The sequence below is a fragment of the Apodemus sylvaticus genome, chromosome 21 (assembly GCF_947179515.1).
Source record: "Apodemus sylvaticus chromosome 21, mApoSyl1.1, whole genome shotgun sequence".
NCBI classification, from domain to species: domain Eukaryota; kingdom Metazoa; phylum Chordata; class Mammalia; order Rodentia; family Muridae; genus Apodemus; species Apodemus sylvaticus.
The window spans coordinates 24,191,554-24,444,146 of NC_067492.1; the positions used below are offsets into that span (position 1 = coordinate 24,191,554).

At 47.8% G+C, this 252,593-nt stretch overlaps 16 protein-coding genes and 1 pseudogene across 27 annotated transcripts; 7 read left to right on the forward strand and 10 right to left on the reverse strand.

The window, feature by feature from the left end:
* Positions 1–3,454: 3,454 nt before the first annotated feature.
* Positions 3,455–23,720, reverse strand: Slc9a5 (solute carrier family 9 member A5). 2 transcript variants are annotated; one of them, XM_052166395.1, is made up of 16 exons: positions 22,622–23,720; positions 18,940–19,242; positions 17,376–17,539; positions 17,113–17,191; positions 16,639–16,816; positions 15,930–16,150; positions 15,535–15,737; positions 15,222–15,311; positions 15,056–15,126; positions 14,217–14,346; positions 13,567–13,655; positions 13,291–13,417; positions 9,275–9,445; positions 8,715–8,781; positions 8,007–8,141; positions 3,455–4,779 (listed from the first exon to the last, which is right to left on the reverse strand). In XM_052166395.1, exons 1-16 carry the CDS (start codon positions 22,815–22,817, stop codon positions 4,307–4,309), a joined length of 2,697 nt encoding a protein of 898 aa, XP_052022355.1. In that variant the 5' UTR covers positions 22,818–23,720; the 3' UTR covers positions 3,455–4,306. The 2 variants fall into 2 exon arrangements, with proteins under 2 accessions (XP_052022355.1, XP_052022354.1); XM_052166394.1 differs by having other exon boundaries at positions 8,715–8,784; positions 22,622–23,719.
* A 500-nt stretch (positions 23,721–24,220) lies between these two features.
* Positions 24,221–42,959, forward strand: Fhod1 (formin homology 2 domain containing 1). 2 transcript variants are annotated; one of them, XM_052166393.1, is made up of 23 exons: positions 24,221–24,532; positions 33,698–33,804; positions 34,413–34,477; positions 34,741–34,808; positions 34,883–34,988; positions 35,073–35,167; positions 35,424–35,535; positions 35,638–35,732; positions 35,830–35,973; positions 36,074–36,231; positions 36,312–36,476; positions 37,872–37,987; positions 38,753–39,160; positions 39,206–39,444; positions 40,002–40,157; positions 40,367–40,549; positions 40,636–40,755; positions 40,837–40,998; positions 41,552–41,742; positions 41,836–42,028; positions 42,113–42,275; positions 42,353–42,553; positions 42,643–42,959. In XM_052166393.1, exons 1-23 carry the CDS (start codon positions 24,332–24,334, stop codon positions 42,723–42,725), a joined length of 3,531 nt encoding a protein of 1,176 aa, XP_052022353.1. In that variant the 5' UTR covers positions 24,221–24,331; the 3' UTR covers positions 42,726–42,959. The 2 variants fall into 2 exon arrangements, with proteins under 2 accessions (XP_052022353.1, XP_052022352.1); XM_052166392.1 differs by having other exon boundaries at positions 38,753–39,444.
* Positions 42,960–43,020: 61 nt separating this feature from the next.
* Positions 43,021–45,748, reverse strand: Tmem208 (transmembrane protein 208). 2 transcript variants are annotated; one of them, XM_052166404.1, is made up of 6 exons: positions 45,629–45,747; positions 44,938–45,033; positions 43,879–43,938; positions 43,662–43,798; positions 43,422–43,506; positions 43,021–43,335 (listed from the first exon to the last, which is right to left on the reverse strand). In XM_052166404.1, exons 1-6 carry the CDS (start codon positions 45,632–45,634, stop codon positions 43,198–43,200), a joined length of 522 nt encoding a protein of 173 aa, XP_052022364.1. In that variant the 5' UTR covers positions 45,635–45,747; the 3' UTR covers positions 43,021–43,197. The 2 variants fall into 2 exon arrangements, with proteins under 2 accessions (XP_052022364.1, XP_052022365.1); XM_052166405.1 differs by lacking the exon at positions 43,021–43,335 and having other exon boundaries at positions 43,423–43,506; positions 43,636–43,798; positions 45,629–45,748.
* A 17-nt stretch (positions 45,749–45,765) lies between these two features.
* Positions 45,766–58,662, forward strand: LOC127671561 (leucine-rich repeat-containing protein 29-like). 3 transcript variants are annotated; one of them, XM_052166401.1, is made up of 8 exons: positions 45,766–45,875; positions 48,705–48,806; positions 55,281–56,227; positions 57,106–57,321; positions 57,452–57,595; positions 57,745–57,962; positions 58,064–58,238; positions 58,343–58,662. In XM_052166401.1, exons 3-7 carry the CDS (start codon positions 56,114–56,116, stop codon positions 58,230–58,232), a joined length of 861 nt encoding a protein of 286 aa, XP_052022361.1. In that variant the 5' UTR covers positions 45,766–45,875; positions 48,705–48,806; positions 55,281–56,113; the 3' UTR covers positions 58,233–58,238; positions 58,343–58,662. The 3 variants fall into 3 exon arrangements, with proteins under 3 accessions (XP_052022361.1, XP_052022360.1, XP_052022362.1); XM_052166400.1 differs by having other exon boundaries at positions 45,786–45,875; positions 55,235–56,227; XM_052166402.1 differs by having other exon boundaries at positions 45,786–45,875; positions 55,766–56,227.
* Positions 58,663–61,008: 2,346 nt separating this feature from the next.
* On the reverse strand, positions 61,009–65,466 carry Elmo3 (engulfment and cell motility 3). Of its 2 annotated transcripts, XM_052166397.1 has the most exons (20): positions 65,101–65,466; positions 64,932–64,972; positions 64,773–64,845; positions 64,536–64,586; positions 64,178–64,347; positions 63,990–64,089; positions 63,763–63,914; positions 63,600–63,678; positions 63,461–63,511; positions 63,258–63,380; positions 63,041–63,172; positions 62,841–62,942; positions 62,642–62,750; positions 62,398–62,534; positions 62,152–62,315; positions 61,941–62,053; positions 61,754–61,858; positions 61,587–61,669; positions 61,416–61,502; positions 61,009–61,332 (listed from the first exon to the last, which is right to left on the reverse strand). In XM_052166397.1, exons 1-20 carry the CDS (start codon positions 65,176–65,178, stop codon positions 61,120–61,122), a joined length of 2,163 nt encoding a protein of 720 aa, XP_052022357.1. In that variant the 5' UTR covers positions 65,179–65,466; the 3' UTR covers positions 61,009–61,119. The 2 variants fall into 2 exon arrangements, with proteins under 2 accessions (XP_052022357.1, XP_052022356.1); XM_052166396.1 differs by having other exon boundaries at positions 61,587–61,858.
* An 83-nt stretch (positions 65,467–65,549) lies between these two features.
* E2f4 (E2F transcription factor 4) lies at positions 65,550–73,180 on the reverse strand. The gene is made up of 10 exons (XM_052166403.1): positions 72,925–73,180; positions 72,419–72,528; positions 72,126–72,287; positions 71,793–71,836; positions 70,722–70,783; positions 70,228–70,525; positions 69,406–69,612; positions 66,628–66,675; positions 66,382–66,426; positions 65,550–66,288 (listed from the first exon to the last, which is right to left on the reverse strand). The coding sequence occupies exons 1-10, from the start codon at positions 73,057–73,059 to the stop codon at positions 66,173–66,175; spliced, it is 1,227 nt and encodes a 408-aa protein (XP_052022363.1). The 5' UTR covers positions 73,060–73,180; the 3' UTR covers positions 65,550–66,172.
* A 1,295-nt stretch (positions 73,181–74,475) lies between these two features.
* Exoc3l1 (exocyst complex component 3 like 1) lies at positions 74,476–80,552 on the forward strand. Its single transcript, XM_052166399.1, has 14 exons — positions 74,476–75,070; positions 75,208–75,370; positions 75,557–75,732; positions 75,805–76,024; positions 77,205–77,814; positions 77,888–78,005; positions 78,090–78,215; positions 78,300–78,400; positions 78,608–78,718; positions 79,421–79,550; positions 79,671–79,793; positions 79,871–80,026; positions 80,119–80,243; positions 80,325–80,552. The coding sequence occupies exons 2-14, from the start codon at positions 75,325–75,327 to the stop codon at positions 80,512–80,514; spliced, it is 2,232 nt and encodes a 743-aa protein (XP_052022359.1). The 5' UTR covers positions 74,476–75,070; positions 75,208–75,324; the 3' UTR covers positions 80,515–80,552.
* A 316-nt stretch (positions 80,553–80,868) lies between these two features.
* On the forward strand, positions 80,869–89,668 carry Matcap1 (microtubule associated tyrosine carboxypeptidase 1). Its single transcript, XM_052167128.1, has 7 exons — positions 80,869–81,069; positions 85,224–85,837; positions 85,920–86,063; positions 86,307–86,439; positions 87,278–87,583; positions 87,675–87,772; positions 88,869–89,668. Exons 2-7 carry the CDS (start codon positions 85,280–85,282, stop codon positions 89,031–89,033), a joined length of 1,404 nt encoding a protein of 467 aa, XP_052023088.1. The 5' UTR covers positions 80,869–81,069; positions 85,224–85,279; the 3' UTR covers positions 89,034–89,668.
* Positions 89,669–90,643: 975 nt separating this feature from the next.
* Nol3 (nucleolar protein 3) lies at positions 90,644–94,578 on the reverse strand. The gene is made up of 4 exons (XM_052166583.1): positions 94,403–94,578; positions 91,403–91,702; positions 90,888–91,253; positions 90,644–90,784 (listed from the first exon to the last, which is right to left on the reverse strand). Exons 2-4 carry the CDS (start codon positions 91,695–91,697, stop codon positions 90,777–90,779), a joined length of 669 nt encoding a protein of 222 aa, XP_052022543.1. The 5' UTR covers positions 91,698–91,702; positions 94,403–94,578; the 3' UTR covers positions 90,644–90,776.
* A 622-nt stretch (positions 94,579–95,200) lies between these two features.
* Positions 95,201–101,931, reverse strand: Hsf4 (heat shock transcription factor 4). 4 transcript variants are annotated; one of them, XM_052167088.1, is made up of 13 exons: positions 101,716–101,931; positions 101,059–101,167; positions 100,819–100,946; positions 100,567–100,691; positions 100,239–100,314; positions 100,055–100,119; positions 99,494–99,596; positions 99,131–99,269; positions 98,784–98,907; positions 96,583–96,688; positions 96,422–96,487; positions 96,226–96,295; positions 95,201–95,518 (listed from the first exon to the last, which is right to left on the reverse strand). In XM_052167088.1, exons 1-13 carry the CDS (start codon positions 101,836–101,838, stop codon positions 95,364–95,366), a joined length of 1,389 nt encoding a protein of 462 aa, XP_052023048.1. In that variant the 5' UTR covers positions 101,839–101,931; the 3' UTR covers positions 95,201–95,363. The 4 variants fall into 4 exon arrangements, with proteins under 4 accessions (XP_052023048.1, XP_052023045.1, XP_052023044.1 ...); XM_052167085.1 differs by having other exon boundaries at positions 98,784–99,011; positions 99,131–99,255; positions 100,239–100,310; positions 100,626–100,691; positions 101,716–101,929; XM_052167084.1 differs by having other exon boundaries at positions 98,784–99,011; positions 99,131–99,255; positions 101,716–101,927.
* A 474-nt stretch (positions 101,932–102,405) lies between these two features.
* Fbxl8 (F-box and leucine rich repeat protein 8) lies at positions 102,406–107,172 on the reverse strand. Its single transcript, XM_052166716.1, has 3 exons — positions 107,080–107,172; positions 104,663–104,852; positions 102,406–103,705 (listed from the first exon to the last, which is right to left on the reverse strand). The coding sequence occupies exons 2-3, from the start codon at positions 104,812–104,814 to the stop codon at positions 102,733–102,735; spliced, it is 1,125 nt and encodes a 374-aa protein (XP_052022676.1). The 5' UTR covers positions 104,815–104,852; positions 107,080–107,172; the 3' UTR covers positions 102,406–102,732.
* A 36-nt stretch (positions 107,173–107,208) lies between these two features.
* On the forward strand, positions 107,209–112,689 carry Tradd (TNFRSF1A associated via death domain). Its single transcript, XM_052166717.1, has 5 exons — positions 107,209–107,280; positions 110,631–110,789; positions 111,281–111,558; positions 111,639–111,834; positions 111,976–112,689. The coding sequence occupies exons 2-5, from the start codon at positions 110,639–110,641 to the stop codon at positions 112,284–112,286; spliced, it is 936 nt and encodes a 311-aa protein (XP_052022677.1). The 5' UTR covers positions 107,209–107,280; positions 110,631–110,638; the 3' UTR covers positions 112,287–112,689.
* Positions 112,690–116,583: 3,894 nt separating this feature from the next.
* On the forward strand, positions 116,584–118,783 carry B3gnt9 (UDP-GlcNAc:betaGal beta-1,3-N-acetylglucosaminyltransferase 9). 2 transcript variants are annotated; one of them, XM_052166360.1, is made up of 2 exons: positions 116,584–116,793; positions 116,938–118,783. In XM_052166360.1, exon 2 carries the CDS (start codon positions 117,025–117,027, stop codon positions 118,219–118,221), a length of 1,197 nt encoding a protein of 398 aa, XP_052022320.1. In that variant the 5' UTR covers positions 116,584–116,793; positions 116,938–117,024; the 3' UTR covers positions 118,222–118,783. The 2 variants fall into 2 exon arrangements, with proteins under 2 accessions (XP_052022320.1, XP_052022319.1); XM_052166359.1 differs by having other exon boundaries at positions 116,584–116,766.
* A 64-nt stretch (positions 118,784–118,847) lies between these two features.
* On the reverse strand, positions 118,848–148,621 carry Phaf1 (phagosome assembly factor 1). Its single transcript, XM_052166358.1, has 16 exons — positions 148,307–148,621; positions 141,354–141,436; positions 137,088–137,171; positions 133,254–133,297; positions 131,831–131,910; positions 131,489–131,583; positions 130,799–130,896; positions 130,599–130,711; positions 125,487–125,620; positions 125,125–125,208; positions 123,592–123,674; positions 122,906–122,949; positions 122,410–122,453; positions 122,241–122,299; positions 121,095–121,167; positions 118,848–120,309 (listed from the first exon to the last, which is right to left on the reverse strand). Exons 1-16 carry the CDS (start codon positions 148,368–148,370, stop codon positions 120,223–120,225), a joined length of 1,269 nt encoding a protein of 422 aa, XP_052022318.1. The 5' UTR covers positions 148,371–148,621; the 3' UTR covers positions 118,848–120,222.
* Positions 148,622–156,562: 7,941 nt separating this feature from the next.
* Positions 156,563–197,764, reverse strand: Cbfb (core-binding factor subunit beta). Of its 2 annotated transcripts, none has more exons than XM_052166284.1 (6): positions 197,408–197,764; positions 197,058–197,144; positions 189,265–189,381; positions 175,558–175,674; positions 169,550–169,645; positions 156,563–158,044 (listed from the first exon to the last, which is right to left on the reverse strand). In XM_052166284.1, the coding sequence occupies exons 1-6, from the start codon at positions 197,483–197,485 to the stop codon at positions 157,976–157,978; spliced, it is 564 nt and encodes a 187-aa protein (XP_052022244.1). In that variant the 5' UTR covers positions 197,486–197,764; the 3' UTR covers positions 156,563–157,975. The 2 variants fall into 2 exon arrangements, with proteins under 2 accessions (XP_052022244.1, XP_052022245.1); XM_052166285.1 differs by having other exon boundaries at positions 169,519–169,645; positions 197,408–197,763.
* A 9,579-nt stretch (positions 197,765–207,343) lies between these two features.
* On the forward strand, positions 207,344–207,482 carry LOC127672254 (uncharacterized; annotated as a pseudogene).
* A 13,643-nt stretch (positions 207,483–221,125) lies between these two features.
* Ces4a (carboxylesterase 4A) lies at positions 221,126–241,644 on the reverse strand. The gene is made up of 14 exons (XM_052166697.1): positions 241,569–241,644; positions 234,355–234,556; positions 228,784–228,925; positions 228,467–228,600; positions 228,060–228,213; positions 225,869–225,973; positions 225,684–225,788; positions 225,509–225,547; positions 224,897–225,037; positions 224,404–224,484; positions 223,869–224,025; positions 222,763–222,894; positions 222,516–222,588; positions 221,126–221,692 (listed from the first exon to the last, which is right to left on the reverse strand). The coding sequence occupies exons 1-14, from the start codon at positions 241,642–241,644 to the stop codon at positions 221,542–221,544; spliced, it is 1,692 nt and encodes a 563-aa protein (XP_052022657.1). The 3' UTR covers positions 221,126–221,541.
* Positions 241,645–252,593: the final 10,949 nt, after the last annotated feature.

The window sequence follows — 252,593 nt, forward strand, 5'->3', positions numbered from 1 at the left end:
GCTGAGCTTGCAAGTCTGAACAGTGACTCACGAAGGCCATCTCTGGTTCTGCTGGTTGCTGAATCTAGAGAAGTCTTTTCCACTGAGATCGTAGAATGTGGACAGGCCCCTCCCCAGCCGCGTCCCTCTTTTCCTCTCCTACCTCTCTTTTCTTGACAACATCCATCAAAAAGAAAAAAGGAAAGAAAGAAAAGAAAAGAAAAAGTGACTCCTGAGCTTTGTAGGAGTGGGGATACAGGACCAATAACCACAATTCCCTGAAGTCTGTGTGCTGCTTGAGTCCCTCAAGTCAGGACTGCTGTAAACAGCAGAGACAACTGAGTTCTCGAACCTTCCAGACCTCTCTCATCTTTAACCCAAATAAACCCAGCCTCCTTGGAGTGGCATTCAAGGCCACCAGAGACATGCCTTTTCTCCCAGGTCCCAGACTGCACTTGGAAACACAGCTGACTAAAACCCTTTTGTCTCAGACCACCTTCTCTGACTTAGTAAGACCCTCATTATGATCAAAACCCTTCCTTTTAGCCTGGTGTTGTAGTGCATGCCTCTAATCTAGTGCTTGAGATGAAAAGGTTGGAAGATACACAAGTATCGCTGGGTGGTGGTAGCGCACTCCTTTAATCCCAGCACTTGGGAGGCAGAGGCAGGCAGATTTCTGAGTTCGAGGCCAGCCTGGTCTACAAAGTGAGTTCCAGGACAGCCAGGGCTACACAGAGAAAGCCTGTGGGGGGGGGGGGGGCGCAGGGAAGATAACACAAGTATCTTCCAACTTCTGGCCAGGTCTACATAGAGTAAAACAAACAAACAAACAAACAAAATGTTCCAGACAAGACAGAGCTTCATAACAATATCCTGTCTTTTTTTTTTTTTTTAAGATGGAGGAAAGCTAGGGAGATAGCTCTGTGGATAGATAATGTGCTTGTCTGGGGAGGCAGGGGCAGGGGCAGAGGCAGAGGCAGGCAGACCCTGGGGCTCACTAGTCAGCCTAGCCTACTAAGCAAGTTCTAGGCCAGTGAGGCCTGGATTCCCCTGTCTCCATTCGTCCCAGGTACGATAACCACCCTGTCATTTTGTCCAGCCAAATGGCCAAACTCTTGACCTGCTTGCTCCTACAGAGCAAACATCTGACAGCTTTACCCACTCCCTAAGCTGTGTGCTCATTAGTTTTTTTGGGCCTCCCAAGACCTGCTAAATCAAAACTCTTGGAGTGGGTGGATGTGGCCACACATAGCTTTAATCCGAGCATGGGGGTGGGGAGTGGGGTAGGGGGAGCAGGCACAGGCAGGCTCAGGCGGGCAGAGCTCTGCTCTGTGAGTTGGAGGCCGGTATGGTCTGCACATTGAGTTCCAAGCTAGCCAGGACTGCACGGTGAGACCCTGACTCTAAAAAACAGACCCCTTGGAGCAGGCTCAGAGATCTGTTTTGATAAGGTCCGCAGTTATCCTGACTGAACTGCGGTGGAAAGATGGCCTACTGTGTGGTCTTTTTCACCTGCTCTGAGCAGCTGAAGCAGCTCCCCCATGCCCTTCCATGCCCAGCTTTCCTTTCTTGGAATCGACTATTCGAGCTTTCAGATAATCTACTACCTCTTCCTGCCCCCTTTCTTCCCAGGACGCTGAGACCCACAGCCTTCTCCCAAGCATCTTTGCCTTGCACCGTGAACAAGATAGTGCAAACAACTTGTGATCCGTTACCACGGAGCCAGGGCTGGGACAATTCCTCCCCATTTTAATCTTAGCAATAATCTTATGAAGTGTTAAGTATGACTGTTAACTCTTTTGTTCTTGTCGGTTTGCTCTGTTCTCTGGCTAGCCTGGAACTTGCTATATAGACCAGGCTGGCCAGCTTCAGGCTCACAGGGATCCCTCTACTTCTGTCTCTCGGTGCTGGGATTAAACATGTTTTGCCAGTACGCCATGCTCCAGCTGTTCCATTTTAGAGATAAGAAAATTAAGGCTCAAAGAGCTTAGGCCCCAGGCCCCAGATGATATAGATAACAAATAACAGCTAGGACTGACTCCAGACTGTTAAATTAACTCTCAGGTCTTATCACTGTTAGCAACTTGAAGGCAAAGCTAAGACACTCTTCCTTCTCACCCCCATGCATAGCATAGGGGGAAAACTTAACCAAGTCTGTGGGTTTCAGATGTGTTCCATGGTTCTCAGACCCACAGACGTGGAAGCAGTCTAGTGATTGCCTACAGCTGTGTGGTGGATGGGACAAGGAGTAACTTCTCTCAGTTCAGGGCTTCACTGGGGGGATGATGAAATGTTCATGAGAAGGTGTGTACAACTGTGTGAACATACTAAAAACTGGGGCTAGACAGGAAGCTCAGTGGTTAAAGTACTTGCTTGTCTTCTCGAGGACCAGAGTTTGCTTCCCTGCACCCATGTCAGAAGGTTCACAAACACATGTAGCCTCAGCTCCAGGTGGTCCAGTGCCTCTGGGTTCTGTGAGCACCCGCAGTCATGTACACATCTACATGCAGACTCACAGACCTACACACACAATTACAAATAAAAATAAATCTTGTCTTGAGGGCTGGAGAGATGGCTCAGCGGTTAAGAGCACCAACTGTTCTTCCAGAGGTCCTGAGTTCAATTCCCACATGGTGGCTCACAACTATCTGTAATGGGATCTGATGCCCTCTTCTGGTGTGTTTGAAAGTATAGCTACAGGGTACTCATATACATAAAATAAGTAAATTTAAAAAAAAAAATCTTGTCTTGAGACAGTGTTTCTCTATGTAGCTGTGGTTGTCTTTGAACTTGCCACATAGACCAGGGTGGCCCTGAACCCATGGAGACTTGAACCCACAGAGACTGGCCTGAGTGCTGGGATTAAAGACATGCATCACCACACCCAGCAAAAACAAATCTAAAAAAAAAAAAAAAAAATCAAAACAAAAAACTTAACTGTACGTTTTAAACAAGTGAATTTGATGCCATTTTTATTCTCAAAGATGCTTTTAAAAAATTCTTCAGACCATAGAAACTGGACTTGGGGATTGCTGTTATCTAAGGACTTCAGGGCCCACATTCCTTCCTCTCAGGGCACCCAGCTCCCCGGAGCTTGACTTCCTGTCACATGCAGAGTGACACATGTTCATTTGGCTCGAGGCTGCCCTTACATTTTCCTAGAAACATCTCCGTGGTACCACACACAGAGGCTTCGTCCTCAGATAGCTTAGACTCTGACCTCCCTGCTGGCCTTTCCCTGTGGATTCCCAGTTCTGAGATGCCTTCTTCCCTGGTCCATACAGTGGTTCCCTTTCTGCCAATCCACGCCTCCTGCCCATGGGACAACACTGGAAAGGTACGGGGCCAGAGGGACTCACAGTTCTGCCTGAGCCCTTCCAGTCTCTACTCCTGAAAAATCCTGAAGTACGCAGAACCCTTCTTGTCCTCACCCCTGCAAGCTTGAGACAAATGGACAGAGGACACTCATCCATCTGAGACATGTTTAATGTATCTTGGGTTTAAGGTACAAAACACAGGTCGGGGGCTAACCCCAGGAAAGCCACCTGTTACCCAGCTGCCCCCAGACACTGCAGCCAGCACCCCAGCTCTGCCGGGGTGCAGTGACCCTGGGATACTGGGCTCCTTCTCCCTTTGGGAAAATTCTGAGGTGGTGATGGGCCCAGAGACTCTAAAAATCTCAGATCCAAGCCTCAGAAAGTTCCAGATTTAGACTTAGTGCAGTAGACTGGCTATGAAGCAGCTCTGGCCCAGCGCCTAGGTTCTAGAAAAAGAGTCACCATTACCTCAATAACTGGAAGCAAGGGGAAAGGGCTAAAGCAAGATGTGGTACTTGGGTGGCTGACCCAACAAGTCAGCGGAACTGACTGAGCCTGCCCTCCGTCCTAGCCCGGTCACTCTGAGGACCAGCCCCTCATAAAGCCTCACTGCCAATGAGCTGATCCTGACCTGGTGCTGGAGAGGGTCAGGGAGGACCAGTGTCCACTGAGGGGTGATGCTCTGTGGGGAGGAACAGCTGCCAACAGTAAGTCCAGGAAGACGCCCCAGGGAAGGGAGGGCAGCTTGCGGGCCTGTCCCTAGAACTCTGGACTGGATCCTGAGTCATTTTTCGAAATGGAAAGTGGGAGGGGCTAAGAGCGGGGAGAGCGGTAAGAAGGGTCCCCGTGAGGACCAGCCCAGGAAACCCTTCTGACCAGTCCCCAGGAGGCCGCTACCGCTTCAGTCCAGGCCTTCCTAGCCCCATACCAGGCTGGGTAGGCTCCCCTGCCCGTGCTGAGGGGCACTCCCTGCAGGGGCTCCACATCCTGCTCCTCCCTGCGGCCCTGGGCTACAGCCTGCCTCCTCTGTTGAGCTGGATGCACCAGTGGGAGTTGGCAGTGCCCGGGCTAAGGTGAGTGTGGTCCTTGTGGCCCATGAGGGGCTGCAGCTCCTGCTGCTGAGGGATGTCGGCGCTGCTCTCGCTGCGAGAACGGCCGGCCTTGGCCAGGCTTGGGGGGAAGGCAAAGCTAGAGCGGGGGTCAGAGGGCGGGTCAGGAGGAACCTGGGGCTCTTCGGTGAGCAGAGGGTGGGGAGGTAAGCGGGTTAGCGTCGGGGGCTGGGTACAGGGAGGGGATGCCAGGCTCTCCAGGGACGAGATGCTCTGGTTCCAGCCCGTCTGCATGTCCACAGGCACGATCTTGGTTGTTTCGGAAGACACATACACAGCCAGGTCTCCCTGCCCACTCTTCCAAGGTAACTCCTTCTCCGCACAGGTTGGGGATGGGGGGATGATGCGTGGGCTCGGACACACCTCAAGGCTTCCTAGGAACACAGGGAGAGTACACGTGAGTTTATTGTCCATGCAGGGGATCCTCAAATGCACCCGAGGTCACCGTATTACACTCATCTGTGCTGTACTCAATCAATGTCTCCCTGGAAGGGGGCATCGGACTGCTTTGCTTGTCTTGTGTCCTAGCACAGCAGAGTGGTCCACGGGTACATACTGAAAAAACAGTCATTAACTACAGCGTAGGAAAACCAAACAAGAAGGATGCCTCGCCTCTCATCACCCCAGCAGCCACAGCAGCATCAGCTCGGAGACCACATCTTGCCAGGCCTCATTCTGACCAACCAGTGAGACATCCTACTCAGTTGTGACAACAACTGTGACAACTCCAGCCAGGACTGGAGGGGTGGCTCAGAGGTTAAGAGCACTTGCTGTTCTTGCAGAAGACTCAGTTCCATTCCCAGAGCCTCGTCAGGCAGCTCCAGCTCCAGGGCATTATTCCCTGCTCTCTTCTGGCGCCTGACAGCATCCACAAATACACGGAGTAGACAGACGCATCCACAAATACACGGAGTAGACAGACACACCTGACAGCATCCACAAATACACGGAGTAGACAGACGCACCTGACAGCATCCACAAAGACACGGAGTAGACAGACGCACCTGACAGCATCCACAAAGACACGGAGTAGACAGACGCACCTGACAGCATCCACAAAGACACGGAGTAGACAGACGCACCTGACAGCATCCACAAAGACACGGAGTAGACAGACGCACCTGACAGCATCCACAAAGACACGGAGTAGACAGACGCACCTGACAGCATCCACAAAGACACGGAGTAGACAGACGCACCTGACAGCATCCACAAAGACACGGAGTAGACAGACGCACCTGACAGCATCCACAAAGACACGGAGTAGACAGACGCACCTGACAGCATCCACAAAGACACGGAGTAGACAGACGCACCTGACAGCATCCACAAAGACACGGAGTAGACAGACGCACCTGACAGCATCCACAAAGACACGGAGTAGACAGACGCACCTGACAGCATCCACAAATACACGGAGTAGACAGACACACCCACTACACTTACTAAAACACATCTTTAAAACATCTCCAGATGGGGACTGGAGAGAGAGATGGCTCAGAGGTTAAGAGCACTGGCTGCTTATCCAGAGGTCCTGCGTTCGATTCCCAGCAACTACATAGTGGTTCACAACCCTCTTCTGGCCTGCAGGCATATATGCAGGTAGAATGCTGTATATATAATAAATTAATTAATTAAAAAAGAAAAGACTCTGGACTTCACCGAAGTCCCCTTTGGAGCAGACTTTCTATACTTGTTCTGTTTTGTTTTCAGATAGGGTTTCCCTGTGTAGCCCTGGCTGTCCAGGAACTCGCTCTGTAGACCAGGCTGACCTTTGTCACTGTCTCTCAAGTGCTGAAATTAAAGGTGTGTACCATCGCCGCCTGGCACCACCATCTTCTTAACCGTTTTATAATAGGTTAGAAGGGACTTATTAACTAAATGTAATGTGTGGTCTAAGCTGGATCTTTACTGCGCAAACCTGCTGCAAAGGGGCTGGATGAGGTAGCAGACACCTGTTCTTGGAGGCCTGGTCAGGAGGATCCTGAGAGTGAGGCCAGCTGGGCTGCCTAAGGAATGCAAGGCAAGCCTGGGCTACATAATGAGACCTTGTCTCAAAATGAACAAATGAGAATAAGAGCCAAGGAATCCTGACTCCCAACTAGGTCTCTGCTAAGAAAGACTTTAGATATGGTTATGATGCTGTGGTTAGATATGGTTATGATGCTGTGGTTAGATATGGTTATGATGCTGTGGTTAGATATGGTTATGATGCTGTGGTTAGATATAGTTATGATGCTGTGGTTAGATATGGTTATGATGCTGTGGTTAGATATGGTTATGATGCTGTGGTTAGATATGGTTATGATGCTGTGGTTAGATATGGTTATGATACTGTGGTTAGATATGGTTATGATACTGTGGTTAGATATGGTTATGATACTGTGGTTAGATATGGTTATGATGCTGTGGTTAGATATGGTTATGATGCTGTGGTTAGATATGGTTATGATGCTGTGGTTAGATATGGTTATGATGCTGTGGTTAGATATGGTTATGATGCTGTGGTTAGGTTAGATATGGTTATGATGCTATGGTTAGATATGGTTATGATGCTGTGGTTAGATATGGTTATGATGCTGTGGTTAGATATGGTTATGATGCTATGGTTAGATATGGTTATGATGCTGTGGTTGTGTCTTTTTGGTTTTTGTTTGTTTGTTTGTTTGGTTGGTTTGGTTTTTCGAGACAGGGTTTCTCTGTATGGCTCTGGCTGTCCTGGAACTCACTCTGTAGACCAGGCTGGCCTCGAACTCAGAAATCCACCTGCCTTTGCCTCCCAAGTGCTGGGATTACAGGCGTGTGCCACCACTGCCCGGCTGGTTGTGTCTTTAAGAAGAACACTTATGTTGTATGTTCAAGTGCTGGTTGATAAAATGAGACGATAGTTGAGATTTTTCTTCCTAAGAACCCTGGGGCGCAGGTGTCAGAGGTCACAGTGATGGAGGACGGGCTATGAGCAGGTGATGACTGAAGCTGGACACGGGCAGACGGGAGTTCATGTCACTATTGTGTCATTTGAAATTTTTGAATTTTTTTTTGTGTCGTTTGAAATTTTCTGCAATAAACTTCTCTGATGTCTCCTGAGCGTTTGTGCTGACTGCCACCGAAACCTAACATTAGGGGGGAGGTCCCCCCATGCAGAAACATGAATACTGCTTTTTATGCACAAGGATTCCATTTCAATAGACTTAGGCTTCTCCAGAGGTCGGGTGCCACCCTCCTCACTCAGAGCTCTCCGTGCAGGCAGGTGGGCTGAGCCTGCGTCACAAGAGACCCGGGTCACTCGCTTCTAGGTCTGCTTATCATTTTGTGTTCCTTGGGCTGTGCTCTTTGCACCACGTGACTAGGTGGGTCAAGTTCAGAGCCCCTTTGGATCATTTGATTCTGGACAAGACTCTGCTAAGGCCTTGTGAGCTCAGTTTCCCCATCTTGGATACTGTAACGGTTTGAGGCACTGTACAAGATTTCTGGTAGAGTCAAAATGCTTAGTAAATGCCGGTGGTGAGTAAACTAGCAGCCTGGCCTCCTGAGGCAGGCCAGAACAGGCAGAGGAAACAGCCAGCTGCACAGGAGAGCAAGACTACAAGGAAGTCATTACCTGAGACCTTGCCTTCTTGGAGAACCTCACTGGTGGCCCGAGCCACGAAGATGATTCCTTCATCGTCCTCTTTCTCTGTCTCTGAACTGTCGCTTTCTTCCTCCTCCTCAGACTCCACAGTTAGTATCACAGCAGCTGGACAAGGGAGAAAACTGAGTCAGGGTGGCCAACCCAGCAGCTGCTTCTTGATATCCGACAGCTTCGAGTCCACTCCCGCCCTCCCCACCCTCTCTAAAGCCCGAGTTAGCAGAAGCACCTGCTAACGTTGGACGTGAGGGGTGGGGAAGGAGATTACAGAGCCCAAGGAGGCAATCCAAAGGTGTTAAATCCTCGTGGGGGCCACACCTCCCAGCCCCAGATCAGCTGCTGATATCAGCACCCACAGGTTGGAAGGTCCATTCACAAAGGCAGCTCATGAGGAACTAGGTTTTGATGACGAGACACTATGCCTTTGGTTCCACCTACCCTTGGAGGCCCAGGCCACTCTACCAGTCCGTCTCTGTGACCTTTCCCAAGTCCTTAATAGTCCATAGTCAGAATCATCAGTTCTGCCATGCATGCTCAAGTGTGCCCATCTAGTCCCTGAGGAGGGGGACCCAGCTCCTGGTGGGTCCTCAGCGTTCCCAGAGGAGAGCCTCCAGGATTGGGATGACAAGCCTGCTCCTTCCCTTCCCCGCCTCCCTTCCATCCCTGCAGCTCCCTGCTTGCCTGTATCCTGAAAGCCCAGGTCTCGAGGAGGCTTCCCATTGGTAGCTTCGGGATTAGCCACACCATCCTTCTGAGGACCAGAAAGCAAACCTAAGACTATGACTGTGGTCTTACCACCCGATTCCCAAACCCTGTGAAAGGCAAAGTGAGCAGAACAATCCCTCCTAACCTAGAAGTGGGGGGAAGGGCCGTTTATCACAATGGTCAACCACTCCACTATTCTTTGGTCAGCCTGGCAGTAACTGTGGAGCCTAGAGTGACCCACTTCTTATCAGGGCCTCTGAATACCTGGGCCTGGATTGGCTGAAGGACTCCTAGAATTACTTTGCCAAGAACTCTGCCCTTTTCCTGTCTGTTTCACCCCTGGCAGTAAATGGTCCCGCAGCCAAGAGGTGGCCCCTCCCTCTGAAGCCCAGATAGGCCTGAGAAGAAATCCAAACTGCCATCGTCACCAAACCCTGATTAAACATCTCCTCGAGCTGAGGTCAGGAGGTGAGGACTCAGAATTATTTGTTACCAGCCTAGAGCCGTAAAGGAGGTGTCCCAGAGAAAAGGCATACCTTCTTATGGCCCGTCTTACGGGGTCGAGGTTTGCTCTTGGTGAAACAGATGTTATGCTTGGTGGACTTAAAGGACTCGAGCCGTCGCTTCATGTTCTGCTGGAAGACCTCCTTGTCCTGTCGCTCCTGGGCGTCCTCTGAGATGAAGTGGCGGCCGCAGCTAGCTTTGTACTGGCAATGACAGCCCGACCTTGCCATGAGGCTGGGTGTCTTAGCCTCCCACAGGAACCCCAGGCCACAACCCCAACACGTTCATCACAGGTCCTGCCACAGCCCAGCTTTCCCAGAGTTCACCATGGAGTAAAAAAATAAAATTAAAATATATAAAAGGATTATAGCCAGAGACTCTGTATTCGGTTCACTAAGGAAAGATTTCCCTTTTCCTGGTAAGTCCCTTGCCGCATGCGAACCCTCAGTTCTCTCCAATTTGAAGTGATAAGAGCCAAGAAGTCCTGTACTTTGTCCCCTGGGGCCTCTATAAAACCACAGAGCCATAGCCTTTGCATTTATTGCCATGTCCTGATCCCCACGTAGCTACAGAGGATCCTCCTGCCAGCTAATTTTCTTCTAACCATTTCTACATCTACCACAACACCAGGCCTATGCTCCGGACTTTCCTGAGTATCTGCCCTCAACCCTAGATCTAGATCCTCTTGGTCCCAGCAGCTACTTGTTTAATATAGAGCCAACCCTTGACCTGCTTCTTTTAACTCTTTCTCAGAAAGACCAAGACATCCACACACTCACCCAGCCTACCTCTTTCTGCCATTGGCAGCTTAGCAATCTCTTCCTCTCCAGAGGGAGGAAATCAGCAAAGTACTATCTAGAGCATTCCTGGTCACTGTGTTGTCTCGCATTCTATTTGGTTCTTTCCTTACTCCTCGTACTTCCTGTTCCTCTGACCCACTTCTGAGAGCTCCTTCAAGTCTCCATCTTTCTTCCTTCCCTATGTACCTGGAAATGCCACCCCACCTCTGGGGCAAAGGGGCCCTGACTCAGCTTTGCCCAGTTCCTTCCTGAATCCCTCGGGGCTCAGTTCCCACTCTCCCCCACCCCCATTCCTCCTACATCTTTACTTTCCTTACTAAGGAATCCCAGTGTCCACTTCCCTCTGCTTTTAGACAAGCTCCTGCCCTTGTTTCTAAAGTCCTTTCGTTGATACAGCCATCTCCCTTCTTTTGAGGCCAAGATCTTATAAACTGATTCCGACACTTCCCTGTCTAGTACTTCCTTAAATACCACAAGTGCTACTCAGGTTCTCAGTCCGAACTTCCTCCCTGGTCCCCGGTCCTGAAGGCTCTGAAGCTCTGAAGACTGGCCTTGGAATGAGCTAGCCCTTCTACCCGAGGCTTTTCCTTCTCCAAGGGTCCCCTTCTCTCTGCTGGCTCCCTGTCCCCTTCTTCCGTGTATATTTTTCTGTATTGTTCTTGGCTCTGTTTCTCTAAACACTCTCCCCAGAGATCTTACTAGTTCTCTCCACTTCAACTAAGCCGGTGACATGATGTGAGGTTTCAAAACACCAGGCACCAGCCCAGCTGCACTGGAATCATCAGGGGGCTTATTAAAGAGAGATTCTTAGTCCTGCTCCATATTACAGCATCTACATCCCCAGGAGGCAAAGTCAAAAGCATTCCATCAGCTTCTCAAGTGAGGAGACCTCTTCCAGCCCTCTCTCTCTCTCTCTCTCTCTCTCTCTCTCTCTCTCTCTCTCTCTCTCAAGCTATATCTTAATTAACTATATACTATCCCAATGCTGCTTCTGGAATGAACACAAGGAATTAGGGACTGTGCCATGGTGTAACTAAATGCATTCAGAGCTAGTTGAGTAACCATACCCCAAAAAACGCTCCATCCATGTCAGTCTGGAGGAAAGTCTTTAGTAGCATTTCACAGGGCTCTGTCCTCAGTTCTAGTCTGTTCAATATTTATGATGATTTTAGATGAATGTAAAGTTAACAGGCTTAGCAAATGTTCAGATGATATGAATCTGAGAAAGAGACATTCGGTGGTAGACATGGGATCCGAATGATGGAATGACGTCGAAATCAAATAAGATGACATTTGACAATAAGCGCAAACTTACTGTAGCTCTCTTTAAGCTATGCGAAAATGGAATTCAACCCATCGGTCTCTCTCTCTCTCTCTCTCTCTCTCTCTCTCACACACACACACACACACACACACACACACACACATACCACCACCACCACCACCATGTATTCTCTCTGATGTAACACAATAAGAAGAATACAGCATACCCGAAAGTCCCTGGACCTGATCAATTTCAGATTTAATAATCAGAAAATACAAGAAGAAAAGGAGAAATATGCTAAATAACACTCGGCTGGTCAGCAAGATCTAGAAAAATGGTAAATCCTCCAATATAAAGAATTTAGTTTCTTCAATAAATAGTAAAGGGAAAAAGGAAAACTATTATAGGTTTTTCTTAATGGAGGACATATTTCCCAGACATTAATTATGAACTTCATTTGGACTCTGAGCTATGTAAACCAGCTAGGAAGAAACAGTGACTGTTTATCAAACAGTGACTGAGCAATTGACATAAAGAATTATTATGTTATAATAGTAACACTACAATTTTATTTGACTTGATTTTTGCAGTGCTGGGAAATCAAACTCAGGGCCTAAGCAAATGTTCTACTCCTGTCCGATCTCCTCAGCCTGACCTTATTTTTCTAAAGATCTTGCCAGCTCAGGAGGTGGTTTCACACTTGTAAGTGCAGCATTTGGGGGCGCTGAGGCAAGAGGAGTCCCCAATTTGAAGCCAGTCCTAGGGCTGCTAGCAAGACTGTCTTAAAGAAGCCAACATTTTAAAATAAAAGAAACAAAGAGTTCTTGCCATATACTGAGATATTTATAGGTAATATCATATGATGTCTGGAGTCTGCTGTAAGATAGTGTGGACAGGGTGGGGTGGGCGATGGAGCGAAAACATTTAATCACGCACAGATAATTATTAGAGTTGGGTAAGGGATACATGAGTTATTTCATTCTCACTAGTAAAATTTTGCACAAGCGAAACATTAAAAGGCAAAGAAAACGTGGAATGAGGTGGGTTTGATAGCCATTATGTGAGGAACCCGTGAGGGTCTGCTGGAATTGAGGGCCGTATCAGGCTCTCATTGGTGGGTCAAACCAGGGGTCCTGGACAGCGCAAACAGCAAGTCCAGAACAGGGAAGGCAGGGAGCCCCATCACTTGCTCTGGACAATCAGTCACCTAGGAGCTCCTCCACGCGGTGAGGGAGGGGCCTCTCATGGGCAAGCACACACCACAGACAGAAGAGGCTGCGAACCTGGGGTTACCTGTGAGTAAAGCCACCTGGAAACCTTTGAATCCTACTCCACAGGACTGGACACTAAAGGGGGGTGGCTCTCGAATCAAGCCAATTCTATCTCAATATTCTATCTCCACGTTGTGCTGCCAAGAGTAACAATCAGATTCATCCTTCAAAAGGCCCAGGATAATGACCTGCTGCCCCCTTGTGGGGTTAAAGCAAATCCTCTCCTGGATAGAATGGGCCTTTGCAGACTCAAAGCTCCAAAGCTACCTGATTTTGCACAGGACTGATCCACCCCTCTCTTGTTAAACTGATTCCGGAAGGTCTTCTCGGGTCTCTGCTTGCACCTCTGACCTGCATCCTCGAGGCTCCTGTCTTCTACCCCTTCCTCTCCCCTCGGGGACAATATCCATGTGTGCTCCTCTCCTTCCTAAGGCCCAGCTTCCAATCCAAAGCCTTCCCTTCTTGAGTCCCAACCTGCTCAGCTCTCTTCTCATGCCTTGTAGTCTGATAGACACCCTGCAGCGCTCCCCCTAATCAACAACAACAACAATAATAACAACCCAGCAAAGGATGAAACCCACAGCCTTCATCTGGACCTTCACAGCAAGCTGATACCAAACTCCCGCTGAGTCTCTGATCACGGCTGGCCTCTAAGGACCACTCCCCACCACTCCCCACCACCCTTCGGGCTCCCACCGCCTGCGAGCTCTCACCCTGCGCCGTGGCTTGTAGAGGCCTCCGCAGAGCAGATGATGCATCACAGCGTCTTCCCGGTCTCGGCCGCTGCGCACCGTGTCAATCACCTGCAGATCCAGACACGCTCCGCTGCCGCTCTCCCTCCTGCAGGAGGCAGGGATGTGTGTGCTGGGGAGTGGGCGGGACAGGTGGGGGGAAGGGCGGAGGCAAAGTGTTGACCGCATCCTCCCCAGAGGGATCTGGGGAGATAGCCGCTTGATTGAGGAAGAGGAAGGGGGCCTCCGTGGACTCACAACAGGTTGGTGACAGAGGTCTCTGCCACAGAGTTTCTGCTAGGCATAGAGGGCAGAGTGAGCCCCGTGGAGGACAAGACGTGGCCTCCCTGTAGGAGTCAAGATGGAGGTCAGACAAGGGTCAGATGAGGAGAGACTGGCCAGAGGGTAATGAAAAGAGTAACAAGCGTTAACAATTATTTTGAACTATTTTGTTTTGAGTCGGGTTCTCGAAAATGCTTTGCAAGTGATGAACCTTGGAGCTACGCCCCAGGCCATTATTTTATTTTTTGTTACAGCAGTTACTGAAACACTTAACACACTTAATACCCAAAACCTGACCTAGGCAGTCCTAGCCTTATGGTTATGTTCCTCTCATCTTGGAAACTGAAGCTCAGAAAATGTCAGTAACTTAGCCAAGCATCGACCTACCCACGATAAAAGCTAAACCGTGTCTGTTGACTTCAGAGTCCAGCTGTTTCCCACCTTCTGGTACTGCCTGCCAGACTGGGTCAATACCAGGCCTTCTCCTGCAGCTGCGGCCTCACAGCTGGGACCTCCAGCTCCCTGCTCCCCGCTAACAGGCCCGCCAGCCTGTCGTTCCTCCCTCCCCGACTCTGCTGGCCATCTGTCTAGCGGCCACTGGCTCCCGTGGTTAACTGCTGGCCCACCTGGTCCACAAAGCTGATGGCGTCCCGGATGTTGAGTCTGTAGTACACATCCCAGATCTGGTCTCGGATACGATAGGCTGACCGCCGCATCAAGAGCTGACTCAGGTACTTCTTGTCAAACTGTTCCCACCTATGGAGGATGCCAGGCCCAGCCCTGAGTATTATCCTCAAGGTGTAGCTGGCTGCCCCTTCCCCTAGACAGGGCAGGGACAGTGCCAGCACTGGCCTGGCTTTCTCGGTATGACTCTCAGCCAAGGAGAATCTCAAAGCTAGGCCCTGTTCTTACAACCTTTAGAGTTTCAAGAGAGAGTCTGTCATTAGTTAAAATTATTTAAAATAACTGTAAAAATTATAACCATGACAAAAAAAAAAACTACCAAGGATAATTATAATGGGGATTCGTCCTTGTCAGAGAGGCCAGAGGTCTCTAAGGAATCAACGCCTGTGGTTAGATCTGCAGGATGACTCAAAGCTAAGCTAAGAGGGAGGTGAGGCAGGGTTCTGGTAGACAGGACACATCCAGTGGTCTCAGTGGCCGGGCTTGGACGGCATGGTGGGTCTAAATAGGGTCTGTGTAATTATCAGACAGACCACCAAACACAGAACAGAGCATAACAGGGTGGGAGTCTGGCAAGTGCCGGACCATGCAGCGTCTAGCAGGCCACCCTGGGGAGCTCTGTCTTATCCTGAGGACACTGGGGTGCCACTGAAGGGCTTCAGGCAGAGCTCACACAGCCTGAACCTGGCTGTGTCCCTTCTCAGAAGGGTGGCATATCTCCCATGCTGCCCTGGCTGGTGGAACTACTGCTGCTGAAGGAGCCTCGGGGCAGCTCCCTCACCTGTCCCTCCAGTAGTGGTAGCCATGGTGCCCCACAACGTCCTCCACTGCAGCCAGAATGTGGTCAAAAGTCTAGAACGGGGGTGGGTAGGGGGACTGGATCAGGACTCTGCCAGCGTAGGAGAAGGGAGAGAGGGGCAGGTGGGGGATGGGGCTCTGGTACCCACGTGCTCGTGGAGCTCCTGGTTCAAGGTGGGTTTGTGGTAATCACTCCTCTTCACCCTCAGCCACTTGACTAGTGGCTTGATGGTCAAACCCTATGGACAGGCAAGAGGTGAGCCCTGTCCTATTCGGTTCCCTGATGCCTTTCTCCCACCCACCCCACCCCCCAAAATGGGCCCCGGTTCTGCCTCAACCCATTCAAGGCCTGGGAAGTCAGGTCCCTGCCTCCCCCAGTGGAAAACCAAAGGCCCTAAATGTTCCAGGACTCTCCCAGGGCCTGCTGGACCTCTCCCCACCTAGCCTCCTGGGCACTCCCACCTGCACGATGACTGTGAAGAAGACCACCACAATAGTGGTGGCCACAAAGTAGTCCTTGGCAGGGACCTTGGTCCTGTCCAGTAGGATGACGAGAGCAAAGGCCACAGCCCCCCGAAGGCCCCCATAGGACATCACCACCTGGTCAATCTTGTCCAGAGGGACCAGCCGGAACTGATTCAGCACCCACGTCTGCAAGACTACGCCTACAGCAGGAGGGAGGCCAGCAGGAGCAAGGGGTTGGGAGCGGAGGACACCGGGAGCCAGGCGCCAAGCACCTGGCAGGGGTTAGGATGGGTGGGCACTGAGGGGAGGCGTGGGAATTAACATGGACTGAGGGGGTAAGGGGCGAGGGGGGGAAAGAAAGGGCACAGGGCAGCCGAGGGCGCCAGCAATACCGAGGGCTCGGAAGAACAGGATGAAGAAGAGGGTGCCCAGCACCAGCCCGGAGTCCCAGGCCCACTTGGAAGAGTCCACGGCTGAGATGCCAAGCAGCATGAAGATGACCGTCTCGGCACAGCTGGCAAGCGTTTTCATCGTGTACTTGACAGCGGTGCGTGACTTATGGGAGATGTTGGCCTCCACGTATTTCTTACACCCCAGGCCACACATGGTCACCCTGGGGGAGGGACAAAGTGCAAGTGGGGGAGGGTCCCGGAAGCTCGGTCCTTCTCAGATTCAGAATGCAGCCGGCGGGGATGCTGCCCATCCCGGGGTATCAGGTGCCCCAAGCCAAACCTCAGGGATGCATGAAGATTACTAGTTACGGTAGTTCTGGAATAAATACTGATCCCTGGGCTTCCCAGTAGTGCCTCATGCTCTGACTAACACACCCCCTGGGGGTGCTATACCCATACCAAGCAGTGGCTTTGGGCTTTGAAGTACACTGGCAGCTTAACCCACACTTCAGGTAGAGGAAGTGTGAGCCTTCAGACGCTCAGGTTCTAGGTGGGAGAGGCTCGCCCTCCTCTGAAGAGAGCTTGTGAGGTATCCACAACCACAAGGGCTCCGTGAGGCCTACGGGTCCCTTAAGACCCTGCATTTTGGCCATGTAAAGTGTGACTTTCCCCTTCCCAGCTGCCTGCCCGGGAGAGCCCCCGGACTCACGCAAGAATGGCGGACAAGGAGGCCATTTCAGCAGTGAGGTAGGCTGCGTAGGCGAGGAGGAAGACCAGCAGCGGCTCGATGATGCGGACCCGCTTGGTGAAGCGTGTGGTCAGGGCCAGGAGGAAGGCAAAGACTAAGCCCACGGCTGCCCCGCCCAGACTGACCACAAACAGGGAGGCTGGGGGAGGAGTGGGTTGTCAGCATGACCCCTGGCCCAGACCCTCCCCAAGCTGGGCTGACAAGCCTGTTGCCTAGTAAGAGATAGAGGAAGGCACCCACCACACTCCCTGGGGCTCGGGATCCCAGACTAGAATCCCAAGGCATGCTCCTCCCAGACCCCATTTCTCCTTAGAGGAGAGGAAGGAACGAGACATCAGAATGTCCCAACATCCTGTCCCAACACTGGATGGGTGGGTCGCCACCATCCAGAGAAGGCAGACACTGGCTGTTGGCCGCGTTGGGGGAAATACTGACCGACTCCCTTCAGGTAGTCAGTGGCCTGCACGTTGGCAGAGCCCATCTCCACAAAGGAGTTGCAGACCTTGTACAGCACCTGAAGGACAAGAGGAGAGGCAGGAAGTAAGAGGAGGCCACAGAGGTGAGGCGGAGTGGGCAGGAACGGAAGAATGTTCAGATGCTATTTCTTCCCCAGGGGACTAGGAGAAAGGTCTAAGCCTGGTCAGGTATCCCACAGGCAGCCTAGGGTCAGGGGTCGGCAGTCCGTCTTACGTTCTTACCACAGTTACTGCATCATTGAGCAGAGACTCGCCGAAGACGATGATAAAGAGTGTCTCGTTGACGTGCACCTCCTCAAAGACAGCCAACACGGCCACAGGGTCCACCGCTGAGATGAGGCTTCCAAACAGCAAGAAATCCAGCAGGCCAGCCTGTACCTTAGGAGCTACCGGCAAGGGACAGAAGATAGGGCTGGTTGGTGAAAATGACTCTGCCCCTGACAGGACTTCCTGTGACAAGCTTGCAAGCTCTCCTACTGGGAAGAAATAAACCCAAAGGGAATTTGGAAAGGTGGGGAGACTGGCCTGTGTCCTACAGGCTTGAGCTGTGTGTGCCTAAGACCTGGCTTTGCCACCACCAGCTGTTGTGCTATGGGCTCTTGTCACTGTAACAGGACTCTTTATTTCCCTAATTCACAAGATGGCTGCAGAACCATTCAGGTGGTGCTGGTAGTAAAACTGCAGCGTCAGGAAAAGTGAAAGCAGTAGAAGTGACAGCAGGTAGAACTGGCTGCTGGCTGAATTACCCAGGATAACAGGAAATGGATTCTCCAGCACCTGGTTCAGCCAACCGACGGATGTGGTGTGTGTGTGTGTGTGTGTGTGTGTGTGTTCACAGTTCTCAGCCGGAAAGGAAGGCCGGATCGCAGTAGGAAACATACCATAGGTGGGATTTGAGTATGTCCCATAACCTGTGAGCCTCAGTTTCCCCATATGGAAGATGGAAATGATGTCAATCTCAAAAAAATCCTTAATTTAGTTAGCGCCTAATACATGGCGAGGCACCAGTACCATTATTATTTAGAATGACTACTATGCTTAGAATCTGAGGCCCTGCTTTCCCTTCTTGCCCCAAATAGCTCTCTTTTTATTAAGAACACAAGACTGGAGTTTCCAGCTGGGAATTGCAAGCTTCTCTTTTTTACCTTAGAAGAAGTCTGAATTTTCAATATCAGGACTGAATGGATTTCTTCTGTCAGGAAATAAAGAAGAGGTTGGGAGAAGGCCTAAATGCAGAGCCTCAATAAAATGGAGGCTATGCACACGCCCTGATTCCAAGTGAACACAAAGGGCTCTATTTTTTCTTCCATTAAATGAGGTAATTGCTACCTTACCAGAGGATGTATTAAGAAGACACAATAAGAATGCCCAGTATAGAGGTCACCATTTTGTAGATGTAAAATAAGCACTTATTAGAAATAAAAACTGGGAAGCCCCTGGCATAGCTTGAGCAGACTAGAACTGTAAAGTCTTGCAGGGCTGGCAAATGGCAGTATTGTGACAGAGGGCAGGAGTGCTAGGGCAGGCTCCTGATCTTCAGCAGCCCACACACAGCTGGGAGCCAGGCCCCTGCTCAGCTGTCACACTGCAGCAGCACAGATCCAACCGGCAAAAACCAAAATGAGGACCGAAGCCCATGTGGGGGACCGCCATGCACTCCAGGTGCGTCGGACCTGCACCTGAGCTCCCTCCTGGGGAATGGGACTCAGAGCTGGGGAAGGGAGCTAGCAAGACGTTTTTTGTTTGTTTGTTTTGTTTAAACAGCCTAGGCCCTGGAGTTACTCACCCACAAGTCCAGCCTGCTGCAGGCCCCAGAGGGCAACGCCTGTCGTGAAGGCATTCCAGAGCGTGCCCACCACGGCGTAGGTGAGGATGGCGCCCAGGTTGTCAAAAAACAGCCGGCTGGGCATGAAATAGCCTGAGTCTAGCACGATGGGAGGGAGCAGGAAAAGGAAGAAGGTCCCAGGCTCCAGCTGGTACTCAGCCTTCTTGGCCACAGCTAAGACAATGCCCCCTAGCACCAGGCCCAGCAAGATCAGCAGGCAGCTCTCAGGGACCAGAGAGGTGACCTTCCGAGACAGGTGGAACACTGGAATGCAAGAAAGCAACAGGTGAGAAGCCATGGGATAGCCTCCCCGAGCCTGGACTGTATCCATTTACCCAAAGTTAGAATCCCTCGCCCTAGGAGCGATGGAGGAACTTCAGAATCTACAATTCTCCATGGCTGCAAGGCTCTTCTTGTCTCCTCTCCCCACTCCTTTCCGAAACTGCCCCCTCCTCAGCACTGCCATTCTCAGGGACTGACCTCACCTTTATCTACACCAATCATCTGACGTTAAGCAAGTGCTGAACAGTCTCTCTCGATATCATGTATAAGATTGCTAGGGGAAAGAAATCAGGGCCTCTAAAATCAAGCGGACTGGGTTTGAAGACTATTTACTCATTCTTTGACTCTCAATGTTCTCATCTGCAAAATGGGAATAACGATCAAATTGGATGGTTGTGACGATTAAATAAGACAACCTGTTTGTCAGCACTTAGAGCTGGGCCTGGTAGGACAGACCTATGGTCGATTTAGCAAGCCTCTCTCAAAATAAAGTCAGGATATGGCTGAGTTGTAGGACTTCGATGGCAAAGCATATCCTACCATTCACGAGGGTCTAGATTCAATCCCCAGGAACTGGGGGTGTGTCAAAAAAATCTAGTACAGTGGCACACACTAGTTGTCCTAGGACTTGGAAGGCAGAGGTAAAGGATTGCTGTGAGTTCAAGGTAAACATTTTATAGGATTTTTTTAAAGGTTCATTCATTTTTATTTTATGTGTATGAATATTTGCTTGCAAGTATGTAAGTGTGTCATGTATATGCCTGGTGTCTGAGGAGGACAGAAGAGAGTGTCAGATACCCTAGGACAGGTGTCACAGGCAATGTGTGTGTGTTGGGAACTAATCTGGAGTCCTCTGCAAGAACAGTCAATGCTTTATTTTTTTATTTTTATTTTTATTTTTTAGCACTGAGCCTCCTTGGTTTATATAGAGAGTTCAAAGCTAGCCTGGGTTATGTAGTAAGATTATTTTCTCATCTCCTCCACCCACCCATCCCCAAAAGAAAGCACATAGCACATTGATTTATAGTAAACACTCAATGTTTAGTATTATATATAATATAGTAAATAATTATAGTAAATATAGTAAATAACAATATAGTAAATACTCAATAGAACACAATCTATGCTAATATACATACACATAGCTCCTTTTAGAAGCACCGTGGGCCTCTCAACCTAATGTACATATTTCATTAAATAGCTCAGTTTTAAAAGCTTTGTGTAGGGGCTGGAGAGATGGCTCAGTGGTTTAGAGTGCTGACTACTCTTCCGAAGGTCCTGAGTTCAACTCCCAGCAACCACATGGTGGCTCACCACCATCCGTAATGGGATCTGATGCCCTCTTCTGGTGTGTCTGGAGACAGCTACAGTGTACTTACATACATAAAATAAATACATCTTAAAAAAACAAAACCAAACACACAAACAAAAAGAGGTGCTCTTAACCACTGACCTAAGTCTCAGACCATCAGGTAAATTCTTTGAGCTACCTAAACTTCAGTTTCTCTTTAGTGTAAGAAAAACATCCAGCACAAAGGGCAAAGAGAAAGTCTATGAAATGTGCTAATGTGCCTAGTGTAGTGTCAGACGCACAGTAGGCTCGCAACAAATATTAATTAAATTTGACTCTGGAGAAAAGAAACATATCTGTCTCTCGGAAAAGGGCAGGGTATAAGAAAAGGATTTCTTACATTATTGCGTCACCCACCTTTGTCCCTAATATATTTCTCCCTCGGGCTCTTGCATGTTGGACACAGCTTATACAGTCCAGCCCCTCAGACAGATAGAGGAGGGTCCTTAGGAACCCGAGCCTATACCAAAGCAAGGCCCTTTGGAAATTGTACCCAAAGGCTCTATATCCGTCTAGCACATAGTAGACTCTGCATCTATATGTACTGAATGAAAGAAAATGTGTGGCATGAAAGGGCATTCTAGTTATGAAACTGGAAGGTGTTCCAGAACACTCTGCTGATGCTCCCTCCCGAGAACCATTTTTAGCTGGAGAGGAGATCTCTTCCACCTCTATAGGAGGTATTACCCAAGCTAGAAAAGGCACTATTTATCTAGGATGTTAGTGCTATAAACCTTAAGTAAGAGAAGATTCTTCTACAATCCATGGACTTGTCTGTCAGCAGACGCAGCCTTTGCTCCAAGCTGAAGCTGCTTTCCACACCTTGCTGCCACCGCTGCTGGGTCTCTAAGGTGAGCTCAGACACAGGTCCTCCTCCTCCCTCCAGCCCCACTCTGGGTTTCTTTCCCCTCCTGCCCTGCAAACCCACGACCCACGAAAAACGTCAGTTCTCTGGCAGAATCGGGTCCCCTGAAGATACTTAGAGTTCCATTTTCCGTTATTAATTGTGGGCTGCCAAGTCGAGTTCGATCGTGTCTCCATTCCCCACCCTATCCCTCAGCAATATCCCAGGAGGACCAGGAGGCAAACGCTAGGCTGTGGGATTCCGACATGAAGGTTTCACTGGGGAGACTGGAGTACATGCTGTGCCAGCATAGATGGAGAGTGAGTACCAACACTCGCTAGCTCGGCTATAATTAGTCACCCCCACAGCTGAGCTTGAACAACAGAGAGAAAGGAGGAGGGTCTCCGTTGGGGAGGAGGGACCACTGGCTGTCAGACATCTGGGAGAGGCAAGGAAAAGCATCTCTGATGGGGGAAATGTGTGAACCTGAACCACAGCCTTCAATGTGAGGCCGGAAAGAGGGAGAACATAAGAAAGCATCAGGGTGGCCAGCGCACAGTCAAGACCCAATAAACGCAAGTTTCTTAAAGGAATGTGATTTGGAGGGTAAGGGTGCAAATGGTCGGTGGAAGGTGGTGACAGCGTTAAGTGGAGTAGAGAGATATGCAGCAGGAAAAGTGGCAGTTTAGTTATCTCAGGAGATATTAAATCTCAGACTTTTGGCCGTCTCTCTAGGGCAGGAGATTTTCTCAGAACCAGAATGCCTAGGGTTTCCAGGAGAATATCATCCCTTCAGTGTCCCCTTGCGTCCTCATTGCTGACAGGTTTCTGAGAAGCTGGACGTCTGGAGGAGAGGCCTTACTGACGTTTATTGAGGAGAGCTAACTGCAAGGGGAAGGGAAACTGGGGGAAAGAGTCTAAAGATGGAACCGAAGAGAGAGGCGACAGGCAGCCCTTCAGGAAGGCAAATCCTCTGAACTACCAATCGAGAAGGGAGACCCACAAGAGAGCAAAAAATGGGAGAGAACCCAGATTTGTGGAATTGGAGCCTAAGTCCCCGTACAATACAAGACGCAGAACTGGATCTGGAGACCTAGGGGTTTGGGGGCGGGTCCTCTGCGGGCCGCTGGCCTGGCGTGCCGGCGCGCGAACACACACACACTCACCGATTTTGGCCAAGCTGGCCACCAGGATCCACAGGGCCACCAGGTAGGGAGCCTCCACCTCGTGCCACTGCCAGCGGAAGAGCGCCAAGCCCGGAGGAGGCTCACCCAACCGCCCCGACTCCTGGGTGGGTTCTTCTGTGGCCCCCGCCCCCGCCAGGGGCAACCCGGGCAGAAGAAGGAGTGCGGCGCGCAGCATCTCTCTGTCCTCCGGGCACTGCACGGCCGCCGGCCTCGCGTCGCTGCCGCCGCCGCCGCCGCCGCTACCGCCGCCTACCCGGCGCCCCCGCGTCACAGGCACGTGGGGCTCACTCCCCCCAATCCGGGCTCCGATACCCCCAGGCCAGGTCCGGACCCCCAGACCCTGCCCAGGATTCTAGCAGTTGGGATCCCCTCCTCCATCTCCTTTAGGTTAACCTCATCTCCGGAAATTCCCCAGCATAGCCCTCCTTCCCCCTCGAGTCCTGAAACCCACTCTTTCGAGTGTGCTCTCCTAAACCGCCTCTCCTCCGGATTCAGAAAGGTGACCAGACACCGGGTCCCGGAGCAGCGAGAAAGACGGGGGTCTCGGGAAGCAGAGACAAGCGCGGCTACAGCAGAACACCGCCCAGCAGCAGGCCACCCGCCCCAGGTGCTCGGGCTGCGGGTCCCGCCACGCTGAGAAAACCGCAGGGGGGCGGTGCGCCGCTGCCTTCTAACACGATCTCCAAAACCTGGGACCCCCCTACCGGCCCACTCCCAGACCACGGCTGCGCACGCGCACTGGGCACACCCAGAAACGCTTTAATGGACAACGGTGCCCTCAACGTACCCAGAAACCTCAAGGCCGGGACCGGCCCAGCTCTTCCAGGCTGAAAAGGAGGCTATTCCTCTTCTCCCCAGAGCCCAGTGGCACCGCCTTCCCTTCCCTTCAAACTATGGGGAACTGTTCGCCTATTCCACGGATCTAGGAGGATCTTATGGAATTCCCTTTAAACTAGGAACAACTTGGGGCATTTGACTCATCTCGCCCCAAACCGAAGAATGACTCCACTTTTCATTCATCACCCAAGCCGGAGGAACATGTGCTACCTGCCTCCTCACACTGACTCATTCCATTCTTTTTCGAGAAAGAGCACCCGTCCTCTTTTTTTGCCCCCACAGCTAAAGGGGACTGAATCCACCTCTTCTTTCAAATGTAAAATCTATTTCCACTTCTTATTCCAAATTGTAAGCGATCCTTCTGCTTTCCCCCAAATGAGAGAAATGCTTTTTCACTTGTCGTTTAAGCTAGCAATTAGTCCCGTCTCGTCCCTTAACGGAGAGTGGCCCAGCTACCCAGATTATCCGAAGAGATTTACCCCCCAACCTGCCCTAAAAATCCCTATACAGATCGGCTGCAGCCTCGCCCATACCAAATCTAAAGAAAGTCTCCCCGCCCTCTGCTCTGAGGCGGAGCGGGAGCTCGGGCTTTCCCGCCCTCCCAGCGTTGGAACTAACGGGATCACCAGCTCTCTGAGTGGCTGGCCCAAGCGCCGCCTCTGGCGGTGGTTAACCCCGAGCGCGCGCTCACAGCTCAGTCTTGGCCCCACCCCCTTCCTTGGCCCTACCTCCGTCTGGCTCCGCCCCTCGAGCAGCGAGCGTCCGGCCCGGCCCTAACAGCAAAGTTAGTCGAGTTGAAGTTGCAGCATTGCAGGGACACAGAGGCGTCCAGGGGCAGCCGGTGGCAGAGCCATGGCGGGCGAGGAAGAGCGCGGGGATGGGGACCCAGTATCAGTGGTAACTGTGAGAGTGCAGTACCTGGAGGACACCGACCCTTTCGCCTGTGCCAACTTCCCGGAACCACGCCGGGCCCCCACCTGCAGCCTGGACGGGGCTCTGCCCCTGAGTGCGCAGATCCCTGCTCTGCACCGACTCCTGGGGGCGCCTCTTAAGGTGAGGGGCGCTGCGGAGGTTGAGGTGGGCGGGAGGCAGTGCTTCTAGGAGAGAGATCATAGCGGGCGGGTGCTCGCCTCCGGAAAAGTCTCCGGCCAGGGTCCTAAGGTCTACGCTACTCTGCCTACAGGGGGAGACTCAAGTTGAGAAGACGGTATAGAAGGAAAATGAGAGTTTGTGATTTGCTCCACCCAGGCTCCCCTTGAAACTTAGGCCGTCCTGAAGAGGTGCTTAGCGTCCCCTCGCTGCCTCTTTGCCAGGGTTGCTGCAGTGGACGGAGGGTCGATAGCCGTTCGAGTTGTAGCGGCTTGGGGAAGTGGGGTTGGGAAGGGACGGACTTCCACCTGCTTCAGGTGGATGGGGGCGGGTCCACAAAGAGGGGCGGGCTTAGGGACCACTTGTGGAGTGGGGGGGTATCAAGGCTACAGGCTAGGTTGGGTCCTTGGTATACAGTCTCTCCAGGACTGGTGAAGACTGTAGTCCCAGCCAGGAGGAGAGGAGTCCCTTGGAAGCGGCCGTGCACTCACGGGAGGCTGCACGGGTGGAAAAGCCCTTTGAGTCACCGCCCCCATGGTCCCTTAGGCCCGCCGCTGGTGGCCTACGCCTGGAAGGGAGGGGGTGGACCAGTCTAATTTTAAACCCCTGGCCTGCTCTAGTTTGCCGACGTTCCTAGGCCGACTTGGCTCGGTTAGAGAGGCTTTTTTTCCTTATGGCCAACGGGACCACCCCTCCCCTCCTGCTGGCCTCGCCACCACCCCCGCCCCGCCATCACCCCCACCCCCCGCAGGCATCCCTTTCCGGCTTGCTTTTTCCGGGCCAGGACTCCCAGAGGCATGCACACTACCACCCCCCAGGGTTCCTGACCTGCGGGTTAGCTGGGAGCTGTGAGGGAGAAGGGAGGGAGTTGATGGGGTGCCTCCATTGGGCGCGGGGTTGCGCAAACGTGGCCCTTAGGCCCGGGGTCTCCCCTGGAATGTGCCCTAGGCTCCAGGCCCCTAGACTGCATTCCTCGCGTTGCAGGCAGCCCTGCCTCCCAAGTGCAGGCAGGAGGGGGTCGGGAAACTTGGCCTGGGGAGTGGCCAGTGGCCAGGCAGAGCCCCAGCTCTGAGACCACGGCTGGAAGAATGCAGCATACTGCCCACCTCCAGGCTCTTGGTGTCGTCCGTTCTTCTACTTCTCTGTTCAGAGGGGTCTGGAGGAAGCGTGCCCAGTCTGAGGTCACCTGGCATTTCGTATTCAGACTACAGAGAGAAGGGTGCTGAACTGCAACTGTTTAGACAGACTAGGGAGAAAGGAGTGTTGAACTGAGACTATTTATCCTTTGTACTAATGAAAATCCTAAATATATATGTAAGGCTAGAGAGAAGACAGTAATTCTCTCATTCTAGCACAGCCCTCTTCACGCTTGGGATCAGGCCTGGGATGTTCAAACACCGAGATGCAGAGCCTCTTCTTCATTTAGAAAGTTGATTGCATGTTTTTGGCCTGTACAACAAGGCCCCTTGGGTCCAGTGTGTGTGAAATATGAATGGATATGAAACTATCTTTGCCAACCAGGTGCTATGCCCTCTGCTCCTCAGCTGAGGACGCTGCCGAGCTCTGCACTTCCTGGTCTGACCACCTTTGGGATCTCCTACCTGCTGCAGGGAGGACTGCCCCACCCCCACCCCACCCCCAGGCTTTGGGGAGAGCATAAAGTTACCATGCTGTTTAGAGCCAGAACTCTCTGGAGTCGATAGCTTTGCCAGGAATGGTCAGATGCACTGTGATGTGCTTGTCCCAAATATAAACTGTGACCACAGACTCAAAATAGAAGGCTGGAGGAAGTGGGACCGAGACCAGGACAGGGGCAGGGACATCAGAAGGAGGAGATCAGGACTCCTCACAGGAAACTTGGACAGCTGGCTCTTCTCCAGGTCCTCTAAGTGGGTGCCCCAGAGGCACAGGCACGGGGTAAATCCACCTTGCTTGCCTTCCAGAAGGGAGAGATGGACTGGAAACCCAGGCATCACACGTATAGGCTACTGGGCAAAAAATAGGATGATAGGTTTTCTCTCTCCTCGGCTTCCCTCTGTGTGTAGTTGTCTGGCAGAAGGTAGATCACAATCAAGAGACCTCTGCCCTCCCATTCTGGAGTCTGTCATCCCTGCAGACCCTGCAGCCTCCCTGGGGCTCTACCCCACCACCCAGTTGGACTCTGGTTTCCCCCGGGGGCTCCTTTTTAAGTCATTCAGAGTTTTGCCAGTCTGAGAAACTTCGCTCATTTCCTCTGCGTCTAGGAGGAAGCTCCTGGCCACAGCCTCTGACTCATCTTCTGTCCTGGTTGGGGGAGGGGAAGACTGGCAATACCATAGGCTAGGCCTAGTGTCCCTAGGGGAACTCCAGAGTCTTCTCTGGCGGACGGAGTCCTGCCACTGGGAGAATTGACCTTTTGATGTCTTAAACCCTAATTCTAATATACCAGTCCTATCTTTCCTTCTGGGAAGAACCTTAGAGGTTTTTCCTGAGAGCCAAGGCCCTACTGTATCTAAAATACCACTGGCAGTTTCCTGGGCTCTGGACAGAGGGACCAGAATTGCTTCTTTGGCTTTGCCGTAAAGGCTCCAGAGTTCTGATGGTAACGATTGCCCTTAGGTGTCCTGGTGGTTACTATCCAGGATGTCCTGACCCCCCCACCCCCACTACTCCTGCTTTAGTTTACCCCTCAGAGCTCCTCAAGTGTCAGCCTGATCTATAGGGATAGACAGTAATCGGAGGAGTCCCCAAAGATGTGTTTGGTTTGGTATTTGCAGGGTTGAGGATAAAAACCCAAGGCCTCCTGCAGGCTGGAGAGGCACCAGGCAGCCAAGCTAAAGCCCCACCCACCCCGTTCCTCCACCTAGAATGGTTTTTTCCAAGCAAGATTCATAAACTGTCCTCAAATTCTTGTTCTTCCTACCTCGGGCTCAGGGATGTTAGTTTTATAGGCATACACCACCATGTCTATCCCCTGTAGGGTTAAGAGGCCTGTGGGGTTTATATGTTGGTAAACTGAGCTCTTTAGTTCTATGCTACAGGAGTCTCTGGAAGACTAGAGAATTGGAGCAAGGCAAGGAGTGGCTGTTTTCCCAGCCTGCCCGTGGTCTGCATGTTCCATCAGACGGTCCTTCTAAGCTAAAGATGCTAAAGACGTTGGGCTACAGCCTGGTGAGAGAGTCTACAGCTTAGGTCCTGGAAGTGCTAGACGTGCAGAGGTAGATGTGTGTGTGTGTGTGTATGGTAAGTGCACTTCATGTTCTCTCAATAGAACTGGGAAGACCAGTTTGGGGTATTTGCAGAGTCCAAGAAGTATAGTAATGATATTGCAGGACCTGGCCCTCTGTCCACTTCTCTGTCAAGGTTTTCTGGAACACTTCCAAGACCGATGCACCTAAAATATGGTTCGGTTAACCCTGGTTTCATTTAGGGCTGTGTTTGCCCATGGCAGTCTACTAACTTTTGTTTGGTTTTTATTTTTGAGACAGGATCTTACTGTGGAGGCCTACGTGTCCAGGAACTCACAGGAATCCACCTGCCCCGTTCCCTGGCCCCCAGTGCTATTTTGTTCTTTTGAGATTGGGTCTCAATATCTATCCCTGGCTGGCATAGAACACAACATACGTTGTGGATGTCATAACATCAAGCTGGCCTAAACTTGTGCCGCTCCTCCCAGGGTGCTGCAGTTATAGGTGTGTACCGCTGTACCAGACTGAGATACACTGTATTTCTGAGCTTTGGTTTTCTCACTTGTTAAAAGGGGAAAGCATGTGAAACAGGCTGCCTGAAGCGAGGCGTGGTGGCTTGTACCTACAACCCCAGCCTTCGGACGGCTAAGTCAGGAAGCTTGCCCTGAGTTTAAAGCTAGGATGGATTACAATAAGAGACCCTATCCAGAAAGGAGGAGAGGAAAGGGAGCAGGAGAGGTGAGAGTAGAAAAAGAAGAGAAAACCAGACATTATAAGCCAGGCATGGCTGGGCGGTGGTGGCGCACGCCTGTAATCCCAGCACTTGGGAGGCAGAGGCAGGCGGATTTCTGAGTTCGAGGCCAGCCTGGTCTACAGAGTGAGTTCCAGGACAGCCAGGGCTACACAGAGAAACCCTGTCTCAAAAAAGCCAAAAAATAAAAAAGAATAAAATAAAATTTAAAAAAAGCCAGGCATGGTAGTATATATTATATACTATGTGTGTTATAGACTGTTTGTGTGTGTGTTATATATGTATATGTGTATGTATAAGCTATATGTCTCTACATATGTATATATATATGTTGTATGTTTGTAGTATAGGCTGTGTATGTGTGTGTGTGTGTGTGTGTGTATATATATATATATATATATGCTGTGTGTGTGTATATGTATATGTATATATATGCTGTATGTCTATGTATATGTTTAGGCTGTGTGTGTATGTGTATATATATATATGCTGTATGTCTATATATATGTTTAGGCTATGTGTGTATGTGTGTATATATATGCTGTATGTCTGTGTATATGTTTAGGCTGTGTGTGTATGTGTGTATATATATGCTGTATGTCTGTGTATATGTTTAGGCTGTGTGTGTATGTGTGTATATATATGCTGTATGTCTGTGTATATGTTTAGGCTGTGTGTGTATGTGTGTATATATATGTGTGTATGTATATATACAGAGATATACAGAATATATATATACACATATGTATGTATGTGTGTATATATATGTATATATGTATATTGTGTGTATGTATACACACACACACACACACACATACACATATATATATATGGTCTATAACACCAAACCACAAACCAACACTTGGGAGATGGAGGCAGGAAGTTCAGGACTCAGCTCATCTATATAGCAAGCTCTAGACCAACATCGACTATAGGTACCTTACCTTTTTATCATTTTTTTTCCTTTAAAAGACAGCCTGTTATCTAGAGCCAAAGAGGTGAATAGCAAAGGCAGGTCTTTTTGCCTAAGGTACATTCTTGTCAGCTCATCCAGGAGGTCACTGGGTAGCTAGAGACTCAGATAACAGAGAAACTGGCTATTCAGAGCAAAGGGTCCTGTATCACGTGGCCCAATTTCAAGAGTCCTTCAGCAGGAATTCTCCCCTCCCCTCCCCTCTGTCCTCTTTGTTCCCTGCCCTGTGGATTCTTTCTTTTGTGATTACAAAAACTGTTGGGGGCTCGTGATGTGGCTCTGGGTGAGGCTGAGGGTGCCGCACCCTTACTGACTGGTAAAGGAGAGCTCTGGTCCTCTGCCCTCCTGAGCATCTCGGCCTGCACACAACCTCACTCATACACGCAGGAGTAAGGCAATACATTTTTGTGTTTGTTTTTTAGAGATTTGTTGTTTTAGAGGCAGGGTTTCTCTGTGTAATAGCTCTGGCTGTCCTGGAACTCACTCTGTAGACCAGGCTGGCTTCAAACTCAAAGATTGGCCTGTTGCCTTTGCTTCCTGAGTGAATAAATAATTAAATAACAAATAAATAAATAATTTTTTTTTCTTAAAAGTAAGGAGTAGGCTGGTGGTGGTGGTGCACATCTGTAATCCCAGCACTTGGGAGGCAGAGGCAGGCAGATTTCTGAGTTCGAGGCCAGCCTGGTCTACAGAGTGAGTTCCAGGACAGCCAGGGCTACACAGAGAAACCCTGTCTCGGAAAAACCAAAAAAACAACAACAACAACAAAAAAAACCCCAGAGGAGCCAGGTTAGTAGTGCTGCATGCCTTTAATCCCAGCACAGAGACAGGAGGATCTCTGAATTTGAAGCTAGCCGAGCCTATGACATGAGTTTCAGGACAGTGAGTGCAGCATAGCGTGACCCTGTCTCAAAACACCAAACCAAACAAACAACAAAAAACAGGCTTGAAAGATTGCTCTGCAGTTAAGAGCCTCCACTACTCCTGCAAAGGACCCGGGTACACATGGGTTAGGACTGCCAGAAAGATCTAAGCTGGGGTACTAAGGAGATTCATGGCTGGGGGCCGAAGTGAGGGGAAGCCTGGGGAAAATGAGGGAGGGAGCACCCGAAGATGGAGGCCAGATGTGAGGAAGACAAGAGCCAGGGTAGAGACCGAGGCCCATAGAGTGTGCTGGCCTAGAGCAGCCTCATCAGCAGCCTCATCGGAAACTAGGTCTTGCTCAAGCCTGGCCCGCCCCCAGGGTGTGAGAAAAGAGTCCCAGAGGTTTGCCTCTCAGAACAGCGATCCCAGGAAGGGGCCAGAGGGTGTGAAGGATAAACCCCATCTTGATGGCAGGAAGTCTGTCCTTCTTGCTGTCCCTGAGCCTGGCGCCCCGCCTTCTATTTCCACTCGGACAAATAGCAGAGAGCAGAAACTGACTCAAAGGTACCAGGCTCATGCTCTCTCTGGATCTTCCCTTATAATGGACCCTTGGCAGAAGTGGATGGGTGAAATGGTTGGAGAGGCCACATCTGCATCCACCTCAAAAGCTTAATCCTGTTTAGCTGAGGATGCTGGAATGGTGGCCGCTCAGCCTTCAGGGTTGGGCCTGCAATCTCATCCTGGAGGGAGAGGACCATTCTCAGCGTACTTAGGGTGATGCGTGTTACACGGAGGAAGGATGAACCCAATGGTGGGCCTAGCATCTCCAGATGTGCTACTTTGGCCTGCGCTGAGCCAGCCATTCCTAGCCACACGTCTGGGTATTGAAGTTGTCAGGTATTTTAGAGCAGTTTGATGCCTCCTCTTAGAACTCGTGGACGTTGTGAATCCACATTTATTAGTGAGTCTTTTCTGAGTCAAGGCTGACTTGTCTCCCTGGCTGGGCTGCAAGGAAAGGTCAGCAGAGATGTTTCCTGCTGTGTCCTGCAGACCTGAAACCAGTTTCTGGTTCGTGGATGTTCTGTTGAATGAGCTAGTCTGTGTGTGATTTGGAAGCAGTCCTTGGGAGAGGTATGTTTAAAGTCTCTAGATCTGTAGTTTAACCAGTACTGGGGCCATGTAGCCGGGCTTGAATGGGGTGGGTTTGGGCCCAGGCTGATGAGTCTGTAGGAAGAGAGATTGAGAGGAGATGTTGGCTGCTGTCCGTGGAGCTGGCACTGACAAGATATCCTAGCCTGGGAACCTTGCTGCCTCCTCTCAGACCTGTTCCCCAGTAGACCCAGGAGATGACTCTGCTCCCTGGAAGGAAAGAGAGGCCAGGCCTGCCCTAGGCGCCCAAGGAAGGGCAGGCAGCCAGGCAGGAAGTGGGACAGAGAACAGGCTGGAGTGTTTGTCTTGTGTCCCATGTCCCAGGCAAGGGGGTGGGTGGGGTGGGGTAGAGGTGGGTGAGGTAGGGGTGGGTGGGTGGGGTAGGGGTGGGTGGGTGGGTCACCTAAGGGCCCACAGGCTAAACTGTCAGGAAGGAGAAAGATCAGGCTCTGAGGCAAGAGCGAGGGTGCTGATCAGAGGCAGAAGGGATAGGAGCTGGACTCCCCCCCCCCCCACACACACACACAGTCCCCTCCACCCAGGGACCTAGAAGAGCTGAAAGCCCTTGTGGGAGGTTCAAAGCAGGGGCAGAGCTGATCAAATCACAGGGAAAATGTTAGAAGTGACTTGCCGGGTGAGACAGCTATCAGAAGATTCCCCTTTCTTCCCAGAGGCATTCTTACCCTAGGACATAGCACCTCAAGGTTGTGGGCCTTCACACAGATTTCGATTAGCTCTGCTTATCAGCACTGTACTGGGAGGGGGCAGGGCGGTGTCAGGGAAAGGCACAAGGTTGCCCCTGGAGTATCTGGCAGTTACCTCATTCAGCCTTCTCTATAAACATTCTCTTTTCTTTTCTTTCTTTCTTTTTTTTTAAAGATTTATTTATTATTATATGTAAGTACACTGTAGCTGTTTTCAGACACACCAGAAGAGGGCATCAAATCTCATTACAGATGGTTGTGAGCTACTATGTGGTTGCTGGGATTCGAACTCAGGACCTTTGGAAGAGCAGTCAGTGCTCTTAGCCGCTGAGCCATCTCTCCAGCCCCTCTCTTTTCTTTTCTTTTTCAAGATTTTTTTTTTTTTTTTGGATTTGTTTTTTTTTTTTTTTCGAGACAGGGTTTCTCTGTGTAGCCCTGGCTATCCTGGAACTCACTCTGTAGACCAGGCTGGCCTCGAACTCAGAAATCCGCCTGCCTCTGCCTCCCAGAGTGCTGGGATTACAGGCGTGTGCCACCACTGCCCGGCTGTTTTTTTGGGTTTTTTTTGCTAGGCAGTAGTAGCACACACCTTTGATCCCAGCACTTGGGAAGGCAGAGGCGGGCAGATCTCTGTGAGTTTGAGGTCAGCCTGGTCTACAGAGTGAGTTTTGTGACAACCAAGGATACACAGAGAAATCTTCCCTTGATAGACAAGCAAACAAACAAACAAACAAAAAAAGATTTTATTTTTATTTTGAATGAGTAGGAGTCTTGGCCTTGATTATGACTGCATACCACCTGTGGCCTAGTGCCTGCGGAGGCCGGAAGAAGGTTGTCAGATCCCCTGGAGCTGGAGTTGCGGACTATTATAAACTGTCATGGGGGTGCTGGGAACTGAACCCAGGTCCTCTGGTAGAGCAGCTCTTAATCACTGAGCCATCTCTTTAGTTCTTAAAGTCATTTTTTTTTAAAGGCCCAATAGTGAGCCAGGATTTATAGGAGTAAAACACGAGAAATGAATCTGATGGAGCCAGTGACTTCCCATGTAGGGTCTGATGTCATCAGATTCAAAAATCTGGAGTTCACCTAGAACTGTAGCTCACTTGGAGAAAGGACAAAAAGGGCGGCGACACCTGGAGGGAGGAGGGAGTCTGGCAGGAACTTGCAGCTGGGTTTGCACCTCCGCAAACCTTTAACACTTTCTCTCTGAGCTTGAATGCTTTTGTGGCTGAAGCTTATCACCCAAGAGGCTGTGAACTTCCTTGAAGGCAGCAACTTCCTGCTCTCCTTCTTGTCCCTTCCTTATTTGTGTTTGTTAGTGCAAAATAAAAAGCAAAAACCAACCAACCAATCAACCAAAAACAAAACAACAGCAACAACAAAAAACCTTCCCGGGCTGTAGCTAAATGGTTTAAACACGTGGGAAGTTCTGGGCTTGACTCCTAATAGCACAAAACAAAGCAAGCAGCAAAACTCTAAGCTGCGGCACCAGCCCTGATAGCCACACCTCTCTGTTTCCAGCTGGAGGACTGTGCATTGCAAGTGTCTCCATCAGGATACTACCTGGACCCGGAGCTGTCCCTGGAAGAGCAGCGGGAGATGCTGGAAGGTTTCTATGAAGAGATCAGGTCAGAGTTAAAAGGGTGCAGGAGGGCTGGAGAGATGGCTTAGCAGTTAAGAGCACTGACTGCTCTTCCGAAGGTCCTGAGTTCAAATCCCAGCAACTACATGGTGGCTCACAACCATCTGTAATGAGATCAGACGCCCTCTTCTGGTGTGTCTGAAGACAGCTACAGTGTACTTACATATAATAAATAAATAAATCTTTAAAAAATAAATAAATAAAAGGGTGCGGGAGGCCGGGGAGCCCTTCCCATGTGAGGAGGCTTGACCCCGAGCCTCCAGCCTTGTCCCCACCAGGGCCCCTCAGGTATCAGCAGCTGGGACACTCCGTCTGTAGCCTGGGCTGTAGGCCAGTGCAGAGAACAATGCTGGGGGAGGGGTGCTGGTACCCACTGATATCTGGAAATGGGGATACTCTCATACCTCAGTATCTGTGTTTATAAGAACTCTCCTGTTCCACTAACACTTGGGCCCCAGATCAGTAGTCGGGGAGGAAAGGAGTGGGCCAGGGTTCACTATCTAAAAGATAGGTAGATGTCTTTAGATGTCTCTGCTTTAGGGTGGGACTCGGAGGGATCGGCTGGGAGTCACTAACATGGCTGCTTGCTTTTAGCAAAGGGCGGAAGCCCACACTGATCCTGCGGACCCAGCTCTCTGTGAGGGTCAATGCTATCTTGGGTAAGTGTGTGGTGTCTCCTGCTGTCTTGTCCTTTGGGCCTGTGCTGGGCTATGGATCTGGTGTGTCTTCCTCTCTCCCTTTCCTGTCCTTTCCTTCTGGGTCAGGACCGATGCCACAGCTGGACTGCAGTCATGGTGACCGAGGAGGGTTCCCAGAGTCAGAATGGAAGGCAGGCTTGAAAACTAGAATCTTGGGCTATGCTGGTGGAAGAAGACACTGTCTGTGTCCCCTTGAGTTGTTTATGACCCCTTGCCCCTTACAGAAAAACTGTACGGCTCCAGTGGCCCCGAGCTCCGCCGATCTCTCTTCTCGTTAAAGCAAATATTCCAGGTAAGATCCAGAGGTGGGCTTTGGGGGTCGGTGTCCAGCCCAATCCTCCTTAAATTTCCCCATGGTGCCTCCAGGAAGACAAGGACCTGGTGCCCGAATTCGTGCACTCAGAGGGGCTGAGTTGCCTCATTCGTGTGGGTGCTGCTGCTGACCACAACTACCAGAGCTACATCCTTCGAGGTCAGCGCCATACTGTCCCCTGGGTCTTTGTCCGCCCCGCCCCCCTGACCCCCAACTGACCTCTTCCCGTTTCCGTGCCTCTAGCCCTGGGCCAGCTGATGCTTTTTGTGGATGGGATGCTGGGGGTGGTGGCCCACAGCGAGACTGTGCAGTGGCTGTATACACTGTGTGCTAGCCTGGTAAGTGGCTTTACCCCACACATACGTACCCGTTCCCCTTTGGTTCCTTCTGAGCCTCAGTTTCCCCTTCTGCAAAGTGGTTGGAGCAAGACTGAGGTCCCTAGAAAACTAAGCTGCGCACCTCCGAGCCCAGGCCCAGAACCGGGGTCTTTCTATGTCCACCCTCGTCTTGGGGTCCAGCCCCTGGAGCCCTTCCCCCTCCTCCAGGAACTAGCAGTCCGGTCTGAGCCCCACTCATGTGGTTCTTCTCCCCCAGTCCCGCCTGGTGGTGAAGACGGCCCTGAAGCTGCTGCTAGTGTTTGTGGAGTATTCTGAAAACAACGCGCCGCTGTTCATCCAGGCAGTCAACGCTGTAGCCAGCACCACCGGTCAGAGCCCCTCTCTCTCCCTTTCTCCTCTTCCCTCTTTGCTACTGCTCCCTCTCTGCTACTGCTCCCGCCCTGGTGATTACTCCCCTTTCTGCGCCGCAGGTACTCTTCCCTGGGCCAACTTAGTGTCCATCCTGGAGGAGAAGAATGGAGTTGACCCAGAGCTGTTGGTGTACACCGTCACTCTCATCAACAAGGTGCGGAACTGACACTAGGTGCCAACTGTGGACCCTTGGCCTGCGATCCCCCACACATCAGCCTCAGCCCTGGCTTCTCCCTGCACCTACCTTCCAGACGCTGGCGGCACTCCCGGACCAGGACTCCTTCTACGATGTGACAGATGCTCTGGAGCAACAGGGCATGGAGGCCCTGGTCCAGCGTTTCCTGGGCACTGCTGGCACTGACGTCGACCTGCGGACACAGCTAACGCTCTACGAGGTATGCGGCAGGGAGGGGGTGCAGCTCCCAAAAACCTATCCCATTTATTGGGCCACAGCTGCTTGCTCACATTCTGACCCCCTGACCCCCACCCCGTTAGAGCGCCCTTCGGTTAGAGGATGGAGATATGGAAGAGGCTGCAGCTGCTGCAGCTGCAGGGGGCCGGCGAGAGCGGCGGAAGCCGTCCTCAGAGGAGGGCAAAAGGAGCCGAAGATCCCTAGAAGGTGGAGGCTGCCCCGTGCGTGCTCCAGAACCCGGGTAAGTGCATGCCACCTGGGTCCGTGTGAAGGGGCGATCTGCCAGGCGCGCCGCTATCTGGTAACAGGCCCTGCCTCTAGCTCTACAGGCTCTGCCTCACCAGTAGGCTCCACGTCCTTCAGTGGCTCTGCCCCGCCTACAAGTCCGACCTTCAGCCCTACTGGCCTTCGTACCTCAGTGAACCTCTTTCCTACCATTTCTGTGGGGCCCTCAGTGGACAGCTCCTCTGAGAGAAGCGTTTATAAGTAAGTAGGAAGGCCAAGTCGCACCCCAAGTCCTGTCCCCCACTGTCCCTCCACTCTGCGCCTCCACGGGCTCTCAGCCTCCTCTGCCCAAACGCCTGTGCTTTCTCTTTCTTTTCAGACTTCACCAAACTGCTCCCGTTTGGTAAGTGACGGCTGGAGGGTGAGGATTGGCCCTGAGGATTGGCGCCGCCTCCTCCTTCTCCTCCTCCTGTGGCTTCTCTTCATTTCTTTCCAGTGTTCCACCTCACCTGCCTTGGCCTCTTGTCATGTCTCCCTCTTCACTTTCTGTGCTTCCGTCGTGTCCCTCCCTCCCTTTGTGCGCCATCTTTGTTATCCCTGCACCCTGTCCAGCTTCCGGTCTGTTTCCCCCATGTCCCGCCACCCCCAGCCCTCTCCTTACCACTGTGGATGGGAAGGCACCATGACACTCCTATCCAGCTCTGTACGGGTGTAACACGTGGGCCTTGGAATGGAGCAGGCACCATCGTTACCATGTCTTCCTCTCACCCCCCTGCCCAGCACCCCTGAGAGTCCACCCGTCCCCCGGTCCCTTCCTGGGCAGGCCAGGCTAGAGTAAGTGCAGAGGCCTGTCAGCCAGGCCTGCCGTGTGCTCAGGGCTTCAGCAGCGCTTGCCCAGCAGCAGTTGACGTAGCCACCCGAGAAGGATTCTTCTAGACTTACGCTGCCTCAATAACCCAAAGACTTAACCCCTGGGCACAGCTTACTGGGATCATCGTGGTCCCTAAGCTTTAGTAGTGACCCCTGAGTAGGTAGCTTAGACCAGAGATGTGGATGTGGACAGGGAGCTTGTGGATGAATTTGGAGAGATCTTTAAAGTGGGAGGGGGGCTGGGGGGATTGGCACACATCTTGTAACTCCAGCACTTGGGGGTGGAGACAAGGAGCGTCTGGAGTTCAAGGTCATCTTCAGCTACATAGTGAGTTTGGGTTAGCCTGGCCTACATGAGACTTTTGTCTCCAAAAAAGAGGAGATTGAGGAGAAGAGAGGAAAGGAAGGGAAGACAGCAGTAGATCACATTCATATTGCAACACAAACTGAGTGAACACCGTTAGCAGGACCTTTCTCCACCGTAACTCTCAAGGAAGCTATCTCCTTCCCTTACTCTACTAAGGACCTTATCTAGATCCATAGACTCCAGCAAAGTTTCAAGTTAGATGTCAAGTAGAAAGAACTTCTGTACTTTGACCAGGAGAACCTGGAGTTGGTTATAACTCCCAGGATGTGGGTTGGTGGCATAGACCTAGTTCATGGACTGTACCCCATGCCTGTGTGTGCTTGCACCTGAGGGCATTGCCCGATGGCTCAGCAAGGCATGTGTACTACCCTGGGCTGGACTTGGGTCAGACTCCATCGCTGACATGCACCTCTCTTCAGAGCCCGCTTCCTGGAGAATGTGGCGGCGGCAGAGACAGAGAAGCAGGCTGCTCTGGCCCAAGGCCGAGCAGAGACACTGGCGGGAGCCTCGGTGGATGAGTCTGATGGATCATCAGGTGGGTGGCACTCGGGCAGAATTCAACCGCTAAACCAACCAACCAACCCTGGAGACCAGAGAGAGGACTCAGTCAGCAGCTGAGAGCTCTCAGAGGACCTGCATTAGATTCCCAGCACTCGCATGAAGTTCACAACCATCTAATAACTCGAGGAATTTGGGGAAATCCTATCCTATGCTGCCTCTTTTTTTTTTTTTTTTTGCACCCTTCACTTTCTCCCATGGGTGGTTGTAAGCCACCATGTGGTTGCTGGGATTTGAACTCATGACCTTCGGAAGAGCAGTTGGCGCTCTTAACCGCTGAGCCATCTCACCAACCCCCTGTGCTGCCTTCTTAATAATTATTTTTGTTTTTCAAGGTTGGGTTTCTCTTGTGTTGCCGTAGGTGTCCTGGTACTCACTGTGTAGACCAGGCTGACCTCAAACTCAGAGATCTGCCTGCCTCTGCCCCCCCAAAAGACTAAAGATGTGTGCCACCTCCACCTGGCACATAAAAGTGTTTTTTGTTTTTTGGTTTTTTTTTTAAGAGATACTAAAAACAAAACACCAAACCTCCTTTCATTTGTGTGTCCATGGAGACCAGAGTTCCCGTGCTTGGTTATAGCCACCCAGGATTAGTGCTGGGAGCTGAACTCAGGGTCTTAACCACCGAGCCATCCATCTCTCCAGCATTCCCCCAGCCTCACCTACCTCACCAAGCTCACCGTCATGTTGCCTTATTGCCCCACAGAGGGCATGTGGCTGACAGTTACTTACCTTTCCCTAGGCACCAGGGCACTGTGGGAGTCCCCAGAGCCAGCCTCTGCACCCAGGACACCCCAGAGTCCTGCTCCCCGAATCCTGCTGCGCACGCAGCGGAGTCTTGAGCCAGAGCCCAAGGAGCCAGCGTCACTACCAAGCCCTAAGGCCGAGCCTATCCAGGAGCTTCCGACTCGTGTCCCCAAGCTCTGCATTGGGGACCTGGACTTCTCAGATCTGGGGGAGGATGAAGACTTGGACACACTGAATGTGGAATCTGTGGAGGCTGGAAAAGCATCTCCATTCCTGTCATCTCCATCGTCCTCACTCTCTGGGGGTCCCCCTCCTCCACCCCCACCTCCCCCACTGGGCCCAGGCTCCTGCCCTCCACCTCCACCCCCACCCCCCCCACCGGGCCCAGGCTCCTGCCCACCACCTCCACCCCCACCACCCCCACCGGGCCCAGGCTCCTGCCCACCACCTCCGCCCCTGGCTGTGCCTTTTTCTCACTCAGCACTTGACGGCCCAAGGCACCCCGCCAAAAGGAAGACAGTAAAACTTTTCTGGCGGGAGCTAAAGCTCACCGGGGGCCCTGGGTGCTCTAGAAGCCGCTTTGGGCCTTGTCCTACCCTGTGGGCCTCTCTGGAACCTGTCTCGGTGGACACAGCCCGGCTGGAACACCTATTTGAGTCCAGAGCCAAGGATGTACTACCCACCAAGGTAAAAGGGCTTGATGGGCAGGAATTGGGAATTCAGGGGGCTAAGTTATTAGAGCTAATGCCTCATACCCCACATGGGGAAAGGACAAGGAAAGGAAACTCATTTAAGACCCAACCCTCATTAGAAATATAGTCCATCCCGAGGCCTTACATTTCTTTTCTCCAGTTATATAGGTTCATTAGGCCATTCAGAGAAGTTTAGAGTGACCCCGTCTCCCCCTAGACAAGGTTTCTTTGTGTGGCCTTGGTTGTCTGGAACTTGCTCTTTAGACCATGCTGGCCTTAGACTCACAGATATCGTCCTGACTGCTGGGGTTAAAGGTGTGTGCCACCTTGCAGGCTGAAAGTTCCCCCCACCCTTTTTAAACATTTAGTTATTAATTTTATGGGTCAGATCCACCAGAGGGCACTGGGTCCCATCCCAGATGGTTGTATCTACCATGTGGTTGCTGGGATTTGAACTCAGGACCTCTGGAAGAGCAGTTAGTGCTCTTAACTGCTGAGCCATCTGTCCAGCCCCTCTTCCCCTTCTTAAATGCCGTCCTCTCAACCTTGCAGAAAGCTGGTGAGGGCCGTCGGACAATGACCATAGTGCTGGACCCCAAGCGCAGCAATGCTATCAACATTGGCCTAACCACCCTGCCCCCTGTGCACGTCATCAAGGCTGCCCTGCTCAACTTCGATGAATTTGCTGTCAGCAAAGATGGCATTGAGGTGGGACTACCCTAAGGATAAGAAGAGGGAGATGTTGGCTCTGTCCTTTGGTCAGTCCTTTCCGATATGGTGGGCATAAGCTTGCATTTCTGTAGAGCATTCTCCCAAGCCTGGTGCTCCTCTAGAAGGCCTAGGGAGGGGTAAGAGACAATGTCTTAGGCCTCAGGTCAGTACTGAAGCCTTCTGTGGGGTGGTGGCTGCATCTTCAGAAACTGCTGACCATGATGCCCACGGAGGAAGAGCGGCAGAAGATCGAGGAAGCCCAGCTGGCCAACCCCGATGTTCCCCTCGGCCCAGCTGAGAACTTCCTGATGACTCTTGCCTCTATTGGAGGCCTGGCTGCACGCCTACAACTCTGGGCTTTCAAGCTGGACTACGAAAGCATGGAGCGGGTACCCGGGTCATGGAGTGGCAGAGGGTGGTAGGAACAGGTGAGTTATGACCATGTGGCCTGAAGGCTCCTTGTCCCTCACACCAGGAAATTGCAGAGCCACTGTTTGATCTGAAAGTGGGTATGGAACAGCTGGTGCACAATGCCACCTTCCGATGCATTCTGGCTACCCTTTTGGCTGTGGGCAACTTCCTCAATGGTTCCCAGGTAAGTGAGAGAGAGCACTTGGAGACTGGCGGTCCAGGCTCTGGATCTAGCTAGGACCTGACTGAGACAGGGTCCTTCCAGAGCGGTGGCTTTGAGCTGAGCTACTTGGAGAAGGTGTCAGAAGTAAAGGACACGGTGCGCCGGCAGTCACTGCTGTATCACCTCTGCTCCCTGGTGCTCCAGACCCGGCCTGATTCCTCTGACCTCTACTCAGAAATCCCTGCCCTCACCCGCTGTGCCAAGGTTAGTACCAGGGGACACTGCTTCTTGGGGTGACTCCTCCTCCTAATTGGGCTGCTGTGCCAGGGCTTACAGGGGCTGTGGGTATGTGAACTATATCCTCTGCCAGTGGGTTTTAATGGCTTAACCACAGCCATTCAATTCTTTGGGCCTATTTAGTTGCCACTTCCTCCAAGTTGTCTTTTCTGGTTTGCTTGGAGTAATTAGACTGGTATGTCTCTTGTATTGAACTATAACTTTTTTGGTTTGTTTGTTTCTTTGGTGAGGAAGGGGCCTCAATCCACCAGGGTCTTATGCAATAAACGCAAACATTCTATACCACTGAGCTATATCCCTTGCCCACTTTTTACTTTCTGAGACAGGATCTAAGTTGCCCAAACACTGTCGCCCAAACAGTCCAGTCTGGACCTAGGGGCACAGCCAGGCCTCTAATCTTCACAGGCCAGGCATGGCAGTGCTAATGTGTGGCATTAAGGCCTCAAGCAGTCCTTCTCTCTCTCTCTCTCTCTCACACACACACACACACACGATGTGTATGTACTCTCTTGCTTTTTAGGTGGACTTTGAGCAGCTGACTGAGAACCTGGGGCAGCTGGAGTGCCGGAGCGGGGCTGCTGAGGACAGCCTCCGGAGCCTGGCAAAGCATGAGCTAGCCCCAGCCCTGCGTGCCCGCCTCACCCACTTCCTGGCCCAGTGTACCCGCCGGGTAGCCATGCTGAGAGTAGTGCACCGTCGAGTGTGCAACAGGTGGGGCTAGGAGCCAGAGTGAGGAAGGACTGCCACCAGCATCCCTTAAACACCGGGGGACTCTCCAACCCCCGCTCCTTCCAACCTGCCTAGGTTCCACGCCTTCCTGCTCTACCTGGGCTACACCCCACAGGCAGCGCGGGACGTCCGCATCATGCAGTTCTGTCACACGCTGAGGGAGTTTGCCCTTGAGTATCGGACTTGCCGGGAACGAGTACTGCAGCAGCAGCAGAAGCGGGCCACATACCGTGAGCGCAACAAGACCCGTGGCCGCATGATCACTGAGGTAAGTACCCACCCCCTCCCAGGTCTTGCCTGCCACCTCATGGTTCCTTTCCTTGCTCCTAACCACCCTTCTTTCCCTGTTTAGACAGAGAAGTTCTCAGGTGTGGCTGGGGAGGCCCCCAGTAACCTGTCTGTCCCAGTGGCTGTGGGCAGCGGGCCAGGTCGGGGTGACGCTGACAGTCACGCCAGCATGAAGAGCCTGCTCACCAGCAGGCCGGAAGACGCCACACACAGCCGGCGCAGCAGAGGTAGGGCTCATGGCTGCTGCGAGGGGAATGTGTTTGAAAGTCACCTTCGCCTGATTGCCTTCTGCTGTCTCCCTTAGGTATGGCCCAGAGCAGTTCCCCTGTCTCACACGCACCATCGGGGCCCTCCACTGCATCCCCTGAGGAGACTGCAGCTTCCGGCTTACCCAGTGACACGTCAGATGAGATAATGGACCTGCTGGTGCAGTCAGTTACCAAGAGCAGTCCTAGAGCCTTAGCTGCTCGGGAGAGGAAGCGCTCTCGTGGCAACCGAAAGTCCTGTGAGTATCCCGTTACAAACCCGCCGATTGATCCCCTTATCTCCCCCTGGGTCCTGCTCCCTGTAACCCTGCTTGCTCTGTCCCTGCAGTGAGACGGACGCTGAAGAGTGGACTTGGAGATGACCTGGTGCAGGCACTGGGACTATGCAAAGCCCCTGGCTTAGAGGTGTGAGGTCGCTGCCACACCTGGGTCCAGTGGAACAGAGACTGAGCACAGAGACGCTGCGGCAGAAACCTGGTTTCAGAAGTTTGCACCCAGAAACCAGTATTGTGAACAGTATTAGGTGTGTGTGTGTGTGTGTGTGTGTGTGTGTGAGTGTGTATGTGTGTATACATACATGTACATGTATTTTGCATGTGTGAGTTCCTTATTCGGAACAAAATAAAGTTTACCCAGCTAATCCAAGAGCCTTTTTCTTCTTTAAAGATCTCTGCCTAGCTAAGCCAAGAAAGGAGGATCATGGGACTAAAATTCTTCCTCCTTTATTCATCATCACCCACACAGCCATCAGCCACATTCGTAACTATTTAATAAACCTATAACCCAGGCTGCTTTTGGCCCTTAAACTAGGCCCTCACTGCTCCAGGCATGAGGCCGTGCAGCGTGACAGAGCCGCCCGGCAGCCACGGCTACAGTAAGGCTGCTACAACCTTTTCATCTGCCGCCGCTCCTGTCGGCGCTGTCGTTTTTCATTGAGTTCTGGTGCCGGGGCCCCGCTGTCTGCTGTGAACCAGGGGCCCAGCACGTTCACCCACAAGAGGTAAAGGGCCCGGCCTGGAGCCTAGGAGAGAGAAGACAACTTGAAGCTACTTGCAAAGACTGGCAATAAACGGAGAGGGTGAAGTTCTCTCTCTCAGGCCCACGTACCAGAAGCCAGAAGGACCAGATGTACAGGGAGAAGCAGCTGAGCACCTGAACAATGGCTGTCAGTAGGATCACGTCCTTAAGGTGCCTGTGGATAAAGGGAAGGCTGCCAAGGATGGTGGGATGGTGGTGGGCCTCAGGGCTGCCCCTTCCATACCATTTAGTTGTGAGTCTTGGGCTGTGTGGGCCCCGGCGCCCCAGCCCTGGGGCCGCTCACCTGAGCTGGCGATGGGGGACACTCACTCTGCCATGCCCTGCTCCATGTTCAGGTCCATGCCACCGTCCATCAAGGACCCGTCCTCGGAGAAGGACGCCCGAGCCATCGAGCTCATAGAGTGGTAGCTGGCCCCATACACCGCCGAGCTAAAGCCCAAGGCCATCTGTAGAGCGAGAGTGAGAATATCACAGGCTAGCCATCCACCCTCCGCGCACACTCCTTTCCCAGGATGAGGATACTTACCCAGGCCCAGAAGGAGGCAGATGAATAGAACAACACCAAGGTCACGAGGCAGTAGATGGCCTGCGAGCAAACATGGGATCAGGCTGGAGCTAAAAGCCACCCCTCCCCATTCCCCAAATTATGGGCTTTCCTCAGCTCTGGCCAAGATTTGAGCCAGACTAAAGAAACCAGGTGGTGGAAGACCTCTATTTCTGAGTCAGACAACTCTTAAACTCTTAAACGCCCATCAGTCCAGGAAGAGAAGCCTCAGTATAACACTCAGTTACTTAAACTCAGCTGGGGCTCTCACTTATTTATTGTTGTTTTGCTTTTGTTTCCCTTTTCATTTCTTTATGTTTTCCTTCTACTTGTAGTTCATATTTTCTTCTGTGCTTGGCTACTTTTTAAGAAACGGTTTAAAATACATGTTACGAGCTGTGCCTGGTACCACAGAGGTGACAAGAGGGCAATGGATCCACTCAATCCCAAGGTTGCGAGCTACCATGGGGGTGCTGGGAATGGAACGGAGGTCCTCTGTAAGAGCAGCAAGTGCTCTTAACCACTCAGCCCCTGGATGCCACCGGTGGGGTGGGGTGGGGGTGGGGGCGGGGGTGGGGGCGGGGGTGGGGCAGTGTTTGCTGGTGATGCTGGTACAGCCTAGCCAAGGGCTCTGCTACTGAGCTATATGTGCTCTCATTCTCTTGAATAAGACTTCAGTCTTGTTGTGATGCTCTGGTTACCCCTGAACACTCTGACCTCAGTCTTCCAAACAGCTAGAAATACAGTTATATACTGTAACTCTGGCTGGCTGCACTTATTAACCCCATCTCCCCTTTTCTTTTTATCTTTTCTTTTCTTTTTTTTTTTTTTTTTGCGATAGGATTTCTTTGTAGCCCAAAGCTAACTTCAAACCGCCCATCTTCCTGCCCGAGCTTCCCTAGTGCAGGAATTACAGGCTTGTGACTGCCTGCCTTCATTTCTTCCCAACGTTCTCTTTTTGGAGCCTTGGCTGCCCATTTCCCAGCACTCCTAACCAGACAGGAATGAGAGGGCAGAGAAAACACGAGGCAGGCAACTTACATTGGCTCCCAGGATGATCCGAAGGTAAAACTTGAGAGTTTCTTTGTTTTCTTCAAATATCTGCTTCTTCCCTCTTGTACCCACTTTACCTTTGGGCTGCAGAGGGATGATGAGATGCTGTCAGAGCTGTTTTGCCTCGGTCCTCCTCACTCCCTGTACCAGCCTGGTTACCTGCAGAGCTTTATCTGCACCGCAGCGAAGTGCTTATCGTGCTTTGTCAAACCTAGCAATCCCTGAGATGCCTACCACTCCTCTAGCCCATCTTCCTACTATAGTTAGGACATCATCTTTACTGTATCCCCAGTTATGATCGCCTAATGCTCACCCCAAAACAATTCAAGTTATGTTAGTATGTTTTTTTGGCTCTCCTGTTGAGGTTCAGCTTTGGGTTGAGGACCTCTCCAGAACTCCAGCGGAACTTAATGGCGTCCCTCTCCAGTCTCTAGGGTAGTAGTTTAGATCTGGAACTGGCAACTACCCCCGCCCCCGCTCGCCCTAGCCTCCGACACTAGTTCTGGTATAGTCCTGCACTGCCACTCTTCCCCGCTCTCCCCGCATCCCGTGGGTTCTAGCACGGTCCATTGGATGGCGCCCCTCTCCGGCCCAGTGCCTTATGCCTTCGTGCCCTTCTGTTTTTACTTTCCCAACACCGGGAAATCTTCGCCGGTGCGGACCCCGCCTTGTCCCTTACCGCCATGGTGCGAAGCAAATACCCAGCCACGGAAACAAGGGCGAGTAACTGGATCTGCAGTCAGTCCACACCACATCGGCAGCCCATGCACTTCCGGTACAGAACGAAATCGTCGGATTCTGGGCGGAAGTGGATTCCATTTCCTTCCCAGACCTCGCCCCTGAGACGGTGGGACTACACTTCCCAGAAAACCTTGCGTGGGGGCGGAGACGGCAGAGATGCGATGGCGGACTCGCTGCCTCTGGAGGTGAGAGGAAGCGAGCGGTCCTTCAGGCTTGGGTCGGGGACAGGTCCCCGCCTTCGGGGTCCCGAGCTTTGGGGAAAGGCTATCTGACAGCTCGCCCGGCACCTCCCGCCAGGCGGAAGCGAGCCGCCCGGCGGATCCCAGGACCTGAAAACTCTGGGTAACGGCCCTCTTTGGGGCCACTTCGACCCCTTCGATTGGGATACCATCCCCTCTTTGCCCACTGGCCCCAGAAGATGGCTGCTCTGTCACCTCAATGAGGACAGACTCTGCCCATCCCCTTCCCTTGACATGGCCGTTCCCTCCCCCTCAGTTCTAGAAGATGTCCGCTCCACCGTCCCTGAAGGGTAATCAATTTTATCCCCATTGGCCCCTTGGAATGGTCGTTCCATTTCGTCCGCCCCTCCCCCACCGTCCTCGCGGTTGGAAATAGACTGCCCCCGCCCTATCAGTTCTGGGGAGCATACCCGATGTCCTTAATCTAAGACAAGCCTGCTCCTCATTCTAGACCCCTAATGATGGCTGCCCCATGGGATGTTTGTTCCTTTAGCCGGGGGCAAGACTACTCTGCCCTCGTGGGCAAGGAGATAGAGATACAGGCTTTGTGTCTTGTACCTTTTTTGAAATGGCTTCTCTATCCGGTTTGCCCTGAGTGTTGGCAACCCCCTCTCATTGCCCTAGGAAGGCAGGCCCTTCCTGTGAGTCGTGGAACACTTCCTTTCCTTACATAGAGCCATCAATGACATCCTATTCCCTTTTGGCCCCAGAAGGTATCTGTTCATCCCTGTAAACCCCTTGGGTGACCAGTAGTAATAGTCCTTTGGGGTGTTTTTATGGGATGACCACCCCATCCCTAGCTCTACCTCCTTTATTAATGCTAGAAAGGCATTTCTCAGGTTAATGAATTATGTATGATCCTTTCCATTAAGACATGTCTCCCTTTAACATTGCTCCGCGAGTCGATCGTTCAGAAGCTAGGTCAGCCACTGTCTTAGTCCAGTCTTCCCTCTTAGCCCCCTAGGGATGGGGGCTTAGTTAGCCCAGTCCCATCCATACTCTTCCTCTTGCCTTTCCTCTCTGGTCCTAGTCATTTTCCTCTGAATAATAATCTCCTCTATCTCCTACCCCTTACCCGAGCATACCTTTGGTGAAAGTAGAGGCAAAGGACTCTGTGTAATCCAGTAAATATTGGGTGAGTCCTGCCTATGTGCTTAGCATCTAAGAAAGGAGAAAACACAATGAGGCTAGTAAAGTCACTACTGAAGGATTTCCCAGAAAGAGCCCCACATATGGGAAGAGAGATCAGTATGCTGGCTTGGTAGGGAGGTGGGCTGGGGATGTTCTGGGAGCAGCGGCCCAGCCAGGCATGGAGGTCCAGCAGTGTGGACCCTGGAGCAGAGAGTTGTGAGAAAGGGTTTCATTAGGGGCACTGAAACTGGACGATATATGGATGAACAAGGCTGAACATAGAAGGAAGCTGTGAAAGGAAGCTAGCTCTAGGGGATAAAATTTGGAGCTGTTAATATGGTGAAGCTGCAAAGGTATAAATCCTAGTAACAGCCATCTAGTCCCTGTAAAACTGATCTAGATTGTTTAAAAATACCTTCACTTCTTCATATACTTCAGATACTGAAGCTGAGAGAAGTCACACGCTTTGGAGTTAGTCTCCTGGGAAGTAGTAGAGATGGTATTTGGGGAGTTTGGGCTAGCCTTGTCTAAACGTGAGTTTTGTGCGTAGAGAAAGGAAGAACACAAGTCCAAGTGTCACTGGGACCTCAGGTTGGGAGTGCAGTCGGCACTGAAGGGTAAAGTTGGACTGAGGACAGACACCACTTTTGGTTGAGATTAAGGTTGAGAGCTATTTGAGTATAGGACCCGGAAAAAATTGGTGGTGCTAGACTAATGCTTGGTTAATATGACAACATAAAGCTATTGAATTTTTGAGTATTCCTATACCAGTAAACTGAAAATAAAAAGATTTAACATTGGGAATCATGGAAAATCCAGAAATAGGATGTTAGCATGATAAAAGCCTAGAAAACATTGTCTTAGGATGAGGAACAATTCTAGAAGAAAAGGGCAGTTAATAGGAAGTCGTTCCTGGCCTTCAAAGTGACCCCTTTCCCTCTTCCAGATAGAGCTACCAACCCCACCACCTTTAGACTCACAGAGCATAGTTAGAGGGAAGAGTTGAGTCTCCCTCTAATTTGTTGTGTCGTCCTCCCTTAAACTGGCTGAGAAAACAAGCTGGTAATGGAGAAGATGGGGAAAGGTAGGGGTCCCAAAGCTGGTCATCGTGACTCACACTCACAGTTCCATCAATGAGATATAATTCTAGTTGAGGCAGGAGGATGGCTGTGCCAGAGGAAGCCAGTCTGAGAGCATAGCGTTCCAGGACAGCCTAGGTTGCACAGTGAAACCCTGTCTAAGGGAAAAAGTGACTTATGCTCTAGATAAGCAATGCTGTCTTGTAATTTCCCACAAGAACCTATTTAAATCTCACAACAGTTGCCATTTTACAGACCAGAAAAACAGGGCTCAAGGAAGTCAACTTCCAGGGGGACTTGGACCAGGCTTGTGTAGGCAGGGCTCGGGCTGTTTCTACTACACTGGGTAGGAGTGGTCATTATCACCTGTCCTCAGAAGTGGCTCATGATAGGTTCGTTCTCACGAGGTATGCTTTGAGGCTGGAGAAGGAATGCCAATCCTTGATGATGCTTTGGATCCAAGGTGGACTAGAAGCCAGTGCTCTGATGTCCTCAGACCCAGAGGGGTAGGTTCTAAAGCCCTTCTGGTCCTAACAGCTTCAAACGCCTTGTCTTTCTCCTTCAGATGCTCACTTACATCTTGAGCTTCCTACCTCTGTCAGATCAGAAAGAGGCCTCCCTCGTGAGTCGGGCCTGGTACTGTGCGGCCCAGAATGCCCTTCGGGAGGTAAGGTGTCCACCTCACTTGGCCCATTCTTACTTCTCCCTGTCTTCTCCTTCTCGTGGCCCTGCTTATCCGTCATCTTTCCAGCCATCTGTACTTAGACATTCGTACATAGTAGGGGTACAGGGCTTGGGGTGCACAGGTGAATAAAACCACATCCCCCTAAGAAGCACACTCTCCAGTGAAGGAAAGTAACCGCGTGATACCGCGTGCTTAGTGCCACATCACTCAATGAAAGCGTGAAACCCAGAGAAGGGCACCAAGATGAGACTGTCTGTGCAGTGGCATCAGGATGGGCCTGAGAGAAAGGATGGGGACATGTGTCACTCTTTCTAGAACTGGCATCAAGGTGTGGAAATTCTAACTGGATTAAGTTTTGTGTGGGGGATGTGGTAGGAGAAGAGACAAGAATGTGGTCAAGACTGCAAGGTGGCAGATGTACCAGGCAGCAGGGCTTGGACTTTCTTCTAGTTACTACTGTGGGGTCTTTAAGACAAGGCTGGAGAGATGACTCAGCAGTTAAGAGCACTGACTACACTTCCAGAGGTCCTGAGTTCAATTCCCAGCAACCACATGATGGCTCACAACCATCTGTAATTAGGATCCAGTGTCCTCTTCTGCTGTGTCTAAAGAGAGGACAGTGTATTCACATAAAACAAATCTTTAAAGAAGAAAGAAAGAAAAGGTAAGACAGGCAAGGACAGTGTGAGCCACGTCTCAGAGCTCTACAGTGCAGAATGGACTGACTAGAGGGCGACATGGAGGCGGGATGCAGCCCAGCCTGGAGGGCAACACAGACATCGGTCGTGTCTGAAAGGCAAGCAGTTTGATTTAATTAATTTTGCTTTAGTTATCAGTGAACTTCATTTTTTTTTTTGGTCTCATTAGCTGTTTGTGCTCTTTATCCCTTAGCTGGCAGGGTCTTAGTAACTTGCTTGCCCTTTTGTATGAACTTTTTATATATTAAAAATAAATTCTTTAGCTGGGCAGTGGTGGCGCACGCCTGTAATCCCAGCACGTGGGAGGCAGAGGCAGGTGGATCTCTGAGTTCAAGGCCAGACTGGTCTACAGAGCAAGTTCTAGGACAGCTAGGGCTATACAGAGAAAAAGCCCTGTCTCAAACAAACAGAAAAACAAAACAAAAGATTAATTCTTTATATATTTGTTAAAATATATTTCTTTTTGCTCTTTCATTTTATTGGTAGATAGCTGTTTTTATATATGAGATACAATATTAAGCTTCCATGTTGCCAGTTCCTTTCTTTTTCTTTCTTTATTGGTTATTTAAAGATTCCTTGCCCTCCAGAGATTTCATCAATGCATGCTCATATTTTTATTCTTTTAAAGAATATATCTGATTTTTAGAGTAGTGATTGGTTCAATAAAAATAAAATTTATGTTTTATGGTTTTAATGTTTTGTTTTCTTTTTTTTTTTTAATTTAATTTGGGAGTGGGGGAAGTGTCTTACAATGTAGCCCAGGTTAGCCATGAACTCAGCAATCTACGAGCCTCAGCCTTCTAAGTGCTTAGATTGCATACATGAGCCACCACGCCCAGATTGGCTTTAACTTTTATTGGTGAGAATTATGTTTCATTCATGAAACTTTTTAAAATTTATATGATAAAAGGGTGAAGCTGATCTGTTTGGTTTTCAAGTAACTCCTACATAATTTGTATGTAACCGTTCGTGTTAGGTTGGAAACCACCTCTGTTACATATGAAGTGTGTACATGTGAGGAGAGCCTGTGGTTGAACTGTCTATCTGGTGTCATGGGTCTTAATGGCTGACGGAATTTTATTGGACTTGTTGAGGAATTTACAGTGTGAGATATCCAGATGACAAGATTGAGTTGATAATTGAATATCTATATAAGACATTCAAGGGAAAGATGTGGGTAACAAATCCAGACTAGGTGTCATTGAAGAAGGGGAGTGTGAAGACTGTAGCCCAGTGGTGGAGGCCTGACTGGAATGAATAATGCCCTGTGTTTTAGTGGTACTCAGCTGGAGCAACTGGAAACTGGAAAAAATAGATGGAAGAAAAGCCCCAAATCTGAGTAGCTCCACCCCAGGGAAAACTACATGTAAGGAGCAGAGGAACAGCAGCCCGAGCCTGGGGAGCATTTACACCGCTGAGAGGGTCATTAATGATGTCACGTTCCATAGAGAGACTGGCCACCTAAAGCTCACGGGCATGAGCTGTCCTGTTGAGTATGGTGGCACACGCCTGTAATCCCAGTCCTTCAGAGGAGAGGTGGGAAGGCCAGGAGTTCAAGGGGTGTCACCATGCCCAGGGGGATACAGGCAGTGGGTGCTAAGATGGGGGCAACTTGGATGAAGGGAGTTCAGAGTGTAGGAGAAGCGTATTCAGGGATAGATGGTGGATTCAGAATTGGATATTTTTTGTCAGGGTTTCTATAGAGTTCCACAAAGCAGGGTGTTTTTTTTTTTTTTTTTTTTTTTTTTTTTTTTTTTTTTTGGTTTTTCAGGACAGGGTTTCTCTGTGTGGTCCTGGCTGTCCTGGAACTCACTCTGTAGACCAGGCTGGCCTCAAACTCAGAAATCCGCCTGCCTCTGCCTCCCAAGTGCTGGGATTACAGGTGTGTGCCACCACCACCCAGCTCGTGGCTGAGATCTTAATGGCTACTGTTGTAGAGCTGGCATTGCTACCTGTGAACTCCAGATCATGTTGACAAAGACCCTGCTAGGTCAAGCACAGTGAAAGGCCAAGCTATAGGTATACAAGCATTTTAGGCACTGTATGCCACCAGTACTATATCCCAGAGAGTAGTCTTCAGAGCCCGCCCTCTAAGACCCAGATGTAGGCAGGAGGAGCAGGAGGCACCTCCATAAGCCACTGGTACCATGGAAGATAGCCAAGTACAGCAAAGCTGGGACGAAATCATGCCAAGCCAGGGTAGGATACATAGACTATATGACGTCTGATTCCCCCAATCCTCCCTGTCCTGTGTATTTAATCCTAATGCACCCCAAATAGTAAAGCAGGAAGGGGCAGTGCCCCTTCATGCCTACTGCCCTGGACGTCCTTGGATTGGTCACAGTGGAGCATAGTCTCCCCACTGCTGTCCTGATCATAGTATTTAACTCCTCCAGAGACTAGGACTTCTGAGCACCAGGCTGTATTTCACTGCAGTTTTCTGGATTGAAAGCAGGTCGTTTGGACTCCTGGGCCAAGCCGATGGGAGCATTCTTCTATTAGAGGGCCCTCAAAACCTGTACAGAAGCCTCTCTCTCACTGTGAGATTTCACTAGGTACTAAGTCTTGCTCTCTGACAATCATGGGCTACTTGTCATTCTTGTTGTTGTTGTTGTTTTGTTTTTTTGGATTTGGCTTTTTTGAGACAGGGTTTCTCTGTGTAGCCCTGGCTGTCCTGGAGCTCACTCTGTAGTCCAGGCTGGCCTCGAACTCAGAAATCTACCTGCCTCTGCCTCCCAGAGTGCTGGGATTACAGGCGTGCGCCCGGCGCTACTTGTCATTCTTAAAAGTGGGCATGTCCAAAGTGACCACAATTGCTCATAAAACGCTAACACGGGGAGAGGAGGCCCAGGCTTACTTGTCAGCTGTGGTGGAGTGGCTGCGGCTCGAGCAGGTATCCTTCTAATGCTCCTCGAGCCTCCGAAAGCAGTTTCTTAGGGCCTGGAAAAGAAGTCCGGAATCTTTTCCAGGGGCCTGGAAAAGCAGAAGCGGAATCTGCTTGCACCTGCCTTTCAAAGAAGCAGATGTTAAAATACTCGCCCCACCTATTCTCTCCAGCTGATGTCCTGGAGCAGGCTGTGCTCTAGGCTGCCTGGCATGATGACAGGGGTAGGGGTCACTTGGGGCGTGGCTCAGTTGGTTGAGTACTTGCCTAGTAAAAAGTCCCAGGGCTGGGTTCCCAGTGTTACATAAAGCCTTAAGAGTAGTAATGCACGCCTATAACCCCAGCACTTGGGAAGTAGAAGCTAAGCTAAGTTCAAGATCATCTCCTGCTACATAGCAAGTTCAAGGACAGCCTGAGCTATGTGAGACCTCATCTCAAAACAATTTGAAACAAAGCAAAACAGAAAAACCAGCAGGGACCAGGTATGGTCTCAAGTATCCTCTCTCCCCAAGAAGCTGGAAATCCTCTGTTCCAGACCCTGCCTGTTTGTCTTGTGTCTGCCAACTGTGGACTGCATCCTGGGGTTATTGCCAGTGCCCTCTCTTAGCTGTTTGTCCATCTTGTTCACAGAGAGCTAGTTTAAAATGGCAGAACATTCCTGGCTGCTTAAGCTCTCAGGAAGGGAAGGCAGCTGAGCTCCTCTGTGCTTGTAGCTATTAGCACAGAGTGGCTCTTAGGCTCCTAAGCCACGTGACTGGTGGGGTGTGCGCTGCCTGGGCAACTGAGCTGCTCCCAGCTCCTCCAGCTCTGGTTCACTCAACATTACACCGATTCCCATGCTGTGCAGGGCTTCTTGGTGGCTGGAGTCAGTTGGCTTCCCTTTTCTTTCTGCAGCCTTTCTTCTCTGAATTTTTCATCTCCTTCTCCAGTTTGTCACACTGGGAACTTCTCCCTAGTTCTCCTTAAATTTGAAAGAAGGACCTGTGACCTGTGGTGAGTGCTCATCTTCAAGGAGCAGGGGAAACCACAGTCTAGAAGTGGGATCCCGGAAGGGGATCCTGGCCAACTTCTGATTCCTCTGAGAAAGACCAGGAAGATGGACCCTGGTTTTTTTTTGTTTGTTTGTTTGTTTGTTTTCCTTTTTTGAGACAGGGTTTCATGTGGCCCAGCCATGTCTTGACCTGCTATGTAGCCAAAAATGACCAAGAACTTCTGATTCTCCTGCCTCTACCCCTAATACTGGGATTATAGGAATCTGTCACTCTGCCTGGTGTCTGTAATGCAGGGTATCGAACATAGGGCTTTGTGCTTGACCACCATCTGCTCTACCAGTTGAGTTACAGTCTCAGCTTCCAGTTCCTGGCTCTTCCTCATGCTGGCTGTTTCTGCTAAGGAAGAAGCCAGCTGCTCCCCCTTACTAGGGATGGGTTGTGAGGGCTGGGAGGACACTGCTCAGGTCTGCAGGACGGCCTGCTGCTTGTCATTGCTGCCTTGTCCATGTCCTGGTGGCCGTTGTTCTGAGGGATATGGAGAACAGGGGCGTTTTTTTGTTGTTACCGACAAAGGTAAGTGTTTTCCAGAGCTCAGCCTTCCTGCATCAGAACCATGCTGATAGAATTAATGCCTTCTTAAAGAACCACTTTCCTGCTACCTAGGCGACAGGTAGGGAGATTAAACTAGGTGATTTTTTTTTTCCCCCTGAAGATCCAACTCAGCCTCACACATGCTAGATAATACTCTCCTCCTGAGCTGCATCCCTGAGCCCGTGGGTAGGATTTGGAAGTCCAGCTGTTCCTCCCCCACTGCAGATCAATTCCATGCAGATTGTACTGACTTCCCCTTAACTCCTTTTGGTATGAGATCAGGGAAGGTGCTATAAAAACATTTCCCTTAGTTGAGTGCTCCCAAACTCCTGCCTAAGCCATTATATTGCCACATCTTAAATCTGAACTGAACTCCTGTGTTGTACCCCAACTCCAAACATGAACTTCTCATTCTCTTCCAAGCACGTCCATTTTAATGTTCTTGGCTTCTCTGGGGTTTATCCTATGTTCTGCTCCTTGCAGAGATGTGATATAGGTGTTCCAGGCAGCTACACATGTTAGAATACACACATGCACATGCATGTGCAGGCACACTCCTACTTACACTACCTGCAAATATTCATGGCACTCAGACCACCAGGGGAGTAAGCTCAGTGCTGATTCCACTGGATTCCAAAGTGATCCAGTGCCCTGGTACCTGGGTCCCAAGAAGCTGAGTGACATCTGCTGCTCTTCTGCCTTCCAGGCCGCTCAGTGCTGTTTCTGTCTCTCTAGAAAGCCCGGGAAGCTGGCTGCTAATGTCAGGATCCTGGCTGGGTTCATGGATCTCAAGATCTGAAGCTCCACAGGACTGGGATCCAGCATCCTTAGTCCTGCCCCCATGCAGGAAGGCATCACCGGGTGTCCTATAGTCACAGCTTTTCCAGCATCCTTAGTCCTGCCCCCATGCAGGAGGGCATCACCGGGTGTCCTATAGTCACAGCTTTCCTGTGCTCAGTTAGCTCACTTTCCACACTATCCTTGTCCCTCCTGGGCATCCAGCATAGTCCTTCGCTCAGCTTACTGCCAGCCCCAGAGTCATTTTCTTTCAAATGCAGCATAATTTGTCTTCCTACTTGCTGCCTTGTTTCTCTTCCCAGTTCCCACTTCCTGCCTACACCCTCCTCAGGTACACATGACACACACACACACACACACACCAGGGGGTGCTCATTGTAGAAGGGCCTTTCTTGACTGTCTTCAATCTCTGAGAAATCTAACCTCAGGCTTGCTGCTACCCTGTAGACAAATGTGCGCTACAACATTCCTGTGTCCCCTGCCTCACTCTCAGCCATCAAGAGTTTGGGCCTCAGGGGCATCTCATGTGTCAGCTTAACCAATCTGGATGGCTCGCCAGCTTCGCACCAGGTCCTGCAGTCTGTTGCTTACCACTTAGGCCCACACCTGGAAAGCTTGTGCCTGGGTGGGGGCAGCCCCACAGAGGCGTCCTTCTTGGCCCTGATCCTGGGATGCCCAGTCCTTCGCACGCTTGATCTCAGTGGCTGCAACAGTCTCTTCACATCAGGCACTCTGCTGGCTCAGCCTGAGACAGCACAGTGTGTCCGAAAGGCATTGAGTGGCCTCCGTGATCTTAACCTAGCTGGCCTGCGTGACCTGACTGACCTCAGCTTCAACCATCTCAGTGGTTGTTTCCCCAGCCTGGAGCGCCTCTCCTTGGCCTACTGCCATCTTACCTTTGAGTTAGGCCCAACCTGGGGCTCCCTCAGCCCCCAGGTTTCCTCTCCCTCCCAGCTGTCCTTCCACAACTTGCTACAGTTCATCAAGGAACGAGCTGGAAAACTACGTGCTCTAGACCTCAGTGGTACTGGTTTGCCACCTGAGGCCCTGCGAGCCCTCGGCCAAGTGACCGGATTGAAGCTGGAGGAGCTGAATTTGCATAGCTGTAGAGACCTCTCGTCCGAGGCCGTGGCCACCCTGTGCCGCCAGCAGCCTGGTCTTACTTCCCTGGACCTTAGTGGCTGCTCAGACCTGACTGATGGGGCGCTCTTGGCTGTGAGCCGAGGCCTACGCCACCTGCGGCACTTGAGTCTGAAGAAACTGCAGAGACTGACAGATGCAGGGTGTACAGCCCTGGGGGCCCTGCATGAACTGCAGAGCCTGGACATGGCTGAATGCTGTCTGGTGAGCGGTCGGGAACTGGCCCAGGTCCTAGGCTCGGTTCGCAGAGCACCTCCTGCACTGACTACCCTCAGGCTGGCGTACTGCTCTTCCCTGAAGGTGAGCTACTTTCCCTCCCTTACGTTTAGGGCACCTGAGGGAGCTGGGCCTGTACCCCCAGGGAGAGGCTGCCCAGTGTTTGCATCGCAGACATAGTAGTTAGGAATGAATTTGAGACATGGTTTGGAAAAGAACAGGAGCTTAGACAGATGACAAATGCCTTTACAGTCTTCACTGGCCAGGCTCCTGAGGTGATCCTGCACAGGATGTGAGTTCTGGATGGAGGAAGCCTAGAAAGGATGTGCTGGCACACACCACTAGCCCTAGCACAGAGGGCAGAAGCAGGCCAATCTCTGAGTTCAAGGCCAACCTGGTCTACAAAGACTTTCTAAGTCAGCCAGTCAGAGAACTCCCCACCCAAAACAGAGGCGTTCTATAGTATTGTACCAACAAAGATAGTCAGCAGGCAGTGGGTGGGGTGGGTCATATCGCTTGAGAGCTGCAGGGTCACTCACCTCTTGGCTGAAGTCAGATCCCTCACAGGGCTCAGCATTGCCCTAAGGGTAGCACTCCAGTCCCTCTTGTGTGAGCTATCCCTTTATCCTACTACTATGACAAGAACATTCCAAACTTAACTCCTATATCAGCTTCATTTCATTCCAAGCACTCTTCTCCCTAACTACTCCTTGGCCACTATTAGAGCTCTGAATCTACACCTGCGTTCAGCTCCTGCTGCCCTCTACCACCCACCTAGTCTTTGTCTTTCGGCAACCCCCTCGAGGCCTCCCCCCCTTCACAGCCCACCCTGTGCACTCCAGACTTTCACAACCAGCAAGGAACCCTCTGGCCGAGGAACCTTATCAGACCCTTGCTGGTGACCCCTGCCAAGCTTGGAGGCAGTGCAAGCTGCTGTTTCTAACCTTTTGTCCTCCTCCCAGGATGCCTCGGTGCTCTCCATGATCCCAGCGTTGGGCCCAAGTCTCAAGGTGCTAGACTTGTCGTCCTGCATGGCCCTCACTAACCAGACCATGCAGGCCATCTGCACCTACCTTACTCACCTGTCGGTGCTGCGCCTAGCCTGGTGCAAAGAGCTCCAGGACTGGGGGCTTTTGGGGTTGCAGGAGCCAAGTGATGAGCCTGTGCTAAGTCCCCAGGTATGAGACATTTAAAGTTAGGGGAGGGTGAGGCGACCTTGGTGACCTTGGCCCAAGCTGCCCTTCTGTGTGTCCTGAATATTTGACAAAACTTAAGAAGAACCTGAGAAGCAGGGGTTTCTTTCCACAGCTACACCAAGAGGTGGAAAATCAGGCTCCGGACCCTCAGGAGCCCAGTTCTGCGCCACAGGGCTCCTCCCTGCTCATGCTTCAGGCTCTGCAGGAGTTGGACCTCACAGCCTGCAGTAAGCTGACTGATGCCAGTCTGGCCAAGGTGTGACTAAACTGAGGACACTAGGGCTGGTGCTAGGGGATTGGGCCACCCACTTTGTGCTTGGAGTCCCTTTCTCTGGTACAAGCAAGGAACCTGGACGGGGCCCAAGCTTTGGGGCCCAGTGCCATTCTCCGTCTGTATTCTTGCAGGTGCTCCAGTTCCCTCAGCTGAGGCAGTTATCATTGAGCCTATTGCCAGCTTTCACAGACATGGGTTTGGTGGCTGTGGCTAGGGGTTGTCCTAGCCTGGAGCGCTTGGCATTGAGTCACTGTAGCCACCTCAGTGATGAGGGGTGGGCCCAGGCAGCCAGGCTGTGGCCCAGGCTACAACATCTCAACCTGTCCAGCTGTAGTCATCTCACAGAGCAGTAAGTGTCTGGCCGCACTGCACTGAGCAGACGGTGCCACGATGCAGGGGCTGGGCTCTGGGCTCACACTGCTCAGGCACTCATCCTGTGCCTCCTTGCAGAACTCTGGATACCATTGGGCAGGCATGCAAGCAGCTTCGAGTGTTGGACGTGGCCATGTGTCCTGGTATCAACATGGCAGCCGTCAAACACTTTCAAACACAGCTGCCTCAGGTGACCTGCATCCAGTCTCGCTTCGTAGGAGGGGCTGACTTGACCCTAACACTTTGAGGCCAGGTCAGTAACTAGCCCTGAAGCTCATCTTCCCTCCCCAATATAGACCTAGCACAGGTCTGTGGACCTGAGTTTGCCCCAGTGCCTCCTGCCTTCCTCTGTTCTAGAATCTTTTCTAAGACTGGATGGAACCAATCCAGGGTTCTTGCAGCACCAGTGTACCCCACTGATGGCGGCAACCTCTTTCCAGCTACACTTGTTGCCATGGGCCCTCTAAAGTTCAGACCCTCAGGTGAGCTGGGCCTGGTGCTGGGGATGGCCAGACTCTGTGCCAGCCTCCTACTCAGACTTAAAGCCTTTGCTGTCTGCCCTACCCCGGGGGATGCAGGGGGTGCATCTCTTCCAACCCACCTGAGCCTTAGCAGCCAACCAACTTCATTGTAAACCTAAACAAGATTAAAAGTCCAGCTTTTATGTCTTCCTCTGATGTCCTCAGAATAAAGGGGTCCTGGCTTCTTCCACACGGGAGATTTTGGAGGCCTTTCCCAACACCCCCTCCTTCTTCCTCTACTCCTTGGGCATGCCCTGCTGCAAAGACACTCATCCTAACCAGACCTGGGAGTAATTGTTCACCAGATTCGTGTGCTGTCTTGGGTGGGTATGAGATAGTTCAGCATGTCTGAGCAGGAGGATGCTATATGGCCATAGAGTCCAAACACTGAACAATGCCACTGACTCCCAGTGGCAGCTCCAAGGCAGTCTTTTCTAGTTGGACCTCCGGTGTCCCCATACTGTGTCTGTCTATCAGTTCTAGAAGTAGCTAGCCCGTGCTTCATGTTGGCATTTGGAAGTGCCATTGTTCTCCCAGTCACCAAACCCAACAGGGACACAAATAAGCCAGCAGGCAGGGTCAGTCTGGTATGCAGGAGATGCATGAACAGAGAAACAGCGCTGAGGGCAAGGAACCTACAGCAGCAATGAACTTAGAGGGTCAAGGAAGGCAACAAGGCAGTGAATGTGGCAGAAGGGGCACAGAGGTCAGATGCAGACTGGAGTTGGCTTAGGTATGGAAGGTATGTGTAGGCTCTGATGGAATATAGGGAAGATGCTAGCTTGGCTACAAGAACCCTGAGGACCAAATGGAAGGACTAACCAGTTCAGTTCATGGTAACACGAATAACATGGTAACATGACAACAGAACAGTAGTGAGGTATTGAACAATATAGGACATGTCTTAGTTACTGTTCTATTGCTGTGATAAAATATCATGACCAAGACACTTATAAAGGAAGGTATTCAATTCGGGGCATGCTTACAGTTTCAGAGGGTGAGTCCACAGCAACCATGGTGGGGAATATGCTGACAGACCGGCATGATGCTGGAGCAGGAGTAAGGAGCTGACATCCTGAGCCGCAGGCAGCAGGCAAAGAGAGCTAGACTGGGCCTGGTGTATGCCTGGGACACACCTCCTCCCACAAAGCCACACCTCCTAATCCTTCCCAAACTGTTCCACTAACTGGGGACCAAGCATTCAAATATATGAGCCCATAGGGGTCATTTTCATTCAACCATCACAGGGAGTATGTCTGACTATACAACCACATCCACTTTGCAGTGCTAGAGTGGCAACTATTGAGATGCTGAGAGCAGCACGACTAGAAACTAGAAGTCGGGGGTTATTTCCAAAATGGTGGTGGCATGGACAAGAAACTAAGGTACTGAGAAAAGTTGACTATTGGATCACTAACTACAACTGGGACCCCTACTCTCTGTTGCCAGTCTGAACTCAAAAGTACTCTTAAGTTCAGTAGCATTCTGTGCCCAGTCATGGACACTCTGAATATTGTGAATACAGGGTTTTTTGTTTTATTTTTTATGGGATCAAATGTTAATCAGATTTTAATGCACAGTATTAATGACTAGCATGTTAAACACAATATTTGAGGAGTAAGGAATGGTAGAAAGCAGTTACTCAGGATAGTGTAGTAGAGCTTTCAGCCTACCCTGTGGGGGTACTGGGTTGGGATTATTTGTCTTAGGGGCCTGGAGTCTTTGTTTTGTTTTGTTGCTTTTTGGGTTTTTGTTTTGTTTTTTGTTTTTTGAAGACAGGGTTTCTCTGTGTAGCCCTGGCTGTCCTGGAACTCACTCTATAGACCAGGCTGGCTTCGAACTCAGAAATCTACCTGCCTCTGCCTCCTAAGTGCTGGGATTAAAGGCGTGCACCACCACTGCCCAGCTGGGCCTGCAGTTTGTGGCTGTTGCCTGGACCCATCATGTCTCAGCACTCCTGCCCCACACTCTTGCTTGTCAGATCACCACCTCACTACGATCAGGAGTCAGATCTTAATTCTCTTATGTTGATCTGCCCCTTTCTCTCCCTCACGCTTCTCACCAAAGGTTTCTGCACCCCACAGAAGACAAGGACAAGGGCCAAACAGAATTGAGAAATGGGGGCAGACTATCAGGAGCCTTCTGAAAGCGTGGCTTCCCAACAGACCCTGTTGCTGGAACCTAGGAAGGCATCCATTTAGGGCAGTGCATCCTGCCTTGCTGCTTCTCCTGTCAGCTGGTCAACATTCTGGTCGCTTCTTTGACTGCTCAGATGACAGGTCATCCTTTTCTTCATGTCCAGAACTAAGGGAGGCTAAGAACTGTCTTCAAGAAAGGCAATAGTCCCTACCTGTTCCCACCAACACCAGCCTTCCACAGGTAGTTAGTTAGCTGTTCAAGTTTCTGGTCTCACCTGGTGCCCTTATGTCATTTACTGTGATGACATGTGCATGTTTATCAACAGGTTTAGCCGACAGGTTCAGAGTTGATTTGACACACACCTATAAGCCAAGCTAACTTTATTTCTGCTAGAGGCTGTGCTGGTCAGGTTGTCTGTGATTCTCAACCCTTTTTGTGGCTGCTACAGCAGTATCATCTGTGGCCTAACTTCAGTCAAGGCTCAGTGATACTGTAGTCATAGCAGAAGTTAAAGTTGGTAGGGGGCGGGGGAACTGGGGGCGGCTGCTCGGGAATGGGCACATTTTCCAGTTCCAACAACCGCAGCTTGGTCTCCACAGTGAGCAGCTGCTCCAGGTCCAGCCGAGTCTGCTCACTGCCCATGGTGCCGCCCAGCAGGGCACTCAGCCCATCTGTCCACAGGCAGAACTAAGGATGGACGGGGCCGACTCTGTGAGGCTGGCCATCTGCTCCCCTGCGCATGCGCCCCGCAGCCCAGCCCACGCACTTACATCCCGTTTGGAGGGGGCGATGAAGTTGAGGTACGCTTCTTCCTCCCCACGGTCATAGCTGATGGAGAAGGCCAACTCATAGAGGTCCTAGGGAAGTGGGAGTAAGGACACCGAGCAGGAAACAAGCAGAAAGGGGCAGGTGGGCGGAGTCTCTGACCCTGCTGCAGTCACCTTGTTCTGCTTCCCAGAGCCCTTCTCCCGGACATGGGGGCAGTCCTTGCCCATTAGGAGTGTCCTGATGTCTGCCACAGGGACTGTAGAAAAGATTGGCTGACTATCATGGCCCAAGGCCTGCAGGGAGAGGAACAGGTGCAGGAGCCCTAGCCCGCCCTCCTTACGCTGTTCAGGTAGGCTTTCTAGGGTAGGTGGGCCGGCACCCTCCTCCACGTCCCCATACTGCAGTACTTTGTGGTTTGGGGATAAACAGCAAAACCATAGCTTGTCTGCAGAAGAGAGAGGAGTGACGAGAGGGCTCTGACCCCAGATGACCCCCCCCCCACACACACCGTTGGCCCATTCAGAGACCCTGGCGTCTCCGGCTGCTGATCTTGCGGAAGAGCATTCCCTCACAGAGTCGGAGCAAACGCTGCTGGCGGATTAAGCCCATGAGCTCTGGCTTCAGTTTTTCTCGCAACTCCCTGGATGATTGAGAGCCATTAACGAGGGCTGACCTGGAGCATGGCCCACAGCGCGCTGGGAAGGTGGGGGCTGAGGCCGCGGGTCCATACCAACTTACAGTATAGGAGGGGCCAGCGTGCCCTCCTGGTGCAGACGCTCTGTCTGCCGCAGCTTCAGCACTTCCCCATAGGTGAGGGCATTCACTTTGGTTCGAAAGAGCTCCAGGGAGGTGGGCTTCAGAGCCAGGGTGCGGGCTAGCTGCTCCCGAACCACTTGCATTACCTAGGACCACCCAAGCTTAGAGGAGGGCCCGTGTTCAGGACGGCTTCCCAGGGGACCCCTGCCTGTGTTTCCACCCACCCACCTTGTCAAAGTCCTCCTGGGTTGCCCGCATTTCCTTCCAAGTCTTATTCAGCAGCTGGATAGCCACACAAAAGAGCTCATGGAAACTGTGGTCTTGGCCGAAGAACATGGGGGAGAAGTCCTGGGCTGTCTCGGAGCCTGGGGCAGGGGGGCAGGAGGGGCTCAGGGAGAATGTATCTACAGCCCCTGGCCCTCTCTGCCCTTCCGTCCCTGTCCCCAAATACACCGGACCCCGCCCGACTCACAGGGCTCCCCAACGTGGAGCAGCTCACACAGCAGCACCGTCAGCTGGATGCTGCTCCGGGCAAAGGGGCACTCGTGCTTGTCCTCCCGGCTACTGTTCTCCAACACGAACTACGGCAGGGGGAAAGAGAATGGGAACCAGCTCTCCATGGAGACGCTGGTGGAGCGGCCGCCGTGCCCCTGCTCCAGCCTGTTACTAACCCGACTGTATGCACTGGGTGCATGCCTAGAGAAATAGAGCATGTTGTCCAGGGCCAGCAGGCCAGGGGGCACGCGCTCCAGGTCCTGGGCTGGGTTGCTGTTCTACGGACGAGAGTGCAGGAGCTCAGGAAGGCCGTGGTCCTAGAACAACTGTAGCCTGGATAGAGGTTTGGGTGGGAACTGAGGCAGGGGTAACTCACAGAGAAGCCCAGCTTGCGGAACTCTCGGACACACAGAGACCGGCGGCGGTCAGCACTCAGCCCTGTGCCCGAGGACTCCCCCTCTGGCTCAAAGGCTGCCTGGCGCAGGGCCTGCAGCTGGTCCCGCTGCTCCTGAAGTTAATGGGAAGGGGCATGTCAAGATCATAGAGACAAAGCAGAATGCTAGGTAACCCTCCAGCCTTTGCACGCCTCGCACCTGGCTGTAGGGATCAAGTGGGGTCCGCATGCGAGGCTCCAGCAGCTCTAGGGTAAGAGCCTGCAGCACATACAAGTGATGAGCCATCTCGTCGCCCATGGGCGCCGCACTGTGGATGATGTTCTGGAAGACAGCCAGGCTTGAGTGAGACCCCCGGGGAAAGGAAGGCTGGGGAGAGGGTCTCCCTGGCCTGGTCATCCTACCTTGTAGATGAACTGGCGAAGATTCTTCTTCCGTAGGTGGTCAAGCATTTCCTGCAGTGGGTGAGAAGGGTTTAGATGATGTTTTGCTCTCAGCTGCACATACTAGCTGCTGTTCTTCATTTAGTCCCCGTGGAGTCACCTTACGTTCAGCGGGGCTGGCGCCCTGCAGCAGGGCTGTCAGCAGGGCCATAGCCTTGGTTTGCAGCTGGTGGTTCATTCTGTGGCAAGAGGAAGAACAGGCTCAGCTCTCCATCTGGGGTCAGCACTGCCTCCCCTGTTCACTTTGTACCCTAGGGGCTTACACCTGCAGGTGTGCCAGCAGCCTGTCTAGTGGCACCTCACTCTTCACCAGCTGGCCCAGGGCGGGGCTGCTCAAGGTCACGCTCTCCAGCAGCCTGAGAGCCAAGGGCTGCACCGAGGCATCCATCAGGTTCATGTTTACATACGAGACCACCTGGAAGGGACGAGGGTGTCGTGGTGAGGGCTAGATGCTGGCACTGCTCCACTGCCCCTGGAAAAGGACACATACCTTCCTGACAAAGGGGGTACTGAGTGTCTCCCAGGACACCACACCGTGTTCCATGAGCTCCAAGAAGGCCCTTAGACCAAGGGCCAGCATCTCCCCGAGGCTACAGAGAACATCTGGGGATGAGCAGGATTAGAGCAAGATTTCCAGGCCCTCCCATGTCCCCCAGTCCGCCTGGGCCCTGTGCTCACTCATCCCCATTTTCAATGATGGTGCTCAGTTTCTGAAGCCCATCACGACTGATGACCTCCTGGGCAAAGGTCATGTCCGAGGCCAGTAGGACCAGGTTTCTCAGGGCTTCACAGCACCCTTCACGACTTGTATTCTGCAGCCTACCCAGTAGCTGCTGGGCCTTCAGGTCCTGCCAGGAGCAGTAGAGGAGAAACGACGTGGTTAGAAAATGTTAGCCCAATCACTGGAGCTGTGATGGTCTGGGCGTCCACTAGGTGGGGCACTAAGGAGCTGGGACCAGCTGCAGAGGGTACTAGGCGGTAAAGTTACCCAGCAGAAGGGTAGGAAAGGAGAGGAGAGGGCTGAAGGGAGCATTACTGGGGCAGTGCTGAGACACAGGATACTTCCATTCTTGATCTCCAAGCGGTTCTGGAAGGAACAGCAGAAAGGAGCGCAGTTAAGGAGGGCTCTGTGAAATAATCACCTGAATTGTGGGGTGGGGGTGGGCGTTGTCAGTAAAAGAGCTCACATTCAGAGCAGGGAGAATGAATATATGGAATCAAAACCAGGTGGGTTAAAGGGATCCTGAGGAATGTGGGGCTAGGAGAGGCTCACATTCTCTGTGATGTATTTCCTGTGCCCATCGGCAAACTGCAGGGCATAGTGCTCCGGGTGAGTCAGGCTCCACCTGTGGGGCAGGAAGCTGCCAGGGACGTCCAGGAGCTCCTCTCCCACCCGCCCCTCCCCCACTTTGCCCAGGCTCGCGGCACTTACGCGTCACACACCTCCTTCAGTACAGTGGCCAGGGGCTTTGCCTGCAAGTGGAGTTGTCACTCAAGGTGCGAGGGTAGGGAGTTGGGGTAAGGGACTTCTGGGAGGGGTGGGCCAGAGGGGAAAGCAACAACCCAGAAACGCGAGGCGGAGTTTGGACAGTCCCATCGACCTGGTCTAGCTGGATAAGCTGTGGGATGGCGTCAGACATCTGAACAGCAATCTTCACCACGTTCCGCGGCGGCGCCATAGTCCAGCCGCCGGCACTTGGCACTAATGTGCCGCCTCCCGCCGAGGGGGCACCTGGTCTGGGGTCTAGGAAGACTGTCTTAAAGCCTGGCTTCGGTGGCCTGCACTCAACAGTTCAGGCTCCCACTCCTGATCCGGCTCCGAGGCCTTCCCAAAGGAGCCTGTTCCGGGTTAATCTCAGAGGTAGGAGGGTAGGACCCCGCCTGCCCTGACCTGCTCCGCCCCGCTGAGGCCCGGCCCCGCCCCGCCTCACGCCAAGGTGCAGCAGGTAGAGGCTTCGCAGCAGCCACACCTCCCATTCCAGTAAGGTGACCCAGTCCCAGCAACAATCCAGCAATCCCAGGGAGGGGCCCCAAAGAACCAGATCAGAGATAGCCTTAGGCATGTCTTTATTCACTTGAATGCTGTACAAATATTACAATTTCCTTTTGTTGAAAAAAGTATAAAAATAATCTTTATATAGGAATTCATTCGTTACTGTAAATCTTTCTAAATCTCCACAATGGCTCTAAATGAAGGTAAGTGAATAAGTGGAAGTGAAGGGAGCCTGGGGGAGGGGGACAGGAGGTGGAGCCTCCGAGACTCCTAGTTAGACACACAACTCCTCACTAGCCCCTCCACCAAGGCTACCCAGAGTTCCCAGGACTCGGCATGGCCAGAAGGGGACACGTGAGAGACCCAGACGCTGCAGGCCACCCAGCAACACCTCCTTTCTGAACCTTCCTAGTGACTGGTAGGAGCAGAGCAGAAGTGCCACTGAGCGGCAGCTGAGCCTGGCTGGGGAAGGCTCCAAGAGGGCTGAGCTCTCTGCCCAGCTATGCTAGCACAGTTACAAGTGCCAGGACAAGACAGGAGAGCACAGCCAGAACTGAGCGACCAGAAACGGCTGAGTAAGCCAAGAGCTGGGGTCAAGTCGGGGTGGGGGTGGGGGTGGGGGCAGTCCCTAGTTGGCTCCCAGCCCAGTCTGGGTGGCAGCTGCACAGGACATGTCCCTGTCAGAGTTTGAGAACAGGAACATCAAAGAGATCACAGACACCTTCACTCTCGTCCAGGTTGTAGATGTAATCGTGGTCTCCGGGAGGTGGAGAAAGCCGGAGGAGGGGGGCAAACACTGCAGAAAGCATTAGGCTGAGGTCTTAGGCCAAGAACCCCAGCCGTCACCCAGCCCCTCGCTCAGAGCTACCCTATCTTCCCAACTACCCACCTTCTGAAGACATCAATTCTTCCAGCAGCTCGGAGCTCATGCACTCTGGAATGAACATGATTCATTCAGATTCTGGCTCTCACCTCTTCCCCCCACCAAAGCCCAAGAATGAGACCCCCACACACGCCTATTAGGAGCCTCACCCTTTTTCTGGGATACCTAGCACACATCCTTAGAAGGGAACCCCGAACTCAAAACTATGATCCTTATGCCCTACATCCATCCAAAAGGAGGAACACAGCCTACCTCTCGTGGGGTCGAAGATTTCTGACAGCTCCTTGGGGAGATCCAGAACTGCAAGAGAGGAAAGCCAAGCTCGAAGGAAGCCCAGCTGGGTTCTACTACTGTCCAGTTTTCTTCAGGTCACATTCCACTAAGCTCCAGGGCTCTGTGCACCGCCTCTGCTGACTACATTCTTCGGTTGCCGAGCCAAGGCTACCAAAGGTCCAGTGCAGGTGACGAGTACAGCCATTCTAACTCAGAGGCACTGAAGAACCCCACCCCTTCCTGAGCCAGCAGTGCACACCTTCTCTGACAGAAGATGCCCCTTCTCACAACCACATATAATTCCAGTGCCAGGGGGATCCAATGCCGCCTCCTAAGGCGCACTCTCACACACACCCCTCTCTTGGGGTGCACTCACAATAGTATTTACACACACACACACAAACACCCCTCTTGGGGTGCACTCACACATAGCATTTACACACACACACACACACACACACACACACACACACACACACACGCGGCAAGTTTTCAAAGTTTCTGTGGGTCAGGAGGAAACAGTACAGTGGGTACAAGTGTTTGCTGGGAGCACTGACATCCTAAAGCCAATTGCTGGAACCCATATTAGGGTGGAAGAACGCATATGCATACCTTCCCCACCCCCCAGGACTTTTTGTTGTTGCTGTGACATGTCCTATACATTGTCAGCAAGCACTTTACTGCTGAGCTGTATCCCCAGCTATATTTACACACTGAGAAATTCCAATCAGGATTGCTTTGCTGAAAGATCATTCCATTTGTGAGAATAAAGAAAAGGATGGTTTGGACCCAAGGAGCTGAAGAGGTTTGCAGCCCTACAGAACAATAATATGTACCAAGCCCCTAGAGCTCCCAGGGGCTACACCACCAACAAAGAGTACATGGAGGGACCAGGGCTATAGCAACATATGCAGCAGATGATGACCATTTCAGACATCAATGAGAGGAGAGACCATGGGTGTTGCGAAGGCTTGATTCCCCAGAAGAGGGGAATGCAAGTCAGGAACTTGGCGGGGAGGGGGTTAGGGGATTTTCAGAAGGATAACTCAGAAAGGGGGATACTGTCTGAAATGTAAATAAAGCAAATATCTAATAAAAAAAAAAAAAAGAAAAAAGGATGGTTTAATGGGTTTAATAGGCAATAGGCCCTGCATGGTATAATTCCAACCTACCTACCAGGCAAGATGCGCCTCCTGGTGTAGTAGTGGCGTAACTTAGGGTAACCGACCCCTTTCTTTACTTGGCTTTGAGGCCAGCTCCACAGGAAGTAACTCATGCCTGCTACTGTAAATCTGGTCAAAAACCCATGGCCACAGATCACTGACCCTAGGGGGGAGTTACCGCTATTGCTTTGCTAATGTGTATATTATCAAACTGCCAACTAAACTTTTATGCCTATATGTTGCTTAGAAAAAATGGCAGGAGTTAATGCAGAAATTCATACATAGCTGATAGACTGCTGAGGTTAGCTAAAGGGTAAGAAAGATTGCACAAGCCGGAGGATGGGGAAGAGTGCTGTCAAACAGTCTTCTGGATATAACACGGCCACTGTACTCATGAGCGCACGGGCATCCATGGTTACCCACACCCGACCAAGCCGTGCCACAGCTGGGGAGGAGGGAGTCATTTTCTCTGGGTCTGTGCATTCATGTAGCACTAATGAGAATGAGGAGAACGTGAGAGTGGAAGAGGAAGTAGTAGGAGGGCAAAGGGAGTTATCTTGTCAATGGTCAAAACATAGAGAGCTGGCTGTGGCACACATCTTTAATCCCAGAATTCAGGAGGCAGAGGCCAGCCTGGTCTACACAGCCAGTTTCAGGACAGCCACAGCTACATAGAGATCCTGTCTCAAAAAGACAATTAAAAAAAATCATTGTATAGATATATGAAATTACCGATAGATTAGATATAATGTTCAAAGGAAGACTATAAATCTAAAATTAAAATGACGTATAGTTTCCTGGTGCGCTTAGGATGTAAGAGGGGTGAGGAGAGCTTCGCAGACTTCCTCTAACCCGTGTAAAGTGGGTAGCACAGGGGTGGAGGACAGAGTTGTCTCAGGCCTGGTGGTGACTAGAGCCAGCTGAGAGTCTCCAGGTGGGAGCAGGATGGCTAAGTAGTTGAGGTGTTCACCAGAAATGCAGAGGACAGATGCAAGACATAGAGACTGGGTACAAGAGCTAGACTATGTAGAGGCTGAAACCCACTATCAGCTCCCTAGAGGTGAGGCCCGCCCCAGATATAAAATGGTAAGCACCAATGTTTTGTTTTTTTTTTTTTTTTAGCACCAATGTTTAAGGAAGTGGCAGGTGCCAGTGAGGGAGAAAAGCCAAGAGCTGACAGTAAAGACAGAGGAGGAAAGAGCATCAGCAGAGACCAAGAAAGCAGCAGACAGAGACCCTCAGAAACCTACTGGGCCAGGCTCCACTCCAACAGCAGAGCTACAGCCCTGCGGCGGGTGATCAGCTGACAGACACGAGTAGAACTCGGATTACTTTTAAAGGCATCCATACATAGGAAGGAAAACAGAAAGGTGAGGTGAGCACAAAGAGTAGCAGATTTCAATGTGTGACGCTCCAGGCGGCAGCAGAGGGGAATGAAGTCCCAGGAGGGGCTGACCCTGAGATTTGGCATCCTTGTCTGGCTGGCAGAGAGCAGAAGTTAGCAGAACAGGACCTCCCAGCTCCAAGTATGGGTTTGATACAACACTGGGCTAGGGCTAGACTCTCCCTGCTGGCCCCCTCAATAAGTACTCACCGCCTGTGGGGTCCGCCTTGATGGGCTCAAAGGAGGTAGAAGGGTTAGGTCCAGATGAACTGCTGCTGCTGCTACTGCTGCTGCTGCTGCTGCTGCTATCCAGTAGTGCAGAGGACTGCAGAGGTCGAGTGTCCAGTGCTGTCAGGCCCAGTGGGAGTGAGATGAGTTCGCCACTGTCCTTGTTCTCAGTTCCGGGGCCACCACTCACTGCAACCACATCCCCAAACCCAATCACATAGAGTCAGAAATGGAGTCTACAACAGCCATAGGCTAGGTCCTATGGCCAGGATGACCACAGTGCTGGTAACCAAACCCAAGGGGACTTAGACTAATTACCAAGAACCAACTAGAAAAGATCATTAAAGATAGAACACAAGTCCTGGAGGAGGGGTTGCCAGGATCCATCAGACACTGTCCAATTTGGGATAAACTGCCCTACTAGTGCTGCCCTAGTCAAAGCTTCCTTGTTAGAAAGGGCATATTCAGGGCAAGTGGGATCCTAGTGAATAAAGACACTCGTGGACAAATCTGATGACCCGAGTTCAAATCCCAGAACGATGAAAGGAGAGAACCAATTCTTTCAAGTTGTCACCTGACCTCCTCTGACACCTCTATTTGTATCCTGTGGCATGCTTCCCCCCACACAAATAAATGAAGAAAGGGGCACATTCACTATAGCACTAAGGAAAGCTCAGAGGGGACCCCAGGAACTTCTTCTATTTCCTAGTACAGCACTCTATCACACAGGTAGCTTTCTATGGGCTCAGCAAAACAAAACAAAACAAAACAAAACAAAACAAAAGCCTTACCACAGTGTCTCACCTGCAATCTCAGCTGTCTGGCCTGCCACCTCTGAGACTTCAGTGCTGCCAAGGACAGGAGTGGGGGTAGTTAGCTGGGGGCTGCTTGGACGAGAGGTTTCTTGGGGTTGAGCTAAGGCAGGCTTGGGCAGAGGTGGAGGTGTGGACACAGCAGGTGGACTCTGGAGCAGGTCGTCAGGGGGCGGCACGGGCACAGCCACAGGCGGCGAGCTCCAGGCCTCCTTGTTTACAAGCAGCACCTCGATAGGCCCGCTCACGCTCTTCAAGTGGATCTGGTACTTCTTCTGACCATTGAGACCCTGGGAACAGAGAGAACTGAAGCAGGCATGGCTCCTGCCCGGCTGGCTCAGAGCCACACTGTCCTCCTCATCTGCCAATCCACCTAGATAACCCCCGAACGCCAGGCCTCCCCTACCTGCCCCACCCAGAACTTATCAAGTTTCACAGCCAGTCTCCACCCTCAGTTGGCACCACCTTCCAGGGATGAGCACCTACCTCTGGGATGGGCACCTCTAGGCTGGTGCCCGACGGGGCCCGGATGGCAAGGAGGGTGTCTCCTAGGATGACAAGGACAATGGGTCAGGGCCCACGAGCTCAATCTGAGTTAGAAAGGACATGTCTGGAGCAAGACAAGTGATCAGAGTCTCTAAGAGACTAGGTATTAAGCTTCTACCATCCTAGAGTACTGGGTAGAGCAAACATTCTTCTCTCCGCAAATCCTCATGCTCAGAAAATCTAGGTGCAAACACACCTCTTTCTTCTTTTTGAGGCAGGGTATTTTTATGTAGCCATGGCTGTCCTGGAACTTGCAATGCAGACCAGATTAACCTCAAACTCAAAGGTCTGCCCTCCTCTGCCTCCCAAGTGCTGGGATCAAATGTTCTATTATATTCTGGAGTGAGGCCACCAGCCCCAGGCACCTCCACCTCACTCTTCAAATAATCCTGATCCCCAGAAATGATGTTCTGACCAAGTTTTTCCAAGATATAAGAAGGAATATAAGATGAACGATTCTGAGATATATATTGCACATATATATTATATATAATGGAACTAAGTACAAATTAGAAACGGACACCACGGACTCCTGCATACAAGTATATTATACATGTACAAATTCTTGCCGGGCAGTGGTAGCACACACCTGTAATCCCAGCACTTTGGGAGTCAGAGGCAGGCGGATTTCTGAGTTTGAGGCCAGCCTGGTCTACAGAGTTAGTTCCAGGACAGCCAGGGCTACACAGGGAAACCCTGTCTTGAAAAAAACCAAATCCAAAAAAAAAACCAAAACAACAACAACAACAACAAAAAAAAAAACAAATTCTTTTCCCCTCTGTGCCACCACCATGCCTGAGAACCGTGCTGAGGAGGGCAAACCCAGAGACACACTAGGGCCTCTTGTACCCTGCGAGTCCCAATGACTTCCAAACTGCCTGGAGTCTCTTTAAGCAGGCATCACGAACCTTCAAGAGCTGGAACTTCTTTTGGGGCAGTGGACCTAAAGCTCGGGGCTCCGTGACTTAGCTCAGTCCCACCCCCTTCTCCCTCGGCCCAGGCTCTGCTCACCAGCAAAGCATCTGCAGATGTCTTCATGAGTCACGTAGGCCAAGGTGTGGAGGTTAAGGAGAACAGCTGATGCCTTTCTTGTGCAGACCACAGAAGAGACCCCATGTTTTAGCCTATGCCTGCCACACAGCCCTCAGAGGAAGTTCTGAAACCTGGGGTCCAAGTGGGTAAAGATCATAGACTAAGACTGGAAGAGACCACAGCCTCACGTCTCAATCTGACCAGGGGTTGCAGGATCATTCTTTCAAGCAGTACGGGGCCCAGAGCTCCACAGAGCAAACCCAGCTGAGAGCCCCTTGCCCACACCCCAGGGCAGGGACTGCCAGAGGATATCAGCTGTTCTGGACGTCCTCTGTGACATTCCGGATGCTCTGCTGCACCCACACCTTATGCTGGTCAAGTTCTTGCTCCCGTTGCTGCAGCTCCTCGATCTCCGCCTTGAGCTCGATCAGTTTGTCGGCAATCTCCCGGGTATTGCAACCCGGCCCGACGCCCCTGAACCACAGGAATGAGGGATTGAGCGGGATCCCTAAGAACTCTGGGTCCCAGACCTCTGCTCTCTCCTATTGCCATCATCCCACAGCCCTGACGCTTCTGCCCTCCCAAACAAAACATCCCTTACTCACTTCCACTGGATGCTGTTCTTGGATTTTTTCTCGATCAGACCAATACCTTCCAACACGTTGGTGATGTCGTAAATCCGCCGTTTCTGGCGCACAGCAAGAGTGTCGGCTGCCTGGCAGGTAGAAGAGAATGGAGAACGCTAGCCCCACTCTTAAGTGTGCACCCTGATACATTTAGTCTGCAATGGGGGTAAGTCTTGTGTCCCAACCCTGGAGTTCCTTCCAATCACTCCCGGAGTGTGTTGGGAAGAGTCCTGGTTTAGTTGTGTTCTGATGCTCGTTTCCCTGTACTAGTCACGAAGGACCACGAGGGCCAGCACCTGCAGCCCGGACCCAGACAGAGCTGAGGCTCAATGGCTTCAGTGAATGAGAACAACCTCCCGCCTCTCTCGTGCGAGAAAGCACACCGATGGCGGCCGGAGGACTCAGTGGGGCCGCCCCGCTGCTTCCCGCTACTGGTCCAGGCCTGGTCCACCATCTCCCCAGTCGCCCCTCGGCCCGGACCGCACCAGCTTGAGGTCAAGCACGCCGTCCTTGGCTTCCTGCAGAAGCGACACGAACTTGGTGGTGAGTAGTCCCAGACTCTTCTCGTGCCGGCTTGGAGTACCCGGGGGCGGCGGCGCCTGTGGCCCGGCCTCCGCCATCGCGCCCGCCCGCCCGCCGCCTCCCCTGAGCCAGGCCAGGCCAGGCCGGCGGCGGCGCCACTTCCGCTTCCGTTCCTAGTCGCCGGGCCACCGGAGCGATCACGGCTGCTTCCGCTTCCGTCTCGCGCCTTCCCAGGGTATCTGGTGCAATTCCCGTCTGCAGATCCGGACGCAAAACTCAGGGACCATCGGCAAATGTATCATTAGCAAAGGAAACGAAAATAACTTCTTAGGACAGCAAGCAAACCCGAAAAATTGTATAGCAGGAAATGGAAATTAGTGATCAGTACTGGCAGCTGAGAAGAGAGAACTACCCGAATCTTCCTTGCTAACTTGCTTCCAGACTAACTGCCTGAACACTCTATCTTGGAAGGGAAGCCCTAAGCCACAAACTTAGCCTATTTGCTTAAAACTGATCCCAAAGGCTTCCTGCTGTTCTGAGATAATTCCTGCTGTTCCTGTTCCTTCCTGCCAAAACAGCAAGCACTAACAATAAACAGCTTGCGCACGTCCACCTCTACTCTTATTTCGTTCCAGCATCATTTTTTTCTCTGGCCTCTATGCTACATACAGTTCACAGTAGCCTTGCGTCTTATTTCCAACCAATGCTTAGTCCATACAAAGGTATGAACCTGTGTGTGAATAGAAGCAAAGCCTTTAAGGCAGTTTCTGACATATAGGAAGAACTGTGTGTTTGCAAGTCTCTTATTTTTCAATTTTTAAAGGCAGTTATTGGGCTGGGGAGATAGCTCAGAGGTTAAGAGCACTGACTGCTCTTCCAGAGATCCTGAGTTCAATTCCCAGCAACCACATGGTGGCTCACAACCATCCGTAATGGGATCTGATGCCCTCTCCTGGTGTGTCTGAAGACAGCTTACAGTAACAAATAAATATTTTTAAGGTGGTTATTATTATCATTTTATTATATTGTATGTGTTCGTCCACCTGTGCGCAGGTGCTCACAGAGGTTTAGAAGAGGGTGTCAGATCTCTGGGAGCTGGAGTTAACAGGCGATTATTACCTGCCAACTCTGCGACGAGAGGAACAAGCGCCCTTAACCTCTGAGCCATCTTGCCAGTTGGCAAGTCTTACTTCTTTTTAACTTAGTTATCACTTATGGTTATGTCTTTATGGTGGTCAGCTCCTCTAGGATGCACATTGCCTTCTGCAAGTCTACTGAGGATTCGCACTTGTAAAACAGGCAGAATTTGGAAGATCTAGTTATTATAATGGAGCCCGAAATTGATGTTGTCTTCCTGAGGTATTCATGGTCAGCAAGGATACTTACTTGGGCCTTTGTATCAATACTGACCCAGAACCTTAGCTGTCAACCCTCAGCAGCCTACACTCTGCAGCTAGGAAATGATGGGGCTATTCTGATGGGTGGCGCTCAATTATCTAGTGTCCTCTGTGGCTCCCCTGCGTCACAAGAACAATGTAGCCTTTAAGATCCCTGACTGCCATCTTCCATTATACCTTTGCCTCGCCACAGGTGATCTTCCCTTTACCAAGGCAGATAACCATCAGTGGTTCTCTCACGTTGTTTGCCGAGGCTCCAACACAAGGGGGTCATCCTTCAACCAGCTTGAGGCTAAATCATCTTTAAATGTGCAAATGTGTTTCCTGAGCCCTTAGAAATCCTAGGTGGGCTGATCATGACTTGGTGATCACGGGGAGTCCACGGCCGCCCCAGCCCAACAGGAAATGGCTCCCAGCTCTCCCCACCTCAATGCAGATGCTTTTCCTGTGGGGAATAAAGTGCCAGAGACTCAGCTTCCTTCCTTTCTGCTTTGAAGAGGGAGGGGCCTTGGGGAGAAGAAGGGGCTTCTGGGCAGTGAAGTGGGAGAGAGGCTTCCTCGGGGAGAGGAATTTGGCTGCTGGTGCCAAAGGAGCTGGAGTCCCTTGGTCCCGTGAGCAGTGAGGGTGTGCCCAGTTCTGCGGGAGAGAGAAGGCCACTCTCAAGGCCAAGGCCACTGGCGGAGGAGGGAGAACTGGACACCGGGCAGATCTGGTAAGTTCTGTACCAAACTGTCCTGGGCATTACAGAGCAGGAAAGGAGACTTACAGTTAGGCCTATTTGAATAGTACAACCCAGAATCCCAAAGGGCCAAGGCCTCCCAGGTAGACCCTTTTCTCTTACTTCCTCAGGGGCTAGGCAAGAACCCTGCTCCTCTTTCTCAGCGGAGCCAGGAGCATCCACTCTGGCTGACCTAGTCCAGGCTCTGCCCCGACTCCTACCGCATCTGCAGCTCCTCGAGGCAGACCATGGACTCAACAGCCAAGGACAAGATACAGCCCACACTTCTTCCTGGTATGAGCCTTGCTGGCTGGGCTTGGGGAAGGATGATGTCAAGAGAAATAGAAATAGTGGGGTTGGGTTTTTCTGTCAGGTCTAGCTAGAGCTCTAGAGGATCGCAAAGAATGGGCTGTCCTGAGGAAACAGAAGGGCAGCAGGTTTGTTAGCCACGGGCCCTCCCTGACTGATACAACCACCCAGGCTCTTCCTGCCCAAGGCCTGAGTGGCCAGAGCAGGAGAGGGCCGAACAGCTGGCTCGGGGCGCAGCACTCAAGTGGGCTTCAGGCATCTTCTACCGGCCAGAGCAGCTGACCAGGCTGGGCCAGTACCGAAGCCGAGAAATACAGCGTAACTATTCCCTGGAAGCAAGAATTAAGGTGGGTAAGGAGCAGTGGTGTTCAAGTAGACTGTAGGGCTGGCCAGGCCTTACTAGTGACCTCTCTCCACAGTCGGTGGTGCAGTCATACCTGGAAGGTGTGCAGACTGGTGTGTGGCAGCTGACCAGAGCCCTCGAGGCTGTGCAGGGAACGCGGGAAGCCCTGAGTCAGGCCCATCACTTACTCCAGGGTTTGTCTCGGACCTCACAAACCCTGGAACCCCTGAGGGAATGTGTCGTCCAGCACAAACAGCTCCAGGTCCTGACTCAGTTGTTGCCGAGGCTACAAGCAGGTGAGTCGGGGTGGGGGCCATTGGGGAGGGTGGAGATGGAGACCCCTGGACTTTAGCTTCTAATACTCCACAAACACTCATACTGATCAGCAGCTGGAACACCAGGAAAGGGATTACATGGAGAGATTCACCGAGACGTCCCAGAGAATAACCTCAGCTCCAAAGAGCGCAAGAAATAGGCGGTTCTTAAGCTTGGCATGTTAAAGTCAGCACGGAAATTCCACTAAGTCGCTGTGGCCACAGTAGTTTACAAACTGAAAGAGCATCAGCTATAGCTCTGATAGAGCATGTGTTTAGTATGTGCAAGGCCCTAAATTCAATCCCAGGCATCATCCCAAATAACATACAACATACAATACATACCTACATCCATACGGTGAATAGAAATCAGCATGGTCTCCAATTTTTCTGCCTGTAACTTTTTTTTTGAGACAGGGTTTCTCTGTGTAGTCCTGGCTGTCCTGAAACTCACTCTGTAGACCAGTCTGGCCTCGAACTCAGAAATCCACCTGCCTCTGCCTCCCAAGTGCTGGGATTACAGGCGTGTGCCACCACTGCCCGGCTCTGTAACTTTTTTTTTAAAGATTGATTTATTTATATGAGCACACTGTGGCTATCTTTAGACACACCAGAAGAGGGCATCAGATCCCATTACAGATGGTTGTGAGCCACCATGTGGCTGCTGGGAATTGAACTCAGGATCTCTAGCAGAGCAGTCAGTGCTCTTAACTGCTGAGCCATCTCTCCAACCCTGAAGCATTGTTTTTAAAGGTTCTTTTAAGCCATTATTTGAGTGCCTGAATGTATACCGCATTGAGTGCCTGGTACATGCAGGGGTCAGAAGAGGACTTCCATACCCTGGAACTAGAGTTAGTAGTTGTGAGTTGCCACATGGGTGCTGGGAATCACAGCCAGTGCTCATAACCACTGAGCCACCCATCTTTCCAGTCTGCCACCCACCTTCTCGGCATGCTTGATTTCATGTTCTGTTGGATCAGGGGTTGACATATAATCCAGCTCTAGGCCTTAGCCTGGATGTTCAGATGAACCGATGCTTTTTCTTGATTATTAAATGGTTAATACATTCCACCCGTCGTCCTCTCCAGACCTGTGTCTCTTGCTGTACTCATAGCACAGGTGGGAAGGCTGAGACCTCAAAGCCACCTCCTTTCTTCATTAGTGCCAGCTGCAGTGGCCCACACGCAGACCCTGATAGATACTCAGCGATTCTTGGAGGCATATGTGAGCCTGCGGGAACTCGAGCAGCTGCAAGAGGAGACATGGACACCCCTAGGAGGGCTGGAGTTGCCAATCTTCCAGGGGCTAGGCCTTCTGGCTGAGGCTCTGGGCCAAGCTGTGGAGGCGGCCGCAGGAGCTGCGGGGCGGCTGGCACGCGAGGATCCAGCCCTGCTGGTAGCCGCTATCCGTGTGGCAGAGGTGGAGACCGAGCGTACAGTCCTGGGGCAGGCACCCCGAGACTGGCGGCAGCGATGTCTTCGGGCGCTACGGGAGGGCCTGGAGCGGGTCCACTTTGCATCGCCTGTGCTTCCTGAGCCTGGGGCCCTGTCGGGGTGGCTTGAGGCTCTGCAGGTAGCCTTGCCTGCTGAGTTGGCAACAGCTGAGGCCCTGGTGGCGCCCTGCTGCCCACCGAGCTACCGTGTGGTTCAGTTATGGGCCCACACCCTGCACAGCGGCCTGCGGCGGAGCGTGCAGCAGCTCCTGGCGGGACCTGAGCTGGGAGCGGCTGACACCTTTGCCTTGCTGCACTGGGCACTGCATGTGTACCTGGGGTGAGTGCCCTTGGAGCAGTGGGAAGTGGGAAGAGGAGAGGCTCAGTATGATACCCCCGCTATCTATCTCTAGGAAGGAAATGATGGGGAACTTGGAACTGGGGCCTGAGGCCGATGTGTCCCAGCTGGAGCCCCTCTTGACCCCAGAGAACATCGAGCAGCTGGAAGCAGCGTTTGTGACTCAGGTCCAGGTGACTAGGGGCTGCCTAGTTGTCTAGTTGAATGTCTTGTCAATACCCTGACATATCTTGCCGCTCCTCACTCTTTCATGACAGGGAAGTGTGGCTCAGTGGCTGAGGAAGGCGCTCGACGGGGAGGTGGCTGAGTGGAGCAGGGAACAGGAGCCCAGCACAGATCCCTCCGGTTTCTACCACTCACCAATGCCAGCCATTGTACTGCAGGTAGGTGGGAGGAGCCCAGGGGCGTGGAAAGGGGAGATGGGCGGGTCTAGGACGTGTCTGAAGGCTGCTCCTCCCTGCTTGTAGATCCTGGCTGAAAACATTCAAGTGACCAGCCTGATTAGTGACTCGTTACGTCGGCGGGTACATGACATGGCAGTATCGGAACTGGGCGCATTCTTGAGAAGGTTTGCCAAGCAGGGGGTACGGGGGTACACACCTCTGTGTGACAGGATGGGGGTTGGCGGGTGAGTGGGTATTCTGGGATGGGGGTTAGGGGGTGAGTGAAGAGTCCTTTAAACAAATACTTGAAAGTGGGACAGGAGTTCTGGGGGTGCAGCTGTGGGGGGTGCCCGATTAGCCGCAAACCCAAGAGGCTCCTCTGCCCACTGCAGCTTCAGCGATGCTCTCATCCGATTCTCCCGGGGCCATCTCAGGGGAGAAGCCGTGGCCCCTCACTATGTGTCCTACCTGCTGGCTGCCTTCAACCACCAATCAGCGCTGAGGTACTGCACCTTCACTAACTCCTGAGTCCCTGGCAAAGCCTGGATGCCGCCCACCCCAGATCCACTTTGGGTTCACAAAGACGGGGTTCTATCTAATCTTGGCTCTGCTGATTCTCAGTTGTATCACGAGGTGCCCGTCACTTTTCTCACTAGTATTACTTGGGTAACAATAAAATCGTCAGAGAATCATATTAGATAAAGATGTTAAATCTACAACATTCTTTCAGCAAATATTTATCAAAGCTCTACTCTGTATCAGATGATTACAGCTAGGAAGGAGAAATTTTCCCTCCCACTCTTCCTCCTGCTTTGAGACAAGAGTTTCAGCCTTGTCCCGGCTAGCCTCAAACTGGTAGCAATGTTCTTTCTTCAGCCTCCACCAGCCCGGCTATCTTGAGTGTTATGCTCTTGGGCTCAGAGTGGACAAACTGAGAATTTTTTACTCTTATCTTGACTAAGATTAGCTTCCCTAAAAAAAAAACAAAATAAAAGGAAGACTAACTTAACTTGAGGTTACATTAGAGGCAAGCCCCGCCGGGCATACTCTTCCTAGCCTTACAGAATCCCTTAATACATTCAGAGCCGCCCTTCCCGCCCCCGCTCCCACCAGACACTGCACCACAAGGTGGCGCCAGACTGGATGACTCCTAGAAGGCCATGCGAGCCTTGGCCTTGGTCCTGAAGTCGCACTTTTTGGTCCAGATCTTCCGTCTCAGTCCTGCTGCCCGACGGGGAAGCCTCCGGGGTCTTAGCTCCAGTCGAAGCTGCTCTGGATGACGTACAGAGGAGGATATGCCGCCTGGTTTTGGAAGTACTGCAGGTTGAGCTCCAGGTGAGGTTGCCATCCTAGTCTGGATTGGTAACGTGAGGGCAGGGGAGACACGGTATATGTATGGTGGTCTCCGCGCGATCCGGATCATTTCTCTATCCGTCTGTGCTATGCTTTCCCTAGCCCCTGTTCTCCGCTCTGCCCTCGCGTCGGTGGCTACTGAGTTCTGAGTTGCTAGACAGTGTGTGCGAGCAGACGTCGCACTTCTGCCAGAACTTCTGGCGCGTACGGAAGCCTGCTGTTCAGGTGGGGCGGGGAGAGGAAAGCTGGGGAAGGAGCAGTGCCGGTGGGACCCTGCATTCAAGCTGGTTACTGTCCTGCAGCTGCTGCTGGCCGAGGCGGAACGAACCGTGGTGTTGCAATACCTAAGGGCGCTGATGCAGGGCCGTCTAGTGTGCCGTGGTGCGGACGAGCGGAGCCAAGCGGCTGAGCGCCTTCGGCACGATGCTGCCCAGCTTAAAGAGCTTTTCCTTGGTTTGGTGAGAGCTCGTTGGGAGGGCAGACAGTCGGGAATCTCTATAGTCGGCTGGGAGCCGAGGGCCGGCTGGAAACCCTGTTCCCACGCGTTCAGGGCCTGGAGGAAAGCGCTCACTGCGCTCCCGTCCTGCTCGCGCTGAGCGAACTACTCAACCTCCACGACCCCACACTGCTTGGCCTCGAGGTGGCAGGCCTGAGGCAACAATTTCCCGACGTGAGGTGCGAGGAAGGGTGGGGACAGGGGAGGAGCAGCCCAGGAGGACGAGGGCTGGGCTGATGCACGTGGTGGTATTCCTGCAGCGAGGATCACATCTCTGCCCTCTTGGATCTGCGCGGAGACGTATCCCGAGAGCATCGTCAGGCAGCACTCAGCTCGCTGCTGGCTGGTCCACCGCCCTCACCTTCCACTGGCCGCCGGGCACTCTTCAGCCTGGTACCGACGCCTACGCCCTCTCTGTCCTCCTGCCTCCCCTCGGGTCCCTGCTCCTGACACCCATCTGTTTGCGTAATAAAGCCACGTCTACCGCACGTCTGAATCTATGTGTTGAGGGCGCGCCGGTGAAAGCAGCGGTGAAATTAGGGGAGCGTGCACGGTGGTACACCCAATCCTGGCTGAGGATCTAATATTCTGGCAGCATCTCGCCTATGCAGACATCTGCTCTCTTTGTGGACTGCGTCCCCCCGAACCCTGGGCTCCTTCCGAATACTCAGTTCCTACGTATCTGCTACCGGCAGGCAGTAAAGGGTTTCACCGCCCTCGCCAGTCGCTTTACAAGCCCGGATATTTGTGGAGGGGGGAAGTCTAGGAGGAGACCGGGTCTAGGGGCGTAGCCCGGCAGTGAATCCCGCCCTCTTCGCACGCCTGGCTCCGCCCACAGTGAGCTTAAGCCCGCTCTACGGCAGAGACGGACGTGGCTCCTGCGTCTTCTTGTGAGCGTGCGCGCGCCCGAGTGCGTGTGTCTTTGGCGCGGGCTCCCATGGTCTCGGCGGCCAGCGATCGGCTTTGAAGAGCAGGAACTGCGGACAGCTAAAGAGGCGTGATCAGGTGGGGGCGCGGCACGCGGACCGAACCCCTACCCCACTCCAAAAACCGAGACTAAATACGACTAAGACTTGACCCTTCTTGATTTACTAGAGAATTCGTCCAAGTCCATTGTCTTCTAGCCCCGCCCTCCATTGGGCACGCCCTTCACCCTATCCCACGCCCTTTATTTGTCTTCAGGGCACGCCCTCCCAGAACCCTCGGTTCCTATTGGTTGTTTTCCCACGTTATCTCTTTCCAGGGGTTCTTATTGGTGTGGGCCACACCCTCTCATTTGTCACCAGACCCCGCCTTCAGCAGTCAGGGACTCCAGCCTCACCCTGAATTCATTCATTCTGCGACTAGTGAGTGTGCTGGGACCAGAGGGTGAATCAGACCCTCCCTGACCTCGGGGAGTTCAGGGCACGGTGGGGAAATATGGATCTAGTCTCCAGCCATGTCAGCCTAGGGCTGTCAAAGAAGCCATCAAGACCCTGGGACCCTTTACACATCGGGAAGGCTTCCCAGAGAAAGTGAGGCCTAAACCGAGCCCTGAAAAATGGTTAAGAGGTTGCTCGAGGGACACATTGGCAAAAGAATTCTTGGCAGAAGAACCTGAGAGGAGAAAGAAACAGGTGAATTCTGGTAATTACGTGGAGGTAGGTGGAATGAACGAAGGGGAAATGGAAGAACTGGCCCGTATAGTAGGCAGTGGACATCTAGAAAAGTATACAGTCTGAGGGTGAATCAGACCTGAGACTAGAAGGCGTTTTTTAAGCAGCTGATCGCTAGGCAAGGTAGAGGAAGACTCCGAGGAGGAGGAGGATGCGGGGCGTCTAGACAGGACATCTAAGTTTGGGGAAGGAATCATTCTAGTTTTTTTCCTTTAAAGGTTCATTTTTATTTTTATTTATGGCTATGGGTCTGTGCATGTGCCTTTGGAGGCCAGAAGAGGGCATTGGGTCTCCTGCAGCTGGAGTTGTGAGTTGTCCTGCGTGGACACTAGGAACTGGATTTGATTCCTCAGGAAGAGAGCAGCAAGTGCTCTTAACTGTTGAGCCAGCTCTCCAGCTAGGTGATTCCAGTTCTTAACAAGGACTTGGGTTCATTCATGTATTGATTACAGTTCTGGATTAGGAACTGTTCCGGGTTCTGGAAGCACAGCTGCAAATTATAGAAAGGAAAAAAACAGATAAAACCACCAGATATGCCGTACAGAGAGTTATCCGCAGCTGACTCCAGAGGCAGCAACAGCTCCAGAAAAGGCTTAGTTCCAGGAGAGAGAGGAGGCTTGCTCTTTGGTAGAAATTGGCTAGCGCTGACTTTCATTCTTCTTTCCTTTTTTTTTTTCTTTTCTTCTCTGTTTAAAGCTTTTAAAGACAGGTATTGCTATGTAGCCCAGGTTGGCCTGGAATTCACAATTCTCTTGTTTTGGCCTCTAGTGCTGGGATTATAGACATGCACTACTACATCTGACAGAGGGCAGCTTTTCTTCTGTTTTTAATTCTTTATTAAAGTATTTTCATGTATTCTGATCATGTTTTTATCCTTTATCCTCCCCCAAACTCCTCCCAGACCCTCTCCATCCCCCCTATTCAGTCAACTCCCAATTTCTTGATTCTTGTTCTCTCTCTCTCTCTCTCTCTCTCTCTCTCTCTCTCTCTCTCTCTCTGTGTGTGTGTGTGTGTGTGTGTGTGAGTGTGTGTGTGTGTATGTTTGGGCATCTTTTTTTAAAAAAAAATTATTTATTTTATACATACAAGTACACCACACCACCATTGCTCTCTTCAGACACACAAGAAGAGGGCACCAGATCCCATTACAGATAGTTGTGGGCCACCACATGGTTGCTGGGAATTGAACTCAGGACCTTTGGAAGATCAGTCAGTGCTCTTAACCACTGAGCCATCTCTCCAGCCCTGGGGCATCTTTTCTTTTCTTTTTTTTTTTCTTTCGGTTTTTTGGATTTGGTTTTTTGGAGACAGGGTTTCTCTGTATAGCCCTGGCTGTCCTGGAACTCACTCTGTAGACCAGGCTGGCCTTGAACTCAGAAATCCGCCTGCCTCTGCCTCCCAGAGTGCTGGGATTACATTACAGGCATGCGCCACCACTGCCCGGCTCTGGGGCATCTTTTTTAATAGTATGATATTTATGAAGATTTTTAAGAAAGTGACAAGTGACCTATGCTATTCTACGGAGGGGGTGCATTTTTATACAATGGGCACGTTCCGTTCAAAGAACCTGTTAAATAGTCCAGATATCTTGAAGATCAGGTATATTGGCTCAGTCCTGACCAGAGAGGTTGCAGCAGGAAGACTGTGAGTTCAAGGCCACATAGGCCACATGGGGATGCTCTGTGTGAAGCAAAGCTAGACGGGTGTGAAAAGTATTGACACTGGTCTAGAGGGAGGAGTCTAAGCTGATTTATTTAAAACCGTGATAGCAAAGTCTGGGTGCGTAGGCCAGTAGGAGAGGGTACACTTGACGTGTACAAGGCCCTGGGTCTGATCCTTTGCATTAAAACAAAACGAGAAGGACTGGAGAGATGGCTCAGCGGTTAAGAGCACTGACTGCTCTTCCAGAGGTCCTGAGTTCAATTCCCATCAACCACATGGTGGCTCACAACCATCTGTCATGGGCTCCAATGCTCTCTTCTGTTGTGCCTGAAGACAGCTACAGCTTTTATACAATAAATAAATAATTCTTTAAAAGCCAACAGTAACAACAACAATAACAATAAATCAAGAAACCACAAAATTGGATGGAATCATAGGCCGCTAGGGGGTGTAAGTATAAATGGAAAAGAGAAGTTGCCATAAACAGGTCTTAGGATATTACAGAGTTTGCTGCCGGGCGTGGTGGCGCACACCTTTAATCCCAGCACTTGGGAGGCAGAGGCAGGCAGATTTCTGAGTTCGAGGCCAGCCTGGTCTACAGAGTGAGTTCCAGGACAGTCAGGGCTACACAGAGAAACCCTGGCTTGAAATCCTCCCTCCCCTACCTCCCCCCCACAAAAAAAAGTTGCTATCACAAAGAAGACCAAGAGACAGCCAGTGACGTGGGTGGACAAGTATGTTCTAGCGTGTTCGGAAAGGGAGATGGACACTGTGTCCCTGGGCTAAGAAGATAAGCTGCAGCAGGTGCTGCAGTGACCATTAGTGACCTTGGGCAGCTTGCTTTGATGGACAGCAGGCTACGTGCATGCTCAACCTCAGTTTGGGAAGCAGAACTTCGGAGCGAAACAGGAAAGAAGAGGAAGGCGGCGAATGTGACTCCTGGTATTGGGACGCCACAGAGAGAGCTGCAGGGAGTTAGCCGTGGGTCCGCAGAAAGGTTTTGTTTTGTCTTTAAGATAGAGGAACAACAGCATGTATTTCTTCAGTTGTCAGAAAGACTGCTGCTGTAGGATCAAGGAGAAAGGCTACAACTGAGTTCCTGAGCAGGCAGGGGAGAGTTCAGAGGCCGACGTCTTCAGTGTGTCTCTGCGGAGAGAGTAGATTGCACTGAGCCCTGGCACAGAGTCAGGGGTGAGTTCTCTGACAGTGACCTTGGAATGCCCACTGGGAAAGATACCTCAGATAGGTGACAGGCCAGGGCCTGGTTTGAAGGGGCTGGTGTTCCTCTGCTTCCCAAAAGTGGAATGATTAATGGGAGAAAGAGAGACAGACAGAGAGAGAGAGAAAGAGAATTTCATGTGGGGACCGGCCTGATCAAGTGCACTTATTCGAACTGATGACCAATGGGCAGGAGGATGTGAATGATCTAGGTTAACTGGGGAGGTGGGACGGAGAAGATGCCATCTCTACAAGGCAGATTGCGGACTTCTGTCACCTGTGGTCCGTTTAGGGCTCTGAGGCTGTATTCTGCCAACTCCCAGACTGGGTAAGTGCTAAATGCTGAAATTAGGACCATATTGAAGGCCTTCGTTTTAAACTCTAGATCTAGCAGTCAGAGAGAATTCTAATAAATAGGAAAATGTATACAATTCGTGCTTTGCCCCACCTCAGACTGTTTGGGCGAGCCTGGTGGGAGGAATGGTCGCTGGGGACAGTAGAGAGAGATTCTTGGGTTCCTGGCAGCAGACTCTGTACTCAACACGGATAGACATGGGAGAGGGGGCTTTCTCCTCTGACCACATCCGCTCACGCTGGTCTCTGCATGCCGTTCTATGTCCCTAGAGGTCAACAGTCTGGGAAGTTGGCACGACAGAGCTGGATGTGACCCTCAGGAGAGAATGGTGCTGGACTCGGGGACCCAGGTGTATGAGCAGGCACCCCCCAGCCCACCTGCCGGTTCCCCATCTCAGCACCATAAGCTGAAGCCCTCAAACCGAGATGGGCCACCCCTCTACCCCTGGCCTCAGTCCCTGGGTATGCCATTGGCTCTGGCTGTTCCCTCAGAGCTGCGGCAGCAGACTATGTGGCAGACCTTCTCAAAGCTGCACTTGGAACAGCGTAGCCACATGCGGCGCAGCGAGAGTACGTGCAGTGTAAATGGCGCTGGCCGGCGGGGGCGTGGCAAAGCCCCACCTGGACGGGGATGTGATCCCGGAGGGACCCTACGGCCCGCAGCCTCCTTACCTCACATTGCTAAGATTCGAAAGGACGTAGGCAGTAGTAACAGCAAGAGCCCCTGTATGTTGGTGGCCCTGCGGCCGACTAACATGGACCAGGAACGGGAAAAGTTCTTCCAGTCTCATTATACCTACAATCCACAGTTCGAGTATCAGGAACCGTTGCCAATGAGTGTGCTGGAGAAGTACCAGGAGGCCTCTGCGCAGTTCATGAGTCAGGTCAGTTCCCCCTGCCCCTTTCACCCTGGCCCTGACTACCCAAGAGGCCTCGCCTGACCAGTGACTGTGGCCCTGTGTGCAGGCAGTCGCCATCATTGAGGCTGTCCTGGAGAAGTTTGGCACTTATGAAAACTTTGAGGCTGCCACAGGGGGCCAGCTGCTGACCAAGTGCCAAATTTGGTCCATTGTGCGCAAATACATGCAGAAGGAAGGCTGTGTTGGGGAGGTAAGTTTGCCCTATCTACAAGGCTTGGTTTCTGGGTACCCCAAATCAGGCCCCCTCACTCATCGGCCCAGCTCTAATTCCCCAGACATATCCCTTGCCCCAGTCCCAGGGAAGTCAGAGCCGGCTTTGCAGGGTGGGTATCCGAGCCAGCATCCAGCCTGGCTGCCTGGGAGCGTCAGGTGCCTGTGTGCACACTGGCTGTCCGGGCTTGCGAACCGTGGCTCAGAGCCCTGTTACCTGCAGGTCGTGGTGCAGCTGAGTGAAGACCTGCTTTCCCAGGCAGTGATGATGGTGGAGAACAGTCGACCCACACTGGCCATCAACCTGACTGGAGCCCGCCAATTCTGGCTGGAGGGCATGCTGCGTCACGAGATAGGTCAGGCTGTGGGTGGCATTTGGGTGGGTGGGTGAGATAGGTCAGGCTGTGGGTGGCATTTGGGTGGGTGGGTAGGATTGGAAGGTATGGAGAGATGGGGGTAGTAGGGTAGTGTGGGGGTCTCAGTAGTCCCTTTCCCTCCCTCTGGGAGAAGACAGGTTTGTCCATCCCCAAGCAGATACTTCTTCCTTTGTTGCATTTGTAAATGTAGGCCGGGCAAACATGCCTGCCCGCTCTGTAGGCTGACCCTCATCCTTCCTCTCATGTCTGTCTCCAATTCCTTTCTGATTTCCTTTGACAGTGAAGGGGTTCTCAGAGGTGGAAAAGAATCCTGTGGGCTTCTACTAGACCAGCCCACCAGACCCACTAGAGTGGGTGGCAGGCTAGATCCTAGGGATTGCTTGCAGGTGCAGAGAAAAGGTTAGAAGACAGACCAGGCTAGGCAGGCGAGCACAAGATACTACTCTGTCCTCACCAGACAGGAATCTTGTTGCTTTGGGCAAGGAAGTGGTTTTGATCGGAGCACTTGCGTGACTGTCAAGATGATTGGCTCCGGCCAGCATTAGGATATTGGGAAGGTGGAGTGTGCTTGGTCTCTATGAGGGCTGTGGGGTACACAGTATGAAGTGGGGTGAAGGAGATGAGAAAATGGGTAGAGGAGAGCTTGTCCTGGACCAAGAAGTCTTCACAGTTGTCTGGAGTTGGCTGAGAATAAATTTAGGTACGGGCCTGGGATGACTTGTGTTAAGTGAATTTGGGGGCGGGGCATGAAGATTTAAGCGTCTCTATTAGAGGTCCTTGGAGTGAGTTCTCCGCCACTTCCTCATCCTCCCTGCAGGCACCCACTACCTGCGTGGTGTGAATAATTCGCGGCAACCATGGCACAGCACTGAAGGCAGACTGCAGTACGGCCTTCAGCCAGCCAACCCCACGGAGGAGGGCCTGGCGAGCCTGCATAGTGTGCTGTTTCGAAAGCAACCATTCCTGTGGCGCGCCGCCCTGCTGTACTACACCATCCACCAGGCGGCGCACATGTCCTTCCGCCAGCTCTTCCAGGATCTGGCGCAATACGTGCAGGACGAAGGTGTGCGCTGGGAGTACTGTGTCCGTGCCAAGCGAGGACAGACGGATACCTCCCAGCCAGGTGGGAACTGTGGAGTCTGGGGGAATGCTCCAGCTGGGGCAAGGTGAAGGGTGGCTTTTGGGTAAGGCTCGATTGGTTATCGTTCTCACAGGATGCTTCAGCAAGGACCAGGTGTACCTGGATGGCATTTTGCGCATCCTGCGGCACCGACACACCATCGATTTCCAGCTGCTGACCTCGCTGGGCAAGGTAAAGGGCCGAAAGGCCCAGCCAGCTCTTCCTTCTTTGTCCTTCAGAGTTGTGGTCGGTGAAGGCCTGGACACTTGGGAAGGCAGACAAAAAGAAACAAAGTTTTGGTAGCCCAGATCAGGTGTGTGACCTAGCCTGCAGATGTGTGCAGATGCGCTAAGGGAGGTGAGCACTCCAAGACAGGGAGCACTCAGGACGTTCTGGGGAAGAAGGTGGGAGAAATGGCCAGGGACCAAAGCCTGGTCTTGTACCAGGTTGAGGAAAGCAAACCTCAACAGAAGCAAAGGCAGGGCTGGAGAGCTATAGTGAAGGTGTGGGCATGGATTTCCATTAGGAGGCTCCAACTGGAAGACCTGTGGGAAGTGCAGGAAACGAAAGACCCTAGATAGGCAAAAGGAGGAGGTCTTCCATCTCTCATACAGACTTGATAATGGTCTGACTTAACCAGGCAGTGGCCATGGTTGCAAAGCAATAAACTACAGATTAAAAAATAAATAAATAAAAAGCCGAGTGGTGGTGATGCACACCTGTAATCCCAGCACTCTGGGAGGCAGAGGCAGGCAGATTTCTGAGTTCGAGGCCAGCCTGATCTACAGAGTGAGTTCCAGGACAGCCAGGGCTATACAGAGAAACCCTGTCTCGGGAAAAAAAAAAATTAAAAAACCCCAAAAAACAAAACAAAACAAAACCCCTCCTTACCTGTTGGACTCCCTGGATGGGAGATGAGAACCTAGTTGTCCTTTCTTGGACCTGATTGTGGTGGCTATGAAGAAGGGGGACAGATAGCTGGCAGTAAGCAGTCTCCTGTTGGATGAGGGAGATAACCTGAGGGATACCCGGGTATCAGTTGGATACTATTTAGAGGTTCAAGGTGATAAGCAGGGCTGGAGAGGATTGGGTTGTGCAATGTAGATAAAAGATGGAGAGAGAAAGAGAAAAGACCCAGGGTTCGAGCCTGCAGGTTTCTATTGTAGGACTTGATGAATAGTCTAGGCATCGTCTCAGGAGCAAATAAATAGCCTTAAGCCATCAGGAGATCTTGGACTTGAGAGCCAGGCATTTTGGTTAGCCCTGAGGCTCTGTTTTCTTCCTATAGGTCTCCTATGAAGATGTGGAACAACTGCGGCCCCATGGGGTCCTAGATAACACCAGAGTACCCCACTTCATGAAGGACTTAGATCGTTACCGGCAGCAGCTGGAACACATCATGACTACCAACCGGCTGGATGAAGCGGAGCTGGGCCGCCTGCTGCCTGACTGATGTGGACTGAGGGTTACAGACAGAAGCTCTTAACAGAGGTCACAGATCAGAATATGAAGTTCTTTATGGTTCCATAGCCTAGGTGTTTCTTGTGGGCTTTTGGGAGGCCAGGAGCATCTTGGGAAGATGAGAAGCAATGTCAGAAGGTTTTGTTTTTGTCCTTGCTAACCTTCCTGGGGCCTGTGAACTAGCAGCAGCATGTCACATAAACTCCTGAACAGGGGCAGTGGGGGGATAAGATGGGAGCTGAGTGTGAATAGAAATTTGGGCTGGTTTGGGAATAGAGACTTGTTCCTGCATGAGATGGCATTGGGTGTCTGGTACCACTCTTTCCCCTCCCCCACTACCTGGCCTGTTGGTGCTCCTTCAGCATTCATACTGTCTACCTCTCACTGGGGCCGGCAGGAGTTGGGGTCCCCTCTGAGGTGACTTGCCTGAGCATGGGGTTCTGGCTGTCACTCAGGCTCAAAGACCCAGCTGGGCTGGGCTTTGCCTTTCAGCATTCTGTCTGTCTGTCTGTATGTCTGTCTGTCTCACTGCTCATGCATTGTTCTATGAGTCAGTGGGGCCAGGAAACAGCAGCTCCTGGTAGTTCTGTGCAGGGGCAGCAGGATACTTTGGAAAGGTACCATTTGTTCCTAGACCCCTTCTTCTTCTTCTTCTTCTTCTTCTTCTTCTTCTTCTTCTTCTTCTTCTTCTTCTTCTTCTTCTTCTTCTTCTTCTTTCTTCTTCTTCTTCTTCTCTCTCTCTCTCTCTCTCTCTATCTCTCTCTCTCTCACACACACACACACACACACACACACACACACACACACCCCGTGTCTGTGTCTTGTGAGTCCTGCACCTACCTGGCCCCACTCAGTCCCCACATTAGTTGTGGTTGTGCCTGTCTTTGACCACAGCCTTGCCGCTGGTCTCTGGCACTGGTTAGTACAGGAGGGAGCAACTACCATCAAACCTGCAGGGCAGGCCCCAGGGTTTGTTATCTCGGAGTTCAGGCCAGGATCAGTAATAGAACTGAGGAAGGCTTTCCTTTTCACTGCTGATTCATCGTGGGAGACTGAGCCAGTACTGTCCCAACCCTAGCTTTTTGGTTCATTTTTCCATCTGTGAAGCTTGGAAACCCAGCTGGGAAGTCCTTATTCATTTACTTAGTAGGTATGTGCAGAGCTCCTTGTGTATGTCTGTGACTGGTTACACCCCACACTGAGCTCCCGGTTCAAACAGTTACATTGATGTGTGTGCTTCTGTCTACCCAAGTTTCCTCTCAGGTCCTCTCTTCAAGACTGGGAGCTCCAAGAGTTCTCTCCATGTATAGATGGACTCCCCCTTCACTTGCTTGGTACACCAAGCCCAGTGATTTCCATGGATTAGAAGTGTTGCCCACTCGGGCTCCCAAATGGCCTCTGAAGGGTGAAAGAGGGAGGGTCAGATTTTAAGGGGCCTGAATCTGAAATCCTCAGAAATACAGCTTGGGCTATTTGGGGAGTGGAATGCTGTTGAGCAGGTGGGGGTATTTTCACACAAGCCTGCTCAGGTCAGTGGGTTCCAGACCCAACACCCACCCTCGGTTCTTGAGCAAAAAAAAGCCAGTCTTGTGGAGAGTGAGGTCCAGGCTAACCCTCCCGAGTTTATTCATTTGGTAGTAAGTGGAGTCTTGGTGCAAGGATGGGGTCAAGCTCTGGCAGGTGTCCAGGTCTTATCCATCTTGAATCGGATTTAGACAGGTAAGGATTCTGGCCTTCAGGAATCTAGAGATGAAAATGATGGTCAGTGGAATGGGGATCAACTCCCTCACTTCCCAGTCCACAAACCTCTAACAAGCCTGCACGCAAGGGTGTAGGCGCTCTCAACCTTCAGGCTCATCCTCCTCTTGGAATTCAGGCTCCGGTTCCGGCTCCGGCTCCGGCTCAGGCTCCGGCTCAGGCTCTGGCTCTGGTTCGGGCTCCGGCTCCGGCTCCAGTTCCGGCTCCGGTTCCGGTTCGGGCTCCGGTTCCGGTTCTACCTCCGGCTCTTGTTCTGGCTCATCCCCTTCAGTAGCTTCTGCTTCTAGTTCGGGCTCCTCTGGAGTTCCAGGCTGTACTGCCTCAGAGCCCTCAGGACCTCCGACCTCCTCTTGCTCTGAAGCTCTGGGCAGTCCTGGACATGTGGTCCCTGAACTGGGTGCTTCTGGCGTCCAGTGTCCTGGGCATGAAGGGCCTGAGCTGCGGTCCCGGTAGCCTGGTAAGGAAGTGGGAGTACTTGAGGTTCAGTTCACCCCTCTGTGGTTAGTTACCTCCACATTCTCTGCCCTCCACTTACCCTTTGCTTCGCCCCGCCCATAATCCACGCCCCTCGATTCATCAAGGCTCCACCCTCTTGGTGCTCACCAGGCCCCACGTGCTGCCAATCCCAGGCCGGATCTGGCATGCGCACTGTTTGCTGGGCACAGCGCAGTAGCTCCTGGCAGGCTGCCTCGCCCTTGCTCTGCACCAACAGCAGTAGGCGGCGCACCCTGCGCTCCGCATCAGGCAGCGCATCCAAGGCTTCATACTCGGGCCCAGTGAGGACGCCCCGGGCCACCAGCGCGTCCAGCAGCAGCCCAGAGTCAGCCTGCAATGTCTCTACCAGCCGTTTCCGCTCCCGGTCAATGGTCTCCGATGGCCGCTCCTGTACGTTGCCCATCTGGGCTATATCAAGGAGAGAAGGGGGTGGGGCGTAATTTGCGTTCCCCTACACTGACCTCTCCGAGGAGTTACCTAAATTCACCTCAACATCAGAGTCTGGATGCTTCCTCAGCGCAAGACCTAGAGGCCAGGACCATAGAACTCACTCTCCAGCCTCTTGGCTGCTTCTGTCCCGACTCCCCAGGTTCCTCTTGCAGACTCCACTGTCAGCTGAGTGTTCCGCCCCGGCTAGGAACTCCCCGTAAGCCCCAGACACCTGCACAGTTAGCCATCAGTTGAGACCCAGTTTATCCAACTGAAATATTTTTTGTTTGTTTTGTTGTTGTTGTTTTTGTTTTTTGGATTTGGGTTTTTTTTTTTTTTTTTTTTTTTCGAGGCATGGTTTCTCTGTATAGCCCTGGCTGTCCTGGAACTCACTCTGTAGACCAGGCTGGCCTCAAACTCAGAAATCCGCCTGCCTCTGCTTCCCAGAGTGCTGGGATTACAGGTGTGAGCCACCACTGCCCGGCTGAATTATTCTTATTCTTCTTATTATTATTTTTGGGGATTTGTTTTTTTTGGTTTTTTTTTTTTGTTTTTTTTGAGACAGGGTTTCTCTGTATAGTCCTGGCTGTCCTGGAACTCACTCTGTAGACCAGGTTGGCCTCGAACTCAGAAATCCGCCTGCCTCTGCCTCCCAGAGTGCTGGGATTACAGGCGTGAGCCACCACTGCCCGGCTGAATAATTTTTTGTAAACCCAGTTCCTTACCTAGATAGGCAGAAACCCCTAGGATTGATTCCTGCCTCTTTCCTGAGCCCTGCAGCAAACCTTGGATCAGGGCAGCCTGCCCGCTCGCTCATACATCAGGTCTGCACACAAAGTGCCAAGGCACGCATGGTCCGTTCACCTAACGCACCCCAGAACCTTGCCTCTTCCCGCACTCACCACCTACCGCAGCCTCGACACAGGCGTGGGACTCTTCCAGGCTGTCTAAGAAGATCTGAATTTTAATTTTGACAGACCTCCTGACATCAGGGACCCGCTTGTGTTCCTGAGGGCCTGGCAGGGAAACTGCCATCACTTACAGCCATCTCTTATTTGACTTTGAAATGCCCAGCTCTTAGCAGGGCAGTGGTGGCACACGCCTTTAATCCCAGCACATGGGAGGCAGAGGCAGGCGGATTTCTGAGTTCGAGGCCAGCCTGGTCTACAGAGTGAGTTCCCATGGATTATCCATTTGGAGAGACTGACTGTACCAAACCGTTGAAACCAAGTATAAAGTAATCTACTCTGCTCATCTTTTTTCAGACACTGCCTATCTATTAAATCACTGCCCACTGGGTTGGGTGTCCTGACCCAGCCAATAAGGGTCCTGACATTAAGGAAAAAAGAAAGCTGGCCATTCCTTTTGCCTTATCCTTACTCGAACAGCATCCTAGGTCTCCTCTGCCCTAAATGCCCCTGTTCTGCCTTCTCAGCCCATTTAATCATATCCTGCACCCCCTCACACACACACACACAATCATGCACCCCATGTCTCAGTACTCACACTATCCTGTTCCTGGGTACTTCACACCTTGAGTCTCCATCCTCATATCTGTCAGTCCTTCCCCAAGGCCACTAAGTGCAGACCAGGTACACCACCCAACCCCCATCTCCATGTCCCATCTGTGTCAGACACCTTGTACTCAGGCAATCTCTACTGGCTTCTGCCCCTAAAACCCACCACCACCACCACCACCACTACCAGCAGCAGCAGCAGCAGCTCACCTCCTGGAACAATGGGTATCTCCCAGTCCTTCTCACTCCACCCCTCCCCTCACTCCAACATTGTGACTTTGACTACTCTGGGGTAGAATTTATTTTGGTTTTATGGATGAAGAGAGACAGGTTCAGAGAAACCCAGTACAACTGCAATCTGACTTGCGCTAGCCTAAACTAGAATGTTCCTTGTCTAGCTGAATGCCAGGACTAGACATCCACCCTCTGTCCCCAGTACTCATCAAAGAATCGAAGCCACCTAGTCTGGCTATTGTAACCCCCTCCTGCCACGCCGGACCACCAGATTCTTTGCTGTTTCCATTCAGTCATTCAGTCTCGTGAGAACTACGGTCCTCGCACTTCAGCCTTTGCCAATGCTGTGTATGGAGTCGGGGATCCTTGTCTTCCCTCTACTCTCTGGACCCAGCCCTCAAGACTCTGAGAGTTCAAAGCTTGGTAGTTCCTTTTGTGTGCGTTGGTCCTTTTTTTTAAACTAGGATCCACACTACACTGTGTGTTCCAAACCTCTGCTGTCTTCAGTGAAGCTTCCAAAGACTGTCTCCCATTACTGGTTACAGAGAAGGGGGTGATGCCAGCACCTATTCTGTCCTGACTTCAAGGCAGGATTGGCCTCCTTTCCCCCCCCCCCTCCGCCCCCACCCTGTTATTTTTATGTTAGCTGTGTTTCCCTTTGAGGTTATCAGAGCTCTAAGGTGAATGCTGGTTGTGCCCTGTTGAGTGCATCAATGGACAAGCCTAAATATTATCCTGAGCCTCAGGTGCAGAAGCAGGGGTCCTGGTAAGGACTGGGATCCCTAGCTTGCTGGCCAAAGGAGATTTGTTGTTCTGGGGAAAACCAGGAGCGGGAGCCGGTTGCGCATGCGCGACCGCATGGGTACCCTCACCAGCCCTCCACTCAGTCCCAGAGCTTCAGTCCTGCGGAAGGGCGGGACCCACAGACCTTCTAGCTCCGCTGCTGGTGGTGAGGCCCGGGATTCTGCCCAATCTGTTTCCTTTCCCTCCCTGTTGGGTGGAGTCGGGCTTGTGGTCCGGAGCGTTTCGGATGGCCCCACTCCGGAGTTGAGCCTCACCGGGGCAGATGACAGTGCAGAAAGGGCAGAGCGAGCGAGCGGGGTGGGTACGCGAACAGCAGCTGCAACAGGGGCGGGGCAGCCAGGGCTGCTGGGAATGGGGTGGGGGGAAGGGCACGCTTCACTGGCTCTGCTAACTCGGACGCTGGTGGCGGAGGCCACGTGCTGGCAGGGGCAGACACAGTCCGCTAGCCTTCCCTGCCCCAAAGCACCCGGATTTGAGTCAGGGGGTCGGTGCAGCTCACAGTCTCACTTGTCCAACCCTCTTTGGACCTTCTAATTGCTAGGTGCTTTTAATTTACCCTTCTACAACTCCTCCCTCTGCCTGTCACAGATAAGTTTAGAGAAAGGAGCCGACTTGCCCAGAATCAGAGACACGTGTATTGAGGAGCTGGATGTGGCACAGAAATGCCTGCTTCCTGGAGGGTTACAGTGGCCGGCGGCGCCAGACCAACATCTCAGTGCAAGTGGCAGAGTTAGGCACTGGCTCTCCAAGTACCAGGGAGAGGACGGTCTTCCATAAAAGTCCGAGTGTATAGACGTTTCTAAGTCAGAACATCTGAACACTTGTAGGAAAGCAAGGTCGTCACCCACTCAGGACTCTAGTGATTGTTGGTGGATAGTAAAACAAAACAAAACAACAACAACAAAAACCCAGAGAGACCAGAAACAGTCGGGAATGCAGTTTATGTTGCAGGATTCACTGGGGTAGTGGAGAGAGGCTGTCACATTCAGGGGGCTTCGCTCACCTCCTGGGCAATGGCGCCAGGAAGCCTGAAGGGGTGAGCTGTTGTGTGCTCACAGCCAGGCTTTTTCAGAGGGGTGCAGATGTCAGGGAGAGGAGGCACTGGCTCCAGGGTCCAAGTAGGAGGCATTGCCCTCAGCGGGGTTGTACAGGGTTAGAGCCCCAGGCACGGACAGAGCTGCACCCTCCAAATCTGCCTGACCGGCCAGCAAGAGTGGATTTCCCAGCGTGTGGTCTTTCCCTAGAAGGAATAGGATATGCTTAGGGTAAGGGACCCTCTCCCTTCAGGAGAGCCCATGTGCACACCGCTTTTCTTTTTTTCTTCTTTTTTGTCTTTTTGGTTTTTCGAGACAGGGTTTCTCTGTGTAGCCCTGGCTGTCCTAGAACTCACTCTGTAGACCAGGCTGGCCTCGAACACAGAAATCCACCTGCCTCTGCCTCCCAAGTGCTGGGATTAAAGGAATGTGCCACCGCTGCCCAGCAAGACAATCTTGTTTTATAGCCTAGACTGTTATTGAGTCACAATCTTCCTATCTCAGACTCCTAAGTGTTGGAATTACAAACATGCACTGCCGGGGCTGAAGCGATGGCTCAGCGGTTAAGAGCACACTGACTGCTCTTCCAGAGGTCCTGAGTTTAATTCCCAGCAACCCAATGGTGGCTCACAACCATCCATAATGAGATCTGGTGCCCTCTTCTGGTGTGTCTGAAGACAGCTACAGTGTACTTAAAAAAACAAAAAACAAAAAACCATGCACTGCCATATCTAGTTTAAAACATCATTCTTGATCTTACCCTGCTCACACAATAATAAATAGTATGGGTAACTCTAGAAGGCTCTTCAGGGAAGCCTGAATTTAGGAAGCTCTCAACCCAAGCTTGCCAAGCCCACCAAATCACGGAAATTCAGAGCATGATGGCTTCTACCCAGGTCCCCACCACCATTACCTACAGCTGAAGAGTTCAGCTCCTTGACTGGAAGCTCAGCTTCACCCCTCTCTGGAGCCATGGGCTGCATCTGCACGGGAGAAGCCCAGGAAGGAGCTGGGAAGGGCATCCCAGCTGAGGAGCGGTGCTGGGCAGTCTCTGGGGAAGGCAGGCCTTCGGCCACCGACGTGTGTGGCCCTTCCCACTCCCTTCTTACCAGAGACAACTCCATGTCCAGATCCATCAAGGTCCATTCTCTGCCTTGCAGGCTTGGGCCCAGCACCTGGGAAGAGCTCGGGTGAGTGGTGCCTTCAAAGTCTGCCCAGAGAGCTCAGTTTCCTGTGTCTCATATCCTACCCCAGGCAGAGAGATACTCACATCCACAGGTGCTATGGGCTCCACAGTTTCAGCGGGAGGCCGGAGCAGCATTGGGGGTAGCAGACTCTCTGGGCTCTGGTTACCCCGATCCAGGCCCAGAGTGCCCCTGTGCATACAGAAGTGCTGTTGGTCTACAATACCAACCATTGCTTCCTAAGGAACATGCATCATCCGGTTTAAGTTGCCACAACAACTAGAGCATGCTGGGAGATGCTGCTTTCCTCCCGTCCTCTCCCTAATAAGAGAGGTTTTATTTTCCTTTGTAAAATTTTCTCCGAGAAGGAGTTAGGCACTAGTCCTGGCTGGTCTCAGACTTACAGCAATCCTCTTGTCTCAGCCTCCCAGATGCTAAACGGGTGTGTTTGCTGTTGTTTGACACGGGGTCTCATGTAGCTTAGGCGAGGTGCATTTACTAACTAAGTGTGATTTTGAACTCTTGGGCTACCCCCTCCTCCCCTAGGTCTGTCACTATAGCAGGGTGGTATCACCATGTCCAGATTCTAGGCAGTGACCTTGAGGTCACCTTTGCTTCCATGCTGAGACCTGAGATCTTTGGGAATGCCCCCTTCCTATCTAAGTGTGGATACTAGTAGAGATATTTTTGGTTGTGTTTTGCTGTTTATGTGTTTGTGTCCCAGTCTTGGAGTTTGAATTTAGAGTTTGAGCATGTTAGGCACATAGTCTGTTGCTAAGTTATGTCCCTAAGCCAGCCACCCTGTGCCTTCTTTTTTGTTTTCTTTTGTTTTATTTCTTTGGATTTTTTTGTTGTTGTTGTTGTTTTGAGACAGGGTTTCTCTGTGTAGCCCTGGCTGTCCTGGAACTCACTCTGTAAACCAGGCTGTCCTTGAACTCAGAAATCTGCCTACCTCTGCCTCCCAAGTGCTGGGATTACAGGCGGCACGCGCCACCACTGCCTGGTGTCCCTTCATTTTTAATTAATTTATTATTTTCATCTTATTTTTTGGCTTTTTGAGAATGGGTTTCTCTGTGTAGCCTTAGCTGACCTGGCACCCACTCTGTAGGCCAAGCTTGCCTCAAACGCTGAGGTCCGCCTGCCTCTGCCTCCTGAGTGCTGGGATCAAAGGCGTGCGCCACCACCACCCAGCTTGTTTATTTATTATCATTGTGTGTGTATTACGTGTCCTGTCCGGGATCTGGGGCGTGTGGAGAGGTCCGAGGATAGCCTCATGAAGCTGATGCCTCCCACTTTATGTAGGTTTTGGGGGTTGGACTCAGGTCAAAGTGCTTTACCTGATGAGCTACCCTGCCAGATCTGCCTTTTATAGTTAGGCAGAGTCTTACTAAGTTACCAACACTAGTCTTAAGCCCACAGTGCAGCCCAAGCAGGCCTTGAGCTTTTGATACTCCTCAGTCTTCCAAGTAGTTGGATTGGCACCCCTGTGCCACCAAGACCAGCTATAACTGGTTCTTAAGCATATATATTTTATCTATATCTATATGCTTATCTTTAAGCATATATATTTTATCTATATCTATATCTATAAATATATATATATAAAGCATAAATATATATGCTTTATATATATCTTTAAGCATATATATTTTATCTATATGCTTATAGATATAGATAAAATATATATGCTTATAGATATAATCTATCTATATCATCTATGTCTATATTTATTTCTATCTATCATCTATCATTATCATCATTATCTATCTATCATTATCTATCTGTCTGTCTGTGTATCGATTGATCAATATGTATTCATCCCAGTGAACTAATTTCAGATGTAAATTCCAGAGTCATACCACAGGGTATTTAGTGACTTGACTGGGAGTTTCCATTTTCTTTTCTTTTCTTTTTCTTTTTCTTTTTCTTTTTTTAAAGATTTATTTATTATATGTAAGTACACTGTAGCTGTCTTCAGACACTCCAGAAGAGAGAGTCAGATCTCCTTATGGATGGTTGTGAGCTACCATGTGGTTGCTGGGATTTGAACTTAGGACCTTCGGGAGAGCAGTAGGTGCTCTTAACTGCTGAGCCATCTCTCCAGCCCCCAAGTTTCCATTTTCTAAATGATGTTGGTACTCTTTGGAGCATACCCTGAGAAATCGGGATCATGAGAGTTTGGTGCGCAGTGTCCTCCCTTAGCTGCCGCGGGACCACCAAACAGTGCCTTTCCTCTGGCCAGTATATGTGGCTCTGTCTATAAACCATCAGCACTGGCTCTGCTCACCTGTCAGGTATCTCTCTGAGGCCCCCCGGTTCAGGCTGCTGTATACTCCTGGGTCCCTCAGGGCTGTAGCTCCCTTTCCCTTCCAAGATGGCCTGCACCACAGCCACGGGTAGTGGTGGGGGTGCTGTCACGCAGAAGTCACACTCGTTTGGGGCCAGGGCCAGCCCGGCCTCGCCATCCCCCCCTGGACTGGCCGGCTCTTCTTTGAGGAGTGTCAGGCCCTTCACCCTGCACCAGAGAAAAGCTTCAACCAGACCCCAACACTGACCTCTCTCCAGCCCCTACAGGCTTGTGGGCTGCAGGCCCTTTCCCATGGGTCCCCAGAAAGTAGCCCCTGTCCTCCATACCTCCTGCCACCACTGGAGGGAGAAAGTCTGTGTCCTTCAGGAGATGGAGAATCTTCTGGGATGTCAGAGATGATGGGCCCTCTGGCCCTGTGAGGGCCGACGCCCAAGGTGGTCTCTGGGAGGGGCTGCAAGGAGAAGGCTAGGCCCAGCCCTTGGCCTCTAACTACAGGAAGAGCCCAACCAGCACCCACAGGGACCAGGCCTGAGGATCAAGGTTTGAAAATGCTCTATGCTGGGGAGCAGAGGTCTGGGTGGTGGAGTGTTGGCTTCTGTCTTTGGGGGGAGGGGGATGGGGGAAGAAACAGCTTCCTCACAATTCTACCTGTGCCCAGGAAGGGGAGGCAGAGGAGAGGCAACACCTACCGACTGGATAAAGTAGGGGTCCTGGAGGAGGGTACCAGACACGGGGCAGGCACTGAATCTGGCAGATGCTGAACTTGGACCCCCCTCATCCAGCATTAGAGACCTGTGTGGGGTGGGCAGATTAGGCCTCCGAGCCTCATCCTGCACCTCCCTCCCTCCCTCCCTCTCCCTCTCTCTCTCCCTCCATCAGGCCCCAGTAGCCAAGTCAGCAGAGCTGAGGCCTGTTGCCAGGGCATCAGTCACATGCTGGAGTGGAAGGGGCTCCCTGAGTGATGGGGGCCCTTTGGGGGTTGTGAGGGAAGGGAGGGAGCTTAGTTTGAGCCCCAAACCACGGATGCCTACTTGGGGCCTAGGAATTTGGGACTGAAGATCCTAGGATGCAAGAGGGAAGGGACATGTGGAGTAAAGGGTTGTTGAGTTCAAAGGAAGGGAGTGGGGAGTCCTGGGTAGAAAGAGGAATGGAGATTCAGAGAGGGAGGGTCTTTGGATGTGGGTCCCTGACAGGGAAGGGAGTTCTGGTGGTGGGATGCAGGTGTCAACACTACAGCCTTTCCTACTTACAGTTTCCTCTTGGCTCCTGTGCTGCTGGGCCCTGTCTGAAGTGGCCCAAACAGGCACTGGATTAGCTGAAAAGAAAGGGTTAATTTATACTTCCGGCCAGGCCTTTTACCCTAGAAAGGCAATTCCTGATCTAAGGAGAAGGGGTGGAGGTGTGGGGTAGCCAGGAGTGGGGACAGAGGAACACCTTGCCGATGACCCGGTGCTGCTGACTGTGACTCTGCCTCAGCGTCACCACCTCTCGCCACAAGATCTCGTTCTGCCTGGGGAAAGGGTAGGAGAATGCTGAAGTGTCTGAGTTTGCCCAGGTACCATGCCCCACAGAATGGAGAGGTCCAGACTGACTCTGTGACCAGCAGAGGGGACATGCATCTTATAAGACTAAAGTTCCAGAGATGGACCCATTGTCTGTGTGAGTAGAGGCTCCAACCAAAGAGCAGAAGGAGCTGCCCAGAACCCCTAGGTGGCCAGGATCCTCACACCCATAACTCCACCCTTCCTTCCCTGTCCCGCACTGCCTGAGTTCCTGCAGCCGTGCCTCCGTGCTCTCCTGAACTCCCCTCAAAGCTTGCACCTCTCCCAGAAGTCGGCCCAGGTCTTCGGGACGCCATCGACTGTCATCACCTCGCAGCGCAGGTACCTGCAGGCAGGAGGCACCACCCGGGACAGGGACACATTAAAACAGAGCCAGAAGTACCACCATTGGTGTTCCCCCCCACCCCCGTCACCCTTTTTTTGTTTTTTGTTTTTGTTGCAGTTTCGCCCACCTTGCGGCGCACGCGCTCCAGGAGCTGCTCACGGCCTCGCACGAAGCTCGGATGCTGAAATTCAACGTGGTCGCGTTCTGGTCTGAGCAGGCCCCCTTGCTCAATGCTCACCACCTTCCGAAAACCATCTGAGGAACGGTGCGCGGAAGGGCGGGGCGGGTTGCGAGCGTGAGTCGCTCTATCCTCTGCACTAAGGACCCCACCCCCCCAGCCCGCCTCCCGCTTGGCAAAGGGACTCACACATGTTGAGTTGACGAACAAAACTCGCCATGTTGCTGTGCTTGAAATACTGGGGTAGTACTTCCTTGGCGAAGCGGCTCTGGTCACTTACGAGGAAGCTGGTGCCACTCTATCGAGAACGAACCACAACCAACCCGCAAACGGGTGGGGACCAGACTCCGTGAGTGGGTGCCATCCACGGCTGGGCCATACTCACTCACTCTGGGGTCCAGATTTGTACCTCACCGGGAGGTAGGACTTGGCCAGGTCAGTACCATGTAAAAGCCTATCCTGCCATAATCGCAAAGGATTCCTACCCTTAGCTAGACCTTCACGCAGATCTCAGAAAGAATTAGCACACATCAACCCGGGGTCCATCTCAGACTGGTCCCAGACCCACTATGTGACACTGAGCCAGAGGGTAGAACCGGCTCTTCCCTTTTCTTGGCCTGATGCGTCGAGGAAGTAAAGTAAGAATTACCTAGGTCCCCGGGGGCTCTGGGACCCTTCCTTCTCATCTTTGTCTCACACACCCCTTCCACCGTGATCCACTCTGGACAGCTGAATTGGGGTACTCACAGCCCAGACCCAGGCGGGGGGCTGGGTGGACATGGGTGTTCACAGACATTGGAGGGATCCCGGGGACCACTGAGGGAGTTGAGGGGCCCCAGCCCTCACCGGGCTCCAGCGGATGAGGTGGTCGGTGCCTGGGTCGCCTACCAGCGCCCATAGCTTGCCGAGGAAGGCAGGTACCGGGCTGGGGCCTGGCTCCGTGGGCAGCGCAGCTGGCGCTTCCTGCATGGCGCAGTCTCGGCCGGGCTCAGCGTTCCAGCCCGGCCGCTGCGGGCTTGTCAAAGCCACGGAAAGTGCTGCGTTTGCCGCCCGCCCCGCCCTACTCCGCCCCTGGGCGCCGGGTCAGGCGGGGGCCGCGTGCGAACCCGAGAGGCGGGGCTCGGACAGCGGCCCAGCCACGGCCGGAGGGAAAGGGCTGGCTGAAACGTAGGTGTGTGCGTGGGCGAGCCCACGTTCGAGTCTCATCCTTCTCTGTGTTGTTTAGGAGAAAACATCTGTGGGCTCGGAAAGTCCTAGCTACTCTGCGGACATAGTGAAGCCGAGGTAAGGGCGGGCAGATAGGGTGGTGGGTGAAGTTGGACTTGCCCCGTCTGCGAGAACGCTAGGGAACTGGTCATTCCGGGGATATAGGGTGCCCGGATCCGGATCCCCCACAGTCACAGTGCAGAGGCCCTTGAGGTCTCCTTCTTGAATGTCGGGCCAGACTGCCCTTCCAGACTTTGTGTATTTCCTGCCCTCCCCTTCACAGCTGACTCGAGATCACAGGATGCAGCAATATTAAAGGATTTATTCACTTTACACTCACCCTTGACTCTTCGCTCCTACTTGTGCCTGCCCCACCCCCACCCCACCCCCAGCTCTGGGCCTCAGAGCTAATGCGAGTGCACAGAGGGGAGGGAGAGCCCAGAATGGACAGAGACACAGAGGTTGGAGAAGGCTCGCTGAATCTATATGGTGCCTGGGATTGGTCCGGATGCTCTCCTAGGTCCCAGTTCCCAAGAAGCACCATAGTAAACGGAGCCCCAAAAGACGAGACTAGCAGCTGGGGCGAGCCTGTGCAACTTGCTTAGGCCTTTCCGAGGCTTCGGGTTCGCGCGGTCCTGGAGGGGCGAGATTGTCCAATCACCCCACCACTGTGGGCCGCCAGGGATGCCGCTCACGCTTTAGTTTGAGCGTATAGCTGCGCAAGCGCGGACAGTGCGCGCGGAAGGCGTCCAGTACCGAGGGTCTCACCACGCAGAAGCAGTGTACCTCCCTCAAGCCCGCGCAGCGCGCGGCCAGCTCCTCCAGCGCAGTGTGCAGCTTGGTGGAAGCGGGCGCGTGCACCTCGAGGACGCGCAAAGTTTTGGCGTAGTGGCGCGCCGCGAAGCGCAGCGGTCCTACGGTGTCACCCGAGAGGTTGAGACGCAGCACAGCCACTGGGACTGCTGGTTGCAGGATGCTTGTCACGGCCGCATCTGGAAGCACAGGCTCCAGCTCCAGCTCCACCTCCAGCCCAGGATGGCGGCAACTCAGTGTCGCCCAGGCTTCATCTGGTAGAGGGGAAGCATGAGCATCTTCAGGGCACGCGCACCTCAGTGCCAGGAGTGCAAAGGGGGAGCGATGCGGAGCGGCTAGCAATACCAGCGCTTTGTGCGACATACTAGCAAGGTGCAGTCCAAGGGCGCGCAGGTGAGGGCAGGCCGCCAATAGCTTGAGCACAGAGATGGGTTGCACGCCGTTCACCAGGGCATGGTTATCCAGGAAAAGACTGCGGAGCTCGGGACAGCCACCAGCAGCTTTAAGCACCAGAGTGTTGCCCAGGGTGTAGGGCAAGCGGCGCAGGTCGAGGTGGCGAAGTTGATGAGCGGCTCCGCAGAGTTCCTGCACAGCACCCAGGATGTCATGGCCCGCATCAAAAAGCAGGTTCTCTCCACGGCATTCCAAGCGCAGGCCTCGAAGCCTTGGGGCTCGGCTGGCCAGCGCGATCAGCAGCTCGAAGGCCGTTCTGCGGCTGGCCTTCTTTGACGGTTCATATTCCAGCCTTAGGTTGCGAATGTGGTCCAGGCAGGCGAACAGATACGGTGGCAACAAGTCTTCCAGCTCACAGTCACAACTTATGTTAGAGAGACACAGAAAGGAATTAGCAGTGTCACCATGAACTGGGAAAGAAACATTTTTTAATTTTTTTTTTTTGTTTTTTTTTTTGTTTTGTTTTGGTTTGGATTTGGTTTTGGATTTTTCAAGACAGGGTTTCTCTGTATAGCCCTGGCTGTCCTGGAACTCACTCTGTAGACCAGGCTGGCTGAGAACTCAGAAATCCACCTGCCTCTGCCTCCCAGAGTGCTGGGATTACAGGCGGCGTGCGCCACCACCGCCTGGCAAACATTTTTAAAAAGTTTTGATTTTTGTGTGTGTGCATAGCTGTTTTACCTGCATGTATGTCTGTGCACCACAGGTGTGCCTGGTGCCTGAGGAGGCCGGAAGTGGGTGATGGATTCCCTAGAGCTGATATTACAGCCACAGGCTGCTGTGTGGGAGCCAGTAATCGAACCCAGATCTTCTAAAAAAAAAAGCAGCTAGTGCTGTTAACTGAGGAGCCATGTCTATGTGACCCTCACTTTGGGTTCCATCGGCCCCCTCTTTTCTATGACAGGAATTTCCAGCCTATTTCTTTAGAAGACTTTAGAGGTTTCTGCCTGAGGTTGAACCCCATCCTAGGCCCCCCCAGCCCCATGTGTGTGTGTGTGTGTGTGTGTGTGGTATTTATGGAACTAGGCATGCTCAGTAGTCCATGGAGATGGAGCAGAGCCTCCAGACTCAGGACTCAGGATGAAGTCTCTAAGCCTCTGTTTCCACAGGAGCTTCCTGTGAGGAGTAAACAGTTAATTTATGTAAGGCACTTAGGGTCCTAGTTGAGGGCTTGGGACAGAGCTCAAGGATAGTCTCCTTGCCTAGTAAACGTGGGACAATCCTCTCTTCCGGAAAAACTAATAAAAAGACAATGCCAATTGGTGTATGACAGGCAGCCAACGAGTGTGTCTTCAGGTATGAGCAACAGGAAGCAGCTCACCTGATGCTTGTGTCAGACCACACAGTACTGTTGGTGGCGGCCGCAGCCCAGGCCCTGCAGACTCTGGCAGCGGCGACGAGGTCCCTGAGAGGCAGGTCACGGAAGATGAGCGCCAGCATTTCCTCGGGCAGCCTTTCAACCGGCCCCCCCATGGTGTGGCTGGAGGGGAGGGGCCTGCCGCTCCCGGTGGCTGTGAGGAGAGTGAAAGAGGGAGTGCCGGGCTCAGAGAGGCGGATGTGTGCTCGCGCACAGGAGTACTGGGAGCCCAGGAGGTGCTCTGTGGTCTGTAGAGAAGGCAGGGACCCCAGGCTGTGAGAGGATGGCTCAGCAGATAGAGGCACTTGCTCTAAACACGGATGACCTGAGTTCTGTCCCTGGGTCAGAACTCTTTCTGAAGAACTGAAAGTTGTCCTCTGACCTGGCATGCATGTTCACCCTGACTGGAGCACTTCCGTACACATACACATGTGAACAAACAAACAAACAAACAAACACCAAAAAGTTTAGAAAACACACAACAAAACAATGGGACTGGAGGGATGGCTCAGCAGCTAAAAACAAACAAACAAACAACCACCACCCCTGGCTGTACTTGCAGAAGATCCAGGTTCTGTTCCCAGCACCCACATGTGGCTCACAATTGCCCTTAATTCCAGTTTCAGGAGATCTGACGCCCTCTTCCAGCCTCTGTGGGCACCACACACACACATGTGTATACATGTGTATATATGCACATATATACATGCACGAAAGCACTCATCCACATAAAATATGTAAATCTAACAATCGTTTTTAAGACAAGGTACTGGAGAGACAGCACATCGGTGCAGAGTGTTTGTCGCTCTTCAAGAATTCCTATCTGGCTCCCAGCACGGCCACAGCCAGGAAAAACTGTTTAGAGTTGTAGGTCTAGGAGACCGAACAACCTGTAGCCTCAGTGGCGCTGCATGCTCATGTTACACAGACACCCATGTAAACCCACACATGTTAAATAAATTAATTAAAAAAAAAGAAATTGTAGGACTGGAAAGATGGCTCAGTGGTTAAGAGCACTGACTGCTCTTCCAGAGGTCCTGAGTTCAATTCCCAGCAACCACATGGTGACTCACAACAATCAGCAATAGGATCTATCTGATGCCCCCTTTTGGTGTGTCTGAAGACAGCTACAGCATATTCACATACGTTAAATAGATAAATAAATAAATAAATAAGAGGTCTCTTATTTATTAATGTTCAGAACATTAACTCTCCCTAAAAGTGTTAAAGGTAGAGTTCCAATGGTTGTGCCTGCCTATACACACACACACACACACACACACACACACACACACACACTTTATCTTCCCTCTCTTCTTTTTCTCTTTTCTCATCTCTGCTGTGTATCCCGGACTGGTATTGAACTTAAGATACTCCTGCCTCAGTGGTTTGTTTTTTCTTTATTTTTTAAAAGATAGGGTCTCACCGTCTAGCCTTGGCTGGCCTTGAACTCCCAGAGATGAGATCCACCTGCCTCGGCCCAGAAATGGTATGACTAAAGGTGTGTGTAATCAAGCCTGGTCCTCACTGATTCTTCAAACTTTCTCATTTGTTGAACAAATGTGAAATAGGTTTCAAGTTGAGGAATCCTGTCCACTAGAAACTGACTCCTGGGTTAATAAGGCTCAAATCTTAGAGAATATTTTTGTTTGTTTGTTTGTTTGTTTTTGTCTGAAATCACAAGCCAATCAGGAAGTCATGGTGCACATACCGTGTCCCAGAAGGGGAGGCTCCTTTACACCCCGTAGAGACGGACTGTCTTCCTGCATGCTGTCTGTGACAGACCTGTGGTAAAAGGCTTGTGGCTCTCTGTTTGGGGCTGGACCGCTCTGGCACCTTGAGGGGCTGTTGTTCAAGTTTGGATCCTGACCCTTTCGCAGCCCTGGTTCCTACTAGCTAACAAAGATTCAGGTGGAACCCTGCAGACACACTCCAGGACTTGGCTTTTAGGAGAAGGGTGGGATTGTTGGAATCTGTGCGTTTTCTCTGAAGCTGCCAGTTTTGCTTCAAGGTGCTGTAAGGTTTCTGTAAAGTTTCATGACACTTGCCACTTAACTTCCCTACGCCTTCCAAGCGTACGGTCTCTCTTACTCCAAGTACACTCTAGAATTTCGGATACTCCGAGCCAAGCTTGTCCTGGAACCAAGGCACCCCATTTTCAGTGCTAAAGACTAGCAGAGATTAGATCATCAAATCAGATTCCTAGGGGGCGCCAGAAAAATTCACATCTCCAGGAGATTGCCCTCTGATTGAACTCCAGGAACTGACTTAAATTTGGCGACTCCTCTGGAGCCCTTTCGGCTTCAAAAACCCCAAGCCGCTAACGTCATGTCCAGTGGGCGGTTCGTCCTGCTATCTAACCTTGGGTGGCGTTGTCTTACCTGCTCAGCGGACTAGATGGGCTTTACCCGGAGACAGGGCACTGGCCTCGGAGGACAGCTGGGGCAGGAAGGAGAGGCTCTGGACGGAGGAGGCGGGACGGGCGGGCGGACCCGGAGACTGGGGCTGGGGCACCGCCCCTGCGTCTCCGCGCACACCCGGAAGCCGCGCGCAGCGGAGCCAGGCGAGCGTGTGGCGGCCAGGTTAGTGCGGAGAGTGGGTGGGCTCCCTCAGTGCAGCCCGAGCAAAGCGAGAGGTCTGGCTTCCCCAGGGTGAGCACCGCGCGGTGGTGACACGCGATTGCTGGCCAGCTAGTGGCAGCGGCCGGTCGGACTGTTTTGGTGGGAGGCACTGGGGGCTTCGGACCTCCTCCTTCTCTGGTTTCTGGTCCCAACTAAGGGTTTCTGGAGGGTGTCAGGGCCCTGCGGATGAGAGGATGTGGCTGTAGGGCTGGCCGGGAACGGTTCTGAGAACCCTCTTCCTGTCTGAGCCCAGTCGTGCGCGAACCCCTAGCTTGAAGGCGGGGTAGTGGATAGACTGGGAACCTCCCTCTGCCAGGTCGCGTACTGCGCAGCCAGGCGCAGCAAAGCAGGGGCGTTCTCTGATGGTCTGGGAATCTCAAACTTTCATTGAGTTGGGAGCCAGGTCCTTCCTCCTAGCCAGAAGTGGAGCTACCTGGGGACGATTAATTGTTAACGAGCCCGGGCATCTGGTAGAGGCATTTGTCCTGGAACCCAGCCTAGAAGCCTCCTGGTGGTGATGGGGCTTTCGGTGGAAGGATGCCTGATAAGGATTCTTTTTTCTTTTTGGTTTTCTGAGACAAGATTTCTCTGTGTAGCCCTGACTATCCTGGAACACACTCTGTAGTGCTAGGCTGGCCTCGAACTCACAGAGATCTGCCTGTCTCTGCCTCCTGAGAAAGACACCACCACCCGGTTCTGGGAAGGATTTTTTTTTTTTAAAGATTTTATTTATTTTATATATATATATGACGAGTACACTGTAGCTGTCTTCAGACGCACCAGAAGAGGATCCCATTACATATGGTTGTGAGCTACCATGTGGTTGCTGGGAGGGAATTCAGGACCTCTAGAAGAGCAGCCAGTGCTCTTAACCACTGAGCCATGTCTCCAGCCCTCTGGGAAGGATTCTTAAGGGGACAGTAAGACACCAGTTCCCTCCATCTTGGCTGTCCTATTACCTCACTTCTCCAACTCCAGCGGACTCCAGCGTGGCGGCTTCCCCTATTTGTCCAGTACTAGTGATTTTACACATCGATGGCCATCTCCAGCACTCCAGTACCTGTGCCTGACAAGCCTGGTGGATAGCACAATGACACACACCAGTGCGGTTCCAAATTTCTTCCTACCCCTTGGGATGGGACCACATCCATCCAATAGGGGAGGAAAGTAAACTAGATGTTTCAAGAATCCCTGCCGCAACCTCTTAGGTGTCCTTACCTCCTTAGCTGATGAATTTCATTGTTACTTTTTAAGAAAGACATTTATAGGCTGGGGTGGGGCTCAGTGCTGAGAACTTGGGTACCATACACATGACTCAGGGTTCAATCCCAAGTACGGCAGAGACTGGAGCCTTGCCCTGTAGTTCAGGCTGGCTTCAACTTCCTGGTGTTCTTGCCCCTGGTTCCGGAGTGCTGAGGTCACAGGAGGATACTGTCACTTCAAGTTCTCATCTCTTCTTTTTTGACTTTTTGTTGAGGTTTTATTCTTTGTTTGTTTGTTTTCGAGACAGGGTTTCTTCATATATCCCTGGGTGTCCTGGAACTCACTCTGTAGACCAGGCTGGCCTCCAACTCAGAAATCCACCTGCCTCTGCCTCCCAAGTGCTGGGATTAAAGGTGTGCGCCACCACTGCCCAGCTCTTTTTAGACATTTTGAGCCAGGATCTTACTCTGTAGACTAGGCTGCCCTCAAACTCAGAGGTCTGACTGCCTCTGCCTCCTGAATGCTGGGATTAAAGGCGTGTTTCATTTCCAATCCACCTCTGCTTTTTTTTTTTTTAAAAAGAAACATATTTCTTATATATAAAATATAAGATATACCTTAATACAAAGAAAATTAAAATCACTCCCAACCTGCCCAGAGACACAATTTTCAGACTGTGCATGTGTGTGTGTATTCTGATGGAAGAGTTTATTTGTTTATTATATATAAGTACATATATATAAGTACATATACTGTAGCTGTGTTCAGCACCCCAGAAGAGGGGATCAGATCTCATTACTGATGGTTGTGAGTCACCATGTGGTTACTTGGATTTGAACTCAGGACCTTTGGAAGAGCAGTTAGTGCTCTTAACCACTGAAGAGCCCAGAAGAGGAGTTTCAAGATCTATGTCCCTTAGCCGGGCAGTGGTGGTACACACTTTTAATCCCAGCACTTGGGAGGAAGAGGCAGGTGGGTTTCTTGAGTTTGAGGACAGCCTGATCTTCAGAATAAGATTCAGGACAGACAGAGGTACCTTGTTTCAAAAACAAACAAGCAAACACCCAAAACAAACAAATAAAAACCCCATGTCCCCAATGCTTAGTGTGTCCTTAGATGTAACACAGTTAAGAGCACTGTCAGCTCTTCCAGAGGAACCAGGTTAGATTCCCGGCACCTTCCCTGTGGCTCACAACCATCTGTAACTCCAGTCCCAGGACACCCAATGCCCCTTTCTGGCCTTCATGGGTACCAGACATGCGTGTGGTACATAGGCAATCATGCAGACAAACTGATAAAAAAAGAGCGTATGGTATGTCCTGCCAGGAGTGGTAGCTCATACCTTTAATCCCAGCACTTGGGAATCAGAGCATGCAGGTCTCTGTGAGTTGGAGGTCAACCTGGTTTACATAGTGAGTTCCAGGCCAGGCATGTCCATCACAGACGCAGACCCTATCTCAAAAAAAAAAAAAAAAAAAAAAAGTATGTCTGCCAGGCACGCCTATGATCCCAGCACTTGGGAGGCAGAGGCAGGTGGATTTCTGAGTTCGAGGCCAGCCTGGTCTACAGAGTGAGGTCCAGGACAGCCAGGGCTACACAGAGAAACCCTGTCTCGAAAAACAAACCAAAAAAAAAAAAAAAAAAGTATGTTCTTATCTCTTGGCTTTACTTCCTTCCATGTAGACTTCCTCCTTCCCTCAGAGAGGTTCTACCTAAGCAGGAGCCAGAGAACTATTCTCTCCTAATTCCACACCAAAGATGGCTGCATACAGGGGGACGACTTTTGACCTGCAAAGGCTCTGGGAACTGAAGCTGAGGGTGGAGCTAAGACACGAGTCGGGTTGGTTTTGCGGCATGAGCACCATCCGGGAGGAAGATGTCTTTGGTCAGCTTTAGTAAGAGAAGCATACTGGCCCACCTCTGCTCTGCCATTACTGTGACCTTAGATTTTTTGTTAAAGGCAACAAAGGGACGATCCTGGAGTCATGTCTGGGCTGGGCAGGACTATGAGCAGAGTCAAAAGCTGGGGACTCTGTGGAAGGACAGCTGGGCCACATGAGACTGGAGAGTTGTTTCCAGGTCTGGAGATGATCTTTTTGCATCTCTAGGAGGCAAGATGGCCGCTGGTCAGAATGGCCATGAGGAGTGGGTGGGCAGTGCATACCTGTTTTTGGAGTCTGCGGTGGACAAGGTGGTCCTGTCTGAAGCCTACACAGATCCCAAGAAGAAGGTGGCAATATACAAGGCTCTGCAGACTGCATTGTCAGGTGTGTGGCTGGACAGGTCCAGTGACTCTGGACTTTGTGGGAGGAACTGGGATTGAGGGTCCACTTCTTTGCCTTGTGAATTGAGGCTCAGACACCTTTAAGAAAAAGATTATTTGGTGAGGGGTTGGAGAGAGGGAGCACTTCCTGGTGTGTGGAACCTTTCTGTCCTTACTGCACACAGTTTCCTGAGTGTAGACATTTGTATCCTTGTCTGTATCCACCAGATCCACCTGTTTCTGTCTCTACTTCTGAGCAGCCAGTTCTCTCTGCTACTAATTGCACTTTTCCGTCTTTTCGTCTTTTCTTCCTCTCTCACTGTAGCATTCCTTGTCCAAGCTCCCTTTCTGTTCCCCTTCTGGGCAGAGAGCCCTGAGAGGCTGAAGTTGGGGGTTGGGAGAGTAGGCCGACTATGGTTTAGTTTCTTCCTCTGGCTGCCTGGAGAAAAGTCCTGCTTGGGGGACAACGAGTGGCCTGACTGCTCGCCTCCGCAGAGAGTGGGGACAGCCCTGACGTACTGCAGATACTCAAGATCCACTGCAGCGACCCTCAGCTCATCGTCCAGTTGCGTTTCTGCGGGCGCCTGCTGTGCGGGCGCTTCCTCCAAGCCTACCGCGAGGGGGCGCTGCGCACCGCGCTGCAGAGGTGCATGGCGGCGGCGCTGGCCCAGGAAGCGGTGCGGTTGCAATTGGAGCTGCGCGCTGGTGCGGAGCAGCTGGACAGTTGGCTGACCGATGAAGAGCGCTGTTTGAATTACATCTTAGCCCAGAAGGTGCTGCCGTCTGGAGTTAGGATGGGATGGGCGGGGATTTGCGGCCAAAAGCCGCACTTACTGTGCACCCCTTCGCGCAGCCCGACCGGCTCAGGGACGAGGAACTCGCGGAGCTGGAGGACGAGCTCTGCAAACTGACGTGTGACTGCACTGACCAGGGCGGAGCCACACAGGTAGTAGCTCCCGCAGGTTCGAAGTCCCTGGTTTCCTCTCCCACCGAGGAGAAGCCACTGCCGGCCGCCTGCCAGACTTTTCTGTTCCAGGGTCAGCCCATAGGTGAGGTTCTCAAGCAGAAGCGGGGTCACCAGCGGGTCGATCTGAGCTGGAGCGGGGCTGGGCCTGGGTATCCGCAGGCTGGTGCGGGAGGGTGCGGGTTCCAGGGACGTGCTCACTCACCTCTCCTCACTTCCTCCGCAGTGAACCGGCCACTGAATCTGCAAGACCAGCAGACGTTCGCGCGCTCAGTGGGCCTCAAGTGGCGCAGGGTGGGGCGCTCGCTGCAGCGAAGCTGTAAAGCCCTGAGAGATCCTGCCCTCGACTCGCTGGCCTACGAGTATGAGCGTGATGGGCTCTATGAGCAGGCCTTCCAGCTGCTGCGCCGGTTCATGCAAGCCGAAGGCCGCCGGGCCACACTGCAACGGCTGGTGGAGGCGCTGGAGGAGAACGAGCTCACCAGTCTAGCGGAGGATCTGCTGGGCCAGGCGGAGCCTGATGGCGGCCTGGCCTAAGTCTAGTACTGTGGGAAAGGGCGGCCAAGCAGCGCGTCAGCCAGTGTTTGGAACCCACGGATGGCTGTTGGTGATGTCGCTACTGCTGGCCGCTTTCCACCCACTGGACTCGGAGAGTATACACACTCCCCTACCTAGCTGAGCTGCTGGAGTGGAACTAATTCCTCCAACCGCGCCCCAGGAGCCAGGCAAGCACCGCAGGGGTACATCGCTGAGGACCACACAAAAAGTGGACTTCCTGCAAAAACCCACTAAGCCCCCAGACCTTCTGAAACCTAGATGTCATCCAAGGTGCTACAAAAACTGTCACGAGCAGGATGCACGATTTTCCCTGCCCTTGGCTCACACTAGTCAGGGGACCTAAGCACTTTGCAGCGATAATAAAATGTAACTCTTTTACAGACTTGTGGAAATACCCGGGTCTAGTCATCTTCGGTGCAATAGTGAGTCAGGTGGAGTCGGGAGTAGACAGAGGGGCGGGGCTCTGGGTACAGCAGGCTCAGGTGGGGCCTTGAAGATGAGAGAGAGGGGTTGCTTCCTGCTTCCTGTCCTGTTAGTGAAGGTGTATGTGTATATGATCTTTTACTTTTTTATTTTTCTTAAGATTTACTTATTTATTATATGTAAGTACACTGTAGTTGTCTTCAGACACTCCAGAAGAGGGCGTCAGATCTCATTACAGATGGTTGTGAGCCACCATGTGGTTGCTGGGATTTGAACTCAGGACGTTCAGAAGTGATCTCCCCCGCTATCCCCCCAGCCCGTGTGTGATTTATTTATTTACTTTTAATGTGCGCGCTTAAAACATCTATGGTGTGCCTGAGCTCAGCCAGGCGGTGGCACACGCCTTTAATCCTACCTAGCTTTGGCGGCAGAGGCAGGTGGATCTCTGTTTGTTACAGTCCAGCCTGGTCTACCGAGTGAGTTCCAAGACAGCCAAGATTTTTTTCCCGTTTCTACTGAGGTCTTTGCCCTTGTCTCCAGAGTTTGAAGCATATAAGATTCAGACATTTTACATACCATGTGGTATCCATAAGGTTGAGGCAGGAGGATTGCTTCAATTAGGAAGCCAGCATGAGTTACATATTGAGACACCCTCCCCACCCAAAAACAAAACAAAAGCAAACAATCTGGGCTTACCCACTTCTCCTGCCCCAGGATTTCCAACTAACTTACATTGTTACTGAATTCAATCTTCAAAGTTTATTTAAGGTGGGAGGCTTGGCTAACGAACTTAATTCTACCTTATACATACTCAGAAACCTTAGTTGGCCAATTGATTTTTGTGGTAGTGGAGGCCCTGAGGAAAGTTCTACCACTGAGCTACATTATGGCTCTTGTTTTTTTTTTTTGTTTTTTTTTTGTTTTTGTTTTTGAGACAATCTCATTATGTAGCTCAGGCTGGCTTTGAACTCACGATTTTCCATTCAAATGCTTTAACTCCTGAGGGGGTAGGGGATGTTTTTGGTTTGGTTTTGTTTTTGAGACAGGGTTTCTCTGTGTAGCCCTGGCTGTCCTGGAACTCACTCTGTAGACCAGGCTGGCCTTGAACTCTGCCTGCCTCTGCCTCCCAAGTGCTGGGATTAAAGGCCCGAGTGCTGTTATTATAGATGTGTGCACCAAATGTGCTAGAAAATCTTTTCTTAAAAAAAAAAAATCTTCGTGGTGGCACATCTATAATCCCAGCACTTAATTGGCAGGTGTGTCCCTATGAGTTTGAGGCCAGACTGAGCTAATTAGTGAGTTGCAAGTTAGGCTAGGGTTCTGGCTCAGGCACATGAACACACACACACACACATAAAAAATCTTCAGGGGTTGGAGAGATGGCTTGGTGGTTCTTCCAGAAGATCAAGGTTTGATTCCCAGGGACCACAAGGCAGTTCACGACCATTGTAACTCCACTTCCAGGGGATCCAGTGCCCTCTTCTGATACCAGGCATGTGCATGGCACACAGACACACAAAAGTCATCTGTACACACACAAAAAAATCTTTTAACAGGAATGTGATTTTGTGATTTAGGCCTTCAATTTCCTACGGACACACAGCAATTATTAAGAACTATTAAGTCTGGGACTCTCTTCCAGTCTCTGTCTCTCTCCTTCCCTCTCTTTGTCTCTCTCCCTCTCTGTCTCAGATAGAGTCTCACTATGTAGCCCTGGTTGTCCTGGAACTCACTATGTAGATCAGGCTGGCTTTGAACTCAGAGATCCCCTTGCCTCTAAGTGCTGAGGTTAAAGGCTTGCACCACCATGTCCAGCCCATGGGCCCTGGTCCTCTTGCCTTTCTTTTTATAAATGTGTCTTTTGAGGCATGTATGTCTGTGTGAGGGTGTCAAATCACGTGGAGCCGGATTGCAGGCTGTTGTGAACTGCCACATGGGTGCTGGGAATTGAACCCAGGTCCCCTAGAAGAGCGGTCACTGCTCTTAACCACTGAGCCATCTCTCCAGTAATGCATATATGAATACCCCTTACTGCCAAACAGCTGTTGTTGTTGGGGGGAGTACAGAGCAGCGTGTCCAGTCCAAGGAGTTCAGATTCTAACTCACTGCTCCACCGCCTGACCCTACACACCACACTTGTATATCTGTGTGTGCGGGTGTGCACATCTATCCCTGAAGTTCCTCCTTCAGTGGCTGGTTAGACTCTGGAGTTTGGATTTTGCCCCTTCCCCCTTTTCTGAGACAATGTCTCATGTAGCTCAGGTTGGCACGAAGTTCTGTGTGAAACCAAGGATGCTGCTGAACTTCTGGTCCTCCCGAGGGCTGGGGTTACAGGCATGTGCCACCATGCCCAGTCTATAGAACGCTGGGGTTTAAAAACTCAGGGCTTCTCACATGCTAGGTCTCACAGCTAGGTCCACACACTGGACCAATTGAGTTATAGCCTCAGCCTTCCAGAGTTTGGATTTTATAGCAAGGCCAGTGAGACATCTTGGGGGGCAGGAGGCCTGGAGGGAAGAGAGACAGAGGGGCCAAGGCAGCGACTGCGGAGCAGCAACTGCGGAACACCGACTGCGGAGCACTGACAGCTGTTTGGGAGGAAGAGTGCAGCAGGCCTGTAGCCTTGCCTGTGGCCTTGGCTGAGGACGGGGTAAGCTGGTGATCAGGAGTCCGTATTTACTGGTGGGGTGAAGGCCTGGAGGAGGCCCCGATTCTCTATTCACTGAGACTGATTATCCTACAGGACTTTCGGGTGAATCTGGAGCTCAGCTGACTCTAGAGTTCCCAATTGAGGAAACCAATCAAGAACAGAGCTGGAACACTAGTGCAGGCTTGGAATCCCAACCCTTAGGAGGTTGAGGCAGGCAGGTCATGAGCTTGAGGTTATGCAGGGTACATAACACAGCCTGTCCTCAAACCCCTCAAAGACGAGTGGGCCGGTAAGAGTGGGTGGTTTGGCCTCAATGACAAAGCAGCTCAAAGAGGTAGGATAGAGGATAGGGGATAGGGGATAGAGAAAATGGAGAGCCGACCTTGGCTCAATGGGCCCTTCTAGACGCCTCCCCCCAAAACCAATCCCTGACACCCCAAACTGTCCTGAAGAGGCAACAGCATGGATATTTCTACTTTTGTTATTGTTGTTTTTTTGTTTTTTTTTTTCGAGACAGGATTTCTCTGTGTAGCCCTGGCTGTCCTGGAACTCACTTTGTAGACCAGGCTAGCCTCGAACCAGAAATCTGCCTGCCTCTGCCTTCCAAGTGCTGGGATTAAAGGCATGCGCCACCACGGCCCGGCGGACATTTTTATTCTTAAGGATGCTAAACTGGGGAGCAGGGAACTGAATCTGGCAGAAACGAAGTGCTTGCCTGGAAAATTACTGTATGCAGAAGTGGTTCCACTGGATGGAGAGAGCGGAGCAGCTGGGTGGGAGATTCCTGGGGGGCAGTACTTTCTGGCTCTGTCATCCTGGGCAGCCACTTAACTCAGTATTGGCCGTCCTTGGGTAGAGCTGCTGGCAAGTCTGCAGGAACAGAACTTGCTGTCCTGACTGTTGGGGTGTGCATGCTCGTGCTTACTGGTGGCAAGCAGGGCAGAGTTCGGAGTAAGGAGACAGCTTTATATTATTGGGGCAATTCGTGGCTCCTGCTTGGTGAACCAGGGCTGCTGAAAGATGGCTCTGGATGAAAGGTGGCCAGAAGAGCTGAGAGTTAAAGCACCCATCAGCCATATAAGTCTTAAGCTTTAGAAACTCGGAGTTGCAACGTCCTATCAAAAAGGCTAGGCTTTCTAAGGGAGAGTCGCCCGTGAGAAACCCTCTCAGCCTGCAGTCAGAGATGGCACTCCCTGCACCAGGGCGGAGCTGAGCTCCAGATGTCGGGGCGTACACAGCTGGAGGATCACGTGGCACAGCCTCAGCCCCCTTCCTGCCAACGCTGCATTTGGCTCAAGCCCGGGTCATGGCTGCCCTTGGGACCCTGAGCTGACAGTTGGAGGGTCCTGCGTTTTGGGGGCTGTGACCCTTTCCCCGCGGTCAAGCGTGAGTGCTGGGGTCCTAAGGACCAAGGTCAGAGGCTGGGAGGGGGAAAGGTAGAAGGGACCCAGCCTTGATGTTCTGGGTGGGGGACGGTAGGGGAGAGACCTGCATTTCCCTGCCCGGCCTTTGGGATCCTTTGTGGAGGTGAGGTTAGATGAACTTTTTGTTCCTTAGGCTGCTGCGGTGGGGCAGGGCCAGGGACGGAGGTCGACCGAGTGGATGAAGGAAGGATAGAGGACCCTGGGAAGGGCGGGGCTGGACATGAGGAGGAGGCCGCGCCTTTGCCGCGACGCGTGGCTTACGCTGCTGCTCAGCGCCGCCCTCGGACTCCTGCTCTACGCGCAGCGCGACAGAGCATCCCCCACGACCAGTGCACCACCAGCGCGAGGACGACAGCTCCCGCGACCCACTCCTGGTCTCCGAGCACGCGAGCTCCCCAACACCGCCCGCGCGGCCCCGCCGGCCTACGAGGGGGACACCCCGGTGCCGCCCACACCTACCGACCCCTTTGACTTCGGCAGGTATCTGCGCGCCAAGGACCAGCGGCGCTTCCCGCTGCTCATTAACCAGCCTCGCAAATGCCGCAGCGACCACACAGCTGGCGGTCCCCCCGACTTGCTCATCGCGGTCAAGTCTGTGGCTGCCGACTTTGAGCGGCGGGAAGCCGTTCGCCAGACTTGGGGAGCCGAGGGTCGCGTGCAGGGGGCACTCGTGCGCCGAGTGTTCTTGTTGGGCGTGCCCAAGGGGGCCGGCTCTGGCGGGGCCGACACGCGGACGCAATGGCGCGCCCTGCTGGAGGCTGAGAGCCGAGCTTATGCAGATATTCTGCTCTGGGCTTTCGAAGACACCTTTTTCAACCTAACTCTAAAGGAGATTCACTTTCTGTCTTGGGCTTCAGCATTCTGTCCAGATGTACACTTTGTTTTTAAGGGCGATGCAGATGTGTTCGTGCACGTGAGCAACCTGTTGCAGTTTCTGGAGCTGCGGGATCCGGCACAGGACCTTCTCGCAGGGGATGTGATTGTGCAGGCAAGGCCAATCCGAGCTAGAGCCAGCAAGTACTTCATCCCCCAGGCAGTGTATGGGCTGCCCGTCTACCCGGCCTACGCTGGCGGTGGTGGCTTTGTTCTTTCGGGAGCTACGCTCCGCCGCCTCGCTGATGCCTGCTCACAAGTTGAGCTCTTCCCCATAGACGATGTCTTTCTGGGCATGTGTTTGCAACGCTTGCGGCTCACACCTGAGCCTCATCCAGCGTTTCGCACCTTTGGCATCTCCCAGCCTTCAGCTGCACCGCATCTTCGGACCTTCGACCCCTGTTTCTACCGAGAACTGGTGGTAGTACACGGGCTGTCTGCGGCCGATATCTGGCTTATGTGGCGCTTGCTGCACGGGCCTCCGGGGCCAGTCTGTGCACATCCACAGCCTGTGGCAACAGGTCCCTTCCAGTGGAATTCTTAGCTATCTCTCGCGGCATCAAACTTCTCTTACTCAGCTGCAGGACAGAAGATGAAAGAGCCCAAAGGGGCTGGTTTTCCGTGTGGGTTTATGGTGTACATGGCTTTTCTCCAGATCGCTCAGTGTAGTGCTGATCCATTGATGCAGCTAGGGCTAAGGTGGCGGTCAGTGACTTGACCAGCACAGAAGCGGGCACACTTAAATACTAGTAGTCAACAGCACTACCGTGTGCCTGCCAGTGGGGGCTTGGCTTTCCAGGAGGCACAGGATGTACGAACACAAGCTGACCCACCACGGCCAGGCCTCACCTCACGCTCCTCGTGGACCTGGCATGCATTTTCCTAGTTCTTAGCTTCGTTCCTTCTCCACACTGGATCCCCAGTGGCCATGACTTATCTGTCCCTGTTGGGGTCTGGTGTTAGCGCTGGCTAACCCTTCTGGTCCAGGTTTGCCTGTAGCACGAGGGATGGGGCCATGCTGTGTCCTGGTCCTGCCCACTGTATTCACACACACAGCTCTGCCAATGGACTTCTGAAGGGTGAGCCATCCCCTTCCTGGAAGGAATCCTAAGATTCCTCCACTATGAAATTTCCCATGTTTTTCAACTACAGCTTCAAGGAAACCAACAGTTCACATTTTAGTACAAACTCCCCAGCAGCAGCGCATGGCAAGCTGTCACTGAGGCGTAGGTGCTTTATTGGAGCAGGGATGAGGAAGCCTCCTCTGTGAAGAGGATGGGAACAGTTCTGGCTACCCTGACAGTGGGAGGTGCAGGGTCTCTGGCCAGACCAAGGTCCAAGTGGGAAGACACCTGTCAATCAGTCATGGGAGTGCCACACAGGCCTGGCTGTAGGCCTAGGAACCATACAGACAGACAGCTGGGGCAGGTCCCCTGCACAGTCATCATGAACTATACAAGATGAGGCTGCAATGAGTTAATTACAAAAGTCATTATTTACAAAAATCTGTACACACATTTGAAAAACTCACAAAATTGTCATCTATGTATCACAAGTTGCTAGACCAAAATATTAAAAATGGGATAAAATTATATGTTTCTCTTCTCAATTCTTTTCAAAAGGATTACTATTTTAAAGCACATATGCTACTTCCCGTTAGCAAGACCCATGTAAGAAACCAAGCAGCCTAGTGTTCCTTGAGCCCCTGGGCCTTAAACCAAGTAGCCAGGCCAGGCCAGACCAGGCCAGTGCCCAGAACTAGGGCAAGGAGCTGGCCCACAGTGCACGACAGAATGCTGTAATGTAACAAAAGGAGGAAGGTGTCTTTGGCTAACACTTTGGCATTAAATAAAAGAGGCAAACAAGATGGAGACGTGCAGCCCTGTCAGCCAGGTTGGACCAAGAGACACAGGTGACCTTCAAGGCTGGCTCCCAGAGCAGCAGTGGGAACTAGGCCTGCTACAGACCTGGTAGAAAACTGTACTCCAACCACTTCGGTATGCCACCTGGGCATGGCAAGGAGCACTCACACAGAAGAAAGAAACAGGAAAGGGCAGTGGGCCACACCAGCCACAGCCAGCTCATCAAGTAACTAAAGTGAATGGAGTGCAAATATTGCAACCAAGTACTACCGACACGTTCCCTGCTCTGCTCACCTTAAGGGCCACACGGCAATGTGGGGCCAAAAGCAGGACCTGTTCTCATCCCGGGTATATCGTTAGCTAGAGAAAGAGTCCCGTCTTCCCTATGTGTGCAGGACAGGGGCTGACGTGTCCTTTATTACATGTTAGTTGAGAAAGCCCTCATCAAGACTCAAAGTTTGTGCTTCTCTCTGCAGACTGTTCTCTCCTGGCAACAGCAGGCTTAGGACAGAGCATCTGGGTCCTCTGTCCCAAGGCCCAAATCCTACTTGCGAACCCTTCTGAGTCCCAGGGCCCGTCAACACTGCCAAGGTGCTCAAGAAAACACACAAGGTGGCACGAAGACCCACTGGGCTGGATGTGACGCACAGTTCCACGGACAGAGGGGAGACATGCTGATGTCTTCAGGGCATCTCTGCTGTTCTCAGGTGGGCACCAGGCCGAGGGGGGCCGTACAGGGTCACTGAGGCAATGTGGTTGTTCTGCATGACCTGGTGTAAGAAGAGAACAGCAGATCACGAGGGAGGGACTGGGCGGGCTAGAGGGTACCCATGGCGTGCTTCACACGGGCGCAGGTCCTGCGGCTCCTCAACCATTAACTTCACATCAGTGGGCTCAAGGTCCGCCCGTTCTTCACAGGACACATGGCTTTTATAAACCCTCTAGTCTCTACAACTGCAAATGCCTGCCAAAATATGGCGTCTCGATTTAAAAAAAAAGGCTCCCAGGCTTCAAGCCAGTGGGGTGCCTAGGCCTTATCCACGTGGCACTCAAGGATCCGCACACCCAGGTTTGGCCGTGCTTGCCCTGAGGTTCCCGCTCCCTTCTGTACTGCTTATTGATAAATAAAGGCATCCCAGATAGGCTCATCCTGTTGGATAAGACTTCTTCAGGTTCTGTGACCCCAGATTTCCCCAACCTATTTTTTACTTTTTTTTACATTATTATTATTTTTGTATGTGGCGAGGGGCATGCATTTCCCACAGCATACACATAAAGGTCAGAGAACTACTTTGAAGACACTGTTCTCTCTTACCACGTGGGTACCAGGAACCAAATTCAGGCCCTCAGGCCTGGCTGTGAGCACCTTTACCTGCTAAGCTGCCTCTCTGGTTCCCTAATCATCGCGTCTGAGCTGTAGACTGCGGAGATGAGGAAGGACTCATCTGCTCCACGTGGCTGTTATGTTAACCCACCTATAATCCGCCTCCATCGCTGGCTTGGTCTTGCCACAACCACAAAGCTCTTAGCAGTGTATTTGGCTTCTAGGACTCACCTCAAAGATCATCCGCTGAAGACCAAAGCAGAATGTGGAGCCAAATGGGTTGGTGTTATTTGGGGATGAGGACCTGAAGCCAGAGAATCCAGAATTAGAGAAACCAAACAAAGGTATAGCAGCCGAAGGCCCACTTCCTACTGGGATATGGACTAGAGGCCAGTGGGCTCTCATGACAAAGTCTGTCTCCTTCATATGCCCTCAAGGTCAAGTAGTAAGGAGTGGCTTCTTTAAACTCTGACTCAAAGATCAAAGATAGTTGCTGTGCAGGTTAGTTTTTCTCAACATGAAGTGGATTCACCCGGGAAGAGGAAACCCATGTAGAGGACCTGCCTCAGACTAGCATGGGGTATGTCTGTGGGGTGCTTAGTGACTGGTGTAGGAGGGCCCAGCCCACTATGTAGGGTGCTACTCTTGGGCACGGGGTGTTGAGTTGTGTAAGAGAGCAAGCTGCAGCTGGCCATGGTGCTGAGGGCCTATAATCACATCCAGAAGGCAGGACTGAGTGAATCTCTGAGAGTTCAAGGCCAGTCAGGCCCACATAAAGAGATCCTCTTTACCCATTCTCCAAAGAAAGCAGAGCAAGCCAGGGAAAGCAAGGCAGTCAGTGGCTTTCCTCCATGGTTCCTGCCCTGACTCCTCAACGATAGATTTTAATCAGACTGTGCAAGCCATATAAATCCTTTTCTCCCCACAGCAACAGAGATCAAACTAGGACAGTTCCTACAGAACTGAATGGGATGGTAGTAGGTCAGGAAGGCCCTTCAGCATGGCAGCAAAGGTTACAGCCTACAGCAGGTGGCAGGTCAGATGGGAAAGAAAAGCTGAGGACAGGGAGACAAATAGCGGCTTATTTTGAATAAGGGGCGAGAGAACCCCAAGAGATAGGGCAGGGGAGGGGAGACAGAGGTACCAAGGGCAACCTCTCACAGTAAACATGAAGAACAGCTGATCTAATCCTAACATGCATGACACATCAGGGAGTATATTTTAGCAACACCACCTGGAGCTGGAATTTAGCCCAGGGCTGGCACATGCTAGGCAAATCTACTGCACTGAGCTGACTCCCTAGTCCAGAAGCATAGGTAGTTTGTCCAATAGCTACTGCTCGACTTCTCTGGGCAGTTGCAGCAACCCCTCGCTTACCTGTGCAAGACAACAGGCTTCTCCACAGGATGGCCCAGAAGCTCCTGGATGCTGTCCCACTGTAAAGGGACAGGGGCAGCAGTGGTCAACAAGGCCCAGCCACAGAGAACATGGCCCCAGACATGCACACCTCGCTCTCAGTCCACCACACAGGAAAAGAAGAGCTTACCTTGCTGTAGGTCGTGCATATTTCAGTCTGACCACCTGCATTTTCTGGAAAGAGAAGATGGTGCAGGCTGGGTTGAGCTGGCCATGGTTACCTGTAGGTCCAGCCACAGGCAGAATCCAGACTAGCCACACCTTGTGCTATGGCTGGAGTACACAGGGAGCAAAGGCAGGTTGTTTGGAAGAACTTGGAAAGGCAAAGGGAGGCCAGTCTTGGTGAGAGCTATGCTAGATGGCCATGGGCACAGAGGATGTGTGAGGCACAGGGGTGATAAGATGCAGACAGGAAACTCCCCTGTCCACCAGCCAGTAGTCCCAGTCACAGCAGAAGGCCTTCAGAGCCTCCAGAACAAAGGACCATCCTAGAGGAGCTAAAGCTCTAGGGAGAAAGCAGTGAGCAAGGACATTATCAACCCAAGCACCACACTCTACTGGCTGCTCCACTCCTTAATGCAGGCAGGTGACTGCACATCCTTTAACCCGAGGGGCTCCTGACTCACCTTTCTTTATGGCTAGTGGGATCTTGAACTCACAGCGGTGGTAACTAGAAAGAAGACAGACAAAGGTAAAACCTGTTTCTCGGGAGGTCTAACCTCTCTTATATCTCTACTCTGCATCCCAGAAAAGCCAGAACCATGTTACAACCTGCCCAAAGCCCTGGCTTGGGATCTCTGACAACATTCACTAGGGGAGGCCCAACTCAAACACTGAAGCCAAACAGGAAAGGACATGGCTTTCAAGTCTAAAAAGACAAGTAACTGGGCCGGAGAGATGGCTCAGTGGTTGAGAGCACCGACTGCTCTTCCAGAGGTCCTGAGTTCAATTCCCAGCAACCATATGGTGGCTCACAACCATCTTTAATGGGTTCTGATGCTCTCTTCTGGTGTGCCGGAAGAGAGCAATGGTGGTGTACTCATGTATAAAATAAATAAATCTTACAAAAAAAAAAAAAAAAAGACACAGTAGCAGTTTCTGACTGTCTTCTATTTGTAACCTGAGCACACACAGAAGCACTGGGCAGAAACACAGCAGGCACTTAGCATACATTTATTCCCACAAGCCAGAGTGTCAGGTAGAGGCCGTGAGTCACTTGAGTGCTGACAGCCCTCTCTAGGCACTGGGCTCGACTGCCAGTAGCACACGCAGTCACGGGCTCGGTCCCCCTTCTCACCTAAGGTATACTCACATGTTAAAATTATAATGCCCAGGGTAGTTGGTGTGTAGGACAAACTTCTTCACCTGGTGTGTGTTTGCATCAAACAGGATGTCCTGACAAAGAAAACAAGATGTCCAAGGATGAAAAGTTACCAAGGCAGGTCAGGGGCCTTCCCAAGAGAATCCCGACTTGGAGCCTTCAATCATGAGAAGGCTAGAAACTTCCTTCCACATACTCAGAGGCGTTCACTAGGCATCTTTGGTGGAGGGAGCCTGGCAGAGACAAGGGTTCCAGTTCCATTACTTGGCAACTTGAACAGCCAAGAAAGGGAAATCTTTTTTTTTCCCCAATGGGACCTAGAATTTTTTTTTAACTAAATGCAAATTTTGGCTCAAAAGCCACCAAGATTCAGGGCACTTCACTCTCAAAAGGCTCAGATACCTACCCACCTATGTAAACATTATAACCAACCAGACCCCCAGCTTCTATAAAAACTGACAAGTAATGGAACTGCCATTCAACAAAACCTTTTTCCAGGATTTAAACCTAATTTGATGCCATTTCCTCCTGTAACTACTAGCTTTCCTAGTTCTTTGATAGGCCGGGGACCTCAGGGTTATTTCTTGTTCTGTTTCTTTACCCACAGCCAACAGAATGCAACCTAAGCCATCCATTCTCTTCCTCACTGGCCCTTGAACTTGGACTCTAGCAGCCCTGTTCCCTCCTGCCACCCCAAGTCTGTCCTCACAAAGCCCCCTATGGATCCCTGACTTGTGTTTGGCCTTTTACATGTAGGTAGAAGCCGCCTTTTTCTCTCCCTCCCTATATCTACTTTTCTGCCTTTAGACTTCAGAGCATGGAAAGCTCAAGGCTACTCTGGAAGACTCATGGTCCAGCTAGGTATAGTAACATATGCCTGTAGATGATTTTGAGTCTGAGGCTAGCCTTGGCTACACAAGAACCTGTCTCAAACAAAAGTTAAAAAAACAAAACAATGATAACCAACTTTGCCCTGAGATGTTCTTTCTGGCACATTTACACAATCATTTCTCAAACATGCATCCTATCTACCAGCCAGACTGCCAAACCCGATGGTAGCCACCAGCACCATCTAGTGTCTGGGCTAGTGCTCTAAAACCACAGAAGCACACTCTTAGTGCCTGGGCCTTTCCAATCTCAATCTCTCTCTCTCTCTCTCTCTCTCTCTCTCTCTCTCTCTCTCTCTCTCTCTCTCTCTCTCTCTCTCTCTCTCTCTCTCTCTCTCTCTCTCGCAGACTCTGAAGAGTGTCTTACGTATTATGGGATATTTCCCCAAACAGTTTAATGTGGTCTCTCCACAGTCCCCATATGTGAAGGATTTTCCTCAGAACAGAAGGCAAGATGTACCAGGAAGCCTGTATCCTGTATTCCTCTGTAGTCCTGACTACAGTGAGATACCAGAACCCATGAAAAGTAGACCTGGCACTAGCACGGGGAGCAAAAGTTCTCTGATCCCAGGAGGAATGGTCACACAGCACTTGCCCTGCCTATGACAACAGAAGTGAAACCCGTCATCATACTTACCACTCCAAGAGTGAAATAGTTAAAAAAGTAGTCATTGCACTTGGATGGAACTTGTTTATGAGGGGAAGGAGAGTGAATTTTCATCTGTTGGGGGAAAATAACAAATTAAAATCCCTTTAAAATAGTTTCTAGTTAAAATACACATTGTGTTCCTTACATAACATTATGCTGTTGGATAAGGGAGACTTTGGGGAGCCAGAACTGTTAATATGGACACATCTCCAAGTGACAGAAAGCACCATTAGACCAGGGAAAAGCTTACTTCAAGTAGAACAAACTCTATGCAGAAACAGGCCTTCTTTATGCATATTAAAGAACTGGTGAATAGAGAGACTATTCACACTGTAAGTACCTTTCCCTACCTTGTCTTCAGATTTATAGAAGACTTTGTGTGGAGAGCCAAGCATGCTAAGAACATCTTGGCAAGAATCACCAAAATATACTGCACGCTCAAATACTCTCATTTTGGCATCTGCTAATACTCCGGGTCCACAACCTGCAGACAAGGGAAAAGGTGGTTCTGGTCAGAGTTGGAGACTGTATCCCAAGGGGCTCAAAAAAACCTAACAACCTGACTGATTAGACCTAGCCAAAGGACAAGACTATATTCAACTGTAAATATCAGATTAACAGGTTAATTAAGCAAGACTATTTAAATCACTATTTCAAAATTGTGCCAGGGATCCTAGAGAATTAACTTATTCACCAAATCCTTAATATTTATTTTTCTTTTTTATCTTTAACATTTATTTCTTTCTGGGCCTGGTGTTGCACACACCTTCAATTCCAGCACTTAGGAGGGTTTCTCTGTATAGCCTTGGCTGTCCTGGAACTCTCTATAGACCAGGCTGGCCTTGAACTCTGGAATCCACCTATCTTTGCCTACCAAGTGCTGGAAGTAAAGGTATATGCCACCAGGCCCAACATTTTCTTTCGTTTTTTGAGATAAGATCTTATATAACCTAAGGTGGCCTCAAACTTGCAGGAGTCAAGGATGACCTTGAAATCCCGATCCTCCTGCCTCTACTGTCAGAGCTACAATTATCCAGGCAGTGTGGCAACACACTCATGTTACCCAATAGTTCCTTATTACCTACCACAGGCTAGAACACTGTGCTAGTTGTTGAGGAAATTTTGGAGAGTAAAAATGCCTATTTCTCCCAGAAAGATCTACTGTTAGAGTTTACACAGATATGGTAAAATCAGCGGCAGCTGTGGGTATTTATGAACACGAACAAAAAGTCTCAAACTTGTGGTCCTTCTGCCTCAGCCTCTAGAGTGCTGGGATTAAAGGCATGTAGTACCACACCTGGCAAGAGGTACTTTTTAAAATGACAACATCAACTGTACCTTCAAGACCACTTCTCCAAGAGAGCTACAATGAACATGTATGTATCACTTCCTAACCCTACATAAAGTCTGACAGGGTCTCCAACCCAGGAGTAAGAGCATTATCACTTAAAGAGGCAAACCAGGAAGAAAAATAAAATAACAAGAAAAGCCTTCTAATGTGCAAGAATTTACTCTTTGGTGCAATGATATACTCATACAGATGGAAAAGTACTTGCAGCTTAAGCGACAGGCATAACAGCAGTAAAATCTCCCCACTCTGTGTGTGGGAAGCATGAACAATAGTTTATCCAAAAATTTAAAAGTAGCCACAAGTCAGAGAAAAGCCTCCATTTCTAGTGTCATGTTAACAAGACACCACTTTTCTCTGCATAGGGCATTATATCTGTCCAAACCTTTTCATGTGTAACAATCAGTTTGCTATATCTGAACAACTTCAGAGAACCCAAATGTCAAATAACTAGCCAGTGAGTTCTCCAACTAACTCAATTCTATTCTGAGTACACCAACTCTTTTGGGATGGGGTCTCACTATGCAGGACAGGCTGTCCTCAAAACTCATTCTCTGATGGAAGCCTCCGAAGTGCAGAATCATAGGTGTGCTACCACACCTGGCAGCACACCTTCTGAATGGCAAACAAAGGCTTTTTAAATTAACTAGATCCTAGGAAAAGTCTAATGCTTATGTTTCTAATGTCCATAAATAGTGCAGCTTAGGAAGGCCTAGGTGACCTACAGATCACCTGCTAATATAGGCCCAGAGCCTCCAGTTGTCTTACATATTTCTTTAGGTACCAGATTCCTATGAATAGGGCTGTAGGAAGCAATTGTTGTTTCATTCACTGCCTGAAGATTATAATGATGTATATTTTTTAAAAAGCGCCCCTTTTGAAACAGGGTTTCTCTGTGTAGCCCTGGCTGTCCTGAATGACTGTCTTCAGAGTGCTGGAATTACGGGTCTGTGCCACCACTGCCCAGCCCCACTGCTATGAAAATATGCCTCGACCCTTAAATGGCTCCACTTTTCCCAGCCCTCACCTTGAGATCATTTAAAACTATGTACTTACACTGTCCTACTATGTATCCAGTCTGTTTAAATTTAACCTGCCTTTAAGAAAACAATGTATCAATCTTACCTTGCCTCTGATTTCCCACCCAATCAGCTTTTACATCCTAGCTAACACATAGCTTCAATCCTAAATTACTACCCCCTCTCCCCATTTGTGGATATTGCAGTAATCATTTGTGGAAAGCAGCCAACAAGTTAGAAGCAACCTTATAAAAAAAAAAAACAAGCACCACCATATAAACATGGTTACAGTTTAATAACATTTGTTTTCCATTATGATTGCTGTTCTAAGTCATGTTGGGTATTATCTCTCCCCTGGTAGAGATAATACTATTCCTACATCCCTATTCCATCTGATGCTTTCTGTACTGGTCAAAAAATACAGAGCAGAACTCTTTGTGAGAGACAGACAGATTCAGACACATGCAACAGACAGACACAGGAGAGGAAGTGGAGATCACTCTTGGTTAAGTTAATCTAAGAAGTCTGAAGTATTTTTCCTCCACTAACAGTTTATGCAGTGAGAAATGTTAGACGTGAACCTTGTAGGCAGGTGGCACTGGCTGAAATCTCTCCACTCACTGGTTCCTCCTGACACCTGATCACTACCTGTTCTAGATCGAGACTCTGCTATTTTAGGAGTGATCCTCCTGAGAAGAGAGACAGCACACCCCTGACTTTGTTGCCTGCTCTCTGTCAAATGTCTCAAACAATAGCTTGAAGGCAATATTCCTTTATGCAGTTGTGCTGCCCTGGTTATAACACAGTTTGGAGCCAGCACTCAGTGTATAGTGCTCACCCTGCAAGGCTGATGACTGGAGTTGCTCCCTGGAATCCACATAAAGGTGAAAGGAGATAATCAACTCCAGACACAGAGACAGACACAGACAGACAGACACACACACAGAAACATCATCATCATTCATCATCATCAACAACAACAACAACAACAACACATTTTAGAGTTCTACCCAGAGGATGTAGACTATTTGCTTGGGAGTTAATTTGAGACAAGGTCTTAAAATGTAGTCCAAGCTAGTCTCAAAGTCATGGTGAGCCTTTTGCCCCAGTCTTTTAAGAGCTGGAATTACAGACTTGAGCCACCATACCCAGAAACTGATACAAGATCCTAATGGGTGAAAATATATGCAGGCTGGACCCTGAACTCTAAGAAGACATGGTCTCTGCAGCCCGCACACATCCAGGGAGAGCTGGGAACATCTCTGCAGGGGACTGTGTGCAAGGCTGGCAGTGCTGCTATTGTTTATTCAGATTTGCTAAGAAGACAAGTGTGGTATTCTCTCAGAATCCGAGATACAGGAGGATGAGTTCCAGTTCCAGGACAGTCTAGACTACATTATAAGACTCTCTGAGGGCTGGAGAGATGGCTAATGGTTAAGAGCACTGACTACTCTTCCAGAGGTCCCGAGTTCATTTCCCAGCAACCACATGGTGGTTCAAGACCATCCATAATGGGATCTGACAGCGACAGTGTATGCACATACATTAAAAAAAAAAAAAAAAAAGACTGTCTCTTAAAACAAAACAAAACTCCCAAAACACACTTGGTGGAGATAAAGCTGCAGGGCTGGAGAGATCACTGGTAGTTAATGCTTAGTAGTTAAGTTTGAACTCCTAGCACCTACGTGGTGCAGGCCTTTTATCCCAAGCACTCTGGAGACAGAGGCAGGTGGATCTCTGAGTTTAAGGCCAACCTGATCTACAGAGCCAGTTCCACAACAGCTAGGGCTGCATAGAGAAACTGCCTAAAAAAAACAAACCGAAACAAGTCAGGCAATAGCTACTCATGCCTTTACAGCCAGCATTTGATGGCTGCTCCCGAGAACGTGCCTGCCACACTGCCTAGCTGAGATTGCCACAGGCTTCTGTTCAGTGAGAGACTGTCTTGAAGCCATGCGATGGAGAGAGAACGTGCAATGTTCTGCTCTGGCCTCTGTAGCCACATCTTAGGGCACACCATCCGTATTCAAAGGCATGCACCACAAACAAAGGTAAAACTATGTTTTGTCCCCTTGATTAAATTAAAGCTGCACCAAATTGTTATTTAATGAAATACATAACCATATTGCTTATTCTCTATTAACTATCCAGTTATGGATTAAATGCTTATGTTCTCCTAAAACTTGTACACTGAATCTGAACTTGGCTTTTCTTACTCTTATTCTTTTTGTTTTCCTTCTTCTTCTTTTATGAGACAGGGTTTGTTGGGGGTTGGTCTGGTGCTAGTATATATTCAAATATTAAATACTGGTCCCCAAGATCTGGTTGTAGTCCTGACAAGCAGATTCTCATATACACCAAATGATATTGTATAAACTTCGCTCACCAATCTTTCTGACTGGTTAAATAAAAGTGGTTATAGCCAATTACTAGGTAGGCTGGGTTGCAGTTACTGACCACAATGAGAGGGAGAAGGAGAGAGGAAAAGAGAGACCAAGATGCCTCCATTAGATGGAATAGAGTAGGAGCCTGTGGCTGAGGGAAGAGCACCCCAAGGACAGACGCCCAAAACACCCCCAGCTAGACTCAAACAGCAGGAAACTTGAGGAGCACAGATAGGAAATAGCCAGTCTGGTGTAGAAAAATGGTTAGGGTAATTGGCCAGTAATTGCACTAAAGCTGATTAAATAAATCAATGGGACTCAGTCTCATTATTGAGGGGCTGGCCAGGTCATATTAAGAACAAATAGACTTGTTTATAGAATTCACAGCAACAAGGGTTTCTCTGTATAGCCCTGGCTATTCTGGAACTACGAAGATTAAGTTCGCCTACCTCTATAAAGATTAAAGGCGTGTGCCTCCACCTCCTGGACACACCTGAACCAGTTAAGATGATATTAGGAAACTCTGCTTTTTGGGAGGTCAAAATCTCACAATTAGAATTCGTGTCCATACAAGGAAACCCCTGAAATTTTATGGGCCCTTTCCAACACAGGAACGTAACAATAAACATGTCTACAAACCAGGAACGAGCACTCAGCATGTACTTCCGGTGGTAGAACAGGCTCCACAGATGTGACACAGTGGGGACCTACCTGCAGCCAGTAGGCGAAGCCGCAGCCCTGAGGGTCCAGTTCCATCTCGAAGAACATCCACACTCTCAGCATATACGTTCCCCAGGAAACAGCTCAGGGGCATCACGGGAGCCCTGGAGGAGGCACAGAATGAACAAGGCATGGGCCTCCCTCCCAGAAAGGCCACAGGCTAGTGCAAAGCTCACGCTCCCCACACTCACTTGGTATCCTGGAGGCTGTTTCCACTATAGATGTGCATTCGCTTTACAGTTGCTCCATGGGGTATCTGGAGAGAAGCTAGACCATGAGCAAAATTGGGCTGCAAACAAGACATGAATTTTACTAAGGACATTATGTAGATCACGTGATTCATTCTCTAATCCTCATTAAGAACTGGTCTGGTCAAAGCACAAGCTCCAACTTGGCTCCAAGTCAACTAAGTCACTTTAAATAAGCAAGTGCATCTTTCATCTTTGAGTTTTATTGCCCGCCTGCCTTTCTTCCGTCCCTCCTTCCTTCCTTCCTCTTTCTTTCCTTTGAGACAAAGTTTACTAATTTAGGCTGGCCTTAAACCAAAGATCCTTCTGCCTCAGTCTCCTAATTCTGGGATTACATACAGTGTGTGTCATCACTCTGGTTTGTGAAACTTTGAAGCAACAAGTAACTGAAGATCCAGAGAATGGACTCTTCAGACTGTTTAGGATGTTGCAGTTAGAAAATGGCTGGATATAACACTGACAATGTGAGGGCCTTAATGGCCTCTACAGTGCAAAATACCCTCTTCCTAGGAACGCTGCCCCCTTCTTCTTCCTGTGAACTCTATTTCTTGGCTGTTAAAGAATGGTGCCCTACCTACTTCCTTATCCCACAAGGACCTGGGAAAAAGCCACAAGGACACTGGAAGTGCTGACCTCATACTTGGGAGCCTCCGTCCAAGAGTCCAACTGGAAAGAGAAAGACAGTCCTCGGAAGTTGAGGTGGAAGAGCTGCTCCGCGGAGTTGTACACTGTGAATAAGTCAGAAAGAATGACACAGTTGACTGAGGCTGCTTCCCAGTATAGACCAGCTCAGCAGGCAGCAGTTAACTCCACAGAGGAACTGCTTTTGTCTAGTCTCTGAACTGACCTACTAGGATGAAAACAAGGGTCAGAGGAGCTACACACCCATCCAAGCACCTGAGATAAGGAGAGATGGCACCACCCACAGGCTTACTGCTACAGGCTGACCACAGGAATCAGATGGACTTGGCTTACCTCCAGGATGGGTTGCGCCAAAAGACTGGTCAATTTGCTCAATGGTAGGTGCGATGGCCTGAGAGTTAAAATGCACCCCACTGAAAAACACAAGAACTTTTTAATATCAGGTTTAACAAGATGGGCTTTAGATCATGAGAAAAGGTGGCTGCAAGTTATTTATTAAGTGACAGAATCCTGCTATGTACCCTGGCTGGCTGTGAGAATACCACAGTCCTCCAGTCTTGGCCTGCCAGGTGTTGGGATTACCAGCATGTGCCACTGTATTCAGCATAAGAGTTATTCTTAGCCGGGCAATGGTGGCACATGCCTTTAATCACAGCACTTGGGAGGCAGAGGCAGGTGGATTTCTGAGTTCGAGGCCAGGCTGGTCTTAAGAAAAAAAAAAAAAGAGTTATTCTTAAAAGATTACATAAAAATAAAACGACAATTAGCACCTGGGAGGCAGATTATCAGTGAGTTATAGGCCAGCCTGGTTTATATACAGAGTTCCAGGCTAAAACAAATAAATTTAAAATTAAATAAATTGTAAATAAAAAGAATTTATTAGGTGAGAATAGGTCAATTCTTGGAAGCCCATCTATATATATGTTGACTCTCTGGGGCTTCCCAATACATTACTGGCTCTAAATAAAAGGACAAAGATGACTTAGACCTTGAGGTAAGAAGATTCGAGCGAGTAACACTGAAAGGACAAACGGATCTAGTGCCATTACATGTTTGTCCATGCCTATACTAGCAAATACTGCCAGGATGGCCCCAGGAAGTGGGTCCTTGTCATGCTCTCAATAAGGGCATGCACCTTACTGGAAGGTGTGTCTTCTTTGTTGTTACAGGAGTGAGGAGTGAGCCTCATACGCCGGACAAGCTCACTACTGCTGGGCTGAAGGTGCTCCTAACCCCTGCGAGCTTGTTCTGTGTGGCACAGCACTCTACCAGTTGGCTCAAGTACCTAAGGCTGTGGACAGGCCATCCTGTACTCATTCTGACAGGCAGCCTCGCCTCACCTCGCCTCTGAAAAGGTGGTCTCATTAGCACTGGTTTGAGTCAGAACTACCTGGCTTGGTCCATTTCTGTTACTCAGAAACCTGAAAAAATGTGACAAAGAAGGGCTATGCAGGAAAGGGCCACTGTGACTCAGGAGACTGTCACAGCATTCCTGTTGCAAGTCGTACTTTGATGGGAGAGTTGAATTAGATTTTATACATACAGGCAACGTGTCAAAACACCCAGCATGTTTTTAATGAGGCTTACTTCCTCAAGAACCTGAGTAGGTTGGGAGGCTGCCTCAGGGAACTATGGCAGTAGGCTCTAATTCCTGGACTGCAGGAAATGCAATCAATCCTTTAGTATTTTAATGAAGGCAGGAGATAAAGTTGGTCTTTACCAAATACAACATATACCAGTGAGGGAGAAAACTTACCAATACTTTAACTTTACTTTTGTCAAGTCATAAACTTCAATCACCTAAAAAATAAAGGAAAATGTTTAGGTACTGTAACTGTTCAAGTTGTTACCCTATCTCAAATAAAATATACTCTCCAAAAGCAAACTCGGGATACAGCTTAACAAAAACGTAAGTTTAATATGGTCTCAGCGTCACCCCCACGGCCCCAGATGCCAAGACTCTGCGGAAGCACTGCCTGCCATTTTCTGTGCACACTCTGCATTTGGGGAGGGAAGGTCACATGAGGAACTGCACATCTATCCTCTCCACTTGGGAGCCGAGGACAGAGGTCAGCCTGAAGCGGGAGTCTGACACTGGCCCGAGCAAACAGCTCAGACTTGTCTCCACATAAAACAAAGAACAAAACTGGGAAGAAAAACACAAATCATGGCCTTCCTCCATACATTCTTTTTCTTTTTGAGACAGGGTCTCATTATGCAGCCTGACTATCCTAGAATTTATTATGTGGCCCAGGCAGACCTCCAACTTGTTCCTGCCTCTGCCTCCCAAGTGCTGGGATTATAAAGTGTATAAAGCCACACCTAGCCACAACTTCCCCTTCTTAATAGTGTTTGAAAGCTAACCACAGATGCTTTGGATTGAGGCCCTTCCATCTAATCCAGTGTAGAGACACATTAGAATACATATCATTCTACAATGCCACATCCCAGGAAACATACCCACCCAGCTTGGATGTGCTCAATACAGAAACCTTTTCCTCTTCCACACTGGACTTTTTGTGAGGGCTTCACTAGGTAGCCCTAGATTTCTGGAACTCACAATGTAGACCAGGCTGGCCTTGAACTCTCAAGTTCAAGAGAGTCCTGCCTGTGCCTCTCAAGTTCTAGGATTAAAGGCGTGACCCAGTTCACCAGGCCTCGTGCCATATTTGATACATTATAAAAAACAAAAACCAAACCAATAAGCTAATAAATAAAATTAGCTTATTTTATTTACAGTATAAAATGAGAGAGGAGGAGGTCTATCCTCCTAGGAAACAGGCCTACATTAGGGCAGAACAAGTGGAGACTATTAGATTATGTCCCTAATAAAGGGGATCTGGTTAAACCTGATGATCCTGAGGGCCCTTGTGAAATTGTCCCTTTAGCATCTGCCTCAGATGAAATGCCAGGAGTCAGAGCAGAGACAAATGAAAAGGCACTAAACATTTAGGCATTACTGGTACCAAATAATAAGCACTACAAAGTCCTTGATACTGTGATGTCATGTCTTAGCGTCCTGCAACACGGCTGGCTAGAGGCTGGAGGCCCCATTTATTATCCTCCAGTGGGGGTGGCACAAGCAGGCAGAGCTGTCCTGCACTCTGAACTGAGCTGTGGAAGAGGTTGTGAGCAGCACAGCACTGACACAGAAACTGGAACACTCACACTCAAAAGTACCGAAGCTCCAACAGGAGTCTGTGCTTCACCTGCCTCCTTTTCCTTTTTTTTTTTTTTTTGAGACAGGGTGTTATGTAGCCCAGGCTGGCCTTCTAGTACCAAAGGTAGTCAAGTATGGTCTTGAACTCTTGATCATCCTGCCTCTCTCCCAGTGCTGGAATTATAGATGTATGCTTGTATGCTACGACTTCTGGTTCATACAGTGCCAGGGACTGAGCACAGGCAGACTCTCCACCAGGTGAGCTATATTTCCAGCCTTGTCCCCTGAAGTTTCTAAGTTGTTTGTATGTATGTATGTATGTATGTATGTATGTATGTATTTATAGAACATTAACACTGGGACTTATGTGATGGATCGGAGGGTAAAAGCCTTTGCCATCATGTCTAAGGATCTGAATTCGACTTCCAGGACCCTCATGTGAGAGAACTGACCTCGACATGTATTCTGTGTCACACATGCATGCAACTTTTAAATAAGAAAACATAACCGGGCGGTGGTGGGCGGTGGTGGTGCACGCCTGCTATCCCAGTACTCTGGGAGGCAGAGGCAGGCGGATCTCTGAGTTCAAGGCCAGCCTGGTCTACAGAGTGAGTTCCAGGAGAGCCAGGGCTACACAGAGAAAACCTGTCTCGAAAAAACAAACAAACAAACAAACAAACAAAAGAAAACATGACACTGAATCAAGTTAGAAACCTCACCACTATTCTGAAGCTATTTTGATCCCTCCAGCTAGAAAGAACTGCTCTGTCTGTTGAGCCTTTCTAAAGAATCCTTTCCTCCCAGCTTGTATGATCTGTTCCCTGGTTGCATTAACACACTTAGTGGGGGGAGCTGGAGAGCTGGGTCAGCAGTTAGGAGCACTGACTGTTCTTCCAGAGGTCCTGAGCTTAATTCTCAGCAACCACATGGTGGCTCACAGCCATCTGTAATGGGATCCGATGCCCTCTTCTGGTTTGTCTGAAGAGAGAGACAGTGTATCCACATGCATGAAATAAATAAATCTTTTTTTGTTTGTTTGTTTGTTTTCGAGACAGAGTTTCTCTGTGTAGCCCTGAGTGTTCTGGAACTCACTCTGTAGCCCAGGCTGGTCTCAAACTCAGAAATCCGCCTGCCTCTGCCTCCCAAGTGCTGGGATTAAAGGCATGCGCCACCACTGCCACCATCACCATCACCACCACCACCACCACCACCACCACCACCACCACCACCACCACCAGCAGCAGCAGGCAAATAAATAAATCTTTAAAAAAAAAAAAGAAGAAAGAAACATTAAAAGAAAAAGACACTTAGTGGGTCATTACCCTGTACTTACTCTGTAGGGAAGCTATTCAATGCACATTAGGTAAGTCTGTCGCATATGAAACTACTTCCGGGCAGTATGAAGCTTGTAAGTATGGCAGCTGTTACTAAGAGAGGCCATGGAAAGGAAGACAGGAACAGGGTAGTTCAGAAGGTGGCCAGGGTCCTCTTCAGAATGCCTGGGTATGGCATTATACCACACCAAAGTGGCTGCCACTTCACCCAGGTCAGGACCTTCTGCTGACAGGGACTGTCTGCTCTCAGCCAGAAGCCCTGCTTGTAGAAGATGCAGGCATTCTTTACCTGACAATTACAACTATGGCTGGCCAATGACCTCCCAGAAGGATCTTCTCCAAGAAAATCCTTTCCATGTCCTATTTTTTTTCTTCTCAGTAGCTCACTTGTGATTAGATGACAGGAGCTACAAGCATGCCAGCCTTTGGAAGGGCTACTCCATAACCTAAGCAGGAAAACAGCATTGGTGTTCCACTTAACCCCATGACTCTGAGCTGTGAGTCTGCTCTCACATGACTAACCTGAGCAGTCAAGGCGTTTGAAAACAGAGTATTAAAAACATCCTGGACTGAACAGGTGCTGGCAAACTGCATGCCAAGTAAGATACCCTACACATCAGCAAGTAGTTCGTATTTCCACAATGAGGCTAAAGAATCAACTCGCTCCTGGTAGTATTAACAACAAACCCTAAGTCCCAGAAGAAATTTTCATTTTTCAATCTTTAGGTGATACTGTCTGGCATATAAAAGAAGAAAAACAAGACCCATAAACCTGACTAAAGTTATTTGATCCTGCCCTATAGTGAGGCTCCATTCTCAGCACTTCAAACAAGACTTGGGTTACCATTCCCGCAAATCTACAACACTCTCTTCTTAGCCCTGAGCAAAGGACCACAAAGCTCTTTTCCATCACCCCAGCTCAGTGCACTTTTCTACCCACCTTCAGAGAAATGGGCACAGCTTTAGTTTTCTACTGAACCAACGAAGTCTATACCCACTTATAAGTTTCCAAAACACCTCACAATAGCACATGTCAATCAGCTCCAGACAGACTGGACGAGCCAGATGCGAAACTATAGTTGTCATTTATGGTTACCTTAAGTCTCTGATTGAAAGCATCAAACAGTAGTTTGATCCCGTCCTGAGTCAGGTTAAGGATGAGGTCATGGCTTAGAGGAGACTACAAAACAAAAATAAAACACACTTTGAACAACTGATTTACTCACCAGCAGCTACTAAAAAGCCTTACAACAAAGCACCAACACACAGGGAATATGTAATGCAGTACCTTCCCCCAACTAATGAAGTTTGGAAGCTTAAAACCAAAACTTGTGGATGAATGTCATGTCTCTTACTTCTGACCTGCAACTCCTGCTTTATAATATTGGCTGAAAAGAGCCTTTCCCTTTCAGATTTTAGTACAAATACAGGGGAAGAAAAGTCAGAATTAAGTGAGTGAACAGGTCATTTTCTGGGGCCCCAGAGTGATATCTATCTTAATAGTTTACCATTAAACTAGCAGAGAAGTCTACTAGTAGTAAATGTCATGTGAAAGTCTCAGGATCCAAACCCAGCAAGGTACTGGTTATGCATGTCAGCTGAACCCATGTCTGTACATAGGCTCTTGGTACTATCCACAGCGATCACATGTTTTATTTTGAATATTTTAGGCCAAATTCTTGGAATAAAATACCTTGTGATCTGGTTATACAAAAGACCGAATCTTTTCTTTTGCCCATTCTATACCATGATGCTTCTTTCTGAAAAGCCCAAGATCCCAGGAGTGATATTTCTACATCTGTCCCTTCTTGGTCCTGTGGGAAATGGCAGGACACAGCTATGAACGAACCCCCATGACCTTACATCTCTTCAAACTTTCCTGATTCTGGTTCCTACCTAGGAATAGATCACCTCTTTCCTTCAAGGTTGTTTTGAGGACAAAGATGGTAGGTCAGAATGTGCCAAGAACAGATGTCTCCCTCCTCTTCCTGCTTGTAGCCCAATGCAATCACTTCAAAGATTTAATGGTTTAAAGACTATCACAGAACTGACTCAGATTGCTGCAGCTGGAAGGGAAAAACACAGCTACCTCAAGCTTGATCCTTCTTGAACCAGGCAAAAATCTGTTCAAAAGATTTTAACTAAAGTAAACAAAGTGAATAACAGGCGTGGTTTTAAGAGACAAAGACACAAATTAGAAAGCCAGATGCTACCCTGGAAGGCCTTATAGGGAAATTCCCTCCCAAGAACCTTCTGGAATTAGCTTAAATTGTCTGCTCTCCTTCCCCACAGACTCTACCAGGGAGTAGACCTAGGAGTTACCATCAATGCTTGCTTTGCCCTCTAAAAAAGATGAGGTCACTTGATAAGCAGGCTTTAAATTCCAAGGTGTGAATTGCACAGATAAGGTATTCCTCTGGGGGGTGGGCCTTACTGGTAGAGTACTTAGTAGACTTGAGGCCCCAGGTTTCATCTCCAGCAAAGAGGAATAAGAGTGAAGGAAAAAAAAAAAGAAAAAGAAAAGAGTGAAGGAAAGAGGAGAAAGAGAACAGGATATATATATATATATATATATATATATATATATATATATATATATATATATATATATATATATTGCTGAAATAACAGCAAAGTTTTCTGAACTTGGAAGCAGAGAGGAAATACATGGTGGAAAAAAAGGTAAGAGAGAACAGTCCCACGTTTAAGAAGCACTGCATAGTAGTGCAGTAGCACATATCCAGGATCTCAGCACTTGGTATTATAATCTTCCTGACACAGGAGGATTATAAATTGGAGGCCAGCGTGGACTTACGTCTAATTTATGGATTGTGTCTAAAAAGTTCCTGTGGGCCTGTGTCGTGTGTACTGGAGGCTTTCCGCAGAGATCTCTGGCTGTGAGAGAGAGTTCTGGCAGAGGGAAGAGGGTTCGAGCAGAGAGGGGAAGTTGCTTCCCCTGCGCCATGCCACCTGCATTGAGTGGGGTGGGCTGGGTGGAGAGGTCGACTAGCCAGGGAGGAGTGCAGTGGAGCTGCAGGTAGTGTTTTGGGAGAGCAGACCTCTTCCCAAGTGTTACAGCCCTTATGAAGGAAGCTCTCGGACAACAAAGTAGTTCTCACACACCTTTAATCTCATCTATAGGATTCTGGATAGGATTTATATACAGTTTTGGGGTGGTTTAGGGTCTGACAGCAGGTACTTCTCATTGGCTTGGGCTGAGAGCTTGGGGGAACCTTATCTGCATGTGGGAGGGCTTGGTGCTGCTCCTGCCTGACTGATGGCCATAGATCTCTGAGGGGGGGAAGGGGGGCGCCTGTGGGAAGCTGTAGCTGTGACAGGAGCTGGGCTCAAGGGGAGTGGCCAAAAACCTGCTGTTCATGTAGGTGACAAGCATCCACTGGGTCTCCAGGGTTCAAAGCCAGAGCTCAACCTGGGTCCAGGATATCTGTTCACAGATCACTTCCCCACACAGTACTACGTTGGAACTCTAATGTCATCTTTAGATCCTTGTCAAACACTGTTCAAAGGCCAGCATGGTGGCATACAACCTTAGCCCCAGCATCTGGAAGGCAGAGGCAGGAAGACAGCACTTGAGTTTGGGGACAACCAATATAGTTAAAGACCAGCAAGGGGTATACACTGAGACCTTGTCTCAAAAGGTTGTTCTAGTAATATATGAATTTAACAGACCAGTCATTAAATTTTCAGAAGCCATGCAACTAAAAAATTAGGAAGAATGTAGATCTAGACTCAAAAACCCGTGGTTTTGGTTTGGTATATTATCATCTCTCTATAACCCTAGCACTTGGAAGGTAAGGACAGGAGGCTCAGATGTTCAAGCCCAGCCCTGGCTACATGAAACCTGGTCTTAAAATTCTAAAGCCAACTATGTCTATAAAATAGTTACAGATGCTCAGAAAATATTGGGAAGGAGTTAGAGAGAAGGCTTAGTGATTAAGAACATTTGCTGTTCTTGCAGAGGACTCAATTTGAGTTCCCAGCACCCACACAGTGGCTTACAACTATCTGTAACTCCAGTTTCAAGGATACCCTCTTCTGGCCTCTGAAGGCACTGGGCACTGCATGCAGGAAGTACATACATGCACACACAGGCAAAACATTTATACAACTAAAAAATTTTTAAATAAAGAAAATACTAGAGAAAATGAACTTAACGTTAGCATTTCTGCAAACACTGGAATAATAAATGATAATCAAGTATTGTACAAAATGGCTGGAAAGCATAAAGCCTAATTTTCAAAGCCAGAGTGATAACTGTACAGCTCAAGGCTTAGAAGCAAGCCTACTTCCTTATTTTAACGGCCTCTTCTTTTCAGGTTAGGGTTAACAGAGAGCAAAGAGTTTAAAAAGCCATCATCCATCCTTTGAAATGAGACCCCACTGTCACCATGACTCAAGGAACCCTGTACATTCCAGCAAGTTCTGAATTTGTGGCAGGTTGCCCTCGCTTGGAGATTAAGCATCCTCTTTGGATCCTTCAGAAGAGCCAAGGGATAAGGTCTAATTCAACCGCTGCTCTAAACCAAACAGGGCAGCTTGACAGGAATCTTACCTACTTATAATCTAATTTGCTTCAAGAGTTGAAACTCAAAAAAGTCTCAGCAAAGCCGCAAGGACAGTCTTTGGCCTCCTAGGCTTTCAAAGCTTTGCAACACAAAGGCTGTTTTACAAACTGCACTTGTTCTAATGTCACAGAAAACTGCAGGCTTCAGAGCTGGGTGGAGAGAGAGGAATAGGAGTGAGTTAGGCCAACTCCCTGTCAAGTCATATGCTCTGCTAGCTAGAGATGGTTCCTGAAACAATTCTGAATATAAGACAACCAACAAAGCAGAAAAGATACTCTAGAAGATCCGAGGCAGCTTCTGAGGTGACATCCCATGAAAAGGCCCCCATTTTAAGGGTTAGTAGTTAAGCACAGATTTAAACAAAACAAAACAAAAAAACAGGTTTAGGGTGTTTTTGTTTTTTCAAGACAGGGTTTCTCTGTGTAGCCCTGGCTGTCCTGGAGCTCAACTCTGTAGACCAAGGCTGGCCTCGAACTCAGAAATCTGCCAGCTTCTGCCTCCCAAGGGCTGGGATTAAAGGCATGCACCACCACCACCCGCCTAGTTTTTTCTTTTAAACTGTTCTTCTGTTTAAAACCTGGCAGCACTAGATTATCAAGACCAAAGTTTCCAAACCAAGACAAGATACTAGCTAGCAGAACCAAACTGACCTAAAACTCCTGTTGAAACGCAGCAACTCCCCCCAGCTACCCTCTCCCACTGTTTTCTCTGGAGGTCACTCACTGACCAGTGACCAAAAGTCTTCTAGTTCAGTAAACAAATCAGCTACCACTCACCTGCTCACTGTAGAGAACCTGGACATTTTTGATGCTGCGACAGTGCTTCTGAAGAATGGCTACTGCCTGAGCCAGAGGCATTCCTGAAAGAAAGGGAGGATACCGCATGGTTACTTGGTTATCCACTGACTGACACCCCCCCCTCCACACACACACACACACACACACACACACACACACACACACACACACAGTGCTAAGCACATTCCCTGAAGCCTGCACGCAGGGCTGAATCATTAAAGTCAGTCAGGATAAAGTTAAACAGCAAATACCAAAGGACCACTCAAGATTGTCCAAGAGGAGAAAATGAACATAGAAAACGCCTCTTAGAGATAGGACAGCCAAACTGATCTCCAGCAGCCAAAGGTCTTAGCCAATGCCATGACTGGAGACCTAGCTCTTGCCTGCTCTGCACCGGTTCCTGTGACCCAGCACAGCCCCATCTCTTCCTCTCTGGCATCTGTCTCAGCATCTCAGATCAGAGCTTACTGGGGCATATGACTTATATGCATTCATTAAAAAAGTTTAAAGCTGGGGCTGGAGAGATGGCTCAGTGGTTAAGAGCACTGACTGTTCTTCCAAAGGTACTGAGTTCAATTCCCAGCAACCACATGGTGGCTCACAACCATCTGTAATGGGATCTGATGCCCTCTTCCAGTGTGTCTGAAGAAAGTGACAGTGTGCTCACTTACATAAAAATAAATAAATCTTTAAAAAAAAAGTTTGAAGCTACTAGGCATGATGGCATTTGACTGTAAATATCAATTCTTATAAGGCAAGAGGCAAGAGGATTGTGAATTTGTGGCAAGATTCAAAAACAAAACAGACCGAAGGAAACATGCATGGTGTGTCTGTCCGTCCGTCTGTCCGTCCGTCCATCCATCCATCTATCTATGGTTTTAAGATAGGGGTTTCTCTGTATAGCCCTGCCTGTCCTGGAACTCACTCTGTAGACCAGGCTGGCTCCAAACTCAGAGATCCTCCTGCCTCTTCCTCCCAAGTGCTGGGATTAGGTTTACGCTACCACCACCCACCTATTTATTTTTATATTTCTAAATTTAGCTTTAATGTGAGTTCTGACAAATAAATTCAGACCCTCATGCTTGCTGGACAATCATTTTACTAAACTAAACCCCCAGTCCTGACTTATAATTGATAAAAACACTTTTTTTTAGCCTTCCCTAACAGAGCCTAATGCACGGTAGACAAAGCTGCTAAGAATATGAATGATTTGGACTTATAATTCAGCTTGCCATTCCTGCAACACAGGTCTCATAGCACCATCTCCCCATACCTCTCTGTTAATACCATTCCTTCCTGCTCTTCCTTCAGCCTCCTTAGTCTCTATGGGTATGTCTGACACAGTTCATTTCGTCTGCTTATGACTTATTCACCCAGTTTCCCAGATCCCACCTTGAATGTCAATCTGCTTTCTGTGTATGAGTAAAGGCAAATAAGAGCCAGCAGAGTCAAAGTGTTTGTTTTGTTTTTTCATGTTCTTGGTACTCTGGGTCTCTCTTACTATTTCCAATATCCAGTGACTGTATCTGACATCAAAAACCTCTAAACTCTTTCTTTTCCCTTCGTCTCTTAATTAAGTTTATAAACTGTACTTCCTAGTGGAAGTCCACAACAGACTTTACCTTCTGTCCCCTGAACCCAGAGCCTTCACAGTGTTCCAGACAGCTAAAACCAAACAGAATTGAGGGGATGGGGAGAGAATCAAGACAGGGTCTCACTGTATCCCTGGCTGTCCTAGAACTCACTATGTAGCCCAGACTGGCCTCAAACTCACAGAGATCCATCAGTCTGCCACCTGTATCCTGGGATTAGAGGTGTGCTAGGGGTAGAGGGTGCACCACCATGCCTAGCTATTATTCTTTTGCCAGCACACCATGCTTTAATTATAAATCCAGACTGATTATGTTTTCCTGCATACATCATCTATCTTTCTCCTGTAGGTTAATACCAAACCTTCACTAGGCCCCTAGGTTAGGTTAAATCCCTTCTCTCTCTACAATAGCCCACACATCTGTTATAATAAAATGAACCACTAACCTAAATTCATCAGGGGATAAGATCATTTCCTACACAATTTCCAATATTTATGACCACAGACATGCATATTATCTTGGACTGCAGCAAGCCATTGTCTCCACACAACAAGGCAATGCTGGAGAATGTTTTCTTAAATGACCCTTTAAATCTGCCTTTAGGCCTTCTAAAGATGAAATTCAAAAGCAAATCCAAGCCAAGCATAGTGACTCAGGCCTATAATCCCAATACCTAGATACTAAGGCAGGAGGACTGCTCAAAGTTCCAGACTAGTATGGACAAGATTTTGTCTCAGAAAATTAAAAACAAATCTAGACACATGCTTTTACATCAATACATTCTGCAAATCTTATTAAAACCATCATTTCAACTTCAATGTCTTTATTCCACAATAGTCAAAGCATCTGTGGTATTCGCAGAGATTCTGCTTAGGTGTTCTTGTCTCTGCTGCTGGTATTTTCCTGATCTTCCAACATTATACAAAGGCCAGGAAGGCAGCCAAGAGGCTGGAAGCAGCTCTCCATTATAATGCTAGGCAGTGATTACAAGGGCCAGATACATCTGCATTTGCACAGATTACACTCAGAATTCTGGTGCAGATCAGGATGTGTTTACCAATCTTTACATAGACTTTAAAAAAAAAAACGGTAAGGCTGGCTGGCACAAGAAGAGAAGCTAACAGTGTTGTGGTGACTGACAGGCAAGCACGGCCTGATTCTCTAACCTATGAACGTACTTCTAAAGCAGACTCATTTTCCAAACTCACCCCCACTTAACAGTCCCGACTGTACTTTGGATAGTTGGGATCAGGAGAGACTGAGAGAAAGGAAAACTGATTTTTACCCCACCCCCATCTCCGCAACTCACGATGAAGAGAGTGCTGGGATTAAAACCAGAGTTCAGGAAGCCAGCTGAAGTGGCCCATGCCTTTAACCCAAGGATTTGGGATGCAGAGGCAGGCAGAGCTCTATGAGATCAAGGCCAGCCAGCCTGGGGCTACACAGAGACCCAGTTTCAAAGACAAAAATAAAACAAACAAAAGCTTAGCTAAATTCATGAGTGATTGGTTTCTAGAAGAATATAAAAGCCTGTTAGGAAGCTAATCCTTAAACCTGAAGGCTGGGACCCTGAGAAACAAACTAAGTAGATGTCTTTCTGACACTCTGTCAAAGGCAAAATACTAGGGAACATCTGCCTCTTGCTTGTTCCAGTGACAACTAAGTAAGTCACTGCAAAACATACCTGAAATAACACATAGATGCAGGGACGCTAGTAGAGTCCTGTGCCATTCCTCCTCATGACAGGCTCATCACTAATTAATCTATCAAGAGTCCACTGAGCTTCCCTGGACGGAGCAGCCATGCAACCATTCCCTAGCAGAATGCCATCCTTTCATTATTCTTTTTTTGGGGGGTGGGGTGGGGTGGTGGGGGTGGTTTCGAGACAGGGTTTCTCTGTGTAGCCCTGGCTATCCTGGAACTCACTCTGTAGACCAGGCTGGCCTCAAACTCAGAAATCTGCCTGCCTCTGCCTCCCAAGTGCTGGAATTACAGGCGTGTGCAACTACGCCTGGCTCTAAAGATTTATTTCTTATATGTGAGTACACGGTTGTGTCTTAAGACACACCAGGAGAGGGCATCAGGTTTCATTATAGATGGTTGTGAGCCACCATGTGGTTGCTGGGATTTGAACTCAGAACCTCTGTAAGAGCTTAACCGCTGAGCCATCTCTCCAGCCCTCCCCCCCCCCCCCTTTCATTATTCAAGATGAAAAAGAATGGTAGAAGTGATGGGCCCAAGGTTGCTGGTCCAGGGTGAGTGTGGAAATCTGAATACAGAGGCTGGGGAGATGGCTCTTCCACAGGACCTAAGTTTTGTTCACAGGACCTGAGTTTTGTTCCCAGCACCCATAGCCGGACGGCTCATAAATGTCTGTAATTCCAGCTCCAGGGGATCCTACTCCCTGTCAGCTCTGCAGGCAGACACACTCACACACACACATGCATGTGCATGGAAAAAAATCTTGAAAAGTGCCTCACAATGACCTAAAAAACACTCCAAACCTAACCTAGAATTAAACACCTATAACCCACATGATCTAGAGCCATGAGATCCTGCAATTCCTTTTCTGCTCACCAACAAATATGTTTTTATCTTTTTTTCACTATAAAGTAGGTAAAGGTAGAATTCGAATGCAATGGTGAGATGAAGACCAACCAGAAGGAGAAAGAGCAAAGGGCAGGGCAGTGGCAAATAAGAACAAAGTATGACAAGGTCAGAGCGAAACCATTTCTTTGTATGTTAATAAAGAAGTAAAGCACACACACAACCCTTGAGTGCAACAGAACAGTACTCAGAAGCGCATCTTTTGCCTCTCTGCAGCCTTTCAAAGGGTCCTTCAGCCAAACTACTATGAGAACTTCACTTTGTTCATTTTCTGTATCTCAACCACTTTCTAAACCACTGTAGTTAAAGATACCCTCTTTTTAAAAAAAAAAAAAAATTGTGGTTCAGTATCTTATTGGGTAATTCCTAAAATGAGCCTTCTATTTCCTTTAATAACAGAGTTATAAGATTATAATCTTTTGCTGGGTATGGTGGTAAACACCAGAGGCTGGGCAGATCTGTGACCATCCTGATCTACAGTGCTGAGTTCAAGGGTAGCTAGGGCTCGGTAGACACACTGGGTCCTTGTGCCCAGTACTAGATTTGCATCATCTAAAACGTCAGGTTTTAAGGTCAGAGGGCAGGGAGCAAGGGTGCTTGTTGGCAATGCTGGAGACCTGAATCTACCTGATCTCTAGGAGTTACCTGGCCAACTCCGTACGTTGTCCTCTGACTTCCAAACGTGCTGGCCTCGAACTTCCACTCTTCCCTGATACGTTTTTGAATGTGCATGGATGTTGTTTTGCCTGGAATGTTTGTATGCTCATGGTGTATTCAGTGCCTGTGGAGGCCAGAAGTGGGTGGTGCTAGGGGTCAAACCCTGGTCCTTTGAAAGAGCAGCCAAGACTCTAATTACTAAACTTCCCTCCTAAATAAATGAATTTAAAATTTAAAAATGTATACTTTCGACTGATGTAGTGGTCCACTTTGGTACTTGCCACTGGGTTGATCTCAAGTACTACATACACTCAATATGGTGAGAGAAATATTATAAGTTCAAACTCAACTTCTGTTGCACTGGGAGTCTGAAACCAGTCTGGGTTAGTAACTGTCTAAAAAACAAACAAGCAAACAAAACCTAACAAAAAAACAACAATGAACGCCGGGTGGTGGTGGCACAAGCCTGTAATCCTAGCACTTGGGGAGGCAGAGGCAGGCGGATTTCTGAGTTCAAGGCCAGCCTGGTCAACAGAGTGAGTTCCAGGACAGCCAGGGCTATACAGAGAAACCCTGTCTCAAAAAAAAAAAAAAAAAAAAAAAAAAAAAAAAAAAACAAATCCAAAAAACAAAAACAAAAACAAAAACCAATAATGAAATTGCCCTATGAGTTTCTCCCAAAGTTCAATTCCAAACCTAGTGGGCTATTATTCTGGCTGATATGAAGACAGTGTTTTAAAACAAAACAAAACAAAACAAAAAAACAAAAAAAAACCTACTCAAATTCTTGGTTCTTACAAATTTGCCAGAAGAAGCCCTGCGTAGTTAGTTATTATGTTAGTTATAGTTCAGTGTTCTGGAAATTTCCTGACCCCAACTGATCTTCTGTTTTCACTAAATCAAACAAAGAGATACACACAGTCTAAGTATACCATCTGTAGTCTGCAGGCTGTGGGTCTTAACCAGTCCTGGGAGGCCCAGATTAGGTAGGAGTTGTTCAGGGAAGGAAAAAAATGTTAATCAGAAGTCAAACATCATTTGCTTTTCAACCAAGCTCTTGGTGCCTCATAAGAGGTTGAATGGAACATTTTCATAGCTGATTAAATTTTGAGAAGTCGACAGCAACAGTCTTAAGTTCTGAGAACCAAGAGTCTTTGATAAAACTGGCGTTTATAATGGGCAAGAAAAGAGGCAGACAGCCACCAAGTCCCAGCATTCTACCCGGCTAGGTTATTCCAATATGCTGTCTCTATTGACAGTCTTCTACGTTCAAGGATAAGCCATAAACAAATGGAGCAGCTGACTCAGTCCAAGAGCTCCCGGTAGAGAGCCAGAGGTTGAGGCCCACACAAACAGGCAGCAGGAACACCTTTTCCCGGCCCCTTCCCTTAGTGCTGCCACAGAGTAAACACACTGGAGTTACTAAATGCAAACACTCTTGCTCACATCCAAGGGCCAAGTAGCCCCAAAATGACCAAACTGATTTGTCTACCAAGCCAATATGTAATTTCCACTTCACTCAATTTCAACTTTTAACTCTGGTATCTGGTATTACGACACCACACGTTAAGACTACATTTCAAAAGAGAAGAAAACAAGTCAAGAGTTCCCTTCACAAAAGCAAGCTCATTTCCCCCTACCATCTGATTGTGAGACATGGGTTTAGCTTTCCCCCATTCCCCAGAGTGTTGACTAGGGGTGCTACCTATTTCTTAACTATTACACAGTCAGCAAAATGGGCATAATACTATCGATCCTCAGACCTCAGGGAGGAGTGAGTATTAGAGATAAATCCAAAAGAGCAGGACCTTCCCACTCCACTAAGTATTTGAGTGTTCTGGCTATTACTATTACAGCTCCAAAGAACCCTGCTGAGGCCCTAGGCGAGGCATCGCTGAGCCTATGACAGACGGGAAGAGCGGGATTCTAAAGCCTGGAGCCCAAAGACTAGAGGGTGAGAAAAGGCGAAGAACCGCGCGCGGGCGCAGGGGCATCTGGGGGCAGAAACCAGAAGCGGAAGGGGCTACAGAGAATTAAGGGCCAGCGAACAGGGTCCCAGAAGGACCCCACACTCACCCAGCGTGAATTCCCATTGCTCGTTCCCCAGAGAGCGTTCAGGCACCACCTCCAGGTCCAGCATTGGCTCGGTTCGCGGGGCCGGGCGGCCTCCCTGCGGCAGCGCAGACAGGACCCGGCCTGAGGAGAGCACGCAGCTGCTGACTGGCCGCTCTCGCCAGCCCGCGGACGTCCGGCTCTCCACTCCGTTCCGGGCGGCGACGGCAGCACGAACACAACAACACACTTCACCTCCCTTCACCTCCCGGGCAGCAGCCCCGGCAGGCGAGGCTGTAGCAACAGCAGCGCCCGGAGCAACTGCAGCAAAAGTGGCGTGCCGGGCCGTAAAGTGTGGCAAAGGCGGAGCTAAATCATAGAGGCGGGGCTTCGGGCGGAGTCGCGCACGCGCAAACTCTGGGTCGGAGGCCAGACCCGCGCGTGTAAAGCTGAAAGGGCCCCTGCTCTAGAACTTAGGGGCCACATTCCGGAGGTTCTACAAACTGCACAGCACCCCATGCATGCCTATGCAAGAAAAGGCACAACGAGGAAAACGTGTCAACAAAAATAAAGTCTGCCGTCTACACACTTGTCCAACTAATGTGCCCTAGGACCAAAACAGACAGGAAGGACCCAGTCCCAAGAGACTCTGCGGCCCCGCGGGCCATCATCTGGCTTGTCACGTACCGATGCTGGCTGCCACTTCCTAAATTGTGCAGAAACGTACTCTCCTTGGACCCAGTGGTCTCTGTGCAGGGTCCACTTCAGAGTTGAGGATGTGTGATTGCCGGCAAGGGCTAGGGCGAGAGGATTGAGTTAGAAGGCTGAAGGGTTCCGGGCCAGGTCTCATTTCCAGAAATGCTCAACCGAGGGAATACTTTCTAAGCACAGAAGCTGCCTCCTGCAGCTCCGCCTGGAGTCAGCATTGCTGCTTGCCAATGCTTTATGGTCTTAAGCGTTCTGTGCCTACGTTTCCAGTGAGTAGAAGAGGGGCTCCTCTAGCTATTCAGTCAGCATTTTCGGCTTGCTTGCTCTAGGGCATCCTAAAATTAAAAGGCAGCTGAAGTCTCGTTTGATGACAAGACCTCACATCCTCAGTCACATTTTATAGAGGAATAAATGAGGCACAGGGAGGGTAAAGACATTACCCAAGGTTCCTTGATCCTAGGCAGCCAAGCTTGATTTCCATTATGTTTCCTAAGGATAGTATTTAGCAGGGAACTAAGAGAGAGGCTAAGAACTCAAACTGGCTCAAACAGTGGAGACGTCACCAAAAATTCAAGTCAGTGCAGTGGGCATTAAGCAAAACAAAACAAAAATAGTAGGATGTCTTTGGAGAAGCATTGCCGCATGTCAAAACAACTGGGTCACTGGGCTGTCCAGTGGGGAGGTGGCTGCAGAAATGCTGACGAGTGCAGTTAGTTATGTTTAGAGGCTGGTGTGTTGATTTGTGCCTGCGTGAAATACCAGTAGTTGGGAGTCTGCGGCAGGAAAGAAGTTCAAGGTCATGCCGGGCTACAAAAAGAGTTTAAGGCCAACTTGAGATAAAGTAGACCTAGCCTCAAAACAAAATAAAAAAAAAAGTGACCCTTCCGCCACCAACTTTCTAAATTGAACTCTAACCAGAGTAGGAATAGTTATGCTAACAACAAACAAACAAACACAAACCGCGGGTTTTTTTTTTTTTTATCAGGAGGGGAAAGTGCCTGGGCCCCAGAATTGGAATCCAGTGGAATTTCAGGAAAAGCAAGGCAAAGGCAAAAGCCCCAGGCTTCACAAACTGGGAAGTAACTCCAGGGAGACTCCCAGGGTAGTGAGTAGTGATTTCTGTGAATACAGAATGGTATCTTTGCTTATTTAAATTTGACCCACTCGCTGGGAAGTGGTGGTGCATGCCTTTAATCCCTGCACTTGGGAAGCAGAGGCAGGCAGATTTCTGAGTTTGAGGCCAGCCTGGTCTACAGAGTGAGTTCCCGGACAGCCAAGGCTACGCAGAGAAACCCTGTCTCAAAAAACCAAAAAAAAAAAAAATAAAAAATAATAAATAATAAATGAATAAACACATAAAAATTAAAATAATAAATAAAATTGACCCACTCAAATTTTATCATGAAAGTGTGGGACCTCCTTTTGGAGAGATTCCCACACTCCATTCTCGGGATAGCATACACCAAGGAAACTCGAGAGACCGACTTGATGCAAACACATGAGGTAGTTTATTATCAGAGCTCTGGGTCAACACATATCTCACACAAGAGACAGAGGAGTCGACTCTGAGGCTCAAAAGTTAGGGGTTTATATAGGAAAAGTCAGGAGGGTTGTCGGGGCGGGGGGGGGGGGGGTTGGCGAGGTTACACATGATTTGCTGATTCAAACATTGGCGGGGAATTCTGGTGCACAGGGTGGGTTTTTTGGCATATGTGCAGATTGGGCCGTCAGCAATGTAGGAGAGCGGTTTATTTTTGTTAGCAGGAAGGTCACTTTAACATTAATAAACTGCATCCAAGGGACAAGAGACAGAAGACTCCAGTCCAGATAGTATATGACCCATAGGAGTTTGCCCAGGCATGCCCCTTATCTTTTATGGCTGGTCTGTTTGTAAAATGACTCAACCACAACCTTGCCTCCAGCTAGTCCGGCGTGCCCTGGCTCTAAGTCTATTTGCTGCCTCAACTATAAATTCTGAAAAGTCCCAACTCCCTTCAAAAGAAGCTTTGAAAAGCAGAAAAACTCCAGACAGAAGCAACAGAAGCAAATTCCGTGTTAGCCTGATCTATATAGTGAGTTCCAGGAGATCTAAGACTATCTAGAGACCCTGTCTCAAAACAAAAACAAAGCCATAAAACAAACAAACAAACAAACCACCCAGTGTACAGTAGGGAAGAAGCTTAACTCCAGAAGATATCTTTAAATGACAATTTTCCTAAAATAAGGAATGTTCAAAAATATGAAAAAGTAATGAATAAAGACTGTTCAGGAAGATAATCCTGGTATCCTACAAATTGGATGTAGAGGGCAGCCTCAGAGAACAGCAGCTAATTAATAAAAAAACAGATGGACTGATAAATCCCAGTTCTATCTTAGCTCGGTATCTTGGGCAAATTAGTTCATTTCTTCTGGCCTGTTTTCTGTTTGTAAAACAAACATGCACCTACCACACAGATCTGTTAGTGGGTCTGCACTTTTGTGTCTGTCTGGCTTATATGAAAACATTTTTAAATGTAATTTACAAATTACTTGATGGAATTGGCAGGACTTACAGATTGCATACAGGAGGAGAGGAAGGGGGGAGGTCAACCCTGGTGCTTGAGAGATGACCCAAGTTCGGTCCTCAGAACTCAGGCCAGGCACCTCACAACCACTTGTAACTCCAGCTCGGGCTTTAAACATAGGTCACACACATTTCTCTCTCTGAGACGGGTTCTCTGTGTAGCCCTGACTGTCGCAAAACTTGCTTTGTAGACCAAGCTAGCCTGGAACTCAGACATCTGCCAGCTTCTGTCTCCCAAGTGCTAGAATGAAAGGCAACTGCCTGGACCCTCTACTTTTTTCTTGTGGTGCTGGGAGTCCAACCCAGAGCCTTCAACATGCTAGACAAGTACTGTCATATAGTTAAAATTCAAGTATTTAATAATTGAGTGGTGTGTGGTGCTTATTAGAGTTAACATGAACATCCTGATCCTTCTAGCCAAAAGTTAGGACTGCAATCCCTACACTTGGAAGTGAGAGTTGCTGTGACAAGGGCTGTGAGTGAGTTGACTGTGGTAACTCCATTTTGGTACCTCAGATTAATTTTGTCTTGCTGAGTGAAGTGTTAGTGACTGTAAGGGGGGACTTAAGGAAAATAATTCTTGGAAGAAAAGTAACTCAAGGATGAGGGCTCTTTGAAAGGTTGCCTGACCTTGCTATTTTTGTTAACCGAATATTTTGGCTTTTGTGATTATCTATTTAGCTTGCAGCTGCAGGAAGGGAACCTTGGGGCTTCCCAGCCAGGATGTGTGTGTTAAGCCTTGGGGCTGCACTTGGGTTCTGGCTGGAATAAAGACTGAATTGGCTCTTAGACTGTGTCTGAGTGGTCTGCTCTGGGGGGAGCCCCACAACACTGTGACTAGCTTGGTCCAATAAAAACAGAAGACATGTGTCAGCTCCAGGTATTTCCAAATCCTTCTTTATGATACCATCCTTGCTGCTCTGTCTCAGTGGTTGGCAGTGTTCAGTTCTGCTGTATAAGGCTTAAAGCATACTATTGATACTTGGCTCAAAAATTTCAAGCTGTTAGCTTGTCAGACACTAGATCTTAACCATTGAACCATCTTCCCAGCCCCATCATTTGGTATAAGATGATGGACCACTTTTAACAGATAAAATGGGTACAATATTTAAAAAATTATAGCGCCTACACATTTCTGAGTCTCCTATATTTCATATATATATATATATATATATTCATAGTAGCCTAGCCTATATATATAGGCTACTATATCTAAAAGATTACTTGATCTTTTCAACCAAGAAAATGTCTCAAACGAACTAATCTGTTGTCAACTTTTTTTTAAAAGACTTATTTATTATATGTAAGTACACTGTAGCTGTCTTCAGAAACTCCAGGAGTCAGATCTCATTACAGATGGTTGTGAGCCACCATGTGGCTGCTGGGATTTGAACTCAGGACCTTCAGAAGAGCAGTTGGTGCTCTTAACCACTGACTGTGCCATCTCTCCAGTCCTGCTTTTGACTTCGTGTCCTTGCCTAAGCAGTAGGCCCGAATGTCTTCCATGTGACTGATAAAATAAGCCCAGCACTGCTCCTGTCTCTTATTCATGCCGTATCCCTTATCTGATGTTCTTTCAAACCAGCTAAGTTATGGCTATGCTGGCTCCCTGCACTGAGTATCTTCCCTAGTTGATTGTAGCCCTCAGCTCAGAAGTATCCCCAGGTTAGTTGATTCTGACTATCCAGACCAGCAGACACTGCAATGGCCAATGCTTCCTATAGAGTTTAAAGGTTGCTACTACATTGGATCAAATTTGGGGCTAGAATAGGTTCCAGGAGGTCAGGTGATGTCTATTTAGGGCACTCACTTTATATAGTTTCCTTTAAACTACCCTAAATGATCAAATGATTTGATTAGTTTTTTTTTTTTTAATGGGTGTAAGTGCCTTGCTTGCATGTATAATATGTGCATGCCTGGTATCCACGGAGTTCAGAAAAGATTGTTATATCCACCGCCCGCTGGAGTTATGGATGGCTATTGAGACGCCTTGTGAATGCTGAGAACCAAACCTTCATTCAATGCAAGAGCAAGTGTTTTTCTTTGGTTTTTTTTTGGGGGGGGGGGGGGGTGTTTGGATTTGGTTTTTTCAAGACAGGGATTTTCTGTGTAGCCCTGGCTGTCCTGGAACTCACTCTGTAGACCAGGCTGGCCTCGAACTCAAAAATCTGCCTGCCTCTGCCTCCCAGAGTGTTGGGATTACAGGCGTGTGCCACCACTGCCTGGTTTAGCAAGTGCTTTTAGCTGCTGAGCTAACTTTCCGTCCTGATGTACTTTATCTTAATTTTTAAAACCATTAATATAGCTTCAACATTTTCTTTGAATTCTTTCCATTTTATAATTCATTACTGATTCATAATCTCGGTAATATTGACAGCAGCATTATAAGCAATTCAAAATTTCCTGGTAGCTACATTCAATATTGTCATTTTAATATACAGCATTAGGTCCAAAGCTCCCCCAACCCCACAAAGGGCAGTGCTTATGGCATGGCCTGAAACTCTCCAGGAACCTCCCCCTTAATCCTGCCCCAAAGGTCAACTACCTCAGGTAAGGGCATCTAGGTCCTGGTCAATTCAGACAGTTTGTCTAAGCAGCTCAAAGATCCACGGTCGACACAGTAAAAACTGCTTGCTTTCCCCTATTTTGCTCTTTTGTCCCCAACTCCTGAGAGTCAGCCTTGGCAGTTTGGTTCCCAGCAAACCTTCCTTTCTCACTGTGAACTGGTCTGGGTCAGTGGCTTCACTGCACCCTCTTACAGTCGGACTTCAAAATTATTTTTTTTTTCTAATAGGGCCCCATGTAGCCCAGGAGGGTCTTAAATTGACAATCCTCCAGCTTCAGTCTTCCTGATTCGAAATTCCTAATGCTGTAAATTTAGTACTTAAGGTGTTTTTGTCATTTGTATGAAATTTGTAAATGTAACTATGGAATGCTTCTAAAATAATTTTCTGATGTAGATTCCTGTTCTAGGAATGTTGGATTTAATGCCCACATAATAATGTGTATTACTTCTAAAACTAGCCTGAAAGATTATACTAATTTGGATATATAATGTTAAAAAATTTCCCCCAGGTCACTGCTTTATGGTCATACTTTAGAAAATGGATAAACCAGCTGGGTGGTGGTGGGGTACACCTGTAATCCCAGCACTCTGGGAGGCAGAGGCAGGTGGATTTCTGAGTTCGAGGCCAGACTGGTCTACAGAATGAGTTCCAGGACAGCCAGGGCTACACAGAGAAACCCTGTTTTGAAAAAAAAAAGAAAGAGAAAGAGAAAGAGAGAGAGAGAGAGAGAGAGAGAGAGAGAGAGAGAGAGAGAGAGAGAGAGAGAGAGAGGAAGAAAGGAAAGGGAAGAAGGAAGGAAGAAAGAAAGGAAAGAAAGAAAGAAAGAGGAAATGGATAAAACCCCTGAGATTGTTGTTGCCTGGAGGAGGGGCTTTCTCAAGATCTGGTCTCTATGGTATAAATCCATGGTGATCCTCCCGTCTCAGACTCCTAAGACCTGAGTTACAGACATGACCCTAGTTTTCGTTTCTTGTATTTCTGGGTGCCATATATGTGTAGGTACCACACTTGCACCTAAGCCTAAGGAAGCTATATGTGGGCTTTAGGTTCCCTGGAACTGCAGTATGTACAGAGTCGTAAGTGCTGGGAATTAAACCAGGTCCTCTGGAAGAGCACAGTACCCTTAACCACTGACCCATCTCTCCAGTCCCCCATACCACTTTCATAATCTATACTTATAAAAACCTTTGTAAGTTTTTGTTTTTTAACAATAATTTGAGCCAGGCGTGGTGGCACACACCTGTAATCCCAGCACTTGGGAGGCAGAGGCAGGCACATTTCTGAGTTCAGGCCAGCCTGGTCTACAGAGTGAGTTCCAGGACAGCCAGGGCTACACAGAGAAACCCTGTCTCGAAAAAAACAAAACAAAACAAAACAACAACAACAAAAACCCCAATTATTTGTGTATCTGCATTTATTTGCCCATGTGCACGTGTACCATGTTCACAGAGACCAGAAAGAGGCACTGGATTCCTGGATACTGAGGTGGTTGTGAGCTGACACTCCTGTTCCTACTATAACCTTTAGCAATAACTAAAGCTCTCAAGCTCGGAGCCATCTCTCTAGCCTATTCTGGTTACTGAGAACATATAGCTCAGGATGGCCTTGAACTCCTGATCCTCCTGCTCCTACTCCCCACATCCACACTCAACCCCAATCAGACCTTTTGAAACCCACATCATATAATGGTAAATTATTGTACATTGATTTAAAGGGCTTCTTTGGAATTAGATATGACCACTAGATGGCACTGTTGCTGCTGTCCTTAAAAAAAAAAAAAAAGGGAAATGTTAAAAAAATGATCATAGAATTGAAGACAGAACCGATCACATATTAATAAAGAGTCACGACTTTGTTTTCACTACACAGAATTTTAATGTGAAGTAAATAAAACATACAAATGTACAGTAAAGCTAATGGCAAAGCAATTTGGTAGCTTAAGGCAAGTTTTAATGGAGATGAATTTTTAAAAAATGATGCAATGATGTCATTTTAAATATAGATTATGAAAAAATATGAAATTGCATCAATAACTTAAAAGTAATTTTCAAAGTTTGCACTACCAGAGAAAAAGAGTTTATGATCTTAACGCCAGCATTAAGACAGACAGAAGCAGGGCAGAACTAGTAAGAAACATTCACTATTTACAGAGGAAGGCAACAACATTAATACCATGTGATCTTATTTACTGCTGGACTGAAAGCTCTTGGCTAGAAGCAACAGAGAAAATGTACCACTAACATGTTATTTTAAAAAATAAAGGATCACTTTAAAAAAGGTAACTCCCCCAGAGGAATCCGGGCACTGAGAGTGTAAACATGTGAGCTGTACAACACCAAACACCAACCAAATTCATAGTGCTTAGTAATGCAAGGCCAGCATGATCTTTTGTAACACATTATTGTTTATAATAATTCAAACACAATCCTTATCATGCATGACTTCAAATATATAACAAATATTTTTATTTTGAGTACAGGGTATTTTTTATGAATTATAAGACCTATATACAATGAAAGACACACCTCCACAATCAAGTATCTTTATATGCTTTTTAAATGCAATGACCTTATTCAGACTTTTCTGAATTGACCATGTCAGTTTTTAAAATTCTCTAAAATAATGCCATTTTATGTTAAAATACATTTTTGCAAAAATTCAGAAATGTAGTAACATTTAATGAATATGACCACGAAAAGTATTGTAAGCATGTGCCAATGACTTAGCACTTTTTTCCAGTTTTATATTTTAAAAAATTGCAATTTGACACTTAAGCCTGTTTTAAAAATATTGTTACACTGATTCATCTCAAAAGGCACTATTAATAGTCCTTTTGTAAAATACCATCATATATAACTGAATGTTTTGCCCAGAATTAATGGAAGAAAATGTATCTTCTGCACATATGAACATTTTCTATGACTAATCTTCATCACCCAATTTTGTTCCTACAAAAGCATGCAATACAAAATACACATGAAAGCAGCTATCTTAAACATTATTTTAACACAATTTACCTGTGTAACTGATTTATCACTGCCTCCAGTTTAATATGCTGTTACATACAAGAAGTTCCAGTATCCTTTTTCTGACTGATTAAAAAAAAAAATCCCTGAATAAAACAGAAGCCAGTTTGTGACTTCTTTGGGCATTTCTGTAGAGCATTATCACCTATGAAGAATATCTCTACCCAACTTGAAACAAGGTCTGAGACAAAATTTAATACTAACTTAAATTTTTATGTTTAAAAGGGAAAGAAAGGGTGATTGTTAGCATTTAAAAGGATACTGTGGCTTTGACAACTGTAAACTTTCTTTTTAGGAGGCCATGGAAGAAAGCTCTAGTCTAGGTTTTTAGCTGGAAAAAAAAAATCCTGCAAACACATCTTCATTTGTAAAACGGTGCAGAATACAAAAACACGAAATGATACAGAGGAAACAAACAAAAGCCAAGAAGCCTTGTCTAAGAAGGAAAGCTGTATAACCAACTCGTCTGAAAGTATAAAAGAATTTTAAGCAACCCTGATACAAATTTTAATTTCTTATCTTGTTTCTAAATGACATGAACTTTTAAGTTAAAATGAAGAAAGTAGATACTTTCAACCCAACTAAAATAATGCCAACAAGATAAGCTTGCATAGAAAAAAATCTCAAATTATTACTGGCTACATGTTTAAAAATCAGAAATGCAGGTATTATAGTGCAAAACCGTGGCAGCTGATGTCTTTACTGCCTCAGGTCATAAAGTATACTGTAGTACCTCTAGTTATCACAGTTTCTGGTCGCACAATGAGTTATTTATACCAACTAGAAGCAGTGTGTGTGTAAAGATGGGGTCACACGTGCTGTGCTCCAGTTAACGAAGTTTGAGATCACCACCGCCGCCTAAATTAGAGCCAGGACTAGGGTCTTGCTGTCTTCTTGCCTGCAACGACAAAATTGTAATATGAAGTCATGGATGTAGTTTGAAAACTTAAATGATAGATATTTAAGATATTAAAGCACAGTGTTATACAAAAAATGTTCATAACAAAAACCATTTCAACCAGTATTTTAATAGGCAAGACATACAACTACATGACATTTTAAAATTTTTTTAATTTGTTTGTTTGTTTAATTGTTTTTTTTTTTTTTTTTTTTTTTGAGACAGGGTTTCCCTGTATAGCCCTGGCTATCCTGGAACTCACTCTATAGACCAGGCTGTCCTCGAACTCAGAAATCCGCCTGCCTCTGCCTCCCAAGTGCTGGGATTAAAGGCGTGTGCTACCACTGCCCGGCGGCCATGACATTTCTAAATACTCAATAAATATTTTATATTCAAAAGGTTATTATGCACATATACTACATATAAAAGAAAAAAATCTATCATTTTATTTTTAGAATTAGAACAATTTTTTCTTTTGTTTTAGATTTATTTATTTTATGTATATGATCACACTGTCCCTATCTTCAGACACACCAGAAGAGGGTATCAGATCCCATTACAGATGGTTGTGAGCCATCATGTGGTTGCTGGGAACTGAACTCAGTACCTCTGGAAGAGAAGTCAGTGCTCTTATTCACTGAGCCATCTCTCCAGCCTAGAGTTAGAGGTTTAATATTGCACCAATGAGTAATCATCTTAGAAGAAAACTTTCTCTTTCAATAATGGCTGACATTTGCTTAAGCAACAATTATATGCTAGGCATTGTCTTCAAGTATTCTCCATGAATGAACTAAATAGGTTCCAATAACTTACATAAGTACTTTTTTTCCCCCATTTTATAAAGAAACTGAATGGCTGGGTTTGATGGTACATGTCTTTAATCTCGGCACTCAAAAGAGGCAGGGGCATCTTTGTGAGTTCAAGGCCAGCCTGGTCTACATAGTATTTTTGGGAAGAGCTATGGCTGTTACACAGGGAAACCCTGTCTCAAAAAAACCCTAAAAACAACAACAACAAAAAAATTGAGTCACAGAAATATTAATATGAATGATCAACTAATTAGCTGAAGAATATGACAATAAATTTAATCTCTGCTAAATGAATTTTAACTAGAAATCTCAAGAAATAAAATCCAAAGCTGGTAGTATACACCTTTAATCCCAGCATATGGGAGGCAGAAGCAGGCAGATCTCTAAATTTGGGGCTAGCCTGGTCTACAGAGCATGTTCCTGTCTCAAAAATACCAAAAAAGATGTTAAAGTCAGAGTATTAGTTTTACAGGTTAAAAATAGAACACACCTTGAAGTATCTTTTTTTTTTTTTTCCAGTTTTCATAAGACAGGGTTTCTCTGGGTAGCCCTGGCTGTCCTGGAACTCACTCTGTAGACCAGGCTGGCCTCGAACTCAGAAATCCCGCCTACCTCTGCCTCCCAAGTGCTGGGATTAAAGGAGTGCACCACCACTGCCAGGCCAAACACAGCATTTCAAGGTTAACTGAAGAATGCACAGCCTATATAAATCACCTATGGCCAATTACTTAATAGGTAACATCTATTAAGTAAAATATGCATGCTACTCTCTGGCAATGAAAAAGCATATATAATGTAGTGCTCTTTTGGTCCATGTACAACATTTAAAGATTTATTTTTTATTATATTTAATAGTGTGTGTGTGTGTGTGTGTGTGTGTGTGTGTGTACATGCAGGAGCCTATAGAAGCTAGCAGAGGGAGTCAGATCCCATGAAGACAGTTACAGATGGTTGTGAGCTGCCTGACATGGGTGTTAGGTTCTAACACAATCATCTTGCAGAGCAGTAAGTACTGAGAACTAAACTCAGAGAGTCAGGCTTGGCAGAAAGTACCTTTATTCACTGAGGTATCTTACTAGCCCCCACATGCAACATTTTCTTTTGGTCTCTTGTATAAATATTAATGTATGTTACAGTTTCTTCAGTCCTTCCAAATGTTGGCTAAGTACAAACAGTTATTTGTTTCCAGAACCTGGTTCCTGTAACGCAAGTCTTTCATTTTTAGATAACAGCAACTTCATTTTGCCAATTGTTTAGGCAGAAACAACTTTAACTGTTCTTTTCTCATACCCAACAAATTCTGATGGTTCATCTTGAAAGATATATATAATTTTTTAAAAAGATTTATTTATTACCATATGTAAGTTCACTGTAGCTGTCTTCAGACATACCAGAAGAGGGTGTCAGATCTCATTATGGATGGTTATGAGCCACCATGTGGTTGCTGGGATTTGAACTCAGGACCTTTAGAAGAGCAGTCAGTGCTCTTAACCATTGAGCCATCTCATCAGCCCGAAAGATATCTTTTTGATTTATTTGGCTAAATTTCTGGAATCATGTACTAAAGCATCGATTAATTTTTCTATTGTCTATGTAATTTTTTTGAAGCCAATTTAAGAAAGAGCCTTATTAGTTAGGCTGAACATAATGACACACAGAATTAGATTCTAGCTCAATAAGGCTGAAGCAAGAAGACCAAGAGTGTAAGTAAGGCCAATAACCTGAGCAAAATCTTGTTTCAAAAACATTCTTAGAGAAAGAATATTCCTGACCTTCCTGCTTTAAAGTCAAATTTTATCTTTTTAGTGCTAGGCATCACAGCCAGGTCCCTGTGAACGGATTCTACAAACAAGGCACAACTAGTAACAAGGCAAGGTTTACAGTCAGCCCCAAGATTGGCTTTGGTTAGACCATCCAGAGCTGTGTTAGATAAATTAAGAACTTTACGTCATTTGTACAACTGCCTGGTGCAATGGCACTCTAGAAGCAGAAACAGGCAGATCTTAGGAGTCTGAGGCCAGTCGGACTACAAAGCAAGGTCTAGGTCAGCCAGGAGACCCTGTGGCCAAATAACCAAAAAAAGAAAAAAGAAAAAAGGAAAACAACAACAACCCAAAATCCAAATGAAGACACCAAAATAAAATTCATCTAGCAGATGGACTTTATCGGGAGACTTCTCACAACTCATTTTAACATACTCTTTTCAGTTAGAATACTCACAGTAACGTTATGATGTGGAGCTAGTTGAGATAAAAAGCTATGGGTCCCATGCACCAGAAAATCTATACTTCACACAATCAATGCCAAGTGTGCTGTAAAGACCAGTCAATTCTACAGAAGCAGAGACTGTGATATAGGCATCTGGTTTCAGTCAGTGAAGGTCAGAAAGGGGCTGAGAAATGAAGAAACACTAAAGAAAATCAATCCCAATTATATATTTATAAATCACTAACCTACCAATACAATACTTTGTGACTAGTATAGCCTTTGTCTTTGATAAGTTATTTTCAAATTTTATTCATCATAATGAAACAATTTCAAATGGGTGAGTCACCAACAGCTGGAGTCCCGCTGTGTTGAAACAGCCAAGAGACACTTGTCTACAACACTGTATATTTTGATAGAAAGCATGGAAAACAAGAGTAAAGAAAAGGAAACTTGCTATTTGCTTGTGTTGTGAATTTCAGTCACTCCCTGTCAGGAATGAAAAGTAGGACCAAAAATAAGAAGCGGGAGCAGAGGAGCGTGTGAGCTCTGGGAGATGGGCGGGCTGGACAGGCTGTCTGAAGGAGAGGTCAGAAGCAGGCCTGTGACCCGAGTCTGCAGGTGAGACTTTCTCTGAGAAGCTATGCTATCTATTTTGCTTTCTTTCTTAAACATAGGTTTCACTGTATAGATCTGGCAGTCTCAAACTCAGACATCCACATCTCATGTAAAATTTGGTCATTTCTAACGAAGGTTGAATGGTTTAGAGGATGTTCCCTGGATAGCAAGCCACATACATAATGGCAAAGAAATTCTCTCTGAACTCACTCTAAACATCAAGGCCATGGTTTGTTTTAAAAAATTAATCTAGACAACTCATTACAGACCACATATTATCTGTTCTGCTTCTTATGTTTTTATTACAACATCATTCAGAAATATAACAAACCCAGTTTCCAGGTCGTCATCACGAGATGAATAGAAGAGTGACAAAGGAGTCACTAGCAAGGACTCGGAGAAACAGACAATAGCAGGGCTAGTTGAATAAACCAAAGGTTTTGATTGATTGCTGTTCTTTCATTAAACAAAAGAAAACAAATGTGGAAAACTCTCCATGGAAAAATGTTTAATCACTAAAAAGAGCTGCAATTCACTGAGTGTGTTCATGCAGACAGATATGGCTTTCTCATATACTCACTTTATATTTGATACTCGGCTAAAAGTATTGAAGAGATCTGGCTTCACTCTCATTATACAGCGGATAAGACAGCCATATGGAAGGGTTAGTGATGCCTACACGCACAGTAAGTCTAGAAAATAATCTAAGTAACAATATCCCTAGCCATTGCTATTTCTTCCTATTGTTAAGGGTCAGATAAAAAACATACATTTTAAGTCCTGAGTTGATGCATTTCCCTTGTAACTCATTAAAAAAAGGTTAAAACTAGGTCAGAGAGATGGCTCAGTGGGGAAAGGCGTTTGTCGACAAGCCTGACTTCAGCCCCTAGGATCCACACGGTGCAAACGGAACCAATTGTTGCAAGCTATCCTCTGACTACCATATTACACACACACAAATACAGATGATGATTTTTTTCTTACAAAAAAGGAGTTATTTTGTGCAAAGCTAAATGTGCTGAAAATAACAAATATTGAGAAGTTTAAGATAAACAGAAGTTCAGTTATTATTTTTGCTTGGACTATACAGTCTCCAAAAACATGAGTACCAAGTCTAAAACTCACATAATGCTTTTGTTTTATTTCCAAGTCATTTCTAATCTAAAGTCCCCTGATTTGCAGGGAATTAAACTTTAAAAGGTAGAATATTCAGTAATTATTAATCCATTCTATAGTATCAAATAGCTATTTACTAAAACATCATAATCTAACCAGAGAGAAGCATTTTGTAGACAATACTAGGGAAAATTTGTTGTAGTGCCTTGTGGTCATATAAATGGCCAACAGTACTTTATTATCTTAGGTCAAGAGGACAACTAAACAAAGGTAGTCTCTAGCACAGTCAATACATGAACTGCTACTAGACAGACAAGAGAGGCACTTCCCAGGCACTATGAAGGCCTAGGAAACGGCTGCCTTTGTAGTCAGAAGAACCAGGCAAAGTTCAACTTTTTTGGTTGCTTGGAAACCATGTCTTATCATGACCACCAAAAAAGCCAAAATCTAAAATACTCTGGCAACATATATTTGTGTTTCAGTCTAAAATTAGAATAAGCCCACTTACCTAGCATAACAGACACACTGTAAGCCACATACGACAGTTCCATTTCGCCTCCATGAAAAACACAAGTTACTAAGTAAGGCTAAAGGAGAACAAGCAACTTATGAACTATCAGAGAAACAGCACTGAGAAACAGAGCAAGCACTGACACAAGGTGTCAATTGCATATTGTGGTAGTGTCCCCACAGGGTATTGTCTGCATACCTGGTCTCCAGTTGATAATGAGGATTAGGAGGCGTAGCCTTACTGGAGAAAGTATGTCAAGAGGTTCAGGCTTTAAGGTTTCAAAAGACTCCGGCCATTTTGAGTTGGCTCTCTCTGCTTCCTACTTTTTAACCAAGATGTGAACCCTCAGTTTCTACAGCTATGCCTTTGTTCTATCATAGACTCACCTAAAACTCCTAAAATCCTAAGGCCAATTAAACATTTTCTTTTGTAAGTTGCTTAATGTTATGTCACAGCTATAGCAAAATATGTTAATTCTACATATCAACCCCCACCCCCAAGTAATCTACTGCCAAGTAATCCTCTGAGTCCCTGAAAACACTGCAGGAACCCCAGAGGAGATAAATAATTTCTATTGCTTTGACTAGAGAACTAACCTTTTCTCTACTTTATATATTGGGACACAGCACAAAATTTAAATTCAAGGGTTTTGCTGTCTAAAATGTAGCCTATTTACCACAGGATGTAGTGGCATATGCCTGTAAGACCAGCATGTGGGAAGCTAAAGTGGGAGGATCAGATGTTTGAGATCAGTTCAGGCAACATAGTGTTACTCCCTCAGCAAAACAAAACAAAAACAAACCAAAACAAAGAAAGCTAATCTGCCAATTACATACAGAACACAAATTAAAGAATCTTCTGTTTATTATTCTGTGTTATACCAAGGATGGTTTTCCTATTTCTTAAAAAAACAAAACCAGAAACATTTATTTTATATTTTGTCTGCATGTCTATGCACATACATGCATGTTGGTTCCTGGGGAGGCTAGCTGGTGCCATATACCCTGCAGATGGAATTACTGATGGTTGTGAGTGCTCTGACACCCAATGTAGCTACAGAAAACCAAACAAACTTGAGTCCTTTCTAAGAGCAATGAACTCTCTTAACCACTGAGCATCTCTCCAGCCCCTTATATGAAATTTTCTTTCTTTCCTAAACAAAGAACAGATGCATGTGATACCGGACCCATAAAGTACTAAAGATATATAGTCAAAGATAAGCCCTCCATTTAGATGTTTTTTTTTAATTTAAAATTATATGTATCTCTGTATGAATTTGTGTACATTAGTACAGGTGTCCAGGAAGGTCAGAGAAGGTCTGAAGGAAGCATCAGACCACAATGGCTCTGGAGTTAGAAGGCAGGTGATGTGAGCAGCTGACACGGGTGCTGACGCTCAAACTCTGCAAAAACAGCATTCTTAATTGCTAAGCCATCTCTTTCCATGACTTATTTAGATGTACGTGTGAGTTTGTGAATGTATGTGCAGGTACCCATGAAAGCCAGAAGAACATGTCAGATACTCTGGATCAGGAGACTGAGAGGAGCCAAGCTTGGGTGCTTTCTTTCCAAGAACAGTCTGTACTCTTAAATGCCGAACCACCTCTTCAGCCACTTTGCCACCCATGCCCCATATCTGATTTCTGCTAGTTCCCAGTTTCAGTTTCTTAAGTTACCTACTAGAGAACTATGCAAATTCAAACAAACATAGTCATCCTTAAAATACTTGTAGGATAAGATATTATACATAAGTTTATATCTCATTTTTATTTTAAGATTATTTAACAATATTTGATTGAGGTTACTATTTCTTTTTTAGAATAGGAGGTACTTATTTAAAAATAATTATTTTAGAAAAAGTTTATCATTTGCCATGTTAATTAAAAGGTAGAAAAAAATACTGTACTACTGAAAGCCTTTTCCTGAAAAGACAGAAAAAAGAAATGCTAAATCTTACTGTGAGTGATGGAAATACAATCTCAACTTTTTTTTTTTCTGAGACAGGGTTTCTTTGTGTAGCCCTGGCTGTCCTTGAACTCAGAAATCCGCTTACCTCTGCCTTCCAAGTGCTGGGATTACAGGCGTGAGCCACCACCGCCTGGCCAATCTCAACATTTTACAGATAGAAAATTGTAAGCATGCACATCGAGCCTTATGCAAAGAATTTCATATTAAGACAACAGTGAAAACTGATGTCTTAAGACACCAACCACTTTAAGTCATGCTCCCCTCAAATACATTAACTTTAGATACATATTAAATGTTCATGAGCAGTACTGATGCAACTTCAGTATAGTAAGCTAGATATTTCAGGTTATTCAAACAGTGGTGGGCATCCCTAAGCTTCAGTGCTGCCAAAAATCTCAGGCTTGCAAAAATCATTACCCAGTGCCACCCACGAGTCAGCACTGTTCCCTGGCTCTCATTTCCAGTCAGGCATCAGGACCACCCACTAGAACCAATATTATTCTTTTCTGCCTCAGCCTTTCCTATTCCAGGGAAAATGATTTCTAATGTCCCTGACAGATTTCATTTTTCATCGTGATCTTCTCTACTTCCTCCTGCTAAACTCTATTTGTGCAGATGCCCTGGTTCAAAAACTATGGCTCAATTTCTTGTTCTTTCTCTGAGAGTTTTGTTTTTACATGAATTAGATGATATTTAAATCCCAAAGATATTTGATTGTATGTGTGTCCTTGCGTGTTTTAAGACAGGGCCTCATTAAATAGCCCTGGATGTCCTGAAACTTGCTATGCAGATTAAGCTGGCCTTCTCTCCTCTCCTCCAGAATGGGTAACCATACCCAGACCCAGAAAGTTTAAATTATAGGGACGAAATGTTTTCTTTCACTGTTGCTTTTTTTTTTGTTTTTTTTTTTTGGTTCTTTTTTTGAGACAGGGTTTCTCTGTATAGCCTGGGTGTCCTGGAACTCACTCTGTAGACTAGGCTGGCCTTGAACTTAGAAATCTACCTGCCTCTGCCTCCAGAGTGATGGAATTAAAATCCTGTGCTACCACTGCCCAGCCTCCACTCTTGCTTTTTTTAAAAAGAGGTAAAGAGCAAGAAAGCAAACTTTTTGGAAGTACTCATAGGGGAGAAGGAACATAGGGGAGAAGGGCAAAAAATATATATAGACAAAACACTACAAGAAACACAGACCACAGTGCCCTCTTCAGTTGCCAGTGTGTACTCTGGAGACAGATTCCAGTCCAGGGCTTTTAGATGTCAGCTCTCTAAAAGAACTAATATTTCAAATTATTGATATAAGTGACTAGAGCAGTGGTTCTTAACCTTCCTAATGCCCTTTAATACAGTTCCTCATGCTGTGTTGACCCCCAACCGTGACATTATTCTTGTTGCTACCTCATTACTGTAACTTTTCTACTGTTATGAATTATAAGGTAAATATATGCTATGCAGGGTATCTGTTATGTAACCCCTGTGAAAGGGCTGTCCAACCCTCAAAGCAGTTGTGACCCCCAGGCTGAGAACTGCTGGACTAGAGGCTCTTAAATCATTGATGAAAATTTAACTGTTTTTCCTATCTTCTAGGTCCTAATGCTTTAGTGAACTAAAAGAATGCTCCATCAGCCAGACAATTCAGTTAGCTGGAGCCAGCACAGGCAGAGCTTTTAGCACTGAGGAAGCACTTTAGAACTATTAGTTCTGCTGGCACACATGGGCTGAGCACCATATTAAGTGCTTTCTAAGTGTTTCTCATTCAATTCTCACAATTTCTTTCTGTGATAAAACTGGGGTCTCAGAGACTGTGAAGTGATTGAACAGGAATATGGATTGAGCCTGACTACAAAGCCCAGGCTCCCAATTGTAGACTCACTAATGGAATATTCTATCTGAATGACAAATTATTTGGCACCTCTGTCAACAGGTTTTACTTTTGTTCACAACCACCAAAAACAAAAAAAAAAAAAAAAAATCAAAATATGTTCGAATGACAACACTGTAAACTAAAATAAAGTATCTAAGTATGTATTTAAATAGACAATCTGTGCTGGGCACAGTGGCACACATTTAGTCCCAACACTAGGAGATTCTCTGGCAAGAGGGTCTAGGCCAGCCAGGGCTACACAGTACACATTAAGACCTGTCACAAACACTTTCTCTAGTAATTAAACCCAAGATTAATTGCACAAAAAAGTCTTCCCCAGTCTGTCCACCTGACAAGCACATTCTGTTTCTGAACCTCTCCAAGTGTTTTCTGTGACGTTCCCAAGGAGAGCCTTCTCCTGCCACCACCCTCCTCTGACGTGCTTTCACATTCTGTGAGTGACACTACAGCTGCCTGTTTTTACATGCACTTTCTGTCGAGTCTGAAAGGTGTGCACAACTTTAGTCAATTAATACAAATCAACAAATTTAAGTATTTTATTAAAATTTTTGCAGAAGCCAGGAGTGGTGGTGTACTTTTTTAATTCCAGTACTTGGGAGGCAGAGGCAGGTGGATTTCTTTGGAATTTGAGATTAGCTTGGTCTACAAAGTGACTTCCAGGATAGTCAGGGCTACAGAGAGAAACCCTGTCTCAATACAAAACAAAGCAAAGCAAAACAAAACAAGCAAAGCAAAACAAAACACGCCTAGCTCTTAGACAGGACAAACTTTTTTGGAAGATGTTCATTTACCAAGTAGACACAATACACAAACACTATGGTAGATAACTCAGGGAACACAGAGAGTAAGGGCTTCATTTTATGGAATCTCAAGGGAGAGAAGGGCAGATATATTTATAGCCATTTCAACATACAGTTCAATAAATGCTTAAACAGAACTAAGAGGTAGCTGGGAGTGGTGGCACACTCTTCTACACCCAGCACTTACAAGCTAGAGTCAGGAGAATCAATAATCCAACTGTGGTTCTGGTTATACAGTGAGTTCCAGGTGAGCTTGTGCTAGATGAGACCTTGTCTCAAAAACAAACAAAACTCCAAAGCAAACAAACCACAACAGAAAAAATCAGGGTAAGAGGGGCAGGAGGAAGGAAAGCGGTCCATGACATGAGGAGAGGCAGAAAGAAAATAAGGGAGGAAGAAATAAGTGCTGTAGAAATTCCAAAGCAGAGGATGGTCAAGACTTGAGAGAGGCTTGATAAAAGTTAAGCTGCACCTGATGAATGGGTAGAAGAGTACACTTCATAGAGTACAACAAGCAAAATAATAAGAAATATTAAGACATCAAGAATTGTAAAAGCTGGGGCTGGAGATGTGGCTCAGCGGTTAAGAGCACTGACTGCTTTCCTGAAGGTCCGGAGTTCAAATCCCAGCAACCACATGGTGGCTCACAACCATCTGTAATGAGATCTGACACCCTCTTCTGGAGTGTCTGAAGACAGCTACAGTGTACTTACATATAATAAATAAATAAATCTTAAAAAAAAAAAATTGTAAAAGCTTAGCTGAGCAGTGGTGGCACATGCCTTTAATCCCAGCACTTGGGAGGCAGAGGCAGGCAGATTTCTGAGTTCAAGGCCAGTCTGGTCTACAGAGTGAGTGCCAGGACAGCCAGGGCTATACAGAGAAACCCTGTCTTGAAAAAACAAAACAGAACAAAACAAAACAACAACAACAAAGAGTTACACAAATGTCGATGACTATTCTGTTTCAAGATGGTCATTCCCAGTGATAAAACATGTATGTAACTTTCCTCAGGCCAGGGTTAAATGCCTAGCACTTTTGAGAAAATAAAACCAAGAAACCTACCTTTGTAACTTTCAAAATCAAGGTAAATATTCATTAGAAAAATAGAAAATAATATTTGCCTTTAAGTATTTTTAGTAATGTTTTATATTTTTGGTGTGAGCTTAGCTTTTAAAGCTGAGTCATCTCTTCAGCATTTTAGCAATGTTTTACATTTTTCCATCATACTCTATATTAACAAGAGGCACATTTTACACGTAGGTGTGTGATGGCTCACACCTGAAATCCCAGTACTTAGAAAGTGGAGGCAGCAAGAGGCAGAACAAAGATATTTGAACCAATGAATTAAAAGAAAATTTACCTTGTTCAGACTTTTTTTGTAAAGACCAATAAATGAGAAATCCATATATAACCTTAAAATCAGAATTACATTTTACAAACAATTGCATATAATTAATTCAACCAAGAATATACAATTTTTAAAAATAAAAGACAAGTTGAATCAATTAAAAAACATGCACAAACATCAAAAACACAGCCTGAGAGTTTGGGGAAAGTACTAACCAGTTACTGCCAGCAGCTGTGAAACTCTCACCTCCATTTCCTCCCGGTGAGACCTGTCTCTATCCTCAAATTCTCGAGTTCTTCTTCGAGCCTCTTCAAAGGCCTGTTGTGCTAATGCATCTTCCTGCTGTCAGGGTACATGAAATAATTAGTTTGATTTATGTAAAAAAGTTTAAATTGGGGGATCTTTTTGAAAGAAACCAATTAGAGAGTAATTTTCTTTTTAAAATTTTATTTATTATTATATGTAAGTACACTGTAGCTGTCTTCAGATGCACCAGAAGAGGGCATCAGATCTCTTTACGGATGGCTGTGAGCCACCATGTGGGTGCTAGGACCTTTGGAAGAGCAGTCAGTGCTCTTAACCGCTGAGCCATCTCTCCAGCCCCCTGGAGAGTAATTTTTAAAATATTAATACCAATCCACCCCATCCTGCACTAATATCAGGGGTACTTTTATTTTGGAGTGAAGGTCTCATTATGGCTTTGGCTGGTCTGAAACATAATCCCCCTGTCTTAGCTTCTCCAGTGCTGGAATTACCAACATGTGCCACCACATTATATAAAAAAAAAAAAAAAAAAAAAAAGATTTATTTATTATTAAATATGTAAGTACACTGTAGCTGTCTTCAGACACCAGAAGAGGGTGTCAGAGGTTTCAGATGGTTGTGAGCCACAACGTGGTTGCTGGGATCTGAACTCAGGACCTCTGGAAGAGCAGTCGGTGCTCTTAACCGCTGAGCCATTTCTCCAGCCTGTGCGCACCCTCCCACCCCCACCTAAAACTAATAAAAACAATCTAAAACATAGGTGTCCAAAGTCCCCAAAGAAATAAATATTTAGCATCCTGTCATAGAGCCACTGTAGAATATTCTGACCAGGGGCTGGAGAGATGGCTCAGCGGGTAGGAGCACTGACTGCTCTTCCAAAGGTCATGGGTTCAAATCCCAGCATCCACATGGTGGCTCACAACCATCCATAAAGAGATATGACACCCTCTTCTGGCATCTAAGGATAGCTACAGTGTACTTACATATAATAAATAAATAAATATTAAAAAAAAAAGAATATTCTGACCAACTGCACTTCAGAGAATTTATTTTTGCTATGTTACCTAAATCTGTAATTGTATTTATTTAGCTTGGTGGTAACATCTTTCTTCAGCAATGAATTTAAAAGTGTGCAGTGAAAAATTAGTTTTCAAAGCTGTGCAGTAGTGGCATATGCCTTTAATCCCAGAACTCAGGAAGCAGTGGCAGGTAAATCTCTGAGTTTGAGGTCAGCCTGGGCTACAAACTGAGTTCCAGGACAGCCAGAACAGTGACACAGAGAAACCCTGTCTCAGGAAAAGAGAGTGTGAGATAATTAGTGAACAAATTTTTAAAAAGTTGGTGGTAACTATGTCATTTGCACAAATACTGATATTTACTATTCTGAGATGGTATGATGGCACTCACGGTAGCAAAGTCAAAGGAACGCAATCTGCCCAAGTGTCTACTTCAGGTACTGAGCATGCACTGTGGCAAGTGGTACAGTATTAACTCCCCACTCTGTTCAACACAACTTTTCATTGAAATCAAATGGCTCTTCCCAGTTAGTTCCATCTACATTCCCGTGTACAGGAAAAAGCAAATCAGCTTATATGTTAGCTTCAATAGCAGGAAATCCTCACAAGCTGTTACAGGATACAATGTCCTCAGGCTCTTAAACAGAAAATGCTAATTTCAATATTGGCACTCATAATATGAGAGCTGGTGGAACATAACGGTGCAGCAATATCAATGACAACATAATGTTCTTCTGCTGGGTATGATGAAAACAAATTCAGGAGTCCACCGTCATGCTCAGACATGCCGAGCTAGACTACTGTAACCCTATCTCAAATAGTAATAATGCTTGTATTGAATCATATAATACAAAGTGCAAACTTATTAGATTCTTCTAGCATATATCAATACATACGAAGAACTGAGCTGTTGGGCTAATCACTTATAATTAAGTTATATAGCTTACATACCCTTATATAACCAGAATTAAAACAACCACTCTACGTAGTACTTGTGACAAATTGATGCTACTATAACTCAGCATGGAGCTGAGTTATATATGGGTTCAGTTCCCAGCACCCACAGCAGGCAGCTCATGACTGCCTGTAGAAGAGGTTTTCTGATCTTCTCAGGCATCAGACATGTGACATATACACATAAATCCAAAAGCCTAGCAGTACATGTTATCTCTGGAACTTTGGAAAATTTGGGGGTCTTGAAGAACTTCTATAATATATATACATTTTTTTTTAATGGTTTCCCTATAAAGTCCTAGCTAGCCTGGAATTCACTATGTAGCACAGGCTGGACTGCAGAGATCTATCTTCCTCTGACTCCTGGGACTCTAAAGGTATGTATCAATCTGTTTAGCTATTTCATTTTTGGTAAATGAATAAATACTAGTGTCTGTCTGTCTGTCTGTCTGTCTCTGTCCCTCTCTCTTCTCCACTGCCCCCCCTCTAACTAGTTGAAGAGGTAGCAAGATGGCTCAATGTAGAAAGGCACTTGCTGCCAAACTTAATGACTGGAACCTGATTCCTAGAAACCACATGGTAAAACAAAGGAGATTCCCACAAACTGTTTTCTGATCTCCACACATCTGCTGTGAAAAACACATGTAGACTCTAAATACACAAAACAAATACATTAGAAATATAATAAAACTATTTGTGAAGTGTCAAAATTTTAGAATTGTATTTAAAAACAAGAAATTAAACAAACAAACTCCCAAACAAACAAAAAGTGAAAACACAAACCCAAACAACTGATATGGTAAACTCAGACACCTGACAGTAGATATGATGTAGCAGAAGAAAAATTAGTTGGGGCTGGAGAGATGGCTCATTTTTTAAGGGCACTGACTGCTCTTCCAGAGGTCCCGAGTTCAAATCCCAGTAACCACATGGTGGCTTACAACCATTCGTAATAGGATCGATGCCCTCTTATGAGGCATCTGAAGACAACTACAGTGTACTTACATATAATAATAAATTAATCTTTAAAAAAAAAGAAAAAAAATCAGTATGCTTAAAATAGATGAATAGAGATTATACATTATGAAGAAAAGGGGGGGGGAGACAAAATCAAAACAGAGCCTTAGAGACGTATGGGCCATCACCACACACACTAACTCTACCTAGTAAATCTAGAGAAGGACAAGATAGAGGCACGCAGTGTGTATGTAGTGTGTCTCAGTGTGCTGTGTGTATGTATGCACATTCAAGAAGGCCAACACAACAGGATGTTGGGTATCCAATTCAACCATTCTTCATCTTGCTCCACTGAGGCAGATCTCTCACTGGCCTGTGTACTAGGAGGGCAGCCACAGCCCCCAGGAGTCCTCTGTCTCTGCCCTTCTTCCTTTCTCCCAGTGCTGGGGTTACAGGCCTGCATGGCCAGGCCTGGCTTTTTATTTGGGTGCTGGAATCTGAACTCAGGTCCCCATGCTTCCCCAACATACAGACATAAGACACAGTGAGCCAGGTTGATGACTCACAGCTGTAATTCCAGCAACTCGAAAGTAGAGGCAGGTAAGTCAGGACTTCAAACCACCATCTACATTGGAGTTTAACACAAGCATGAACTACCTTGAGACCCTTTTCAAAGAACAAAAAAGGAAAAGAAAATTTTGAAAAAGCAGGGCACAGTGATGCACACCTGTAATTCCAGCACTCAAAAGGCAGAAGTAAAGCTACAAGGATTACCATGTGTGTGTGACACCAGCCTGATCTACACAGTGTGTTACAGACCAGCCAGGGCTACATAGATAGACACTATCTCAATCAAAACAAGCCAAAAGAAAAAGAAATCTAATTTTTTTCCTATATGTTTTTGTTACTGTTACTGCAACTGTTGTTTTCAGTGCTAACTGAACTCCAGACCTCATGGCATAGGAGGCAAGTGCTCTACCCCTAAGCTACATTCACTATGTAAGCCCAGAAAGGTCCTGAATTCACTTCTTAGTCCAGGAAGATCTTGAATTTGTGATCCTCCTGCCTTAGTGTCCTGAGTGGCTGGGATTACAGCTTCTGGAAACTGTTCTGTTTCTATGTAGGCACGCTGGATGTATAGACGGGTGCTACTGCATCATATCCATCTTTACATGAGTTCTGGGGATCTGACCTCCAGTGCCCACACCACAGTGAGCCATCTTCCCAATCCCTCCACTTTTCTTTTTAAGGCTTGCTTTCTGGGAAGTTAACTGTGGATCAGAGAGTTTACCAAGTCTACTCCGTGTTTACACAAGCAATAAATGCTTCCATAAGCCTTTTGTGTTCTTTTTAGAGCAGGTATAGCCTGCACGTGCACTAAGCTTTCCAGATCACATGCATGTGGTCTTGGTTGGGTCACTTTAGCTATCTGTTTCCTTGTATTTATATGAGATGGTAAAATTCTGCTTGGTCTGTTAGCTTGTTGTTTCTTGCAACAATAACCTTGTTAGATTACCTGCCAATGAAACCTCTGCTGCTTTCTAACATGACAGCAGAACTGGCAGCCCTTCTGTCTTGCCCAGAGAACAACTTAAAAGAACCACAGACTGGGGAAGGGCAGCAGCTCCTGACTACAATGTCCTAGACTTACTAATCTTAACAAAAAAATCAACAGCTATGCTTGAACATAAACATCTCAATCTGTATCCTTTGGTCAATTTTCCAAGTACTTACAAAAAGTGGTTTTGGTATGGTTTAGAGAGAAGGTCTCACTATGTAGCACTGGCTGCTTGGAACTCAGTGTGTAGACCAGACTGAACTTGAACTCACAGAGATCCACTTGCCTCTGCCCCTCAAGGCTGGGATGAAAGGCGTGTGTCACCCAGTTGTTTCCTTGTTTCAATACAAATTTTGTTCAGTTTATTAATGCCTTTTAGGGAGATTAATTGCCAAGAGCCTCAGTCAATCTAAAAGTGTGTTCTCATATGTGCTTTCACAATTGTTTCTCTCCCTCTCCCCCGTGTTGTACTGATAAACCAATAAAAAATATTGAAAAGAATCATTTATTGGACTTTAATTTCCCACCAGACAGACATAGGAAATCTAATGATTAACCAGTGGATTCCCATTGAAGGAAAGACTTCCAAAATCAGGACTGGAATATAGTCCTCAACACTTTCAAGATTATTCATTGTACAAGCATACACCTATGTCAGCTGGTTTTGTGTCAATTTGACGCAAGCTAAAATTATCACAGAGAAAGAAGCCTCAATTAAGAAAATGCTTCCATGGGATCAGGCTGTAGGCAAGCCTTTAGGACATTTTCTTACTTGATGATGGTAGTGAAGATGGGCCCAGCCTTTGTGAGTGGTGCCAAATAAACTCTTTCCTTCCCAATTTTTAGTCATGGTGCCTCATCAGAGCAAAAATAACCCTAACTACTACTACTCTTTACTTTTTAAACATACTTTAAAAGGATGGAGAAATAGCTTAGCAGTTAAGAGCACTGGTTGGCTTCCAGAGGACCTAGGCTCAATTCCTAGCACCTATATGGAAACTCACACCCGTCTGTAACCCAAGTTCCAGGATTTCTGACACCTTCAGACTTACATGTAGGCAAAACACCAATAAACATAAAATAACATAAACTAAAAATAAATAAAATTTTTTTTTATTAAGCCCAGGTGGTGGTGTCATATGACTTCAATCCCAGCAGAGACAGGTGGATCTCTTGAATTTAAGGCAGTTACACAAAGAAACCTTGTCTTGGGAGATGGGAAAGCAGGGGGTAGTGTTCACTACATTGTTTATTTTGTGGGCGTATACATGTGTATGGGTGCACACCGGTTACATAGCATGTGTATGGAGGTCAGAGGAATTGGCTCCTTTATCATGTGGATCCTGTGAATCAATCTCAGGTTCTCAGGTAACTTTTACCTGTTAAATCATCTCATGAGCCCTAAACATAGTACTGCTCTAAAGACAAGGTAAAGTAGTTTCCCAAAGGCAAGGTTAGGGACTAAATAAAAGGACTATACCCAGTAAAGACTGAAATTGCCCTACCTGGGCTCGCTCCTCATCAAACTCCAGGCAACCCATACCATCCAATCTGTGGAGATCAATCCAGCCCTTCCATATAACACACACTCCATTCAGAATCATGGGAGCCTTCAAGTATACCTGAAAAAACAAAAAAAAAACTGGTGAAAACCAATAAAAAACAGACATGAAGTTTTCTTTAGGATATATATAAACGTGTGTGTGTGTGTGTGTGTGTGTGTGTAACTTTTATTCTCCTGTTATAATTGTTATCTCTTGAGGCTTACTGCCCGTCTGTTAACCGAGGCCTAGTCCTGGAAGCTTCTAGGCTGAGTACAATCTTATCTAAACCTAGAATGTTTTCAGACTCTGAGATTTGCTGCTAAATAAACAGCACCCATTCACAGATCTTTCTGATCTCTAGTAGGCTTGTTCAACTCAGCTGTTCCGGCTCAAACTCCTCTCCCAGCTGGCTGATTCAATCTGGCTTCTCTCAGCTTCTCCTGAATTGCTCTTCTTGGCTTCAGACCAACTTTTGGCAATCTGTTCTGATCTTCTGTCTCCTTCTGTCTTCATCTGAGTCTAGTTTGTTCTCTCTCCAGCTGTCCTGGTAAACTGCCCCCTCTCTTTCTTCTCTCCGCACTGCTCCTCAAGTAGCTGCCCTTTCCTCTCTCCTCATGAGAGTTGGGCAGATCCTATTCTGTCAAATCTTTCTCACTTTTGTCACTCTGCCATTCAATTAGACATCACTTTAAAAAATGAGTGCTTCCTTCTACAAACTAACTTTACCTTCATAGTTTAGGATTAAAAGTGTATGCTAAGGAATGAGCCACACCACAGCTAGAAACATGGTTTTTCTGTAAATAACACAATCATGGGGTTCACAGGATGATCAAATATCCTGCAACACATACGGATTTTTTTCTAAATGTGTATTTGCACACCAGAAGAGGGCACTGGGTTCCATAGGACTACAGTTATAGACAGCTGTATGTTGGAAAAATATCCAAAAGGAACACTCTGGGCTGCTGTAACATCTTACATCACTGAAAAATGTAAAATATGTAATACATTTTAAGTTTTAAAAGGTTATCAATAAACATTATTTCAAATTTACCGAGTTAAAAAATATCCATCATATAAACCTTTAGCACTATCAGAAAATACCAGCATCCTCACACACTAAGGTGACCTGAACTTACTTGTTTGATACTGTCTTCTCTAAAGATAACCAACACAGTCACAAGTTTTCAAGTAATTAAATGACAGCAGAGTGAGTCACTTTAGTTGAATTTCCAAACTGAGGCTTCCAATCACAGTAATTCTCACACTGGCTGATTTTTCTAAATAAGGATTTAAATGTAAAGAATGGGTGTCAAGCCAGATACTGTATGACACAGATATGAACCAAGAGAGGAATTTTGTTTATTAGATATATTCTTTATTTATTTTTCAAATGATTTCCCCTTTCCTGGATCCCCCTTCCCCAAAAGTCCCATAAGCCCTCTTCCCTCCCCCTGTTCCCCAATCAACCCCCACTTCCCTGTCCTGGTATTCCTCTACACTGCTGCATCCAGCCTTTCCAGGACCAGGGCCCTCCAAGAGAGGAATTTATCATAGTTCCTATAATCTTCTCTGCCCTAATGTTAAACTGTTATGGATTTCAGGATGGCTCTGAACTCAGAATCATTCTATTTCCACTTTAAATGCTGAGATTACATTTTAGAGTCACCATAACCAGTAGGCTTGGTGGCACAAGTCTTTAGTCACAACACTTGTGAGGCAAAAGCAGGTGGATCTACTTGAGTTTCAGGACAGCCTGGGGCCACAAAGAGCCCTGTCTTGAAAAACAACAACAACAACAACAACAACAACAACAACAACAACAGACAAAAGTAGTTAGGAAGGAAGAAGGGAATGGGAAAATGATGTGATTATATTATAACCTCAAAGTTTAAATAATTGTAATAAAAACAATAATTAAGTAAAATCTGTTAGTCTATCTCTGTCTTTCTCTCTCAAAAGAATATCATGTAGCCCAGGTTGGTCTTGAATTGATGATCTTCCTATAACTACCTCTCAAGTACTGGGATTGTAGACTTGTGTCCACTATACCTGGCTACTTAATCTTTTTTCTTTATATCTTCTTTACCTCACTTATCACAAAATAAAATTAAGCACAAATTTAAATTATTCACTACTTTAAGATATTTAAAATATAAAGTGGAACTCCAATGAATTTTCAAAGTTCCAAGTAATCAAACACATCTTCATAAGTGAGATTTTCATCTACGTACACAAAATATGTTGCCACTGGATGAATCTAGTGCTTCATGAGCTAAAGATGGCATTTTTATTACTTATATGACAGAAAAATAGTAGAAAATTTTCTCATTTTAAAAGAAAAGCTGGAAGCATACTGTTTTTCTTTACTCAAATTTAGCAGTCTCCTGAGGAAAGTTTTGGACTTTTGTTTTTCAGAGATACTTAATAAAAACTGTCAGTTTATACAATAGAAAAGTTACTGGTAACATAAATCTACAGGCTTTATGTCTTTATGTTACATATGAACAGTTTTCTCCATATGTATGCTAACAACTTCTTTTAAAAAATAAAAGTTCAATAAACTATGTTGAACCAATTTCTACTTAAAAAAGAAAGAAGACTCTCTAAAAACATAAGGTTATATTTCTCCTCCTACTGGAGCAAGGGAAACTGTCTACAGTTATAGTTACAACCGTCTAACCACATATTTCCTTTTGTTCTGATAAGTGCTCATTTCTTTCCACATTATAAATTCACTCTTATTTATTTATCCTTTTTCGAGATACAGGTTGGCCACTAACTCACTATACAGCTGAGTGACCTTGAACTGCTGCTTTCATCTTCTGTGTGCTGGCAACCACACCCACACACCAAGTCCAGCCACATTTACTCCATCAGTGGGCACCTTTAGTCAAATGACAATGCTCACCTCCTGTGCAACATCCCAGAGAAACATAAGAACAATATCCCTCTATACTTTATATCAAAGAGAGAACCTACCACATCTCCAGTGAAGACTTTGATCCCTATAGTGCATGGTACAAAGTGTAACATTTCACTACCAAAGCCTCTCTTATGCTAAATCCTGATACAAATCATGGGTAATTCTTCTCATATAATAGCTGAGAAAAAGTTAACTTCATGCTACTTTTAAACCACATTTGTGTTCTTCACAAATGGCTTATATCTTTTAAAACTGCAGATTCTATAATTTTTAGCTTATTCATATTAACATCCATAGTCAAAAATATTTCCTTTATGTAATTCATTTTTTTTAAAGTTCATCTTTTACTTCTTTATAAATCTTTCATGAAAAGGAGACCACCACTAATATGTTTTGGGAAATTTCTAAATGGCTTTAGAAAATGGATACATTCTAATTTAAAATAACATCTGATGATCCTAGTGATTTATTTAATGTTCATACTGAAATAAACAGTTTTATGTATAATCTTCAAAGTAAATGTTTGGTGCTTTTATATACTCATGAATAGTAAGCCTCAAAGTCTGAAGAAAATATACTGCTGTCTCTTAATAGCTGGTATTTTGTAATGTTAATTCAATAATGTCATTTAAACACAAAGACATTTTACTGAAAATGATGCCTTACTTCAATATTTGGAAAAAAAAAAGTTATTGTATGTCCCAAGATGAAGTCCAATTGTCTAGGAAAAAATAATGTTATAGAAAATGGATTCCACAAGGCCTTAAAAACTGATGATATATAGATGCAGCAAACCACAGGATGCAACAAAACAACTTATCTTTCTGAAAATTAAATACTACAGAATGAGACTTCACGGGTTTAAAAGTGACTATAGCCTCATTTTTAAAAAGGTAAAATGTGGTTTAGCAAATTTAACTCAAGACCTAAACATCAATATTTTGTATTCATGTTTAATCCAAATTATATAAATTACTTTCAACTTATAGCTTCAAATTCCCCATCATTCAAGCCAGAAAAGTTCAATAAATATATGTTTGTATCATTCAATTATATTATTAATAAAAGGGTTTATTATTTGGTAATAAAAAGGAATGAATGCTGAACATCATGATGACACATGCCTCTAGTTCCAGCACTTACTGAGCAGGCCAGAGTGGAAGGAGCAGTACAAACTCAAGGTCAGCTTGCACTACACAGGATGACTGTCAGTCAAGCAAACAAACCCTATCATCACAGTCACCAGCAAAACAAAAACTCAAAAGCAGCAAAAATCAAGCGTTGCTTCTACAAACAGTGCTGCCTGTGTGGTCAAAGTGTCTGCAGTTGTTTCGGTTATTTCAGAAGATGATTTAAACACTCCTTTTTAGCCTTTAAATACAAATAAACTTTTATGTAACTAGACTGACTTATTAGTATAAGAAAAATAAAAACTAACGGGAATCTGCATATTCTGAGGATTCTCTGTAATAGCACAAGGTAAAAAAAAAAAAAGTGTTGCTTCTATAACAAAGATGAACCCAATATTACACTAAGTGAAATAAGCCATAAAAAGGTCAGAATTATTAAATTATCCATAACAGACAAATCTAGAGAGAAAAGAAATATGAGGTTTCAATTTTCTAAAAGACCTGGGCTAATAAATATGGTGACCACTAACAATATGGGTTCAAATCTGGAAGAAGGAAGAAAGATTCCTTGACAAATATATAGGAAATGGGGGGCCAATGAAGAACTCTGATAAAGTTCAGCTTTTCAATCTGGGCAGAAGAAAACAACGAAGAGCAGACTATGAATAGCACGCCTGTAATCCCAGCACTCTGGGAGGCAGAGGCAGGCAGATTTCTGAGTTCGAGGCCAGCCTGGTCTACAGAGTGAGTTCCAGGACAGCCAGGGCTATACAGAGAAACCCTGCCTCGAAAAAAACAAAAACTAAAAACAAAACAAAACAAACAAACAAGCAAAAGAATAGCACGCTAAGCAAATGAAAACACATTGTATCATAGGTTGAAGTTCCCCTTTGTTGGGTGTATTATGCAGTTCAATGTTACAGGACTTTAGGTTCCTCAAGTCAGATTCCTCTCATTTTATAACCAGTGAAAATATCTCCTTTTGTAAAAGTTAGAGAGATCAAAGTAAGTAAAATGTGTGAGACACAGACCATCACAGAATCACTGCCTCCATACACATTTCCACCAATGCTCTACATGGCAGGTTTTTCTAAGGCAAAGAGCTGGCTAGCTCTCCACCCCACCCCCACCCAGACAATGAACAGTTGTTCTATCCACAAACTAATGAATCATCAGACAAGCTAGCTGTAATGCTAGACTGGCCAAAAGCACCCAGGAAAACAAGATTCCACTGATGAAATATGTACCTTGCTGCCCAGCTATAATCATTTCTGTAGACTAGTTAACAAATTCCTTTAAAAGACTTTCTGATTCATGCTCCTTTAGCCACATGGTCCTTTCTGTTCCTAAGTTCACAGTCAGCCACTGTCAGATACTACAGTCATTCATTTACATTCTGAAACAACTGGGTTGCACACGCAGGAGAAAACATGTTTCTTATAGTGATCTAATGCAAGGTATAAACCTACTACTTCATACAGTGCAAATGACAAACAATAAAATAGAAAACTAGAAAATATTTCTGAAACGTGTATGTCCACACATTTAAACACATATTCAATAAAATTAGTATGCTGCTGGGAACAGTGCCAAAAAAAAAAAAAATGTAATCCTAGGACCTGGACTAAAAGTAGGAGGATCCAGTTTGAGATCAGCGTGAGCTATATAGTAAGAACCTATCTCAACAAAGAAAAAGCCCAGCATTTGGGAGGCACAGGCAGGTGAATTTCTGAGTTCGAGGCCAGCCTCGTCTACAGAGTGAGTTCCAGGACAGCCAGGACTACATGGAGAAACCCTGTCTCGAAAAACCAATCAAAAGCAAAAACAAACAAACAAACAAAAACCTAAAGAAAAAGAATTGTATGTTAACTGACCTCAGACTTCATGAGAGCTGGGCACAGTGGCTCACACCTGAAATCCCAGCACTTGGGAGAAGATCAGGAGGGTCATCCTGTACTTCTTGGCTAGTTCAATGCCAGCCTGGGTTACATTAAGACTGAGTTTCCAAACAAAAACAAAAACAAACCACCCACACACACCTCTGCCACCAATAACACGAGATCTGTATACTTTTCCACATAATAAAAGTTGTACTAACATGCCACTAATATGCTCTCTATACACTTTTTACTTGATTTTACTGTATTTTTTCTAAGTGAAATGCCTGTTATGCTTTTGAGTTAGAACTCAGAAAAGTGGCAGGCGCTGTAGTGCTGCTACCCGAGAGCCCATAAACACCTGCAACACAGCCGAATGCAGTTGCATCCCGAGATTCCATCCAGCTCATCCTCTAAGAACTTCATCTGAAAATGACAGTCCCTTTCTACACCTTTGTTACACTTAAAAACACTCGTGGTTAGTTCCTTCTGTGAGCCATTAGCACATATTTACGCCCTAGTCATGCCCATATTGTAAAATATACATAGTTTTTAAGTTAAAAATATTAGTCTAAGTTGAAATTTGGTAAGATGGCTTATTGGTGAGAGCAAGTGCTGCCAAGCCGGGCAACCTCAGTGCAATCCTGAGAACCCACATGGTGGAAGAAAGAGAACTTGCGCACGCAAACACACACACACACACACACACACACACACACACACTATGTTACAAATCAAGAAGGAAAGTAAGAGGCAATATATCTTAGGACAGAGGAGCCTACTCAAAAATTCTTTATCCATTAGATCTAAATCTGTTAAAAATGGCTTTGTATGAGTCAACATGGCCAAGCCTATAATCCCAGCACTTGGAAGGCTAAGGTAAAAGGATCAGAAATACCTATGACAAGCATAGTGCCTTTAGTCCTGGCACTTGGGAGGCAGAGGCAGGCAGATTTCTCTAAGTTGGAAGCCAGCTTGGTCTGCATAGTAAGACCCTGTCTCAAAAAAATGTAGGACCATACTAAGAGTTTCTCTCTTCCCGAGTCCAGTACAGGAACAGAATAATCAAATTCCTTGGGGGTAGAGGGAATGAGTCAATGAATGGCAAAACAATAAAGTTCATTTTTTGAAATAAGTTTTCATACTTGTTAGACTAACAGGACCATATAATTACCATATATAGTCATTAAGCCAAAATCTCAATGAAGCTTTATAAAATACAGATTACATGGGAGGAAAGCATTATGACCACTCAAGACTATTAATTATGGTCAACCAAAATCATTTGCATTCATCTGAACTAAAATATAATTGGAAATAGGACCTAAAAGGAAAGAGCAAAGAAATTAAGATGAGTCTATAAAATTTCAATTGAGGAATGATTCAAGATCTGAAAAGCTGCCTTTTCCTGGCTGCCATCTGACAGCTAAGTTACAAGGAAGCAGTTTAAAGAATTAAAAACACCTTTGTTACAAAGATTTATAACATACCAGGATGAACTACTTGGGAAATATGAAGTGTTCCAGCAGCATTATATGCCTACCTGAAATGAACTTACCTAAGTCACATCACTAACTCTATGACTCAGTTACAATTTACCCTACAAAACCATCTAATAGCCTAACTCTGAAGAGGGGTTTGCAACTGAAGATGCATTCAGTGCTGAGCATACTGGCACATACCTATAATCCATCCATATACTTGGGAAGTAGAAGCAAAACAAATGACAGTTCAAAGCTAGCCTGTCCTACAGTAAACTAGTCTCAAAACAATTCAAATTTCAAAATATATTTTTCATATATTCTGATACTTCATTCAATCCTTACAAGAGGAATATTCTGCCTACCACAAATGGGTAAGCTGTGATCAGCTTTGACTCTACCTTTCCACTATGCTGAATTTAAACCTTTCCTGAAAGGTTCTAAGAGCCAAGGTAAGGGCTCAGAACAGAGTCAGTAACAGAGTACTCAGTAAGCCATCCAAGGCCCTGGGTTCCACGCTCAGTACTATCTAAAGCAAATAAAAACAACTACATGCCAAATATAGACAGTTCAACTAGACAACTGTTTCAAATGGGTCTGGAGAGATGGCTCAGTAGTTGAGAACTAACTGGCTATTCTTCCAGAGGACCAAGTTCTATCCCCAGCACCCACGTGACAGAGTTCATAGTCCTCTACACTCTAGTCTCTGGAAATCCAATGTCCTCTTCTGGCCTCTTTCATGGGCACCAGGCACACACAGACTTACAAGCAGGAAAAACACCTATGCACTTAATTTCTCTTTTTAAGTTTCAAGGCCAGCATGGTTCATATGAGTTCCAGGCAGCCAGAACTATATACTTAGACTCTGTCCTCTTAAAAGTTTCAAGTACTTCAAAACGAAAATATATAATACTACGCTCTGACCTGATCTCACACAAGTATCTATTTATAGGTAACAGTCACTAACAGACCTTCCTTATTAAAGACACTTGGTGTGAAATTTTCTTTTAATGAAAACAAAGGCTCCTAAGTTTGAGAGAAAAACTGAGTGGTGGGGGTAGAGGGAAGGTGTTCGAACCTAAGGCTCACAGTGCTAGATAAGAGCTCTACAATTGGTCTGTATTTCCAGCTCCCTTTTTGCCTTTTATTTTGAGACAAAGTCTCCTTAAGTTGCCCAGGCTATCCTTGAACAAACTGAATAGGTCAGGAAGGCCTTGAACTTTTGATTCCACTTGGCTTCCGGAGAAGCTGGGATTATAGGCCTCTGCCGATGGGCCTAGGTAAAAATACTCCTGCTATCACAAAAGCCAAAGAATGAATAAAAGGGGCTATTTTCTGAAGACATTCCTTAAATCACAAAACTACAATTTTAAATAAAAGAATTATTTGTTTTTTCTTTATTAACATTGTAAGCTGTTCTGAATTCACTAAATTTAAGAATTATTATTGTGGTTGAACTCCAACATGGCCAATGATTCCACCAGCCTGGTATTCATACCCAAGTGTAATAATAATTCCCTTCTCAGTTGAATGTGGCCTAGACTTAGTGACTAGCTGCTAATAAACTGAATGAGACACAAATGATTGGAGAAGAGGTCATAAAAAACATGGTGACTTCATTCATTTTCTCTGTATAAAGAAGCACACATGGAAATAGAAGTCATATGAGCTTAGTTAGAAGTATATCCTTTGGCTCTAGACAAGTCTTCAGAGACTGTCCAGCCCTATCTAACTGTTTGACTGTAATGTAACCTCAGGAGAGGCCCTGACCCAGAACCACAAAGCTACAACAATCCCAGATTTGTGTAAGGGAGCATGAGAAAATTTCTTGGCTTGGCTGAAACATTACCTTAACCATAAAGGCATTCATATGTACACAAACATTTGTTAAAGTGAAACTTATGCCATTAAACTAGGAGCGTTTTATTATATTTAAAGTACATTTCAATAATGTTGACCTTTTCCCAAGGTTACTGAACTCTTGAGATAAACAGATGACGGGTCCCTTTAAAAAGCAGTCTGCTAAGCTCTGGGAGTTCAGGGTAGTCAGTAAGGAAACAGACACTATAAAAACAAGGAAACATCACAAATCCAGATGTCCTAAATTGAGCAAACCTGTTCCTTACTCCATCCATACACACACACACACACACACACCCCTCAGATGATAGCACCCATATTTCCAGTTGTTCTAGCCAAAGAGGTGGAGTTGTTCTTAGCACTCTCATTCCCGCCCACTGCACCCAATCCATAAACAAAACAGATGGCTTTATTTCAGAACACTCACCTCTCACTACACCTCTACTGCCTTGCCAAGATTACTTCAATAGCCAAACTGGTTTCCCTACTTCACTTTGGCCCTCACATATTATCAACCTAGAATGCTGAGTGAGCCTGTCAAAACCTAACAAACCATACCACTCATCTGCAAAGAACCCTGAAACCACTCTCCATTTCATTCAGAAGAAAAGTCCATGTCAAACCTGGTGTAAGGGTTCACACACTTTACCCAGGATACTGGAGGCCAGGAAGAGTATCAGAAGTTCAAGACCAGACTCAAGTATATAGCAAAGTCAAGATCAATCTGACCTATGTGAGACCCTGACTTTAAAAACTAAAGCAAATAAACCAGGAGAAACTAAAAAATAAAAGTAAAAAAACAAAACAAAACAAGCGGGGCAGTGGTGGCGCACACCTGTAATCCTAGCACGCTGAGAGGCAGAGGCAGGCGGATTTCTAAGTTCGAGGCCAGCCTGGTCTACAGAGTGAGCTCTAGGACAGTCAGGGCTACACAGAGAAACCCTGTCTCGAAAAAAACCAAATCCAAAAAACCAAAACAAAAGAACAACAACAACAAAAAAACCCCAGCACCTGTGGGCAGATGAGCCAGCTCAGCGGGCGAAAACACTTGCTGTCTGCCTGATAACCCATATCAATTCCCAGGACTGACACATAGAACACACTCCTACAAGGTATCCACTGACCTCCACATGGATACACATAATCACATGGATATATACAGATAAAAATATAATTAAAAAAAATCTTGTCAGGGCTGGAGAGATGGCTCAGCAGTTAAGAGCACTGACTGCTCTTTCAAAAAGTCTTGAGTTCAAACCCCAGCAACCACATGATGGCTCACAACCATCCATAAAAAGATCTGACGCCCTCTTCTGGAGTGTCTGAATACAGCTACAGTGTACTTACACATAATAAAATAAATAAATCCTGTTTGTAGTGATACACAGCTTTAGTCCCAGCACTTGGGAGGCAGAGGCGGGCAGATCTCAAAGCCAATCTAGTCTTCAGAGTAAGTTCCAGGACAGCCAGGGCTACAGAGAAACTGTCTCAATAATTTAAGCATGTGTAATCTCAGTTCTTGTTTTATTTTCTTTATCTCATCTACTACTCCCATCCTAGTCTAATCTGGCCATACTGGCCTATTTGCTGTTTATATACCATATCGTGTGTGCTCCTACTCTGGCTCCTTTAATAGTAAAAAACCTTTCTTTTTTCCTTATCTACAACAATTCCCCTAGAGCCTACATGGCACATCATTTCCTAATCTTCTCTAGGGTTTGTAAAAATAATAGCTTCTCTCCCAATACCACCTATTTAAAATTGCAAATATTCCTGGTCACTTATTAGTCAAGAGAAATAAAGATTTGGGAGGTAACTAGGTTAAAGCAATGGGATTAATGCCTGTAATCCCAGTACTTGGTGGTATAGAGTTCAAACAAGGTGGAAAAAAATGAGATGATACTCATTTGGTATCTGATAAAAGGAATTAACATTGGAAAATAATTAGCATTATTTTCAGGAAAGTTCTTCTAATTGTTTTTTTGGTAGTCAATCCTAAACCTGTGGAGACAGAAAATCTAGTGAATTAAAAACAAAAAACAAAAAAACAAAGCATAAAAAGGGAGAAAGAACATATTTGATTCCATAGTCTGAATGACAAGGATGAGAAAACCTAGTTAGTAATCTTTAGTCAACCGAGTACTTTATCTTAGCAGCACACAGCAATATGCTAGGAGGGTGTTTGTTTTCTGCATTTCTTTTGTTGGCAAAACTATGTATGAAAGATCTGTCATCTATATGTAAACTTAATTTATCACATGAAAGACCCTGATTTTGGCTAGCATTACCACATTCTTGGACTGTAGCCCCACCCCCTTGTTTATGTGCAGTATTTAGCCCTCTAGACACAACTACAGAGGTGAACAGCTGCAACAAGAAAGCAGGCCCGCAAAACTGACAATATTACCATCTGTCTTTCTTGTAGAAAACAAACTTCTAAAACCAGTATTAATAAGACATAAATTTCCTGATATTGTACATGTTTTATCATTTGCTACTAAAATTGAAACACTGTGAATACTAATTTTCATTTTCCAATTAGACAAGTTCATACAACAAAGTTTATGTAACTATTACTCATTGTTTTATACAAATCCTGCAGTCTTTCCCCTTTCAATCTGGATTGGCTGATTACCCATAAAAGATAAAATATAACATCACAGAACGAAACAAACAAAATCCTTCACTGTACTTAAAACTGATAAATCTTTTAATTAGTGCATATGCTGCTGTTTCTTTTTAGTTGTTGATTTTTTTTTAAAAGAATTATTTTATTATTTGTATTGGTAGAGGTAGAGAGATGTATCTGAACACCAGAGGACAACTTTTTTGGGTCCCAGATCTTCTACTTTTGTTTTTAGGCAGGATCTCTCCTGCTGTTTCTGCACCTGCGATACTTCCTCCACCAGCTTCCAGTAGATCCTCTGGGCTCCACCTCCCACCTCATGGTAGGAGTGCTGAAGCTGTGGTGATGGCTACAGTTCTGGGCCTTTTAGAAGGATTCTGAAGAGGTGCCAGGCACACATTCTTACCTGCTGAGTCAACCTCTCCAATATTGTTTTGTTTTGAGACAGGGTTTCACTGTAGGCCAGGCTGACTTGGAACTCACTAAGTCCAGGAGCTGTCCCCAAACTAAACAGGCAAAATCTGTCATTCCACAGGCAAATAACTCAAAAATTTTTGCTACTCATAATGACACTTCAAAAAATAATTTAGCATGTTGCTAGAAACAGGAATGATAACATACTACAAGCAGGGTGTGGTGGAACACACCTGTAACCCTATCAGTCCAAGGTGGAGTCAGGAGGAGTGTGAGTTCTAGATTGGCCACAGCTACAAGAGACCATGTCTCAACTCAAAAACACCCCAGAAAAACAAATAAAAACCCCAAACACCAACCAAAAACAAACAAAACCATTCTACAGAGGAAACAGAAATACTGAGTATACAATTGGATACAAAAGTTCTTCAATTTTTTTTCCATGAAATCAACTCCTGAACTTTTTAAAAAATGTTTTATTCTTTAAAGTTTCATAGATTTAATGATATATATTTATATCTGACTCCTTGATCAAAGATCAACCAATCTAAAATTTTTATCAAGTAATATAGAAATTTTTAATAGCCATCAGTATAAGTATTCCCACCCATATTTTTTTTTAAAGGTTTATTTATTGTTATATGTAAGTACACTGTAGCTGTCTTCAGACACACCAGAAGGGGGCATCAGATCTCATTACAGATGGTTGTGAGCCACCATGTGGTTGCTGGGGTTTGAACTCAGGACCTTTGGAAAAAGTCCTGAGCAGTCAGTGCTCTTAACCACTGAGCTGTCTCTCCAGCCCCCGACCCATATTTTTTATAAATTCTACTTCTAACATAAAAATTGTAAGGCATATTTAAGTTCCCAGAAACTTTTCTTAAATAGAAAATAATATTTTCAAGAGTTTTCTTATTTTTTAAAAATCAAATTTGCTATATTAACAAAATAGTTACCTATATAATTTATTTCTAAATACAGAACCTTTAAGAAAAAGAAAACAACTTTTAAACATAATTGTGTCTGGTCCCATCATTCCCCCACCGCCAAATTTCACAGGACTATAGTAACATTTTAGTAGACACAAAAATTTTTTTAACTTTTAAAGAAATGAAAAACTTGAGTATTAAATGGAGGATATTACCTTTCTATAAGAACTTCCCATGATAATTATTACATATGAAATAGGAATCAAATGTTATAAGTTATTAAAACCATTTTACATTCTTTTAACATGAAAACAAATCTGATCATACATCTGGGTAGTCAGACTAATAATTGTATTAAAATGCAAGTAATCAGACAATAATAAAACAATCAACAATATCTGAAATTGCAAAAAGATGTTTCTTACCTTGCCTGCTTCTCTTTCTAAGTCAACATATTCCCGGCTAGGTGTTTGTCGCTGTTCTCCCTGCCAGCTGGCCGGAAAAAACTGGAGAGACAGATTGGTTCCTGTAGCCACAAAAGCCTTTTAGAAAAATCAATACAAACAGGATCAGAAGCAGGACATTACATAAATTATGCAGGCAGTCATTTATTTTTACATCAGTTTATGTCTTAAGCCAGGCAGCACCAAGAATACTTAAAAGTAAAAAACATGCACTCATCATTTTTCTTAAGTATTAAGTTACAAACATCTGATTCCACTTTAAGGACATTTGCCATTGGCTGCTTAAATATAAAATCAGACATGGAATCAATACTTTATTTCGGGTCATTTTTTTGATGACGTTAGGAACTCAAATTGCTTGTGTCTAACCAGAATCTCTACCCTTGCATTTAAACTTTATTTTCAAATGTGAAAATCACTCACGGTTTTGAATTTAAAGCATAAAGTTGTATATATGAGATTTTTTTCTTGAGTTTTGTGTGGCATGTTTAAAAAAATACAGTATTTAAATACATTTTAAAAACATAATCTCCAAAGCCCATGATAAAAAATTGTAGGTGTGATATCTTTGACTCTAGCAGCACTCTGGAGACAGAGGCAGGTGGCTTGCTATAAATTCAAGGTCAGCCTAGTTTATAGTGAGTTCCAGGACAGCTAGGGCTACAAAATGAGAGCCTGTCTGGAAAAAAAAAAAGTAAGATGGTAGAGCTCAAAACAAAGAACAATCTAAAACCATCTCTAAAAGTGTCAAAATGTCATATTATATAGTCTCTGAGCAACTTAACTTTAACTTCCCCACAAACAAAACCATAAACACCATTATTCCTCTTTCCTAGAGATTTACAAAGAAATAAGTAAAAGCTGTATTTCAAAAGAAAAAAAGTATACATTTTCAGCTTTGCATAGTGACACATGCCTTTAATCCCTGCACTTGGGAAGCAGAAGCGGGCAGATTTCTCTGATTTTGAGGCCAACCTGGTCTATACTGTGAGTTCCAAGACAGCCAGAGTTACATTTGAGACATCTTGAGAAAACAAACAAACAACAACCACCAAAAAAACAAACCCAATACATTTCAGGGGCTGAAGAAATGGCTCAGAAATGGTTCTTAAGAACATTGTCTACTTTTCCAGAGGACCTTAGTTCAATTCTTTCTAAACATTCTTGTGGAGGTTCCCAATTATTTATAACTCCAGTTCTAAGGGGGTCCAATGCCCTTTTCTGGCCTCTGTGAGCATGAAATGCACATATCTGAAGGCAAAATGCCTATATACATAAAAAAGTTGCAAAGTCATCTAGGTATAAACTCCTCTTTGCTGGAAGCAGTTTTATTTGGTTATTAAACTTCGAAGCATCAATTCCTTTGAAACATAATCTTCATTTGAAAGCAAGGGGCTTATAATCAGGGGATTTGCTCAAAGTCAGTAGATGATACATTTATCCATTAGTTCTCTCCACCCCCAGGATTAACAACTTCAGAGAAGGGAGCTTCACTATGCAGCCCAAACTGGCCTTGAATTAATCCTGTTTCCTCTACACCTATTTCAATTACTAGTACTGTAAGTACATTTCATCAGCTTAACCACTCAATCTCTCAACTGGGTACGTTTTACCCATTAAAAGCCCCACCGATACAAGCTCAAATGAAAAGCATTCATAAATTCAAGTTCATCCTTGGCTAAATCTTAAGTTTAAAACCAGCCTTGGCTATATGAAACCCTGTCTAACTCCATCCTCCCCCCAAAATGAAAACCATGATTGTAGAAAGAAATCTGACTAGGCTATATGACTTAAGGCATACTTCAGTTCCCTTGTTTATTAAGCTTAAAAAAGTACCAATGTGTGTACCCTAAATGTATGCTGGATAATATCAGAGAAATAATCCCTCCCCAACAGAATATCCTTAACTCAGTATGAAGCCAGGCTGTTCAAATTCAAGGCAGTCTTCCTGTACCCAGGTCCTGTGATTGCCAGCATGAGCTGACATGGAAACTAAGCTTTGTCTTTGGAGACCTATCTGGCTATTCTGCCCAGGCTTTCTTCAAACCCCAGGGCCTAAGTAATCTTTTTCACTCAGTTTCTCCAGTACTAAGACGATAGGCTTACAGGCACAAAGCCTACACACACAACCAAAGAGAAATTACTGAGAGCTAAGTTTCTTAGCCTTAGAAAAAGACATTTTCAGAGCAGAAAGAAATCAGGTTAAATTCAGCATGTGAAACATGTTTTTTGATAGTTGTTAAGAGGCTAATTCCTCAACCTCTAGTGCTCCAAATCAGCTCTGCACCAAGACACTACAAATCCTGTTACCTCACTTACCTCACATCCTGTTTGAACAGCAACCTCAGACTGTTCCTAAGTAGGTGTCACTCACACCTGTAATTACAGCACTCAAGATGCAGAGACAGGACAAACAGAAGTTCCAAGGTTAGCCTGTGTTACAAAAGATCTTATCTCAAAACACAAATAAGGGGCCTGAAAGATGGTTCAGGGGATAAAGGTGCAAAGCAACTGACTTTCACCTTCTGTATCCACATGGTGGAAAGAAAACTGATTCCAGGTAAAGTGTCCTCTGATTTCCACTACTACAGCATTCATGTGAGAGTGCCCACATGCATGTGTGCCTGCCTCTTGTACATGTGTACAATAAATTTAATATTAAAAAAAGTTTCTGGGGCTGGTGAGATGGCTCAGCGGTTAAGAGCACTGACTGCTCTTCCCAAGGTCCTGAGTTCAATTCCCAGCAACCACATGGTGGCTCACAACCATCTGTAATGAGATCTGTTGTCCTCTTCTGGTGTGTCGGGAGACAGCTACAGTGTATCCATATACATAAAATAAATAAGTAAATAATAAATAATTAAAAAAAAAAGTTTCTGTTTCCCTAACTTCATGCCTACTATTTAAAGATTCCTCTCATGAGAAAGAAAAGTGGCAAAACTGATAAGCAAATACTGCAACCCCATCTTTTTTTCTTCTTTCTTTCTTCCCTTCCTTTCTTCTTCTTCTTTTTTTTTTTTTTTTTTTTTGGTTTTTTGGTTTTTTTCAAGACAGGGTTTCTCTGTGTAGCCCTGGCTGTCCTGGCACTCACTTTGTAGACCAGGCTGTCCTGGAACTCAGAAATCTGCCTGCCTCTGCCTCCCAAGTGCTGGGACTAAAGGCGTGCGCCACTACCACCCAGCGAGACAGGATCTTTTTAGGAATAATTACACATATAAAAGAACTGGGAACTCTGAAAACAGAAAAATGGCACACTTTGTTTTAGAACCCCCATACTTCTAACCATTCAAATTTCAGGATTAAAAGTATATATTAGTGAAAAAGTTTTTTAAACAAAGGGGGGGGGGTGAGGGGGCTGGAGAGATGGCTCAGCAGTTAAGAGCACTAACTGCTCTTCCAGAGGTCCCAGCAATCACATGGTGGCTCACAACCATCTGTAATGGGATCCTATGCACTCTTCTCGTGTGTGTCTGAAGACAGCTATAGTGTACTCATATAAATAACAATAAATAAATCTTTTTTAACACGCACACACACTCTTACTTTTCTCATAGTAGAATTTTAACTGACAAGTCATCTTTTCCCTCTTAATTATTTCTTGTTGTATTATTAGTCTTAAAGACATTTCCAACATGTTTACTCTAAGAATTGATGACTAGACCGTGCTAGCACATGGCTTCAATCCCAGCACTCAGGAGGCAGAGGCAAGCGATCTCTGAGTTCAAGGCCTGCCTGGTCTACAAAGTGAGTTCCAGGATAGCTAGTTCAGAAGACATAAATTTCAGGCATTAAATTATATAACCTCTAAATTCAAACCTCAGATATTCAGGTATCTTTGATGCAAAATAAAAAAAAAAAAAAAAACAAAAAAAACCCTATGATTTATACTCAGAAGATATTCAGAATATATATGGTCTCTACTTCTGAGACCTAAGAGTCCTCCATAAGTTTTTTTTTTTTTTTTTTTTTGGAGAAGGGCTAGGATAACCTCAACTACTGGCTATAGCAGCCCTAGCCCAGAGGATCCTATATTTAAATGTGAGGAAAAAGAATCAGTTCAAGGCCATCCTCAGCTACATGCTGAATTTGAGGCCAGCCTGGGCTACTTGAGAACTTGTCTACTGCCCCTGTTCCTAAATCCATCAAAATAAATATAGGTAACTAAATCCTAGCTAGTCAGAAGGCGCAAAGAGTTGCATGGCGGTGACCTACTGGAAGGCAGAGGCAGGAAGATCTCTGTGACTTTGAAGCCAGCCTGGTCTAAGGAGCTAGTTCCAGGATAGCCAGGACTACAGAGAAACCCTGCCTCAATGGGGAAAGATCAGAAGTTCAAATCAACTTAATTAAGACCCTCTCTCAAAGTTTAAAATACAATTTCTTTTCAAAAGGGTCAGGGATACAGCTCAGTTACATAATATTGTCTAGCAAGCTCAAGACCATAGGGTTCAATTCTTAGCACTGGGGTGCTTGGGAGAACAGGCAACAACTAATTACTCAGCAAAGGGCCAATGATTAAGGTAAAGGTTCTTTTTTTTCCTATATTCTTTATTTACATTCCAAATGCTTTCCCCTTTCCTGGCTCCCCCCTCCCCAAGGTAAAGGTTCTTATAGCCAACCCTGAAAACATAAAGCCAAACCCTAGGACCCACATGGTGATAGAATCAATTTCTTAAGTTATCCTCTGACCTCCACCCGTTCACCATGACTTTGTGCCCCCTCCACTAAATCAAAATGTGTTTAAAAAGAACAAATTAAAAAATAAAATACTTGTGGAGCCAGTCCCAATGGATACATTTATAAAACACTCCTCCTGCACCTAAGGCACAGGGAACACAGAGGAAGAGAATGATTATGATGAGACCGTGTTTCCTAGTAATGTCAGAAGCTATACTCATAAAGTCTCACCAAGATGACTGCCCAACCAGAACTGAACAAGGATGACACTGGACATGCCAATGAGGCTGGGGACAAGCCCACAAGGACCCAACCCTACACACAGAGGCAAGGCAACCCAGGGAAGCGGGAGTGGGAGAAGTGGCCTCCCTTGGGAGGAACACACCAACTGGCAGTCCTGTGCCACATGGCAAGTCTTGAAAACATACATAAAAGCAAGTGTACAGACTCACCAGGTTATATGTGGAAACATATGTATGTACACATCAGAACACAAGGACAAAGGAGAGTGAATTTGAAGAAGAGTAAAGGGCAAATGGGAAAGCCCTCCTGGAGGAAGAACAGGAGAGGGAGAAATGTAATAGTATCATAATCTCAAAAAGACTCAGTATGGAATGAAAAAATAAATTACTCAACAAAATTAGACCTGTAACTAGGCACGGAGGCTCACACCTGTAACCTCAGCACACTGGAGACTGAGACAGGAGGACAGCTGTGCAAACCAGGCTAGCCTGAGCTATAAAGTCGTGTTTTCGAGAAATAAAAAATAAAATGAAGAAACTATTTCCCAAGCCAGCTTGGAAAAAGGAAAATAAGAAAAAGGGGGACAAGGCTTGGTGAGATGGCTCAATGAGTGAAGATGGTTGCTGCTAAGACTGACAACTTTAATCCCTGGGATCCACATGGCAGGAGGAAACTGCTGTCCAACCACCATGTATGCCCTGGCACACGTGCACATACTCGTGCACACCCAAATAACAAATAGATAAAATGTAAAAAACAAAATAAAAAGATATAATATCATAAATGCAGATCTTACAGATTTAATCCCCTTCCCTCCCTCCCTCCCTCCCCTACTCCCTCCTCTCTCCAGGGTCTGTTTTGTAGTTCTAAATACCCTGGATCTCACTATGCAGACCAGCTGGCCTCAGACGCAAAGCGATCAGTCTGCCTCTGTGTCCTGAGAGCTGGGATTAAAGGCATTTGCCATTAAGCCCAGCTCAATCCATCTTTCTTTATATAAAATTCTCAGAAAAATAAACAAAGCTTATTAAATTAAGAAGCTAGGCATGCTTCTCAGTTGTACCAGGCATGGCAAACACCTATAGTTCCAGGACTTGTTAGATTGGAGCAGGAGGACTATAAATTCATCCAAGGTTATATACTGCCAACCTGGGTTACCTATAACCTTTTCTCTAAGAAAAACGGGAAGAATACAATTTGTAGGGTCACATATTTGGAAGAGACCCTCGAATATCTAATGCATTCTAAACAGAAATGTATGACAAATATAGCAAGCTATAACACTGCTGCGTCACAACATTAAAATACAGCTGTTCAGACACACTGTGTGCATCATCATATGCCCAGGCTGTAATTGACATCAAACTGACAGGACAAATAAACAAATCCTACTAGCTATGCATCACTGCATTTAAGAGAGAAAATCAACTCGCTTTAACGTACGGCAAGTTATTTTATTTTTATCTTCTATTTTATACTTAACATTAGTCACATCCAGGAAATCCTTTACTGAGCACACCATCTACCTTTTGCTACTGAAATGCAGGCCAAGGATGGCATCATCACTGACGGATGTTCTACTACCGCTCAGGGCCCAAACTAAAAAGCATTTACGTTTTTTTGAATCCTGTAGCTATCACAACTCCTCAAGAAACCAGGTATGGGTTGAAAGTGGTAGGCCTCTTTTGTAAAACACCTTAATGATCAAATATTCAATAGCTCTTGCTATAGTTAGTGTTACCTCACTAGCAACTCAACTGCAACAGCCTTCATTTTAAATATTAAATAACCTTTAAAAATAAATCTGGTTTCAGTGACAGAAAGTTGAGTTCATTGTTATATGAACTGCATCTCAATTAAAAAAAAGATGACTGGGGGACCGAATACATTCACCAATAGCCTTATATTGTTAACCTGTATTCAACTTGTACCTTTACTTCAAGTTTGGCCTAAGGCAATGGGCCTGTCACTTGAGCAAATATTAGGATTTTGATACAGTGTTTCAGTTTAAACAAACAAACAAACCCACATAACCAAAAAAATCTCTTTCCTTCAGTTTCTTCTCTTTGTTGCTTCCTAACCAACACCTCTAGGGAGGATAACGAAGAAGCAAGAGAGGAACTAGATCACTTCGATATTTTTCAACCCAGGAGTTGATGTGAACGTAGCTGTCTTCAAATATAAAATAGGAACCTCTAGATCAACTATGGGTTTGATTTCTTAGCATCAGGCAATTCTTTAGCAGCTCCAATACTAAGCCGTGGTTAGGTTGGAAAAAAGGAAAATAAAGATTTCCTTCAGATTCGTAACATTTTAAGAAAAGAAAATGGTTCATCCATCGGGGCCTTTCCCCCCTCCCTCTGCTATTAGGACGACAGATAAGTGGAGTAGATTAACTCTCGGCTGTATTGGGAGATAGCTTCTCATATAGATTTATCAATCTCGCTTCTCAGAAACAAGCTGATCCCACAAATGATTCTTTTTTTCACCAAGGGCTGGATCCTTCCCACAAGCACCCCGATGTCTGATGGAGATCACAGCCTAGACGACCACCTCTGCCGGGCTCGGGCTTGAGCTCCGCTCGGAGAGCAGAGCCGGCACTGGGAAACGCAAACCATCACCCGAGCCACCGCAGCGGAGAACGCGAGTCCGCCCCGCCAGCATCCGCCTCCTGCCTTTCGAATCCGGACTAGGAAGTGAGCCTGCGCCCGCTCAGTTCCGGGAGCCGCGCGGCGTCCCCGGCGCCGTCCGGAACACGCCCGGGCCGCGCGCAACAAGTGACTGGCGCGCGCCTGGGTCTCCCGCGGCCTCCCCGCGCCCCGGGGCCGGCGACTTACGATCTCCGAGCGGCCGTCGCGGCAGGCGTTCTGGAAGCGTGTCTGGCGCTCCTCGTGGGGCCGGTCCCTGAAGCCCGTGTACTTAATCTGCAAGGCAGAGCGACGGCCCGAAATCAGGAGTCAAATCCGCGGCGGCGCCCGCCCGCCTGCCCGCCCTCCCGCCGGCCCGCCCGCTCCCCGCGGCTCCGATAAGGGCAAGCAGAGTCTGTGGGCGGACTGCTGCCGGGGCGAGATTACCCCTCGGCCGGCGCGCCGCCTCGGGCTTCCCGGGAACCGAGCCACTCAAACTTTTCTCCTCCCGGGCCCACTCGGGGCGCGCCGAGGCCTCCGCGCCTCCCAACCGGCCTCACCTCACACTCGCGGCTCAGCTTCCTGAAGAACTCCTCGTTCTCGAACTTGCTCCTCTGGTCCGGTACGACGCGCGGCATCTTCCCGCCCTCAGGCCGCGCCGGCCGCGCTCCAGGCTAGCGCGGGCACCCGCTGGCGGGCTCTAGCGCTGACCGGCTGACCGCCCACCCGCGGCGTCCGGACTCCCGCTTCTCTTTGTTTCAGGAGCCCGCCCGCCTGGGCTCCCGCTCCAGGGAGTCTGAGGTGCGGCCGTCTGCTTGAGCCCAACCCACGCTACCACCGCCTGCCTCAGCCGTTGCCTCCCGCCCGCGCAGACACAGCGCTAGCCTCCCCCGGCTGCGGCCGCCACTTCCTCTCGCCGCCCCTCTCGCTCTCCCGCCTCCCACCCCCCGCCCCGTGCCGAGCCGCGCCGGCCCCACCCCTCCTCCTCCTCCTCGCGCGCCCGCCCGCCTCAAACTCTAGCAAACAAGACGCACCATTCACAACTCCACGACCCGCGCCGCGCATGCGCCACCCACCAGCTTGCGGGGCCGCCGGGTTGCAGTGAAACCCAGCTCCTTCCGCAGCCCAATCTCCTTCCCCTGGCCTGTCCTCGGGCTTCTCTGCGAACAACCGCCCAGAAAGGATCCGCCCCTCCCTTGCAACTAGGAGCGCCCCCCCCAAGACCTTTTTTTCTGCCCTTTGTGGGCGATCTGGAACTTCTTGGCTCCCCCAACCAGCCACGCAGAGTAACCCCAAATGGGCCACTTGAATTCAAGGAAATCCTTGAGGGCTTTGCACACTCCACACCGATAGGGAGGGATGTGGACTGTACAGAGAAAGGTGGAAGTAGGCATCTAACCAAATCATGGTGGAAGAAAGGTGGTGGCTACTGGAACTAGGTTGGCCGGCTAGGATTCCGCGTAGCTCCGTCTGCAGACAAGGTTTAGACAAGTACCGGACCAATAAGACTCAGATTAGTAATTTCCAAAATGCACACTCATAAGTTCATAGCGTTAGTGGGAGAGTGTTTATGTAGATCTAGCACATCATTTAAAGGAAAACTATCTTAATTATATGTAACCCCTTGCCAGTCCATATTTTTACCCAAATGTGCAATCAAATACGGAAAGAAAGAAAAAACAACAACAAGATCTGCAAGTTCTAGAGAACTTGCCAGAGCAGACTCTGGGTTTGCAACAGAGTTTGATCTAAAGCTGACCCTCAATAAATCCTGATTTTTTTTTTTTTCGAGACAGGGTTTCTCTGTATAGCCCTGGCTGTCCTGGAACTCACTCTGTAGACCAGGCTGGCCTCAAACTCTGAAATCCGCCTGCCTCTGCCTCCCAGAGTGCTGGGATTACAGGCGTGCGCCACCACTGCCCTACTAGGTGAAGGGTTTTTAAGCAGTGAAATTTGTAAGCGCCATGTACTTACAGTGCCGGTGACATTGACCACGGGAAGATTTCCCGAGCACAGGACCTGTGCCAAAAATGAAAAGCAAAAAGGAGGAAGGAGATCCTTAGGGTGATGGTTTTAAAAGACACAATCCTTCCATTAGCAGATATGGAATTAGCTCCTTCTTTGGGCAGGTACCTCCCATCCCACCCCAAGCCTGTAGAACAGATTCTGGTGTATGAATAGACGCTGACAACTACTGCTGATGGATCTTCAGCTATTTTACAATGTTTACACTTATTATTCATTCATTCATTCACTCACTTATTATTTTTGGTTTTTTGAGACAGGGTTTCTTTGTTTAGCTCTAGCTGTCCTGGAACTCACTCTGTAGACCAGGCTGGCCTCGAACTCAGAGACCCACCTGCCTCTGCCTCCCAAGTGTTGAGACTAAAGGTGTGCACCAGCACTGTCCGGCTTCATCTATTTAATTTTTTTTAATGTTTATGTATATGTGTGCCTGTGCACACACACACACACACACACACACACACGGGTATAATGTTTGTATGCGGGCACACGTGCCGCGGCTTCTATGTAGAGTTCAGAGGATGACTTTGCGGGGTCAGTTGTTTCTTGCCGCCTGGATTCCAGGGATTGAACTCAGGTCATCAGGCTCCCGCGCAGCTGCTCCACTCTCCCGCCAGCCCTGCTCAGGCCCCTTTCAATTGCAAGGGACAGAAACCCTATTCCAACAAACTTAAAACTGAAGGAGGCCACCTATTTCAAGTAAACAGACCACAGACAGGTACAAGTGAGCACCTCCCAGACAGTAAGAAGGCGCTTCTGATTCTCCTTTCCCTCCACGCCTAACCCTCAGAGGCTCTCTCAGGCGCCCAGTCTGTTTCCTGGCAAGCGATAGCATCAGCCGATCTTCAGCTTCTTGAAAATCACGGGGAAGGAAGGGACTTCGATGGCTCGTCCTCGGTTCACATGACCTCCCTGCTGTAAAACGTCCAGACAGGCGCACTGATATAATCTATCAGTTTACATTATGCCGCCATTCATCAGGGACTGAAGGCCTGTGATAGGCAGCGTCAGAGACAGTTTGATAAATCGAGAGAGAAAAGCCATTTCCCCCCAAAGAGGGAGTGAATGAAAACGTGTTATGGGCCCACGGAACAATACGAACCAGCTATGGCTGGCAAAAGATACAATTTCCGTTTATATATTTATTTGTTACTTTCTGGGTGGTAAATGTTTCTTATATTGGAAATAAACATTGAAGCTGGGAAGGACGGCCCAGTCCTGTAATGCTAGACTGGTACTCGGAGACCGAGGCAAGAGACCGTCACCTGTCAGACCAGCTTGAGCTGCTATACTAGAAGCCTGTCCAACAACAACAACAACTCAAACAACAAAAAAGAGAAAAAGAAAAATCGATCATTATAGTTATCTCCAGGACAAGGGATCTGGAGAGAGACAGGCGTTAGTTCAGGGAAACACAGAGCAAGCTAGAGTATTCTGACAGCTGAACGGGGTGAGAGCAGCATCCTTAGGGAAATAAATGGCAAAATCTGCCCAGCAAACTGACAGTGAGCACAGCCTTTGGCAACCCGAGGCCACAGAGTAACCCACACTCACCATGGCCTGGCCGGGGAAACGACGCCTGGGAAACACGCCTTTGGCTGTAGGGCCTCTCCTCAGCCGACCTCTGTATGCCTCTTCTGCTCTTTGTTTTGTTTTGTTTTGGGGGTATTTTTTAGGGGGGGTTCTTATTTTAAAAATGAGATTTATAAAGGAATTTTTCATCCGAATGAGATACCTTTGGGCCTGCACCCCTAACAGCTCTGGTAGCAATCTGATTGAATACAGATTGATTCAGACTCTGCCCTGGGAAGTTTACTCAGATCCAGTTCTAGAAGGTCTGAGGATGTGTCTTTGGACTGCTTAGAAATACCCTCCCTGTCACTTGTCCCAGACACTCACACCGCCTCTGGAGCTCTGCTACCCGGAAGCTTTCTGTCCTAAGCACCCAACTAGGGACTCCCCTGAGCATTGCCCTACTTTTCTGTCTGGGTAGTCACTTCCTGGGACCCTCCCTACCCCCACCCCCACCCCCCGAAGTCTGGTCTCCAGTAGGTGAACAGAAAAGATACGCTAGAAATCCTGGGGAGACGGCTCAGTCAGCAGAGTGCTTAATACCTAAGTATGAAGACTCGCCAGATCCCTAGATCCCACCTCTTTTTTTTTTTTTTTAAATGAGGTCTGGTGGTTCGAGCTTAACACTGGGGAGGCAGAGACAGGAGAATCCCTGGGACTTGCTGGCCAGCCAGAATACTTAATTTGATAAGTTCGCTGGGCGGTGGTGGTGCACACCTGTAATCCCAGCACTCTGGGAGGCAGAGGCAGGCGCATTTCTGAGTTTGAGGCCAGCCTGGGCTACACAGAGAAACCCCGTCTCAAAAAAAAACCAAATCCACCCCCCCCCCCAAAAATAGATAAGTCCTAGGTTCAATGAAAGATGCAAAAAATAAGGTAGGGAGCAACTAAAGAAGACATCAGTGCCAACCTCTGGCCCACCAACACACACACACACACACAACACACACACAACATACACACACACATGCACACACACAACACACACACAACATACACACACACATGCACACACACAACACACACACATGCATGCACGTACGCACGCATGCGTGTATACCTCTGCACACAACGTGCACACAAAGAAAAGGACTCAATAATCCCAGCCAGAGTTGAGACGCTTTCATTGTCTAGCCCAATGATGAAACTCTGGCCTGAGTGTTTTAACGCCCTCACCTCAGTTCATTCACGCAAGCGGTTGTTTTTTTTTTTTATGTCAGGTCTTCTGTGCCCGCCAGGCAGGTGCGGAAATTAGAGAGTGAGAAGGCAAATAAGGAAAATTATAAGACCCTGACGCGCTGGGTTACAAGCACTGACTATATATCATTTCCACTTACTTCACACGGCCCTGTGAGTCCGACATTATTGGGTCCATTCACCAGATGAGGATGTTGAGGCTCAGAGGGACTGAGTGAGCCCACGATGGTGTGAGTTGTGTTTGGAGACAGTTTCTCTGTGTTGTCCAGGCTGTCCCTAAATTTTCAAGCCTTTTGCTTCAGCCTCCCAAGTGCCTAGGATTGAGCCACCATATATGTAGGAGTATTGTGTGTGACACACAACACACACACACACACACACACACACACAGAATCTTGTACTTGCTAGGCAAGCACTCTACCACTAAGCTAAACCTCCAATTTCAAAATTAATTTAACCATCCTTTCCTGCTGGTGGAGATGCCAAAAGTCCTGCCTGTATCGCTTACTGAGTTGTAAACTCACACAAAGCTGATGTTGGATCTCTCCTGCTGGAGTTCCCACCATGTCCTGGGGGCTCTTGAATGTTGAATAAGGAATCCTATCATAGGCCTTTGTAGGAGGGTGCAATGCTCGAGTTTCAGGGTTACTCATCCCTGATTCTGAGCCCAGCCGTTTGTCCTATTCTGTCTTGGGAAGTCAAGCTCTAGCAGGTTTGCCTCGCCAAGGCCAGCGGGAAGGATGGCTTTATCTGGGTCTGGTATCAGAGCTACCCACATCTGACTTCCCAGGCCTCTGAGCCTTGAGTCGTCTTCGTTCCTTAGGAAACAGCTTCCCTTCAGTTCCTGGGGAAATACCGTACCATCTTGAAGCTGAAACGGGATCTGAGCCACAAAGGAGACTTGAGGGGAAGGAAGAGAAATTGGTAGCTGGCACCATGCCCAAAGGCCTGGCTCCTCTCAGCTTCTGGGTTTTAGAAGGAGTCGGGCCAATATCCAGGACAAATGTGTCCTCTGCCTGAGCGAGGCAGTTTCCTGGGCCTCTAACTTTTTTTTTCCTTTCTGATGTAGAACTCACATTCCATAAAATTCACCCCAGGGCCCTCCAGAATTTCTCTTTTGTCCCAGAGGTGACCTCCCCCCCCTCAGCTTTTCTGTCATCCCTCCCCACCTCACGCACCATCTCAGCCCAGCCATAGGGAAGGGAAGAGGAGCAAATTTACCCAGAATAGCATTTCTTCAGTGTTGGGATCAATAAACCCTTTTGCTTAAAAGGAACCAGATGATTTCATCCTTGTAATTACAAGGTTGACGTTTGCAAATCTTGCCCAGGCTCCAAATGAGCCTCTTTGTCAGAGGCAGTGGAGGGGGTTTGTCTGGGTGCCCGAGAGGACGGAGCGGGAGGAGGGGGCAAGAGGATGCCCGAGAGGATGGTGGGAAGAGGTCCTGACTAGGGTCAAGAAACCTGGCCGATCTGAGGGAGCTGCACTGACGCTTTGCCCCCTCCCCCACTAACTTCTGGCAAATGATGGGAAACAGACTAGACAGGAGGCTAGGGAATATCGGCTGCCGCGAACTTGAACCACACCAGGCTCTGCTTGAGACCCCTCCCCCAAGGTCTCCTGGTTTTGGTGTTTTTTTTTTTTTTTTTTTTTTTCCTTTCCTGGCAGAAAGACAAAGGCCTTCAGCGCGGCAGGCATTCCAGACCCTAGGCAATCTTTCCCTTCCTTTCGAGCCGAGCTGAGCTCTCATCTCTCCTTTCTCCCCTGGCACCCTGCAATCCCTGCTAGGCCGCTCATGTTTCTTTCCCACATGCCTCTGGCGTGACTTTCTCCCACTTCTCTGCAGGGAAAGCTCATCCTGCTTTAAATATAAGTTTAGGGGCCTCTGCCTCCCACTGAGTGACTGAGCAGCTCCTCTTCCTCCTATTCCTCCTCCTCTTCCTCCTCCTCTTCCTCCTCCTCCTCTTCCTCCTCCTTTTCCTCCTCTTCCTCTTCGTCCTCCTCCTCTTTCTCTTCCTCCACCACCTCCTGCTCCTCTTCTTCCTCCTCCTCCTCCTCTTCCTCTTGGTTACACTTTATTTTTGGGCGAGTGGGGAGCATGCTTGCTATGGTACGAAGATGCCTGGAGGTCAGACGACAACCTGTGGGAATTGGGTCTCTCCGACCACGTGGCTCTCAGGGATCAAACTCTGGTCGCTAGGCTCGGAGGAGGCAAGCGCCTTTTACCCAGTGAGCCATCTTGCTGGTCCCCCATGATTATTGTTTTTTGTTTTTATTTTTGGCAGTGCTGGGGACTGAACACGGGGCCTTGTGAATGCTAGACAAGCACTCCAATAAGGCACATCCCTAGCCATTTTCCATTAACACGCTTTTCTACAGAGCTCTGACACTTGGCCTGTCCCATCCACACACATAGCTCTGACGTTGTAGATGTGCAATTTTGACAGGTATCACCGTAAACCTATGGTATGAGCACTTTTCCATGATCTCACTTAATATTCTTTTTTTTTTTTTTTTTGGTTTTTTCGAGACAGGGTTTCTCTGTATAGCTCTGGCTGTCCTGGAACTCACTCTGTAGACCAGGCTGGCCTCGAACTCAGAAATCCGCCTGCCTCTGCCTCCCAGAGTGCTGGGATTACAGGCGTGCGCCACCACCGCCCGGCTCTCACTTAATATTCTTAATGACATCTACTTGATCCACTGTTCCAAGCCCTTATTGTTGGACATTTGGATCATATCCTGTTATTCGTTATTACAGATAAGGCTGCTAAGGAGCTTTTGATGCATAGACATTTTCTTAAAATATCTGTAGAGTGTTTTTAGTACCAGTTTTCAGAAGTAGATCTATGAGGACCAAAGATATAAACACTGCAAATTTCCTGATACAGATTACATTGCTAAATTTCTCTATGACACCTCCTCCTCCTCTCCTTTGTCCTGCCCCCTTCAGATAAGAACCCACTGTGACTGGACAGGCATGGCCAATGCTTGGGAGGGAGAGGCAGGAAGATCTCTGTGAGTTGGAGGCCAGCCTGGTCTACCAGGCCAGCCAGTGCTAAGTAGTGAGACCCTGACTCAAGAACATACAAACTAGCAATCTTACAAACAAAAAAGTAGCCCAGGCTATCCCCAAACTCATGATTCCCCATGCTTTATCATCCCAAGTACTACGTGACAGGTGTGTGCCACCATGTTGTCCTTTACCTCCTGTCTCTTAATAAGTCTCAAAATCTATTCCCTCCCCTGTGTCCTCAGACACAGGAAATGCCAACCAAGAATAAACCAAGGCCTGCAACTAGAGATCAATGGATCAATAAAGGAGGTTGAATAATTTAACACTCACTTCTGGCTCTTTATTGACGCTGAAATCCAAATGCATCCTTTTCTGCCTCCTCCTCTTTTATGTGTCTGATGATGACACCCCCGACACTTTGTCCTGTTCTTGGATTCATTCCCAAGTTTCCCAACCACACCCAGGCAGGCATGGTTCCCACCATGCTGTAATATTGTCTTATAAATGGAAAAGAATACCAAGCCACAGCCTCCCTCAGCAGCCTGACATCCTCCTCAGAACACAAAGAAGAAGGATTAACAAAGCAGATGCCAGTTGTCTTTCTCGAGTGCATAGCCAAGGAGCTGAGCCCTGGTCTGTTCTAATCTGGCTCGTGCCTTGTCCAGTTAGCCTCTCTTCCCTTCATTAGCCAGACACATCCATCCTCTTCCTCAGAAGATGCTTTAGTTCCACCTTACACTAGTTTCATCTCGGTACCCTTCAGTCCCAGGTGATCTCCCAGTATGCCTTCTGTGTGTTGATTCTATCATGCAAGCAACTCCCTACAGAGCTCACAAGAACTCATTCTCAAGAAAGCTTCATTGAGTGCGGCTTGTCTCAATCTGTGGTTTGCCACCCCTTTGGCAAAACTCTGTCTCTGAAAATATTCACATTACGACTCATGACAGTAACCAAAGTACAGTTAGGAAGTAGCAACAAAAATAATTTTATGGTCAGGGGTCATCACAACACGAGTAGCTGTATTAAAGGGTCACAGCATTGGGAAGGTTGAGAACCACCTGTCTAGTGCCATCTCTCAAACTTCATCCAATTATGGTCTACATTAGACTCTTTCCAAGAAGATGCTGAGGGGAAGCCACCTCATAAATATACTTCAAGACCCTCATCATGGAGTTAAGGATGTAATCTGCAGCAGAACATTTTCTGAACATAGAGAGTTTGATTACTGGTACTGTAAAAATTCTTTTATTATTATTATATTATTATTATTATTATTATTATTATTATTATTATTATTATTATTAGTAGTAGTAGTAGTAGTAGTTTTAATTTATTTGATGTTTGAGACAGCCCTGGAGTAGCCCTGATTGTACTGGAACTCACTCTATAGGCCAGACTGGCTTTGAACTCAGAGATCCTCCTGCCTCTGCCTCCCAAGTGCTGGGATGAAAGGCAGGCACCACTATACCTGTGTCTTATTTTTTGTTTTTTGTTTTTTGTTTTTTTTTAATTTAAAGATTATCTTGGAGGTTGGGCATGGCGACACATTCCTGTAATCCCAACACTCAGGATGTAGAGGGTCTGAACCCAGCCTGAGATCCATGAAACTGTCTCAAAAAAAATCTAAGTTAAATTTATAAATGCTTTGGAAGAGATAGCCATTTGGGAACAATAAAGGTTGTCTTGCATGAGGTGAGACTGCGAGTCTACCTGGTGAAACATAGGCATTCCCAAATGCCTTCAAGGTAACGAGGGAAGGGATTGCTGCCTTGCTTTGAAGCTCATGAGATTAAGACTCAACATAAAATTGAGTCATTCAAAAGGCACTATAGCCAGGTAGACCCCAGAGAGATTAAGAGGATCATAGAATCTAGAAGCTGACGAAATTCAGTTTCTTTTTTTCTTTCTTTCTTTCTTTCTTCCTTTCTCTCTCTCTCTCTCTCTCTCTCTCTCTCTCTCTCTCTCTCTCTCTGTCTGTCTCTTTGCGGGTGTCAGGGATGGGGTCATATGTACCCAGGGATCCTAGGCTGATCTTGAAATCAATAAGTAGCCTAGATGACCTTAAAATCCTAATCCTAGCTGGGCGATGGTGGTGCACGCCTGTAATCCCAGCACTCTGGGAGGCAGAGGCAGGTGCATTTCTGAGTTCGAGGCCAGCCTGGTCTACAGAGTGAGTTCCAGGACAGCCAGGGATACACAGAGAAACCCTGTCTCGAAAAAAAACAAATCTAAAAAACCAAAAAATAAAATAAAATAAAATAAAATCCTGAGCCTTTTGTCTCCACCTCCCAAGAGCTGGGATTAAAGATGTGTTCACTCCACCTAAGCTTACTCAGAGCAGGGGTCTGAACCCGGGCCTTCTGTAATGCAAGGCAAGCACTCTCTCTACCAATCAAACCACATCCTCAGCCCAATCCTTGTAAATTTATTACAGAATAACCCTACACCAGAGCGTTTTTATTAACTTGCTTAAGATTACAGAACTTACAAGTCATTTTCTTCACATGTAAATCAACCACAGAGGCATATGTACTTCTATCTACAAGGTCTCTTTTGTTTGCAGACTTAAAAAGTGGTGCCGATACAGCTTAGTGGTAACACATTTTCATAGTACACGTGAGGTGATATATTTAATCCCCAGTACTGAAAGAACAAGTCACGAAACTGGCTTACACAAAAAAATAGTGATCCTGTCCCTAGAGGTGTTGCAAATGTGGCCGTGTGTCACATGTGCATCAGTAGGTGGCAGACATGAGGGAGGCGGTGTGCCCACTCAGTGTTCTGACTTGAATCATTCTGAACATCTGAATGATTAATAGCCTAACATTCCTTGAATAATGTGAGCCCAAGACGATCACCAAACTAACTCCATGGGACCTGGGTAGGGAGCTAGCCCAAAATGACCACCAATTCAAGCATGCAGGCCTGGTGGGGCAGACCATGCCGGATATGACCTCTGCTGGGCACCGTAATGCCCAAACAGGGCATAGCACTCCTGAGACCACTCCTGAGATGATCCTAGATCCTCTGACCCCAGGTGCCACCAAGAGGAACAAGTAAGTGGTAGAGAAATGAAAGAGAAAGAAACAGAAGGATGTGGGCACAATGAGGAGAGGCAGGACTGGAGACTCTCGAGGATGGTGAAGAACAGACTTATGGGGGTAGCCAGTGATGCCACCTAGGACCGTGGTGGGGTCCTGGCTGTGCTGCCATCAAAAGCCACATCTGAGTCTGTGGCTGCCCTTGTGGCCCTGGCCTGGGCTGCTGCCTGAGGTCAGGATGATGTCTGAGGCCTCACTCCTTACCTGCAGATTGTGGGAGAGCTGGCGGTGGGGGGCATAAGAACAGGACAGCTGACCCCACTCCTAGCCAGCTGCAGTACTTGGGAAAGCGGGACCCCACAAATCGCTGGAGGTGCAGGTGCCAGGCCCAAGGATACGAATGTGAGAGAGCTGGCCCCACCACTCGCTCCTATGGCCGACAGGAGAGCGGGCCCTGTGTAAATGAACTTCCCTGCCCCTCACCTGCTGCAGCACTTGGGAGAGCAGGCCCTGTACCTTGCCTGGGCAGCAGGGTAGAGCTGACCCTGGAGAACAGAAGAGCTGGAGAGCTAACCTGCTCAGATATCTCTCAGGCCTTGGTCTTTGACTTGATCCAACCCAACATCTACCCTATGGATGAACTGCTAGAGTTCATGAAAGGGCCAGTCCTACAGATCCAAAACCAGAGGATCTCCATGACACAGACAACGATAGGATATCCGAGAAGAGACCCAGTGAAGGTCCAGTATTGATAGAGTAGCAGAAGCCAGAGGCCTAGTACCAGACCAACGAATCAGTACAGTGAATATTTGCAAGCAAAGAAGTGTGGACAAAAGGGCACCCTGTGGGACATGGTGGGACACCCTACGGCTTCCACAACAAGGTTATTTTCCTGGGGAGGGAGCGGGTTGGGGGTATGAGGGAAGGGGGAGATGAGTGGGATTGGGGTGCATAATGTGAAATTCACAAAGAACCAATAATTTTTTTAACAAAAGAAGTGGTAGCAGGGTGTGGTACATGCCCCTCATCCCAGCACTTGGGATGAATTTGAGTCCACTGTGGTTTACATAATTTTACATGTATGGATATTTTGTCCGCCTGTATAACTGTGCACCTCCTGTGTGCAGTGCCTGTGGGGACCAGAGGAGTGTCAGATCCTCAGGAACTGGCGGGCTGAGAACTGAACCTGGTCCTCGGCAAGAAGAACAAGGAGGAGGACAGCTTCCTGAGCTATCTCTGTAGCCCCGGGAACTTTTAGAAGTTCCTTTTAACTCTGACAATAACAGAAGGTATAGCGAAAATCTTACAAAGCTGAGATCATCAGGGACAAGCAGAGAAAAGCTGGGGAGTTCACATTTGCCTGTAAGAGCAGGATGTGCCAGTGACCTCCCTCCTGTGAAGGTAAGCTAAGACCAGCAGACAGTGTTAAAACCAGGCCACGGCTCTGGAAGGATCTGCTGCTTACATTGCCCTCTTCAAAACCTCCTCGCAGAGATTAACCAGTGTGGGTGCTCCGGGTGAGGTGGTTACCAATAATCATTGGTGGTTACCTAATCAGAGTGTTTTCTGCAGACTGAACATGACGTGAGTGTGTATTTGTGTTGGAAGCCCTGTTGAGGCAAAAGACGGAGAGCCTCACATTTGCAGGGCCCCGGGATGTACACAATGAGAACAGCGCCCCCTTGAGGCACGTACTGGAATAGCACCTCTGTCACCCTTACCGAGGTTGGTGAGAAGAAATGACTGACTCTTGGCTTCTCACATTAGACCCGCTCACTACACGTGGTTGTTTTTGGTACAGTTGCGTTACCACGCCTCCTGATCTGCTTGGGTTGTATTGGTCACATAAAATCCAAGCGGGTCAGGATTTTTCCGGTCTGAGAGGATTGGAGAAGATCGCGGAGTTGGGCTGGAGACCTGGCTCATTCGTGAAGAGCACATACCACTCTATTGGAGGACCCAAGTTTGGTGCTCAGCTCTCACATCACGCAGCAACTCATGATCACCTGTGACTCTAGCTCCTGGGGATCCCAACACCCTCCTCTTCTATCCTACTTAGATTTCCATGTGTGTGCTTGTATACACACACACACACACACACACACAGAGACACAGACACACACTCAGACACACACAGACACACATACACAGACACATACAGACACACACATACACACACACTCAGACACACACAGACACACATAGACAGACACATACAGACACACACACACAGACACACACAGACACACACACATACACACACAGACACACACACAGACACACACACATACACACACAGATACAGACACACACACAGACAGACAGACACAGACACACACACAGACACACAGATACAGACACACACACAGACACACACATACACACACACAGATACAGACACACACACACACACTCACACACACACACACACACACACACACACAGAACTTTTAAAAACCAGAGTAGAGGTAACAGCTATGTTAAAACCCAGGAGCCTACCCCCATCCCTTTCTGAGCACTGTGGTTTGCTATGACTTGAGAGGGGCAAATCCATGGTTTTGAAAGACCCAGCCACAGAGTTTTGGAGACCTGGGCCTGACGTCTTTGGGAGGCCCTGGAAGCAGCACTAGCCTTTGCCCCCAGGCCAGCAGAGCTGCTCTCTGTGAAGGCACCATGAATCAACCATTGGCACTTCTGCCATGTTGATAGATTTTCCTGCCACTAGTGCTAATTTCCTGAAAGCCCTTCTTTCCCACCTTCAGCCTCCCCATCAAAAGGAACAAGATCTGTAATACTCCGTAGCTTCTTGGCGAGGTCGCCACCATGGTTATCTACCAGGTCTTATGACCTGAAGAGCTGGAAGCGAAAACGCCCTGTAAGAATAGCTAGCTGGGGCAGCTTAGGCCAGAGCCCTGTTTCGCCGCTCGGACTGTTCCCAGTGTACAGATGAGGAGAGGCTATGGGAGGTAAGAGGCCTCCCTGAAGATGGAACCAAGTCGGGCCCAGACAAGAAGGCAGTGCTCCCAGATTCTGCTTAGGAACTGTAAGGAATCCTGCTCTACAGAGTTGTCTATACTCAGCTCTAGGGTTTTTTGTTTGTTTGTTTGTTTGTTTGTTTGTTTGTTTTTCCAAGACAGGGTTTCTCTGTATAGAGCTAACTCTGTAGACCAGGCTGGCCTCTAACTCAGAAATCCGCCCGCCTTTGCCTCCCAGAGCGCTGGGATTGCAGGCGAGCGCCACTACCACCGGGCGGGTTTTTTTTTTTTTTCTTCAGGGCTCAGAGAGACTCACCCACCCATAAATCCCCCTCCCCCACCTAATAGCTCTCTAAACAAATCTCAGGTTTAAGCCCCATTGACCACAAAGCTAGTAGTAAGAGATTCCAGTCCAGTCCCAGTTAGCTTTCCCTGGGATAGTACATGGCTCTGGCCGAACTCCCTCTTGGGGCTTTTTATGTGTCTAGTGGATGTCGGATGAGGTCTCCAATCCAGGGGAAGATCATAAGAGTTTCTAGGTGGTGGAGCATGTCTGTAATCCCAGCACTCTGGGAGGCAGAGGAAGGCAGATTTCTGAGTTCGAGATCAGCCTGGTCTACAGAGTGAGCTCCAGAACAGCCAGGGCTATACAGAGAAACCCTGTCTCGAAAAAAACAAACCCACCCCCCCCCCAAAAAAAAAGAGTTTCTAGGCTAGGCTGGCTAAGAGTAAGGCAGAATGCTTCAGGGGTTACCCTGTATGGAGGGCTGGGGTTGGTCAGAGCTGACGCCCTACCCTTACCTATACCTCTTTAGGAAAATAGTGTATCTGAGAACCTTCTTCAACTTCTGTTTCCCTCAGATGTTCCCGAGTTCTAGCCATCTGTTTTGTGAACATACTAGCTGTAAGAGATCAGTTTTGGCTCAAGACCCCCAAGACCAAGTTCTCAGCACAAAGGAGATTTATTTGCCCTAGAGGGACAGAAGGCAGGGAATAAGATACAAAGACAGGAGATACAGGGGGAGGGGAGAGGGGACAGAAACAAGGGGGGGCAGGGCTATTTGTCCCAGAGGACAATGGACTGCGTCTGGATAGAGAGGAGACAGATGTGGCCCACAGGAAAGTGGTAGTTTACCAAGGCAAGAGAGGAAACCCCCGTGTTAGAATGAGGTGTTTAATTTAATTTAGTTTTTTTAAAACAAAGACAATTCTTTTTAAGATTTATTTAGTATTATATCTAAGTACACTGTTGCTGTCTTCAGATGCACCAGAAGAGGGCATCAGATCTCTTTACAGATGGTTGTGAACCACCATGTAGTTGCTGGGATTTGAACTCAGGACCTTTGGAAGAGCAGTCAGTGCTTTTAACTGCTGAGCCATTTCTCCAGCCCAGGTGTTTAATTTTAATTGGGCGTGTTAATTAGGTGAGCCCAAAGGGACTTCTGATTGCTGGATTTCAATACTTTGATAGCTGGACCTTGGTAATTGGCCTCAGAAGGAAGAACTAACTAAATAAAGGACCAGACCTTGGGGGCCTGGCTTTAGGAATGTAATCTAACAGTGTTTAGCAAGGCAGAGGGAAGAAGGCAGAAGGGCGGGGCCTGCCAGAGCCGTGTTTGCCAGGCTGGTCTGGCCAGACAGAGTTCCTTTGCCAGTTCCAGTCTACGAAGAATAAACTCTCTGTCCAATTCTCTACCACAATCTCTTTTGGGCACCTCTCTCCTATTCCGGTTCTTCTACATATTTATGCAACCTCCAAGATCATTCTGGAAAGTAACTATGCCTAGGACATGTCCCCGTTGTGGTCCCCAGGGCTTCAGAGCAGGGTCTGTGTTTCCTGCAGACTTATGGGCCTGGTATGCCTGCCGAGCTACACTGCTGGAAATAAACAGACCTGGCTCAAGGCCTCCGATCCTGCTGCTGCCTCCTCTCTCATGTCTGGTCTCTCTACCTTTCCTTACTCGTCCTTTTAAAGGCTCCTTCTGAAAGCCCTTCCAGGCTCTCTGGCCCCACCCAAGTTGGGTCGTTTCCTCTGTGGTCCCATAACCTTCCAGCCAATCCATTCTAGCATCCTCCACACCCAGACTCTGTCAGTGGCCATCCAGGATAAGAATCTGGTCAGCTGCTGCCACCTTCCTAGTAACTAGGCACTATTCTCTCCCAGGCTGGGTTGTCCTTACTCTCTGTCAGTCTGACTATCTGCCTATACGCCTGTGTGTCAACCATCTTAGGTCTCTTTCCTTTCGATGAACAGAAACTTGATGACCATCATTTTTTCTTTTCTTTTTTAAAGAGTCATTTACTATATGTAAGTACACTGTAGCTGTTTTCCAGACACACCAGAAGAGGGCATCTGATCTCATTACAGATGATAGTGAACCACCGTGTGGTTGCTGGGGTTTGACCTCAGGACCTTCAGAAGAGCAGTCAGTGATCTTAACCGCTGAGCCATCTCTTCAGCCCAACCAATCATTTCTTGGCCAATCATTCCATTCCTTTTATCTGTCTCTGTTTCGTTCCTCAATCCCCACCCTTTAGTTTGCTCTTGCTCTATTAAGTACCTAGGCTGTCTCATTGCCACTGGATGCCATCATTGATCCATCTCCACTGCCAGTTTCTCACGGGCATGGATTCTTTTCGACATGGTTAATGGCACTGGTACATAGAAAGAGGTGCCTCGACTCTTAAGTGGTCCTCTCCTCCCCAAAAGTCTGGACCCACCAGGCTTGAGTGAGATCACATGCAGAAAGAGCAAGGCGGGGACTCACTCCTTCTCCCACTCAGGCCAATCTGAGAGGACTGTGGGCATAGAAGAGGCCACTGTGGCCAGGCCTCAGCCCCTCCAGCCCAGACCCTGAAGAACCTATAGAGAAAGACAAGTGTTGCCCAGTGGTCTCTCTGACTAGCCCACCGTGGCCTTTCCTCCTAAATTCTTTCCCACCGCTTCTTTGAGGACTCTCAGCTCCTACCATTGTATGTCCTAGACATTGGGTCCACCATTCAAGGTCTCCGGTGTGTCCAGCAGGCACTGCAAAGGTCATGTTAGAAGGACCCTGATGTGTTTGGTGCTCCGCATCAGCTCCAACGACTCCTTTTCCTGGCTCCTCTTTACCTGATGCTTCCTTGGATTTCAAGGCTTTTTACTAGGTTAGGGTCTAAGCTAAAACTCCTGGAACCTCTGCTCTTGCAGCCTGCAGACCCCTGGAGGCGAAATCTGATCCCTTTTGGTTTATCCAAAGCCAATAATAATAATAATAATAGTTTTGTTGTTGTTGTTGTTGTATTCCATAGCTGCCTACAGCTATTATGAACTGGGTTGCTGGAACAGAAGCTGAGGGATGGGTGGGGAAGGGGCAAAAAGAAAGAAGGGCCAGGACAATGTTTCACTGATCGATGCCGAAACTTTAATGGCGGTCAGACCTTTTAACAATTTGGGCAAACCCTTCCCCCTAGACTCCAGGCTGAGTTCCGGTGGAAGTTGTCTAGCTTCACCTGGCGGTCCTTGTCTAGACTGCTCCAGCAGCTGGGTGGGTCACCTGCTTAATTCAGGAATTCCTAGACCTGGAGGAACAATGAGCTTCACCTTCACTCTGAGCTTCTCCACTCTAGGTGGAGCAGGATCCTGACTAGCACAGGAATCCATGCTCAACAAAGGCTGGGAGAAGTTCACCTTGACCAATGAATGTCAAGTACACTCTTAGCACACCACCCTAGGATAAAAAAGCCTGCTGTAACCTACGTCCCTATTATGCCCTATTGTCAGATTCCTGCCCGAAGCCAGGGATTGTCCATGGCCAATGTCAAGTTCCTACCATGTGGTATGACTCCCCAATATGGCTCTGTACATATTATTATTGATTTTTTTCAAGACAGGGTTTCTCTGTATAGCCCTGGCTGTCCTGGAACTCACTTTATAGACCAGGCAGCCTGGGATTAAAGGTATGCACCATCACTGCCTAACTAATATATATATATATATATTTAAATATATGAATATATTTAAATATAGTCATATAATATTATATATAAAATATATAATATTTCTATATTAAAGATATAGTAATGCCGGGAGGTGGTGGCACATGCCTGTAATTCCAGCACTCTGGGAGGCAGAGGCAGGTGGATTTCTGAGTTCGAGACCAGCCTGGTGTACAGAGTGAGTTCCAGGACAGCCAGGGCTATACAGAGAAACCCTGTCTTGAAAAAAGCCAAATCCAAAAACAACAACAACAACAACAAAAAGATAATAGTATATTTATATGTTATACAATATACTGTATATAAATAAATACATGCACATTATATATTATATTATATATTTATATACATTATATTGTATATAATATAATTATATTGTATATAAACAAATACATACACATTACATATATTATATTATATACTTATATACATTATATTGTATAACATATAATATAAGGTGTGTATATATATTCAGGGCAAGGACCTGGGGAAGGAAGGCCATACATTCATTTAGAGGTATTGGAGGCCTTGACTGAGCTCCATTCTGCCTACTTTACTGCAGCAAGAACAAGAACAAGCGTGCACTGTGGGTTTCCAAAGCCCGGTCCTGCCACGGTCACCATCAGGGAACTGGTTTGAGCACTGCTAACCCAGACCCAGAGAAATGATGAGGGCCCTGAAAAACCTAGACTTCGCCAGGTGCCTAAGTGGCAGTTCTAGGACTGTGGTTGTATTGTCTCAGCGCTCTTGCTGCTGCAGGATGAATTGATGACTAGCTCCAAGGCGCAAGAGGTGGGCGGCTCAGGAGTCCTCTCAGAAGTGTCCAACCCTATTGCTCTGCCACCAGACCCAGGCGCCCTGGAGTCCGCTCTGGGTCTGGACAGGAGCCAGAGACACTGCAATTGGCGTGAGGCCAGAAGGCTTATCCCCCGGAGCTCCCAGGCAGCTGGCGCAGTCAGTGTGCCGGGAAGGCTAAGTAAGACCCGCTCCTGGCAACCGGAGTCTGAGGGGCCAGGAGGGGAATCAGCTGCTGTGCTGCCGGGCCAGCGGTCAGCGGGATGGGTGGAAGAACCCTGACCCCAACACTAATAGATCACTTCCCAGGCAGCTTGGCTGTTAATTGCTCCTTTGAGTGTAGAGGTGTCAGAGAAAAAGGGGGCGCTGCCTCCAGAGCCGGAAGCCAGAAACAAGGCACCAGCCCCAAGTTGGGCTTCGGGAATGCCTGCGAGTGCAGGCGGTGGCGTTGTATCAGTAAAGAGTTCACCCTCTCTCCAGGGTTGGCAAGCAAAGGTAAAGGGACAAGAGAAAGTAGGCAGGGTGGGTAGTCTGGGGAGGAGCTGGTGGAAGACCGCACCTTCTTGAGTGGATGGGGAGGGCATGGAGCCGGCAGTGCACCGGGCTCCTTTCCGGGTTGCGCATTGGTATTCAATGCTGGAACCCCAGGGAGGTCGAAGGTCCTAAGGTTTCCCGGAGCCTTTTATTATTCTGTCAGCCACGGTCCTGCTGGAGTCTGGGCTCTCTCTTATTTATGCTCAGCGGTACTTCCTCTAATTTGGAGGATAAACACCCTACTTTAGGTCCCGGGGAACAGGCCTACAGAGGGATGCTGAAGGAGAAAATCGATTGGGAGTGGAGACTCATGGGCGTAATCCCACACCTTGGAGGCAGGGGCATTGTTTTTTTTTTTTTTTTTTTTTTTTTTTTTTTTTTGTTTTTTTGTTTTGTTTTTTCTCGAGACAGGGTTTCTCTGTGTAGCCCTGGCTGTCCTGGAACTCACTCTGTAGACCAGGCTGGCCTCGAAGTCAGAAATCCGCCTGCCTCTGCCTCCCAGAGTGCTGGGATTACAGGCGTGCACCCCCACTGCCCGGCTAGGCTAGGGCATTGTTAAGAATTCAAGGTCAGACTCAGATACCTCTGTCAACTTGGACTACAATAAGAGACCCTGTCTTCAGAACAGGATAAATAATAGGTTCTGGAGAGATGGCTCAATGCTCAAGGGCACATTTTTCTCTTGCGGAGGACGTAGGTTCTATCCCTAGCACCCACATGGTGGCTCCAAACATCTGTAATTCCAGCTTCAGCGATCCGATGCCCTCCTCTGAAATCACACATGGTGCGTAGACATGCGGGCAAACACTCACATACACAAAAAAGTTAAATACATAAACTTAAAAAAATAGAATAAATAAAAAAAAAATTAAAGCTCAGAGAAGGCTGGCAGGCTTCGTCCAAGGTCACTGAAATAAACACAGGGCCTTTGCAATGGGATTTTGCAGTGGGGGAAGGGAGAAACTGGACTCAAATGCCAATATAACACAGGTTAAGTGGAAATTTATAGTTAACGGCAGTGTGGTCAGCGGGTGAAAGAAATCACTGACAAGAAGTATTAGAGGTTCTGGCTAAAGGTAACGATGCTTCAAAAAGTGTAAATTTATTTTATGTGTGTGAGTGTCTTGCCTGCATGTGTCTGTGCATTGTTTGGTGCTTGCAAAGGTCGGAAGAGGGCATCAGTGAGGTCCCCTGGAACTGGAGGCAGAGATGGTTGCGCTGGGAACCAAACATGGGTCTTCCGGCCGAGCAGCCAGTGCTTTTAAATGCTGAATCATCTCTCCAGCCTACTTATCTGACAAGTTTGACTGAGGACAGGCCCAGGTTGCTCAGACATCTCCTGGAGGATGCGTAGGACCAGGGCCTCCGTTAGTTATGGAGGGCGATCAGATATTGAGTCGGGGGTGGGAGTGGGGGTGGGGGTGGATCTTCTAGTTAAATGGACTTGGCAGGGCCCTTGCTAAAATTGGACCTAGTTGAAACAAAGGCAGAACCTTCAAAAGTCTGGCCTCCTTGAAAAAGTGCAGGGGAGTTCGAGTTGAGTCAATGAAAGTACTTTCTTAGAAGATGTATCAGCCTCCTTTCTGCTACAGTGGAGCATTACACAAGTGTGGCTGCATTAGTCACAGTAACCACGAGGTGGAAACAACTCTTTTTTTCCTCTTTCTTGTTTTTCCAGCTTGTTTTGTTCTGTTTTGTTTTTGTTTTTGTTTTTTGATTTGATTTTTTTCGAGACAGGGTTTCTCTGTGTAGCCCTGGCTGTTCTGGAACTCACTCTGTAGACCAGGCTGGCCTCGAACTCAGAAATCTGCCTGCCTCTGCCTCCCAGAGTGCTGGGATTACAGGCGTGCGCCACCACTGCCTGGCTTTTTTCCCTCTTTCTAACAACGCAAATATCTAATACAATGTATACGTATGTGTATATGTATATGATGTATATAATATACATACATTTTTGCTTTTGGTTTTCAGCTTTGAAATGGAACAAAACTGTTACATTCAACAATATGGTTGGACCTTATAGGCATTATGCTAGGCACAAAAGGACAAGAATATGAGTCTCTTCTATAACTATAAGGCGCCTAAAAGAGTCAAATTCACAAAGACGGAAAGTAGAAATCTGGGGAGTGGAGGCACGGCTCGGCAGACCCTTGAACACTTGCTGCTCTTCCAGAGGACTCAAGTTCAGTTCCCAGCACCCCAGTCAGGTGGCTTCGTTGTGCCAGGGAGAAGTTAGTGATCCCCCAAAACACACACAGGAGCTGATCTGATGCAACTTACAGCAGGGTCTTTATTCTATTCGAACTAGCTTGCTTCCCCCCCCCCCACACACACACACATCGCACTACTATCATGCAGGTCGTGGGGGAGCCCCAAATGTCTACTGGGGCAAGGCTTTATAGTAAGCAGCAAGCAGGGTGAATGTGTGCAAGCCATCTATTGGAAAGCTACTGTGGCCTTTCACATAATTGGCTGGTGCTAGCATGTCAACAACTTAATTTCTGTTCTCCTCTGCATTGGTGGTCATTAGGCAGGGGGTGGGCTTGTAACCTGGGATGCAGATTTGTTGAGGGTGTAACCTGGAAACACTTCTCTTGTTGGGGATTAGCCTAGAGACTGGAGCTAGGCTCAGGTTTTATTGGGGGGTAACTTGGAAACTAATGTTAGATTCCAGCCTGTTAGTCTACCTGAATTCAAACTTAGGTCATGTTTTCTAAAATGGAGTCTGGAGTCTGAATTTAAAAGCTTTGGCATCTCATCCTCCTCCCCCATCCCCATCCCTGCCCCTTTCTCTTGTGACTAGAAGTCCCAATCATGGGACTTTCTGAAACTACATGAAACAGTAACTGGGCTATGTCTTTGGGATGTCCCTGGGGCATGGGTAGGGGCCCATCAGTGGGAGGCAGGAGGGAGTCTTGAGGTTGAATTTTCCTCCTGCTGGCCAGGGTTGTCTTCAACTGCAAACAGATGTGTGGTGAATCCTTGTTGCAACGCTGTAGCACAGGGACTCTTTTTGGACACTCTAGTGACCCCTGGCGGTGTCTCTTGACTAGGGCCCAATCGCCGGGCTGAAGTTGGTGGGGGACCTGCTTTATGGAAATCACAAAGTTTAAGCCAAACACATTTGTGCGCCCATTGGACACCCTCAAAATTGTGTAATAATCAGCAATTGTCTGTTTCTGTAATAACTTCTGTCAGTAGGAAAACCAAACATAACTTTAAAAGGGGTAAGTCCCATCTAATATGGGGAGTTCTGTACTCTATAAACTATGAAGGGGAGAAGAGTTACCCAGTTACCGTCAGTCTCTAAGGTCAATTTAGTTAAGGTCTCTTTTAGGTTCTGCTTATTCCTCTCTATCTGTCCTGAACTCTGGAGTTTGTAAGCACAATGAAGTCTCCAATCAATCCCCAGAATATTAGCTAATCTCCAACTTACCTGGGACACAAATGTATGTCCATTGTCTGACCCTATAAACTTAGAAAAACCATACCTTGGGAGAATTTCTTTTAGTAGTTTCTTTGTTACCATCTGTACAGTCTTGTGCTTAGTTGGGAAAGTCTCAGTCCATCCTAAAAAGGTATCTATCTATAAATACCAGTAAATGTCTGTATCTGAATTTTCCTGTTTTTTTTTCCCTCTATGAAGTCCATTTCCTGATAGACTCTTGGCTTGGTGCTGTTGAGTACCGGGGGTTTTCCTCATTGCCAACCACATTAGTCAATTAAAAATCCTCATAGTTTTTTTTAACAATTTTGGCTGTTTTCAAATTCGCATCTTCAATTCCGATGTGGGACTGGCAGAAGTTTTGCATTTCCTTGGCTTGTCTGCAGCTGGCTTTGGCTTGGTGGTTGCTGTGGCTGGGGGCACAGAGAGGCCTTCTGTGGGAGGTTAGGTGGCCGGCTCTGTAGGTGAAGGCCTGCCCCATTGTTCCCTATGGTGGAACCAGGCTGCCTTTCTCGGCCCTACATTCGTAGACCCATTTTCTTTGGTACAATTAGCTAGCTGTCCACTGTCACCTCATATGGCACGGAAACACAGGCATGCTTTTGGCCCAGATCACAACTTCTGTCTGATCAGAGAGTTGGGTCTCCAGGGTCTAGTGCAATTAAGAACAGGAGGGGCCCAACTACTTGTAATAGCTCCAGGAGATCTGACATCTCCCTCTGGCTTCCATGGACAGCCACACATATGTGCCATGTGCATACATGCATAGCTACATAGATACACAGATTAAAAAAAAACAGGTTTTTTTAAAAAAAGAAAGTGGGTGACTGAAGAGGTAGCTCAGTGGACGAAGAGGCTTGTTTTCAGGACGTAAGGCTTTTGTTCGATTCCTGGAACCCACGTGGAGGAGGGAGAGAGCACTTGAAAGTTGTATTCTGACATTCACATGGGCATAGCAACACACACCTGCTCGCTTGCACACACACACACACACACACACACACTGAGAGAGAGAGAGAGAGAGAGAGAGGGAGAGAGAGAGAGAGAACGCACACATTTTGTGGAACAGGTTGGGATATGTCACAGTGAGGAGGATGGAAGGGAAGACCTGATGACTGTGAGCATGGGCTGGGCGTGGCATTCTGCTATCCACCGGGAGAAGGATGACATACTTGAAATAGAGAAGAAATGAGTCATGCCTCTCTCTCTCTCTCTCTCTCTCTCTTCAAACTCTGTGTGGCTGAAGATGACCTTGAACACCTGGATTCTCCTTTCTCACGTTCCAAACGCTGAGATTACAGGCACTCACTACCACATTTTACTGGCGCCAGTGAAATGCTTTGCAGTCCAAATGCCTTCGCTTCAGTCCGTCTAGCAAGCACAGCCCCGGAAGCAGCAAGCAGCCATGTTCTCTTACTCGAAGGGCTCAAACTGAGGTCGCATCCATTTCACCCAACTATTTTACAGAGAGAGACATCGAGGATCAAGTCAACATATTTTTTATTGAGGACAATCCCTAGGACAGGCTTTGGAAACACCCCGGGGTAGGTGAGTGTGAGAAAGGAATACAGAGCCCAAGCCTTCAAAGCTTTTCACCGTATCGTAATGAATGGATTGTCTGCACAAGCAAGCAGGTAAATGATCAAATGCGACAAGGTACAATGACAGGAACTGGCAGCCGTGTAAACTTTCCATAAGAGAAGGCTGCCTGGAATACATCAGGAGGATAAGCGGTCTTATAAAACGGAGAAAAGAATTTGTTTTGAAGTGGGGGTGGGGCTAAGGTAGGGCGGGGTTAAGGCGGGGGCGGGACTAAGGTGGGGGCGGGACTAAGGTGGGGGCCGGTAAAGCACAGAGTAATGAAAGGCCCTGGCCTGCTTTAGACAGTGAGATATAAGGTTTTATGGGACATCAGGCTAGATTGGTGGTACTGAGCCCCAAACGATGGACTAGTGCTCCAGCTATAGCCTGAAAGCCTGAAAGTAGTCGGGAGTATCTACAGGTCCTAGATTGAGTGGAGAGGACTCTTGCCTTCAGATGTATCCAGGGCCAGTGTCCTTGGGGCAGAATGGTAGGATAGCTCCCTCTTGCTTGGTCACTCCCAGTACAACTGGTGCTTCTAAGGTTTCTGAGGCTGGCGCAGCCGTCTCCAGAAAGCCATCTTTTCCTCCTTGAGCTTCACACCCACTCTCGTATCGAAGTCCAACTGCAGGTATTTTTCATCCTTGTCAAAGCGTGGCCAGTAGGGCAGCTTTTCGTCATTGGGGTTCCTGACCCCCAAAGTAGAAATAGATTCTTGTCACTCATTTTGGCTTTCCCCTCTTGCCTCCCTCTCTCATTTACCTTCACTTGGGGAACTGAGACCCAAGAGAGCTTTGTTCGTTATGAAAAAGTAGGAGAGCTGGGTGACCGCTCAAGAGTCCCAGCACCCAAGAGGCGAAAGCGGGAGAATTGTGAGTTTGAGGTCAGCACAGGCCACACAGCAAGGCCCAGGGAAGGAGGTGGGGGACGTGAGCTTCCAGGCAGTACAGATCTGGGTGCGTATAAAGAGGACTGTGTGCAGAAAGAATGACGGACGACACAGGAAACGTTTTGAAGGGCTTTTCCTGCCGGGCTAAGGGGATGGAACTTTACTCTGGGGGCGTGATCAAGGGCTTTGAGCAAGTGAATAACTCAGTTAGATGACGTTTCAGAAGCGCTCCCCCAGTGTCACACGACCCAGGGAGCCCAAAGCTCAGATCGAGCGCTGCCTCCGCGCGAGGCTCTCTCTGCCACTCAAATAGGACCAGACCCCTCCTCCCCACCGGACAGCGCCCTTTGTGTCTGTTTGGAATCTTGTTTTCATGGGGTGGGGTAGGAGGATGTTGCACATGCTTGAACCGCAGTTTCCGGTACTAGCGTGGGATACGAAGGAGGACATTGGGGAGATGTGTTGGATGTTTGAATGGAGAGTGTGCGTCATGAGACAGAAGGGAACCATTTTAAGGGCCTTTAGGAGACCATGACTGCCGAGGAAAAAGAGAAGGGGCCAGGCTTAACTGTGTAGTTCCTGTAGCCCTAGCATTGTCTATATGTGTAAGGGGTTGGACTCACCCAGTGTGGGCAAAGTTGGCCCAGTATTTCATCATCTGGAGGCTGAATTCCTTCTCCTCACCTGTGGATGAGCCTGGGGACAGAAGAGGACGTGGTATTTTGGAAAGAGCTGGGAGTGGGGTGGGGTGCCGACCTCCCAACTCTGCGTCTGGGAGTACATGTCACACTAGGGACTGAGTAGTTCCCTGCGGTCAGCCACCAGAGGCGTGGGTCTTCGTACACGGCGGGGGAGGTTGGGTGTCAGGACCTTTGGAGAAAGGGCTTCCGAAGAGATAGGAAAGCTCGTCTCCGTGGTCCGCTCCGTAATCACGGGGTTTGACAATGATGCCTGAAGGAGCGTGGTGCTTGAACTCGTACAGATAGACGGGGAAGCCAGCATCTGTGAATAAATGCAACGGGGAGGACTTCAGGAAGTCTCTGTCTGAACGCCCCGCTACCCCAAGCCCCACATCCACCGACATCAGGCAGGGAGTAAATTAGAACCCTGTCTGCACTAAACATCACTAAACGACCGTGGACATGTTACTTAAACTCTCCAAGCTGTGGTTCCTCATCTGCAGAGCTGGGGACACGAAAACCTAATTGGTAATTTCGGCAAGGATCATGGAAGCAGTCATCTTCCCTCTTCTGAGCTTTCTGTTCGGGACATGGTATTTAGGGGCCTTCATTGGCTGTCCTCTCCAGCTTCACCTTTGACCTCTCAGACTCATTTTCCCAAGCCTCGTCAGGCTGGCTTTTTTTTTTTTTTTTAAAGATTTATTTATTTTATATATGTACACTGTCACTGTCTTCAGACATGCCAGAAGAGAGCATCAGATCCCATTACAGATGATTGGTTGTGAGCCATGTGGTTGCTGGGATTTGAACTCAGGACCTCTGGGAGAGCAATCAGTGATCTTAACCACTGAGCCATCTCTCCAGCCCCCCCCCCCCCCTCCCAGCTTGGCTTTGAAGTTACTTTTGACCTAGGTACTGTCTCTGCTACTCCACCTTTCTCCTCTAGGGAGACTGAGGTTTAGCCCTTATTCCTAAGGGACAGCTTTATTTATTTATTTATTTATTTATTTATTTATTTCCTGTATAGCCCTGGTTGTCCTGGAACTCACTCTGTAGACCAGGCTGGCCTCGAACTCAGAAATCCACCTGCCTCTGCCTCCCAAGTGCTGGGATTACAGGCGTGCGCCACCACTGCCCGGCTTCCTCTGTTTTTTACTGTCTTTTCTGTGGCCTCTTGGAGTCCTGTTCTAGCTCCAAGTGTGGAGAAAGTGGGGGAAGAGCAGGTGACCCCAGTTGGAAGGAGCTAGGCAGAAGAGAAGCAGGGGAGCGGTGTGGTTACCCTTAGGGACCCCATACCTCGGTGGTACTGTGCGGCCTGGAGTGTGGCATAGACAAAGGTGGCATCTCCGACTAGGTCTATCAGGTGGCTTTGGAACATCTTCCAGTCATGGTTACTGACAGCGTCATTCAAGTACTCGCTTGCCACCAGTGGGACCTGCTCCTTAGTGATATTCTGAGCAAAGATGAAAGATACACCCTGAGGCCTGCTGTACCAGCTGGCCAGGGAGGGTACACCCTTGGCTTGCACCCAGCCTCCGCTCCCCAGGACTTTTGGGAATGAGATTTCTGGGAAGGTCTCTTTCATGATTTATTCTTATTCCCACTTTTGCCTCCAGGGACCCTAAGGATGCTTCTGAGACCTTGCCCATCAATGAGCATTTCATCCATGTCAAACTCCTTTAGGATTCTCCAAGAATGAACCCATCTCTATCAGGACCCCCCTGCACAGAGAGCAGCTCCTACATTTTAAAAGAAGCGTGTGTATGTGTTGGGGGCTGGGGGGGTACAGTCCTGTTCATACTGAAGAACCCCTGCCCACGGGACCCCTCACCAGCAGGATGCTGAAATTCCAGAGCAGTTTTCTGACGTAGGTTTCGTTCATTACACGTTGACTTATCCGGAGCTTCATGAGCTGCTCAGAAGAGAAGGACCCAGAGGTCCTCGGTCAGGTCTGAGGTCTTGCCTATTTACGTGTAGAATTCTCAGACTAGACACTCCCTAAGAAAGTCCTGTCCTGATCACTGACATTGCCACCTGCTTCTGAACTGAAACAGAGCTAGGAGGGCTCATTCTGGGCTAGAGCAGTTGCCCCGACCCAAGGAATAAAGGAGGCCCCTAGGATGTATAGTTGTTTGGAGGCACAGGGGTCGACTATTCCTCTCCTATGTCCCCTCAGTCATTCTTGAACAGCTCTCCCACACAGGGAATACAGGTGACTTTTGCATTTCTCAGCGGGGCCACCAAGATCTGACTTGGTACCCAAACATTGTCCCAGGGTCATCCTCTGCAATCCACAGTGGTGAGCACCTTTCCTATCCACTTACAAAAGGCAAGTTCCACTCGAACTCGGCGCTGTTGACACCTAGAAGGTAGGGCACAGGTTTAACCTGCCCGTGGGTCAGGAGCACCACAGGGTCTTCTGGGAACACCACGCCATCCACCACCGGGCTCAGGAACCACACGATCTGCAAGGCCAGGGGTGTTTTCCTGCTGGTCATCTGACATATCCCCTGGAGGCCTTTGCGACTTGGGTGCTCGGCTCTGTTTGTACCAAGAGCTGTTCTAACAGAAGCTTTTTTTTTTGGTAGAGACTGAGATCGCCCATAATGATACGTAAGAAGGTGAACATGGGAAGGGACAAGGACAGACAGGACCAGGCTACTTAGACTTCAGATGTTTGCTCCAGCCATCCCTGTGGTCCATTCTTTATCTCTTGAAAATCTTTATGATATAGCACTTTAATGAGGCATGTATAATCCATGCCATTTAAAATTACACTCCCTTCCCCATCCCTTCCCTTGTTGCTGTACCTCCTAGGAAGGTGAGTAGCTAATTTATTTATAGGGCTTGTCGTCTCTTTCTGGTGGAGCAACGATTCCACCAGGGAAGGGGATTTGGCCAGAATAGTTCCTCATTGGAGGCCACTGCTTACTTACCTCTTTTGGATCTTTTTGTAAGTTAACATGAAAGAATGTCTGTAAAGGAGAGAAAAAGATAGGAATCAAGAGAAACTCCCTCGGTGTGTGCTGGAGACAGTTTCCTCGGGGAAGCCTCGATGGGTAGCCACAGCCTGCGGGCTGGCAGGGAAGGCAACCGAGATGCTCTACCTACCATCTTCTTGGAAACACGCATCACCTCCTCTGCTGGTAGAGCCCTCAGGCACTCGATCATGATCTTTGTGCTATTGTGGTCGCAGCCAGCCAGGTGAGCAACCTTCTGCAGAAGAGAAGGGGGGTACAGGGATGCCTCCATCCTCCTCCCCTCATGCTGAGCTCTGGGAGAGGAGCGGGGCTCACCTTGGCTGACTTCAGTGGGTCCTGAGTGATGAAGAGCTTCAGTACCGCCGTGCCACTCTGGGAAATGGCTTGATGGAACAGACCCTGGGCTAGGGGTGACATCACCTGTAGGGGTGAGAAGCAGAGTACCCGTGAGATCTATATACAGGGTCACTTGGGTTGTTTTGGGGTGCCTGCCTGACCATTCTTGAGCAGCCTGAGAGACGAGCCTCTGGGAGGGAGCCGTAGATCACAGGCTACAGCCTAGACTTAAAGCCAGCACCTCTCAGTCTCTGGCCTATGCAGGGGCCTCTAGAGGTCTCGGAGTTGATCTGAGGATATGAGAGGTAAGATGAATAGGAGGGTCTTTCTCTGCTACAAGTTACACACTCAGGTAGGTGGTAACCCCACCACCTCAGCTCCTATTATCTGTGCTAACACTAACAGCTCTCTTGAAGAAGTTAGATCTTTGGATGTTTCAGAATGTATGTGTCTCAAATCTGCTCTAGTCAGTCTCAGACTGGGTAGAGCCCTTCCTTTGACAGTATCCCCCCATCTTGGAGGCTGCCCCTCCCCTGCTCCCTGACACTTGGCAGCTATTCTAGTCCTGAACATTTGGCCATGTGAATCAGTCAGTGGGCACCCTCTGCCCTCCACTCTTCCCGTCCTTGTTGTCTCTTCTGATATAAACCCTGCTCCCTCACCTCCCAGGTGGTCCCCAAGTCCCAGTTCCTACTTCTTTGCAGTTCAGCTCCTTGCAGAGGACCCCAAGCCCTCTCTACTCCACATCCAATCTTATCATTTCCCTGTTGTCCCTGGCCAGGCAGTGGTGGCGCACGCCTTTAATCCCAGCACTTGGGAGGCAGAGGCAGGCAAATTTCTGAGTTCGAGGCCAGCCTGGTCTACAGAGTGAGTGCCAGGACAGCCAGGGCTATACAGAGAAACCCTGTCTCGAAAAACAAACAAACAAGAAAGAAAAAAAAAAAAACCCAAACAAGCAAAAAAGCTGTCCCTGTTCACAGGAGGACAGTTGCAAGTCATACATTTGAGGCCAACCTTGTCCTCATAGCAAATTCTGGGGCAGCTTGGTCTAAATACGAAGTCTGAGGCTGGCAAGGGCAGCAGAGTGAGACGCAGTGTTAACAAATAACAAAAATATCCAAGCCAAACCAAGCCATAGAGCAAAACCTATCCTGGCGGTTTGTTAGTTAAAATAGTTACTTCATTTTCTGTGCATCAATGTCTGTGTCTACAAGATTATTTATTTGGTCAATTAATTTGCTAGTTTTGGACAGGGAGGGCCTTGCTGTGTAGCTCAGGTTGGACAGGTACTTCTGGTCTGCCTCTGGAATGTTGGGATTACAGATCTGCCTCTCTCTCTCTCTCTCTCTCTCTCTCTCTGTGTATATATATATATATATATATATATATATATATATAATTTTAGACAGAGTCTTCTTGTTTTGTCCATATTGGTGTCAAATTTCCTATGCCGCCTTTGAATTTCTCATCTCTCTCAAGGTTTTGTTTTATTTATAAATCCTTTTTATTTCTTATGTATATTGTTATTATTATATATATATTTTTTGAGACAGGGTTTCTCTGTGTAGCCCTGGCTGTCCTGGAACTCACTCTGTAGTCCAGGCTGGCCTCGAACTCAGAAATCCGCCTGCCTCTGCCTCCCAGAGTGCTGGGATTTCAGGCGTGCGCAGTCACCGCCTAGCGCAGCCAGTGCTCTTTACCTGAGCCATCTCTCCAGTTTCTCTGGCTCCAAGTTTTAAGACCACCACACCTAATTTTTCTTCTTCTTCTTCTTCTTCTTTTTTTTTTTTTTGGATTGGTAGGATTAAATAAAGTAACACACATAAGGCGTATAGAAGGATACCTGTCACATAGAAAGCACTTGGGTTTGAGCCTAATTTCAACTGTGGCTTTTGAGACCATGCTTTTGAGACTCAGATCATCAGCCTTGTCAGGAAGCACTTTTACTTCCTGAGCCATCTCAGTGACCTCTATGGGTGCTATTCTTCAAGAGAAAGCATCCTTGACTGTGAGCAGCTGTCCCCCTTGGCGGGAATGCTGTCCTGGGCAAGGGGTGAGAATACGGCTGTGGGCCCGCCTGTCTGTGGACGGACAGGTGTGCTCATGTGCCTGTGCAGTGTGGGAACATACTGGCCTGTTTCTCTGCTGGTCCATTAGACATCGCACTCACCAGTCCTGAGACGCTCATAGCTCCGGCCGACTGGCCAAATAGTGTGACACTGTCCGGGTCTCCACCAAAGGCTTCAATGTTCTCCTGGACCCACCGTAGAGCTGCTATCTGGTCCAGCAGCCCCCAGTTCCCGCGGGCATGGCTGTTGCCCGTGCTAGGCACAGGAGAGTCACGGTCAGGGTTCCAAACTTCGACTGTGAGGATTCAGAGAGCTTCCAATTTGCCCAGCCTAAGTCTTTCTTAGACTTGATTGGTTGAGATGGTATCCAGCGCCCTCTGGTTCCTTCCACAGGCCCCCTTCACTCGGTCCCACCCACAGGCCACGCCCCCTTCAGTCTGTGCCCGCCTTCTGCTCCTGGGGCTGGTGGGTAGGAAGGTGAATGCCCCGCCCCTGGTCCAAAGCCCACCTGAGGAAGCCCAGGATGCCCAGCCTATACTGCAGAAACACCAGCACCACTTTCCCACGGGCAGCCAACTCTGAGCCTTCGTAGCTGGAAGCCGAACCGGCGAGGAAGGCACCTCCAGGGAACCAAACCATCACCTAGGCAAGAGAGGTCGTCTAAGCCTGAGCTGGTCTGCAGGGTGTTAGAGGGGGTACAGCTGGTCAGAGAAAACAGAGTACTTGGGGGCTGGAGAGATGGCTCAGTGGTTAAGAGCATTGACTGCACTTCCTACAGTGTACTCATATAAAACAACAACAACAGGAAGAAAACAGAGTACTCACTGGCAGCAGAGGGTCCCCAGGAGCGAGCACCGGGGCGTACACATTCAGGTAGAGGCAGTCCTCACTGAAATGCAGCCACTCGTACTGTTTCCGCGTGTTTATGTACATGGACATTATCTGACCCCAGGACTCCTGCAGGCACCTGCGGACGCGCAAGGAGTTTAGATTGGTAGTGAAGAGGATGATTTCAACCCCGGACAGGCGAGAACCTAAGACTAAAGCCTGGCAGGCTCTGTGCTGGCTTGCGTTTTTTCTCTTCTCTTCTTTTCTCTTCTCTTCTCTTCTCTTCTCTTCTCTTCTCTTCTCTTCTCTTCTCTTCTCTTCTCTTCTCTTCTCTTCTCTTCTCCCCTCCCCTCCCCTCCCCTCCCCTCCCCTCCCCTCCTCTCCTCTTACCTCCTCTCCTCTCCTCCCCCCTCTCCTCTTCTCTCCTCCCCCCCTCCTCTTCTCTCCTCGCCCCTCCCCCTCTCCCCTCTCCCTTCCCCTCCCTTCTCACCCTGCCTCTCTCTCTCTTTCACCAGTGATCAGGTTCTGGACTCCAAGGCAGGCAGGGCTCCCCAGGGTCCATCCTTCCTTCTACCACGGGTCTTATCATTCCCCTCTTAGCCCGTGTAGTCTTTGTCCGCCAATGAAGTCAAGGCCAGAACTTGGAGCCCTGGGTATTCGTGTTCTACCCTCCCATACTGTTATCTCCCAAGCAGGCCAAGGAGCTCCTTGGATCTTAGATCTTATTTAGCTCTAGATCTTATTTTCCCACTCCAAACATAGGGTTGCTGTCCTGCCAAGACCATCAGATCTATGGTCTGGACACACACAGCTCCTAGCTCCTCTCAGTCCTCCAACATGCTCTCATTCCTCTGGAGGCCACTGATAAAAGTGATTAAAAACAAAGCAAAACATAACAAAGAGGAGACCACCGCACCACACTTCTTAAAACCCTCCCTGTGGGGCACAATGGCTGACACCCATCATCAAAGGTATTCTGGGCTGTGTGGCAGGCTCTAGGACAGTCTGAGCTACTTCCAAGACCTGCCTCCCCCAACCCGTTTCCCTGGCTCCCCACTGCCCTCAGAGGAAAACAATCCAGACACCCTCAGTCCGACTTAGCTGTTACCCCCCAGCCGGTGTCACCTTTGTTCCTGATAGGCATGGCTGCTTGCCTGCGATTTCCAAACCCTTGTGCCTCTGTGCCTTCTGCCAAACGCTTCCTTCCTTGCCCAGCACACTCCCATGTCTGATTCAGGCCAGCTCAGATGGTACCCCCTCTTATGGGCACCCCGCTCTGTGCCCTACAAACCTTTCTTCACTCTTAACTACAGTGCTGGTTGAAATTATTTCAATTCATTGCTTTTCTCCTGAATGATTCAACCACTCCTGGAAAGCAGGGTGGCAGTGTGTTCCAGCACCCGGTAAGGGCGACATGTGGACTTTCAGGGCGTTTGAAGAGTGTGGGCTATATGGCTACCCCTCCACTCCCCATTGCTGGCCTAGCCTCTGGAATGGTTATTCTTAACAAGTCTGGGGATGGCCTTACTCGATTGAGTGCAGGGACACCTGTCTGCCTGTTATCCCTGTTAGTTCTCTTGTCCAGCCTACCCTCCCTCTTTCCTGTGTCCTTCCCACAACACTTCATTCGGCCTCATCCCAACCTGCTGTCTCCCACCCACCTTCAGCTGCACTCCTAGTTCTCTTCCTACAGGGAGCTTGTGTGTGCAGGTGCATGCGTGTAGGTCAGCACACACATGCGGAGGTCAGAGGAAAAGCTCCCGTGTCATTCTTCGTGGAGGCTATCCATCTTGGATCTATAACTTGGATATATCCATCTTGGAGGCTCTAACTACTTGGACACTGCTGAGTGGGGTGGGTGAGGCTGGCTGGCGAGCCCCAGGGACCCTCCTGCTTCTGTCTCTCCAGGACGGGAATTCCAAATTCTTGCCATGGCTCTTGGCTTTTTATGTGGGGTCTGGGGCTTGAACTTAGGATCTCATACTTGTAACAGCCCCCGGGGTAAATTCCAATCAATTGTCGTCCTCCTTCTGCCTCATCTGGCCTCTTCAAAGGTCACCAGAAGCAGCAAAGCAGCATCTCTCTCTCTCTCTCTCTCTCTCTCTCTCTCTCTCTCTCTCTCTCACACACACACACACACACACATCTATCTCTGTCTCTCTATCATCTATCTATCTATCTATCTATCTATCTATCTATCTATCTATATCTCCCTATATCTCTCTATATCTATCTATCTATCTATCTATCTATCTATCTATCTATCTATCATCTATCTCTCATCTCTCTATCAATCTATCTCTATCTCTATCAATCTATCTCTATCTATCTATCTATCTATCTATCTATCTATCTATCTATCTATTAGCTTTCTATCTCTCTCTCTCTAATCTATCTATCTATCTATCTATCTATCTAACATCTCGCTCTCATCTATCTATCTATCTATCTATCTATATCTCTATACCTATCTCTCTCTCTATCTGTCATCTATCTATCAGCTATCTATCTCTAATCTATCTATCTTCCTTCCTTCCTTCCTTCCTTCCTTCCTTCCTTCCTTCCTTCCTTCCTAGACAGAGTCTTCTGTAACCCAGGATGGCCTTGAACTTACTGTGTAGCTGAGGTTGACCTTGAACCCCCCCCCCCCTTTTTTTTGGTATTTTCCAAGACAGGGTTTCTCTGTGTAGCCCTGGCTGCCCTGGAACTCACTCTGTAGACCAGGCTGGACTTGAACTCAGAAATCTGCCTGCCTCTGCCTCCCAAGTGCTGAGATTAAAGGTGTGCGCACCACCAACTCCCTGCTCGACCTTGAACTCTTAACCCTCCTGCCTCCACCTCCCAAGTGCTAATATAACAAGCACGTGCCACTATGCCTGGCTCCATAGCTCTGTCTTTGATCTTTGCTTGGCTTCATTCTCCTTTGAAAATTTGTAGTGCCAGGGTCAAATGCAAGTCCTTGGGCATGCTAGAAAGGACCCTGCTTCTAGCCAACACTTCTTGTTTCCTTGTTTGACTTCTCTTTTTCCTTTAACTGATTTCAAAATTACATTTATTTATTTGGTTGTGTGCATGCGTGCACCATGGCACATGTTTGGAGGTCAGAGGACACTTGTGGGAGTCAGTTCTTTCTTTTACCCTATAGGTTCTAGGAAAGATGCTCAGGTGGTCACGCTTGGTGGTCAGACCCTTCATGTGCTGAGCTAGCTTGTTGGTGGTCAGACCCTTCATGTGCTGAGCTATCTTGGTGGTCAGACCCTTCAAGTGCTGAGCTAGCTTGTTGGTGGTCAGACCCTTCATGTGCTGAGCTATCTTGGTGGTAAGACCCTTCATGTGCTGAGCTATCTTGTTGGCCCTCTAGGTTTTTTTTTTTTTTTTTGAAAAAAAAATGTGTATGTGTGTGTCTATGCAGGTTTATGTTCATGCTGGTGCATATTTACGAGTGTGTGTATGAATATGTGTGAATATGCATGTGGGTGTCAGAGGTCCACCTCTGATGTCATCCTCAGAAGGACAATCTACCTCCTTGGAAACAGGGTCTCTTATTGACTTCATCAATTAGGCTAGACTGGCTGGCCAGTGGACCTCAGGGATGCCCCTGTCTCCACTTCCCCAGTACCAGGATTATAAATGCACACCACCATGCACTTTCGTGATTGCTGGGGATCAAACTCACTATGTAGACTGAGCTTACCTGAAAGTCAGTATGTAGACAAGGCTGGCCCATTAAAGCAGTGAACCATCATCTCTGGCTCTCCTTTTCCTTTCTCTTTTTGAGATTCTGTCTTAAATAGCCCAGGGTGGCCCTCAAGAATGCTGTGTAGACAAGACTGGCCTTGACCTCCTGATCTTCCTCTCTCAGCCTCCCAATTACTGGGATTATCAATGTGCGCTGCCATGCTTGGTAGCCAAATGAAGCTTTCTTTATTTGCCCAAACCTACTCTTGCCCTGGTCTTGGGAAATGACAATTGTATTCTCTTGAGCAAAATGTAGCCATTATATTAAATTCTTTTTTTCCCCAGCTGGGCGATGGTGGCACACGCCTGTAATCCCAGCACTCTGGGAGGCAGAGGCAGTTGGATTTCTGAGTTCAAGGCCAGCCTAGTCTACAGAGTGAGTTCCAGGACAGCCAGTGCTAAACAGAGAAACCCTGTCTCAAAAAACCCAAATCCAAAAAACCAAAAAAAAATTTTTTTCCCTTGTGTGATTCACACCCAATTCTCCAAAAAAAAAATTACCTATCAACTTTTTTTTTTGGAACAAATTTAGAATCCGATCGCTTCCTTCCAGCTTCCCCATAGAAGCCACCATTTCTGCATAGCCTCTTTCCCACAACTGTTGCCCTATAGAATGGTCTAAGTAACCCACAGATTCTTACACTTGATTCTCTAAGATCCATAAGATCCAAATATCCTTTTTTCTGACAGTTTATAGTGAGTGTCAATGACTGACACCTGAATGTGTATACAGTGGGCATCCTCACTTCCAAACCCCGATCTTTAAGTTCCAAACAATGGTTACCCCATGTTCTGATGACAGGGATTCCAAATAAGAGCTAGGGGATGATCAGAATGCCTGGGGCTTGAGTATATGTGTATAACATATATTATATGCAACATATAATATATAAATTATTATACATGTAATACATAATATAAAATATATAATACACAGTATATAATATAGAACATACAACACATAACGCATAACATATAACACATAACATACACTATATACTGTGTACTATGTACTATATACTATATATTCGAGTCTCAGTATATATTGATTAAAATTGAGCCTGTACCTCTCCTGTGCTTGGGCATAGAGTGAAACTACGCTTGGTCCCTAGTTGATCATGTCCTCACAGTGGAACTCTTCCTAAAAGTAGGCATTGAAGTGGGAGTTACAGGACTTTTTTCTTTTTAAAATATCACCTGACACTCAGATTCTAAATCCTGTGCTTTAACCCACTGATGCTGAACATTGTTAATGATTGTGACACAATGTTCTGGACAGATGATTATTCAGTAGTCTGAATAAACGGTAAATATATTTGTTTTGGCTGAACTGCCGAGCCTAGGACTCCAAAGGGCAATCCTTGTTCAAGTCTTGCTATGTGAAGGCTGCAGGCAGCAGCAAGACACTGGAACGTCAAAGCTGAAAAGCCCTTGAAGGGCTCATCTTGGAGCGCCCTCTGCAGGGCGTTTCTGGTAGTACCGTGTCGTTTTGTTAGGTAGCTGGAGTTCATTCATCATCCGTAGATCTGGGTGCAGTGTGGAGGGAACTGGTGGTGGGGTACATTTGGGAAATTCAGCTCCCCAGAAGGTCCCGTGGCACAGCCAGTCACCACATCACCCCTTCTAGATCTCTCTCACTGGAACCTGATCACCACGATCATGCCATTTGATCTAATCTCATTACAGAGGTTTGGAAACTGAGGCCAAGAATAGGTTCCAGGTTTGCTATAGGCACAGGGTGTTTCTAGTGAGATACTCTCAGTACAGGTCCGCTCTACCTCTCATCCACAGATGAGCTCATCCACCAGCCCACAATCCTCTGGCACTTACGAAGGTGGGTAGGTGGTGGCATCTCTGATACCGTCCCAGGGTAGCGGGGGCTCTGGAGGAGCAAACCGGCGGGTGCCCACCGGAGGTTTAGAGAAGGGGACTCCCAGGAAGACTTGGACGGGCGTGTCTCCCACATACACTTGCTTTCCTTGTAGGATTCCGTGTTTGGTGATCAGGAGAGGTTCCTTGGTATGCAAAGCACCTGGGAAGAGAAGGGGACTGTCACTCTGTCTCATGATTCTCAGCCATGGATGGGATTCTGCTACATGTGCGTGGAATCCATGGTACATGTGCGTGGAATCCATGGTATATGTGCATGGAATCCATGGTACATGTGCATGGAATCCATTCTCCCCTCCTTGCTCCTCTCTTTCTTCTCCCTCCCTCCCGCTCCCTTCCCCTCCCCCCCTCCCCGTCTCTCTCCAGAGTCTCACTACATAACTCAGCCTGGTTTTGAACTCATCACCCTTCTAACCCAGTCTCCCAAATGCTGGAATTACAAGAGTGTCACCAGACTCGGGTAGCTACTGCTGCTTGCTTTCTATTGGTTCATATATACATACACATACAATACACATACACCCACCTCCACACACATATACAATACACATAACATAAACACATATACGTAATATTCATATACAAATACACACCTATATCAAGAAATAATAATTATTATTTAAATATTTCAATATCCTATGTTTATGAGTATTTTGCATGTATGTACATCTGTGTACCATATGCAGAATAGGGTGTTGGGTTCTTTAGCACTGGAGTTATAGACAATTGTAGGCTGCCATGTTGGTGCTGGGAAGTGAGTCTGGCTCCTTTGGAAGAGCAGCCAGTAATGCTATTAACTGCCGAGTCATCTCTCCGGCTTTCAGTCAACTCCTTTTTTTGTTTTTAAGATTTGTTTATTTATTTATTTATTTATTATTTTTTAGATTTATTTTATTTATTATATGTAAGTACACTGTAGCTGTTTTCAGACACTCTAGAAGAGGGTGTCAGATCTCATTGTGAGCCACCATGTGGTTGCTGGGATTTGAACTCAGGAAGAGTTCTGATTTGAACCTCTGGAAGAGCAGTCAGTGCTCTTAACCTCTGAGCCATCTCTCCAGCCTTGATTTGTTTATTTATTATATGTAAGCACACTGTAGCTGTCTTCAGACACTCCAGAAGAGGATCTCATTACAGATTGTGAGCCACCATGTGGTTGCTGGGATTTGAACTCAGAACCTCTGGAAGAGCAGTTGGTGCTCTTAACCGCTGAGCCATCTCTCCAGCCCCAGTCAAATTTACTTTTTTTTTTGGTTTTTTTTTTTTTTTTGGTTTTGTTTGTTGATTTTTTTTTTTTTTGGATTTGTTTTTTTTTTTTCCAGACAGGGTTTCTCTGTGTAGCCCTGGCTATCCTGGAACTCACTCTGTAGACCAGGCTGGCCTTGAACTCAGAAATCCGCCTCTGCCTCCCAGAGTGCTGGGATTACAGGTGTAAATTTACTTTTTAATATGTGTGCGTTCATGTGTATAAGTGCATGTATGTCTGTGTGTAGGTACACATGTGTGCTTGTGTACATAGAGACTTGAGGCCAACATCAGGTGTCTTGGTTGATTGCTTTCTGCCTCTTGTATTGATCATGTACTCATCCCGCCCAGAGCTTGCTATCATTTTGTTTAGTCTGGCTAGACATCTTGGTCCAGAGATTCCCTTTTCCTGCCTCCCATGGGTTGGGGTTGTAGGCAGGCAGGCAGGCAGGCAAAACCACCCAGGTTTGTTTGTTTGTTTGTTTGTTACATTGTTTCTGGGCATCTGAATTCTAGCCCTGATGCAGCAATTTTTTTTCCACTAAGGCCATATCTTCAGCCTAATTGCTTCTTCTTAAAACAATAATAGAAACACCCTGGAAGTTTAAAAATAACATCTGTGTATCTGTTTTATTTTCTTTTGTACTTCTATCAGGATTTTCTTCATTATTTAAGATTTCAAAGCCATGCTGGTAGGCTCATGAGAGTTCATGTCTGTTTTATGACCTCTCTCTCTTTGTGTCATTTAATATCAATGAAAGGGGCATTTATCTATCTATTTATCTAAGTATTTGAAGGTTTTTTTTTTTTGAGACAAGTTCTCTCAGTTATATAGCTTTGTCTATCCTTGAACTCTCTTATGTAGACCAGGCTGGCCTCAAATTCATAGAGATTCACCTGCTTCTGCCTCCCAAGTGCTGAGAATTAAAGGGCACCACAATGCCCGGCTGAAAGGGGTGTTTATTTTGACTTCTGTTTTTTTTTTAAAGATTTATTTATTATTATATGTAAGTGCACTGTAGCTGTCTTCAGACACATCAGAAGAGGGCATTGGATCTCATTACGGATGGTTGTGAGCCACCATGTGGTTGCTGGGATTTGAACTCAGGACCTTCGGAAGAGCAGTCAGTGCTCTTGACCGCTGAGCCATCTCACCAGCCCCTTGACCTCTGCTTGGTAAGAACACAACTACACCTTTTTTTCCTGGTTGCTAACTAGTTTTCTGAGCAGTCTCTTTTTCATATGCCCCGCCCCTGTGTGGTGTGTGTATGTATATCTTTGTGTTCATGTAAACGTGCCTGGGATGTTTGCACATATGCATATGGGGGGTAGGGGCTGATTTCCGTTGTCTTCTTTAATTGTTCTTTACCTTATCACTTTTGAAACAGGGTCTCTCATTGGACCTAGAGTTTGCTGAGTGGCTGCACTGGATGGCCAGCACCTGTCTGTCTTCTTCTTCAGCCCTGGGGTTATAGTCATGGACCGCTGTGCTTGGATTTTGATATGAGTTCTGGACATCTAAACTCAGGTCCTCACACTTCTTCACAAAGCACTTAACTGGCTGAGCCACCTCCTCAGCCAATATCTGGTTCATTCTTAGGATAGAATTGTCTATACACGTATTTACTTATATATGCATTTGCATCAATGCACCTTTGCAAATGTATACATACACAGGTCAGTATGAGAAATACACAAATGCATGTTCACAGGGCATATTCATATGTCTACAAGCGCAACTGTATGTGGTTTATAGTGTATTCATTCATGTAAAATAAATACAGTGTGGATGTATTTATTTTACACACACACACACACACACACACACACACACACACACTGCAAGGATGCTCAAAACACAGACAGCTTTTGGAATAGATACAAGATAGACTAATTGAATGCAATGCAGCCTTGTCTATGCCAAGGGTTGGTGAGGCCTCACACTCACTGTTCCGTTCTAGGTGCCCTTGTCTGTTTCTCCCTCTCTTCCTGTATCAAAACAGAATCTCTCTTTGTTCCTCTTCCTTGGAACTCATTCAGTAAAGTGACAGAAAGCAAATACGACCCAAGTTATTACTTACCCTAGCCACGGATCAGAATCATTTAGAAATTGATGCAAAATATAGATAGACCCCCAAGCCAGGCAAGGAAGCAGACACCTGAAATCACAGCCTTGGGAGGCCGAGGCAGGAAGATTATGAGTTCCAGCTCATCCTTGGCTACGTGAGTTCAAGGCCATTCGGACTTCATGAGATCATGTCTTAAAACATCCATCTAAACCAAATCTGTCTCTCTGTCTTGCAAGCCTGGGGGTTAAAGGTAGGTATCATCATGCCTGGACCTTTGCTTTGATTTTTGATTCTGAGACAAAGTCTTGGTACTTATTGTAGCCCAAACTGATCCACAACTCATAATCCTTGCTGGGGCTTGCTGGCCAGCTAGCCTTGCCAAAAAGATGGCAAGCTTTAGGTTCTGTGAGAGAGCTTGTCTTAAAGGAAGGAGGCTGAAAATGATAGAACAGGACATCCAACATTGTCCTCTGTCTTCTGCTTGCACAGGAATACCTGTATACGTGTGTTCCCATACACCACACACACATGCATGCACACATGAAACAACCCTTGTGATCCTCCTGCCTCAGTATCGTAAGCACTGGGCTTATAGATGTGTACCATCTCCTGGTGCCCCAAGTCCTTCTACAGACCACGGAAATAAGCTCAAAGGCTCACATCACATATAGAATGTCACATCACATACAGAATGTCACATCACATATAGAATGTCACATCACACACAGAATGTCACATCACATATAGAATGTCTCGTAACTGGTGACAGGTGTAGACCTTGGAGCTTGTCGACTCCCCAGGCTCCAGGGAGCCAGTCATAGCCAAGAGTTCTAAACCACTGCTGAGGAGTGGCACGGGTCCAGTGTCAGCTCTGTTACCCAGAGGGAGCACAGAGGTACTTATGAAAACGATATTCTGCCGGGCAGTGGTGGCGCACGCCTGTAATCCCAGAACTTGGGAGGCAGAGGTAGGCGGATTTCTGAGTTCGAGGCCAGCCTGGTCTACAAAGTGAGTTCCAGGACAGCCAGGGCTATACAGAGAAACCCTGTCTAAAAATAAATAAATAAATAAATAAATAAATCAAAAATAGAAAACGATATTCTAAGCCAGTTGTGTAACCCAGCATTTGGGATGCAGGGGAAGGAGGATCACTCGTTCAAGGCCCGGGGTTGAAGCCTGGAGAGATGGTTCAGTGGATAGAAACGTTTTCAGTGTGAGAGCGAGGACCTGGGTTTTATTCCTTAGAACCCACATAGAAGCTGAGTGCATGGTGTAAATGTGTAATCACTCTGCTTTTACAGGGAGATGGGTAGTGGAGGCAGGGGGATCATTGCAATTTCTTGGGCCAGCTAGATTGGCATACCCAGCAGGGGATGGGAAACCCAGCAGGGGATGGGAAACCCAGCAGGGGATGGGAAACCCAGCAGGGGATGGGAAACCCAGCAGGGGATGGGAAGCAACAAAGAGACCCTGTGTCACACAACGGGGATGGTGAGAACTCAAGATTGTTTTCTGAGCCTGCATTTACATACACGAATATGGTCTCCCCTCATTCTTCCTTATTCATGCACTCTGCCTGTCTGCCTGCCTGCCTGCCTGTCTGTCTGTCTGTCTCTCTCTCTCTCACACATACACAACTTCACACTAGGCTATTATAATAAAACCTTGCTTGGAGAAGAAAATAAAAAAAACCCCACAGCCATACAAAATGAAAATCAACATTCCTGGGCTGGGGAGATGGCTCAGTGATTAAGAACACTCATTGTTCCTGTAGAGGGACCTGAGTTCTACTCCCAGCATCTATTCCAGGTGGCTCACAATCACCTTTAAGCATAATTCCAGGAGATGAGGGGCCTCTGACCTCCGTGGTAACACTATACCCTTGAACACACACACACACACACACACACACACACACACACACACACACACACCACGATTATATTTTTTTAATTCAAAATTCTTTTAAATCACCAATACTAGTGTCCCTACCTTATTACTATTCATAAAGTACTATCAAGGCTTAGAATTACAGATGACACCTGAAAAGTTAATGAATGACAGCTCCCAGGTCTGGAGATGACACAGTGAAAAGGACATTTTCATATAGGGTGGGTGGAGGACAAATTAATACAATACCTTGGAAAACCAACTTGGCAAAATATATAAGGAGTCATAAAATAGTCACATGTGTTGATTTAGTGACTTCACTTGAAAACAATGCATTTCTTTGGAAAAAAATCAGTATTCTTTGAACTGTGAAAACATAGCACATTAACCATAGTTTATTGAGGTATAGGCTATGCACACAGCAAGATGCTCACAGGTTACCTGTACAATTCCATATGATGCTAGTTACACACACCCCGTTCTGATCAGGATCTAGAACATCCCCAGCAGCTGCTGGGCTTCTTGATTAAAGCAAAAATTGATCTGAACTCCAGTGGATGCTGGAGCCTCACTCTTATCTATGAACTAAGCAAAGTAAATAGAAACTTAAGCTATAAACTACTTTCCATGAGAATTTAAGTGGAAAAAATAAGCAGAGTATAAAACTGTAGGCCAGGGAGCTGGAGAGACGGCTCAGGGGTTAATAGTGCTGACTATTAACCTCTTGCAGAGGTTCTGAGTTCAATCCTCAGCATCCACATGGCAGCTCACAACTGTCTGGAACCCCAGTTCCAGGAGACTCTGACACCCTTTAGATACACATGGAGGCAAAATATCAACACACATTAAAATAAAAAACAAACTAACAACAGCAACAACAACAAAACTGTAGGGCCGGCAGGATAGTTCAGGGGACAAGGGTTTGTGGTGCTAAGCCTGATGAGTTTGATCTCTGGGATCCACTTGGTAGAGGGCAAAAATCGACTCTTGTGATTTGTCCTCTGATCTCCACAAGTGTGCTGTGGCATGCACAAGTAAGAATACACATACACACACACACATGCACAAGCACACATGTATACACACTCAAGAAGTATAATTCTAAAAACATTTTAAAACTAAAGTTGTGTACATGCTAATACCACAGCTATGTGTAAATATATAAGAGATTATACCACAAAATGCTAAAAAGCAGTTTTTATCAAAGCTTCTCTAAAAAAAACAAAACAAAAGAAAAAAAACTGATGTAATTTTTAAGGCAAAATAAATTTTACAGTAGAAGTCAGAATTGTGGTCACTTTGGAGGTGTTGACTGGGGAGTGGCATATGGGATACGGGCAATAGTCTAGATTTTGGTCAGAATGGTGGTCACATAATCTATATCTGTATCTGTATTGTCTATATCTATATCATCTATAGCTATCTCTAGCTCTGTCATCTATCTCTCTCTCTGTCTCTTTATCTATATCTGTATCTGTATCTATATCTTCGGATATGTTCACCTTGCTGTATGTATAGCTAATACCTCAATAAACAGTTGTTAATGTGTTATGTTGTTTTCACAGTTCAGAGGATGACACTCATTTTAGAAAGATGGACACTGGGGAGAAAGGCACAGATAGCAAAAGGCTGTATAGGGCACAGGGAGCCGGAAGTGGGACTCTCGCTTAGGAGGAAGAAGGCAGGAAGGAGTGGGGAAAGGCCAGAAGGATAGACAGGGACATGTCATGTTCTCAGGTCCCTCACTGATCCCAGGAGGTGGGAAACACAATCCTCACTTAGCAGAGCAGTCCTGGGGCTCAGAGAGCACAAATGACTTGCTTAGACTTCTAGCTGGTAGCACACATGCTTTGAAATATTGCCCTCCACCTGCCTAGACCTTGTCTAAGCCCGGCTACCCAGAAGCGGCTGAGCCGGGACTGGCACCCCCAGTAGAGGTAAAGATCTTACCTAAGGTTGTCTGGATGAGACACAGGATGAGGCTCCAGTCCAGAATCTGCTTCATGCTCTGGCCAGTTTCTGCCATGGGCTGCGGTGATGCCCACGCTTCTGGGGTTGGAAGGGAGCTTTGAGCACTGAGTGTAAGCACCAGAAAGTTCTGCCTTTATCTTCTCGAGTACCATCATCGGAGGCTGGGGCTGGAGGAGTTATGACCAGCTTCTCGCCAGCTGTGGAGCCTTGTCCCTCCTCTTTGGGGTGACAGGTCACACACTATATGGTTTTTTCTCTTCAACAGAACTGGCTTGCCTGCAATCCCTGCCCAGTTTGCTCATTTGGCAATGGCTTAAAAGTTTGGCTCGTATGAGTCGAGCTTCACCCATTGAGTAGGAGCCAAGGCCGGAGTCCTCAGATGTGCTCCCTGTGGAGTTAAGTCCTGGGACTCCCTGGTTGCCTTTGCATTGTGCAGATTCTTGTATGTGCTCCTCTGCACAGGTTTCTCAGACAGGATCATCATAGAGGGTCAGACTGTGTGAGGAACAGGAAGTCAGTGTGGTGAGTATTCCCAGTCTCACATTCCCACTGGAGTCTAGATCTAAAGGCAACCACAAGAAGCTTCACTCACTGGGACCAGGGTAGTGAGTGAGGGAAGGTTCCCTGGGAATTAAGGCTGACCTTTATGGAATCGGCCAGAAAAGGGAGATCAGGCCTGATGTGTATAGTAGCAAGTGTGGGGCTGGATGGGAAGAGGTGGTTCCATTTTTATTCACACATCAAGCTGGAGTCTTGGAGTCTTGGAATACCCTTGGGAAATGGGTAGCTAGGGGTTTCTGTGCTGGGAGTGTGGACGGTAAGGGGCACGTCTTTCTTACCGACCTATAGTCTCTTGCTCTGTGGGTCTGGGAAGTCATCCACATTTTCTCCAAGGCCCATTCATTGAGTTCTCAGAAATGTCCTTTATTGGGATCCTGACCCACACTTGCCGTTCTTGTGGCTTTTGCCCTCTCCTCAGGAATCCGATGGTCACTGCCCAGTCCTTCCTGATTGGGCTCCATACTCTTCTAAGGAAGGCTCAAGGTGGTTTTTGCCAACAGGGTCAACACGGGAACCTGGTTGCATATAACCAGTCTCCTTATAGTCTGCTCTTCAGTCACAGTATTAGGCTACAGTATACAATTCACTGGCATCAGGCTCTGGGCTGGCTAAGACCTTCCATAATGGGCAATATTGTTTTGTCCTATATTCCTTTAAGAATGATTCCCTCGGGAAGCTGGAATCGATGATTCAGAAGGTAAAGTTCTTGCTACGCAAGCTTGGGGATCTGAGTTTAAGTTCCCAGGATTCATACAAAGCTGGGTGTGTGTCTACACTCCCAGTGCCTCTACAGTGAGAGGGGAGGCAGAAACAAGAGAATCTGGGTGGCTCACGAGCCAGCTCAGAAGGTGTACGCAGGAGGAAAAGCCAATGCGAAGAGTGCCTCTACAACAAGGTTTAAGACGAAGACTGATACCTGAGGTTGTTCTCTGACCTCTAAATATGCACCATGGTGCATGCTCACACACACTCATGTAAACATACACACATGGTGTATACACAACACACACGGAGACTCACACAAACACATACACACTGAGTGGGGCGGGGAGAAGAATGAGTCACAGTGAGGCACCAATTCCTCCCCAGCACAATCTTCTGCCCTGTCCAGCCTCAGATGGCCAAGGGGGCCTGGGAATTACGCCCATATTCTCAGATGATTTTCTAGAAAATCCCATGTGCTGACAACGTACGTGGCTTATCTGCCAGGACTTGGGTGTTAGAGGCAGTGGAAGCATCTGCCCCTACTGCACCCTCATGGTTGGCTAAGTGGGTATCTCATCCGATAGCAAGCATGGTCATGACACAATGCCTCCTCAAGTTGGACGACGACATGGAGCAAGAACCTGAAAATTGCCTATGTCCTTTGACTGAGAAATTTGATCTGAGAGACTATCCAAAACACACAAAGACTTGTTGACAGAGTGAGTCTCCTAAAGCCTTGTTGACAACAGCCTCACTCCCACGCTACCGGAAAGGAAGCAAGAAAAAACAGGACAGCTTCAGAAAACAAGTGATCCAGGGTTGGTAATAACCCATTTCATAAGCTTCTGCAGAGCCAGCCAGCTTAGAGTGCTGGTTCTGAGCTGGGCTGCCTGGGTTTGAACCCTAGCTCTCCCACTGTGTGACTTTGGGTAAATCACTGGAGTTTCAGAAGCACATACTCTCTGCCTGAAAAATCCATACAGGAAGAGCACTAAGAACCTGAGATTGTAGTAAGGACTAAGTGGATTATTGTACTTTCGGGAGATGTAGTCTTTATCGTCTGGTCTCAGCTTCCGAAGTGCTAGCTTCCTACATAGCTATCCAAGTGAGTATGACCACATTTGGCCCAAGTGTACTTTCAATACTGTAAAGCCCGTTGTCTCTGCTGTCATCAAAAGTAAAACACTGGGCTGGTGAGATGGCTCAGTGGTTAAGAGCACGGACTGTTCTTCCAAAGGTCCTGAGTTCAAATCCCAGCAACCACATGATAGCTCACAACCATCTGTAATGAGATCTGACGTCCTCTTCTGGAGTGTCTGGAGACAGCTACAGTGTACTATATATAAATAAATAAATTTTAAAAAAAGTAAAACAGTTCCAGTGGTGTCTTTGGGGGATGGGATCTAGAAGTCCCTCCCCCGCTGCCAGATACCAGAATCTTGGGATGCCCAAGTCTCTTACATAAGACAGGGAAGTATTTGCACAAGACCTATATGTACTCTTCCAATACTACTTTTGCAGTACAGGAGTTGACCTATGGCTTGTATATGTCATGCGTGTTTACCTTCTTCTGCTGAGTTGTACCCACAGCTGAAGCCTCAGCACCTTACTTTGATTTTGAGACAGGGTCTCCCCAAACTTTAGTCTGACCTCAACCTCCCTGTGCAGCTCAGACGGATCTTCAACTTGAGATCCTCCTGTCATGTACTCGCTGAGACTGAAGTGAGCACCATAATTTTCAGATTCAAATGTATCATCCTTAGACAACTTGTGAGAGTCAGCACAGTGTAAATGTTGTTAAATGGTTAATGGCCCACATTGCTTATGGAATGACAATGACAAAAACAGTATGCCTGTGAGGAAGAGACAATTCCTATTTTTTTTAAATTTTGATTTGTTGCATTTGTGTTGTAGAATATATTCGATTGACAGTCAGGGGGGGCTAGGAATTCTGAACTAGCAAATATGCAAGGCACACTGGTGCATGAGAAAAGGCCAGTGTGGCTCAGTAACTCCAACAGGTAGATTTTGAAGATGTATATTGCATGGGACTGGTAGGGGCCATGCAAAGCACACATCAAAATAGTCTCGGCTGGTGGCTCAGGCCTGTAATTTAATCTATTTGAGTGACTAAGACAGGAGGATTGCAAACTCAAGGCTGATCTGGGCCTTATGGAGACCCTGTCTCAAAATAACAAAGGAGAGGGGAGGGTGAGAAGGTTCAAGGTGACTGCTGCCAAGTTTGAGTACTTGAATTTGATCCCTGGGATCCACACAGTGGAATGAGAGAATGACGCCTGTAGGTCGTTCTCTGCCCTCCATCAGGGTACCCTGTCACATATGCAGCACCAGCCCCTCCCAAAACATTTTACAGGTTTGTTCTGTGTAGCCTTGGCTGTCCTGGAACTCACTCTGTAGACCAGTAGGCTGGCCTCAAATTCAGAGATCTGCCTGCCTCTGCCTCCTGAGTGCCGAGATTAAAGGTCCCCATTGTCCAGTCCAAATACATTTAAAAATGTTATTATTATTATTATTATTAATTATTTTTAATTATTATTATATTTAGGTAAAAGAAGGCTGAGTACTTTGGTTGTGGCGGTACTTGTCTGTAATCTTAAACTGAAGGAGGTGGGAGAATTGAAGATTGCAGTTTCAAGGGCTGTCTGGACAATTTAGCAAGCTCTTGCCTCCAAATAAAAAGTGAAAGAAGTGGGGAATACAGTTTAGGGGTAAAAAAAAAAAAACCCTTTCCTAGCAAATGTGGGTTTTCAGTTCAACTAGTAACAACAGGAGAGAAAAGCAAACCAAACCTCTGCTGGGTCCCTTGGGGGCCAGAACTCATTCATATTAATAGGGTACTGGAATTCAGGAATTCAGGTTGTGGAAACCCTCTCCTGCTGCCGCCAAACCTCTTGATAAAATTAGCTTACTGATATGCATCAAGTATGCTAGTATGTCACTCAAAACAGGTTAAGCTTGGGGTGTTTAGGGGCAGGGAGTGGTGAGAGAAGACAGGAAAGGAGGTGAGGTCTCCGCTAGGTCCCCGGTGAACCAGCCACGCCTAAACACCCTCACTCAGCTGTGCCCCATTCGATTCCTGGCCTGCTTTGCGTGGGCCTCTAGCACCCGACCTGCCAACAGCTGGCTCGACTCTTGCTGCCTTTCCCCAGGGAAGGAATTACCTTTTACCTGGCCCATATGGGAAGCGGTTGTGTCAGGGCCAGGAACACTGGTGACTGTCTGGGAAACATATGGCCTCATCCAGTACACACAGTGCCCGGAGGATGTTTGTTGATCAAGTAGCTAGACAGCAGCTGCTCTACCACATCATTGTGTCAGAGTAAATATCATCTCTACCTGAGTCTCTTGATTTTCCTTTTCTTTACATACTTTGAGATAAGGTCTTGCTGTGTAGTCTGGCCTAGCCTCCAGCTTGCCATCTTCCTTCACAGACACGCATCACCATGCTGGCTTAGAGACTTGTTTGCCTTGTCTTGCCTTGCCCCTCCCTTCTCTTCTCTCCTCTCCTCTCCTCTCCTCTCCTCTCCTCTCCTCTCCTCTCCTCTCCTCTCCTCTCCTCTCCTCTCCTCTCCTCTCTCTCTCTCTCTCTCTCTCTCTCTCTCTCTCTCTCTCTCTCTCTCTCTCTCTGTCTCTCCTTCCTCCCTCCCTTCCTTCCTTTGAAATAGGCCATCATGTCATCTAGGCTGTTCTTGAGCTCAATTTCTGATTCTTCTGTGTCCATGTCCTGAGTGCTGGAATCGCAAGCAGGCCAGGTTTTATGCAGTGCTGGAGAGTGAACCCAATGATAGTCAAGGAGCCTACAAAACTGAGCTGCATTCCAAACTCCTGGCACAGAGTTTTCAGAGTCCTGACCAGACACATGCAGAGCAGGCATCACCCTCTGAGTCTGACGGATGGGACTCCAAGCTCACTTGAGTTTCAGAGAACCTTCCTGAGACTCAGTGGTCAAACGTGCAAAATAAAGCCAGCAATGGCTAATTCTGATGACTGTGGTAAAAGATTACACAAGTCACTGTGAAGTGTAATGGGGCACATGAGAGTATGCTAGAAGTCGATATATTGTTGAGGCTATTTGACTGTTTGGAGAGGAAAGTCATAGGTGTTCTTTTGGTGTTCTTTTATATTCCACCACTTCCCATCTCTCTGTTTCTTTCCTTTCAACTCGCTAACACTAGGCAGGAGAGAAAGAAGGACAGGAGGGAGGGAGGGAGAGAGAGGGGGGGGAGCCTCAAATAAAGTCAGGGGGTAGGAAAGGGAGTGATGACAACATTAGACTACTTCCTGCTGATTAGGGGACACCGAGTTCCTTGGAGCAAGTTTGAGTTTCACCATTAGGGTGTCGAAGTTCTTATTTTTGTCTCTTCGTATACTACAACTTGAAAAACAGCAATCAATAGCATTCAACCACCAACCAGCCCCTTCTATCAGGACTCTATATATACTCTGAAAAGTCCCCAGAATTCCAAATGTCACATTCTCAGAACCTATCTGCAGCTGGCAAAATCACGCCCTTGCTAGAGCACAAGGCAAATCGTAGTCAGCTGCTGTGGACAATCTGAAGCAGCCCCATGTCCCACACGTGGGATTAAAATGAAAACACATTCTTATAATATTGCTGTTTTTTTTAAAATTATTTTAATCTTTTGTGCATTGGTGTTTTGCTTGCATGTATGTCTGTGGAGATGTGAGATCATGTGGTTACAGACACTTGTAAGCTGACATGTAGATGCTGGGAATTGAACCTGGATCCTCTGGAAGAACAGTCAGTGTTCTTACCTGCTGAGCTATCTCACTAGCACCCATATTGCTGTGTTTTTAAATGAAACCAAAATTCTCACTGCAGAAAGTTGTCATTATGGAAGATAGTACCAGAACTAGACATGATGTCTCTTTCAACCTTGAGAGGCTGAGGCAGGAAGATTAAGAGTTTGAGGCCAATCTGGGCTACATAACAAGACACACATTTCAAAACACTAAAAGCTGGGCCTAGGTATGGTGACTCAAGGCCTGTAATTTCAGTTTCTATGGAGGCTGAAGCAGGAAGATCATAGATTGAAGCTCACCTGAGCTACATGTTAAGTTCAGGGCCAACTTGTGAGTCTTAGAAAGACAGTGTCTCAAAATAAAAAGACAGTGATAGGGACATAGTTCAGTAGTAGAGAACTTGCCTGAATTCAATTTCTAGCAATATTTGGCTGGGAAGAGTGAAGGGGCTATAAAAGGTGTATTATTGGGCATATAATACATAGAAGTACAAAGTATTTTTCAACCACAGCACAAAGAACAAAGCCAAGATTCATATTTGCAGTCTTTTTTTTTTTTTCTGTCTCTGAGTTACAACTGTGACTTCTTCCAGAATGTGCCCTTTGGTGCTGGAGTTGGGGTACTGGTGTCTAACTTAGTTGTGGTTCTAGGATTCTAAGAATCCAGGAGGCACATTTTTCAAGGTGATGGCTTCAGACTGTAGGAAGACCGCCTACAGAGAGATGGTAGGCTACTCCACTCCTTTCAAACACATGTGGGATGCCCTTCCTCGCACAGCTAACAGCTAAATCCCTAAATATCTCCCCAAATCCAACTTACCTCCCTCCAGGGACCTTCTCTGGATGTACGCCCCTAGTAGACAGAGCTGAGCTCTTCAGCCTTTTACAGGAGACCAACTTGTCCAGATTCACTGAACAGACAGGGAGTCTCACTTTTCCCTTCTTACAGAGAGCCCAGCCCAGAACCTGGCTTCCAGGGACTGCCCTCATCTGCTCAGGAAAGACCACAGCACAGAACCTGGAGTCTTATGGACCTGAGCCTGAATGTATGAACATCTGGTCCAATCAGGAGAGAACTGAGGTTCTCTGATTTTCAGGAGACCTCAACCCGGGACAGTCTAGATACAGACTTCAGAGATGCCAGACATGTTTATTCCCCCTTTCCTCCTCTTCCTCCATGACCACCTCTTCTTCATCCTCTTCATCTTCTTCTTCCTCCTCCTTTCTCTCCTTCCCCTCCTCCTCCTTTTCCTCTTCTCCTCCTTATTCTTTTTTTTTCCTCCCTCCCTCCTCCCTCTCCTCACCCCACCTTATTCTTTTTGAGACAGTGAGTCACTATGCATCCTTGGCTGGCCTAGGACTCACAGAGATCCACTTGCCACTGCTTCCCGAGTGCTGGGAATAAGGGCATGTGCTACCACATCTGGCTTCCCAGACACTTTCAAGGATTACCTGCCGTCCCTGCCAATATTTCTTCTTCCCACAATCTTGGCACCTCTGTCAATTCCTGCTCAACCCAAGCCCAGGTGTGCCTGGCAAGCCATGAATGTGTCAGGTATAGCCTAAGGACTGAGGCAGGAAGAGAGTCTTTGAGGCTGGAGAAGAGTAGCCTGACCATATGACGATCTGAGGGCTCACAGAGGAACATGGAGACCCTGACTGGGCTGTGCCTAGGCGTGCTGTGAGTCACATTTCCAAGTCCTTGGGGGCAGGGGCAACTCCTTGGAGTTTCTTCTATGGAAGGTGGTCCTGAAGAAGGCTGGACCTGTGCCCTAGACCGAGGATGGCATGACTCTGGTCCCCCACCCCATGATCCCTGCTGCTTTGAGCCTAATCTTTGGGATTGTCTGGTTTCCCAAAAGGAGTTTGCACATCCAAGAGGAAGTATGGTATTCCTCAGTCTTCTTTCCCCTGGGTCTCTCATTATTTGGGGATAACCTAAGGATCAGGATCAAGGATATCTGGATGCTAATTCTCCTTGGTTCTTCACTCTGTAGGCCCCTCTGCATCTGATAACGCAATTGATGGTGCTGAGGCTGTGAAAAGAACATTGCACACACTGCTCTATCCTGGGGCTACAAAACGGGTCTGGAGGCCAGGGAACACACCAGTGTCTGGGTGACAGCGGTAATAGCCTTTGTCATTTCCCTATTGGTCATAAGGCAACTATCTGAGGTCATAGCCTTTCAAAATACTTCTCTCTGGCCCTCCCTCACTGGCCTGCTGCTTCCTACAGCCCACCCAAGTTAGATTCCCCAAGCACGGCTCCATTAGCAGGAGAGCCTGCCTTAGGAGGATACATTATGGAGTCAGAGGCCAGTAAACCTCCAAATAAAAATCCTGGCTCTCTCCTCACTCTGTGGGGCTGTAAAAAAGTAGCTTCTTCTCTCTGACTCTGAGTTTTTAATTCCTCTATGTAGAGGACAAATCAGAGGCTTGGGAGGAGAGACAGATGTCAGCAAGTCTGGACTCTTATTAACTAGCCCGGGCTCTTATTAACTATGCTCCTTGGGGGCTGTGGGCATTGTCTTCAGGATCAAGGAAGGATGCTGATTTTCAGCCAACTCATGCAGAACTCTTCTGCTGGACCTGGGATCTGAGAACCCAAGAGAATGGAGCAGACTACAGTCTGACGCTATAGACAACCTTACTTTAGATTCAGTGTGCTTTTATGTGCAAATGTAACAAAAGAAAGCAATGCCCCAAAGAAGATTGTTTGAGTTCAGAAAAATGTGATCAGAAAAACCTGTAAATAAGCACCAGCAAGCACACACTAAATATTAACAGAGTAGCTCTTTCCCAGAACTTTCTCAGAACAGGCCAATTGCCTGGCACCTACTATAGATTATATCTGGGAAAGCACAAAATCAATGCAGAAGGCCAGATTCAGATTCAGAGCCCCCAGATCAGATTAGGTTCTATAGATGCCTTCTGACATCCAGCCAGAATAAGTGTGTCTTATGAGTGGAAAGTAAAGGTTTTCCCAGGAACAATCCAGGGAACAAAATACACCAGGCTCTCTGCTTCTTCTCCCGGAGCCTCTCTCAGTTCCCCAAGGGGTTGTTCACCACGCCTCATTCTTCTGACCAACAGGGGGCAGCTTAGAGGGCACAATACCACCTGGGAAGAGGATCCACAGGGCAAGGAAAACCCAAGGCACCGAAGAGATAAAGGACTGGTAGGAAGGAAGGTCTGTGTGCCAGGGCGGGGAAGAGGGAGGAGATTGGTGCTATCTCCAAGAAGCAGGATTCATGTCCCCTTCAGAGCCTCTTCTTGTCCTTGTTGTGGTCCTAGGAACTAGATACACTGGGCTAGGAATGAGTGTAGAGATGGTAAGTAGCAGGTTAAAATGCCAAGGTGGGCGAACAACGGGGCTACAACCAGATTAGGGAAGGAGCTTGGACCACAGTAAACCCCGCTCCCCCAGAGACCCCCCTCCCAGAAGAGCAGGAACTCCCACAGAATAACCAGTCAGCAGAGCATCATCATGGGCGTCTTCTGGGCTGCTCCAAGCTCCAAGTTATTTCTTGGTAGAAGATGCCCATGCTACTACGCACACTAAAATTGTGACAACTCTAAGCTCCAGCTCACTAATCTCTGAGTGGACATTAGAGGCCTGGAGTTCGTGCCTGGACAGAGACAAGGGAGCATCTGCTGGGTGTTTGTTGGGTGCTGATTGGTGATTTATGGATGGTCATGTTCCAAATGCTCATGGAAGACAGGATAGGAATTACAAATGTGATAAATGAGCAACTGTAAAGACGACAAAGAATACTGAGTATTAAGCAGAGGACTCGCTTACCTACACTGCGAAAAACTCAAGCAAAACCAAAAACAAGCTAGGCATTTGGTGGGATGGGGGTGCTGGGGGAAGAGGCAGGTGGATTTCTGAGTTCCAGGCCAGCCTGGTCTACAGAGTGAGTTCCAGGGCAATCAGGGCTATACCGAGAAACCCTGTCTCAATAACAAACAAACAGACAAATGAATCCCCGCCCCAACAGCAACCGTTGTGTTTATAAAAAGATTAAAGAGAGAGAAGGAATATATTTTGGCAGAGGTGTAGTCAGGTATGGGGGAAGGGGGTGCCTCTGCAGGCCCATGCTGAGATATCCCTTCCCCCTGAGGGATCAGCCACAGGATAGTATAGTATAGAATAATTTATTCAGGGCATGGGAGGGGAATTAGGAGGGTGGTAGAGACACAGAAAGGCAGAGAGAGAGAGAGAGAGAGAGAGAGAGAGAGAGAGGGAGAGAGAGAGAGAGGAGAGGAGAGCACGGGCAGAGAGAGAGCAGAGAGAGAGAGAGAGAGAGAGAGAGAGGAGAAGGAAGAGAAGAGGAATAGAGAACAGAGGAGTAGGAGTAGAGGCTGGCTATGAGCATGTGGAAGGCGGGTGGGGACAAGAGGACAGAGAGCAGCAAGAAGGCAAGAGAGAGAGGAGGGGCGAGCAGCCCCTTGTATAGTGAGTGAGGCACACCTGGCTGTTGCCAAGTAGTTGTGGGGCGGAGCTTAGACAAAATGCTAACAACAACAACAACAACAACAAAACAAACAAAAAACCCCACCCAACCAAACACACCTCCATTCAAGACAAAAATGAGACTTGCCCAGAAATAAACACCACTAAAAGGTCGACTGTTACTGACAAGCCTGTCGGTGAGTGTGTGTGTCTGAGACTGAGCCTCTGTGAGGCTAAACCTATTAGGTTGTGTGTCTGCAGTGCAAGCCTGTGCCTGTCCCATGTCTGGAGGAGCAGTCTTGTCCTGCAGCGCCTCCTGGTGTCCACACCACACAGACACATAACCCATTCACCATTCACTGCCCAGTTACAGATGTTTTTCATAGAGGTGTCAGCAGCCAGGATACAGTCTGACAGAGAAGCTACGAGTGAAGGAATGAAGCTCACGGATGGGATAGGGAAGACAAGGTTAAGATATTAAGAAGTCGATCCAAATGC

What these genes read in the sequence shown, in the direction of transcription:
- Elmo3 (XM_052166396.1), bottom strand. Translation starts at nt 65,178, where the DNA reads ATGGCGCCGCCGCGGAACGTGGTGAAGATTGCTGTTCAGATGTCTGAC. An exon ending in AGCTTATCCAGCTAGACCAG is followed by an intron (nt 64,973 to 65,100) that starts GTCGATGGGACT and finishes CTCCACTTGCAG; the next exon opens with GCAAAGCCCCTGGCCACTGT. An exon ending in TCCGCAAGCTGGGCTTCTCT is followed by an intron (nt 62,943 to 63,040) that starts GTGAGTTACCCC and finishes TCTCGTCCGTAG; the next exon opens with AACAGCAACCCAGCCCAGGA.
- Exoc3l1 (XM_052166399.1), top strand. Translation starts at nt 75,325, where the DNA reads ATGGACTCAACAGCCAAGGACAAGATACAGCCCACACTTCTTCCTG. An exon ending in GCACTGCATGTGTACCTGGG is followed by an intron (nt 77,815 to 77,887) that starts GTGAGTGCCCTT and finishes ATCTATCTCTAG; the next exon opens with GAAGGAAATGATGGGGAACT. An exon ending in AACCACCAATCAGCGCTGAG is followed by an intron (nt 78,719 to 79,420) that starts GTACTGCACCTT and finishes TTTTTGGTCCAG; the next exon opens with ATCTTCCGTCTCAGTCCTGC.
- Matcap1 (XM_052167128.1), top strand. Translation starts at nt 85,280, where the DNA reads ATGGTGCTGGACTCGGGGACCCAGGTGTATGAGCAGGCACCCCCCAGC. An exon ending in AGGAAGGCTGTGTTGGGGAG is followed by an intron (nt 86,064 to 86,306) that starts GTAAGTTTGCCC and finishes TGTTACCTGCAG; the next exon opens with GTCGTGGTGCAGCTGAGTGA. An exon ending in TGCTGACCTCGCTGGGCAAG is followed by an intron (nt 87,773 to 88,868) that starts GTAAAGGGCCGA and finishes TTCTTCCTATAG; the next exon opens with GTCTCCTATGAAGATGTGGA.
- Hsf4 (XM_052167084.1), bottom strand. Translation starts at nt 101,838, where the DNA reads ATGCAGGAAGCGCCAGCTGCGCTGCCCACGGAGCCAGGCCCCAGCCCG. An exon ending in ACAGGAGCCAAGAGGAAACT is followed by an intron (nt 99,597 to 100,054) that starts GTAAGTAGGAAA and finishes CACCCCACACAG; the next exon opens with GTCTCTAATGCTGGATGAGG. An exon ending in GCTGAACTCTTCAGCTGTAG is followed by an intron (nt 95,519 to 96,225) that starts GTAATGGTGGTG and finishes TATTCCTTCTAG; the next exon opens with GGAAAGACCACACGCTGGGA.
- LOC127671561 (XM_052166400.1), top strand. Translation starts at nt 45,852, where the DNA reads ATGGCGGACTCGCTGCCTCTGGAG. An exon ending in CCCAGAATGCCCTTCGGGAG is followed by an intron (nt 48,807 to 55,234) that starts GTAAGGTGTCCA and finishes GCTACCCTGTAG; the next exon opens with ACAAATGTGCGCTACAACAT. An exon ending in CGTACTGCTCTTCCCTGAAG is followed by an intron (nt 56,228 to 57,105) that starts GTGAGCTACTTT and finishes TCCTCCTCCCAG; the next exon opens with GATGCCTCGGTGCTCTCCAT.
- Cbfb (XM_052166284.1), bottom strand. Translation starts at nt 197,485, where the DNA reads ATGCCGCGCGTCGTACCGGACCAGAGGAGCAAGTTCGAGAACGAGGAG. An exon ending in AGCTGAGCCGCGAGTGTGAG is followed by an intron (nt 197,145 to 197,407) that starts GTGAGGCCGGTT and finishes TCTGCCTTGCAG; the next exon opens with ATTAAGTACACGGGCTTCAG. An exon ending in TTGATGAGGAGCGAGCCCAG is followed by an intron (nt 169,646 to 175,557) that starts GTAGGGCAATTT and finishes GTACCCTGACAG; the next exon opens with CAGGAAGATGCATTAGCACA.
- E2f4 (XM_052166403.1), bottom strand. Translation starts at nt 73,059, where the DNA reads ATGGCGGAGGCCGGGCCACAGGCGCCGCCGCCCCCGGGTACTCCAAGC. An exon ending in GAGGACGTCCAGAACAGCTG is followed by an intron (nt 71,837 to 72,125) that starts ATATCCTCTGGC and finishes TAACCTCCACAC; the next exon opens with CTTGGCCTACGTGACTCATG. An exon ending in CAAGGCGGACCCCACAGGCG is followed by an intron (nt 66,676 to 69,405) that starts GTGAGTACTTAT and finishes CCTCTCTTGCAG; the next exon opens with TTCTGGATCTCCCCAAGGAG.
- Tradd (XM_052166717.1), top strand. Translation starts at nt 110,639, where the DNA reads ATGGCCGCTGGTCAGAATGGCCATGAGGAGTGGGTGGGCAGTGCATAC. An exon ending in TCTGCAGACTGCATTGTCAG is followed by an intron (nt 110,790 to 111,280) that starts GTGTGTGGCTGG and finishes TCGCCTCCGCAG; the next exon opens with AGAGTGGGGACAGCCCTGAC. An exon ending in GTTCCAGGGTCAGCCCATAG is followed by an intron (nt 111,835 to 111,975) that starts GTGAGGTTCTCA and finishes CTTCCTCCGCAG; the next exon opens with TGAACCGGCCACTGAATCTG.
- B3gnt9 (XM_052166360.1), top strand. Translation starts at nt 117,025, where the DNA reads ATGAGGAGGAGGCCGCGCCTTTGCCGCGACGCGTGGCTTACGCTGCTG.
- Fhod1 (XM_052166392.1), top strand. Translation starts at nt 24,332, where the DNA reads ATGGCGGGCGAGGAAGAGCGCGGGGATGGGGACCCAGTATCAGTGGTA. An exon ending in CACAGCTAACGCTCTACGAG is followed by an intron (nt 35,974 to 36,073) that starts GTATGCGGCAGG and finishes CCACCCCGTTAG; the next exon opens with AGCGCCCTTCGGTTAGAGGA. An exon ending in TCTGAGAGAAGCGTTTATAA is followed by an intron (nt 36,477 to 37,871) that starts GTAAGTAGGAAG and finishes ACCTCTCTTCAG; the next exon opens with AGCCCGCTTCCTGGAGAATG.
- Tmem208 (XM_052166404.1), bottom strand. An exon ending in ATGGAGCAGGGCATGGCAGA is followed by an intron (nt 43,507 to 43,661) that starts GTGAGTGTCCCC and finishes CTTTATCCACAG; the next exon opens with GCACCTTAAGGACGTGATCC. An exon ending in TCTGGTCCTTCTGGCTTCTG is followed by an intron (nt 43,336 to 43,421) that starts GTACGTGGGCCT and finishes TCTCTCTCCTAG; the next exon opens with GCTCCAGGCCGGGCCCTTTA.
- Nol3 (XM_052166583.1), bottom strand. Translation starts at nt 91,697, where the DNA reads ATGGGCAACGTACAGGAGCGGCCATCGGAGACCATTGACCGGGAGCGG. An exon ending in TTGGCAGCACGTGGGGCCTG is followed by an intron (nt 91,254 to 91,402) that starts GTGAGCACCAAG and finishes CTTCCTTACCAG; the next exon opens with GCTACCGGGACCGCAGCTCA.
- Ces4a (XM_052166697.1), bottom strand. Translation starts at nt 241,644, where the DNA reads ATGGCAGAAACTGGCCAGAGCATGAAGCAGATTCTGGACTGGAGCCTC. An exon ending in TGCGTGTTTCCAAGAAGATG is followed by an intron (nt 225,548 to 225,683) that starts GTAGGTAGAGCA and finishes TCTCCTTTACAG; the next exon opens with ACATTCTTTCATGTTAACTT. An exon ending in GGCCGCACAGTACCACCGAG is followed by an intron (nt 222,895 to 223,868) that starts GTATGGGGTCCC and finishes ATTTATTCACAG; the next exon opens with ATGCTGGCTTCCCCGTCTAT.
- Fbxl8 (XM_052166716.1), bottom strand. Translation starts at nt 104,814, where the DNA reads ATGGGGGGGCCGGTTGAAAGGCTGCCCGAGGAAATGCTGGCGCTCATC. An exon ending in TGGTCTGACACAAGCATCAG is followed by an intron (nt 103,706 to 104,662) that starts GTGAGCTGCTTC and finishes CTCTAACATAAG; the next exon opens with TTGTGACTGTGAGCTGGAAG.
- Slc9a5 (XM_052166394.1), bottom strand. Translation starts at nt 22,817, where the DNA reads ATGCTGCGCGCCGCACTCCTTCTTCTGCCCGGGTTGCCCCTGGCGGGG. An exon ending in GGCCAGCTTGGCCAAAATCG is followed by an intron (nt 19,243 to 22,621) that starts GTGAGTGTGTGT and finishes CTTGCATTCCAG; the next exon opens with TGTTCCACCTGTCTCGGAAG. An exon ending in TACCACTACTGGAGGGACAG is followed by an intron (nt 14,347 to 15,055) that starts GTGAGGGAGCTG and finishes CATCCTCCATAG; the next exon opens with GTGGGAACAGTTTGACAAGA.
- Phaf1 (XM_052166358.1), bottom strand. Translation starts at nt 148,370, where the DNA reads ATGCTGGACCTGGAGGTGGTGCCTGAACGCTCTCTGGGGAACGAGCAA. An exon ending in TCTATAAATCTGAAGACAAG is followed by an intron (nt 125,209 to 125,486) that starts GTAGGGAAAGGT and finishes TTCCCCCAACAG; the next exon opens with ATGAAAATTCACTCTCCTTC. An exon ending in TATGCACGACCTACAGCAAG is followed by an intron (nt 122,300 to 122,409) that starts GTAAGCTCTTCT and finishes GTCCCTTTACAG; the next exon opens with TGGGACAGCATCCAGGAGCT.